The 216,852-nt window shown below is 44.3% G+C and overlaps 2 protein-coding genes across 5 annotated transcripts in view; one reads left to right on the forward strand and one right to left on the reverse strand.

The window, feature by feature from the left end:
- SGO1 (shugoshin 1) overlaps positions 1 to 11,133 on the forward strand; it is a 97,622-nt gene extending 86,489 nt beyond the window's left edge. For all 4 annotated transcript variants that reach the window (XM_033930662.1, XM_033930660.1, XM_033930664.1 and 1 more), the window contains one exon: positions 8,327 to 11,133. In XM_033930662.1, coding sequence (XP_033786553.1) covers positions 8,327 to 8,465 — 139 coding nt within the window. In that variant the 3' untranslated portion in view covers positions 8,466 to 11,133. The remainder of the gene's footprint in view (positions 1 to 8,326) is intronic.
- Positions 11,134 to 44,293: 33,160 nt separating this feature from the next.
- KAT2B (lysine acetyltransferase 2B) lies at positions 44,294 to 186,026 on the reverse strand. Its single transcript, XM_033932862.1, has 20 exons — positions 185,826 to 186,026; positions 176,950 to 177,564; positions 169,561 to 169,752; positions 157,080 to 157,206; positions 143,554 to 143,699; positions 133,105 to 133,194; positions 131,612 to 131,793; positions 119,935 to 120,126; positions 109,285 to 109,391; positions 101,903 to 102,028; positions 98,845 to 98,984; positions 97,962 to 98,170; positions 90,827 to 90,953; positions 80,677 to 80,787; positions 74,695 to 74,838; positions 73,524 to 73,638; positions 62,420 to 62,456; positions 51,518 to 51,581; positions 51,325 to 51,409; positions 44,294 to 45,993 (listed from the first exon to the last, which is right to left on the reverse strand). The coding sequence occupies exons 1-20, from the start codon at positions 186,024 to 186,026 to the stop codon at positions 45,800 to 45,802; spliced, it is 3,204 nt and encodes a 1,067-aa protein (XP_033788753.1). The 3' UTR covers positions 44,294 to 45,799.
- Positions 186,027 to 216,852: the final 30,826 nt, after the last annotated feature.

Genomic DNA, 216,852 nt, shown 5'->3' on the forward strand with positions numbered 1-216,852 from the left:
TGTTCCATCTGCCTCCTCATCATCTGGTCATCACCACCGACGCCTCCCCTTATGCATGGGGAGCCCATCTGAACGAGTTCCAAACTCAGGGCCTTTGGACTCCTCAGGAAAAGAAGCATCACATCAATTTCCTGGAACTCAGGGCAATGTTCTATGCCCTCAAGGCCTTCCAACACCTTCTATTTCCTCAAGTCCTTCTAATTTGCACAGACAACCAAGTGGCCATGTACTACATCAACAAGCAAGGGGGAACGGGCTCTCGCCTCTTATGCCAGGAAGCCCAGAGAATCTGGTCTTGGGCATCCTCGCGCCGCTTATTCCTGAAAGCGATTTATATTCAAGGAGAACAGAACTTCTTAGCGGACAAGCTCAGCAGAGTTCTCCAACCCCACGAATGGACTCTCGACCCATCGACTCTACAGTTCATCTTTGCACAATGGGGCACTCCTCAGGTGGACCTTTTTGCAGCTCCTCACAATCATCAGTTGCCCCAATTCTGCTCCAGACTTTACTCTCCTCACCGTCTGGCAGCGGATGCATTTCTTCTGGATTGGTCCAATCTGTTCCTTTATGCTTTCCCTCCTCTGCCTCTCATGCTTCGGACCTTGTTCAAACTAAAGAGGGAACGGGCCACCATGATCCTGATTGCTCCACGGTGGCCCAGACAACATTGGTTCTCCCTTCTACTTCAACTCAGTTCCAGGGATCCATTTCTACTTCCACTGTTTCCATCTCTGCTTACACAGGATCAGGAAACCCTCTTCCATCCCAACCTGCAGTCTCTACACCTGACAGCTTGGTATCTCTCGGGCTGACTTCAACTGATCTTTTGCTATCTCAGCCTGTTCGCTCCATCCTGGACGCCTCCAGGAAACCAGCCACTCTACAATGTTACCATCAAAAGTGGACGAGGTTTTCTTCTTGGTGTCTCTTACATCATCATGACCCCAAGTCTCTTGCAGTGGAACCTCTATTGGATTATCTGCTTTCTCTGTCTACTTCTGGTCTCAAGTCTACTTCCATCAGAGTTCATCTCAGTGCCATTACGGCCTTTCATGAGCCGGTCCAGGGGAAACTCCTTTCAGCTCATCCCCTGGTCTCCAGATTCATGCGAGGTCTTTTCAATCTGAAACCACCTCTCAAAGCACCTCCGGTGATCTGGGATCTGAACGTGGTTCTCTCCGCCTTGATGAAGCCTCCATTCGAACCCTTGGCTACTACCTCTTTCAAGTTTCTCACTTGGAAGGTACTTTTTCTTATTGCTCTCACCTCTGCCAGGAGGGTCAGTGAGCTCCATGCACTAGTTTCTGATCCACCTTTCACTGTCTTTCATCACGACAAGGTGGTTCTACGTACACATCCAAAGTTTCTCCCTAAGGTTGTTTCTGAGTTCCATCTCAACCAATCTATTGTTCTACCTGTTTTTTTCCCTAAACCTCACTCCCATTCCGGGGAACAGGCTCTTCATACTTTGGACTGTAAGCGGGCTTTAGCTTACTATTTAGATCGTACTAAGCCCCACAGATCATCTCCCCAACTTTTTCTGTCCTTTGATCCGAATAAATTGGGACGTCCTGTTTCTAAGCGTACGCTATCTAATTGGCTTGCTGCGTGCATTTCATTCTGCTATGCTCAGTCCGGACTGACACTGGAAGGTTCTGTCACGGCACATAGAATTAGAGCTATGGCAGCATCTGTAGCTTTCCTCCGTTCCACGCCCATTGAGGAAATCTGCAAAGCTGCTACGTGGTCCTCAGTCCATACTTTTACATCTCATTATTGTCTGGATGTTTTCTCCAGACGGGATGGACATTTCGGCCAATCTGTTTTACAAAATTTGTTTTCCTAATGGCCAATGGAAAAAAAAGAAAACAAATATAATTGCTATAAAAAATGAAAAAGGTGATACATTAACAAAAATTGAACCAATCTTAAAACAATTCCTAAAATTTTATAAATCTCTTTATTCTTCCGAGACTTATTTAAATAAAGAAAAAGAAGGTTTAGAATTCTTGAAACAATTAAAGGGTCCAAAAATTCCTGAACATATAAAACGAAGTTTAGAAGAACAAATATCACTAAAAGAATTAGGAACAGCTTTGAAATCCCTTAGAGTTGGATCCGCTCCAGGTGGTGATGGTTATACAGTGGAATTTTATAAACATTTTCAAAATTTTTTATTACCCTATTTATTAAATCTTTTTCAATATCAACTAAATCAAGGTTGTACTAAAGGCACTATGGCAGAATCATTAACAATAGTTTTACCAAAGCCAAATAAAGATCCCACTTTGGTATCAAATTACAGACCAATTTCTTTAATAAATGTAGACGGAAAATTATTAGCAAAAATACTTGCATTAAGATTGGCTAAAGCTCTTCCCCATATTATAAGTATGTCTCAAACAGGATTTGTTGCTCAAAGACATTCATCTCATAACACTAGATTAGCTTTCCATATGTTATACTTAACAAAAAAAATGAATGAGCCTACTTTTACTGTTTCTTTAGATGCAGAAAAGGCTTTTGATAGAATAGAATGGACATTTATGTATCAGACATTAGATTGGTTTGGAATAGGTCCTGGATTCACACAAATGATACAAACACTATATAACTCCCCTTCTGCTAGATTATATATTAATAATACGTTTTCAGAAAAATTTAATCTACAAAGAGGAGTTAGACAAGGATGTCCTTTGTCTCCTTTACTGTTTGATATTGTTTTAGAACCCTTAATATTAGCAATCCAACAAACAAAGGAGATACAAGGTATACCTCATTCAGATAAAGAATATAAAATATCAGCTTATGCTGATGATTTATTATTATATTTGAGGAACCCAGAATCTACCATTCCACATTTACTTGAACTGATTGAAAAATTTGGAAAATTCTCAGGATATAAGATAAACTGGAACAAATCAGAAATACTTCCATTAAATATACATTGTACAAAAGGTTTATTTAAATCATTCTCTTTTGTTTGGAAAGAGGATGCTATTAAATATCTTGGAATTTGGATTACAAAAAATATAGATGACACAATGAAAATTAATGAAAAAAATTTATTACAAAAAGTAACAGAGATGTGTGAGCAATGGAACCCTTTACACTTATCTTGGTGGGGAAGAATACAAACTGTTAAAATGATGATATTACCTGTAGTCTGTTACCAAATGGGAATGATACCAATTTTCTTCCAAAATTCTTTTTATAAAAAATTAAATAAAATATTGACAAAATTTATTTGGCTTGGGAAAAATCATAGAGTTGCTTTAGTGTCATTACAAAGACCAATTGCGGAGGGAGGGGTAAATTTTCCCAACTTCTATAGGTATCATCAAGCCTATATTTTACGTCAAGGTATGTATTGGATCCTCCCAGAGCCCACTGTAAATATTCCAGACTGGTTCTGGCTAGAATGGAGACTTATGTTTCCATTACGTCTTAGTCATGTAGTTAGTATCACGATGCCAAGGCTATACAAAGAACATAAAATATTCATGGATACATGGAAAACTTTAAGATACATAAGTAATCTAACTCCTATTCCAATTAGTAAATCAACAACTCAAACAATTTGGTTAAACCCCAAGATCAAAATAGGCGGTTTTAAAATAATCTGGAAAAACTGGATGACAGCAGGTATTCGTATTTTAGACGACATAATAAAAAATGGTAAAATGCTGGAGTTTTCACAATTGCAACATAAATTTGATCTTAATAAAACACAATATTTTAGATGGTTGCAATTGAAGCAATCCATTCAGGTAGGGTTCCCTGAATGGAAAAATCTTACTAATTATCACAGCTTGGAATTCTTGTGTTTCCAGATAAACTCAATAGGACATGAAGCTGCACAGTGGTATAAATTAATATCCGGATATATAAATAAAAAACCAAAAAATGGTCTTAGAGACATTTGGAGCATTGAGATAAAACACCAAATTAGTGCATCTCAATGGCCACGACTTTGGTCTTGGAGGTTAAAATGTACGATGTCAGCATCTATGAGACAAACTTGGTTCTTTCTTTTACATAGAGCTTTATGGACCCCTACACGTTTACATAGAATTGATAGCTCTAAATCTAATAGATGCTGGCACTGTCATGTTGAAATTGGGACATTAGATCATCTTTTATTCTTTTGTCCATTCATCTTAACATTCTGGAAATCAATTTGGCCTCAAATTAATAGGATGTTGGAAAACCCAATAGCCTTGACATATGATACTATATTATTTGGAACAACAATGAGAAAAAAAAGTCAAATATCATCAAGTAATAACAAACTTTTATTTATTTTAACTGGAATAGCAATACAACAAATCACATTTAATTGGAAAAGACATGACAGGCTGAATTACACTTTCTGGTGGAATTCTGTCTGTCATATATATAAAATGGAGCTAACCATAGCAACACAAAAAGGATATATTAATAGATTTCAAAAGATATGGAGACCATTAACAAATTTTTGTAATGAATGATTAACTTTTCCCAAGATAGAAATTTGATTAGAGAGGAATGGGATGGGATTTTATTTTTGAATTTAACACACTATATCAATGTTGTAAGAATTTACAATAAAGTTGTTTTTAAATATTATTGATTGAATGGGAGGGAGGGAAAGGGGATTAATACATTCAAAAGAAATTATATAAATTTAGAGTTACTGCATAATATTATAAAATATGTAAAAAATTAATGTTCTAAAAAATGTTAAACTTGATGATAATAAGAATGTTTATCAAGTGTATATGTTTAAATTTCTAATAAGTATATTTGAAACACTTGTTGTAACAAAAGAAAATGAATAAAGATTATATAAACTAATGGCCAACCTTCCCTCCATCCCTCTTTTTGTTAGCTTGGAGGTCACCCATCAGTCAAGAATATGCTGCCTGCTTGTCCTGGGATAAAGCACAGTTACTTACCGTAACAGGTGTTATCCAGGGACAGCAGGCAGATATTCTTGCGTCCCACCCACCTCCCCGGGTTGGCTTCTTAGCTGGCTTATCTTAACTGAGGGACCGCGCGTCGGGGTCGGGCGGGAAGGCACTCGCGCATGCGCGGTGCGGTCTCTAGAACTTTCCAAGTTCTTAGAGTGCAATCACTCTAAAAGTGTCCGTACCGGGGCTCCGTCGGTGCCGTCACCCATCAGTCAAGAATATCTGCCTGCTGTCCCTGGATAACACCTGTTACGGTAAGTAACTGTGCTTTTCCAGCAAACAGGAAGTTTTTGCAGTTTTCATGGCCTGGAGCTGCATTTTCAGTTTGCGGCTCTTCCCTTTGGGTTGGCGAAGGCGCCCAGGCTCTTAACCCCAAGGTGTTGGTGGTAGTGGCAGTGCATCTTCACTGATGGAGTGTCCTGTTCCCTTCATATCTGGACAAGTTATTGTTCGGAGATACAGGCAGTTCCACTTGTTGCTGCGTCTGGGCTGGGTGATCAACCTTCGGTGGAGTCACTTGTAGCCCACAGGATTTGGTGTCCCGAGGGTTTGCTTTCTCATGGGATAGAACGAAATGTTCCTCCCTTCTCATGTCATGTGTAGATTTCGGACAGTCATCAGAGTCTCCTGTCAAATTGGACCCCGTGGCCTGGCAGCATTTCCAGGCTTGTGGTGGCGACCATCACTGGATTTCTGTAGGCTAGAGCTGGACTGCATCCCTTTCAGCAATCTCTGTTGTCCTGATGGACTCCACAATGGGATCTATTGCTTGCCCCCCCCCCCCCCGCCTTGGTAAGTGGTTGCGCACAACAGCACGATATGGTAATTGCATTCCATGGCGCTGGCCAGGGGCCTTTTGCTCCGGGTTCAGATTTGGTGACTGTCAAGGATGCGAGTCTCTCCAGCTAGGGGGCATTCTGTAGGTCTGCTCCAGTGCAGGGCTGGTGTTCGTCCTCAGGATGCGAGGGATCGACTATTCGTCTGGAACTGTGGGTATCTCAGCTGCCTCTTCTGTCTTTCCAAGCCCGTCTCCATCATTGAGCAGTCCTTGTGTTCTCGGTAATTTCCGTCAACTGGCAGGGGGGCATGAGGGGTGCCCCCCCACTGACTAGGGAGCCCCAGTTACTATTTTGCTGACCGGAAAGTCTCCGGGTTGCGCTGTCTGTAGCGCACATGGCAGGAATGGACGACGTTTGGGCAGTCTTCCTCAGTTGTAAGACACTAGTCCCCGGACGGTGTCTCCATCTAGGAGAGCGTTAAAGGGCATTGTACCCCTCATGGTGACTGTACCTGGGCCGGCACCAAGGGCCTGGATGCTCTGATGCAGTTCTGACCGCAGGAGGGCCTTCTTTACGCTTCCCCTCAGTGGCCCATGTTAGGGTGTCTGATGCGTCGCATACAGAGTGCCTGGGAACCTTGTTCTTAGTGGTTCCCGATTGTCCAACACGACCATGGTATGCTGCCCTGGTGCAGCTCTTGCAGAGCAGGGGGGCTGAATTTGCCCTATTATCCCCGGTTCCTCTCTCTCGGGGGCTGATTGCTTTGCAGGACCCGGGTCTCTTTGGTCTTGGGTCTGTCTTTTGAGAACACGGCCTTGTCGGCTAGGGGGTGTTCTATTGCGGTGATAGCTGCGCTGCTTCACAGCATGTGGAATTCCATGGAGGTGATTTACATGAAAGTCTGGCGGTGCTACCAGGTGTGGTGCACTGGCCATCGGGAGGATTATAATTCTTCCTCAGTTCTTCGGGTGCTGGAGTCTCGGCAGGATGGCCTGCATAAGGGCCTTGCAGTGGCTTCCCTAAAGGGTCAGATTGCAGGTGTCCCCGGCCTGGTCCCTATTGCTTTGAGCAGATCTTCGGTGGTTCTCCAGATGTGGCCCATTTCCTAAGGCCTTGTCTAATGTGCAATCTGCATCTGGTCTCTGTTCCCTGGCTCACTCGCCTTGTGAGCCCCTGGAGCTGGTGTCCGTGATGGATCTCTCTCTCTGTATCAAGACGGTATTCCTTTTTTGACTGTTCTGTCAGCTTGGACAGTTTGGAGCTTTTAGCTCTTTCTTATCGGGATCCTTATTGTGTTTTGCGGATTCCGGGGTGCTCTTGTGTGCGATTCCGTCCTTCCTCCGAATGGAATTGCTGTTTTCTATGTGTTTCAGGTAGTTCGCCTTTTGGTGTTTGTCCCTTCCGGTTCCAGCCAGGGACCAAGTTGTGCGATCCTTGGGTGAGTGCAAGCTCTTGTGGCAGTCCTTGGAGGTAACGGAGTTTCGGGTCTCAGACCACCAGTTGGTCTGGTGGGTCCTGCCAGCAAGGGCTAGCCTGCTTTTGGTGCTACCATTTTGAGGGGGATTTGAGCAACTATTCCTGCTGTTTATATAGCGGCAGGAGAGGAGCTCCCCTAGGGTTACGGGCCCATTCTTCCAGGGGGATTTCTTCCTCCTGGACCGAGTAGTTGGTGGTGCCACAGGATGAGATTTACAGGGCTACTACGTGATCCTCTCTGCATGCCTTCTCCAGGTTTTACAGGGTTGGTGTGGTGACCAAGTGGGATGCTGCCTTTGGTGCTTCAGTGTGGGCAGGGTGCTCATCAGTCCCACCCTGAATTTGAACCCACCCTATATATATGTCTGATTCACTGTTCACCTGCCTGAAAATACTGGTAAGATTTATGTTTCGGCCCTACTTTTATAAGAGTACAATCTGCTAGATGTAGCACTATATTTGGGGGATACGTGAGTTAGCGCCCCCTTCTGTCAGTGCAGGCTATGTCTCCCTATATCATTGTTTTGTAGTTCAGGTTCTAATGTGTGATAACCTGTTTTACAGTTTTCATTGTTGCTGTTTTGCATATGTTTATATGAGCAGAATTAATTATTTGGTGGGGAATTCCCCATTTCCCTCTCTATTTCTTGTTTCTGTAGATGTTCCTGGTGACTGACTGGATTCTACTGAGCACGCTTGAAGGATGTGCTAGCAAAGGGGAGGGTTTATGGCTTCAATTATTTGAAGCTTTGTACAGTACCTGGCGGCTGGAGATGCATAACCCACTGGTCCCGGAATAAATGCTAATAAAACTGATTGAACTTAAAAAAAAAAAAAGTGTGGAGTTACAAGAAAGAAGATTAGCAGAGGTCAGAACCTAATCTTTTGATGAGACACCCATTATTCCAACATTAATGGGTGAATATCTCATTGGGATATGCTAAAGAAGTAAGGTGTATGTTTCTGAGACCTGTTGCTGGCCTGTTCTATATATATATCCAAGAATATGGCCTGTTCTGGTTAATAATCTTTAAAGTTTGCATTTTAAAATTACAAATGTATTTATTAGGGTTGTTAGATTCTTCTGAGTAATTTTTTTAAAATTTATTTTGACAGGAAACTCAGAAGAGGAGACCGTTTTACAGATACTGAATTTTTGCATTCACCAATCTTTAAGGAGAAAAACTCTAAACGTAAATCTTATAAAAAAAGATCTTTGGCCAGATACAATGAAGCATTTGTTGGCTGTCGTTAAGATCTGTGTACATTTGTTTTTAAGACAAGTAGAAAGAAAAGAACTAATTTGTGAATTTATTGTATAAATAAAGATAGGTGCATATACTACACCTATCTATAATATGTTGTGAAGTGTTCAAACTTATAAACTGAACAATTAGCAGAACATCTCTCTATCTGCCACCACTGCTATGCATTGCCAGTTAATGTCTTGCTTTGGGTGTGTCCATATCAGGTTGTAGAAGGAGCTGTCAGTTTGTGGTCCCTGATCTGAACTACTTTTGTAATATGGAGGGGGAAAGGTTATTAAAAAAAAAAAAATCCTGGGTGCCATGTTAGACTCCTGAAGAATTCCAGCCCCCATGTTAGACTTCAGAAGGACATGGGTAAAATGGGTCCTATTGAGCTTTAACCAGATAAATGCAGGCTAGTTTTTGTGTTGTGTTTTTAAGTATTGCACTTTAGATAAAATGTTTTTCTAAAAATAACATTTATAACAAGAAACTGGGCACATGCAGAGTCATTTGTGGATTTTGTGCAGAGGTTTTTTTAAAATCTGTGATTGCTACAGAATTACTAGTATAGATTTCAAAAACAGAGGATGATGTACCATAGCTGTTGCTTTCCATTAGTCGCAAATTTGCCAAAGGGTGTCACTCAAACTCTGAACTCCTCCTCTTCTACAGTTCCTGGAACGGAACCCCTGTGAATATCGGGGGAGTACTGTACACGCAAAATATCTGTGCCATGGGGAAAAAAACCCCGGCAGACCTGTCAGTAACACAGTTACCATAGACTGAGGGGTTAATGGATGAATAAATCATATTATTTTCTAACAGTACTCAAGCCAAATTAATGCTATAAACATTGATGGCTGCTTTAATGATGCACCTTACTATAACATTTCCATGTGAACTTCTAATCAACCCACATTTCACTCAGTTCCAAACACTGGTTCAACTAGGAGGTAGATATATCACATAGATCAAAATGGATCAAAAGGACTCGGTTCATAGAACCTCATATTACATATATTATTTCAAGTCCAGTGTGATCACTGTGATACAATCATCTATATTATAACCTCCTTTCCATCCCTTATATTGACAAAAATACTCAAATTGGTTTGCATGTGCCTTAAATCTCAAAGAAAACAGGAGAACAGCAACATCGGGTGTTTTCAAATGAAACACCCGATGCGCAAAACAGCTTGTGAGCATTTCAGTCTGCAAAGACCCTTCATCGGAGGAATTTGGCAGTATTGTTGCTGAACTCTAAATTTAACCAGCGCATTCCTGCTGCATTAAAGGATCCTACAGTTCAATTGGATTTTTTGTGTCTTCCTTTTGGATAGAGGGGTTACCATACATTTGAATATATATCCCTCCCATTTTGAAGGGATGAGGCTTACCTTGGGTTGTACTGTATTAGGCTTATATTCAAGTATATACAGTAGCTGCAAGGGAATGCATCTGATAGCATAGCCCAGTAGAGACTAATTTTCATTCAATTGTCTCAAAATGAGCATAAACAAACATCCAGTCACCATAAATATGATAATTTTTATTATTTTTACATGTTTTCTCCTTTACACTGTTGCCATTGTACATTTACAACTAAGTTTTTAATTTTGTCATCACTGAAGTGTTTAAGATTGGGTTTTATCATTTGTTACTAGGGCTGCACATTTAACACATTAATGCGTTTAACAGTTTAACTTGTGCTAAAAAATTTTAACACAATTAGCTGCCTTGTGACCCATCTCTCTCTCTCTCTCTTTCTCTTTCTTTCTCTCTCTCTCTCTCTCATCCTGCTTTTTCCCTCAGTAATCGGCTTTCTGACTTATCCAGTGTCTATTCCTTCAGCAAGCCCTACCATCTCCTGGCTTTGGTAATCTCAGGAAATCAACGTTCTGTTCCACACTGAAAATGATTTGCTGAAATTACTGAGCAAGGAAGGGGCTGGGCTTGCCTGTGGATGAGTGAGCTAATTCAGTGGTGTAACTAAGGGTGGGCCTAATCTGAAGGCCAAATCAGGTTCCTTTTCTTTATGCACCAGTTAAGTTCAGCCATGTGCACCTCTTATTAGTCTAAGAGTTTAGTGCAGCTTTTTTTTTTTTTTTTTTTTTAAACTTATTGGCAGAGTTTGATTTTTCTAATGGTGCTCCACCATCAAACAAGCAGCAGCGTCAACTACCCTCCTTCCTGCCTTGTTTGCTGCTGCTCAGTGCCATTACTCAGCAGAAGACTATAGCCTACTCACCCACACTGAGAATCCAGTTGGGGCTTCCTGCATCTCTTTAGCCAAGAAAAAAAAAATTGTTTAGTTTTATGCTGGTCCTGCTTTTATGACTCCTACATTTGTAGTGATCTCCACGAATTCCAAGGTGGCAGGCACAGAGAGGAGAGTTATATTCATTTCTAAGTGCATCGCATTCAAGACTTGTCATTTGGTACCTTCTCCACCTTAGGGAGAGTGTAGTATCTGATTCTTCCTCCTCTGGCACATATTTCTTTGCATGCTCTTTAAAGAGAATATGCCTTCTCATATAGTGCACACTCTTTGAATGTTTAAGAATAAAAAAAAAATGTGAACAGCTATGTGTACGTGCTAAATTTTATTATAATTCTTTTACATTTGTGATCATGCGATTATTCGCACAATTAAAAATTTTAATAGATGCACAACCCTATTTGTTACCTTTTAATTCAATATTAATACATTGAGACTATTACCCTGCTCTAGAAGAATCCCATTTTCTGGTATATGTGTGTGTGTATATATGTATGTGTACCGTATTTCCCCAGGATACGCCAATTTGTTTTACAATTCTTAGATAAGCTGCCCCATGTTACTAGCTATGGCTTATCTAAGAGTTTTATAACTTAAATCGGCCTATACAATGGGGTAGCCTTTAGATCACCCCCCCCTTAAATACCTCCCTCGCCAGTAATCCTGGACAGCTGTGCCTGCCTCCTCCAAATATGCTGGCTGTCTCTAAACATGCTGTGCAGGGCAGGAGAAACAGCAGCTAGTCAGGAAGGGCGTGGGGCAAAGCTTGAGATTGCTCCTGCCCTGTACAGTGTGTTTGGAAGAGGAGGCAAGCGTGGCCATCCAGGAGGATTACTGATGAGGAAGGTATTTAAGGGGGGGGGGGGAGATTATGTATTGCTCCATGTATAAGCCGCTCCATTTAAGCAAGCCAGTTTACAAAATACATGGAGAAATACTATGTGTGTGTATATATGTATGTATGTATGTATATGTGTGTATATATATATATATATATACATATATATATATATATACACACACACACATATATATATATATACACACACACATATATATATATATATATATATATATATATATATATATATATATATATATATATATATGTATGTATAAACAAACACATGTAAGTGTAAAACAAATCTTTGTGTAGAAATATATGAGTTTCTATGTGATTTTTGCTTTTGGGTTTTTTTTTTTTTAAATATGATGTGAAATTTTCTGATAAAGAATAAACTGAATCCACTTTCTGTAAATATTGAAAGTGCTATTGACAGTTGAACTTTAAATACTGGAAGTTTGGCTTTACAGTATTACCTATCAGTGCTGTATTCCTCCTGTTTGGAGAAATCCAACCTGATTGGGACTAAGTTGTGCTGTTGAATTTGACTAGCTAAACTAAAGCACTCGCATCACAATTTCAGCACAGAAATTGATGTGAAACACTTCCTTGATGTTTAATCCATAAATAAAAGTTTGTGACCTTTGTAAGTGTGAAATAGATATTTTGAGCATTAATGTAATGTAATGTAATTTATTTCTTATATACCGCTACATCCGTTAGGTTCTAAGCGGTTTGTAGAAAATATACATTAAGATTATAAATGAGAAGTAAGAAGGTACTTACTACTTCACAAAACCCTGTCTGAATTATGGCATTCTTTCTGGTGCTTGATTATATTTCTTATATCAGAGCTGACGTACTTTGCTGTATTTTAAGCCTTCCTTTTTTGCCAGGCAAGTTCAGTCATGGGTTATGTTTTTCTACCAGCAGATGGAGACAGAACAAGCTTCATACTCACATCTTCACTGTATCGTGCATGGAGGAATTTGCTGTTCCCCTTATCATTCTGTTATATAGACCAGTGCAGATGAATGGGTTATGCCCCACAGTAAACAAATGGAAGCAAACAAGCACTAACGTTTGTTTTTTACCTCAAGGGAGTATTATCCTGTGGCACATATGCAGGGTGCCACAAGATAAGTAGTCCTGATGTCTTGCAGTACAGCACGCTTTAGATGGTATCCAGCAGAGATGGCTGGAAGGCTCTGCACTCGTGTGGTTAAGGCTAGCTCAAGTTCCTTGTAGAACCCGTGCCCTAGTGCTATGTAGTAAACGTAAAGATGGTCTCTTAAGTCTGAGACTTCTTTCCTGCATAGTCCTTGGGTGTCTCTGGGGGTTCAGCCTTCTGTAGGGTGCTTCAGTTTCTACAGTGGGGTGTATGTCTAAGTTTCCCATTCCTTCTCTCCCTCCTCCCTACAAAAATCAACTTGCTTTCAAGGGCTTCAGCTAAAGGAGTTGTAATCCCACTTTAGGGGACAGGATTTGGAGAGTTGCTCTGTTCTAGTCAGCCTAGGTTCAGTGGTGAACAGGTCCTTTTATGGCTTGTAGGCCAGAAAGATTGGGTTTAAATTATTGTTGCTATGTCGTGGCCTCTCAGTGGTGAAGAACCTGCTGTGCCAATTCTGTCCTCCCTTTCCCCTCTGGTTCCACCAGAAAAATTGGCCACAATATAGTCCACTATACTCGATCCAATTTTTCTCATAAAACCAGGTGTGCGAAGACATGGAGGCTGTTCAGGTCTATGTACAAATCCTGTCCCCTCTAGCTCCAGTACCCTAATGTTTTCTCCTATGGCTGGGTGCTTGGGTGGACCAGACCCCGAACCTCTGTTTCTCTGTCTTTGGGGATAGTACGCATTTCCCATTTTTTCACTGGTTTATACATCTTGCATTTCTATCCTGCATTGTCTGCCGATGGATCTGCATGGACACGGGATCTGGGTTTTCCTGTTTGCCTCCTGACTTGATTTTCTTTTTCTCCACGGAGGGGGATCTGATGCCTGGATACTTGGACTGCCAGCTGCTGCCTTGCCTCTGACCCCTGCACAGGGTATATGTCTTATGGATATCTGAAACCCGTTGCTGCTCCTCTCCAGCTGGAGGGGATCTCTGTGATGGAGGCCTTGGGCCCGGGCTGTACCCTAGGACTTTTGATGACTTTGTTTCCCCTTAGGCCTGGCTTTTTGCTTCTTTTTTCACAGCCTATTGCCTCTACGGTTTATGTTCTGTCTGCCTGTAATGGGGAGGTCTGTTGTTGGGGGGTGGGAGCGTTTTTTTCTACTTGTCCACATAGGCGGTTGGGGGGTTTCTAGTACTTTGTTCTTAATGTGGGGGTGGGGGGGATTGGGTGACTGCCTGCTGTGGTTGGGGGAAGAGGGTCGGTGTTTGGAAAGGTGGGGGGTGGTTGTGTGTAGGCTGTTGTGTGTCCTTGCTGAGTGCTGGTGTGTGGGGGGAGTGGGGGTGTGGCTGCGGGGGGTTTGGGGGGGAATTTTGCTCCTTGGAGTGATTGGTGTTTTTGCAAATGTCCTTGGGGGTCCAGCTGGGAGGCCCTCAGGGAATGTAGGATGGCTTGGTGTCTCTGGGTATTGCTTGCTAGTACCTTCCATGGCTACGGCTGATCTTGTCTGTTACCTTAAATGTGGCCGGCATTAATTCTCTTGTAAAGCGGACTAAGGTCATGTCCTTTTTGAAGTGAGCAAAGGCCTCTGTGGCCTTCTTGCAGGAGACCCACCTTACTGTGAGCGAGCATCAGAAGCTAGCGCGTGACTGGGTGGGTGAGATGGTTGCATCCTCCTACAACTCCAGGCAGAGGGGGGTTAGCCATTCTCATTCACAAGGGGGTGCCAGCGGTCATACACAAGGTTATACGGGATCATCAAGGCCGCTATATTATCTGGTCGGGGACATTATCTGACAAACCTGTGGTGTTGTGCAATCTCTATGCACCTAATGTTTATTCTTACTTTTTTCTAACCTTTTAGCTCACCTGGTAGCGCTGCCGAACTATGAGCTATATGTGGGAGGGCATTTCAATGTCACTAGTGACCCTTTTATAGATTGCAAGCCCCCTAGGACAGTGCAGAAGGACAATGAACGTTGGGGGGGGGGGGGGGTAAATTTCCTGATGGGAGAACTGGACCTCCAGGATGTGTGGAGAGTTTATCACCCTGGTGAGATGGATTTCACCTTCTTCTCTGGAGTGTACCACAGCCACTCTCGCCTGGACTATATTTTAGTCCCCTCTCGTTCCATTGGCCGGGTGGTGCATACCCACATCCTGGATGTTCCTTTCAGCGACCATGCTGCTGTTTCTTTGTCCTTGAAGTGGGAGGGGGATCCAATACTGATCACAGCTGGTGGTTCAGTCCCACCTTGTATCTTGATGATGCCTTCCATACTTACCTCATCGAGGAGTGGACCAAGTATAAACAGACTAATGAAGAGGATGACGTTTCTGACAAAGTGTTTTGGGAGGCTGCGAAAGCCTATCTGCGGGGGTGTATCATAGCCTACACAGTCCGTAAGCGCAAACAGCGGGATGCTGAGCTCACGTTGCTCGCGAAACAACTGCAGGAAAGTAAATCCTACCACTTAAGGCATCACTCCGAGGAGGCTCGTCAGTCTTATCTTATCCTGCGCAAACAAATTGACACCATCCTTACTGACAGGGCCTTAACTCATATTGATGTCTACAAATTTAAGCTTTATAGATGGGGAAACTGGGAGTGGAAACTGGCTAATCTTGTAAGACCCTTTTGGCGTGTTTCCTGCATCCGTATACTGTGGATGATGCTATTCAATCCCAATTTGTGCGTTTTTATAGTGAACTGTATAGTCCGGGTGCGTATGACGTTGTGGGCCGGGACCTACTTTTCCGGGACTTGGTTATCCCTCAACTCACCAAAGCCCAACGAGACCTGTTAAATGCTCCTATTTCATGTCTGGAGATTTCCACTGCCATTGGTAACTTGAAACTCGCTAAGGCAGTGGGCCTTGATGGCATGGGGCCTGAGTTTTATAAGATCTTGCAACCTCATGTCGGGCCTGCCTTATGTGCTAGGTACACGGACATACAGTCTGCTGACAGGATTCTCCTGGAGCAGAATCGTGTTCATGTGGTGCTTCCCAAGTCAGGTAAGGATCCTGAGCTCATGGGCTTTTATAGACCCATCTCGCTACTTAATCAGGACATGAAGCTCCTTACTGCTATCTTGGCTAGAAGACTGGAACAGGTGGTCCCCTCTCTTATCCATCCCAATCAGGTGGGTTTTGTCCCTGGCCATTTTTCCTCCACTAATATTCTTAAGGCGGCGGTGGCATTGCGGGAGGGCAGGGGCCGACCAGGGGATGATTTGTTGGCCAGTCTAGACACCGACAAAGTTGTATGGCCTTATCTTTTTTGGATTCTGCGGGGGTGTTTTGGAATCACTGGCTCATTTCATGATTGGGTTGTTCGCTTATACACGGCCCCGACAGCTCAGCTGATCATCAAAGACATCGGATGGCCCCCTTCCCTTTGCGGAGGGGGACGCGACAGGGATGTCCCTTATCTCCCCTGTTGTTTATACTCTCGCTAGAGCCTTTGGCAGCTAAGATCCGGGCTTCCCCTGATGTTACAGAATTTGCGTAAGACGGGAGGAATGCAAGATTACAATGTTTGCGGATGATATGTTACTGTTTGTTGGTAATGCCCGGGTTTCTGTCCCTCGTATAACTCACTTTATTGCATCCTTTTTAGGACTTTGTATTAATTTTAGTAAGTCTGAGGTGATGCCCGTGTGCCTCTAGCCTTCTGCCTGCCTTCCCTTTTCGGTGGGCTGCAGGAGAGCTTAAATACCTTGGGACCTTTCTTAGTGCGGATTGGACCACTGTGTATCAGTGTAATGTGCGTAAGCTTGCTCAGCTCCGTGACACCTGTCTCCGCTGGGGTGACCTCCTTCTAGGCCGGATAGCCTTAGTCATGATGGTCTTGTTGCCTAAGATACTGTACCCCTTGCAGATGATTCCAGTATGGCTCAAAGGGGCAGATGAACGGGCTTATAAGTCATTTATCGGTTCCTTCATCTGACGAAATAGACAGGCACGTATCTGCTACCTGCAACTCACTCAGAGCAGGGACAGGGGTGGCCTGGCATTACCGGATCTCCGGTTGTATAATGTGGCTGCCTTGATGTGCTGGATTCACGAACTCTCCACATCTGGCTCGCGGTTTGCCCCACGGGTCTTTTTGACTCGTGGGTGGCTCCTCACAGTGCGCTGGCATGTCTAGATATCCCTAGGTAGCGGAGACCTCGGGTGGGATGTAACTCACTGGTTGGATCCGTTGCAGCGAGCACTGCTCTGGTGGAGATGGTGCTTTGGTGGGGAGAGGGATAACTGGGCCCTCCAATATGTACGTGGTAACCCTGAGTTTCCTCTGGGAGTTGATGGGACATGCGGTTTTGGCACTGGTTTTGTTTAGGCCATGTTTGTCCGCTGTCCTCCGCGGCTGTGGTATTCCTTCGTATGACGATCTCCGTCGCCACTGGTCTTTACCTGATATGCCTTTTTTTGCTTATTTACAACTACGCCATTTCTTTGATGAGCACCGTAGGCGTAGCCCCTCGGGATCTCATTTCTTAAAGGTAGACCACCTTTTTCTATCTCTCCCTGCTTATTTGAACTCTCTGTCCACTGGTATGGGTTAGCCCGGGAGGAAAAGGCAGACTCTCAGTTACAAACTTTGGCCTCCACGTGGATCGCAGAGCTGGGGGAACCCATTAGTGTTGCGGTCCTGGTGGCCTGCTTCTCCAATATACCCAAAGGGGCCGGGAATGCTCAACTGCAGGAAATACAGTTTAAACTGCTACATCGTACTTATTTTACCAGGGACTGGGGGGTATTGGGACTCGGATGAATGTGTTAAGTGTTAGCGTATGAAAGGCACCCTCCTGCATATGTTACTTGAGTGTCCGATGTTGGATACTTATAGGAATGGGGTGCTGGACTTCCTGGCTCGGATAGTGGGGGTGCACTTTCAGTGGTCTTATCTACTCCTTTACTGGGTTGTGAGGGAGAAGTGCTGGATTAGGGCTTGGGGACGGAGCACTGGAGATTTCTGTACACTGCCCTGCTGGTGGCCAAACGGGGAGTGCTGCGGATGTGGATGGATGTCATTGTCCCTGAAGTGCTGGGATGGAAGAGATCCCTTGCCGAAGTGGCCCGCTGGGAAATAGTCTAGGACAGAGTGGCTCGTGAGCCACATGTGGCTGCAGCTCTCCCGGCCCCAACCCTTTAATCTCCCAACCCCATGATTTCCCCCTGGGCCTACCAAGTTACCTGGTAATCCAACAGGGGTCATTGTGGCAGGATCGTGGCCCTCTCACTCTTGCCTCCTCGTGGCTGCCTTCTAAAAGGGCTGCCACAACCTCTTGCAGTACTACAGGAAATGTTGCAAGCAGCCACATGGAGGCAGGAGGGAGAAGGCCTTGCTCCTGCCATGCCCCCCACTGGGTAACCAGGTTCCTCGGTAGGCCTTGAGGGGGTATCATAGGATTGGGAGGGAGATTAAAGGGTCGGGGCCTGGAGAGGGGAGAGAATGGGGATTGGCAGTGGACGGGAGGGAAGAGAGGTGCAGAGACCTATGAGGAGTTGGAGGGAAGAAAGAGGGGAGAGAAGCTAGACCTTGGGGAAGGAAGAGTGAGACCTGGAATATCTAAAACTCCCTTCTCTACCCAATGTGGTTCTTTGTAAATCTTGGGTCAAATTTTTAGGATAAAATGGCTCTTTGCTTTAAAAAGGTTGCTGGCCCCTGGTCTATGAAATCTTTGGAGGATAACCTACCAATTACAACATTACAAAATAATAAAAATTAAACATTAAGATAGCATATAACTAGCAGTCTTGGGGAAAATTAGTGTACATATTCCAAATCCCATAGCAATTTAATAAATAAATGATCAATATTAAGATGCAGTCCAGCAGCAAGATGTTTGATTATCTCCCATTTGGTGAGAGGTCTTATGTATGTGCTCGGTGTAAAGAGCGCCTAGCACTCAAGGAACAGGTCCAATCTCATGAGGCTAGAGTAGTAGACTTGGAGGAGCTGAGAGAGACAGAAGTATATAGAGGAGACCTACGGTGGTGATATAGAAAAATTCCACCTCTAGTCTGGGAGCCTCTATCTGCTTCAGAGGAGTGAGGTCTTTTTAAATGAGAACATCACCCGAGTGAAGTAGGAGACAATCCTGTAGCCAAGACCTGCTCTCCAGGAATGCACTGAGGATGTGTCTCCAAAGGTTTCTGCCCAGGAGGGAATGGTTAGGATAGCCATTATAGTGAGAGATTCGATCATTCAGCATGTAGATTGCTGGGTGGTTGGTGGACATAAGGATTACTTGGTCACTTGCCTGCCTGGTGCGAAGGTGGCGAACCTCACCCATCACCTAGATGAGATTTGTGTTGGGGAGGAACATATGGGTACCAATGACGGAAAAGTGGAAGGGAGGTTCTGGAAGCCAAATTTAGACTTAGGTAGGAAGTTAGAATCTGGAACCTCCAAGATAACATTTTCAGAAGTGCTCCCTGTTTCACACGTATGACCCAAGAGACAGGCAGAACTCCGGAGCCTCAAGGTGTAAGGAGGAGGATTTTAAATTTGTTAGGAACTGAGCAACATACTGGAGGAGGGGGAGCCTATACTGTAAAGATGGGCTCCTCCTTAACAGGTGGAACCAGGCTACTGGTGTCAACATTTAAAATGGAAATAGAGCAACTTTTAAATTAGAAATGGGATAGGCTGACAGTTGCTCAAAAGAGCATGGTTCGGGACAAGGTTTCTTTAAAAGATATCATTATAAAAGGGAAGACAGTATCCTGATAGATTGTAATACAGGCTGCAATAAACCAAGTTTCCTTAAATACAATTATCCATGCCAACAACTGAGGAAATTGCAAATAGATATGACAAACATTGTTTGAAAAGTCTATGCAAATGCCAGAAGCCTAAGAAACAAGATAGGAGAGTTAGAATATATAGTCCTAAATGAAAAGATAGATATAATAGACATCTCTGAGAGCTGGTGGAAGGAAGATAATCAATAGGACACTGTCATACCAGGGTAGAAACTATATTGCAATGATAGGGTGGATCAAATTGTTGGAGGGCCTGGAATCAAATGGACTGAAAAAGCACCTTGGAATCCTTATGGGTAGAAATCCCATGTGTAAGGGGGAAAGGATAGTGATAGGAGTTTATTGTACCTGACCAGGATGAACAGATGCTGAAATGTTAGAAATTAGGGAGACCAACAAACTGGGTAACAATAATTATGGATGATTTCAACTACCTGAAAATTGATTGGATAAATGTAACATCAAGGCATGCTAGGGAGATAAAATTCCTTGATGAAATCAAGGACTGCTTTATGGAGCAGCAGGTTCAGGAACTGACAAGAGGTGAAGCAATTCTAGATCTAGTTCTTAGTGGAGCACAAGAATTGGTGTGGGAGATAATGGTGCTGGGGCCGCTTGATAAGTGATCACATTTGATATAATCCTTGGAATAAGTTCTCACAGAAAATCCAATACAACAGCATTTAACTAAAAAAAAAAAAAAGATTATAATATGAGGAGAATGGTAACAGTAGAAGAGCAGCTGCAAAAGTAAAAAATATATATTAGGCCCAAACAGCATCCAGCGTGGTTAACAAGTGAGTTGAAGGAAGCTATTAGAGCTAAACGAGAATCCTTCAGAAAATGGAAGAAGGATCTGACTGAAAATAATTGTAAACAGCACAAGGAATTTCAAGTCAAATGCAAGACACTAATAAGGAAGGCAAAGAGAGACCTTGAAAAGAAGATTGCGCTGGAAGCAAAAATACAGTAAAAACTTTTTTAGATATATTAAAAAAACAAGAAGCCAGGAAGAGAATCAGTTGGACTGCTACATGACTGAGGGATAAAAGGGGCTCTTGGGGAACAGAAGGCAGTAGCAGAGATTAAATTAATTCTTTGCCTCTGTCTTTACCAAAGAAGATGTGGGGGAGTTACCGGTGCCAGATATTGTAATCAATTCTGATGAAACAGAAACTCTGTAACACTGGAAGATGTAATGTGTTAATTTGACAAATTGAACAGTAGCAAATTGTCTTGGCTGGATGGTATACATTACAGAGTGCTGATAGAATTGAAAAATTAACTTGCAGAGCTATTAGTAATTTTTCTTTAAAATCCAGCATAGTACCGGAAAACTGGAGGGTGGCCAACGTGATGTTGATGTTTAAAAAGGGTTCCAGAGATGATCCGGGAAATTATAAACCGGTGAGTCTGATGTTGGTGCTAGGCAAAATAGTAGAGACTATTATAAAGAACAAAATAACAGATGGATTAATGAGAGAAAGCCAATGTGGATTTAGTCAAAGGAAATCTTGCATCACCAATTTACTGCATTTCTTTGAAGGGGTGAGTGAACATGTGACTAAAGATGACCTGGTTGATATTGTGTATTTGGATTTTGAAAAGGCATTTAACAAAGTACCTCATGACAGACTTCTGAGGAAATTAGAAAGTAATGGGATAGGAGGTAATGTCCTATTATGGATTAAGAACTAGTTGAAAGACAAAAAAACAGAGTAAGTTTAGGTGCCATCAACTCGTGCCCGAGTCCTAGCGACTTGATCAATTACAGATCTGTGCTAGTCCAGTAAGGTCCTCCAGTGTCATACCCATGATTGTTTTCAACATATCCAGCCATCTGATTGCAGGTCACCCTCATCACCTGGTTCCTTTGATCTTTCCAAACATAATGTCTCTAATGATCTTTCTCTTCTGACAGTGTGACCAAAATAAGACAGTCATAGCTTCATCATTTGAGCTTTGACAGATGTGGAGGGGCATAATAAAAAAATACATCTGTCTATTTTGGGCATAAGGTGCTAGTTACCCTAAGTCAGCAGCATCTAAAGTCCATTCTCAAAACATACATCCAAAATATATATATTTTTTAGAATCTTCTAATTATATGTCCAGCCATTTGATTGTCCAGACCACCAAGTTGTCTATCTTTATACTGCATTTTTGTCCAAAAATTCATTCAAGTTCAAAACGCCTAGTACAAGACCTTTTGGATGTGTGTGTGTGTGTGTGGGGGGGGGGGGGGGTCTGGACTGGCCACCCAGACATGGCAACAGAGTAGTGGGGCAGCTTACAGGGCACTGCTGTGAACTTCACAAAAAGGATGGCACATAAACATCTCACTACAACTCCTTTTCAGGTCATGGTGAGACCCCCAAAACACTCTTAAAATCTATTATACTCACCTACCACCCCAATAGCCCTTATGGCTGCAAGTGCCACCTATATGGCAGTACTGTAGGGTTTGGAGGGAGGGGGGGGTTTGGTAGGCTTACATTTTACCCATGAAAGCAGTGGTTAGAGTGGCTTATAGGCCTGGGTCCTCCTCTCTATGGTTCACTAGCCCACCCCCCAGACTAATTAAGCCACCTGTGTGCAACTCTCAGGCTTTCCTATGCCAGGTGCTGATGTTCTGGAGGCAGGTATGTATGTTTTTATTCTGATTTTTGTGGCGGGGGGGGGATCGGTGATCACTGATGGAGTGGGGGGGGGGTCCCTATAGTGGTTATCTGGTCACTTTGAATACTTTCTGGGCACTTAGACCTGTTTTTAGATCACCTAAGTCATAATGTATATGTGCCAATCTCATCAAATTTTTGATTATTGCTGCAGGATGACAAATTATCCTTTTCACTCTGGACACACAGCGACAGTCAAGAGGCCTAAGATGCCCCTAGATATGCTAAAACCTGTTTTGATTATCGGCACTCGGATGACCTGTCTTTTAGTTCATCCAAGTGCTGATTTAGGCAGGTGTTTAGACATATTTTCATTTTGATTATGTACCTCATAGCCTGTTTGATCTCTTCCAGAATTGATTGTTTGTTCTTCCAGCAGTCAATATTCTCAATGGAGAAGGGAAAATAGTTTCAACTTTATTAAAATTTGTTTGATCGCTTTACATAAAATTCTAAGCGATTTACAATAAAATGAGGGGTGAAACAAGTAATCATATAAAAACATGACAAGGGACAAAGATGTAAATCACAAAGTGGAACATAAGGAAAAGTAAAGAAACAAGTAAGGGTAATACGAGTGTGTGTGTGTGTGGGGGGGAAGATCCTTAAAAGGAAAGAGATCTACTGATCTGAAAAAGAAGGATTACCTTGAAAAGCTGATCTAAGCATGCTCTAGTCAGTCCAATAAAAAGGTTATCACATCTATTTCACTACTGCCTAGGGATCAGGCAATACTGGACCTATTACTTACCAATGGAGAAAGTGTCACAGAGGTCTCGGTGGGCGACACATTGGCCTCCAGTGACCACAACATGGTATGGTTCAATCTTAGGAAAGGTTTCACTAAATCTACCACGCTGACCAAGGTCCTCAAATTCAAGGACACAAACTTCCAAGACATGGGTTCCTTTGCTCACCAGGTGCTACAAAGCCAAGCAAAAACCGATAGCGTGGAAGAAATGTGGTCGACTTTGAAAGCCACCATACAAGAAGCGACAAACCGCTATGTTAAATTAGTAAGTAAACGGCAAAGAAACAACAAGCCGCAATGGTTCACTACAGAGATCTCAGACCTCATCAAGGAGAAGAAAAAAGCATTCATCTCTTACAAACAATCGGGGAAACAGGACTCTAGAGCAGACTACCTGACCAAGTCAAAAGCAGTCAAAACAGCAGTCAGGGAGGCTAAATTCCACATGGAGGAGTCTCTGGCAAAGAACATCCAGAAGAGAGATAAATCCTTCTTCAGGTATATCAGTGACAGAAGTAAAAACTCAGGCAGGATTGTACGTCTTAAGAAACCAGACGGAGACTATGTGGAAAAGGATTCTGAAAAAGTCCAACTATTAAATGAATACTTCAGCTCAGTCTTCACCCGTGAAGCACCGGGGCTTGGCCCTCAGCTACAGACAAGGGCTGACTCAGTTGACCCGTTTAGTAACTTCGAGTTTACGCCCAGCAGTGTCTACGATGAGCTGTCAAAGCTCAAGATTAACAAGGCAATGGGGCCTGACAACTTACACCCCAGGGTGCTTAGGGAGTTGAGTGATGTTTTGGCGGAGCCACTGTCAGCGCTCTTCAACCTCTCCCTTAGTACAGGCTGCGTCCCGCTGGACTGGAGGACGGCTAACGTCATTCCACTCCACAAGAAGGGCTCAAAGATGGAGACAGCAAACTACAGACCAGTGAGTCTAACATCAATAGTGAGCAAACTAATGGAAACTCTAATCAAACACCAATTGGATAAGATCCTGGATGAGGAAAATCTACTGGATCCCCGTCAACATGGATTTACTAAGGGGAGATCATGCCAATCCAACCTGATCAGCTTCTTTGACTGGGTGACGGGGAAGCTGGATGTTGGGGAGTCCCTGGACATCGTGTACCTGGACTTTAGCAAAGCATTCGATAGCGTACCACACCGCAGGTTGCTGAGCAAGATGGGTTCTATAGGATTAGGTGACACTTTGACAAAATGGGTTGGGAACTGGCTTGGTGGTAGGCTTCAAAGGGTAGTGGTGAACGGCACCCCCTCAGAAATGACGGAGGTGATCAGTGGAGTGCCACAGGGCTCGGTCTTGGGCCCGACCCTATTCAACATCTTTATAAGAGACTTGGCAGAAGGGCTTCGAGGTAAAATAGCATTATTCGCTGATGACGCCAAACTAAGTAATGTAGTGGGCAAACGCACAACGGACGAAGATTCAATGCCCGACAACATGATGCACGACCTACTCCTACTGGAGCGCTGGTCTAGGACCTGGCAATTTAGCTTCAATGCCAAAAAATGCAAAGTCATGCACCTAGGCAACCATAATCCATACAAGACTTATACCCTTAATGGTGAGATCTTAACAAGAACAGTAGCAGAACGAGACTTGGGGGTGATCGTCAGTGAGGACATGAAGGCTGCCAGTCAGGTGGAGCAGGCCTCATCCAAGGCAAGACAGATCCTAGGTTGCATACGCAGGGGTTTCGTCAGCCGTAAGCCGTAAGTCATTATGCCATTGTATAGATCCATGGTGAGGCCCCACCTGGAATACTGTGTGCAATTCTGGAGGCCACATTATCGCAAAGATGTGCTGCGATTGGAGTCGGTTCAGAGAATGGCCATCCGGATGGTCTCGGGACTCAAAGATCTCCCGTACGAAGAACGGTTGGACAAACTGCAGCTATACTCGCTCGAGGAGCGCAGAGAGAGGGGGGACATGATTGAGACGTTCAAGTATCTCATGGGCCGCATCGAAGCGGAAGAAGATATCTTCTTTTTCAAGGGACCCACGGCAACAAGAGGGCATCCGTGGAAAATCAGAGGCGGGAAACTACGAGGTGACACCAGGAAATTCTTTTTCACTGAAAGGGTGGTTGATCGTTGGAATAGTCTTCCACTGCAGGTGATTGAGGCCAGCAGCGTGCCTGATTTTAAGGCCAAATGGGATCGACACGTGGGCTCTATTCACTAAGCAAAGGTAGGGGAGGGTCATTAGGGTGGGCAGACTAGATGGGCCGTGGCCCTTATCTGCCGTCTATTTCTATGTTTCTATGTTACTCTGCTTAGGTGGTGAGGGACAGCTTATGTTTGCTTGCCCTTCTAGTTTGTTTGCGTCTATTTGAGGAGTTGGTTGTTGTGAGTGTGGGGCACCTGTGAATTGTCTGGGGAGGGGGAGTCTGTGGGGGTTGGGGGGTTTATTATGATGTGACAATGAGGGTGGGGGACATTTCCTGAAGTCTTGGTGGAAGATAGACTTGGACAGGGAAGGGGTTGGAATGGGGGTAGTGGGGTATTTATAGGCGGGGAGGTTTGGAGATAGTATGCGACATGGGGGGTGGTTGGGCTGATAATGATGTAATGGTCTGCAGTTTCAATGTTTATAGTTGCTTAAAGAGTTTAAAAGGTTACATGTTGATGTGGGTTTGGTTCAAGAAATGCATTTCTTGAAGACAGGAGAGAAGCTTTTCTCTGCAAATGAGTATGGGGTGAAATGTTGGGCATCGATTAAATGGGAAAGGAAAACAGCAGGGGTAAGGATAGTATTTGCCAGGCATTTGAACGTACATACTGATAAAGAGTGGAAAGATGAGGGAGGGAGGTGGCTTATTTGAGTGGGGACTCTGAGTGGTCTGTTGGTTACTCTGGTGAACATTTATGGTCCTAACAGCCAAGGGGTGTTTTTTTGAGGAACTGCTCCCAAATAGTGGGGTTCCCCAGGAGTTTATGCTTGAACCGCTGCTTTTTAACACATTTATCAATGATATAGAGATAGGAATAACTAGTAAGAATTAAATTTGCTGACACAAAGTTGTTAAATTGCAAGAGGATTGTGAAAAACTTCAAGAGAACCGTGAGACTGGTCATCAAAATGGCAGATGGCATTTAATGTGAGCACCTACAAAGTGATGCATGTGGGAAAGAGGAACCCGAACTATAGTTACGTGATGCAGTGATCCATGTTAGGAGTTGCTGCACAGGAAAAGGATCTAGGTGTCATTGTTGAGGCTATGTTGAAATCCTCAGCTCAGTGTGCGGTGGCAGCTAAGAAAGCAAATAGAATGTTAGGAATTAGGGAAGGAATGGAAAACAAATATGAAAATGTTATAATGCCCTTGTTTCGCTCTTTGCTACAGCTGCACCTCGAATACTGTGTGCAATTCTGGTTGCCGTATCTCAAGATATAGCAAAATTAGAAAGGGTATAGAGAAGGGCAATGAAAATGATAAAAGGGATGGGACAACTTCTCTGTGAGGAAAGATTAAAGTGGCTGGAGCTCTTCAGCTTGGAGAAGAGACGGCTCAGGGGTGATATGATAGAGGTCTATAAAATAATGCGTGGAGTGGAAAGGGTAGATGTGAATCACTTGTTTACTCTTTCCATAAATACTAGGACTAGGGAGCATTCAATGAAGCTACTAAGGGGATTTAAAACAAACCAGGGAAAACTATTTTTTCACACAATGTGTAATTAAACTCTGGAATTTGTTGTCAGAGAATGTGGTGAAATCATATAGTGGGGTCTAAAAAAAGATTTGGGTAAGTTCCTAAAAAGGGATGTCCATGGGCCATTCTTGAGATGGCTTGAGGATAACCATCTGTTTTCTTAGGATAAAATCTGTTTTATAATTTGGCATCTTAGCTAGGTACTTGGGACCTAGGTTGGCCACTGTTGGAAACAGGAGACTGGGCTTGACGTACCTTTGGTCTGTTCCAGTATAGCAAATCTTATGTTATCATGTACTTGTGATTATTTTTCCTTATGTGTACTACTTTGTACTTGTTCATATTATATTTTGTCATTTAGCCACCAGTTTTAATTTTTTTTTTTATATTAAGATCATTATTGCTGAAACTAGGTCAGTACTAAAAAGCAATTCAGGGGTATAGCTCCCATTTGCAAGCCTGGAAAAAGTCCAGGATTGTTCACTCATAGAGGCTGTATTTTTCTGCTGCCCCCTCCCCAGTCTTCTATAAAGTTAAGGAAGGTGGCAAGGACATCTGGAGGAGGTCTGGCTGTAGCACTTCCGCTGCTAGTGATCCACCATAAATTTAGACTAGGAGGAAGGACAGATGCCAGCACAGGATGATGGGAGAAGCTGGATTTGGAAAGAACAGGGACACAGCAGATGGATGAACATGGAGGAGAGGTACAGGGACAGAATGGTCATTCTGGACACAAAGGTCAAATACTAGACACAGTGGGAGAGATAGGAACAAAGGCACAGAGGAGAAGATTCTGAAGAGATCGTGATGCAGAAAAAAGAAATGCCAAATGGACAAGAGACCATGGAAAGAGAGAAAAGCAGGAGAGAGACCCTGGACTATAGCAAATGAAAAAATAGAAGTTCAGAGAATAGTTTAAAAAAAAATAAATCTGAAATTATTAAATTACAAAAATGGATGTTTTGGGAATCATTGGTTGAAGTTAGATTACCAGATACGTTACAAACTGCTGGTCATGGTGCACTTGTGTGCAGAAGGGCTAGCACCAAGATATCTGGTTCATAGTATTCTGCCATCTGTTCCAGTCCTGAAACTCCGCTCTGTGGAACGAGGTGATTTGATTGTTCCACCTGTTAAACAATTGCGGTTGAAGGTGTAGAGCAGGGGTGTCCAACCTTTTGGCTTCACTGGGCCGCACAAATGTGCAAACGCTGCAGCAAGACACAGGAGGGAGCTGGCAAAATGGTAAACACCCGGGAGCAGCAGAGGAAAACACTGCATCACCCTCAACTGGGACCGCACAAAATACTTCACGGAGATGCAGGTTGAACACCCCTGGTGTAGAGGGCAAGTAGGTTTTCTTGTATAGGCCCATAAGCACGGAATGAGATCCCTCAATATATACATAAGCAGAGAAATATGCATACTTTTAAGAAATTACTAAAAAAGTTTGTTTAGTAAAATGAAATATGGGACTTTTTTGACTGTTTGCTTTGTTTGCATTGTCTGTGAAGCTGTTTTAATTATGTATGTAACATTTGGAACCCGCTTTGTACAAAGCGGGATATAAGGCAATAAACCATGCATCTCTGATATCTCACATTTAAGTTTTTCTCTAGTTTAGCAGTACATACGTATAAAATACGTGCCTAACATTTATGTGTTAAGATTTTCATTCTACTTTTGCCTTCATATGTTTATTACTGACATTGGGTCTTTCTCTCCCCCCCCCCCCCCCCCTCTGAAGTGATGGTATTACAGGGTTCCATGTTAATTTTTCTGCCAGGGTCTATTCAATCCTAACTATGCTATTGGGAAAAATGTTTAGAGCAGGGCTGTAAGAAAAGAGGGGATGCAGAGGGGAAAAAGCAAGAGCTTATGTCTAAGCCTACCCTCCAGGGAGAGGTAAAGAAAGACTGCAGCTACAGCCACCTCTCTCCTACTCTGCCTTAGCCTCCCCAAACAAGTGCACACCAGCCACTTAAGGACTGAAGACAATAACCAGATCTCGCTTCTGCAAGCAGAGCTGTATACCCAGTCCAGAAACAAGAAGCACCCTCTTTAGAAGCTCACATAAGCAGAATACTGCGGAGGAGCAATAGTCTAACTCAAAATGAATTGCCTTTCCACTACATCAGGGGTGTCAAAGTCCCTCCTCGAGGGCCGTAATCCAGTCGGGTTTTCAGGATTTCCTCAATGAATATGCATGAGATTTATTTGCATGCACTGCTTTCATTGTATGCTAATAGATCTCATGCTAATTCATTGGGGAAATCCTGAAAACCCAACTGGATTATGGCTCTCGAAGAGGGACTTTGACACCCCTGCACTACATGGATTGTACAACTAACATACTCAACTGATCTCCACCCATGGGTTGAGCTTCCTTGTGTCACTAATTTACTGTTTATCCCTTGTCATTCACACTATTGCAATGTTTTTTTTCAGACTCTGTTGCGACCAACAAACTACATTTACAGAAACTAGTTAGTTAAATTAAAAAAACAAAACAAAACACACCATACAAATGATTTGATTATTTTTAATATAACTTAAGTGATTTTGGATCAGTACAATATATTTTATAAAAGTTTTAAAGCATCTGCAAAGCCACATCCTACATTTCAATTATTGCACAAATATAAAAATATTTAATTTTTAAAAATTACAAGACTTAAAATATAGAATTAGGAACATTTGGTTTACAGATGGTTTTATATTTAAAAAAAAACCCCAGTATCTCCACCAAAATATAAATATTTAAGTATAAAAGTTTGATAGTTGTTTTTTCATGTATTATAAACATTTAGCTCAAAAGCCACAGAATTTAGTCAATCAATTGTTTCTCTTACTAATTTCTGTCCAAGTAATACTCCATTTATCAAAATGTCTTAAGGGGTTGCTTTCACAGGCATGTCCATGAATAAAACCATGATTTATATGTAGAAATGGCCTTTTTAAAGAATTGCCAGAAAAAAACCCAGAAGAAATAAAACTGCATGAACACACCAGAACCTATATTTGGTCAATTTAATAAAGGTTTTCTACAATACACAGCTCCTGTGGTAATTTCTACACCACTTGGCTATATCTGTTCTTTGTTTTCCTTTTAAAATTTTACTTCTGTTACATCTACACAGGCGTCCATACCTTAGGTCAGTATCTCTCAAACTTTCTCAAGCTGAGGCACACTAAAGGTAATGGCCATGACTTGAGGCACCTGGAAGTGCATGGATGTCACCGTGATGACATCATGTGCATGCATGACATCATCATGTCAAAATCCACACATGCACAGAGGCCCTCCAGACAGACCCTGAAATGCCAGTAGGGCGTGTCAGCAGGGAAGTCTAACAAATATCAACTGATACCCCAACCACAGACCTCCCAAGCTCCACCTAGACCCACCCAAGCTCTTCCCCAGACCCACCCCCTTTACTAATTGTAATGCAACTTTTTTCCATTTATTTTTCATATACACACAATATATACAGCAAATATAAATTCTCAAAACTGATACATTTCTATCACTATATGGAAAATAAAATAATTTTCTCTACCTTTGTAGTCTGGTGACTATTTTTCTGTGCTTTTAACTATGTTTCCAGTGCCTTCTTATCCATTGACTGTTTTTCTCTCTTTCACTTTCTGCCTTGCATCCATCTTTGACATTAACTTAACATTCAATTTTTCAACTTTCTTCTCAAAATCTACTTTTACATGTCTTACCTTCCCTTCCTCTCTCTCTATGCCCTTCCCTCACCATTTCCATGGTCTGACATCTCTCTCTTTCCCTCCATTCCCCCCAGTAGTCTGACATCTCTCTCCTTCCCTCCCTCCTCCTAGTGGTCCGATATCTCTCTCCTTTCTTTCCCCTTCCCAGTCTGGCATCTCTCTCCTCTCCTTCCCATAATCTGGTATCTCTCTCTACTACTACTACTATTATTTCTATTGCGCTACCAGACTCCCCTCCTCCCCTTCTATTCCCTGGTCTGGTATCTCTCACTTCCTTTAGTCATCTCTTCTTCTCCCCTCCCCCAGTGTAACTTTTGTTTCTCCCTTCTTCCCCCTGCAGTCTATCTCCCTTCTCTTTTTTTCTGGCCCCGCTCCCATTCCAACATTTCTCTCTCCTTTCCACCAGTTCAACACTTCTTTCTCTTCCTCTTGCATGCTTCTTCTCCTTCGGTCCTCCTTCTCTCTCCTAACCAACATCTCTCTCCCTCTCCCTCCATGAGTCCAACTTTTCACTCTCTGCCCTCTCCTCCTTCCCCTCATGTGACATTTCTTTTTCCCTCCTTTCTGTCCTCCCCAGCCATCTCGCCTTCTCTATGAGTCCAACCCTTTCTGCCTCATGCACTTTTTCTCTCCCGTTGCCTCTTCCCTCGAGTGACATCCTTCCCACTCCCCAACCCATGTTCTTTCCCCATGCATCATTTCTCCCTCTCCTCCATCCAAGTCCATTTCTCCCTCTTATCACTCCTCCTGTAACAATTTTCCTTCCTTCCCTCCCCCAACCCCACTCACAGCTAATATGCTCTCTCCCCATCCACCATCTCACCTTCCCTTCCAGTATGTAGCATCTTTCCTTTCTCTCCCCTTCTACCAGGTCCAGCAGCACTTCTTCTCCCTTCCCTTTCCCTGCCCAGCACCACCTATTCCTCTCCCCATATCCACCAGTACCCCTTCTCCCTTCCATCCTCCCCCTGTGTCCAACAGTACTCCTTCTCCTTTCCCTTTCCCTCCTCCCTTGTCCAGCAGTACTTCTGTCTCTAGCAGCAGCTCACTGTGTACTTTTAACTTATTCACACAGCTGCCGCTAGGATAAATTTAGATGTGGTTTCATCCGTGAGCCTCTGAGCCTTTGCTAGGCTGGCCCGTTGCATCATTGAAACAGGCCGGCCTAGCAAAGGCCTCGAGGCTCACGGATGAGACCACGTCTAAATTAATCCTAACAGCAGCTGTGTGACCAAGTTAAAAGCACACCGAGCTGCCGCTGCTGGTCGTGTGTGTGTGTGCGTGTGTGCACAGAGAAATGCAATGGCGGGTGCAGAGAGAAATGCAAGGGGGTGCAGAGAGAAATGTGCGGACGGTGCAGAGAGAAACGTAATGGCACATGCACCTCTGGCTCATGAGAGGCAAGTCAGCTGGCCGGCACTTCTCTTCCTCTGGCACACAGTTTGTGATACACTGCAGAAGGGGATGGAGTAGACAAATTTGGTACAGAAATCTGGTCTGAGGGTGAGGTCATACAGGATTGAAGTCAGGCTGAAGGGACCAATGTGTGGGAACAGGCTGGAGAAGCGGAGACTTAGAGGGGATGATAGAGACTTATAAGATCACGAAGGGCATAGAGAAAGTGGAGAGGGGCAGATTCTTCAAACTTTCAACAACTACAAGATCGAGAAGGCATTCTGAAAAATTAAAAGGAGACAGATTCAGAACCAATGCTAGGAAGTTCTTCTTCACCCAACAGGTGGTGCACACCTGGAACACGCTTCCAGAAGGAGTGATAGGACAGGGTACGGTATTGGAGTTCAAGAAGGGATTGGACAATTTTCTGAAGGAAAGGGGGATAGAAGGATATAGATAGAGGGCTAGTATACAGGTCCTGGACCTGATGGGCTGCCGTGTGAGCGGACGGTATTGGATTTCAAGAAGGGATTGGACAATTTTCTGAAGGAAAAGGGGATAGAAGGGTATAGAGGGCTAGTATACAGGTCCTGGACCTGATGGGCCGCCACATGAGCGGAATGCTGGGCATGATGGACCTCAGGTCTGACCCAGCAGAGGCACGGCTTATGTTCTAATGTTGGAGGGATATAAGCATAACAAAGAGAGAAAAAGGAAATAATGCAGTGTGTAGAAACATAGTGGGCTGGTATGTAAGAGATCATGTACTTGATCATGTATGAAAGAGTGCTCCAAAGAGTAGGACCTGTTCCTTCAGCACATACCTGTGACATGCACCATAGTAACCACCTGTGTTTGTATAGTGCTGCACTGTCATTTCCAGATGATGTAATAGATTGGGCCAAAATTATTGTGGTTACAGCTAGCTCTAAGGCTATGGATTACAACAGTATCAAAACTCTGAAAGTCAGCAGAAATAGAAGAGTGTGGAGCAGTATAATACAGCAAATACAGAACATGCAAGGTTGAGGCTAGCACTAAAGCTATGGCTTACAACAGCGTCAAAACAGTCACTTCCAGGTGAGGTGATGGAAGGGGTCACAACTGCCATGGGGTATGAGTTATAACAGTGTCAAAACTAGTTAAGGTGACTGATGTAGCCAAAACTGCCACAGTTGCAGCTAGTACTAGGGCTACAGGTTACAACAGCTTCAAAACCTGCAAATTCTGGTCACAAGCACTCTTATTGGTTGGTTTGTTTGTTTCTTCTGATAACATATTACACAGGAAATTGTTCAGTGCTGGACTTCCAATCATACTGGCCAGCTTGAAAGCCGAAGTTGTCTGGCAAGAATTTTAAAGATCAACATTTTCCACCACAAATTCTAGAAATAGACAATTGAGTGTATTCTGTTTTTGAGATGAAAGCACCAGCATTCTGATGTATAGCTTTTGTAAATATATAAGTATATCATCAAACCATGTTATACCCACAGTGAAGTAAGCATTAAAGGAGCACAGTCAGGTGCAGTCTCAGGGGCTGGTCGAGCAGAGTTATGGATTACACTCAAGACTACAACAATCAATGGATTTGTTTTATTTGAATGTACTGAAAGAAAATATATCAAAGTACATGCATTTCATTACCCATTTTCAATAAGATTGCGCCATGGAACAAAAGATATGAAGACATGGCTGATATGAATATCATTGAAAATGTATAAATAATGATGAAACAGAAAATGATGATATATAAGCCGGTGTCTGAAGCAGACCTGACACAATGAATCAAAACTGTGTGGACTCAGAAGATAACACCAAACTTCTGCAGAAAACTGGCAAGATCATGCCCAAATGCAGACAGTCATCAGCAAAAAGACTGTCGTTGCAAATACAGTAAATACTCTGCAGGCAATGCTGAAAGTGGCATCTATGATATTTTTATTAAAAAGCACTGTATTTTGTACACCTGTCTTTGAATATGCAATCTTTTTTGTTGGTATAGCACAGTCACAAATGTTAAGCTGTGACTGTACAGTACATGTATACATATGTGTATGTGTCTAAAGCGCAAGACAGCACATGTGCATTGTGTGTTCCAGTGCCTTTCTCTGGCAAGGGCAGACTCATGATAATTTGGGCTGCAGAAGTCCATTCTATCTATATCCTTTCATAGGAATTAAAGCTAGCTCATTTTATGTGGCTTCTTCCAATTCTGTAAACTTCACTTTTTAGCCTTTTAGGGTGGCTCACCCTTGGCATCTCTTAAGAGGGTGAAAATGACTTGGCCCATTTTCTTTGTTCTTAGCTACTGCAGTGCATTAGGATGCACACAGAGATGGACGTTTGGCTTTTTTTTCTTTTGCTTGTGATTGATGTCTTTCCTATCTTGCAATGGCGTTCTTTTCTATTTTGTTTTTTAAATTGTAAACCACCTGTTTCCTGCGGGATGAGGTGGTATGTCAAATCTTAATAGACCACAGCTCTAACCACATTTACACAGGCCCCATGCTCGCTCAATCACAGCCTGCTACTGTCACCACAACCACAACCAAACGCAAAGCCTACAGTTTTCTCCATACCTCCTTCTGGATGAGTGAAGTGTGGGGTGGGGGAGAGCTAGAGTGAGGCAATGAAGAAAATCCAGGGTGGGAAAAGGGAATAGTAAGAGCGAATATTACATAGGGAGATGAAAGAAAAAGAAAATTGAGGTACCTGACAGGGACCCACAAATATATTACATTACATTACATTAGTGATTTTTATTCCGCCATTACCTTGCGGTTCAAGGCGGATTACATTCAAACTAAAACAAGAATTACATTTCAACTTTGAAGTAATAGATTAAACGATGAGATAAAATTTTAAGGGAGAATTATGGGTTTTAGATAATTTTTGGTAACTAGAAAAATTAGTTTGCACAGGGTCTAACAGAGTGTTAATTTGGTCTTGCACATAAACTTATACAGAAAAGTATCAACAAGTAACTACTGCAAGTGCAAATCTGTGCTCATATTTTCCCCAAGTTGATTTTCAAAAGGAAAGCTTTTCACTTTGAAAACTGGGTTAAAGCATGTGAATATATGCCACTGCCCCTGCACTTAAGCACCATCTGCAAATTGCTCCCTTAAGAAAGCATGCAGCATTGGAAAGAACTTTATTCCATTCTGACAGCAACAATGGATCACTCTTCTGTACCAAGTACTCTTTTTAAAATGGATTTACTAATGTAAAACCATCAACAATATAGACTTTGTTATATGTAGTGTATGAGCATTATTTAATATATGAAAAAATATTAAATCCAGTAGTGAAGGTGTAATTTTATATCTACATATATATACCCCCCCACACACATACATATATATTATTTAGCCCCCTTTTACTAAACCGCGATAGCGTTTTTTTGCGCCAGGAGCTAGCGCAGTTTAGTTAAAGGGGGCCTTAGTTGGTTAGATTTATATCCTGTCCTCCCCAAAGAGCTCAGAATGGGTTACAGTTTATAGTCAGTGTTACAATTTAGGGTTTACATACAGTGTGTTGCAATATATCTTCACATTATAGGTATAAAATTACACCTTCATTGTTGTATCTAATACCATCAATAACTTTAATAGAACTATTTATATTTATATTAGTGCTTGGATTTATTGAGAAATTAGGTTCTTACCTGCTAATTTTCTTTCTTTTAGTCCCTCCAGACCAGCACAGACAGATGGGTTTATGCTACTCTGCCAGCAGGTGAAGACTGAGAAGACAATGAATTTTTACAGTACAAGTGGGCTGTGCAGTCCCTCATAGAATCAGTCTGATGAATAGACAAGCAGAAACTCAAAACTGTAAACTTAACTTATGTAATACTATGTTATTGAACAGTGCAAAACCAAGCACAACTGTTGGAGCAAGATCAGAATAGACAACCAGAACTAACCCCATCATAGACAAAGCAGATATCGCTGCTCCATAATTACTATTTATACTTCCCAGAAAACCCCAAAAAGAAGCAATAACATGAGTTCGCAGTCCCGAGAAAACAACTCTTCACATAAGCACACGCAAAAACACAGGGTGGGTTCTGTGCTGGTCAACACAGACAGATAGGACTTACCAAAGCAGTACCCATCATGGGTAGGACCCCCAAAGGGCCGCCATAAGAACATGCTCATCAAAACAGCATCCTGACACACCTTAACGTCCACTCAGTAATGACACACAAAAGAATGCAGAGAAGGCCAAACTCCAGCCTTATAGATATCCACTGGGGACACAAGAGAGGACTCAGCTCAGGAAGCTGCCTGACCCCAAGTGGAATGGAGTTTTGAGAAAATCTGGAACTGGCTGCATCTGAAGAAGGTACACCAAAGTGATAGTCTCTTTGATCCAGCATTCAATCAAAGTCTTAAAGGCACCTTCCCCCTTATGACTGCCCACCAGGAAAATAAAAAGACAATCAGATTGCCTGAACTCCTGAGTCCATTTCACATATGTACGAAGGACTCTGTGGACATCCAACTTGTGCAACTGTCTCTGCTCCAAAGTCCCTCCCACCTACCCAAAACCGGAAGGGCAACTGTCTGATTCAATTGAAAAAGGGAAATGACCTTAGGAAGAAAAGAAGGAACAGGCCTCAGCACCACACACTCTTGAAAACTCCAAGACGGGAACACGACAAGAAAAGCTTGCAACTTCGACATGCGCCGAGCTGAGGAAATGACTACCAGAAAAAACATCTTCAAAGTAAGGTCCTTCAGAGTGCAGGAGCCAAGGGGCTCAAACAGTGAAAGAATCAACACCAAAAGCACCAGATTCAGATTCCAAGTTGGAACCAAAGGGCAAACCCAGAGGTCAAATCAAATTCGCTGCCCTCAAGAAATGGATCACATCAGGAAGAGATGACAATGTCAACCATGCAAAAGACCCCTAAAGGACAGCAAGGCTGCCACCTGAACCCTCAGGGAGGACTAGGCTGTGCTCCAGGGCATCCTGCAAAAACTTCAAGATATGCAGCAGGGATGCACGTATGAGAACAACTGCCCAATCATAACACCAGGCCTCAAAGAGGCGCCACATTCGCACATAAGCCCAAGATATCGAAAAGCAGCAAGATTTCAAAAGTGTAGAAACCATCTTATCTGAATAACTTTTCTTGCTTTGGCGTTCCCTTTCAAGAGCCAAGCTGTAAGCCAAAAGGGACCCGGATTGAACATGGGAATGAGACCCTGAGCCAGCAGATTGCTCGAGAGGGGCAGAGGAAGGGGGTCTGCCATGAGCAGATGAACCAGATCCGTGAACCATGTGTGCCTGAGCCAATCTGGAGTCTCCAGGATTACCTGGCTCACGTGTCTCACAATTCAAAGAACTCTGCCCACTAGAGGCCATGGAAGAAAGACATACAGCAGGCCGCTCATTGGCCACTCCTGCACCAGAACATCTAGTCCCTTGCACTGTCAATCCTTATACCGACTGAAGAACCGCTGCACCTTGGTGTTGAATCATGGTGACCCCACAAGTGAACTATCAGTTTGAAGCTCTCCATTCCGAGGCACCACTGAGAAAATCTACCTGGACATTGTCCACCTCTGCTATGTGGGAAGCTGAGATGTCCAGAAGGTGAGATTCTGCCCATTCCATGAGCAGAGCTGCTTCCTGCTTGACTAGATGACTCTTGGTTCCCCCTTGATGATTGACGAAAGCCACCACTGTGGCATTGTTGGAGAGAGCCAGCACTGCTTTGCCCTCCAGCAACAACTGGAAAGCCGCTAACACCAACTGAATGGCCCTGGTCTCCAGAACATTGATCAACCAAGAGATCTCCACCACCGACCAGCTGCCCTGAGCTGAACCACCAAGACACTGGGCTCCCCATCTGCGCAACTGGCATCCATAAAAAGTACTGTCCACTGGGGCTGATCCAGACTCACCCCCTGAACCAGATTGAAGCCACTAGCGCAGGCTGCAATGAACAATCCTGTGAAGAGGAAATGGAAAGTCCAGCTCATGAACCTGCAGAGACCACTTCTGAAGAATAGCATACTGAAGAGGGAGCATGTGAGCCCAAGCCCACTGGACCACCTCCAAGGAGGCTGCCATCGACCCCAAGACCTGAAGAAACTCCTGCACCTGGGGACAACGAGAACCCAACAGGAAGCAAATTGGCAACTGTAACTTCTGCATTCAGGCCTCGGGCAGGAACACCCTCTCCACAGTGGTGTCTAACAGAACGCTGAGATACACCAATCACTGAGACAGAGTCAACTGACTCTTGGAAAGGTCAACTACCCAGCCCAACGACTGTAGCAACTCCACAACACAGGCCATGACTTGGAAGCTCTCCTGAAAGGACTTCACACGAATAAACTAGTCGTCCAGATAAGGATGAACCAAAATGCCCTCCTTACGCAAGGCCACTGCAACAACCACCATAACCTTGGTGAAGGTACGTGATGCCATGACAAGACCAAATGGAAGCACACAGAATTGATAGTGTTTTCCCAAAATTGCAAAGTGAAAGAATCGTTAATGGGAGTCCTGAATGGGAATATGAAGAGCGGCCTCCATCAGGTCGAGAGAAGTCAAAAATTCCCCGGGGTGTACTGCTAAAATCATGGACTTCAGGGTCTCCCTGTGAAAGGAAGGGGCCCAGTATGTCCTATTTACACCTTACAGATTCAAAATCAGTCAAAAATATCCCTCTTTCTTGGGCACCACAAAGTAAATGGAACACCTCCTGATGCATTCGGAAGGAGGCACAGGAACCACTGCCTTGAGCTCTTTCAACCGCTGGAAGTCTGACAAAACGCCTGCAACTTTCAAGAGGCCTGACAAGAAGAGAGAAAAAGTTCTGGCAAGGGCCAGCTGCTCTCGACCACCAGTCACCTCTAGGACCACTGATCCATTGTGATCTCGGTCCATCCCTGGTGAAACTCCTTTATAGGTGCACCCACCTGAACCGGGGGAAGGACCTGAGCACCATCATTGGGCAGGTTGAGTGGCAGATAAGAGGGAGAAGGGGTCCTAGCCTTCTCAGTGATCACCCTGAAAGTACTGCATTCACTGGTCAAGACTACTGCGGAAGGAAGCCTCCGCTGAAGACCCTCGACCAGGTCTATACCGGTGAAACTCCTAAAGACAACCTTGACCCAGATTCCCTCTTGCTGACTGGAGAGGGTTGTTCAAAGTGGGACACCTTCGAGTTCACCAAATTCTGAAACAGCTTGTCTAATTCCTCCCCAAAGAGAAAAGAACATGTAAAGGGAAACTTACTGAGCTTGGATTTGAGGCCACATCTGCTGACCAACCATGGAGCCATAAGGTACGTCTTGTAGCCACCCCTAAGGCCATAAACTTAGTCAAAGCACACAAGTCATACATGGTGTCTGAAAGATAAGAGCCCAATTCACTTTTAGCCACCTCCTGCTCTACCAGTGACCAGTCATTGGACTCCTGATCCAACACATGCTCAGCCCAGCATAAACAGGCCCTAGCCGAGGAGAGAAACCCAAGATGGCGGACGTCTGTTAGCTGAGCTCGGACTGCTCTGAATTTGCTAACATGTCTATATAACCTGGAACACTGTCATTTACCTTGTTCAATATGCCACATACCAAGAGGAAGGGGAATGTGTGAGTATCGCAGTTGCCAGCTCTCACATCTTCCCCTGTGCAACAAACAATTCAGCGCTTCTTTGAGCAGAGGAGCCCAGCTGACACCTGGCTACCCCAGCGGTGGCAGATTTCTCCGGAGGACTCGAGTGAGGGAACACTCGAGTCCCTGGATTTGCAGACATCGTTATCGCTGCCTACAGTCTCTGCTCCCTCTTGTCCAGCAGAGCGATGATTCTGTCTCCCAGGGAATGGAAGAGAAAACCCTGGAGCAGGCAGAGGGAGGAGCTACAGTTCTGGATGGAAAGCAGGGCCAGAAGATCGCTGAAGTAGAGGGAGATACAGCAATAAGCCCAGCAGTTACACTGGAACTACTTTTTGCAGCCAAAGAAGATAGATGAGAAGGTGGAGAAGACTGCTTTGGATATGCAGGTATTGGTGCAGAAAGTGGACGCTTTTGCTGTGAATGTTGAAAAAGTTAAACAGGAATGCATGGACAAGATACAAGCTGAGACAACCTCTTTGAAAAAAATTCAATTTCTGCTATAATTAAAAAACAAACTTTTTCTTCATGGAAAATTGAAATGATAGAGAATTATAACCGAAGATTGAATTTAAGAGGTTTGAACTATCCTAAGATAATGGCCGTGTCACCAATAAAGACTTTTAAAAAATTCCTTATAGAATGTTTGCATTTTCCTCAAGATCAGAGTCCGCCTAGAAATAAAGCATATTATTTACCTGCTTCGAAAATAAATTTTGATGTTAGCAATGTACCTATGGGTGAGAATCTGGGTACTGAATGATTTAAAAAAATCTTACGGCAGTTTTAGAAAATTTGTCTTCAGATATTGTTGAAAGAGGTACCCTAATTGTCAACTTTATATATGAGCAAGACCTTAACTCTATCATGAGACTTCTTTAAAAAGCCAGGGACACTTTTTTGTGGTCAATGTATATGGTTGCACCATGATGTAACCAAAGTAACTCAGGAAAGGCGGAAGTTATTTTTGGGAATGCGAGAGGAGACAAGGAGGTTGGGGGCTACTTTTATGCTGGCCTATCCTTGCAAATGTGTTATTAAGTTCCAAGGTCTAAAATATGTTTTCTTCATCCCTGATCATCTACGATCCTTCTTAGACCTTAAGGGGTTAACCAGTGGTGGGGAAGTAGCTCAAAAATGAAAAAAAACAAACGGGTTGTAAACGTTTAAATTTTTTCTTTTTAAAGATATAATGTAATTTTTTCTCCCTTTAATTTTATTTTTTCTCTCTCTCCAAAGCTATTAGTGGTCTAAGGAAGAGTCAAATTCCATTTATTTATTTTTTTCTTCATTTTGCAATGTTGTATTGATGGCTTTTATGTTAGAATTTACTCTGTATTTCTTGTGCAAGTACTTTTTACTTGTAAAGTTTGTTAAATAAATAAAAAATAAATTATTAAAAAAACAAAACAGGCCCTGGCCACCAGACCACCACAAATCGTCACCTGGATCGCCAGAGCTGTCACATCAAAACTGTTTCAGAAGAGACTCCATCCTCCAGTCCTGGGGTCCCTCAGGGCCAAATCCTTCTCCACTGAAACAGTATGGGGCTCATAATCGACATAGAAATACGTCCAAAAACCGGCCTAAGTCGGCACTTGGACAAACATTTCTCAAAAACGTCCAAGTGCCGATACTAAAAACGGGTTTTGGACGTATTTCTAAATGACCTAGGCCTTCATAGTGCCGCTTAATGACCAAAGCTAAACGGGGCGTTTCGGGAGTAGTGTCGAGGGCGGGAGTTGGGCGGGATGTGGGCCAGCTTAGACTTAGTCAAACAGCATGTATAACCGAAAGTTATACAGTCCACGATCGATGGAACTTAGATGTTGTGACTCAGACCATGTAAAACATGGTCTAAGTCAGTGGTTCCCAACCCTGTCCTGGAGGACCCACCAGGCCATTCGGATTTTCAGGCTAGCCCTAATGAATATGCATGAGAGAGATTTGCATATAATGGAAGTGACAGGCATGCAAATCTGCTCCATGCATATTCATTAGGGCTAGCCTGAAAACCCGATTGGCCTGGTGGTCCTCCAGGACAGGGTTGGGAACCACTGGTCACCAGATAAGCACTGAAAACACATAAAATAGACCCCCCACACACTACCCCAGGTATCCTGACTCCCCTGGCCCCCCCACTCCATAAAAATATTAATTGCACCTTTAAAATTCAGCCTCCAGACCATCATCACCTGGCTGCCTGGCATAGGAAAGCCTAGTCGTCCACACAGAGGCAGCTTAAGTCATCTTGGGGGTGGATTAGGGACCCATAGATAGGGGGACCCATGCCCATAAGCCCCTGTAATCACTGCATTGATACGTAAACATGTGCACTCCCCTATACACCCCCAAAACCCTTTTTTACTGGCATATAAGTAGCTCCTGCAGCCATAAGGGCTTTTGGGGTGGTAGATAAGTGGGTCTAGGGGATTCAGGAGGTGGTTTGGGGGGCTCACCGTAACCTATAAGGGAGCTGTAGGGAGCAGAAGACATGGCACCCTTTTTGTGAAGTTCACAGCAGTGCCCTGTAAGGTACCCCACTATTTAGGTGGCATGTCTGGATGTTCAGTCCATCACTTTGCAGACCCCTTCAACGTCCAACAGGACTTGTTCTAGGCATTTTGGACTTGGATGAAAAATTGGACAAAAATGTGGTATAAAGATGGACGATTTAGCGGCTTGGACGATCAGATCGGCAGGACGTATAATTAGACGATTTTTGAAATGAAAAAAAAGTTGGACGTATTTTTTGAAAATGTGTCTTAAGCTGTTTTTTACTTTGGACGACTTGTGAGATGGATGTAAACGGACTTAGATGTCCCTTTCGATTATGCCCCTCCACGCCTCTTGGCAATGGCATGAACCACAACATCCACAACCAGAGACTGAAAAGAATTCTTATCAGGCTCAGGAATAGGATAAAGCCAAGACATGGACTGCACCAGCCAAAAAGGGGCATCTGGTGTCTTCCACTGAGCATGCACTACATCCTGGAGATCCTGATGTATGGGAAAGGAATGGGAAGCTGTCCAAATCCCCTTAAGAAGAGGATCCACCACCCGTGGAAACTCTTTGGTATCCTCCTCAAAACGCAAAGGACATCTGAAGAATAAGCTCTGGGAACTCTTGCTGGTGAAAAATGTGCAACACAGATGAATCCTCCCCTGCGGGCAGCTCAGACAGACAGAAGCTCACATTGTCTCCCCTCCCCCCCCCCCCCCAGAAGGTCCTATAGGTCCCCAGAGAGACACAGGTTCTCATCAGGGACAAAATACTATCCAGGGACACATCGTCCTCCTACAAAACACGCAGCCACTTAGGTAAGGATGGAGGAGGCACTAGTGCCGACAAAAGACCCCCCCCCCTCCTTGGACGAGGCTAAAGCCACTGAAGAGGAGACAGGGCTACCAGCTGTGTGCATGCAAAACACCTTGTACATGGCAAGAACAAATGGCAGAGTTTCCTGCCAAAGAAGAAAAGTCAGTTGAAAAAGGAAATGGTAGGGGAGATCCTCGAGCCAGCCAGCTCAGAAGCTAGCGAGGGTTCCCCTTCCGGCTGTGAACAAAAAGAACAAAGGCCAGCAGCAATAAGCCCTCAGTGGGAACACACTGAGCACGTCTTCGGCTTGTGAGAAATGCTGTTAACCTCGAGGCAGGCTAAATGAAACCAACAGCTGAATGGGAGAAAAAAAATATGAATGAACACAGTCCCTGCAAACCAGCACAGAAGAAAGGCACTGCCTCCAGTCTGGATTTTTTTTTTAAAGATCCCCAGCTCTGTTCAACCAGAAAATAGAGGCAGATAAAAAGGCCACTGCCTAACCTTTCCAATAGACCCTGCCAATGCCTAAAAGAAGACTGCACAGGCTTACCACCTCCACCTGCTGGAGACTGATTCTATGAGGGACTGCACAGCCCACTTGTACTGTAATAATTCAGTGTGTTCTTAGTCTCCACCTGCTGGTAGAGGAGCGTTAGCCCATCTGTCTGTGTCAGTCTGGAGGGATGATAAAGAACATCTGTTTCCTATGGCAGTATACACATGGATAGTAAATTCATAATTTAAATATATACAGTATACAATAACGTCAATCATAAAGAATATGGTTTCAGAAATCTAACTAGTTAGTCAAATGCTCTGGTTTATTGAAATGGTTTTAAAATATGATACATGACAAAAGTGAGAACAAGTTCTTCAATACATAGGGATATATGTAGTTTTCATAACCTGTGCATGGTTACCGGTCTACATCTTTAATTTTAGAACTTATGTCCAGCATAAGCAAAACTTCTCTCTCTTTCTCTCTCTTTGTATACATAAATAATGATTTTGTTATGTACATTGCTGTTTTATTGACTGTATGCAATTGTTTATGCTGTAAGTCACTGTGGGCTATAAGGTAAAACGGTGTTTACTCAATGAATGACTGTCTTACGGTGACTGGTGGAGTGTGCATACACACTCTGCCACAAGAGAGTGATAGACATAAGGCTTTAGGCTTCTCAATATACGGTGTCAGGTCAAAAGCGCGCCGGGACAAAGGCGCGCCCAGACAATTGAGCGCAGTGCGGAGGTGTGTGCCGCTCAAAATTAATGTTTTTAGGGCTCCGACGGGGGGCGTGGGGGGGAACCCCCCCCACTTTACTTAATAGACATCGCGCCGGCGTTATGGGGGGTTAGGGGGGTTGTAACCCTCCACATTTTACTGTAAACTTAACTTTTTCCCTAAAAACAGGGAAAAAGTGAAGTTTTCAGTAAAATGTGGGGGGTTACATCCTCCCACACCCCCCACAACGCGGCGCGGTCTATTAAGTAAAGTGAGGGGGGTTCCCCCCACGCCCCCCCCGTCGGAGCCCTAAAAACATTAATTTTGAGCGGTGCACGCCTCCGCGCTGCGCTCAATTGTCTGGGCACGCCTTTGTCCTGGCGCGCTTTTGACCTGACACCAATGAGAACTACAGAGGTATTTAGGAGACTGAAAAAAGAGGTTTACTTAGCTAGGGTTAAGCATTAGGAAAGAGGAAGTGGGAATGGATTTGTTTGTGCTGGGGCAATGAGTAGGGAGGGTTTGCTTGGCACATATGAGGAGAGGAAAAATGTGAATTGCTGGGTTCATGTTCCAGTTGGGGGGCAAATATCTAGGATGGAGATAATGGGATCAGGCTGTGGGAAGCAAATATGTTCTTCTGGTGAATTACAATAGGTATCTTGCTAATATTAATTTTCTATGGATTGTATTCCACTAACATAGCCTATAGTTATCTTATTTCAAGAGTGGGCTAAGGCTTACATCAACTTATCTCACGCAAGACCTGGTTTTGTAGAGTTAAACCCCAAAGGTCTTTTTTTGACAAAAACATTGGAGGTAACCCAGACAGAGCATATAGCTCAGCATACAGCTCTCACCTACAGTGAATTTCTGCACTAAAAAAGTTAGCCTGATCAGCACATCAAGATTATATCTGCATTTAATATCCCCCCTACAGTAATTTCAATAATCTGTTAAGGAGATTTTCTATTAAAAAAAAGGTACTGCATCAGAAACCAAGTTAATATGTACAGTTTGGGCTGACCTGAAACAGCAGTACTCTTAGGAATGTAGAATATTTTGGCAAAGGAGGCCCATCTACTCTGCCCAATTTTATTACCATAGATTCCCGACTACTGGCTTACCTCCCCCCTCACTTTTTTGTACTAGGGTTTCTCTGTAATTCTCCTGTGCTTCCCTGAGTTCTAATACTATTTCTGTCATTCTGTTTGTACCCTTTCTTTAGCAGAGCTGGTTGAGCCTAGGTATGTCACAGTTGAGAATGATAGAAGAAACTAGATGTTTAATAGTGATAGCCCTATCAGTCCATCAATGGCATTTAGGGCATGTGTCTGAATTCAAGAAAGCATGGGACAGGCACATTGATCTCTTAGTTAGAGGAGGAGTTAGTGGATGCTGCGAATGGGCAGACTGGATGGGTCATTTGATCTTTATCATATTTCTCTGTCTTGGATGTAGGAGTGAAGGCAGGAACAACAAAGGGTATACAAATGTGCATGTGGGTAAGAGAAGACTGAAAAACAAACAAAAGAAAGCCCATGGTCAGGAAACTTCTTCTCCCATCAAGTAATCAAAATAAGTAGAGCTTCCCATGGATGACCACGCAAAATCTCTTCCAGTTTTTATGTGAAAACATGTATACAGCCACAATAGCACACTAGGTTAAAATGTATCCTTGAGACAAAATATAAAATATTTCCTATAATTTCAATTTTAAATATAATTACACACAAAAAACCCTAAACCCGTTAAGGTTTATTTTAAAGTGCTAAATTAAGATTTGTGTTTTATAAACATATCCCTATAAATATATATATATTTTCCTTTTACTTTTTGCTGGTATTTCATCTTTATACTGTGTACCTCCTGCTATTGACAATGATTTTACTTCTCAATTAATCCAGCTTCTTTAATTTTAGTGTAAAAAAATTTCTCCAGTATATTGGCACATTTGAAATATTCACTCTCGGGAGGGTTGTACTCTCGGCAGTTTGTAAAGATCCTTTGTAAGTCTGCCATGAACAGTTTCTTGGTCACGTAGTATCTGTTCTTGAGTCGCTCACTCATGGTTTTCAGATCTGCACAGGAAAGAAAATATTAGCCATCTCTAATTTCAATTATACTAGTGACAGTGTCAGAAAACTGTGGGCCAATAAACTTAGACTGCCCTCTTATTTTGTCTCTATGGGCTGCATCAGGCTTGTTAATGTTCTGAAACTGTTATGATTCCCATACAGTTCTTAACAGATATTTTCAATGAAAATCAATGTGCTTTGTTTTGATTCAGAAGGAATACTTCACTATTTTAGATTTCCTTTTGCAAAATAAGGAGGAATTAGATTCTTACCTGCTAATTTTCTTTCTTTTAGTCTCTCCAGACCGGCACAGCTCACTGATGGGTAATAACTCACCATGACCAGCAGGTGGAGACTGAGACACAAACTTTTGGCTGTAGTACAAGTGGGCTGTGCAGTCCCAAGTACAATCAGTCTGCCGAATAGCCAAGTAGAACTAAGAAAACTAAGAACTGTGAATTATAACAGCAACAACACTCCCAAAAGGGAGTAACAACTAACAGAGAGAAATACTGTTGGAAACTGAAGAGGATAAGGACCTTCATAAATGTCCCCAAAGCTTGTCAGCTGTTCTTTTCATCTCCCCTAACCTACCAAAAACACGAGATCCCACAGAAAAAAAAAATGAACTCTTCATGTGTGAATCCAAAAAAAACACAGACAGGGTGGGGGCTGTGCCAGTCCGGAGAGACTAAAAGAAAGAAAATTAGCAGGTAAGAATCTAATTTCTCCTCCTTTAAGTGTCTCCCCAGACCGGCACAGCTCACTGATGGGACGTACCAAAGCAGTACTCATTTTGGGTGTGACCCCCGAAGGGCCACCACAAGAACATGCTCCCCAAACACTGCATATGTGCTTGAACATCCACACAGTAGTGCCGTATAAAGGAATTGAGAAAAATCCAAACCCCCAAATTACAGATATCAACTGGAGGCACCAGGGAAGACTCAGCCCAAGAAGCTGCCTAACCCCCAAGCAGAATGAACTTTGAGAAATTCCAGAACAGACTTCTTTTGAAGAAGATACGCTGAAGTGACAGTCTTCTTGATCCAGCGTGCAATGGTAGCCTTGGAAGCAGTATCCCCCTTACAAAGATCTGCTAAGAGATCAAAAAGATGATCTGATTTTCAGGAACTCCTGGATCTGCTGAACATAAGAGCGAAGGACCCAACAGACATCCAACTTGCGCAACTGCCTCTGTTCCAAAGAGCCCTCCCAACTACCCAAGACTGAGAGGACCATGGACTGGTTGACATGAAAAGACAAAACCACCTTCGACAGAAAAGAAGGAACCGTGACATGAAAAGGGGAAACAACCTTGGACAGAAAAAAAGGAACCGGCCGCAGCATGACACACTCCTTAGAAAACTCCAGGAAGGGAGGCCTACAAGATAAAGCCTGCAGCTCGGAAACATGTCTCGCTGAAGTAATAGCCACCAGGAAGACAGCCTTAAGAGTAAGGTCCTTCAGCGTGTAGGAGCCCAGAGGTTCACACGGAGGGTGTATGAGCATAGACAGTACCAGGCTGGAACTGAAGGCCACACCTGAGGCAGGAGCAATTTAGCCACCCGCAAAAAATGAATCACATCCAGAAAAGATGTCAAACGCCACCCATGCAACAAACTGTGAAATGTAGACAAAGCCGCAAGCTGAACCCAGAGGGAAGACCAGGCAAGACCCCTGTCCAGGCCATCCTGCAAGAACTCCAAGATGTGAGGTAAAGACACTTGAATGGGATCCACGTTACATGTGGAACACCACTCCTCAAATATACACCAAACTTGCACATAAGCCTGAGAGGTGGAAATTCTCTGGGAACCGAAGAGGGTGGAGATCACCTTATCTGAATAACCTTTCTTACTTAGGCACTCCCTTTCAAGAGCCAAGCCGTAAGACAAAAGTGATCTGGAGAACCTGATTGTAAAAACCGCTTAGATAACCTTGATAGGTGGTATATAAAAACCTAATAAACTTGAAACTTAATAAACTTGGAATGGGACCCTGCGTCAGAAGATCAGGTGAGAGGGGCAGCAGAAGAGGATCTGCCATGAGAAGCCGAGCTGCGCACCACGGACGCCTGGGCCAGTCTGCAGCCACCAGGATCATGCGGCTGGTGTGCCGAGCAATGCGAAGAAGGACTCTGCCTACCATCGGCCACAGGGGAAACACATACAGGAGGCCCTCCGTTGGCCAAGGCTGCACCAGAGCATCCAACCCCTTGGCCTGAAGATCTCTGCACCAACTAAATAACTGTGGCATTGACACTTGTGGCCATCAGGTCCATGACCACCCGTCCCCAGCCCTACACAATCAACTTGACGGCTATGGAGCCAAGACACCAATCGCCGGGATCCAGCAAGTGATGACTGAGGTAGTCTGCCTGGACATTCTCCACTCCCACAATGTGGGAAGCTGAGAAGTCCAGAAGATGAGCCTCCTGCACCACCAGACACTGCCTGGTTTCCCCCTGACAACTGATGTAAGCTACCGCCATGGCGTTGTCCAAGAGAACCTGAACTGACTTGCTATTAGCAACGTCTGGAACACTAGCAACTGGATGCTCTGGTCTCCAGAATATTGATCAACCAAGACACCTCCTCCAGAGACCAGCTACCCTGAGCTGAGCTACCAAGACACTGAGCTCCCCAACCGAGGAGACTGGCGTCCATGACAAGCACTGTCCACTGAGGCTGACTCAGACTCAATCCCTGCATCAGATTGGAAGGCTGAAATGAACCAACCCCTGAAAAGAAACTGGAGAATCCAGAGCGTGCGTCTGAGGTGACCACCACTGAAGGAAAGCATACTGAAGTGGCCACATGTGAGCCAGAGCCTACCGATCCATGTCTAGGGAGGCCGCCATCGACCTCAATACCTAGAGAAAATCCTGCGCTCGAGGACACTGAGAAGCCATCAGAAGGCGAATCTGCGACTAACTTGTCCACTCGGGCCTCTGGAAGGAAGACCTTCCCCAAGCTGGTGCCGAAGACAACCCCAAGGTACTCCAGGTGCTGAGACAGAGTCAACCAGCTCTTGGACAGGTTGACTACCTATCCTAGTGACTGCAGGAACTCCACAATCCGAGCCGTAACCTGATAGCTCTCCTGAAAAGACTTTGCTCAGATTAACCAGTCGTCCAGATAGGGATGAACTAAAATGCCCTACTTACGCAAGGCCACCGCCATGACCATAATCTTGGTGAAAGTCCGCGGAGCCGCAGCCAGACCAACAAGAAACAACACAAAACTGATAGTGCTTTCCCAAGATTGCAAAGCAAAGGAACCGCTGATGAAAGGCCAGAATGGGAACATGCAGGTAGGCCTCCGTCAGATCAAAAGACGTCAGGAATTCCTCTGGCTGAACCACCAGAATGAAAGATCTCAGAGTCTCCATATGAAAGGATGGAACCCTGAGCGCCCTGTTGATTCCCTTCAGATCTAAAATGGGCTGAAAAGACCCCTCTTTCTTGGGCACCGCAAAGTAAATGGAATACCTGCCGGTGCAAATCTCCCAAGGACGCACTGGGACTTTTGCTTAACAGCTGCTGTAGGGTCTGACGAAAAGCCCACTTCTTCCAAGCCACCTGACAAGGAGAAGAGAAGAAACTATCTGGCTAAGGGTGAGAAAACGCCAGAGCATAGCAGTCCCAAATCACCTCCGGGACCCACTGATCCATCGTGATCTTGGCCCACCCCTGGTAAAACTCCCGCAACTGGGCGCCCACGGGAAGGGCCTGCAAGGAGTCTTTGGGCTGAGTGGGCGGCGCAGGAGCCTCTGGAGGAATCAAGCCTCCCCAGTGGGCCAACCCCCCCCAAAGGGACTGCATGCGCTGAAAAAAATGACCCCTAAAAGGCCCAGAAGAAGGAAAAGGAGCTGCGCCCCTACTAGGATGATAACGGCAAAAATCTCACACATGCCCCCAAACCATGGCCCCCTGCAAAAGAGGGAAAACCTGGTCCCTCAGGAAGACGGGACACCTTAGTCAGTCAAGGTCTGAACCAACTTGTCCAGATCCTCGCCAAACAAGAACGACTCCCAAAAAGGAAATTTAGTAAGCTTAGCCTTAGACGTCATGTCCTCCGACCAACCCCAGAGCCACAGGGTACAGCGAATAGCCACACCGAGAGCCATGGACTTGGCCGAAGCTCGCAGATCATACATGACATCCGAGAGATAAGAAGCACCCATCTCAATCTTAGCCACCTCCTGATCCACCAAGGACCAGTCATGAGACTGCTGGTCCAGAACATGACAAGCCCGAGTCACCAGAACAGTCAAGGCAGCCACATCAAAACTCTGCTTAAGAAGAGACTCTATCCGACGATCCTCAGAATTCTGCAAAGCCGAGTTGCCCTCAACCGGTACCGTATGCCGACGCGCAATGACTGAGACCACAGCATCACAACAGGCGACTTCAAGGTATCCCTATCCCCCGCAGAGTCACGAATCAGTTTGTTTTTAGTTTTTAATCCACAAATTTTTATATCTAGATCTTTAAGGCCCCCTGAGAAAGACATCATTGTCGAAACACAGACCATGTTGGGTCCATAGTTCCCAATGTTCTGGGTCCTAGATATATTTTATGTGGATTATTAAATTGTATTTTTAATAAAGCCTGCATCTTAAATATCACCATCTCAACAGCGGTTTTTTTTTTCTGTTTTGTTTCAAACCTTTACTTGTGAGCTATATTCAGCTTTGAAACACTCAAGCGTTGAAAATGTTTGCTATACAGTGTACTCTGGATTCAGTACCACAACTTTTAAACAAAATTCATCTGGACACACAAAAAAAATTATTACTTCTCAGGGCAATGGCATGACCCTGCAAAGTATGATAATCTGTCATTGCTTAGGAGGGAAACAATGCCCTGTTATGATTAGGCCTTCTATTCCTAGATGTTTATAAATTGTAAATTGAAGTGTTTATTTTCCAGTTAATTTGTGTTATTTGAGGAAATAATATATTGGTGTTTATTGGTATATTTGTATCACAAATCCCATTGCTGAGTGTCTTTTCTGGTTTAATCAAATGTACACATTTGTGTCACTTAGGAGAACAGGCAATAAAACTGGGTGGAGGATACAAGACAAGCCAAGGAAGGTTAAAACTATATTAGGAAAAGTAGTGTTTTCCGGTGTTTATCCAAGAAACACCTACATTTAATTTTTTTGCAGCAGGGGTATATTTCAGTTAATACCTAAAATCTGAAGCCATAATTATAATTCCAAAATCCAGTTAACAGATGTATAAAATGAGGCACCCATTTCTCTCACTCATTGCCCTCTACAGAGATCTTTATAGCTATACTTAGAAAAATGTTAATTGCATTACCCATAGGAAACCTTATAACTTCATAATATCCGGGAGCTTCTGTTCTCTTCACGGGTTCCATGAAGGGCCAAGCGCTTTGATGGCTCTTTGATTAAAAAAACAACAACACAACATAAAACATCTAACATGGAAATTCCATACTGAAAAGCATTTTCAAAGCACAAACACATAAAGAACGAAAACCAATACCCACCTTCACTTGCTGCAGGATGCTTTTTAACGTGCTGTACAGCTGATCTGGATCTTTGGGTTCTTTACTTGAAAGAAAATATTGACAAAAGGGATTAATTTCTGTTCTCCTGTGCAGTGTGAGAGAAATTTGTCTGCAGTTATGTTGGCTGTTTGGTTATCAGCTAGTAAAAACTAGTGGACAATATAGTGTTCTTGTTTACAAATAATTCACATTTCCACTCAGAGGGCATTTTTAGAACCAAGATACAAACCAGCAGGAGTTCTCAGGCATTGGTAGTTTTGTTACAGCAAATCTCACTATAAATCTGACTGGGATGAAATTGTTTCTGCCAGACAGGGAGACTAGCCTCTGGTACGTGCCAGGATTAATGGGAAAATGAACAAGTGTACACACTCTAATTCCATTACTCTTACTTCCAGCCATGTTTGTCTTGATTACACCTGACAAATATTCTAGCCATCTATCTTTGGGGGGGGGACCTCAGATGCTCAGGCTGGCCAGAGGTTATTATAAGTGAAGCTAATGGAAGATTAAGTTATTAAGATTATCGATAATCTTCTTTCTGTTAGTCCCTGGAGGATTCCATACGCTAGGGCCCTGATTCTCCAAAAGTGCATCCCGATTTTAGGCAGCTGTAGATGTCCTACAGCTGTCTAATCAGCCAATCGGAATGCACTTTTTTTTTTTTTTAAATGCTCCCCAGGCAGGCCTGAAGGCGCCTCCGGGAGCCTAGGGAGACCCGCAAGATGCCTAAGCTCGCCTACAGGCCTTAGGCGAACTTAGGAGGCCCTACGCGTCTCCCTAGTAGAGGAAGAGACGCTTAAAATGTAGGCCAGCAAAATGCTGGTCTACATTGTAAGTAGACGCGGCCGCTATACTGATCGCGGCAAGGGATCTCCCTGCTGCAATAAAGTATAGCGGCCGCGGCCGCCTGTCCCATCACCGACAGGAGGATGCCTAACTCCTCCTGTCGGAACCCCGAACCCCCTCCCCCCCAAACTCGTAATCGCCGACAGGAGGATGCCCAACTCCTCCTGTTGGAACCCCGGAACCCCCTCCCCCCCCCAAACTCGTAATCGCCGACAGGAGGATGCCCAACTCCTCCTGTCGGAACCCCGGAACCCCCTCCCCCCCCAAACTCGTAATCGCCGACAGGAGGATGCCCAACTCCTCCTGTCAGAACCCCGGAACCCCCTCTCCCCCAAACTCGTAATCGCCGACAGGAGGATGCCCAACTCCTCCTGTCGGAACCCCGGACCCCCCTCCCCCCCCAAACTCGTAATCGACGACAGGAGGATGCCCAACTCCTCCTGCCGGAAAGCCCAACGACCCCCCGCCCCAACTAATCTCCCTCCCCCAACTAACCTTTCAATGTTGGTCAGCTGGATGGGTCTTGCTGCCGTCCAGCCGACGGGTCTGCCTCGTGGAAATGAGACGGCACGCCCCTTCCCGGCCCATCCCCGCTAAATCTAAGGCCTGATTGGCCCAGGCTGTAGAAGCCTGGACCAATCAGGCCTTAGGCATAGCGGTTCCGCCCATCCCCACTAATCCTAAGGCCTGATTGGCCAAGGTGCCTAGCCTGGGCCAATCAGGCCTTAGATTTAGCGGGGATGGGCCGGGAAGGGGCGTGCCGTCTTATTTCCACGAGGCAGACCCGTCGGCTGGACGGCAGCAAGACCCGTCCAGCTGACCAACATTGAAAGGTTAGTTGGGGGAGGGAGATTAGTTGGGGCGGGGGGTCGTTGGGCTTTCCGGCAGGAGGAGTTGGGCATCCTCCTGTCGGCGATTACGAGTTTGGGGGGGAGGGGGTTCCGGGGTTCCGACAGGAGGAGTTGGGCATCCTCCTGTTGGTGATTACGAGTTTGGGGGGGGAGGGGGTTCCGGGGTTCCGACAGGAGGAGTTGGGCATCCTCCTGTCGGTGATTACGAGTTTGGGGGGGAGGGGGCTCGGGGTTCCGACAGGAGGAGTTAGGCATTCTCCTGTCGGTGATGGGACAGGCGGCCGCAAAAACCGCGGCCGCTATACATATTGCAGCAGGGAGATCCCTTGCTGCCATAAGTATAGCGGCTGCGTCTAATTTAACCCGATTCTCTAAAGACGCCGGTTACAGAATCGGCGTTTAGTATAGGACGCCTCTCCCGGGCGGCCTGCCTGGGGAGCATTTTTTTTTAAAAACGTGCATCTCGATTGGCTGATTAGACAGCTGTAGGACGTCTACAGCTGCCTAAAATCGGGACGCACTTTTGGAGAATCAGGGCCTAGGTGTTCAATCCCAACTCGCAGTCCGGGTATTGCAGAAATCCACATCTTTTCTGAACACATGCTCCACCTGAGAGTCAGCAAACAACCTTAGTTCAGTCCTAAAGCCAAGCACATACCTGCAAATCAAGGACAAGGGGGTATGGGGGAGAATCCCCATAAACACATATAAAGCAGGTACTGGCTTGCTCTGCAAAATATTAACAAGTGAGAAACAGGCACAAAGGCAACTCAGAAAAAACATTGAGGAATAATGCAGTACTAACCTGCTGTGTGCAGCGAGCACTCCAAGAAAGGCCTTCGGTAATGTGTATACTCATAAAAATCCCCACAGGATCTGCCAATTGGCTGGAAAAACTTCAAAGCTGTAATGAGAGTGACCGAGGCAGAAAGGAGCAGGCTACTCAAACAACTGAATGAAGACACAGAGGGCAGGTCGTATGGAATCCTCCAAGGACTAACAGAAAGAAGATTATCGAAGGTATAAACCTAATCTTTTATTCTGTTATGTCCCTGGAGAATTCCATATGTTAGGTGACATACCAAAACCACGGTAGCTAGGGAGAGACAGAAGAACCTACCCTCAAACCTGATGTCCCGAAAATGGTATCAGAATGCACTGCCACACCAACTCAGTAAAACCGGGCAAAAGTATGAAGAGAGGAACAAGAAACTGTCATGCAAATTTCATCAGGACGAATTGCGCAAGATGCTCCTCATGACACAGGCACACATCTCGTCAAATGCTGTAAACGAGATCGGCGGCTACTTGCCGTGGGCGACATAACGGCTCCTGTGAGAGGAACCATGCTCCTGAGACCAGACCTATCGGCCGAGGAAGACTGCCGGAACATTGTCGACTCCGGCCCCATGGGCCACCGAAAAAGACAGAAGAAGCTCTTCTGCCAGAGGTCCAAGAGAGGGAGTACTAGAGCTTCCTCGTGAAGTACATATGCCAACACCATGGCGTCGAAGAAACTTGCACCACTGGTCTTTCTGAAGGGACTGGAGAGCAAGTTGTGCCATTTGAATTTACCGAAGCTCCAGATTATATGTCAACCAATGTTGCGGACCAGGAGTCCACTACCCCTGAATGGAGCGGGCTCCACAATGAGCCCACAACCCAACAGGCTGGCATCCGTGTGAAGAGTTATCCACTCTGAAATCCGAAGAAGTTAACCCTGGCCGAGAGCCACCCCCTGAAGCCACCAATTGCTGCTAGCTGGATCCATCTAGGAGAGCGGCCTCTGAAGGGAAAAAAAAACTTAGCAGAGATCACCAAGATAGGAGGGACTCTTGTCAAGAGCGCATGGGTGCTCTGACCTAGGGGATAGCCTCCAAGGAGGCTCCCCGAGACCCCAGAACCTGAAAATTAAACCAGGCAGAGAGAGCTGGACAGTCCAAGAGAATACTGTTGATGAAGGTTCTGTCTACTTGTCCTGAGAAGAAACACACGACCTTTTCTAGAGACAAAGAGAAGCCCCAGAAACTAGAGAAGCCGCAGAAACTTCAGAGACTGGAAGGATGCCTTTGTACACCCAATGCCTTTGTACAAACGAGACGAAGCCCGGAGTACCTGCTGTCCCAGGAAGGGTGGATGTGGACCCCCTGCTGGCGGAAAGCTGCTTCAACCACAATCGCTTTTATGAAAGTGCAGGAGCCATCGCGAAGCCAAGGGGCAGAGCTGTGAACGGGAAGTGCAGTTGCAGAACATGGAAACACAGAAACCTGCAATGCTCTGGGCAGAATGAAATATGGAGGTAAATCTCTAGGAGATTCAAAGACACCGGAAACTCCCCTGGAGAGAGCAGCTAGAGCCTTGTACTCCTTTGTCCATTCATAAAAGGGAATTTGCAGGAAGTTGGTGACCGACTGTAGAACAAGAATATGTCTCCAATTCTCCAAGCATTTCTGGCATGAGGAAATATAATGTGTATCCGCCTAAGACCCCATTCGTAGACTGGTCTAGCATCCTGAAGACAAAGAGGCGCTGCAGAATATTGCAGACCCTGGAATCTGTTGCCGTCAACTTGCCGGTGTCCAGAAACCAAGCTAGAGGCAGTCAAAGGAGGACTAACAAGTGTCTGATGAAAGTCGTCCATTCCTGATAAAATGGTAGAAGACAGTCTGCAAGTGAGGAAGCCACCCCCACCACAGGTGACATCGGCACTTTCTTTTTTTTTCTGTGTGTGAGGTGTAGCCACTGTACAGGAACTCAAGGACACCTGGAATTGGAACTGGGGCAACAGGATCGTAACCCTGGGAATGACTCTAGGAGGAAAAACCTGAGTATCCCTGATAATACCTGCGGGAGGAACAAAGAGGACGACGATCCCCTTCCGATTTCCAGCAAAAACTGGTTCACAGGGAGCAGCGTAGGGCGACATTCACAACACCTGAGTAGAGGTCATCCAGAGCTATACCAACAAGAATTTGGCCCTTGAAAGGATGGCCGCTGAAGGGGATCCTCAAGGAAGCGTCCTTATTAAGAGTTTGGTGCTCAGACTCTGCACCAACAGAAAATGTACTAAGAACTTGAATGAGATCATAAAGGTCGCCAGACACCGCAGCCACACCAATCAGCACCAGAAGAGAACAGGCTTGCATTTCCACAAAGGAGGCATTGCGCAAGCTGGAATGACAGGCACGCACCATAAAGGAAGTAGCCATCTAAGGATGCTACCTAAGGATGCTAGAAAAAATATTTTGTAACATAACTCCTTCTGCAATCCTGAGAGTCCTGAAATTTCACTCCCCATCACTAAGGAGGGCTGCGCACTGGAAAATCTGCGCCAAGGTGGAATCTACCTCAGGCTGTGCAAACCTGCCAAAAAGCAGGATTCAGGTGATAAAGCATAGACACAGCTGTAGCAGATTGGAAAGAGCTTTCCGGGGATCACATTGTTCTGAAACCAGAACCAGAAGCTGTGGACAGAATGGAAAAGTCAGAGGAGAGCGGTGCAGAACTGAAGCCTAGAAGGTGGAAAATCCAAATGGAGCTCTTTCTGAACATCAGCCTTAAAGATGTGGTCAGAAGCCCGCTGAAAATGTGAAGAAGAATCAGCACCTCCAAGTCCGGATGCTCAGGGCAGCCAAGGAGTCCAGTCCTAGCAAAGGCATCAGCCAGATCCAAATTAAATACAGTGGCAGGAGACAGAAGAAACATAAAATCTACATAGTAACAACCACAATAGATATTTGACATAGCCAGGACAAGAGAGATCCTGAAAAGAAAGCTTCACCACAGAAGCCATAGACTGAAAAAGCCCCGATGCGCCCGTCGGCTGCATCAAATGAGCGGGGGTTCGAGGATATGCCATTCAGAGGAGCTGAATAAAATCCGGTAAAAAGGTCCACTCTGTAATCATGGCAGAGCTCTGTTGAGGTACATGAGTTGCATCAAAAGAGTCCCCAGACTCGGAATGCAGTCATACTGCGCCAGACTCCAGAACGGCCGCTGGGCGAATTTTCTTCGGAAGGCACGGACCCAGGCTGGTTCCCCAACCTATTAGAATGCAAAGTCTGCAGCTCCCGCCCCCTCTCCCAGCTACTACGGCACACGGCACGCTATCGCTGATCCAGCACTCATCTGGTGCAATCAATGTCCACATTTAATAGATTAGAGTCAAATCGAAGGGGTTTTGAGGCAAAAATCAAAGTTAGAAAAAAAGATAGTTTTAAAAATCCAAGATGGCTTCCATCACGAATTCGCACCAAAAATAAAACAAAAAAACAAAAATAAAAAAATAGCAATATGGGGTCTGGGGAGGAGGGGTACCTGAACCCTACCCACAGAAATTGTGAAAAACAAAGTTTAAATCAATCCACAAGCCACCCCAGAAGTTTCCATAGAAAATAATGGAAGTACTCACAGTCTCTGCCTTTGTCTGTCAGCATTTTTAAAGCAGCTGAGTGGAGAAAAAGTACTTTCTGACTCAGAACAGCTCCAAATACACAGGAATGAAGATCTTTGGACTGCCGACCAGCTAGAGACTGACTGCAACCTCCGCCCCCCAAGGATTGGGATGGGAAAGGCAGCCTGCACCTTGAAACCTGAGTGGGTTTCTGTCCAGACGCACACAGCCTGCACTAGAAACCTGTGACATAGTCACCAGCTAGCAAACTTCTACAGGAAAGGACCCCAGGTACTTGAACAGGGTGGCACACAGCAAGCTGGCTCCACATATCTACAAGAGTTTCTAGGTGAAGCTGCAGTCCAGCTCTGCAGGATTGTGTCCTTTTCTCTAACAGGGGACCATCGGGGAGGGGGGTCTCAAGGCACTGAAGCTACCAAAAAAGGAACTTTAAAAGCAAAAAAATAATAAACAGAAGCAGGGCAACAGCAAAAGACTTTTACTCGGACTAAGGTTGTTTGCTGACTCTCAGGCTAAGGGGGTGGAGCATGTGTTCAGAAAAGATGTGGATTTCCGCAACATCCGGACTGCGGTTTGGGATTGAATACCTAGTATATGGAATCCGGAAGGGACGTAACAGAAATGGGGCTATTTTGTAGTTCAATTGAAAAGATTTGCCATATCAATGGGAAGAGAACAGCTCATCTGCTACTGGACAGTGGGAAAGGTCAGCGAGCCACAAACCTGGAGTTTTACTAGCATGAAGTGAGGCCGATGCTTCACAGTCACTTATCATAGTTCTGAATTCCCATCAGCCTACTTTGACATTGTTGAATTCAACTAAGTTCAACGGGAAAGAATTCTAAGAGTGAAAATGTCAAGGAGCAGTGCTGCTCGACTCAGGAAAAAAATTTTCGATTCGATTCAGCCTATTGAATCGATTTTTCAATTCAATTTTCTCACCCAATTGGGTGGTTTTTGTTTTTTTTAAACATCCTGGTGGGTTTATTTTATAGCCTCTTCACCCCCTTTGCCCTCCCTTTCCCACACTGGCACTGTGGTATAAACAAAATAAACAAAAAAGACTTTTCTTCTCTCCGTTAAATCCTAGCTCACTTTCGTGGTCTAATACCAGCTCTTGCAGGATACACATTTCAAATCTGACATATTGTAATCACAAAGCAGAAAATAACATTATTTTTTCTACCGTTTGTTGTCTGGTCATTATTCAAATCATGTTGGTCCCAGGCTCGCTTGCCAGGGTCTCCTGCCCATTTGTCATTTCCTTCTTTCTCCGTGCTAACCATCCATCTTCCATCTCTGTCCTCCCCTTCCATTTCCCTCTCCTGCCCTGGAGGTCTGGCATCTTTCCCTTTTTTCAGCAGCGATGGATCCCACCATCCAAAGATCCATCATCTCTCCTTTTCTCAACTATCCTTTCATCTAGCATCCTCCTTCCCCACCATCCCAGGGTCCACCAGCTCTCCCTTTCTCTTCCCAACTACCCTCATATCCAGTATCTCTATCCCCCACCCCCCTCACCATCCCTTGTGCCCAACTTCTCTCCCTCTCCTATTTTTTTTGAGACCCATTATTTCTTCCCCCAGTCCGATATATGCACGTCTCTTTGACCCCCCCTTCCCTCCCTCCATGCACTTCTACACCAGGGCCCTCCTCCCCTGAAGGCCTGGCCCCTGAAGGCCTGCATGTTAACGGTACCCGCTCTAAAATGTCGGAGGTGACTAGCGGAGTGCCACAGGGTTCGGTCCTGGGCCCACTCCTCTTCAACATATTCATTGGAGATCTGACTCAAGGGCTTCAAGGCAAAGTAACCTTATTCGCTGATGACGCCAAACTATGCAATATAGTAGACAGCCATAATCTACAAGATGCTATGGAGCAAGACCTGCGTACTTTAGAAAGTTGGTCCTTGATGTGGCAGCTGGGCTTTAACGCCAAGAAATGTAAGGTCATGCATCTCGGTAACAGAAATCCTTGCAGAACTTACACCCTGAATGGAGAAACTTTAACCAGGACTACGGCAGAACGAGACTTAGGAGTAATCATCAGTGCTGACATGAAAGCAGCCACTCAAGTGGAGAAGGCTTCATCTAAAGCACGGCAGATGATAGGTTGTATCAAGAGAAGCTTCGTCAACATGAAACCTGAAGTCATGATGCCATTGTACAGAGCCATGGTGAGACCTCATCTGGAGTACTGTGTGCAATTCCGGAGGCCACATTACCGTAAGGATGTGCTCAGAATTGAGTCGGTTCAGCGGATGGCCACCAGGATGATCTCGGGGCTAAAGGGTCTCCCGTACGAGGAAAGACTGAGCAAATTGCAGCTCTACACTCTTGAAGAGCATAGGGAGAGGGGAGACATGATTGAGACATTTAAGTACATCACGGGACGGGTCGAGGTGGAAGAGGATATCTTTCTTCTCAGGGGACCCTCGACCACAAGAGGACATCCGCTCAAACTCAGGGGAGGGAAGTTTCGTGGAGACGCAAGGAAGTACTTCTTCACGGAGAGAGTGATCGAGCATTGGAACAAGCTTCCAGTGCAGGTGGTCGAGGCACGCAGCATCCCAGACTTCAAGAACAAATGGGATACCCATGTGGGATCCCTACGGGGTCATGCCAAGGGATAGGGTCACTAGGACTTAAATGAGCGGGTCAGTAGAGTGACAGTATAATTACAATTATACTTAAGGGGTCAGAAGACTTAAGAGGGTGGGTAAATAGTGTGGGCAGACTTGATGGGCTATATGGCCCTTATCTGCCGTCATCTTTCTATGTTTCTATGTTCCCCCCTGACCCCCCTCAAAGACCTACATGTTCCCCCCCCTTCTTTGCAATGGCCTTCCACTCTTACCTTCAGATAATACGACAGCTTGCAGAGAGGATCACCGGTGCTGTAGTGAGCCTTGCAGGCTGCCATCGGCCTCTGCAGCACGTTCCCTCTGCCACGATCCCACCCCTCCTCTCAAGTCAGGGGCAGGATTGCGACAGAGGGAATATGCTGCTGAGGAAGATGGCAGCCTGCAACGATCGCTACAGTACTGGCGATCCTCTCTGCAGGCTGTCGTATTATCTGAAGGTAACAGCAGGAGGCCAGGGGGAAGCTGGAGAATGCTGCAAAGGACATCTAAGTACTACAGCTTTTCCCGACCCTCGCCCCCCTAAAGTAAGAGCAGCAGCAGCAATGGACATCCAGCCAGAGGCAGCGCTGCTGCTCCTGCTTTAGGAGACCTGAAGGCACTGGGAAAAGCATTGGTCACCAAATTGGGAGGCTGATTAAAAAAAAAAAAAAAAAAAAAGAATCGATTCGAATCGATTCACCCGAAGTGAATTGGTGAATTGATTCGAATCGGAAATTGGGCAGCACTACTATCAAGGAGAGAAGTGGGAGCTGAAAACAAACATAGCTCTTTCATTCTTTCCTGTTATATGTTTGATTTTGGAAAGAATGTTGTTTGGCTGCACAACTGGAATTTGCATCTGCTGAAGTGCTAGTTTCTTAGGTACCGTTGCTCGCCTAGTACTTATTGCTGTATGCATGCTATGTTTTTGCTACTTGTAGATTTGTTTCACTGACACCCCCCACTGTATTTCCAAGGAGAAAATCCAAAAGAACATCTGATCACATCTTCTAGGTTTGGTTAAGGTAGCATGCCAAAACAGTTAGTTCCTTGTGCATTTAAGCTCTTGCATAGCAAAGCAAATTAAATATGTTCTCTTAGAAATTTACAAACAATAATAAGAGATAAGGCATAAAGGGGTAATTTTATAAAGTCATTTTTATACGCGTGTTGCCCGCTCCAGGGTCAGTGTAAATTTGCATGCAAATTCTGCTATAAATGCTATTATTTAAATAAATCCCTTATATTGGTCGCAAATACGTAATTCACACTGGCCATTCCAGTTAAACACTAAGCCAGATTAATAACTTAATCTCATTTCTTATATAGCAACTGGACTGCATAAACAATTGCCTTATTTTGAAGACCTTATCTCACCAGTTTAAAATTTTTATAGCACCCTCAGAAGTGGCACTCTAATGTGAAGATTCTCTGTTTGAGTAAATGCCACTATATTTCCTCATCGACTCTTTTTCTTCTTTTTAAATAAACATTATCTTCATAATTCCTTAATTCCTTTATAGTTAAATGATAAACATCTCTAAGACAAATAAGAGCAAAAACTGAGGCGATGTTTATGCAGTCCAGTTGCTATATTGACATTAAGGGCTCCTTTTACTAATGTGCGCTAGCGTTTTTAGCGCACACACAAGATTAGCGTGCGCTAGCCGAAAAATTACCGCCTGCTTAAAAAGGAGGCAATAGCGGCTAGCGCGCGCGCTATTCCCCACGTTAAGGCCCTAATGCACCTTTGTAAAAGGAGCCCTAAGTTATTAATCTGGCTTAGTGGTGTTTATTATTTAAATAAAGGCATTTACGCACACAAGACTAGATTCAGTAAATGGTACTCAAAAGAACAGCCATACTGGAACAGACCATTGGTTAATCTAGCCCAGTATCCTATTTCCACATTGGCAGTCCAGGTCACAAGTACCTGGCAGAAAGCCAAATTGTAGCATATTTCATGTTACCGATCCCAAGAAGGCACCTACTTGTCTTAATAATATTGACTTGAACCCCTACTTATACTAGGTGCCCCCCTTATAAAATTACCCTCAATATGTATCACGTGTAAAATTATCTTAATGTTTCAATATGGAATTACAAAAACCCAGCTTAAACGGTATCATCCTATCAAGTCTTACCCTTTCTCTTTTATGCTTGGTTTCCAGCCTGTCTCTCCTGTAGACCAATAAAATCAAACATTAAATAAGAAAAGCGGCTATAACTCCAAAGCCAGCTATGAGAGCAAACATTGCATTACACAAACCTGCCTCACTGAGCTTGAATTCTACAAACATCCTTCCAGTTAGGGTGCAGTTCAGTCTTCCTTCCTCAACACAGCGTCACATTTCTTAATCCTTATACACACACACTGGGAAAAGGTTTCAGTCACCACATTGTGTGAACCTCTCACCAGTGTCTCGCCCACAGAATGCCTCGCTCTGAAAGGTTGTTTCAGATCAGAAGCTGAAGCTCCCATTGTGATCTACTTTTGTCTACCAGAAGAAGATGTTCCTTTGTAAAAACTATAGGCCTGATATCAGCCCGCAAGGTTAGTGGGTTTTTGGTTACAGACAGCTATTCAATGCTGGGTCCTGTCAGTATTTCAGCATTCAACATCCAGGTGAACGCAATCAACTGAAATTAACCGGACATTGGCCAATATTCAGAACGGTGTCCAGTTATCTTAGCGGATATAGTTAGGACAGCCTTTTTAGTATCCTAACTCAATGGTTAACTGGTTAGCAGATTGAATATCATTGCTAACTAGTTATGTGCCAGCTCTGTCTAAGCTCCACCCCCAGACCACCTCGCCACTAACTGGACAGTGCCATGGCGGTCAGACGCAATATTTAGCAGCAGGTCAGCAGGGTTTAACCAAGCAGGAGCCTGCCCTAAATTTTGAACAACTTCTTCCTGCTCAATTTACTGATTTGGGTTTTAGGATTTCTTTCAGAAGCTGAAAAACATTATGGAAGCATTTTTAGAAAGCATTTCATGCACATAAAGCATGGATTACACATGGAAAATTGTTTTTATAAAACTGCTCAGCCATAGGCATTCCTGGGAGTAAAGACACAATGCATAGATGTATTTTACAAAATATGCATTTACACACACAAGACTAGATTCAGTAAATGGCACTCAAAAATTGGTGCTGAAAAAAAAAATTGGCACTCAGTGCCTCAGATTAGCATAAAATACTGCTTAAGGTACCCAAATATGGTTGCCAGAAAGTACGCCTTCTGAAACCAGGTGTAATTTCCAGCTCCTAATTTGGGCGTGCATCCTATAATACTGCAGGCAAATTTTAGGAATGCTCCTGGCCACGCCCCCTTTTAATTGTACTTTATGGGATTTGGGTACACATTATTATAGAATAGAACCTAGCAAGATGTGCACATATATCCAAATTGGTGCCAATTAATGCCAATTGGCTCGTTAGCCAATTTTGTTGAGCTCAAATCTTGGACTGATGTCCAAATATCAGTGCCCAACTTTATAGAGACAAACAAGCTTCTATGTGTTTTATAAAGACTATGGTAAACTGACAGCAATCGTGACTAGACTGAAACCACTCCACCGCTAATAAATATTGATAGCGTGGAGAATTATGCAGGCCATCATCATATACTTTTAATTACTTTCAATACTTTAAATTATTTTTATAAATCAGGAATTAAATATACTTTATAACTGATCTCAGCCACTTATCTTAACAGCTGGTCTGACCCGGGAGGAATTGACCCAACATGTTTCGCACATACGTGCTTTATCAAGGGTCCCCAGTGGCCGATAATGAAAGTATTGAAAGTAATGAAAAGTATATTTATACAGCTGATGATGATGGCCCGCATAATTCTCCACGCTATCAATATTTATTAGCGGTGGAGTGGCGGGGCTGAGGCAGAAGGTAACAAAAATTAATTGAAACTTTTTATCCAGATCATTGTTGGAAATAGTGCTATTTAAGTGAATATTGGTCTGGAATATCCGATATATATATATACAAAATTTTACATTCTGATTGCTATAGACTGAAACCATGACATTTACACCAGGCCCAGACGTTGGTGTAGATGGACAAGTATAATATCTGCACAGCATGACATATTTTATAAAGAACTCACATGTTTTAGTACTTTGCCCACATGTGGCATGCACAGAAGTGCACATGGTCCTGACAACAGGTAGGCTAATTTTATAAAAGCAGTTTTACGCATTGGAAAACATTACACCCATACAGTGCAAGCACACATGTACACCTTCTTAGGACAGGTGTATAGCTGTGCAATCGACATTTCTGCACTACTAGGGATCACTGTCAGAGTCTAATTTATACAGGAATATAGGTACCTCTGGTCAAACTGTATGTTTCAATGAATCTCTACGTGAACAGCAGCTGAAACAATGTCTACGTGGCAGTCTGCTGTTCCTTTTGAGGTTTTGTAGTGTACAATGTTAAATATCAATCCACTCAAAGATTTTTCAAACTATTGTTTAAATGTATATCATGCTTTATGAAGCAGCTTATAATACTTTTAAAAGACACAAGGGGAATCCGCTTGTCTGCTTGTTGGTTCCTGAAGTACAATATGGCAGCACTCGTCACTGGCTCACCCAAATGTGCCCTCTATTCTATTCTAATCTCTTTTTTCTTTTTTATATTCTTCACACTGTTTCTAATTCTAATTTTTCATACTGTTTCTGTGCTCTTTGTAATATACTGAACATTTCTTATCCCCTAGATAACTTAGCTTTGTTAGTGCAATGTTGCTGTTACACTACGCCCCACCAACGCGCTTCGTATCTTCCTCAGGACGGGGGAAGTGCCTTAACAACTACATTTTATTCATTCGCTTTCTCACGCTGCTTACAATATTTGGATCCCTCCAAAAATATGGCATAGATTTTTAATACTATTTTAGCCTGAGTCAATTCACATATACATCGATCCAATATAGTTAGACCTAGGCTGTATACAACGGTCCCATTCACTGTTTTCTATATATTTTTAAAGGTAGCCTCAGCCCCACCACTCCACCACTATGTTAGTTTGTCATTGCGGGAAGAATTATGTGGCAGCTCATCAGTGGCTGCCTATATGCATTTTTTATCAAAAATTCATTAGCATTTGTTTTATCTCAATGGTTCTAATATCATCCAATAAATATTTATGTTTTGCAAAAGCCAGTGTACTTAGCTTGTTCATTCAGCCAACGTCTGGGAGTCAAACCCGACATGACATGTACCTTTTGCAAAACATAAATATTTATTGGATGATATTAGAACCATTGAGATAAAACAAATGCTAATGAATTTTTGATAAAAAATGCATATAGGCAGCCACTGATGAGCTGCCACATAATTCTTCCCGCAATGACAAACTAACATAGTGGTGGAGTGGTGGGGCTGAGGCTACCTTTAAAAATATATAGAAAACAGTGAATGGGACCGTTGTATACAGCTTAGGTCTAACTACCGTATTTTCACGCAAATAACACGCACCCGTATAAAATGCGCACACGGATATAGCGCGCAGAAATCACGATGATTTGCACAAAAACTTTGATATACCGCGCTCACGGGTATACCGCGCATGCTGCCCGACGCTCCTTTCGCCCGCCCTGACTTTCCGTGCGCTGTCCCGACTCTCCGTTCACCCCCCCTGACTTCCGTGCACTGTCCCCCCTTGAAGGTCTGTCCCCATCCTGAAAGCCTGATGCCCCCCCCCCGACGTCCGATACATCCCTCCCCCCCCCCCGAAGGACCGCCGACTCCCCAACAATATCGGGCCAGGAGGGAGCCCAAATCCTCCTGGCCACGGCGACCCCCTAACCCCACCCCGCACTACATTACGGGCAGGAGGGATCCCCGGCCCTCCTGCCCTCGACGCAAACCCCCCTCCCCCCCAAGAACCTCCGACCGCCCCCCAGCCGACCCGCGATCCCCCTGGCGACCCCCCCACCCCCCACCTTTGGTAGTTGGGCCAGAAGGGAGCCCAAACCCTCCTGGCCACGGCGACCCCCTAACCCCACCCCGCACTACATTACGGGCAGGAGGGATCCCAGGCCCTCCTGCCCTCGACGCAACCCCCCCTCCCCCCCAAGAACCTCCGACCGCCCCCCAGCCGACCCGCGATCCCCCTGGCGACCCCCACGACCCCCCCACCCCCCTTCCCCGTACCTTTGGTAGTTGGGCCAGAAGGGAGCCCAAACCCTCCTGGCCACGGCGACCCCCTAACCCCACCCCGCACTACATTACGGGCAGGAGGGATCCCAGGCCCTCCTGCCCTCGACGCAAACCCCCCTCCCCCCCAAGAACCTCCGACCGCCCCCCAGCCGACCCGCGATCCCCCTGGCGACCCCCACGACCCCCCCACCCCCCTTCCCCGTACCTTTAGTAGTTGGCCGGACAGACGGGAGCCAAACCCGCCTGTCCGGCAGGCAGCCAACGAAGGAATGAGGCCGGATTGGCCCATCCATCCTAAAGCTCCGCCTACTGGTGGGGCCTAAGGCGCGTGGGCCAATCAGAATAGGCCCTGGAGCCTTAGGTCCCACCTGGGGGCGCGGCCTGAGGCACATGGTCGGGTTGGGCCCATGTGCCTCAGGCCGCGCCCCCAGGTGGGACCTAAGGCTCCAGGGCCTATTCTGATTGGCCCACGCGCCTTAGGCCCCACCAGTAGGCGGAGCTTTAGGATGGATGGGCCAATCCGGCCTCATTCCTTCGTTGGCTGCCTGCCGGACAGGCGGGTTTGGCTCCCGTCTGTCCGGCCAACTACTAAAGGTACGGGGAAGGGGGGTGGGGGGGTCGTGGGGGTCGCCAGGGGGATCGCGGGTCGGCTGGGGGGCGGTCGGAGGTTCTTGGGGGGGAGGGGGGTTTGCGTCGAGGGCAGGAGGGCCTGGGATCCCTCCTGCCCGTAATGTAGTGCGGGGTGGGGTTAGGGGGTCGCCGTGGCCAGGAGGGTTTGGGCTCCCTTCTGGCCCAACTACCAAAGGTACGGGGAAGGGGGGTGGGGGGGTCGTGGGGGTCGCCAGGGGGATCGCGGGTCGGCTGGGAGGCGGTCGGAGGTTCTTGGGGGGGAGGGGGGTTTGCGTCGAGGGCAGGAGGGCCTGGGATCCCTCCTGCCCGTAATGTAGTGCGGTGTGGGGTTAGGGGGTCGCCGTGGCCAGGAGGGTTTGGGCTCCCTTCTGGCCCGATATTGTCGGGAAGTCGGCGGTCGTTCGGGGTGGGGGTGCGAGTGGTCCTGCCGGGGGGGGGGGGGGATGTAACGGACGTCGGGGAGTCGGCCGGGCAAGAGGGCTTGGGCTCCCTCTTGCTCCGATCGTGGATGCGGGTGTGGGTGGGAGCGCGTGCGAGCGGTCGTTCGGGGTGGGGGTGCGAGTGGTCCTGCCGGGGGGGGGGGATGTATCGGACGTCGGGGAGTCGGCCGGGCAAGAGGGCTTGGGCTCCCTCTTGCTCCGATCGTGGATGCGGGTGCGGATGGGAGCGCGTGCGAGCGGTCGTTCGGGGTGGGGGTGCGAGCGGTCCTGCTGGGGGGGTGAATCGGGCGTCGGGCGGGGTGGGAACTATGTTTTAAAACTTTGGTATACCGCGCTCACGCATATAACGCGCGAGGGGTATGCGCGGTAGGTAAAAACGCGTATAACGCGCGCGTTATATGCGTGAAAATACGGTATATTGGATCGATGTATATGTGAATTGACTCAGGCTAAAATAGTATTAAAAATCTATGCCATATTTTTGGAGGGATCCAAATATTGTAAGCAGCGTGAGAAAGCGAATGAATAAAATGTAGTTGTTAAGGCACTCCCCCGTCCTGAGGAAGATACGAAGCGCGTTGGTGGGGTGTAGTGTAACAGCAACATTGCACTAACAAAGCTAAGTTATCTAGGGGATAAGAAATGTTCAGTATATTACTTGAAAATGAATTAGAAAGAATGATAAATTATTGAAATGACTAAGAAAACATATGGAAGAGATAAAAATTCAATGAACTGAGATTTTGGAAATGACTTTAAAGATATTAGCATATTTATTTATTTATTAAAGAGCACAGAAACAGTATGAAAAATTAGAATTAGAAACAGTGTGAAGAATATAAAAAAGAAAAAAAGAGATTAGAATAGAATAGAGGGCACATTTGGGTGAGCCAGTGCTGCCACAATGTTAAACATCACTAAAAATATGGCGATAGTTTGTATAGTCCTTATTCCAGTATATGTCCAAAATTAGTAATGAAAAAATGTACTGGATAGGAATCTTAACCTCCCAGACTCGTGAGTGAGTGAGTAAATGAAAAAGCCTCAGCCCCACCACTCCGCCGCTGTATTATCTTATTACTGCGGGAAGAAATTACGTGGTGCCATCATCACTGGCTATTTCATTCTTCTATTATTTGATTAATAATTTTGCTTAAGTAATATATTTAAATAAATAATTTAAATTAATTAAAAATTAATTGTCTTTATTTTCAAATGCTTAGAGGGCTGCTTGAAAGGGCCCCTGATTGTTAAAAGTAGACAGAACAACAATCACAATCTCTAAGCTTAGAAGGGTCAGAGTATTTGTTCAACTATGGAATTGACTTCACTGACCGACAGAAGACCTAACCACTCACTACACAATTTGTCCCCAATTCTATAAACTGCGCCTAAAACATAGGGCTCCTTTTACTAAGGTGCGCTAGCGTTTTTAGTGCACGCTAGCGTTTTTAGTGCACGCAGCAGATTATCGAGTGCTAACCCCGCACTATGCGGCTAGAACTAACGCCAGCTCAATGCTGGCGTTAGCGTCTAGCATGCTCAGCATTGTAGCGTGCTATTCTGTGCGTTAAAACCCTAAAGCAGCTTAGTAAAAGGAGCCCATAGTTGCCGAACGCGAGGCATATATCAATCTTAAATTAGGCACCATCTATAGAATCGCACTTAGCGATGCCAAGAGTAGACTTAGGCACCAGTAGGTGTTTGAACCTTAGGCACCCCCTATGCCAGTTTTCTTAGCCTAAATACCAGCGACTAAATCCATTTTAGGCACCCGCTCGCAAAACACGCCCAAGATCCACCCCCAACTACACCCACTTTCTGGTAGGTGCCTACCACCCAATTAATTTTAAATCAATTATGAGGTGCTAATTGCTTGTTAAAGGCACCAATTAGGCTTTTTAAATAATTAAGTTAGGTGCCTAACTTTAGGCATCTTTTATAGACTCAGGGCATTTGTGCCTGAACAAGACTTTAAAAAGTAGTAATGCATCAACTGCTAGGGATAAAATATGATTATTTTATTTTAAAAATTTCTATACCGTTTACAGCTAAACGGTTAACAAGATATACATACATAGTTTTAAAATCTACAGAAAAGTGTTGTTTTGTTATGTACTACATAAAGGCTGTACCTGCTTCTGTTCAGTTAGGGATTCAATAAAATATACAATTTGACCAGAGGTTCCTAAAATGTTATACACAATCATATGTTGCCTTTATTTGAATAGGCACTTTTTCAGACTTTTCATATTATAAAATTAGATTCTATGTGGCACCATGTGTTCATAGAAGAATCATCTAACATGCCTTTATATATGCAGATATTTGTGGGTTTTGTTAGGCAATAAAAGCAAGTTACATGCAAGGCCTTTGTAGTTTTCTGCAGCAACTCACTGGTAGATTTTGTGCCAAGGAATAGAAAAATATAATATTTGTGGGATTCTATTTTATGGCCCCCTTTTATCAAGCCGCATTAGGGTTTTTTATTGGCAGCCAATGTGGTAAAAGCTCCAATGCTCATACAATTCCTATGAGTGTCGCAGCTCTTACTGCAGTGGTGGTTGATTTTAAAAACAAACAAACCCTAATGCAGCTTGATAAAAGGGAGCTTATTTGACTTAACTCTACAATACCTTTTTAACTGAAAATCTTTCAATTACAAAACATGTTAATTTCAAAAACAAAATAGTGGTCTAACTTATGCCAAGTACACTAAGATGATATTTTCAATTTTTTTCTTGGTGCTTTTTCTTCTTAATAAAAATAAATTTGCTCATGCCTTTGCTTTGTCTGTGAAAAAATTCTCATGAACTATTTAACCTACAGCAACTAAATCTACAGGGTAGGTACAGCAAGCAATTTTCAGAAGAGATAAATTTATATAAAATCTAGGACTATGGGCAATATTCTCCAAAACCTTATTTCTGGCTGAATAGAGGGAAAAATCACCAGCATTGGCCCCCAGCACTATGTTGTTGTTATGATAGAGAATGACACTGGTCTAAGAGACATTTGGAGCATTCAGATTAAGCATCAAATTACTGTGTCTTAATGGCCACAAATTTGGACTTGGAGGATGAGATGTACAGTGTCTGCATCTATGAGACAAACTTGTTTTTTTCTGTTACATAGAGCATTATGGACCCCTGGTTCGGTTACAAAAATTAGATAGTTCTAAGTCTAATAGATGTTGGCAGGGACTTTAGATCATTTATTATTCTATTGTCCATTTATTATGGCTTTTTGGAAATCAATTTGGGGCCAAATTGTTTATTAGAAAATCCAGTGACATTGACCTATGATACTATATTATTTGGCATGTCAATGAGGGCAAAGAGTCAGATATCTTCGAACAATAATAAGCTTTTGCTTATAATGACAGGGGTTGCCATACAACAAATTACTTGTAACTGGGAAAACTGGAATAGACTGAATTATAATTTTTAGTGGAACTAATTGTGTCATATATATAAAATGGAAAGAGTAATAGCTACACAGCAGGGGTATTTAAGAAAATTTCAAGATGTGTGGGAGCCATTAACAAAATATTGTAAGGAATAGATGCCATTTTTCTCTTAAATTTATAAGTTTAATATTCAGGGAGGGGGGGAATTTTAGTATATCATCTTCTATATAGGATATTAAATATCTGTTATGAAAGGGTGGGAAGGGAGGGAGATAAGGTTATATGATTTATATTATTGCTGAATATTAAGTGATATATTTAATGTAAAAATGTTTTAACTTGTTTTCACACTTATTGTAAGTTTGAAAATGAATAAAGATTTTATTAAAAAAAAAAAAAAGAGAGAATGACACGGGGACAAATTTTTCCCCGTCCCTGTGGGAACTCATTTTCTTGTCCCATACTAGAGAGTTATTTTCCTGCCCCTGCCCTGTTGCTGCAAGCTGTGTCCTCATCTGCACAAGCCTCAAACACTTTAAAATCATAAGTGTTCGAGGCTTGCGTGGCTAAGGCAGAGCTTACAGGAATGGGGCAAGGACAGGGAGAGTGACATAACTTACAGGGACGGGACGGGGAAATTGAGTTCCTGCGGGGACGGGGAAAAATTTGTCCCCATGTCATTCTCTTCTATATGATAGACCCATATGTTTTGATAAATAATACTGACACCTTGTGGTTACTATGACTACTGCAGCTTGCAAATAAATAATAGGAGGTTGCATATCAATTCTGAGAGAAAACATACTTTCTTTACTTGTTCCTTTTCTTCTTATACAGTTTTATCTTTTCTCCTTTTCCCCTCCTTGCTTAAAACACCCTTCTCCCCTCACTAAGATGCCTCTTTTCCCTCTTGTCCACTTTCATTCACTATTTTCTCCTTGCTCCTACTGTCCACTCATTTCTCCATTTATCTCTTCTCTATTTGTCCTCCTTACCCCCTTCATTCCATTAGCCTTATTTTGCTATCTGCAATGCTTCTCTTCCCCATTTTCACACCTGCCAGCACTCCACAGTTCAGAAAGAATAGAAAAAGGTATGCAAGCTGGTGGCTGTGGTAGTGCTAGGAAGCTGTGATGGAGGAGGAGGGGAAAATAGGCCAGGTAGTAGCAAAAGGAGCAATGAATAAGCAAGTAGCAACCACAGAGCAGAAAGCTGCATGTTGAGTAGTGGCAGAAGGAACAGGTGGTGTCCGCAACAAAGGGTGCATTAAGCCAGATGGATAGCAAAGGACAAGCACAGAGCAGTTGATGGATCACTATCGCTACTACAGCAGGATGAAAATGTTTTCTAAGCAGATGTGCATTTTCCAAATCCTGTAGGAAAAAATCAGAAGCCCTGAATACAATGCACCTTCCACATACAATTCTTTCCTAAAATTTGTAGTACATTGTTCACAGAACTTTGGTACCTATGTTGTTTACTCTGCATAACTTCCAAACCCATTAGTTCTGAAAAACCTTAAAAAGATAACAGTTTCTGTCAGGCATATATCACTTTTGTAAGAAGAGATCAAGAAGTATCATTTCCAATAGTTTCAGTTTATTCTTGTGCATTTTCTTACAACACAAATTATATTAAATTGCACACATGTGGACCTCAATTGAAAGAAAAACCAAACACAACAACCTATTTTGTGCCCTGCAACTAAAACAGAAAGAAACTTTCTAACTTGATGTTTCACTTTACTTGAAGCCTCAGTAATGCCATCACTACTTTTCTTCTATAGACCATATCTATAGTATTTTTTTTCAATGACAATAATGCTCATGAAATACAATCACAAAATAACAATTACATTTGAAAAACAGTATTATTTAGGGCTCAGCACGATTTACTGCAACCAGCACCCACCTCCTATTCAGAGAGGAGGCATAAGCTTATAAAAACTCAAACTAACCAATCAGATGAATCTTCTCCCTCTTAGGTAGCAAACATATATCAGCCATGACTGCCTGAAACAGGTCATTACAGACTCGATAGTTTGGAGTCTTTGCTTTTTAGTTTTATTTCTGAAGAAGACTATGTAGTTGAGAGCTTTGGGCTGCTAGAGGTAAATCCCTGAAGTGACAGCCCTCCAGATTTTAGTTTGAGCAACAGCCAGTAAAATCTAAGAGCTTCACCCTAAAGAGGATTTTCAGAACTAGGATAAAGCCAGAACATAAAACATTTTCTGCACTAATTAACCCATAAGCTTGTCAACCAAAGTCCCCTCTTGTCCATCGCTTGACACAATGGACTCTACACGATGTACAGTACAACTCGCTGAAGATTTTATGTTTCAAACATATTTGGATTTCATCCAGTTTATTTTAATCAGACTCTGGGATAAAATAAATCTTGCATTTTTCTTTATCTCCAGAATTGATATTTTGATAGACCACAGTAAAAATCAGACCTCCTAATGTAGTAACTTCAAGCAGTTGCCATCTTGGATGCATATGGTACTTTGATTTCAGATCAGTTAGCGTACTGCCATACTGTTAATGACACAGTGTGAGGGAGGGTGGTACATACTAATTCCAGGAATGCTTTCTATAGGGATCTGTCGTACTCCTTCCTTGAAGCAGGAGAGTCCCGGGTACACCTTGCGAATCTGTGCTTGCTTCCTTTCTATCAGCTTTTTAATGATCTGTAATGATACATTAGAAAGAGGAAAAGTATTTAGCTATGACATAGACCAGATTATAGGACGAGTGCATCTTTTATGGTTATGAATCCAACAAGATTAAGATAGAGGCTCAATATCCAGCCTCCAAAAAGGTATAAAAGTAGCATGATTAAGATTCAAAGACTTAACGCTGTCTACCCCAAATGATGCACAAATTTCAGAAGCAGTCCTTCCCTACTGCGAAGGGCTGCTTGTCTGGCTTTTGCATTAGAAAACAGCACAAATTTTCAGAGGGGAGGAGGGGGTTTGGGATGTAATTCTATTGGTGCTGGGGTTTGGTTTTTTTTTTTATTGTAGGGGTTTTGGGGAGAGGGGGAGGATTATTTTGTGGGTACTATACAACAAAAACATTGATGGCTTGGCCTATATGCTCTGTAGTTAGTTGGCTGTGTGTATTTTCTGTTCGCATTGATTGTTCATTGACTGGTTGCCATCAATAAAAATTGTTTGAACTAGAGGACAGCACAAATCTTATTGGTTTTATTTTTTGTGAAACTGTATTCTTTGTTGTGCTTGACTGGAATTCTTTTCTGTCTTTTTAATTAGTTTGGACATCACTTGGACCTTTTAGAGAGTCAGTTTAGCAGGTTCTCTTCATAAACAAATAAAAAGAGAGCATGGCATTTGTTATTATTGTTATTCATTGACTTGATATACCACCTGTGTCAATTAAAGATCCAGGCGGTTCACGTATAATAATAAAAAATTAAAATTCTAGGAAAGGAACATCCATCAACAGACACATGCACACTGTATAAGCAAAACAAGAGCTCCTTCCTGGTCCTCCACAGGAGGGGTCTTAAGCACCTGGGCTAATCGCAGTCTTAGGCCTCCTTCCCTGTGCATCCTATAAAACTCTGTGCTGACAGTATCAAAAGGACTGTTCCATCTAGTGATACAAGCAACAAAAATTCCTTTTACAGTAAAAAAACAAAAGGACCGATTTTTATCTAATACTAACAAGATCTTTAAGTAAATTTGTATCATTACTTTCTTGCAAAGTCCTGTATGACTTACCTCCTTTTGTTTTTTAATGATGACAGAAAACTCGGTGTAGGGTATCCTTGGATTTAGCTCACATCCCATTAAGGTAGCCCCTTCATAATCTTTGATGTAGCCCACATACTTTGCTTTTGGTACCTTTATGTCTTTGGAGAAACCCTGTAACAGAAAAAAAAAACCCACATTTCAGCAATATTCTTATTAGCTTTTCTAGCAGTACCCTCAGTCACAATTACTGAAACAATTATGAATTAGCTATTAGCATACTTCCCTCCCTTAGGCTTTCTCTTCATAGCCATGCATTTCGCACAGCTTTTCAAGCAAGAAATAGTATCCCCTCTGAAATATTAATTGACACACAGCCTACTCTACTCAAAGTCAGCTACTGCTTCTGTAAAGAAGTTGAAACAATAGCCTCAAAATCACTTAATACATAATTCACTTAATACGTAAAGTAAAATCAAGACACCTCCATCCACTGTTACTTGAACTGCTTTTCTCTCTTATACACAGTGCTCCCTTCTTATATCCTTCTCTATTCTTACCCTCCCAACCCCCATCCAAGTACTACTGTTGTCATGTATTTTCTCTCCCATAACTTCCCACAACACACATTTCTCTTCTTGCTTCCTCTTCCTTTCATCCCTCCCCCTTCTTTCTAAGTTCTTCTGCTTCAAAACAGATATCATTGCTCCTCTTGGCAAGTAGTTCCAGCTGCTAGCAGCAGGAGCTTACAATTCCCTGCGATTGCTCCAACTCTTTACAATGCTCTTGTGTTGAAAGACAGAGATAGGGATAGAGATGATGAATAGCTGAAGCAGTCATGGGGATCAGAAATGTGGCTCAGAGTCCCTGTGTTACTGAGGCCAGAGGCGGGAGAGTGAAAGTTGAGAGCAGTGGTAGTGGACTTGTAGCAGAAATGGTGCCAGTTATGGCTGTGCATGAGAAGGATGGGATGTGGCAGCAGCATTACCATAGTAAGGATGGTATCACTTCTGTCAGATGGGAAAGGGGAGACAGAGGAAGAACCAGTATTATATCAGGACATATGGGGGGGAAGGGTGAAACAAAAAGGGGAAGCAGGATGGCAAGCAGAGGAAGAGAGGATAATGAATGGGGCAAGAACAAGAAAGAAAGGAAAATGAAAGTACACTTAAAGTGAAAACCCTTAAAGTAAGGAGAAGAAGATAAATAACCTCATTAGTTGGGGAAGAAGAGATACTGAAAGGGAAGAAACCCAGAAAGGAGGATGGGATGGAATACAAGATGAAGGAAGAGAACAGCACAGAGGATGAATGGAATGGAGAAAAACAGAACTATGGACAGAAAGACCACAAACGTGCTGGGTCATATGAACTGAAGGGTAAGGAGGAACAAAATGGTTATGGAAAATGAGATAAGTGAATGAAAAGTCTGGGGAATAAGGAGCAAAAGACTGCAGAGGGGTGAGAGGTTAAGAAAGGTACAGAAGATGGAGGAAGAGAAACTGAAGGAGAACTTGTGTTATGGGAAAAGGGGCAAGATGAATATAGAGGAAGAGGAAAAAAAGGATAGTGGTTGAGGCAGGAAAGATAAGAGTGAAGATATACTTGTGAGGGAGAGAACTACAAACCAAAGAAAGGGCATGAAATGAAATGACAGATAAAGACAAGCAGACAGCATTCAGATGGGGATAAAAAAAAGTAGTTAGGTACAAAAAGGAGAAATTTCATAGTTCACAGCTCAAAATTTGTTTTAATATACCACAAATAAAACAGTTATCTAAAAGCTGTACAAGTCCCTGGATGAGATTCTGCAGAACTGCTTGTCCAAACCAGCTATCCTGTCTGGAATTTTGCTCTAAAAAGTAGTGAGTGGCAGGGATATAGCCATGAGCGGGCTTGGCCCACTCAGTTTGGACTCAGGTTCACCCATTCAGTAGCAGAAGGCTTGGACAACACCAGCGTTGGGGTGCAGGCTGGACTCCCATGGTCCCTGCATCTCCCTCCCTTCTCTCTATCGCTTCAATGGGTCAGTGGCAATGATTGCTATACACTCTCTACTGTTAACCTGAAAGCCTCTCCTCTGCTGCATCCTGCCCCCTCTGTGACAACTTGCTGTTTCTGCTAGGGCAGGAAGCAGCAAAGAAAAGATTTCTGGGTTAGTGGCAGGGACCATGTAGCTATCATTGCCACTGACCCGTTGAAAGAGAGAGTGGGTGGGGGATGGGACAGAAGGATGCTACATGCGGGATGAGAGGGGTGACAGAGGGACAAGTGTTGGACATGGGGTGAAGGGTAGGAAGGGAGCGATGCTGCAAAGGGGTGGAGAGAGGTGAGAAAAGGAAAATGTTGCATATGGGATGGAGGAGAGGGAAAGATACTGTATGGAGAGGGGCGAGAGAGGGACAAACGTTGGGGCATATGGGTGGAGGGAATGGAGAGATGGTGCATGGGGAGAGAGGGAGTCATGTTAGACATTAAGGAGGACAGAAGGAAAGGAGCGATGTTTGATCCAGGGCACAAGGGAGGGGGAGAGAGATGGTGGCTAGTCAAGAGAGACAGAAATGTTGCACATGGCAGAGAAAGGGAGAGAATGCTGCATGGGGGAAGGGGGAAGAGAGATGTTGGACCTAGAGTACAAAGGAGGGAGAGAGAAAGAGAAGTTAGACCTAGGGCACAAGGGAGGGAGAGAAAAAGAAACGTTGGACCTAGGGCACAAGAGAGGAAGAGGGAAAAAGACGTTGGTCCTAGGGCACAAGAGAGGAAGAGGGAAAGAGATGTTGGCCTTAGGGCACAAGGGAGGAAGAGGAAAAGAGACATTGGTCCTAGGGCACAAGGGAGGAAGAGGAAAAGAGACATTGGACCTAGGGCACAAGGGAGGAAGACAAGAGACGTTGGACCTAGGGCATGAGGGAGTAAGAAGAACAGAGACATTGGACCTAGGGCACAAGGGAGGGGAGGGATATATGTTGGACATAGGGGTATAAGAGAGAAAGAGAGAGCTACACAGCAGATGGAGAAGGAACAAAGAGGGTGATATATCCAGGAGCAGAATGGAATGATGGAAAGATGTTAGACAATTGAAAAACTTCAAGCTGTTCTTTCGATATATTAAGGGGAAACGACCCGCGAAGGAAGCAGTGGAACCGTTGGAAGACCATAGAATAAAGGGAGTGCTAAAGGAGGACAAAGAAATCACAGACAAACTGAACATATTTTTTGCATCTGTATTTACTGGAGAGGATATACACAGCATACCGGAACTCATCAGGCTATATGCTGGAAACGAAGATGGGAAACTGACAGGGTTGACGGTCAGGCAAATTGATAGGCTTAAGAGCGATAAATCCCCGGGACCGGATGGCATCCATCCGAGGGTCATCAAGGAACTAAAACGGACAATAGATAAACTGCTTTAACTAACAGCCAATCTGTCAATCAAATCGGGAAAGATTCCGGAAGACTGGAAAGTGGCGAATGTTACGATGATCTTCAAAAAAGGTTTGAGGGGAGATCCAGGAAACTACAGAACGGTGAGTCTGACCTCGGTACCGGGAAAGATGGTAGAGGCGCTAATAAAGGGCCGCATCATTGATCACCTTGACGGACACGGTTTATTGAGGACCAGCCAGCACGGTTTCAGCAAAGGCAGATCTTGCCTGACGAACTTGCTGCACTTCTTCAAGGGTGTAAACAGGCGTTTGACAAGGTTCCACATGAACGACTACTTTGTAAAATTGCAAGCCATGAAATCGAGGGTGAAATATGTGGATTAAAAACTGGCAGGAGCATAGGAAACAGAGTGGGGGTAAATGGACAATACTCAGACTGGAAGAGTGTCACCAGCGGGGCTGCTGCAGGGCTCGGTGCTTGGACCCGTGCTCTTCAACATCTTTATAAACGATCTGGACATTGGTACGATGAGTGAGGTGATTAAATTTGCGGATGATACGAAGTTATTCAGAGTAGTGAAGACACAGGGGGATTGCGAAGATCTACAAAGTGACATAATCAAGCTCGAGAAATGGACATCGACATGGCAAATGAAGTTCAACGTGGATAAGTGCAAAGTGATGCATGTTGGTAACAAAAATCTCATGCACGAATACAGGATGTCCGTGGCGGTACTTGAAGAGACCTCCCAGGAAAGAGACTTGGGAGTTCTGATTGACAAGTCGATGAAGCCATCTGCACAATGTGCTGCGGCGGCAAAAAGGGCGAACAGAATGCTAGTAATGATAAAGAAGGGGATCACGAACAGATCAGAGAAGGTTATCATGCAACTGTACCAGGTCATGGTGTGCCCTCACCTGGAGTACTGCGTCCAGCACTGGTCGCCGTACAAGAAGAAGGACACGGTACTACTCGAAAGGGTACAGAGAACAGCGACTAAAATGGGTAAGAGGCTGGAGGAGTTGCCGTATAGTGAACGACTGGAGAAACTGGGCCTCTTCTTCCTAGAAAAGAGGAGACTGAGAGGAGAAGTGATCGAAACATTCAAAATACTGAATGGAATAGGCTTAGTATATATTGTGGTATTCAGCCTATGCCTGCTAGAAGTATCCCCAGAGCAGTGCCCAACTCAAGAGCAGACACTCTACAAACAGCTCAATTTAAACCCCAAACTTAACATTTTGATGACTTTCCTTCTTTGACCCCTAGAGGGAACGGGAGAGCAGAGTTGAGGTTTCTCAACCCCCACACAGCTCAAGTTTAGTTTCCAGCAGTCACCTGCAGGCTGGAAGCAGAAACAGCCAGAAAACCTTTTCACCTGAGGGTTTGGGGCGTGGCTGCAGGCCACCAGAGAGCTGAACAGTTAGAGGGACAGAAGGAGAAGCAGCAGCAAGAGGAAAGGCAGAGAGACTCAGGGTTGAGAGCTCTGAATGGCAGTGAGCAGCTGGAAGGTATGGAGCTGACCGAGGCTGGTTTGGAGCCACCTAACTTCATGCCTGAAGATTTCCAGGACATGGAACTGGAGCCATATGCTGAGCCACGGAATGGAGTCCTGCCAATGGAGGTTTGCTGGACTGAAGGCAAGTAATTCAGATTGCCTAAATGCTTTACTTGAACACTGCTTAACTAAGCTGATTAAATGTTTTTGTGGTAACCCTGAAGAAGGTGTGGTGCTTGGAGGCACCTCTAAGAACTGTAAAAGAATTGTTTTAAGATTTTGTGGGTTTTTTTTTCTTTTCCCTCTGGGTGGGGGAAGGGCTGTTACCAGTCACAGGCAGTGGGGAATGCTCCACGTTTTCTGTGGTGGGATTGAGGGCCTATGATTGGCGAATTGCGACCACGCAGAGCACACTCCCTGGCCAGCAAGTAAACTGCTGGGGCCTAGTGCCATAGCACTAGCCCAGGCTGAGGATATCAGCCCAAAAGACTGGGTTTTTTTGAATGTTTGAAAGTTTGGACTGGAGAGCCAGCAGCAGCTTTGGGAAAAGCTTGAATTATGTGTTTTTGAACTTTATTTGACTGACATTAACCCAGAGACTGTTTAGCAGTGTATTTTCTCTCACCACTGGTACCCTAGGACCCCTTGCCCTGAGGCTGCCGATGACAAAGTAGACAGACTGTTCACACTCTCCAAGGTAGGGAGAACGAGAAGACACTCTCTAAAGTTGAAAGGGGATAGATTCCGTACAAACGTAAGGAAGTTCTTCTTCACCCAGAGAGTAGTGGAGAGCTGGAACGTTCTTCCGGAGTCTGTTGTAGGGGAAAACACCCTCCAGGGTTTCAAGACTAAGCTGGACAAGTTCCTGCTAAACTGGAACATACGCAGGTGAGGCTGGACTCATTTAGAGCACTGGTCTTTGACCTGGGGGCTGTCGCGTGAGCGGACTGCTGGGTAGGATGGACCACTGGTCTGACCTAGCAGCGGCAATTCTTATGTTCTTAAATACTGGATCATGGGAGATAGGGCAGGAGAGAAGAGAGAAGGGACCGAAAGAGGTCAGGTTACAAAGGTGGGGAGGGAAGAAAAGATTCACCCAAGGCGATGTACAACAAGCAGACTTACCTGTTTCTTGAAGTAACCAATTGCGTATTCATCTGCATAGGTGAGAAAATTTAGAATGGTATGTTTGATGTGGTATTCCTTCAGGTGATTCATGAGGTGAGTCCCATATCCCTGCATAGAAAAGGTTCAGAAACTATAAAAAAAAACAGCAAACCTGTGGCCCACCACCAAATTTTATACAGCCCGCAAGACCTTGGGACGTACTCGTATATACAGAAAACAGTACATACAAATGTCACTAGACAAAGGTTTCTTGTCAGTGGAACCATTGCAGGATACAATAGCAGGACAGGACTTGTTTGACAGTGTTAGCAACAGTTAGGAAAGACAGAAGTATATAATAATGTACCATTCAAGCAATAATTTATATTCATTTAGTCATCACATTGAGTCATGCTGGCAGTGAACTATATGGCAATAAATAGAGAATCTTCCTATCTTTTTTTGTGGCCAGTGATCCTCAAAGCTATCAATATTTAATCAAAATGGACCTCAAATTCCACAAGGAAATTATAACTCTGAGAGAACATGTCTCCACTAAAGAGTTAGTGCTTATAATAGGTCTGATCTCCGGAAAACAGACTAGACAGAAAAACTCCCACCTCCTTAACTGAGGAAGAAAAAAAGTCTCTAACCAAAAAACCGGGCCTCAAAGATTACTCCAATAATTTCATGAAGGGGCACTGGGCACAAAAATATATGACTAAGGTTAAACAATTTAACCCAGTGTACTGTAATAAAGCAGCTCGGTACATCTAGTAGGGGAGGAGATGTGAAAAAATGGCTCCATAGACAGGAACAGAGACTGATTTTTGAACTGAGAACTCTGGAGCCAGATCATCTGAATACAACTATTGAGTGGAAAGCCTTTTTAAAATGATGATGGTATCTAACATCAGCTATAAATACTGCATGGTATAGCCCATGATTTGTAAGAAACTCTATGGGGGCTCTTTTGCTCTAAGCCTGTGGAGTGGAGCAGTGAGTGCTAGGACGCTAGATATAGGTGTTCTCAGAAATAATGTGCTGGCAGGATTATATAGTTGCCCTGGACCTCCGCTTTTGATTATTTGCCATGTTTTTGACCCTTTGCTATGTCTGATTTTTTAGTATCTTTTTTGCTTGAACCTCGTTAAAGGGTTCTATTGTCAATTTGGTTAAAAAAAAACTTTGTCATTGTCCGACCCTTTAAAAAACTTTTGCTGCCAGTTTTGCCGTTAAAGTTTCTTAGTTCCCTGTTTGGGTGGATCCCATTGAATTCTGTGCCACTTTGATGTCATAGTTTGTGCCGTCTTTTTTTCAGCAGAGCCGTTCTCTCACTCCTTGCAGTCTGTAATATGAAGAGGTTTCTCCTGATGTAGCTCAATGAAACAAGGGCTTGCAAGGACTCTTGTAGAGTTCTTTGAATATACCCTGGTGAATTGTTCTCAAGATGGTGGATTACAATCTAAGGTTGATCGATAGAGGACAGACTGTGATATAATTGCCTGTGTGAAAGCTAAGTAGGGTTTTTTTTTTGTGGTTTTGACTTTTTTGCTATTTCCTGTACTGTTTGCACATTACGTCTGAAGATGCCAGCCTGCATTAACAGTCGTGGACACTCGGGGACTGTTCCTTTGGGAGTGAGGCTTGCTTCAGATTTTATCCAGAACTTAAGCACAGATTGCAGGACCCTGAGGGCCGGAGTGGGTGCCGGTTGCATTTTTGGCTGAGGGAGCCATTGCAAGGGACATCCAGATCAGGGGCAATGGTCGCCCTCTGAGCGGAAGTGGTCAATCAACTGGCTGGAACTAAGATCATCTGTCTTGTGCTCCAGAGTCTGGAGACCTCCCTGGAAGACAAAACAGTCACGTTTTTTTTCAGACAATGCCATGGCAGTGACCTATGTCAACAAGCATGGAGGCACCAAGAGTGCTCCCTTGAGAATGGAAGCTGAGGTCATCTTCAAGCTCTCTCAGCCACACATGTGGCAGGAGTGGACAATGTTCAGACCCACTATTTGAGTAGGCAGACCCTGGATCCCAGGGAGTGGTCTTGGTTATAAAAAGTGTTCAACAGTATTGGGCGTCGATGGGGACATCTCACATTTGACTTGATGGCATCAGCGGCCAACAAGCGTGGATGCATTAGTTCGGAAGTGGCCGGAGTCAGTCTGCTGTATGTATTCCCTCTTTGGCCCATGACAGGTTGTGTCATTTGAAGAATAGAAACTTACCAGGGTTGCTCCAGACTGGCCATGGCAGCCATGGTATGTGAATCTAATGCAGCTGAACATGGACAGAAACCTCAAGCTACCTCTTCATCCAACTCTTCTCTCTCAGGGTCCAACTGCCTTGGAGGATCTGGAACAAATTGGGCCTTAGAGCACAGGGTCTAGTCAGAGGTGTTCATTGCAACCCTACTCGGGTCCAAGAAATGAGCGACGGTCCACCAAGGCAAAGGCTTGGAAAATATTTCAAACTTGGTGTGACAATAGAAGAGTGGAAACCTTTCAAGCACCAGTGGCAGCAATCCTAGATTTTTTTACAGGTCAGCCTAGAAAAGGACCTGATGGTCTTGTCTCTCAGCTCGCAGGTCTATCATGAGTAGATAAGGTCCCTTTAGCTTATCACCTGGATGTTTCCAGGCTTTTGAGAGGTGCTAGAAGCTTAATATGGTTCTCAAAGCCCTCTGTCAAGCTCCATATGGGCTCTTATAGGGGGCATTGCTTACAGTGAAGACGATATTTTTAGGGACTATAGCCACAGCAAGAAGGGTCTCAGACTGCTGGCCTTGTCCTGTAGGGAGCCTTTCCTCAGGTCTGCTGAAGTCAGGATATCGCTGCATATGATACCTTCCTTCTTGCCGTAAATAGTCTCGGACTTCAACGTTAATTAATAGGTCCATCTGCCTGTATTCAGTTCTATGGGTTAGCCAATGAGGGAGGCCGGCTTCCAAAGCTTCCATCTCAAGATGGATTAGCATAGTCATTTCTCCTGCATACATCAGGTGTGGAAAACAACCCCTGATGTCTTTGAAGGTGTACTTCACTAGGGGTGTGGCTGCCTCATGGGCAAAGTCCCAGGCTGTTCTGCCTTTGTAGGCCAGCAACATGGTACACCCTTCATATCTTTTACAGGGTTGATGTAGCGGCTCGCCTGGACACAATTTTTGGGTCCTCAGTGTTAGTAGCTGGCTCATCTATCCCACCCTGGAATCTGGACACTGCTTAGATATGTCCCACTAGTTCCAGACTGATGTGCCTCTTCCATTAGAAAGAAAGATTAGGATCTTACTTCAATAATATTCTTTGATAATCTTGTAAAGAGGCACATCAGTCTGGAAGCCTGCCCTGTCATTGTTCACTATCGCCTGCTTGGTGTTTCCTAAGTGTACCTAGTGATAGTGGACTAACTGCCTTAGGCAGGTGTATGTCTTAAAAGATGTTTGCATTTCCCTATTAAGTAGGGTTGCAGAGTGAATAGTTCTTACGATATCCATAACTGTTAGTGTGAGTTGTACTCAAGTAGGTGGCTTGTTTATTCCACCTTGTTTTTGTGATTCAACTTTAAATTTATCAAGTTTCTTACAGAGCAGAACAGAACATAATTTATTAATTGGGATGATTCCCCATACTCCTTCCCTTCTGTGTATTCTTTGTTACAGTGGTATTCAATTGCATTGGTACAAACTGAGGCGCAACAGCATAGCCCACTGAGAAGGGAGGCAGAGCTGAAGAAAATGATTGATGCCTTCTGCAAAGAAACTTGCCACCTACTAGTATCAAACTGATGTGCTTCGATTATCGAGGTAAGAACCTAATCTTTCTTTATACCTAAGTACACTACCCATAAGTTTCAGAACTTTTAAACTCTTTATTTCCATCTTCTATATAAGATGGGAATAAAGAATTTAAAAGTTCTGAAACTTATGGGTATTGTAATTGCTTTGGACATATATATAATTTTTTTTTTTCATGAAGAGATTCACCCAAAGCAATTACAATACACTGAATAGTAATCAAGTACTCTTAAGTATTTTCCCTCTCTGTCATTGCAGGCTTACAATCTAACTGTGGTACCTGAGACAATGGAAGGATTAAGTTATTTGATACTGCGCTGGTATCCGGACAGTGGCCGTTGCTGACTATCCGGATTCTAAAGTGATTGCTGCTGCTGTCATCGGAACAACAAAACAGATAAAGATAAGACTGCCTTTCTGCTTCTCCTAACTTTAGCTGGACAGAGGACTGAATATCACTGCTGAGTAACTCTGGGGAACGCTCTTGGTTTGCCCTTGCATTGCCCTGACGCTATCTGGATAGCCCCAAAGTGGTCTGTAACAATCATCAGCAGTATTAGCTGCATGTAATATTGCATCACCCAAAGGCAAAAAGCACAGTTACTTACCGTAACAGGTGTTATCCAGGGACAGCAGGCAGATATTCTTAACGCATGGGTGACGTCACTGACGGAGCCCTGGTACGGACACTTTTAACTAGAAAGTTCTAGTTGGCCACACTGTGCATGCGCGGTTGCCTTCCCGCTCGACGGAGGAGAGCGTGGTCCCCAGTTAAGATAAGCCAGCTAAGAAGCCAACCCGGGGAGGAGGGTGGGTCGTAAGAATATCTGCCTGCTGTCCCTGGATAACACCTGTTACGGTAAGTAACTGTGCTTTATCCCAGGACAAGCAGGCAGCATATTCTTAACGCATGGGTGACCTCCAAGCTAACAGAGAGGGAGGAGGGATGGTTGGCCATTAGGAAAACAAATTTTGTAACACAGATTGGCCGAAGTGCCCATCCCGTCTGGAGAAGGCATCCAGACAGTAGTGAGAAGTGAATGTGTGAACTGAGGACCAAGTTGCAGCTTTGCAGATCTCCTCGATGGGCGTGGAGCGGAGGAAAGCCACAGAAGCAGCCATAGCTCTGACCCTGTGGGCCGTGACAGCACCTTCCAGTGAGAGACCGGCCCGAGCATAACATAACGCAATGCAGGCAGCAAGCCAGTTAGAAAGCGTCCGTTTAGAGACAGGGCAACCTAGACGGTTAGGGTCGAAGGACAAAAAGAGCTGAGGGGACGAGCGGTGAGCCCTGGTACGGTCAAGGTAGTATGCAAGGGCACGCTTACAGTCCAGCGTGTGTAATGCCTGTTCCCCAGGATGAGAATGGGGCTTAGGGAAAAAGACAGGTAACACAATGGATTGGTTGAGGTGGAAGTCCGAGACCACCTTGGGAAGAAATTTAGGATGGGTACGCAGAACTACCTTGTCATGGTGAAAAACCGTGAAAGGTGGGTCAGCGACCAGTGCATGTAGCTCACTAACCCTCCTGGCAGAGGTGATGGCAATGAGGAAAAACACCTTCCATGTCAGAAATTTGAGTGAAGTTGTGGCAAGAGGCTCAAATGGAGGTTTCATGAGGGCTGAGAGAACCACGTTCAGGTCCCAGACGACTGGAGGAGGCTTCAGCGGTGGTTTGACATTGAAGAGGCCTCTCATGAACCGGGAAACCAGGGGATGAGCCGTGAGAGGTTTTCCGAGGATAGGCTCATGAAACGCAGTGATTGCACTGAGGTGGACTCTGATTGAGGTAGATTTGAGGCCAGCGTCGGAGAGAGAAAGCAAATAGTCCAGTATAGTTTCTACCGCCAATGAGGCGGGATCGTGATGATGAAGTAGACACCAAGAGGAGAACCGGGTCCATTTCTGATGGTAACATTGGAGGGTGGCCGGTTTCCTGGAGGCATCCAAAATACGACGGACAGGCTGAGACAGGTTCTCTGGAGAGGTCAGCCCGAGAGAAACCAAGCTGTCAGGTGGAGTGAGGACAGATTGGGATGCAGTAGAGACTGATGCTGTTGTGTAAGTAGAGTAGGAAACACAGGAAGAGGAATGGGCTCCCTGGAGCTGAGCTGGAGCAGGAGGGAGAACCAGTGTTGGCGAGGCCACCGAGGAGCGATGAGAATCATGGTGGCTCTGTCCCTGCGGAGTTTGAACAATGTCCGCAACATCAGAGGTAGTGGAGGAAAGGCATAGAGGAACCGATCCGTCCAGTCGAGCAGGAATGCATCCGGGGCCAGACGGTGAGGAGAGAAGAGTCTGGAACAGAACTGGGGCAGCTGATGGTTGTGAGGAGCTGCAAAGAGGTCCACTTGCGGAGTGCCCCAGCGCGTAAAGATGGAGCGGAGTGTGGGAGGATCCAGAGTCCACTCGTGAGGTTGAAGGATGCGGCTGAGATTGTCGGCCAGGGAGTTCTGTTCGCCCTGGATATATACAGCCTTGAGGAAGAGACTGTGGGCCGTGGCCCAGGACCAGATGCGGATGGCCTCCTGACAGAGGAGGGCCGCCTTGCTTGTTTATGTAGTACATGGCGACCTGGTTGTCTGTGCACAGAAGAAGGACCTGAGGGTAGAGAAGGTGCTGGAAGGCTTTGAGAGCATAGAACATGGCTCTGAGTTCCAGGAAATTGATGTGATGTAGACGCTCCTGAGGGGTCCAGAGACCCTGAGTGCGAAGATCTCCCAGGTGAGCTCCCCACGCATAGGGGGAGGCATCCGTGGTGATGGTCATGGAGTGAGGGGGCAGATGAAAGAGTAGACCCCTGGAAAGATTTGAGGAGTTCAACCATCATTGAAGAGATTGCTGAAGAGACGATGTCACAGAGATGGGATGAGAAAGAGGATCCGAGGTCTGTGACCATTGGTTGGCTAGAGTCCACTGAGGTGTCCTGAGGTGGAGTCGTGCCAGAGGAAGTACATGGACAGTCGAGGCCATGTGGCCTAGGAGGACCATCATCTGCCGAGCTGGGATGGAGTGATGAAGGAGCACCTGACGACAGAGATGGAGCAGGGTCCGTTGTCGGTCGGCGGGAAGAAACGCCCTCATCAGAGTGGTGTCCAGAACTGCTCCAATGAATTGAAGTCGCTGTGTGGGAAGCAGATGCGACTTGGGGTAGTTGATCTCGAACCCCAGAAGATGGAGGAAAGAGATGGTGTGTTGTGTGGCTTGCAGCACAAGCGGAGACGTAGGAGCTTTCACCAACCAATCGTCCAAGTATGGGAACACCTGGAGGTTGTGAGACCTGAGGAAGGCCGCCACCACAATAAGGCACTTGGTGAACACCCTGGGTGATGATGCGAGGCCAAAGGGTAGCACTTTGTACTGATAGTGGCGGTGCTGTACCTGAAATCGGAGGTAGCGACGTGAAGTCAGATGGATTGGAATGTGAATGTAGGCCTCTTTGAGGTCTAGGGAACATAGCCAGTCGTGTTGAGAGAGAAGCGGGTAAAGCGTGGCAAGGGAGAGCATTCTGAACTTTTCCTTGACCAGACACTTGTTGAGGTTCCGGAGATCGAGGATGGGACGGAGGTCTCCTGTCTTCTTGGGAACCAGGAAGTAGCGGGAGTAGAATCCCCGACCCCTTTGGTCTGGGGGTACCTCTTCGATGGCATTGAGAAGAAGGAGGGATTGGACCTCCCTCAGGAAGAGGGGGGATTGAGAGGAGTGAGAAACAGACTCTATGGGAGGATTGTCCGGTGGAAGAGTCTGGAAATTGAGAGTAGCCGTGGCGAATGATGTTGAGGACCCACAGGTCTGATGTGATGACCTTCCAACGGTTGAGGAAGAGTTGAAGACGTCCTCCTATCGGCTGAGGAAGAGGCAAGGATGGTGGGAGACTGGCTATGCCCTGGAGAAAAGAGTCAAAAGGGCTGAGATGGTTTTGACTGCGGGAGAGGCTTGGTCGGTGGGTGAGACTGTGAACGTGCCTGAGTCTGGTGCTGCTGACGAGGCCGGCAAGACTGTTGTTGTTGAGGCGGGTTGAGAGGTCTGGCCGAGAACCTGCGTTGATAGGAAGACTGCTGTTTGTAGGGGCGAGCAGGAGGAGTTTTCTTCTTAGGTTTGATCAGGGTATCCCACCTGGTCTTGTGTGCCGAGAGTTTCTGGGTAGTTGAGTCCAGGGACTCCCCAAAGAGTTCATCACCAAGACAAGGTGCGTTGGCTAGGCGGTCTTGGTGATTAATATCGAGGTCAGAAACTCTCAGCCAGGCCAAGCGCCTCATGGCAACAGAGGTCAGCTCAAAAGAGTCATAAATGGAGCGCACCATAAATTTCCTGAGTTGGAGCAAACTGGAAAGTTGTTGTTGAAAAACCGGGACCTTGCGTTCAGGGATGTACTTTTGGAAGGAGGAGAGTTGTTGCAACAAATGCTTCATATAGAAGGAGAAGTGGAAGGTGTAATTATTAGTTCTGTTGGCAAGCATGGAATTCTGATAAAGGCGCTTGCCAAATTTATCCATCGTTCTGCCCTCTCTGCCAGGAGGAGTAGAGGCATAAACACTGGAGCCCTGGGTTTTCTTTAAAGTGGACTCCACTAGAAGGGATTCATGGGGTAGTTGAGGTTTGTCGAACCCCGGGATAGGAATGACCCTATATAAACTATCCAGTTTTCGAGGTGCACCCGGTACCGTGAGAGGGTTTTCCCAATTTTTGTAAAAAGTTTCCCGTAAGATGTCATGGACGGGTAACTTTAAAAATTCTTTGGGGGGTTGTTCGAAGTCCAGGGCGTCAAGGAAAGCCTGGGACTTCTTAGAATCGGACTCCAAAGGGATAGACAGAGCTGCCGACATTTCTCGTAGAAATTTTGTGAATGAGGACTGTTCAGGTTTGGAATTGGTATCGACCATCGATGGTTCCTCGTCTGTTGATGAAGCCTCATCCTCGGTACCGGGTGGGGATTCTTCCCATAAGTCCGGGTCCCTGACGTCGGTATGCGCGGGACGGGACGGTGGTGCAGATGGCTCAGTATGGCGAGTCTTAGAGAGGGATTTGCCAGAGCGCATCGAGACGGTACCGGGGGAGGAAGATCGGTGCCGGTCCTGGTCTCGGGGGGACTGGTGTCGGTCTTGATGTCGGGGAGGGTTGGCATCAGAGCGTGGTTGCACCGGAGGATGAAGAGGTTCAGCCGCGAGTACCGGCATGGAGGTGTTCAACGGTACCGATGGTGTCGACACCGGTAGTGTGGTGCGAGGCTCGGGCCGGTCCGGCACCGAAAGGAGTGGGGCCATCAGTGTGGGCAACAAGTGCTGGAGTTGTTGTTGTAGTTGCTCCTGTAGTTGGGTTTGGAGTATGGCCGCAATGCGGTCGTCCAGAGGGGGCACCGGTACCGCTTTTTTCTTTTTCGGTACCATAGGTGCCGCTCCATGCCCCGGCGATGAGGAGGCCGATGACGAGGCACTCACCGAAATCAGGGCGGAGCGTTTGCGGGGTCGGCGTGATGCCGGGAGGACTGGCGTCGCCGGTGTGACAGGAGGGCGCTCAAGGGAAGTGGAAGGCTTCTTAGCCGGCTTACCTGGTGCCAGCGACCCCGAGGAAGGATCAGGTGGTGTCGAAGTAGTCGGTGCCGACTTTTGCGATGCCGTTGACGGCGCGGCTGATTCCATGGCAGATCCGGTGCCAAAAAGAATATTTTGTTGGATCTGTCTATTTTTTAATGTACGTTTTTTAAGAGTAGCACAGTGGGTGCAGGTGTCAGCCCGATGCTCTGGACCCAGGCACTCTAGGCACCAATCGTGCAGGTCAGTGAGAGATATCGAGCGTGCACACCGCTGGCACTTCTTAAAGCCCGGCTGAGGGGGCATGAAGGGAAACACGGCCTCCGCAAAATCAAAACCGGAGGCCTGTATGGTGATAACAGGCCCCGCCGGGGCCGGTTCGAAAAATAAAGAGAAAACAAAGTTGGTTTTTTTTTGGAATTTAAAACGAAAAAGAAACCCGAAGGTAAAAGAAGAAAAAGGAAGACAAAAACGCGAGCGGGAAGGCAAAATCCGATATTTCAACGGCCGTTGAAAAATACATGCGTCTTCTTCGCTCCGCGGAAACGAAGAAACTGGGGACCACGCTCTCCTCCGTCGAGCGGGAAGGCACCCGCGCATGCGCGGTGCGGCCAACTAGAACTTTCTAGTTAAAAGTGTCCGTACCGGGGCTCCGTCGGTGACGTCACCCATGCGTTAAGAATATGCTGCCTGCTTGTCCTGGGATAAGGTTGATATCAAATCAAGGTTTCAGTAACTAATGTCAATTAATGTGCATCACAAAAGTCTTATTTTGATCCATTGCTTCCACTTTATCATAATTTCTTAAAATTATAAAAAAAGAAAAAGGATCATCTTACTTTGACCTGTTCATTAGATGTCACAGCACAGAAGACAATCTCGGTAAATCCTTGGCTGAGGAACATCCTGAAACAGATGCCACCGATCACTCGACCATCTTTTATTAAAGCCAGAGTCTTGTGTTTCCTGAGAACAGAAAGCTCACTTCAAAATCCAGATTTTATTTAATAATAATAATAATAATAATAACTTTATTTTTGTATACCGCCATACAGAGCTACAGGGAATGTTTACTACGGGTGGTAAACAGTTAGTGCAGGTGTATGCCAACAGTTTCTAAAATGTCAGCATAGTTAAAAACCCCATGCTAATTGTTCAGTGAGTGTTGGGACAGAATGGGGCATGGCCAGCATGTAGTACATTCCACACACTGTCACTGCTGCCCTTAATGCCACCTGGAGAGTTATTTGGTGCCTAAGTTAAGTCCAAAATGCTGTTTAAGAGAGCTTTTAAGACAAATTTCAAGGCGCCTACCAGCACCTAAAAAATGGTGCTGGAATTATGCCTATAGAGACACTTTACAACACCACTGTAGGCATGGCTAATGCTGAAAGTGGCATTAGGCACTTATATAGGTGCAATTCATGTCAAAGGTAGGCATCAGAAATGTAGGCCTTGAAAACCATGGCCTACATTTCCAGTGCCTACCTTTTCTGAAGGCACAATTCTCTAAAATAGCATGAAGTTCTTCTCTGCTACCCCAGATTATGTATGTTAGCTTGTAACCCATTCTGAGCTTTTTGGGAGGACGGGATACAAATCTAAAGAAAGAAAGAGATGGCATTAAGTTTAGCCATGCTACCACCACTGACTGCAATACCTGCCCCCTTCCAGTTAAGCTCCCCCTCCCTCCCACATACAGATCAAGGCTCTCCAAAGTTCCAAGCCTTCCCCCCACCCCCAGGGACTCACTTGGGTGTATACCTGACCATCTAGTGGATATACACAAATGTAATAGGCAAGGTTTATAATATTCTCTTAGGATAGTCAGAAAGTTTTACTTCACACACACACACACATATATATATATACTAGTGTTTAAGCCCCGTTAGATTAACGGGTGCTAGAATATATGTGAAAATTACTGAAAACTTAATGTGAGAGGTTTAATATCCATTGTATGGTTTATTTATTAAAAGTTTTTATATTTTTCCTATTTTTTGCATACTTTGTGCTTAATAAATTGTTTTTTTTGTCCATTTTTTCTGCAGATCTGTATAACTCTGAGTATCTGTGTGTCTCTCTCTCCTTGTCCAGTGTTTCTTGTGTTTTGTTTTTCAATGTCTCTTTAGATCCCTGTCCAGAAATTCTGAGTATCTTTGTCTCTCTCTCTCCTTGTCCATTGTATTTTTTTTTTTTTCAATCTGTCTCTTTAGCCTCCTGTCCTTCTGTGAGTGTCTGTGTGTCTCTCTCTCCTTGTCCAGTGTTCCTTCCTTCTGTGAGTGTCTGAAATTTGTTTTGACAACTGTGGAAGCAAAGAAGAACGTACATACCTCTTTACTTCCATTCAGGTTAGGTTGAGCTGCCACATTTGTTCTGGGAACATCACAAAGCTGTCTGCCTGTATTTCTCCCCAGCCAATTTCCCTCCCTCTCAAGTCCCTGTGCACCACTTGCCAGGGCGCATCCTCCCACGACCCCGGTCTGCATGTTTAGGTGTGCCTGTGAGTTCGGGCTCTTCAAATGAGCTGACAATTAGGTGTGTGTGTGAGTTTGGGCGAGTTCGGGAGGAGCTGGCGCTTAGTTGTGCCTGTGATTTCGGGCAAGGTCGGTGCATAGTCGGCCTGGAGGAGTCGATCGGGCTGGGGCTCCCGTGCGCGATTTCAAGGTGGGCTGCGTGGGAGTTTGGTTTGTGTGAACAGCAGCCGTAGGGCTTCATGTGGGGAAGAGTCCCACCTCCTTTTTCAGTTTTTGTATCGCTGGTACTGTCGGCTTGGGCCACGTGCAGGAAGAGTTAAAAGCAGCGCTGGGGGCTCGGTAGGTGTTGGAAGAAGGCTGTGGAGCCTCTCGATGGATCGCTATAAAAGGAGGTGGGGTGGGCACTGCGAGAATATCTGTCGGGGGACTGTCGCCGCAAGGGAGCCATTTTCAAAGCCGCCGCCACCGCGGCTCCTCTCATGAGCTGCACTTGCGTCGGAAGATGAGAGAGGAGCTGCGGCGGCTTTGGGGGTCCGTGGTCCGAAGCTGTAGAGGGACTGAAGGGGACGGAGAAAAACAAATCGCGGATGCTGGGAAGTAAGGCTGGCGAGTCGCGCATGCGCACTCCTGCGGCCACGGAACTACTGATCATGGAAGCACGCAAATAGGAGTGCGCATGCGCGAGTTAGCCTTTTATTATATAGGATATATCCTAAGGCAGTGGTTCCCAACCTTGTCCTGGAGGACCACCAGGCCAATCGGGTTTTCAGGTTAGCCCTAATGAATATGCATGAGAGATTTGCATATAATGGAAGTGACAGGCATGCAAATCTGCTCCATGAATATTCAGTAGGGCTAGCCTGAAAACCCGATTGGCCTGATGGTCCTCCAGGACAGGGTTGGGAACCACTGTCCTAAGGCATTCCACTAATAGACCCCGGCGGTGCTACTGTGTGAACAAGGTTTAAACACACCAATTGTTAGCACCAAAATCGTCATTGGTCTGAAGATTTTATATATACTGGTATATATTTTTAAATTTTTCACAAAATGTTTATTTCTATGAATATACTCAAAGTTTCTTCAGTATTTAAATTTTTTTTATTTTATTTAGAAGTTGTTTAACACAAAAAACCCAACATTCAGAAACATAGCCCAAATAGAAAAACAAGTAATAAGAAAGTCTATCGCGTAGACCATAAAGACTCAAAGACGGACCGCAACTGCCCCCCGCCCTCCCTCAACCCACCCCCAGCACTCCAGTGTCAAAAGTTCAGGAGAGCACTTCGGGCTCTATGGGATAAGTTCTCCCAAACAGGTGCTCAAATGGCTCACATCCAAATATTCATATTTTAACAAAAGAAACATCTCATTTCTCCATATGGTAATAGTAGGAACTTCAGCCTGTCTCCACAATAAAAAAAACATTTCCTAGACCAGGGAAGCTTTTTGTAATAATTGAGAATGATCCCTTGACAATCCCAAAGAAGAAAATGTGAAAAAAGCATAACATCCGCCTGAGAAGAATTCTACACCGTAATATCATTTGCAGATAGAGACAAAGGACCAAAAGGTTTGCAGTCGATCGCAGGACCAGAACATATGGAACAAACTAGCTGATGTAGACTGGCACTTTGCACAACAGGCATGAGAAGCAAATCCGGCCATGTATGCCTTATAAGGGGAAATGTAGAGCTGTAATAAAAACTTGTAATGTTGTTCTTGCAAAACAATTGAACGAGACAATCGCAGGAGACGTTTCATTAGAAAATACTTATCTTTTTTAGTAGTGTAGCTTAGGGGATCTTGGCTGACATAGACCTATGTTTCACCTCATATAGGCTGTCTGAAGGCATTTCCCCCTTAGTAATATCGGTTCCGTGTCTCCCGCTTGCAATTACTTATCTAGTGGATGGGCAGGAGCGATCCTCCTCTGCACCCGCACCATTGCCACCAAAGTTCAAAATGGCAGTAAACTTGCTTACTATGATGGGATCAATCTGCTCTGTGCAGTAAATTTTTGGCAAGTTCTGTCCACACCCCCATCATTTACCATACATGCTTTACACTTATAGTACCTCCCTACTACAATGCTGTAAGGGCAAAAATCTGTGCCCTTTAGTAATCAGGTGCAAAAATTTCTGTACTGAGAACGTCACATCATTTTCATATCATTGGGGAGGGACCAGCACAGGAATATGGAGGTTACAGCCAACTTGGATCCAGCCCTAATGCTAATGACCAGAAGTATGACAAGAACAGCTGTTCTCTTGCCTGTGTTAAATGAGTTTATGGATGCAGTTTAGTTTCCAGTGGACAGCTGTTCAAATCATTGAAACTGGCATCCTTGCTAAAACCAACAGGGAAAGGGGCCTATGTGCTACTATGCCCAGCCAGTTAAATTTGATGGGGATGAAATTCAGAAAGTGGGAAGCAGCCCAGCTAACTCCCATGGATGGTATTGACTGTGAATATGCAAGGCCGGGCTGTTTCCAGTGACCTGAACTAATGGCCTCTTCTATCAAACTGTGCTAGCAGTTTTTAGCGCAGAGAGCCATGATGCTCCCAACGCTCATAGGAACTCTATGAGCATCGGGAGCAGCGCGTCTCACTGCGCTAGAAACTGCTAGCACAGTTTGATAGAAGAGGCCCCAAATATCTGGATTTTCAGGGCTGCTAAAAAGTTAATCAGCTAAGTCAATATTCAGTGCTGGCCAAAGACAGACCTGCTATTTCCATTGCCCGATTTGTCTGCTAAACTTAGCCAGTCAATTCTGAAAATTGAGAGTTATCGCACAATATAGTCAGGTAACTTTTAACTGCTAACCGGGAATATTCAGAAGAGATAACTAGCCATTTCATGCTGAATATTCAGAGTTAGCCAGTTAAGTGTTATTTAACCTGTCAGCACTGAATATCAGCTGGCATGTGTTTAATGCAAGGCTGGAAGTAGGGGTGTATATTTTTGTGTCATTTTATTTTAGAACAAGCTACAAATTTTAGTCCACATTAATGCATACTAATACATTTCAGAGTATGTTATTTTGTTTAGTGTGCACTCATTTTGCTAAATGATAAAATGAAATAATGTATACTAAAACAAAATGAACTAAAATGAAAAATAAATACAATGAAAAAAAAATACAAAACAGAAAATAATGAAAAAAAAAAAAGGAACAGCTTTTGTCTGCACATATCCAGCTAAGAAACTTGCAGCAAGAAAATTGCACACAGGGAAAAATAATGGGATTAATATAGAAAGTCTCAACTGGACATCTACATAAGCACAAAATACAGTGTAATATTTTTATCTGAAAAAAATAAAGACAAGACGCTAATAAAATGGATTGATGGTTTAGCAAGGAAGAAGAGCTCAAAGCTCATAGCTAAGCTGTTTAAGAAAAAAAAACAAACCTGTAAAAAAGAGACATATTCCCAAAGAAGGATCTCCTAAGGCTTTATCACAAAACTGATGAACACCATCATAAATCATTTTCAACAATAGATTATGTATTTGTATCAGATCAGTTAGTTCAACAGATAACCAAAGCTGGCTTAGACCCAATTGTTTTATCAGATCATGCTGGAGTTTGGATTGAATTAAAATTTGAGGAACAAGATAGTAACAGACCTGTTTGGAGATTCAATAATGCATTACTTGCAGATTCAAAGTTTATTGAGGAATCCCAATTAAAAATGAATGAATATTTTCAAATCAATGCCTCAGAGGAAATCTCTTTAGAAACGTTGTGGGATGCTTTCAAAGCTACCATGAGAGGGCAAATAATCTCATATTCAGCGTATGTTAGGAAACAACTTAAAATAGAATATTCTAATTTGGAACAAAATATTAAGGTTTTGGAGTCCCAATTGGCCTTGAAATGGGAACAAACTACTTTATAGACCCTCTTAAAAACGAAATATAAATATAATGAGATTTCTTCTCAAATGGCTAGGAAAGAGCTGTTCTCTCAGCAGGCTCTGTATCATGTAAACTCGAATAAAGCGGGAAGAGTATTAGCTAATTATCTTAAAGCTAAAAAAAGGAAAGTAAAAATTGTGGCTATCACAGATGAGAATGGGGAAAATCATTCTCAAATTGGTAATATCTTAAAACAATTTTTGAAATATTATAAAGCTTTATATTCTTCTGAACTTTATTCAAATAAAGAACTTGAGGGTTTAGAGTTCTTGAAGTTAATTAAGGGGCCTAAAATTCCTGAGCATATAAAAGGAATTCTTGAGGCCCTTATATCAATGAAAGAACTACAAGCAGCGTTGAAGTCCCTTAGAGTTGGATACGCTCCAGGTGGGGATGGTTTCACTGTAGTTTTATAAGTCATTCCAAATTACCCTTTTACCTCATCTTTTAAATTTATATCAGGCTCAACTAACTAAAGGTTGTATATCAGGTACTATGGCAGAATCTTTAACTATAGTTTTGCTGAAGCCAAATAAAGATCCTACATTGGTTTCAAATTACAGGCCTATTTCTTTGATTAATGTAGATGGAAAACTTCTGGCTAAGTTATTGGCTTTACACTTGGCCAAGGCTCTCCCTTATATTATTGGTATGCACCAAACAGGGTTCGTTGCTCAAAGACATTCTTCAAACAACACCAGACTGGCTTTCCACCTGTTAAATTTAACAAAAGCCATGGAAGATCCGGCCTTCTCTGTATCCTTGGATGCAGAGAAGGCCTTTGATCGTGTGGAGTGGACCCTCAGGTATCAAGCAATGGATTAGTTTGGTTTAGTTTGGATTTAAACACATGATTCAAACCTTGTATAGTTCCCCTTCTGCCAGATTATATATTAATAATATTTTTTCGGAATGTTTTCGTCTGGAGAGGGGAATTAGACAAGGGTGTTCATTATCTCCTTTGCTTTTTGACATTGTACTGGAACCCTTGCTATTAGCTATTCAACAGGCAAAAGAGATACAGGGTATTTCTTATGCAGGTCGGGAATATAAAGTCTCTATGTATGCAGATGATATTTTGCTTAATTTGAGGAATCCTGAAACTTTCATCTCGCATTTACTGGATTTGATTGACCGATTTGGGAAAGGTTTTTTTTTTTCTTCATACAATCAATCAGAGCCAGAAGGGTTCCTCCCATTCAGGATAGCTGCAGAGAGAACATGGTGCCAGTGGGATCAGCCCTGACCACATCAGTAAACATTTAGCAAATATTAAACTTCTAGTGATTAATGGAATTAGTGGTGTTTTCAAAAGATAATAAATTCTCAGCTTTATTTTGACTTTGAAGGGTCCTCACGCCAGTGACCTCCTTACCTGTCAGGATGGAATTTATGACTGTAGCAGGATTTGCCTCAAGTTCAGCAAGATTTTTTTGCCTTATTAATTAACCAATTCCTTACCTTCTGTTGTGTCTAGCAATCACTTGTGTTCATGCTTTTAATCCCTAGAACCCTAGCCTGTTTTGCCCTCTCCTTGCCATACATCTTCATCCAGTCCCCCCTGACTGTACTCACGGATCAAAGACAAGCCTCGTGATATATTCTTTGGGCATCCTGGGCAGCTGATGGGAGAATACATTCTGCAAGCCAACCAGCCACATCATAATCTTTTTGTTCGGCTTCTGGTTCAGGGAATTTCCGACCACGTGAAATTCAATGACCCCTCTGCGTTCCTCCAGTCTGGCTGCTTCATCTCTGGCGGAGTGTGCTGAGAGAAAGCTTGTCTGCAGGAGAAAGAGAACCCCCACGGCAGTTTTAAACACTACTTAAATAAAACAGATGTCATTTTGTTGTTCAATCTGAGAACCGATTTCAAGGCTAGAAAATATTCAGATGCTGAGCCAATCTATTACGGGCACTGGTTTCAAAATAAAACGATCGTATTTGAAGTCTTTTGAAGTTTGGTCACTGCGTGCTGAGTTTCAATTTTCCTTACATACGAAGGGAAAGGATTACTGCTACACACAACCCTTATATATTAGTTTAGATTGGTGTCAGTCTGGCTAGTTTTATTTTATACACAATGGCTGCAGGAATACGACCAAAAGTCTAAAGGGTCGATATTCAATGGGAATTAAGCAAGTAGGAGCAGCTCTTATCTGTTTAACTCTAAGGCACTGCTTAAAGAATCAGGATTTCTGAAAGAAGTCTATAGAAAACTTACATATTAATTGCCTTTCATTTTACCACTTTTAAAAGAAGCAATTTCTGAACATGAACCTCTGTTTAATGCTTGCTAATGGTTTTTGAAAGAACCCCCTTCATGACCAAGCATTAAAGATATCACCCTTCAAACACATTGATTCTCCCACCCTACCACAGTTTGCTTTAGGAATTATCTCAATGGAAACCAAATGCAGCCGGTCTCAGGCTTGCTCACAGTATACATCATGCTCACCTCAGGGCCCAGCATGGCGGCAGGGTCTGTGATCGTTGACATCACCTCATTGATTAACTCAATGGGAATATCGCCCACCACTTTCAGCTTCTTGGATTCCTCCCCAGAGAATGGCTCGCTCGTTTTTCTCTTTTCTCCTACTGGTCACGTCATAGGAAAAAAATGGAAAAGAAGTGTAAATAAACAGATATCTTCTATTTTGGCGATACCATTTTATCTGTTCTAATCGTTTCTAAAAGATCTTAAAAAAAAAAAAAAAAAAGCAAACATATATTTATTACCATTACCTGAATGGACAGTGTCCACCCCTGGAGTTAGAAACAGAATAAATTAGTTAACTCTTGATCCTCTTCCCCTGAACATCCCCCTCTACCTTTTGTACCCTTCCCCAGACCAACCTAGCAAATCCCTGGGGGCGGAGAGAAGAGTGTATACTGGGGTCAGAGCAGGAGTGATTGCTAGTCACTTGTGCCTCTAATGGCACCAGGTACAAAATGGTACCAGCAACCCCTAGCAGAAGTAGCATTCATCTTGCACTGAAGTGGCTAATTTGCAGTGCTGAGATTTTAATATGTCAGATGTTGATGGAGGCATCCCTATTGCAGGATCAGATGATACAAGATAGTCTGGATTTTCTACAGCAGTGTGTCACAAACTTTTTAAGATGCTGGTACTGTAATCTCGAAGCTTCGGCTGGAGGGCACCTGGAAATGCACGGACGTCATCACGTTGATGTCCGTGCATGCATGGATGTCCTCCAGCTACGGTCCTGAGCCTCCTATTACCACCGATGGGAGGGTGCTGCAGAAGGAGAAGTGAGGAGAAGGAGCAGAGGTGCTGGTGAGGAGGAGAGGCGCAGGTGCCAGCTGACTGACTACAGGACGTGCCTCTCGTGTCCTGTAAGCAGTCAGCCAGCGCAGGTGCCTCTCTTCAGTGGCATCAAGGGGCACAGCTGGAATCCTCCAGGGCGCAGAGTTTGTGATACACTGCTCTACAGGAAGAGCTGTTCCTGCAGTATGACACCCTCCCCCTGCAAGATGGGGTAGTACTGGACTTAGGCCCTTCTGCTCTAATCTCACCATGCCTGTAACGATTGATGCTAAACTGGGTTGAAATAGTTTAGTGGCAAAGTAATTACTGACTGATAGCTTATAATAGATCACCGTGGGCTCTTCCGTGGGTTTCTTGCAGCCTCCAACTCTGCTATGCAGATGTAGTATAACAAGGTCATTAATATTATGTTTAAATGTGTTTATTCAATTTCAAGAATAACCAGATTGTCAACAAAAATGCAAACTTAACCAATACACAGTGCTATAATTTCCCCCCACCCACACCAACTCAGAAGAGAAAGATGTCTCTCATGCTACAATCCAAAAACAAAACAGTTCTGCAGTTAACCATTCAACAGTCTGCTGCGAGCATGATGGCCACTAATAGTAAAATGAGCAATCTGACTGATGCCCTAACATCGCTTTGTGATTCACCCTAACGACCCAAAATTACCAACAGGTCTGGAGGAGCCTGTAAGCATGTTACCGATAGGGAGGAGGACCATAAAGACATGTTTTATGTGCTACCCTCTTGCCTCAGCCACCCGCCGGACCCTGTGATCACCCACTCCATGAAGATCGGTAGGAGGGATGCTCACTCTCTCCTGCCTTGGTCACCCACCTATACCTTATTTAGAAGACAGGAGGGTTGCCCACTCTCTCCTGCCAGCAAGCCTGCCTCTTCAAAATGGCAGGTCTTCCCCTTCCTAGTGCATCCTGGGATTCATTGGAAGAGTCCTGACTGATTGGTTCAGGCACCTAAGGGGGGGTCATGGGGGGGCATCATCAGGAAGGGGGAGAACCACCTAAGGGGGGGGCATCAGGAGGGGGAAACCATGGCAGAAGGGGGCTGTCATCAGTGGAGTCTGATGCAGGAAGGAGTGGACATCCCACCTGCTGATCTTCACAGGAGGGTGGGTTGGGTGGCGTGTGGGAGGCCGATGAATCAGGAGGGCATGGGCATTCCTCCTTCCGATCTTCACAGAGGGCCATCGTTGAGAGGGGGTTATTGTTGGGGGGACTGGGAGGGTGCATTAAGACTTTTTAAAAATTGGAACAGATATTGTGTAACACACACATACATCTGTGCTCATTTAAAAAAGAAAAAAGCACAGTCTTCCTAACCCGAACAGCTGAGTGGCAGGAGGCTGCTTTGGGGCTTCCCCTGCCGCTCAGCTTTTTGGGCTTCCCTTTCCAGCTCTGCGCACATGTCAGTCACTTTTCCAATGACTGATCAGATGGGATTATGGTGGATCTCCGTGAAACTCATATGCATGTAAAATTATTTCAACATCAATTGCCATTTTGAAATCAGACAATATGCCAGCACTACAGTGACCCAACAGGTTTTACCGGCAATATTAAAGAATTTGGGCCTTAATGCTTACAAATGGAGAGAGTGTTTCTGATGTCATAATGAGTGATCATCTGACATCCAGTGATCACCGGAGAGTGTGGTTCAAAATTAAGACAGGTGTGGAGAAGGTTCAACCAAAATTGAAAGTTCTAGACTTCAATAAACTAACTTTGTTAAGATAGGGAGAAAGTCGGATGGGAACATCTGGGAGAAGTAGAACAACAGTGACAAATTACCACAGATTAACCACTTCTTCAGTACAAGAATACTGGTTTGTCCCACGACTGGGTATTAAACATTACAAATTAATACTAAAATTGATTCTACAACACTTTCTTTAAGGATATATTTTAAAAACTGACTTTATTTCGGATTGCCAACAGTAACAAATTCCATAAATGATACACCTGAATAACACACTTAAGAGATTGTTTGCAGTTACTATATTAAGTGGACAAGATTGAAATTAACGCATTTATGGGATTTGAAGAGAATTTCAGCCAACTGTTTGAGGGCCACAATGGAGGACTATGGGAGATGTGTTGGAGACCAAAGGCTTTGATCCTTCTTCCTTACATGCTAGCCATGAGGAATAACAGAAATTAATCCAGACAAAGACCAACAAGTTCATGCGTCAGAATTACTGTACCAAGGTTCGTCTCCAATCCTGATGACACTTTACAAGTTGGGCTTATTCGTCCAGTGTTGGGCAGCTCCAGGGATGAGGGGTTTGTGTTGTATGTAACAGACCTTACCACAGGCGGAGGGCTGATGACTGCAATCACATACAGAAAAGAATGAAAAAAATAAACTGATAAATGATTGACCTGATTTACAAGTTATGTGTTCAATAAGTATAGTCCTAAATCTGCTGATGGACATGTATGTGTGTGTGTGTGTGTGTGTGGGGGGGAGAATTAAAACAAACTATGGGAATAGCAAAATGCTAAAACATCTAGTGTAAGGATCTCAAAGTCCCTCCTTGAGGGCCGCAATCCAGTCGAGTTTCAGGATTTCCCCAATGAATATGCATTGAAAGCAGTGCATGCACATAGATCTCATGCATATTCATTGCGGAAATCCTGAAAACCTGACTGGATTGTGGCCCTCAAGGAGGGACTTTGAGACCTCTGATTTAGTGACAGCAAATCCTTGACTGTAGTTGTCTATCTATATCTAGTGAGAAAACCAGACAGTGGCTAGTATAAAGGTTTCATCAACCAGTAACTGTTCAGTTCAAAGGCTCATGCACACAAAAGGATAAATTCTACATATATCGCTTTAAAAAAATCAGCAGCATAAAGGTTGGCACTTTGTGCGATTCTGTAAACCGATGCCGGAGTTAGGCAGTTTATAGAATCACGCGTAGCATCAGTCCATGCAATTAACATTTAGGTGCAGGGATTTATACCAATGAAACCCCAGCCTAAATGCCGGATCGGGCATATTCTATAAGAGTGTGCCTAATTTTTAGGAATGTCCATGACCCATTCATGCCCCTCCCCTGGCCACACCTCGTTTTGAGAGCCACATACTAGAATTTACTAGCGCTGCTTTATTTAATACACTTAGAAAGCTGTGTAGATAAATTCTAATTAGTGCCAATAACTGAGTTTTAATTAGCAATTAGCGCAGATTGTCTTGTTAAACAATTAAGTTGTGCACACAAATTGGCAATGCACACAGGTTTACGCGTGACCATAGTATACAGAATTTAGTCCAAAGGGTGTAATTCTATGAAGAGGGTAAATGGTGGTATTCTATTCATTTACATATAGAAGTGGCTACTTATGTTCCATCAAATCATTCTAGTTCATATTTTGCCAAGTGGGTGAGCTCTTGGATGTAATTTGGGCAGAGTATGAGTGGGGAGCACAAGCACGCATGTAGATTAAAGAGTATGCTAGCTCACAACTAGGGGCTCCTTTTATCAAGATGCGGTAGGCGGTTAACGTGCAGAATACCGCGCGTTCAACCACCTGCCGCACTAGTTGCTAACGCCTCCATTGACGAGGCGTTAAGTTTTTTGGCGTGCCGCAGGGGTTAGCGTGTGATGAAATGTCCGATGCGCTAATCCCCATAGCGCACCTTGATAAAAGGAGCCCTAGGTGTCAGCATTTACACCAACTACAGGACTGATAAATGCTCATGCTGCTTGCCATGGATCGGTAGCATAGAATATTGCTACGCCTTGGATTTTGGCCAGGAACTAATGATCTGGATTGGCCACTGTGAGAATGGGCTACTGGGCTTGATGGACTATTGGTCTGACCCAGTAAGACTATTCTTATGTTCTTTAGATGTAAGCACAATTTCCTGCCCCTTCAAATAATATTCTGTAAAAGAAAAAAAGGTGCCTACTTTTCTTTAGACTTGAAACAGGTGCCATAACAGCACCTTAAGTAGGCACCCTTTTACAGAATTACCCTCAAACTGGACAGCTTTCAAAGGAATTTGCCCAGGTAACTAATCAGTTACCTGGGTAAATAAAAACTGTTGTCCACTAAGCACAAGAAAGTATGTGCACCATTTTACAGTGTATATATTTTACACAAATATACTTGCATCTGCTATAAAGTACCCAACCTCCACCTCACTTCAACAATCCCTCTCCTACCTCCCACCAAGGTTATCTAGTGGCTCTAAACTCATATTCCCCACCTCCATCCCCCACTGCTGTCAACAGCTCTGAAGGGGACACCAAGCACATAACATAGTAAATGACAGCAGATAAAGACTTGAACGGTCCATCCAGTCTGCCCTATAATTATGACTTGATATACCGCTTTTCATTTCCAAAGCGGTTTATATCATTACAATTTTAAAAATTAAAAACAGTAAAATTGTATGCTTTACAGTTTCATGGTTAAATTAAAAATGTCTTTTTTTCTTTGTTATTTCTGGGCCATAGACCTTAGAAGTCCACCTGGCACCGTCTTTAGGTTCCAACTACTGGAGTTGTCGTCGAAGCTCACTCCAGCCTGTCCAAACCATCTTATTTGTGGGATTCAGACTGTTAAAGTCTACCCATTCTAATTAGAGATCCTCTGTGTTCATCCCATACTTCTTAAAATTCCATCACCATTTTCTCGTCACCAGGCATTCCAGGAATCTACCTCCTTCTCTGTGAAAAAGAATTTACTAACCTTATTCTTAAGTCTACCACCCCTCAACCTCAACTTATGTCATTGTAATCTCGACTGGTCTGCCTGGTCACTCCAGTCTCTCTGCGCCAGTTGCTGTAGACTCAGGTTCTCTCCAGTCTCTGCAGCCACCACTAGCTTACGCCAGTCTTCTGCAAATACCTCCCGTACACTCTGGTTGCTATTTCAGGCTTACTGAGGGTTAGGCCAGAGACCAGCATTCCTCCCCTCAAGGGTTGCCTGCAGGAGCCATACTCAATCTCAAAATAAAAGGGCCAAATCAGTCAAAGGTCCTTCCTCAGGAGCCCTTTTTCCCCTCAGGGTGAGGGAATGTCCAAAACTCAAAAATGGAGTCTCTTGGTTCTCCTTATTAAGTCCCCAAATTTACTCTAATATTCACCAACGTCCCAAGTCCCCAAAACACCCCCAAGACCTTTCCAACAGCAGTTCTCTTTCTCCAGAGAATATATGCAAATCAATAAGCAAAATAGCTCCTCCTCCTTCAAAAATATAAATCACTCCAGCAAGTCTAGGACTCAGGGCAATTCTATAACAGTGTGCCTATATTGAAGCACTTAAAGGGTGCTTACTTCACCAAAATACGAGGGTAACAAGTAAATATGTGCCTATTTATTTACAAAATTTATATTCTGCAGTATCTTTTCCATTCTAGGTAAATCACACTTGAACATACACAATCTAATTCACATCAAATACACATTACAAAGTTTTCAACCAAACAACAACAAAAATGCTTGCATTAATAATAAATTAGTGCAAACTATATAGTTGAAAAAGTCTATGAAGATGGGAAAGTAGAAATCAACACATAATATAAGGGCTGGTCACTGCTAAGACCCCCTGGTAATTTTCCCAGCGTAGTATTGAATGCAATTGACCCTCAGAAATGCCACCAGCCACTCAAATATGTTTCATAGTGGTTGGATTTATACATTATATCCTCACCGAGCCATTTTTGTTTTGTTTTGTTTTTAAATTTGTGAATATCTTAGTTTTTCATAAAGTGCAACAGTGCCAAAGTAAAACTTATTGTAGATAAGAGCTAATACTTAGCTTAGCTATACTGGTCCATTCTAAGGGATACTATCACCAACATGTTTCACCCAACACGGGTTTCATCAGGGCTGTGATCCCTCGATTAGAATGTGTTTCCCACAACGTGACGCGACCACTCTATAGATCGCGTCACGTTGGCAGGTTAGTGAATTCTGGCCTTAAACCTATACATTATGGGGCAGATTCTATAAATAGCGTCCTGATTTTAGGCAACAGTAGGCATCTTACCAGTCTAACCAGCTAATCAGGATGTACGTTTTTAGAAAAACCTACTGGAGGCAGGCGGCCTATACTGTAGGCTGGGTGTGGTTTCGCCTGGTCGAGTTTAAGTGGCCTGAGGCGTCTCCCTAGAGCTGTGATAGATGTCTGAAATGTAGGCTAGCAAAATGTTGGCCTACATTTCAAATAGACATGGCTGCTGAGCTGCTCGTGGCAAGAAAATCTCCCTGCCATGATCAGCTGATCAGCCACGGCAAGAATACCCCCTAAAGGGATGCCCGTTCCTTCCTGCTTAAACCCACGAACCCCCACATGAACTCAGCCAGCAAGAGGGATGCCTACTCTCTCCCATTGGAATCCCCAACCCCCCCTTGAAGTAATTCAGGCAGGAAGGATGCCCACTCCCTCCTGACCCAGAAGCCCCCCCTCCCTCTGGAAGCAAGCCGAGTCAGTTCTCTGATGGTCTCCTCCTGCAACGTGACAGTAGTCTTGGGAGAGGCGCCAGCTGCCGCCATTTTAGGAGAGAGCGTGGTTTGTCTCAGCTTAGGTGGCTGTAAAGACTTTGAGGGCATGGCCCGAGTCCCGACGACGCCCCGAGAACAGTAAAATACCAGCACCCTGTGCAGCGATCACTAATCTTGCTGTGGAGCCAAGGATCAGAGCCAGAAAAGGGGTAAGCACTGTGGAAATAGCGCGATTAAGCTGGTAGGGGACGGAGTTCAGGCTGGGAGCCGCCGCTCAGCTAGGCTTCATCACATGATCCCCGGCGTTCAATTTTAACTTGTTGTTCGTTGCCCATGTTTGGATTTTATCTATATTGTTTGAGATTTTTTCAGCAATATTAGGATGGTTATTGATTATGGGGATGAGGAGGAGGATGTCATCGGCATAGGATAGTATAGTTTTGTCTTCCAATTTGATGTGACCCAATGAGCTCATGAATAAATTGAATAGGATTGGGGATAATGGGGAGCCTTGTGGGATGCCACAGAATGCCTTCCAAGGGTTGGAGTATACTTCTTGCTTTTTGACCGTATATTCGCGATTTTGTAGGAAGTTGGCGAACCATTTCAGTACAGTCCCTGTTATTCTGATTTCTAAGAGTTTGGCTAGGAGTAGCTGGTGGTCCACTGAGTCGAAGGCTGCAGAGATATCAAACTGGAGCAATATTGCCTGATGACCCGAGCTTAGCAACTGCTTGATTTAGTGATTAGAGTGATGATGAGGAGCTCGGTGTTGTGCTTTTTTTGGAAGCTGAATTGGGATGTGTGAAGGCAGGAGTTTTGCTCTACGTATGAGACAAGCTGCTTATTGACATGGGACTCAAGGATTTTAGTGAGGATCAGAATGCCAGCAATCGGTCTGCAGTTAGATGCTATGGAGAGGTCTGCTTGGCTGTTTTTGGTATAGGGGTTAAGACTATTTTTCCCATTTCTTTGGGTAGGTGCCCTTGGTTCAGGCAACTATTTAGCAGGTTGGTGAGCTAGTTAATGATATGATGCGGAGCTGCTGAAAGAAGGAATGAAGGACAGTTGTCTAGGGGGCTGCTTCGTAAGGCTAGTTTTGATATTAGTTTATTGGTATCAGAGATGGCAAAGTTAGTGAATGAAGTCCAGATTTGGTCTGTTTTTATGGGTTCAGTGTAATCTGTAGAGTTTTGTTGGGAAGTGTTTGTAGTGGCTATCTTTGAAACTTCCGATTGGACCAATCTGACTTTGCTGAGGAATAAATCTGCTAGTTCTTGGGCTGAGATTTTATTAGAGTGGGTTGCAGATTCATGATTTGGGGAGATGTCAGTTGTCGTACCAGGCGAAACAGTTTTGCTCTAAATGATTTTATGTTTATAATGTGATAGGGTTGGGATAACATGCCTCTCTCTGGGTTGCTGCACTATGTCCTGGGCTTTGCTCTCTGTTTTTTTCTGATTCAATACATATGGAGTGACTTTTTGTTTGTTTATGTTCTCTTTTGTTACTCAACAGCTTAGTACTGTGTGAGTTATATTGCCTCTCTTTTTGGTTTTTTGACTGACTCTGTTTCTTCCCGGCTACCCCCATCCAACACATCATCAACCTGCAATTTTCAACAAACCTGCCTGCCCCAGCTGCCAATGGGTGATGCCCCTTCTGCCAATGGGTGATGCCCCTTCTGGGGTAATCAGGATCATCAAGAGGGGGATGAGGAAGACCCCTGTGGGACCCCCACATCATCAGGCCCTGGCATGGGGTCAAAGGACAAGAGAGAAGTAGGCAAAGCACTGAAAATTGATTTTTTGTAGCTCCAACTAAAAAACTTTAACAGACTTTCTCTCATGTACTGTGAAACTTAAAGCTCAGATGCTGTTTCTGCGAATTATGTGGCAATTTCCTACAAGACTGGACTGACCATTGAGATAAGCAGGCACACAAGAAACAGAGCAATCTGCAAATTTGCAGGGAAAGAAAGTTATAATACTATTGCCCCGCAGAAAAGCTGAGATGGACCAGCAGCTATGAGATACAGATGTGGGACCCTAAAGCATCGGACCCTAAACTCCTTGTAAAGAATCAGGCCTGATCAAGCAAGGAAAAGCAGGCCAAGCATAAGGACTATGCACAACATAGACTCTGTGCATCTGCAAACTTCTAGCATTCTTGTCTTACTGACAGTTTCCAAGCCACAGATGGGCCAATTTCAAAATAAGCGCTTGACATCGGTACAGCATCAGAGGGCATCAGATAACACTTGAGACCAGCAGAGAGGCAGAAATAACTGCATTTGGCTTGGCCCCTGGAAACTTGAACACCAGCTGGCCAGCACGTAAGGACAGAAGAATGAGAAACCAAGAGAGGGGGGGGGGGCCACTTGGGAAAGACAGAGGTCAAGCTCAGATGACTTTAGTAAAAAGGCCCCAAAGACAGGGTGTTGGGAACAGATAAGGCAGGTGGTTTTCGACCACCACACCAAGTTTGGAAATGGCTAATAATATACATCATCAGAAACACTTCTGCAAATGATCTTCTCATGGATATTAATTTTGAACTCCTTCTGCAAATGATCATCTCATGCATCACAACGTATAATGTTTAAAGATTGATTTTGGGTCTCCTGAAGCAGACCACGAAACGGGGCCACGTTGAGACCCGAGACCCCTATAACAAGTTTATCTTTATAAAATAAGTGCATCATCAAAAATCCAATGAGATTTATTATATTTTATATCTCAAAAATTTTTTGAACCTGGACTGTGTTTAGAAATTACAAGATTCAAAATTAGCTTTTATTACCTTTACTAGTTCTCAGAGAGTGATTTTTTGAATCAATTATGCAATGACTGGACGGTAAACTCTTACCCCAAGAGAGGGTTGTCACTCTCTCTTCAGAGTTTCACTTTTCTGAGCATATTCTTTATAAATCCTTTTCACTCTCTGTGCACTAGTTTTCAATACAGTCAGTTCTTATTTTGGCTATTATACACACTTTGGCTGACTTTTTGCATAATCTTTCCCTGTGTATACTGTGAACATAAATGAGCTGTAGGACCAGCAAAACTGAAATGCAGTTTCATTAGCAACAAGTTTTGTAAGGCAGTATACTGTATATCTAATATTACCTGTTTGGATTCCTAGCTGACCAGTCTGAGAAGATGTCACCATGAAATCAAGATCCCAGATAGGAGAATTGTGGCTGTACACTTCTTCCTCCAACATGGAGAGAAATCTAGATACAGAAAAGATAAACTCTAGTGACAACACGAACACGCTTCACACATTAAAATCTCTTTGAAGATTCCTTGAGGTTTCTGTTGGACAAAAACTTGGATGAGTGCCTTCCTACTCAAGCTTCTGATTCCATGTAAAAAATCAAAATGCAGACAAACTTTTTCAATTTCCACTCCACCAAATGACTCCTCAGAATCAGAGCTCAAAGTGAAAATACAAGATCCTTTAGCCCATGCAATCAAACATAGGCAAATTACACTTGCTGGACATCTGCCCACTAGCAAAGTGAAAAAGGAGCTGTGTTTATTCACCAATATCTATATGTGCAGTGTTATCAAAAGAAAGAGACAGTTAGAATGGAGGGTTTATGCTGGGAGGTTTTTGAATGTAAAGAACTGTTTGGCTGTGATCAGAAATAAAAATTTAAATGAGAATATTCTGTGCCACATCACTGCACTACACTATATAATGCATGAGCACCAAGATAAGATGAACAGGAATTCAACAGGCAGGAAATAAACAGCAGGCCTAAACCTAAATGGATACGTGCACCGATTATATGTTTATTCCATGGTGCTAGTTAAACAGATATTATAGCTTAAAATGTTATCTCAGGCATCAATGCCAGCAAATAAAATTAAATGCTGACACCCCAGCGTAATGTCCAATTCATTGCGAATATCCTAAAAACTCAACTGGCTGAGGTCCCCCAGGACAGGTTCAGAAAAGTACTGAATTGGGAAATTCAAATGACTTATGGGGAGGAAGAACAGATAAATAATGAAAGGAGGTTTGAGGTGAAATGATGGGAACAGAGCTGAACGTTGGAAGAAGTGAGGAAAACAGAATATTTGAAAGGAGGTTGACATGAGAGAGGGTTAATGTTTGGGAAAATAAGTGAGGGGTGGCTTGAACAGGCCTGAAAGCTGGGTACAGAGATGAATGCTGGCAAGATGATGGGGATAGCTCAAAGAGGGATAAATGCTACAGAGAGCAGGAAAAGGGAATTTGAACTCTGTTTCATCTCCATGAATACAAATAAATTGCAGTATTTTATCATTTACACATCTACATGAATGCGCTGCAAACAGTAAAAATATGCACCATATAAACAAGACATGCACTTTTATGCAGGTCGGTATTCTCTAAAGCAGGGGTGTCCAACCTTTTGACTTCCCTGGGCCGCACTGGCCGAAAAAAATGTTTCTGGGGCCGCGCAAACGCTGCAGCAAGACAGAGGAGGGAGCCAGCAAGATGGTAAACACCCAGGGGCAGGAGAGGAAAACACTGCATTGCCCTCGACTGGGGCCACACAAAATACTTCATGGGGCCGCATGCAGCCCTTGGGCCGCAGGTTAGACACCCCTGCTCTAAAGAGATCATTTATGCACATAAATGACACTTTTACAAATCAGTGATAAAAATACCACTATTTACTTGCGTTATTGCTGCCTAACACTAGGGGCTCCTTTTACGAAGCTGCGTTAGCGGTTTAACGCACGTAATAGCACGCGCTAATTTGCCTGCCGCGCTAGCCGCTACCGCCTCCTCTTGAGCAGGCGGTAGTTTTTCGGCTAGCGCAGGTGTTAGCGCGCACTAAAAAGGTACGTGCGATAAAGCTGCTAACAAGGCTTCGTAAAAGGAGCCCTATGTGGCTCCTTATAAAATTATCCTGTGTTGGGGATAATTGATTGTGACCCTTTTTATTAAATAAATCTAATCTAATCTAAAAGAGTTCAACTCAGTTCACATAAAAATTGATAACTGAAGTGAAAGTAGTTAGATTAGAGAGAAAATAACTTATTAATGAAGACCCTCATTCAACATCCTAGAGAGAAGATAAAGCAATGTTACTTACCGTAACAGTTGTTATCCAGGGACAGCAGGCAGCTATTCTCACTAGTGGGTGATGTCATCCGACAGAGCCCCGATAAGGACGTCTCACAAGCATGTCTTGCTTGAAGAAACTCAGAAGTTTCGAGATGCCCGCACCGCGCATGCGCCAGTGCCTTCCCGCCCGATGGTCCGGGCGTGTCTCCTCAGTTCAGGTAGCTAGCAGAGAAGCCAACCAAGGGGAGGTGGGTGGGACGTGAGAATAGCTGCCTGCTGTCCCTGGATAACAACTGTTACGGTAAGTAACATTGCTTTATCCCAGGACAAGCAGGCAGGTATTCTCACTAGTGGGTGACCTCCAAGCTAACCTCAATGGGATGGTGGGAGAGTTGGCAACTTAGGAGAATAAATTTTGTAACACTGTTTGGCCAAACTGTCCATCCCTTCTGGAGAACGTATCCAGACAATAATGAGAGGTGAATGTATGAACCGAGGACCAAGTGGCAACCTTACAAATCTCCTCAATCGGTGTCGATCTGAGGAAGGCTACAGAGGCTGCCATTGCTCTGACCTTATGGGCTTGTGACCTTACAGGGAAGGGGTAATCCAGCCTGGGCATAGCAGAAAGAGATACAAGCCGCCATCCAGTTGGAGATGGTGTGCTTCGATACAGGTCGTCCCAACTTGTTTGGATCAAAGGAGACGAAAAGTTGGGGAGCAGTTCTGTGTGGTTTAGTGCGATCCAAGTAGAAAGCCAAAGCACGTTTACAGTCCAGAGTGTGTAGAGCTGATTCTCCAGGATGAGAATGAGGCTTTGGAAAAAACACTGGAAGCACAATGTATTGGTTGAGATGAAATTCAGAGACCACCTTAGGTAGGAATTTCGGATGAGTGCGGAGGACCACCTTGTCATGATGGAAAACTGTGAAAGGTGGGTCTGCCACCAAGGCCTGAAGCTCACTGACCCTGCGAGCAGATGTGAGGGCCACCAGAAAAACCACTTTCCAAGTGAGAAACTTTAGTGGAGCCTTGCTCAGAAGCTCAAAAGGAGGTTTCATAAGCTGAGAAAGGACAACATTGAGATCCCAAACCACTGGAGGCGGTTTGAGAGGAGGATTGACATGAAAAAGTCCTTTCATAAATCTGGAAACCACAGGATGAGAGGAGAGAGGTTTCCCTTGTAGAGGCTGATGGAAAGCTGCAATAGCGCTCAGGTGAACTCATATAGAGGTCGACTTGAGACCAGACTGAGACAAGTGTAGAAGATAGTCCAACACAGAGGATAGGGAGGCTCGTTGAGGCTCCTTAGAATTGGAAATACACCATGAAGTAAATCTAGTCCATTTTTGGGAGTAGCATTGACGAGTAGCAGGCTTCCTGGAAGCCTCCAAGACATCCCTCACCGCCTGGGAAAACTGGTGAGGAGTTACGTTGAGAGGAACCAAGCTGTCAGGTGGAGAGACTGCAGGTTGGGATGAAGTAGCAATCCCTGATGCTGAGTAAGCAGTGAAGGAAACACCGGAAGGAGAAACGGCTCCCTGCTGCTGAGTTGAAGTAGAAGGGAGAACCAAGGTTGTCGGAGCCACCGAGGAGCAATCAGAATCATGGTGGCGCGGTCGGGCCTCAGCTTGACCAGAGTCTTTTCTAAGAGAGGAAATGGAGGAAACGCATACAGAAAGCGATTCCCCCAATCCAGCAGAAAAGCATCGGCCTCGAGGCGATGAGGAGTGTAGATCCTGGAGCAAAATTGAGGCAGCTTGAAATTGTGGGGGGCCGCAAAGAGGTCTATCTGAGGCGTCCCCCACTGGGCAAAGACTTGATGAAAGGGTGTGGAATGGAGCGTCCATTCGTGAGGCTGGAGTAGATGAATCAAGTCCGCCAAGACACTGTCCTTCCCCTGAATGTAGACAGCTTTGAGGAAGGCGTTGTGGCGAACCGCCCAATCCCAGACTCTGAGTGCTTCCTGGCAGAGGGAGGCCGAGCCCGTGCCCCCCTGCTTGTTGACATAATACATGGAGACCTGATTGTCTGTGCGAATGAGGACCACTATGTCGTGAAGCAGATGTTGAAACGCCTGAAGAGCATTGAAGATGGCTCTGAGCTCCAGAAGATTGATTTGATGGAGTCGGTCCACACTGGTCCAGAATCCCTGAGTGCGAAGCCCATCCAGATGCGCTCCCCAGGCATAGGTCGAGGAATCGGTTGTGAGGACCTTCTGGTGGGGAGGAGAGTGAAACAGCAAACCTCTGGATAGATTCGAAGAGGTCATCCACCAAAGTAGAGACTGCCGAAGAGCAGGAGTGATGATGATGTGTCGAGTCAACGGATCCGATACCTGAGTCCACTGAGATGCCAGGGTCCACTGAGGAATTCTGAGATGGAGTCTGGCGAATGGCGTCACATGAACTGTAGAGGCCATGTGGCCCAGGAGGACCATCATGTGTCTCGCTGAGATGGACTGGTGAGAAGACACAGACTGGCAGAAATGAAGAAGAGCATCCATGCGCTGAGGAGGAAGGAATGCTCTGAGACGTATGGTATCCAAGACCGCCCCGATGAAGGGGAGCGACTGTGTAGGCTGTAGATGAGATTTGGGAAAGTTGATCTCGAATCCCAAACTCTGCAGGAACAGAATCGTAGACAGGGTCGCCGAGATGACCCCCGATGCCGAGGGAGCCTTGATAAGCCAGTCGTCGAGGTAGGGAAATACCTGAAGACCCTGGTTCCGGAGTGCAGCGGCCACCACTACCAGACACTTCGTGAAGACTCTGGGAGACGAAGACAGGCCGAATGGAAGCACTCGATACTGCAGATGCAGATGTCCCACCCAAAATCTGAGGAATTTGCGTGAGGCCGGATGAATGGGAATGTGAGTGTAGGCCTCCTTGAGATCCAGAGAGCATAACCAGTCGTTCTGCTCGAGGAGAGGGTAGAGAGAAGCGAGGGTCAGCATGCAAAACCTCTCCTTGACTAGGAATTTGTTGAGGACCATGAGGTCCAAAATGGGTCGCAGATCGCCCGTCTTCTTCGGAACAAGGAAGTACCGGGAGTAAAACCCCTGGTTGTGTTGGTCCACAGGGACCGGCTCGACGGCCCGGAGCCGGAGCAAAGCCTGGGCTTCCTGAAGAAGAAGGGCGGTCTGTGTCAAGTTGGAAGGATACTCTCTTGGAGGGTGGTCCGGAGGGACCCGATGGAATTGAAGAGAGTATCCTTCCCTGATGATAATAAGGACCCAGAGGTCGGTGGTTACGGCCTCCCAGCGATGATAAAAATAATGGAGACGCCCTCCGATGGGAAAAACAGGGGAAGGCAGAACGAGGTTGGTTATGCCCTCGACGAGACAGTCAAAAAGGCTGAGGAGCCTTAGGGACAGCAGACAGCTGAGACTTTTGCTGAGCCTTCTGAGGAGACTGCCGCTTCGCAGGTTGCCTCGCAGGAGGGGCTTGCCTCGGCTGATAACGCCGCTGATAGATCAATGGCGGTCGAGAGGGTCGAGACTGCTGAGGCTTAGGCTTCGGCCTAATAATGGACTGGAAGGACTTTTCATGATCAGACAATTTCTTCGTGACCGTCTCGATGGATTCGTCAAAAAGATCCGCCCCAGCACACGGAACGTTTGCCAGGCGGTCCTGAAGATTCGGGTCCATGTCAATGGTCCGCAACCAGGCCAACCGGCGCATCGCCACAGAGCAGGCAGCTGCTCGGGCCGAGAGCTCGAAAGCATCATAGGTAGATTGCATCAACTGAAGACGAAGCTGGGACAGCGAAGCAACCACCTCTTCAAACTCAAACCGAGCCTGGGACTCGATGTAGGGCGTGAATTTTCGAAGCACAGGCAGAAAAAATTCCAAGTAGGTGGCAAAGTGGAAATTATAATTCAGGACTCGAGACGCCATCATAGAATTCTGATAGATGCGTCGTCCAAACTTATCCATGGTCCTGCCCTTGCGGCCTGGAGGCACCGAAGCATACACCTGGCCAGGATGAAACCGCTTGAGCGAGGATTCGACCAGGAGGGACTGATGAGAAAGCTGAGGTCCCTCGAAGCCCTTATGATGCACCGTGCGGTACCGAGCATCTAATTTTCCAGGGACCGCAGGGATAGAGTAAGGAGACTCAAAGCACCTCATGAAGGTCTGGTCGAGGAGCTTGTGTAGAGGTAGGCGTAAGGACTCGGCCGGAGGACAAGGCAAGTGCATAGTATCGAGGTACTCCTTGGAGTATCGAGACCCAGAATTGAGGGTAATGTCCATATCATCCGCCATCTGTCTGAGAAACGAGGAAAAGGACAGTTGGTCTGCCAGCGCCGGTCTTCGAGAAGGACTAGAAGAAGTCGAGGCTTCGGGCTCCACAGAAGCCTGTGAGCAACCGGGCGAGTAAAACACCTTGGGGTCCTCGAACTCCAGGCCCGGAGGAGGAGACCCAGCCGAAGCAGAATATCCCATCCGAGGCAATTTTTTCTGAGGCGACACGGTCGAGTGCCGAGAGGAATGCCTCGAAGAGTGTCTGGATCGATGCCCCTCTCGATGCCTGGAAGGGGATCGAGCCCTTCTGTGAGAATACTGATCCCCAGAAGCCTCCAAGGAGCAGATAGGACTCGAGGCCGTCGATCGGAGAGGCGGAAGAGCCGCCGCCTCCCCAGAAGCCGTCCAAGCTTGATAGGGGGTTCAGAAGAACTCGTCCTGCTTCCTGCTATGCCCAGGACTGGAAGGCCTCGAAGGAGGACGCCACACTGTATCATGGGGCGGGGTAATAGGCTCCAAGGGAGGTAAGTCGCTAAGTGAGGCTTTCCTCGAGGGAATAGGCTCCAAAGGAGGCATATCACTAAGGGAGGCCTTTCTCGAGGGAATCGGTTCCAAGGGAGGCATTGCGCCACCCGAGGGCCGCCTCGAGGAACCGGACACTGCCCGCCGCTCCTCCTCGCCGAGCAATGATGTCGAGCGGCGCGGCGGAGGAGGAGGGGGCGGCCTGCCCCTCGGAGCCGGAACTGGGAGGTCACCCTGGATCGAGGCAATCAGCCGGGGTCCCATGGTGGACATGAGTTCCACAAACTGAGCCTCCAGAAGGGACCGCAACGAAGCCGATATGGAGGGATCCGCACCAAAAAGGGGCCCTTCCGCACGGTCTCCGCGCTCTTTCGGTGCCGCGTGCTTCTGCTTGCAAGCCTTCGGCACTTTAAGCACCACCGGTGGAACTGTAGGGGTCGATACCTGTTCCGAGGAGATGGAGGAAGGCACCGGCACCGAGGTCGAGGCCAAAACCGGTGTGAACGAAGCCGGTTTCAGAAGGCCCGAAGCAGCCGGGGAGGCAGAGGGCTTCGCCGACGGAGTCGAAGCAGCAGTTGATGTCGAAGCTGGAGGATCCAACGAAGCTTCCATCTTGAACATGGACTCCCACAGCAGGCAGCGGCGCTTAAACGCTCGCGCCGTCAGAGTGGAGCAAGGCCGGCACGATTTCGGAAAGTGATCCGGACCCAGACACTGGAGGCAGCGTCGATGTGGGTCCGTGAGCGAAATCGCGCGCTTGCACTTGCTGCACTTTTTAAAACCGGTGATCAGCCGGGACATAGGCCGGAAAAGCTCCGCCGCAAGGTCGAAGGCGCGGGGCCCCAGCCACGCGGCCGACCCGGTGTCGGAAGAAAAAATTAAAAAAAAAAAAAAAAAGAAATCAAAGAAAGAAATAAACGCACGGGAGAGCCAAAAGAACCCAACCCGGCAGCAATAGAGAAGGCAAAAAACAGATTCAATGGGCGCAGAATAGAAGTAAACTTCTCAGCTCCGCGGAAGAAAAAGAACTGAGGAGACACGCCTGGACCATCGGGCGGGAAGGCACTGGCGCATGCGCGGTGCGGGCATCTCGAAACTTCTGAGTTTCTTCAAGCAAGTCATGCTTGTGAGACGTCCGTATCGGGGCTCTGTCGGATGACATCACCCACTAGTGAGAATACCTGCCTGCTTGTCCTGGGATAACTAATTTTCCTAAGAACAATTTTCTAAGAACTGTTGAAATAATAGTGTTTTCATAGATTTATAGAAAATCTGGAAGGAGAGGAGTTTGTGGCAATAGAACTTGACTACAGTAATTGTTTTCACTGTGATTGGACAATGATTATACAATTGTATGGCATAGCTTATGGCGATTGGTTGCTTGATGATTATAGAACATTGTCTTTATTAAACAGCTGAAGAACCTTACAAAATATAGTAAAACCTTGGATTGCAAGTAACTTGGTATGCAAATGTTTTGCAAGACAAGCAAAACATTTTATTAAATTTTAACTTGATAAACAAGCAAGGTCTTGCAATATAAGTACATACAGTATTTTGTATTCAAGTTTTTGGGTTGTGGAATGAATCATCTGAGTTTCCATTATTTCTTATGGAGAAATTTGTTTTGATATATGAGTGTTTTGGATTACAAGCATGGTTTCGGAACAAATTATGTTCAGCTCGCAAACCAAGGTTTTACTGTACTGGAAACTGATAAATTCTGTAACAATACAAGGTACATATTTCAATTAACACTTTCTATTATATTCTGTAAATATTTTACTCTTTAAAATAGATGGGTCTGGAGGATTCCATCTGTGCAGGATCCTATCCTGCTTTTGAGATAAGAGAGTTATATTAGATGATTTTGGCACGCTACCATCCTGAACAGCATTAGAAAAGGCAGTTGCAAGAGTTAAGTCCAGATATTTATGGCAAACCTTGTCCAGGCAACAGCACTGAACATTAGGGGGTCAAATGCTAACCCAGAAATTTATGCGGGTACCAGCCGCACTGCTTGGTTATTGCCACTAAATACTAGTAGCTGGACTTCTCAGCCTCTCCTGCCCACTCAAACAATGTTGAAATTGACTCAACATTCTATTTGCAATACCTATTTGAATCCCTCTTCTTGCCTCCTCTCTTCCCGGTTTATTTCAGTGTATCAAAAGAGCCTCACTGAGTAAATAAAGGGATTCCTTTGCCCATTCATCTGCTTAGCGAACTCTGAGGCAGGAACCACCTCACCACCCTACTCAGTGATTTAAAGTGTCCAATGATGACCTTGCTCATGAAAAGTTTGGGGATTTCTGCTAAGCTATCAGGACAAACCATCACTCAAATAATGTTGTCATTGGATGGGATGGGACTGGATTTAAATTATTTGCTTTTTCCTGAGGAAAATATTGCGCCTCCTCCATTACAGCCCGGGATTAGTATTCATATGAATCTTCTCACACAATATCATCTGCACTAGCAACACCACACATATATTATTTTCATATTATCATCACCACAAGGTGCATAACTCTTGTAAACACTGACAGGCAAAGTCAGCATCATTATTAGAAAGGAAGACAGGAGGAGCCAGATTCCGTAATTGACTCCTAAAAAGATAGGTGCCTAAAATTAGGTACCTATTGCATGTCAATCACACTTAGGCGCCCATTACAAAATCGCACTTAGCGACACCTAACTTAAAACTTAGACGCCTGTAATACAGGCCAGGGTTTTAAAGGCCTACATTATAGGCGCCTAAGTCCTTTAGAGAATCACGCCTAAACACCCTAAACACACCTACTTTGGTGTTAAGACGCCTATCTTTTGTAGAATCACACCTCACAGGATAGGAGCCTATCTCTCAATTAAATTTTTTCCAATTATGAGCTTGTTACTACCTTATAGAACTGCCCCCTTTATGCTGATAACTAAGCAGTCACCCAAGATCAATCAAGGACTGAACCCTGTGCTGTCCTCCTTCCCATTTGTGGGTAAAAGCATATACAGTACTCTCCCGATATTCGAGGGGGTTCCGTTCCAGGAACCCCCGCGAATATCGAAAAACCGCAAATACAGTTTTTCATCTGGGAAGGCAGGAGAGGGCAGCTGGAGTGCCAGCGAGTGAAGGAATCTCCTGTATGAAGTAAGGCTGAATAAATTGCAGCTGTACTCACTTGAAGAACGAAGAGAGAGAGGGGACATGATTGAGACATTTAAATATATCACAGGCCGTATCGAGGTGGAAGAGGATATCTTCCGTCTTATAGGACCTTCGTCCACCAGAGGGCATCCGCTGAAAATCAGGGGAGGGAAATTTCATGGTGACTCCAGAAAGTATTTCTTCACCGAGAGGGTGGTCAATCATTGGAACGAACTCCCACGGCAGGTGATTGAGGCCAACAGCGTGGCAGATTTTAAAAATAAATGGGATATTCATGTGGGATCTCTAATGATGTAAAGGCAGGGGGTGGTGAGCAAAATCAAGGCGAAGGGTCACTTGACTTGATGGGCTTTGGCCCTTTTCTGCCATCATTTTTCTATGTTTCTATGCTCCGACCACCTCTTCCTGTACTGAAGTCGGGCCTTACCAATCAGGGCTCCTTTGACACAGGAGCTCCTGATTGGTGAGGCCCAACTTTAGTACAGGAAGAGGTGTCGGAGCATACCGCGAGTGATTTCCTTCACTTGCCGGTGCTCCAGCTGCCCCCCTCCTGCCTCTCCAGCTGCCCTCTCCTGCCTCCCCTTCGCAGTCAGAAAATGCTGCGAATGATCGGGACCACGAACCACGGATTCGCCGGGGAACACTGTACAGGTTTTTTTTTTTCACTGAACAGGTTCTTTTAGCACAGAGCTAAAATTAAACCTTTTGGTTACAAAAACATACTGGTTAACAACTGTAGAATTATTGAGCCTAATTAAGGATCTTTGAAGAAGTCTTACTTTGGAAAATGAGTCAGGATTAGTGTTCGCTTCTCTGGGGATAGTTTATCTTTTTCCTGCCTAGCCTGTTCCAGCAGCTGTCGTCTCATGACAGTAAAGACAGAGCGAAGAAGTGTTCTCCCAAACACCTGCGTGGTCTCATACCGAGGTAAACTGTCACAGAACTGGGGGACATTACAGTAACAGAGCCACCTGCAACAATAGGAAAGAGAATAAGAAATAAGAAACCAACCAAAATAAGAGTATACATGTCACATAAATGTTTTTGCAGGTAGACACATGTAGAACAGGCTTCTGAAAATTGCCCAGTCTTACTGAAGGAAATATATGTGAACCTATTTTTATCCATGGGATGAAGGTCAAGTTTTGGAAGTTAAAGTCCATACAGAGATTTGATTTTCATATCTCAGTGCATCCAATTTCAAAGTAGACCCAACCTGCATTTTTAAAAATCCATTTACAAGATTTAGACAACTGACCTTTACAAACAGAATATCAGGAGAAGGCAATTTACAACTCTTAAAAACATTCACAAGGAACATAAAACAATCAAATATGATGAAACCAAAATCCTTATGCACTCTCTTAATCGTATCTTCCACTTAGGGTTCCTTTTACTAAGGTGTGCTAACGTTTTTAGCGCACGCAGAAAATTACCACGCGCTACGCTTTTAGAACTAATGCCAGCTCAATGCTGGCATTAAGGTCTAGCGCGCACGGTGATGTAGCGCGTGCTATTCCGCGCGTTAAAGCCCTAGCGCACCTTAGTAAAAGGAGCCCTTAAACTACTGCAACCTGCTCCTTATGGTTCTCCCATCTTATTGAGTCATGTGCCCTCTACAGCCATATTCAAATCCCACTTTTTTTAAGGATGCCTTTGAAAGCTTAAATTTTGGCTCTTCCTAACCAAGTTTTGTTGATTTTAACCATGCTATTCTATAATAAATACATTTCATGAGATCTCTTAATGTTCATGTCTGTGTGTCTTGACCAGACTGTAATGTTCCAAACAGCAGAGACTCTCTCTTTTGTGGATTGGTATAGTGCTATGTACTAGTGCTACTGAAATACATAGTAGTAATAGAATCATATTACTGCTCCACAAGGTCTCATTTCCTTACAGATTGCCGAGATTGAGGCATACTGCAGAAGAAACACGTAAGTAGTTCAGGGAAAAGCAATGAAAGCGTTATTGGGTTTGATTCAAGACGTATGAGGAGCGACGTGATAATCTGAAGGAGGAAAGAAGAAATAGGGATGATATGATGAAGACATTCAAATAATTGAAAGATATTGATACACAAACAAACCTTTTCCAGAGATGGGTAGGTGATAAACTACAGGACATAAATTTAGGCTGCAGGACACCCGACTCAGGAATAATGTCAGGAAGTATTTTTTCACGGAGAGGGTAATAGATACCTGAAACGCCCTCTTTTGGGAGGTGATGAAAATGGTAACGGAATTCAAAACTGCATGGGATAAACACAAAGGAATCCTGTATTGAAGGAATGGAACCTAAGAAACTTAGCACTGATTAGACAGCAACTGCAGTAATTGGGGAGCAAAGCCAGTGCTGCACAGACTTCTACTCTCTGTGCCCTGATTATGGCTGAACAGATTTGGATGGGCTGGAGTGGGGCTTCGATGACAGCTTCAGACTTCTTGGAAAATGGCAAGGACAAATCAAGTATGCATATATAGTATAAATGCCTTATGCTATATTTTATCTTGTTGGGCAGAATGGATGGACCATGGCTACTGTTTTTACATCTATTTGGAATAAACTTCCTGCTGAGATTAGAACTCTTCCATTTCTCCCACTCTTTAAAAAAAAAATAAAAAAAAATTAAAAACACGTTTTTAAAATTATTCTTATTGAGGATGTAGATTATGTTATAATGATTTTATTAGAAACGCTAATTAGATCTGACCCTTTTATTTCATCAGGTATCTTTATGTAAACCAAGTTGAGCTTCTAATTTAGAAGATGACCCGGTAAATAAACCCAAGGATTAGATTAGATACTGGTCTTTATCTGCCATCATCTACAACGTTCCCATGTACATGATACTCAAGCACTGTGGAAGGGATTGGCAAATCATACAGCTTGACATAATTTGCAAACAAAATCCTTAGCACAACTCAGTAGTCGTCAGACCCTTATCAAATGCAGAATGACTTTAAGCCAGCAGTTCCCAAACTTTGCCTTGCAGTGCCACAGGGTGCTACAGCGAACTCACAAGGGAGCCACAGCATTCTTTAAGACCTGCCTATCTGCCTCACACCACCACCCCTGCTGCTGCTACTACTTCTCCAAACTAGCAGCACTTGCAGCAAAACAAAATATAATAATAATAACTTTATTTTTGTATACCGCCATACCCAGTGAGTTCTAGGCGGTTCACATTAGTTAAACATGGGTTACATGCAGTTGAGAGTTGGTTGAACAGGATATACCCATTGCAAAGCCACACTTTACAAACCCACCGTTGCCAGTACTGTACCCTCCAATGTCACTATTTGTTCTGTAATCACTGGTTTGTACAGTGCGACCCCATGATGGCTGTATTTTATTTGGCTACTGCTAGTCCTGGAGAAGCAGCGGTAGCAACAGGGATCTCAGGGGGAGAGGAGGCAGACACTGGATGGAAGAGGGGAGGAGAGAGTGAGCAAATGCTGGAAGGAAGTGGGCAGGACAGACGTTGGTTGGAAGAGAAGAGATGGGCAGATGCTTGATGTAGGGTGGAAATAGGGGGCAGACACTGGAAGGAAGGGGAGAGAAAATGAGAGCGCCCTTTGGATGGATGCATGCCACTGACTTCTTCACTGCTTAGGCAGTGAGTCACTTCAGCTGGCAGGGCTTGGGCATCCCCACCGGCAAAGGCAGGACTCCATGATGCTGACAAAGAAGGAGGGGGGAGACCGGAGAGGAAATGTGTAGCTTAGGGGTGCTGTGAAAAAATTAGACAGACACTAACCCCCGAATTCTCTAACCAGTGACAATTTCGGCAGCCGCCTTAAAAGCAGCTGCTGATTACGTGTCAATCACTCAACAGCGCCAATTAGAGAATCATACCTGATTGCAAAGCAGCCCCAGTAAAAGAGGGAAGAAGTATGCTTAGCACCTGCTCAGAAAAGCAATCACTAGGAACGGCTCCTCCCCTCATCCCTCCTGTCAAAATTTTAAAAGTTTTTTCTTCCCACCACTGCTGCTCTCACTGCCAACTGAACTGATCGCAGTAGGGGAATCCCTGATCAGCTGAGTCAGCAGGACTTCCCATGTGCTCAGCTGTTTGGGGCTTCCCCTGCCAGCTCATCAGTTGAGCTGGCAGGGGAAGCCCTACTCCCTCATGCCTGAGGATATCCCCAACACCCGTCCACACTCAAAATCGACAGGAAGGATGCCCACTCCCTCCTGCATAAGGACACTCCTCGGCACCCCCCTACATCCGAAATCGGCAGGAGGAATGCCCACTCCCTTCTGCCTGAACAACCCCCCCCCCCCAATAACTTGACAAGAAAACTGGCAAGAGGGATGCCTACTCCCTCCTGCTGGTAGGCCCACCTCTTCAAAATGGGGAGCCTTACCCTTCCCAGTGCACTTTGGGATGCACTGGGAGGGGCCTTAGGTGCCGGGCCCAATTAGAAACATAACTGTTCACCAAGAATTGCAACCAGCTTCAGCTTTATCTCCACCTCAAAATGATCCAACCCATCCCTATTCTGTTTGGCTGGAAACCAGTAACTACCGTAATTCAACAAACACAGGCAATGCCACTATTCTCAAATCCCATAGGCTAAATTCACTGAACGGCAAAATTTAAGATGGAATGACCCATTGTTTGTGCAAAGAGGTTTGCTATAGCAAAATCCTGTTCCAGGTTTTGCTGTTTCATTTGTTTTATTGAGGAATCATCATTTACATTTTGCTTCCACTTTTACTTTTTACTTGTGACTGCAAGCATCAGATGTAACAAGGTATAAGTAGTGAAATTTGATGAAATTATTACTTCAGTAAAAGTAACAAATGTTATCCTGTACGGCTTTACAAGTAACAAAACTTTTACTTAAGTATGCGGATGCCTTTTTTTTTTTTTTTCTTTATTGGAAGTCAAACATGATTTCAGTGACCTGGTTACAGGCATAGATAGCTCCAGAGTTGGGCGAATTCCATTTAAATGAAACTGAATGCTTCAAAAATTAAGCTGCTTTGGATCGGACCTAGATTAGTTAATCTCCCTACTAATATTACATTGAAATCAAATATTATATTACAACTTGACTTCACTTCTAGAGTTTTGGGTATTATTCTGGATTCCTCTCACTTTTAATGACCAGATAAATTCCTTAGCAAAGAAATGTTTCTTTAGTTTGCACATGCTGAGGAAAGTAAGGGCACTATTTTATCAAGAACATTATTTATTACTGGTACAATCCACTGTGTTGGCCCAGTTGGACTACTGTAATTCTATTTATTTGGGTATTAAACAGGGCAGTTTATATTGTCTCCAGTTAATACAGAATACAGCGGCCAAACTTATTTTTGGAAAGAGAAGGTACAACCATGTTTCCCCATTGCTGAGATAACTCTATTGGCTTCCGGTCCATCATAGGATACAGTTCAAGTACGCATGTGTGGTTTTCAAACTCCTTTATGGAATATTTGACTCTTTAATTCCCCTTAGTGGAAATTCCTTTAGATCCTGCCATTCAATAATTACAACAATTCACAAATTAGCATTTCCTTCTCTGAAAGGTATTAAATGCATTGGGAAGCTTAGTAAATCTTTTACTTTTAAATTGGTGAGAATTTGGAATGGACTTCCAGATTCTCTAAGACTGGTAGATCAATTATTTCAATTTCAAAAAAGTTTAAAAACCTGGTTGTTTTCACAATAGTTAATTTGATTTTGGCTGTCGTATAGTAATTTTAAGCAATTCAACATACTTTTTTCTAACTTTTTCCATCCATATAATCTAACCAATTTCTGTTTTTATCCCACAGTTTTTACTTATAATGTTTCATTTTTTAACGAACTGTAAACCGAGTCGAGCTCCTTAGGGAGGAGATTCGGTATATAAAATGAAGATTAGATTAGTAACTAGTTACATTTATTTAGTTACCGTTTACCTAGATCAAGAAGAACTCAGAACCTTTTCACCTTCCCCCCTCATAATGGTACCCGACGTAAGAAACTTTACGACAGCCTTCTAGCAACACAGGCAGTGAAAATTGACCCCACCATCACCAAACTGATGATCAACACAACAGACTACAAAATGTTTCGGAAACAAATCAAAACATTTCTTTTCAAAAAACACGTCCTCACTTAATATCCCCCTCCCCAATCGCACATGCACTCTCCCCAGCAAATAACACACTAGTCACCCCCTCGATCCTCACTTACCATAAATATCCAGACCCCTAAATAAACATCTCCCATAGGTATCCATTTAACCTTCTCCTAAATAAGCATCTCCCTTAGGTATCCACTTAACGGATTCCCTCAAAGTTAGGTATCTTTCTTCAGTTGCCTATATTGTTTTCCCCACTGAACCTGTAACTACTTGATCCCTGTCGAGTTATTCTATCGATAAATCCAGATATCTTATAATTGTATTTCTATTTCTATACCACAGCATGTAATGTACTTGAATCATTGTTATGTAATTCTCTCGGTAATGTCCTGATCTCTTTTAACTGTAATCCGCTTAGAACCGCAAGGCACAGGCGGAATAGAAATCACAAATGTAATGTAATGTAAAGCACAGTTACTTACCGTAACAGGTGTTATCCAGGGACAGCAGGCAGATATTCTTGACTGATGGGTGACGGCACCGACGGAGCCCCGGTACGGACAATTTTAGAGTGATTGCACTCTAAAAACTTGGAAAGTTCTAGCAGGCCGCACCGCGCACGCGCGAGTGCCTTCCCGCCCGACAGAGGCGCGCGGTCCCTAGTTAGGATAAGCCAGCTAATAAGCCAACTCGGGGAGGTGGGTGGGACGCAAGAATATCTGCCTGCTGTCCCTGGATAACACCTGTTACGGTAAGTAACTGTGCTTTATCCCAGGACAAGCAGGCAGCATATTCTTGACTGATGGGTGACCTCCAAGCTAACAAAAAGAGGGATGGAGGGAAGGTTGGCCATTAGGAAAACAAATTTTGCAAAACAGATTGGCCGAAGTGTCCATCCCATCTGGAGAATGCATCCAGACAATAATGAGATGTAAAAGTATGAACTGAGGACCAAGTAGCAGCTTTGCAGATTTCCTCAATAGGAGTGGAACGGAGGAAAGCTACAGATGCTGCCATAGCTCGAACTCTATGGGCCGTGACAGAACCTTCCAGTGTCAGTCCGGACTGAGCATAACAAAATGAAATGCACGCTGCAAGTCAATTTGACAACGTACGTTTAGAAACAGGACGTCCCAATTTATTCGGATCAAAGGACAGAAAGAGTTGGGGAGATGATCTGTGGGGCTTAGTACGCTCTAAATAGTAAGCTAGAGCCCGCTTACAGTCCAAAGTATGCAGAGCCTGTTCTCCAGAATGAGAGTGAGGTTTCGGAAAGAAGACAGGCAGAACAATGGACTGGTTGAGATGGAATTCAGAGACAACCTTCAGGAGAAACTTTGGATGTGTACGCAGAACCACCTTGTCATGATGAAAGACTGTAAAAGATGGATCCGCAACTAGTGCATGTAGCTCACTGACCCTCCTGGCAGAGGTTAGAGAAATAAGGAAGACCACTTTCCAAGTGAGGAACTTGAAAGAAGTCGTAGCCAAAGGTTCAAACGGAGGCTTCATTAAGGCGGAGAGAACCACATTAAAGTCCCAGACTACAGGGGGTGCTTTAAGAGGTTTCACATTGAAAAGACCCCGCATGAATCTGGAAACCAAAGGATGAGCTGAAAGGAGTTTTCCGTGAACTGGCTCATGAAAAGCAGCAATAGCACTGAGGTGGACTCTGATGGAAGTAGACTTGAGACCAGAGTCAGACAAAGAAAGAAGGTAATCAAACAAGGTCTCCACAGCAAGGGACGTAGGATTATGATGATGAAGAAGACACCAGGAAGAAAATCTTGTCCACTTCTGATGGTAACATTGCAGAGTGGCAGGTTTCCTGGAGGCATCCAGAATAGAACGAACGGGCTGGGACAAAAGAGTATCATTCAAAGTCAGCCCGAGAGATACAAAGCTGTCAGGTGCAGAGACTGGAGGTTGGGATGCAGAAGGGTCTCCTGATGCTGTGAAAGCAGAGAAGGAAACAATGGAAGAAGAATAGGCTCCCTGGAACTGAGTTGAAGTAGAAGGGAGAACCAATGTTGCCTGGGCCATCGTGGAGCGATGAGAATCATGGTGGCCTGTTCCCTCTTGAGCTTGAACAAGGTTCGCAACATGAGAGGTAGCGGAGGGAAAGCATACAGGAACAGATTGGACCAGTCCAGGAGAAATGCATCCGCTGCCAGACGGTGAGGAGAGTAGAGTCTGGAGCAAAAGAGGGGCAGCTGGTGATTGTGAGGATCTGCAAAGAGGTCTATCTGAGGAGTGCCCCACTGAGCGAAGATGGACTGTAGAGTTAAAGGATCGAGAGTCCACTCGTGAGGCTGGAGAATTCAGCTGAGTTTGTCCGCTAAGGAATTATGTTCTCCCTGAATGTAGATCGCTTTTAAGAATAGTTGGTGATCTGTGGCCCAAGCCCAAATCTTCTGGGCTTCCTGGCACAAGAGGCGTGAGCCTGTCCCACCCTGCTTGTTGATGTAGTACATTGCAACTTGATTGTCTGTGCACAGCAGGAGGACTTGAGGAAAGAGAAGATGTTGGAAGGCCTTGAGGGCATAAAACATTGCTCTGAGTTCCAGGAAATTGATGTGATGCTTCATTTCCTGGGCTGTCCAAAGACCTTGAGTTTGGAACTCGTTCAAATGAGCTCCCCATGCATAAGGGGAGGCGTCGGTGATGATGACAAGTTGATGAGGAGGTAGATGGAACAAAAGACCTCTGGAGAGATTTGAGGACATCAACCACCATTGTAGAGACTGACGAAGCGATGATGTCACAAATATGTGTCGTGAGCAAGGATCCGTCGCTTGGGACCACTGGGTAGCTAGGGTCCATTGAGGAGTGCGCAGGTGAAGACGTGCGAAGGGTGTGACATGAACTGTGGAGGCCATGTGACCCAAGAGTATCATCATTTGCTTGGCAGAGATGGAACGTTGTGGAAGCACCTGCTGACATAGAGATTGAAGAGTTTGAAGACGGTTGGATGGCAGGAACGCTCTCATGAGGACTGTGTCCAGCACCGCTCCAATAAATTGAAGTCTCTGAGTGGGGATGAGATGAGATTTGGGTAGATTGATCTCGAACCCCAATAGTTGTAGAAACAGGATGGTTTGGTTGGTGGCCAGGAGTACTGTCTGAGATGAATTGGCCTTGATTAACCAATCGTCCAGGTAAGGAAAGACCTGAAGGTGGTGAGAGCGTAGAAAGGCAGCCACCACAATCAGACATTTGGTGAACACTCTTGGAGAAGAGGCAAGACCGAAGGGCAGCACCTTGTATTGGTAATGACAATGATTGATCATGAAGCGGAGGTACTGTCTGGAGGCCAGATTGACCGGTATGTGAGTATATGCCTCTTTGAGATCGAGGGAACATAGCCAGTCGCCTTGATTGAGAAGAGGGTAAAGAGTGGCCAGAGAAAGCATCCTGAATTTCTCTTTGACCAAGCATTTGTTGAGATCGCGAAGAGCTAGAATGGGTCTGAGATCTCCTGTTTTTTTGGGGACTAGAAAATAACGGGAGTAGAATCCCTGCCCCTTTTGATCTAGAGGAACTTCCTCTATGGCGTTCAGAAGGAGGAGGGATTGAACCTCTTGAAGAAGGAGGGAAGACTGAGGAGTGTTCAAAGCAGACTCTTTTGGCAGACTTTGGGTAGGAAGAGTCTGAAAGTTGAGAGAGTAGCCGTGGCGGATGATGTTGGGGACCCACTGATCCGAGGTGATGATTTCCCAACGGCTTATGTAAAAAGCAAGGCGTCCTCCTATGGGTCGTGGAAGATGGGCAGATGGTACAACACTGGCTATGCCCTGGAGAACCAAGTCAAAAGGGTTGGGTAGATTTTTGTGGAGGAGGAGGCTTCACCTGTTGTTGTTGTGCTGGCCTAGGGGTTTGCCTTTGTTGTTGTCGCTGACGCCTAGGCTGTTGAGGAGCCGGTGGCAAAGGACGAGCCACATAGCGGAGTTGGTAGGCCGATTGCTGCCGAAAAGGCCGAGCTGGTGGGGTCTTCTTTTTTGTTTTGAGGAGAGTATCCCACCTAGTCTCATGGGCAGAGAGCTTTTGGGTAGTGGAGTCCATGGATTCTCCAAAGAGCTCATCACCAAGGCAAGGCGCATTAGCCAGTCGATCTTGATGGTTGACATCAAGTTCTGAGACCCTGAGCCATGCCAGATGACGCATGGCCACCGACATGGCCGTGGCTCGAGAAGTCAGCTCAAATGTGTCGTAGATCGACCGGACCATGAACTTGCGAAGCTGTATAAGAGATGAAGAAGTTTGGCAAAAGGCAGTTCTCTTGCGGTCAGGGAGGTACTTCTCAAAAGCAGTCAGATTTTGTATGAGATGCTTTAGATAGAACGATAAATGAAAAGCATAATTCCCTGACCTGTTAGCCAACATCGCATTCTGATACAACCTCTTGCCAAATTTATCCATGGCCTTACCTTCTCTGCCAGGAGGGACTGAGGCGTACACACTAGCTCCCGTGGATTTCTTTAAAGTGGATTCCACTAAGAGAGACTCATGTGGAAGTTGTGGTTTGTCAAAGCCAGGAATGGGGATGACTTTGTATAAGGAGTCCAATTTACGAGGGGCTCCTGGGATGGTTAAAGGCATCTCCAGATTCTTGTAAAAAGTCTCTCTCAAGATATCATGGAGAGGCAATTTCAGAAATTCCCTTGGAGGCTGGTCAAAATCCAGTGCATCAAGGAACGCTTTGGATTTTTTTGACTTAGCCTCCAAGGGAATAGAGAGAGAATCACACATCTCCTTCAGAAATGAGGTGAAAGAGGTTGCATCTGGTTTAGAGGATGGATCTAAAGCAGAAGGATCCTCATCCCCAGATGAACATTCCCCCTCAGAAAGAAGAGGCTCTTCGGAGTCACCCCACAGATAAGGATCCCTAACTTGGAAACTGCGGTCCCAGGACTCCGGTGTGGAGGGTTCCAGGTGTCGGGTTTTGTGTGTCGACTTACCCGACCTCTGGGAAACGGTACCGGGAGATGTTAAGGGCTGTGTCGGTGCCGAAGTTTGCACAGCCTGGTGTAAGGACCTCGGTTCCGGTGCTAATATCGGCATGGATACCGATGAAGCAGAATGTACCGGTACCGACAAAGTGGATGCAGATAAAAGAGGCTGCTCCACTGTCGGTACCGGTGGCTCAGACCGGACCGGGACTGGAAGGCTCGGTTTCAAGAGTGCGGGAAGGAGCTGTTGCAACTGCTCCTTGAGTTGCACCTGCAGGACGGCAGCAATTCGCTCGTCCAGCGACGGCACCGGTACCGCTTTTTTCTTCTGCGGTACCTTTGGTGCCGCTCGACACTCCGAAGAGGAGGAACCCGAGGTCGAGGGGCTCACCTCAATCGGTGCGGAGCGCTTCCGCGGACGCCTCGAGGTCGGCAGGACTGGGCTCGCTGCTACTGAGACCGGAGGACGCTCCAGCGGGGAAGGCTTCTTAGCCGGCTTACCTGAAGGGTGCGACGCCGGCGCGGTGTCGACGAGGTGGGTGCCGATTGAGACGGGGCCGATGTCGGTGCCGCAGAATCAGACATATCGGCACCAAACAATAACCGTTGCTGGATCTGACGGTTTTTTAAGGTTCTCTTTTTTAAAGTGGCACAGCGGGTGCAGGTGGACGCCCGATGGTCAGGACCCAGGCACTGTAAGCACCAGTTATGCGGGTCGGTGAGAGAAATGGGCCATGCGCACCGCTGGCACTTCTTAAACCCGGGTTGGGGGGGCATGAACGTAAAAACGGCTTCTGCCAAATCGAAGGCCAAGGCCTCGATGGTGGCAACAGGCCCCGCCGGGGCGAACCGAAAAAAATAAAGTTTTTTTTTAAACAACAAAGAATAAAATAAAAAAAGGAAATTATATTTCCGAAAGGGTTTTCGCGAGCGGGAAGGCGAAGAAAAAGATCTTTTCAACAGTCGTTGAAAAGGACGCGTCTTCTTAGCTCCGCGGAAACTAAGAAACTGGGGACCACGCGCCTCTGTCGGGCGGGAAGGCACTCACGCGTGCGCGGTGCGGCCTGCTAGAACTTTCCAAGTTCTTAGAGTGCAATCACTCTAAAATTGTCCGTACCGGGGCTCCGTCGGTGCCGTCACCCATCAGTCAAGAATATGCTGCCTGCTTGTCCTGGGATAATGTAAGTTATTATACAACATTGCTACCTACTCATATTTCTACATATTTTTTCCAGCTACTTATTTTAGAAAAGTCTCTTTTTTTGTGTGATTAAAAAAACACAATTTTACATATGGAAAACCTTTCTAGAATGACATTCATAGTCTGCCCTGGTAATGCCTGTTGAAGTAAAGAATTAAAAGCAGAGAAGGAAATGAATAAGAAGATCACTTGAAACAAAGGAAAAAATATGGCTAAATATTATTACCTTGTATAGTTGACTTTATATCCAGCAATATCATCAGTTGGAGAGCGCAATCTTCTCTGGGAGGGTGTCTCCAAGTGCCAGTAGTTAATTCGATTTAAAAACATTTTGGTGAGTTCAACTATCGTCTGTCTTTCTTTTGAAGGCAGGTGGCTGAATTTGTATTGCACAAAATTATTAACTCCCTTGAAAAAGAAGCACAAAAATGTTTATTTTTATTTATCATCTCCAGTATGCATAAACACTGGCACATTCGGTACTAGGGATCACTACCCTAAGGATATGGTGGTCACATCACATTTGATGCACTTCTGTATGATCAACTAGAAATCCATGTGGTTCCTGTGAGCACAACAAGGGAAGAACATATTCCCCACAAAGTGGTCAATATAAAGAAAAAGCGATAACCAATAATCAAAAAAGAGGCCCGGTTCCAGATATAATGACCTTGCGGCAGCAAAGAGTCCAAAGACTTCCATAAAAAGTATAAACATTTATTATGTGTCCAACACTTTTTGTTAGCATATGCTCTTTACCATCTTGCCAAGAATTGCTGATCTACGTTGTTTGACTCATACCATTAGATTTTGTGACTCTTGATGCAGGGAGTTTCACCAAAACATGGCTTGGATTTATAACAAAGGTATCTTATTGCTGGATGTATAATAAATATTTGTACTTTTAATGGAAGTCTTTGAACTCTTCTTTGCTGCCACAAGGTCATTTTGTCTGGAACCAGGCCTCTTTACTTCCTCATTTTTAGCCATCCTCACTGTTCCATATGGCCACTATTTATGCAAGTACAGTAGACTCTCAGTTAACCAGCACCTGTTGGGACTGATAGATGCCAGGGTGGGGTTAGGAGGGGTTCTAGTGGGGGTGCGGGTGGAGGAGGGTGGCCTGGGCTATCTACAGAAGGGGGTGGGGGTGGGGTTCCGGCAGGAGGGATTGGGCATCTCTCCTGCCGTGTTTGTTAGGGAGGGGAGTTGCCAGGCAGGAGGGACTGGGCATTCCTCCTACCACGATAGTTCCGGGGAAGTCCGGCAGAAGTCTTTGCGGGGGGTGGGGATGGGTTGCTGCTAAACTTATCGTGGCAGGGAGATCCCTTGCTGCGATAAGCTCAGCCGGAACCCGATTCTCTAACCGGCATCTGTAACATGGACGTCGGATAGAGAATTGGGTTCATTTTAGGCAGGCTTAGGCGCTATTCTGTATAGGACACCCGTTGGCTTCTGAGACCGGGCGTCCTATACAGAATACGCGCCTTAGTCTGCATGCTCTTTAGAGTATGGATATATTGTACCTAAACCCTTGTTAGTACTGTGTATGTCCAGCAGCACTATAAAATTATGAGTATTATGGAAGAGATTAAGCAGTCACAGATGTGTTTACAAGAAAACAAGCCCAAGTGCTTAATTAAAAAGTAATCTTCTTAAAACTGAAATCTATAAGTTGTTTGAGGCTTTTAGGACAGCTATGAGCATATTCAATGTTACCTGCTTAATACTGGGCTTCTCGAATGGCGGGCTTTCCAGTGATCCTTCCACCACAGGTTTCCCCATTTGCAAAATGCATTTCCTTAAGAGCTAGAAAAGAACAACAACTTTGAGAGGTCAATTCTATAAAATGCATCAAAATTTAGGCACCAAAATGCTAAATAAAAATTCTAGAATAGCATCTGGACACCCAAATTCCATTATAGAATGCTAGCGTTTAAATCAGCATTTAACTACTAACATTTAGAAGTGAACACTTGTGCCAGGTCAATGACAGGCATAAATGTGCATTCTTAAACTTAGCCCTTTAGTAGGTATATGAGTTTAAATGTTTGCTATGTCCCTGTGCACACCCCTTTCCATTTATGCGTTCATATTATAGAATACAAATGTGCACGTGCTTTGCACTTACGCATATGAATGTCACATTCACTTGCAAACAGTGCTTACATTTAGGAGCTAAATTCAGAGAATTAAGCAGTTACAGGGGAATTCTATAAATGGTGCCTAAAATTGTGCACACACAATTTGATTTAAGTAACGAGCCTATAACACCAATAATTTGGCACTAAAAATTACTGGTGCTAACTGGCAATGATTTGGATTTATGCACACACATAGACGCTATTTTATAAAGATATACATGTAAATCCTTTAGCGTGCAATTGAAAAAAAAAAAAAAAGGGTGTGGCCATGGGAAGGCAATGGGTGGGTCAAGGGCATTCATTTAAAATGCTCACACTATTACAGAATTTGAGTGATCTGCAACTAATTTAGATGTGGGGATTTATATCAGGGTTCAGTAAACGTAAATCCCTGCACCAAATAGCTGGGCCTAATGCTAACCAAAAACAAGGAAGCAGACCCCACGAGAAACTAACTTTTGTCAAATGCTTGGGCACAGATACCAGCATTACATGCTATTTTTTAAATGGCGACTAACTCAATTTGAAGCATCGTTTATAGAATAGCACTCAGTGTGCCTTTTTTTTTTTCAGCGCCTAAATCTGGGTGCCCTTGACTGAATTTAGACCTTAATATTTAAGTACATATCTGACGAGCTGCAAGTATTTCAGTACATTGCAACTGTTCTTCCACAAAACTGGTGATCATTGAAACACCACTGTAAGGTTTGGAATGTCGGGTCCCCCACAAGGTGAGGTGGTAGGGGGTTATGTGAGAGGCGCCCTTACACATGCCAGGTCCCAGGTTCAGTTCCCTCACAGATGATTCACCAGGAGTAGAATCAAATAAGAAAACAGCCAGAGGTGATTGCATAAAGAATATATTATAGAAATAGGCTTACAGAAAAGCAATATTTATAAGCATTACAATTAAACATTACAATTAATGAGAGAGCAAAGCAGTTTCCCTGCCTTACAGAGTTCAGAGGAAAAGAGAGACATAGAAGCCTGAAGTTCCAGGGAGATCCAGAGAGAGATTGAGAAAAGGGGGATGGGGTGATGGTCTAAGCTTCGGGTTCCATAGATAAAGAGAAGGATAGACAGAGAGATAGACAGAGAAAGAGATAGATGTGTGTGTGTTGCAGAGAGGAGGCTTTTATAGCTTGGAATCTTATTCTGAATATAGAAACTATTGTATGTCCCAGTATCTTTCTGTTTAGAATTTGTAAATTGTTTGAAACAATGGTTAGTTTAATTGATAAGGAGGGTGTGATACTTGCAGGCATGGTAGATGGGATTAGTCTCTGGCTTCTTTGTCCCATTCATGCAGCCTATCTTTTTGATAAATAATCCAGTCTGGCTGGATGATTACGGTAATGTATGTGAATTCTGTGTAGGAGCACAGAATTCTGCATCAACATTCCAGAGTCAGATTGATATAATTTCCCATAGACCTTTGCTGACATTAGTTATGCCAACTGAAAATGCTGATTGTTAGCAATACCTATGCTGACAACCACTTCACCTGATAATTTGCAGAATGAAACCAAATACCAAAATATACCAAGCCTGTAAACAGTTAAGAGGGACTTTGTATAGTAAGTGTAATGGATTTGACAGAATGCACTAAATGAAATCAGAATTTCTCCTAACATTTAGGCAGACAAGCAAGCAGCACAGGGGTTCTTCCTAATAGCAACCGTGCAAACAAAGGTTTCCCAGGGGCTGGAACCAAGAAGCTCTTCACAATCAAGGTCCATAGGCAATTACTGAGAAGGCTCGGGGAAATCCACTGCTTATTCCTAGGATAAGCAGCATAAAATCTGTTTAACTCCTCTGGATCTAGCTTAAATAAATAAATAGGTAGGTAGCTAGGTACTTGGGACCTGGGTTGGCAACTTTTGGAAAGAAGATGCTGGGCTTGATGGGCCTTCAGTCTGTCCCAGTATGGCAACTCTTTATGTTCTTTGAAGTCATGGAAAAGACAAAAAGAAACTTTGCAGTCCTATGCCATTGAATCCGAATGATGGCTTTCATCAAAGGCAACACACTTCTGAACTACTTTTAGCACAGGAGGGGCAATTTTAAGAGTTATTTCTGCAAGTAAAGAACATAAGAATTTGCTGCTGCTGGGTCAGACCAGTGGTCCATCCTGCCCAGCAGTCCGCTCCCGCGGTGGCCCCCAGGTCAAAGACCAGCCTACCTGCTTACGTACTGGTTCAACAGAAACCCTTCCAACTTTGTCTTAAATCCCTGGAGGGTGTTTTCCCCTATAACAGCCTCCGGAAGAGCATTCCAGTTTTCCACCAATCTCTGGGTGAAGAAGAACTTCCTCACGTTTGCACGGAATCTATCCCCTTTCAACTTTAGAGAGTGCCCTCTCGTTCTCTCTACCTTGGAGAGGGTGAACAATCTGTCTTTATCTAAGTCTATTCCCTTCAGTATCTTGAATGTTTCTATCATGTCCCCTCAGTCTCCTCTTTTTAGGAAGAAGAGGCCCAGTTTCTCTAATCTCTCACTTTACGGCAACTCCTCCAGACCCTTTATCATTTTAGTCACTCTTCTCTGGACCCTTTCAAGTAGTACCGTGTCCTTCTTCATGTACTATGACCAGTGCTGGACGCAGTACTCCAGGTGAGGGTGCACCATTGCCCGGTACAGCGTAATGACAACCCTCTCCGACCTGTTCGTGATCATCTTCTTAATCATTCCCAGCATTCTGTTTGCCCTTTTCGCCGCCACCACACATTGCGCGGAGAGCTTCATTGCCTTGTCGACCAGTACTCCCAAGTCTCTTTCCTGGGGGGGTCTCTCCAAGTACCGCCCCGGACATCCTGTATTCGTGCATAAGATTTTTGTTACCGACATGCATCACCTTACATTTATCCATGTTGAACCTCATCTGCCATGTCGCGGCCCGTTTCTCGAGCGTGCTTATGTCACGTTGCAGATGTTCGCAATCCTCCTGCGTCTTCACTACTCTGAATAACTTCGTATCGTCTGCAAATTTAATCACCTCACTCATCATACCAATTTCCAGATCGTTTATAAATATGTTGAAGAGCACAGATCGAAGCACCGAACCCTGCGGCACTCCACTGGTGACGCTTTTCCAGTCCAAGTATTGTCCATTTATTCCCTCTCTCTGTTTCCTGCCAGCCAATTTTTAATCCACGTGAGTATTTCACCCTCAATTCCATGACTCGCAATTTTTCGAAGTAGTCGTTCATGCGGAACCTTGTCGAAAGCTTTCTGAAAATCCGGCTATACAATGTCGACTGGGTCACCCTTGTCTATCCATTTGTTTACTCCCTCGAAGAAGTGCAGAAAGTTCGTCAAGCAAGATCTTCCTCTGCTGAAGCCATGCTGGCAGATCCTCATCAGGTCATGTCCGTCAAGGTGCTCAATGATGTGGTCCTTTATCAGCGCCTCTACCATCTTTCCCGGTACCGAGGTCAGACTCACCAGTCTGTAGTTTCCTGGATCACCCCTCGAACCTTTCTTGAATATCGGTGTAACATTTGCCACCTTCCAGTCTTCCAGAACCCTTCCCAATTTGATCGACAGATTGGCTATTAGTTGAAGCAGTTCAGCTATAGTCCCTTTCAGTTCCTTGATTACCCTCGGATGGATGCCATCCGGTCCTGGGGATTTATCATTTCTAAGCCTATCAATCTGCCGGCATTTTATCAGAGGAAGTGGAAGTGTTTACAAAATTGTGAATCTGCTATGTGTGTGATGTTACACAGAGGTGAGATTGGGGATGGGTTTGCATTTATGCACAGACTGTTGAAAATACATATGGGCATAAAATAATCCAAGAAATTTGTGCTTGGTTAAGGGCTAGAATCTGGATCACCAACAAAGATGGTCTTGATGATATAAACCCAGAGTTGTCCCTGGAAGGCAAGATTACCAGACAGAAACTGACCTATTTTGGACATGTGATGAGGGCGAATTCACTAGAAAAGGAGGTGCTAGCTCGGAATAGTCCAGTGGTAAAAGTAAGCAGGGGAGATCAAAGGCCCGTTGGCTGGATACCATCAAAAATGACATGGCAATGAACATCAAGCAATTGAAAGAAGCCATGGAAAACAGGGAAGCATGGCAAGGACTGGCCTACAGAGTATCCAAGGGTCAGACATGGAGTATGTGTTCAATTTTGGAGACCGTATCTGGCGAAGGACGTAAGAAGACTTGAAGCGGTCCAGAGGAGGGCGACGAAAATGATAGGAGGCTTGCGCCAGAAGATGTATGAGGTAGAGGATGTATGAGGAGAGGAAAGGAGGGACAGGGGAGATATGATTCAGACGTTCAAAACTTGAAGGGTATTAACATAGAACAAAATCTTTCCAGAGAAAGGAAAATGTAAAACCAGAGGACATAATTTGAGGTTGAGGGGTGGTAGATTCAAGAGCAATGTTAGGAAATTCTACTTTATGGAGAGGGGGGTGGATGCCTGGAATGCGCTCCCGAGAGAGGTGGTGGAGAGGAAAATGGTGACTGAGTTCAAAGTAGCTTGGGATGAACACAGAGGATCTAGAATCAGAAAATAATATTAAATATTGAACTAAGGCCAGTACTGGGCAGACTTGCACGGTCTGTGTCTGTATATGGTCGTTTGGGGGAGGATGGGCTGGGGAGGGCTTCAATGACTGGGAGAGTGTAGATGGGCTGGAGTAGGTTTTGACAGAGATTTTGGCAGTTGGAACCCAAGCACAGTACTGGGTAGAGCTTTGGATTCTTGCCCAGAAATAGCTAAGAAGAAAAAATTTAAATTGAATCAGGTTGGGCAGACTGGATGGACCATTTAGGTCTTTATCTGCCATCATCTACTATGTTACTATGTATGTTGTTACTATGAATGAATGGATAGTAGTAGTAGCAGCAGTAGTTTTAAAGAGCAGGTAAATATGTAAACGCAAAAATCCCCTGTAATAATTTTAAAACTATAACTCTGAAAATACTTTCAATCTGAACATCTGTCTGTATCTGTACATTTGCCTATTTATGTGTGCACTCTGACTTACTGCAGCATCCAAAAAAAAAAATCCATTGTATGCATGTTGCCTATTGATATGATGATGTACTTTGTTGGCGGGAGTGCACAGGAGCAGAATTTGGGCAGAACATGCATGTATGTGCAATACGCATACATTATAAAATACTATATACTTAAAGCACATTGGTTTACACATTTATACCAGTTCTAGGTCTAGTGTAAACATCCATACCTACTACTCATGACAGCATTTACAAGACAAATAGATGTTTACCTTGCCTTAACATAGGCATCTGAAAGGTGCTTTAACTAGATGCCCCATTATAAGATTTCCTCCCACAGTGTGTATTACTCACTATACAGAGAAATAGCAAAATATCTTGATGGGTAACCTTATTTTACACATGTAATTAATGTCATTAAGGTGGCAATTTAATAAAAGTTAGGTGTCAATTTGCGTATGCAAAATCAACATTAGGCTGCTCAGAAGCAGGGACTGTGTTCAGTGGTATTTCGTAACAAGAGAACAGAGGAACATGTACAGCTATCGCTGTGCCCTGAATAGGAGCATATCTGATGCAGAGAAAGAGTACGCTGGGCAGGACCAGCAATTAAACATGCAGGATATATTCTATAATGAAAGGTGCAGATGGTGCATAAAAGACACATCCCCAATGCAATTACAAACAGCAATTACATCTCTCTTGACTTGAAGCACTGGTTGCTACATTGTGCTACGGGTTGGTATCTCAGTGCATAATCAGACCTCACTCATCCTCTAACCGGCTCTTTGCCCTCACTTAACTGCCTACAGCCCCATTAGCACCCACTCTGCTCCACGTTTTCTTTGTTACTTCCCAGCCAGCTGTTTTTTGCTACTAAGGCCCAGATGCAAAAAGCCTCCACCACCACAATAAAAAAAACATACTGGTGATGGGATTGATTTTTCTTTTGCTTGCAATGCCTGGCCCTTGCTCAGAAGAACAATCACACTAGCACAGCTCCTCCTCCTGCCTGCCTTGTTAAAAAAAAATGTAGCCCCTGGCCTCCCTGCCTGCCATCTCTAGCTCATTTGGGATTCCCTTATCCCCGATCAGCTGAACTGGCAGGCAGGGATACCAGGAGCTGGGTTTTGGGTTTTTTTTTTTAATGGATGTAGCTGTTGTGCATGTGTATTTTTAAAAATCTGCAGGAGGTATGCCTATGCTGGGAGGCCCACCATGCTGAAAGCTCCCCGATCCCCTGCCCTCACACCATCTCCCTGACGTCAGAAAAAGGGCGGGACCGCCGGAAGAAAAAGCAGCGCAGCAGGGCTCAGAGAAGGGGCGGGACCGCCGGCAGAGGAAACAGCTGGGCTCGCTGGCAGCCGGAAACAAGGTAGACAGCTTCTCCATGGGGAGGGGGGGGAGGCTGTGGGGATGCGAGAGCTCCTTCGGGGTGGGGGTGCGAGCGGTCCTGCGGGGGGGGGGGTGAATCGGACGTCGGGGGGGGGCATCAGGCTTTCAGGGTAGGGACAGGACTTCAAGGGGGAAAGGAGAGTCGGGGTGGGCGAAAAAGAGAGTCGGGGGTTTTCAGAGGAGAGTCGGGGCGGGGGCGAAAGGAGAGTCGGGCAGCATGCGCGGTATAACGGGTGTGCGCGGTATATAAAAATTTCTGTACATAAATTTGTGTTTTTCCGCGCGCTATACCCGTGTGCGCGTTTTACACGGGTGCGCGTTATCTATGTGAAAATACAGTATATATTTTTGTAATGTTTTCTTTCTGAAATTTTTTTTTCTATACAAGTTTTAATTGCTTGATTTAATTTGTAAATTGCATGGATATATAAATAACAAAAAAAGTCTTCCTCAATGTGTTGTGCTCTTATGCAGGCTCTATGTATACCGCTTAAATGATGGGGAGGAGGGGTAGAGAGTACTGTGGTATAAGATTGGGGGGGAGGGTTTGCTTCCATGCCCTATATCAGTGATTCCCAAATTTTTTCACTAAGGCACATCTCTTAAAATATTTTTTTTCAGACACAGAGACCCCTTCTCCCATCCCATCCAGCCTCTACTTCCCTTCCACTCCCCACCTCCCAAGTCTCATCACTCTTCCCTCCCCCTTAATCCAGCATCTTGGGTCTTTCCCCCTCTTCCTTCAACCCTGGTTCCAATGTCTCTCCCTCTCTCTTCCCTTCTTCACACTATCCCACCTTCAATTCAGCATCTCCACTTCTCGCTCTGACACCTTCCCCTCCTCGCTATACCTTCAATACATCTTCCCCCTCCTCTCAACTATTGTGTGCTGCTTTGGAGGGGCCTACCTTTGCTTTAGTTTAGAAGAAGAGATATGTGCCTGTGCTGCCTAATCAGTGAGGAAGTAAGTGGTGTGTTAGGAAAGGAATGGAAAACAAAGATGAGGATGTCATAATGCCCTTGTTTCACTCCATGGTGTGGCCACACCTCGAATACTATATGCAACTCTGTTCACCGCATCTCAAAAAAGATATAGTGGAATTAGAAAAGGTGCAGAGAAGGGCAACAAAAATGATAAAAGGAATGGGAAGGCTCCCTATAAGAAAAGGCTAAAGCAGCTAGGGCTCTTCAGCCTGGAATTTGTTGCCAAAGAATGTGGTGACAACAGTTAGCTTAGCAGGGTTTGAAAAAAGGTTTGGATAATTTCCTAAAACAGAAGTACATAAGCCTTTATAAAGAGGAACTTGGGGAAAATCTATTGCTTATTTCTACGATAAGAAGCATAAAATCTGTTTTACTCCTGGGGATCTTGCCAGGTACTTGTGACCTGGGTTGGTCACTGTTGGAAACAGATTACTGGGCTTCGTGGGCCTTCGGTCTGTCCTAGTACGGCAACTCTTATGTTCTTATGATACCAGCACTCCCGTGCATGCTTAGTTCAAGCTGCTGAACTGAGGATGTGTACAAGTGTCAGTGTCAGTGGCTGAAGCATGCTGCCAACTTCCTCACTTGGAAAAGCAATAGGAAGAGCTTGTGGAACCTAGTTTGGGAATCACTGCCTTACATGGAACATGTGCTGCCTAGCGCTGCTCACATGTACTTTTCCTGTCAGTATATTTGCTCCCCTTCATCTATCCTCCCTGCCATCTCTAGCATTCTGACGGTTCCTTCCTCCCTCATGGGCATGCTTTTGCTCTTCAATGCATGTTCATCCTGCATGTTGGCAACCTTTCTTCCCACTCTCACTTTGCCACCCTCTTCTGTCAGGAGACCTGTACGGTGTTTCCTACTACTTGTTCATTTGGAGGGAAGTGTGAACATAGTGTATTCTAGTGGACCAGGCAGACAACAGACATCTGAGTAGTGCTTTCTAGGTCCTTGCTCTCCCCCCTTCGTGTAGGGCTACATGTGCTGTCAGAACACGGCACAACAAAACAGGGGAAATCACCTTCTCAAGAATGCATAGCACAAAAAGTAGTGGTGACCAAAAGTACTGGGATGCTTTGATACTTTTATTCTTCAGATTAAAGACTCGACATATACAGTACATGCTTTGGCCTTTAGACCTACTTCAGGAGTCTTAATTTTGATTGTCAAATAGATAGCCCAACAATTAACGTATATATGCCTTGTCGTCGAAAATTAAAAGTATGGAAATATTCCAGTGGTGTCCAATATACCAATGAATGTACTGTTCACAAGGGAAGTTCAAATATGCACATAAAAAAATCCAGAATATGGCACATGTATGCAGTAATTGTATGCAGACTTGTGTTTGGGCAGATGAGGTGAGGTGTCCTTGTGAGTGCTGTTGGGTCATATAGCTTTGTCTGCATGTTATTCCTCTTCGGTCTCTTTCACAGTCATAGTCTTCATCCAGTCCTGCTATGAGTAGGTGCTGGTGTATGTCTGAAGCTCATCTCCAATATAACCCCTATGTAACCTCTTTGAATCTGTATCTCTGCATAAAAATGTCTATTTTTCTTGCATATCTAATCCAACACTCTCTTCTTAGCAGCTCTGTCCTTCTTTTGGCACTCACTCTCTCAGGAATGCGAGTATATTTCTGTTTAAAAACAGCTCGTGTCTCTAAGCAAGGGTCCTCCCCATGTTTACAAGATTTGCCCTTATCAACCAGAACACAGGGCATAATTTCTATTTCCTTTACTCAGGACCAGAAGAGGGTATCTGAAACCGCCAAAGTGGATAGTTAGCCTAGTGGTAGCCATTTGGTAGTGTCCCCCGCACCTGTGATGTCAACACACTACATCTCAATACTATGCACAAACACACATGTGACAGCATGCTCTGATCGCTGGGCACCCCCACTCCCCACACACAGATTAGCACTTACATTTATTACAGTATATACAACTGTTCTGTAAAGGGCGTGCCCACCTGCATGCCATTCATAGAATATGGGTACATTGTAAATTTTGAAACTGCCATTTTGATGCAACCACATTAAAATGAATGCCCTTTGTAGAACTGCCCTCCATGGGGCTAATTTTGTAACAGTGTGCCTTTATTTAGGTGTGTGGAAGGCACCTAGGTGGCACCTATTCTACAGAGTAGAACTACTCAATTCCAGTCCTCAAGGTCCAGATTTTCAGGATATCAACAAAGAATATGCATGAGAGAAATTTGCATGCACTGCCTCCTTGGTATGCAAATCACTCTCATACATATTCATTGTGAATATCCTGAAAGCCTGGCCCTGACCGTGGACCTCAAGGACCGGAATGGAGTAGCCTGGTTATAGAAGAAAGCTGGCATTTACTTCCCTTTATAGAATTCTTCTGTAACCAGGTATATAAACTCGCATGCAATTAGGTAATAGATCTGGTCAAGTGCTTGTGCCTAAATGCCAGAAATATACGTATAACTTATAGAATTCTGTAAATCACAATGTTTAGGGCCTAACAGTAAAGTACAAACTATGTAAGATATGCACAGATTTCCAGAATAGCACTTAGGCGCAATTTATAATGCAGTTAGTATTCTAAATATTCACACACATAAATGGCATGTAAATATTACTGCAACTAGTTAGTGCAGGTTAGTATAAAGGAAAACAGCAGGTTACCTTGAACAGATAGAAGTAAACTTGCTTAGTGTCTGCATCCTCCTCTTTATGGACACAAGTGAAGAGATATTCCACATCCAACACAATCCCCAGGAGTCGATTAATTTCTTCTTCAGACACATTCTCCAGGTGAGACACATGAGCAGCTAAGGAAATCCCCAGTTGAGAGAAGAAAATTAATGCATGAAACCCAAACCTCTGTAAAAATCTTTGCCAGATCTTCTGTTATCCAACAAAGTTCAAATCTTTTATCACATTCACTAATTTACATGCACATCTTAATTTACTCCTTTGCTCCTTTTCCATGGCCACCTGCAAGATATGTTCTCTGTAAACAAAGCTATATTATTGCTCTCAGTGACTTTAACAGCAAGAACCTAACAAGGAAAGTAGAAGACTAGATTTCAGCAGTTAACTAGATCAGAGAAGAAAAAAATATATATATTAGTAATCTGTTTGTAAATTCTAAGTAATAACAATACTTCAGCCCTGAGATCAAAGCATCTTCCAAGATCAAAACATGTCAAGGTGGAAACTTAAAACCTTGTGAGAATAAAGATTGGCTGGTGATAGTTGGAAAGGCAGGTGGGAAAATTAAGAGTCTCTGAGCACAACTAAAAACATGCTCAAATTTCCCTGCATGCACAAGAATCCACCACCCACATAGCGTCACAGTGATATACAGTATTAACAGTGCCAAATATTTCTCTTCAACTGACAAAGTAGGTTGCCTTTAACCACTTCTATTTGACTGCATTAATCAGATGGTAACTAGCAATACAGCCACTTCCTACTCACAGCCTCAGGAGCCAATGTTAAAACCCTGAGCTAGAGCCTTGAACCAACACTTGGCACACAGCTTTCTAATATAAGTGCAACATCAAAGTTTCTCTTCCCAATGTGGTTCACCAAATAGTATGCAAACAGACCCGGTGCAAAAAACGTGCACCAACATAAGAGAGCACACGGGACACATGTGTATAAAGATCTCAGATAGTGGCAGCTATATCGTCTGCACAAATTGGCACTAGGCTTTGCACACCCACATCTGTGCATGTGCTTGGAATGTGTTCTGTGCATAAAAAGCAAAAATACTTACCTGTAGCAGGTGTTCTCTAAGGACAGTAGGAAATAATCTCACACGCAGGTGACATCATCCATGGAACACTGCCAAGTGCACTATCACTTTAAATCTTTAGGCAGTACCCATACTGTGCGCGTGTCAGTGCCTTCCTTCCTGACAGCAGCTCATGGGACCATCAGTTTAGTAACAAAGCTAAGAAGCCAACTAGGAGAGGTGGGCAGGTTGTGAGAATATATATGACTGCTGTGCTTGGAGCTTCAGCTAAGTATCTTTACTTTCTCAGAGGACGAGCAGGCATAATACGCTCACACGTGTGACTCCCAAGCTCCCAGGATCATGTCTCTGGAAGAGGTTAAACACTGAACATACAAGAGCTTGGCAAAACCTTATGTAGGGAAGTTGGCTTTGGAGAATCGATTTTGCAGAACTGTTTGTCCAAACTGACTGTCTCTTTTGGAGTCATGTTCTAAAGAGTAGTGATAAGTAAATTATATAGCTTAGGATCAGTAGCCATTTTGCATTTTTCTTCAATAAATGCAGAGCAAAAATGAACCACCGAAGCAGCCATAGCCTGTGCTTTGTGGGCTCTCAACCTAACCTAAGCACACGCAAAGAAGATACAGTCTGCTAGGCAAGTGGAGATGGTTCTTTTGGATTCAGCAAACTCCTAGTCTACTAGGATCAAAGGCATCAAAGAACTGGAAGGACCTTCTATGTGGCTTAGTTTTATACTGAACTTATTTATTAAAGTATAAAAAGAAACAATATTCTGTACGACTAGAGGAAGAGATCTTCAGCTGGCAGGGCTTTGTTTATAAACGTTTATCAACACAGCTACAACACTACTTTATCCTAAAGCAAGAAAAGAAATAGAATTTTTTTTTCTACCTTAGTTGTCTGGTTTCTGCTTTCCTCATCTTCTCGTCATTCTCTTCCTTCCATCCACTGTCTGCCCTCTCTCTGCCTACTTCCATATGGCATCTGCTCTATTTCTATGCCTCTACCAGAAACTGTCTGCCTCTGCCTTCCATCTCTCCCTCCACCCCCATTGGTCTGGCACCCATCTTCTTCCCTCCACTCTCCCATGTCTGGCATCTCTGTCTTTGTCCCCTTCCATCTCTCACTTCCCTCCCCCAAGTAGTTTTTAGCATCTCTCTCCTCCTTTCCTCCCTTCAGATCTGGTATGTCTCCTCCCCTCCCACAATGCTCTGGTATCTCTCTCTCCTCTCCCTTCCTTTTCTGCTCTTCTCAATTTGTTTTTCTACCTCTTGTCTACTTTCTTACCTTCCAGTCCTCAATTTCCCTTTCATTGTGTTTACTTACAGCTTGCCACCTCTTTCCCTCACCCCTTCCAATATCTCACTAACTCTATCCTCTTCCCCCAATCCAACATGTGCCCTTTTCTCTTTATCCCCTCCTTCCATCCAGTATGTGCTCCCCTCTCTCTCCTCCCCGCTTCCATTCAGCATCTGTTACTCTCTCTCCCCTCCCTACTTCTATCATCTGCCCCTCCCCTCTCTCTCCCCTTTTCTTCAGTGTCTCCCCTATCTTTCCTCCCCATTTCCTTCCAGTGACTGCTCCCCTCTCTCTCCTTCCCACTTCCATAAAGCATCTGCTCCCCTCTCCCTTTCCATTCCCCCTCTCTCCTCCCCATCTCCCTTCAGCGTCTGTTCTTCTCTCCCCTCCCCCTCTCTCTCCACTTCCCTTCAGCATCTGTTCCTCTCTCACCTCCCTGCTTCCATCCAGTGTCTGCTCCTCCCTCTCTCTCCACTTCCCTTCGGCGTCTTCTCCCCTCTCTCTCTCCTCCATTTCCTTCCAGCATCTATTCCCCTCTCTCTCTCCTCCCTACTTCCATGTGGTTTCTGCTCCCCTCTCCCTCCCCACTTCCATGCGGTGTGTGTTCCCACCTCTCTCCTCCACATTTCCCTTCGGCACCACTTAACCTCTTCCCTTCATTGGGCTATGTCCCTCCCTTCCCTTCACCTTCGCTGGCGCTTTTCAGAATCGAGGTTTTCTCTCCAAACAGGCCGGACACTTTAGCCTTCTCACAGGTCGCACGTGACTGCCCCGTAGCTTCTCCTCTGATGCAATTTCCCATTTTCCACCTGGGCGGCTCGCATCAGAGAAGTTTCGGAGCAGTCGCACACAACCTGTGAGAAGGCTATGGCATCCGGGCCTCTTGGAGAGAGAAAACTCTGAAAAGTGCAAGAGAAGGGGAAGGGAAGGGAGGGAGATGGCCCGATGAGGGAAAGAGATGCCCAGACCGCGGCAATCGGGGAGGGAGGGGGCTGCTCGACCGCACGAGATCGCGAGGAAGGCTGCTGGCCTGGAGGGGTGGGAAGGGAGGTAACGTGTGGCAGATACTTTACTGCGGGTACAAGGCCATTTACTGCAGGGACAAGGCTATTCACTGCTCCATGCTTTTTAAAGAAGCGACAAAAAAACTTGCAGGCCTTACATACACATAGTAGAAAAGAAATAGGCACAAATCCTCAATAATGCTTACCACAGAATGAGCAAATTTTTTATTCCTCCTGAGACTTTTTTAGAATCCCAGTGTTGAGTTCAGCCTTCTGTGAAATTCTCTGCATCTGTGCTAGACAGCTAATAGATTCATTAGCATGAATTTAAATGTGCTGTGTGCTGGTGTCTAAGCAAGGCTTTGCATATGGCTACCTCATGCATAAACCCCATTTTTGCACTGTAAGACCATAAAATAGTTAAAGCCGAATTAATCGGAATAAAAAAAGTCTAGTGCACTTTACTGCATCAGACACTCAATGGCCACTTGCTCGATTAATTTCATTTGCCCAACAGAATAATCGGCCTGTCAGTGCAGAAAGCTCCTGGGAACAGTCATGTAAAGCAGATGAAGTTCTGTAAGTGCATTTATTAAGAGTTCCCAGACTACTATTATTACATAAATTTACTTAGCACTACAAAGTGTATGCAGTTCAGTATGGACACACAGAAGATAAAATCCCTGCTCAGTGAATCTTAAAACAGCCAACAGAGAGACACTGAGGACAGATGATGCATAAGGAGAAAGATCCTGAAAGATGCTAGGCCACTTCCTTTCGTCTCTTCTTCCCTTTCACCCAATAACTGATGGTTAAAGGTCGCAGTATACTCTAATAAGAGACACTAATTTATTAGAAGGAAATGGCTCAGAACTTGCCTAGAATTCAATTTAAGAAAAAAAGTTCAAAACTGCATGTTAAAGGCATGAAACAAATGTGTTTCTCTATGTATGAAAATAAATCATATATTCTACCCATAACCACTCCCAAAATTTTGGAGTTTGAAATAGGCAGCCTTGGGTGAGCTTAAGCGGCCAGCAAAATGTTGATCTACATTTCAAATAGCGGCAGCAAGGGAAATTCCTCTGCCACGATCAGCTGAGCGGGCATGGCAGGGGGACTCCCCCCCTCCGATGACAGCCAACAGGAGGGATACCCATTCCCTCCTGCCCCTGAACCCCACCCCCAAAAAGTCCCTTGCCCCCAACAACCTCCCCCCTTACCCACCACACTCCACACCTGTACGAAGAAAGTCCAGCCGGAAGAATGCTCAAAGCCCTCTGGGCTGGCAGGCCCCGCCACTCCAAAATGGCAGGTCTTCCCCTTCCTGGTGCAATTCTAGGATGCACAGGGAGGGGCCTAAGGCTCCAGTTGGCTCAAGAGGGGCCTTAGGCATCCTGGGCCAACTAGGCCATTCTGGGATGCACTGGGAGTAGTCCTAATACTCAGATTGGTCAGATATTGGGGTAGACTTAGGTGTGTCGGGGGAGGGGTCAGCTTTAGGGGGTGTTGGGAAGATTCCAGGGGGGTCAGATCCAGGGGGTGGCAGCAGGAGGGAGTGGGCATCCCTTCTGGCTGGGGGATTTCTCGGAGAGGGAGGTTTTTAGGGCAGGAGGGAGTAGACATCCCTCCTGGCCCACTGCTGCAGGGTGGGGTTTGGAGATAGAAGGCAGCTAGACTACCCAGCTAACCACAAGAATACCTTCCACAAGAATACCTTCCACAAAACTTCAACAATACAAACATTCTCAAATTTCAGATTACAATAAATATTTTCTTTAAAAATGTTGTTCTATAAGGCACATCTGTTTATCAGATGATACTTGTGTAATTATTAGGTCATCCCTTTTCCTTCCTGATGTCTCTCCCTTTTGTGAAAATAGAAACATCTGACATTTTGCGAAGGGCCTGCTTCTCAGTTATTGCTTCATCCTGCAGCCAAGTAAAAGAAGTTACAGTTGGACTGAGAAAGCTCTTTGGATTCCTTTATTCAGATTATCTCTGTATACAACTGACACAGCTGAAGAAAGATCTCTAGCAAGAGAAAGAATGATTTTTTTTTTATTTCCTTTACAACCAAATAGACCCCTATGTTTAATTGGGCACAAAAGTTAAAATTAATTCTAAGCAATAACTTTAGACAGAAGAAAAACCAGAATATATGTTCAACTAACTCCTGCCTCTACCCTCCCTCACCAAAAGAAATCCTTTAAAAAAAATTATATTAATAAAATATTGTAATTGTTCCCATCCTAGGAGGGAGCAGAAGCAAAATGATTACTGCCTTCATATTTATGACACACACTTTTTAATGGAGCATTAAAGTGGGTAATTTTATAACCTTTTACTGTGATCAAACTCTGTTTTACACATATAGAAGGCCTCTTAAAAATTACCCCATGGATTATGTGCATAAAAGCACACATGCAACAGGAAGGCACATTCTTCTATCTGTGTAGCCTGTTTGAATCATAGTTTAGGTGAAATCACCAAGTATATATGTAGTTTATAAAATGCTTACTTAAATACAGTATTTCAGCTGAGGAAGTTTGCACCAGCTCTTCAGTAAATGAAAACATATACAGAAGCATTTTAGCCAAGATTATGCAGGACTATGAATAACTTCAGAATAGGTGCCTAATTGTCTTTTCAACTTAGGAAAGCTGTTATAAAATTAACCTTCATCAGAGTTTTTAATTGAAACTTCTCCTCAAACACTGAGGTTCGTTTGTAAGTGGCTGTGATTGATGCACATTAGTTTCCTCAGAAGATACTTTTAAGCACCACATTCTCTATGGGGGTATATTGCAGGACAGTACTCTGTTTTGTTTTGAAGACAGGAAGCTAAAAGTGTTTATTTTGAGTGACTTAATCTATTTATTTTGAAAGAAAACTGCCATACAAAAACAGAAGAAGTGGAACAGAATCAAATATTCCACATTCAGACCATAACCACCCAGAAATATAAAAGACTGCCAAATTTCTAGGCTGTACATTCTTGATTGGAATACATTCAAAAATTTTGGAAATAAAACACTTCATTTAGACTTACCGTATTTGCCGGCGTATAAGACGACTTTTCAGTACCTTAAAATCCTCCCCAAAGTCGGGGGTCGTCTTATACGCCGGGGTACTGTTTACATGCCCTTACTTTACATTAGAGAGCTGCACGGGGACGCCCCTAGGGTCGCGGGGATCCCGTGGGGACGCCCCCTAGGGTCGCGGGGATCCCATGGGGACGCCTCCGAGGGTCGCGGGGCTGGATGTACTCAGTCTTCTGGATGTACGCGGCTCTTCTTCTCCCTACCTTCTCTGCTTGCAGCACAGAGCCGAACGGAATGTCTTCACGACGTCAGCGCTGACGTCGGAGGGGAGGGAGGGCTTAAACAAAGCTTAAACAAAGCCCTCCCTCCCTCCGACGTCAGCGCTGACGTCGGGAGGAACTTCTGTTCGGCTCTGTGCTGCAGGCAGGGCAGATAAGGAGAAGGAGAGTAGCCTCGCGGTTCGAGTGGCTACCAAGGGAGAGGAGCGGCCCGCCCCGCCCCGGTTGCAGCACAGCCGGCCAGGTTCCCTTACTTTTGTGGCACTTCCCCGACCGACCGATAACAGCCCGGGTCTGACAATCCTCCCTGCCCTGTAGCCGGCGAATCTAAATTACCTTCTTACAGCAGCTGTAAGAAGGGTAATTTAGATTCGCGGTTAAGGGCAGGGAGGTTTGTCGGACCGGGGCTGTTGTCGGTTGGTCGGGGAAGTGCCACAAAAGTAAGGGGACCTGGCCGGCTGTGCTGCACCCGGGGCGGTAGAGGAAGGTGTGCGGAAGAAGGGGTAGTCTTTTACGGCGAGTATATAACAAACTCTATGTTTTAACTGTAAAAGTTGGGGGGTCGTCTTATACGCCCAGTCGTCTTATACGCCGGCAAATACGGTACTTAAAATAAAAGACATTTTTGGAAACAACTCTGAAATAATTTACATAATTGCAAACTTCACAGGCTGCCACTAAATGTATGTACTTAAGAAAACTCAAGCCAGAAACTACCCATATTATTTCTGTCTGAAAAAATAAATACGTATCCCATCCATCCATTCTTCCTGCCCCAGAAGCCCTCCCCTCCCGATGCTACCCTCGATGCCCCTGCCCCAAAGAGCCCCTCAGTCCCCAAAAGCACCCCCTCTCCAATACAGCCCCCTTCCCCCAGGGCTTACCTTTAGTAATCCCTGGTGTCTAGTGGTGTTAATGCAGGAGTGATCCCCAGTCACTCCTGCCCCTTACTGGTGATAACCCTTAGCGATAGTACTATGAAACTAACATTAGGGGGTTGAGATAGTAGTTTGAGCTTTAGCAGAAGACTATTACCACTAGGGGTCGGTCATCAGCACTGTCAAGGGCCAGGTGTGACATTACTTTACATTATGATTTTTATTCCCCACAGAGTTCAAAGCAGATCAAAAGAAAACCAGTTACTAGGAACAAACCCAGTTAAACAATCATAATACAAACAGCTTCTCTGCAACAAATCATCTAAAAAGTTCTTAAATACATGTATTTTTAATAATCTCCTAAATGTAATGTAATTACCGTATTTTTTGCTCCATAAGACGCACTTTTTCCTCCCCCCAAAAAATGGGTGGAAATAAGGGTGAATCTTATGAAGCGAATACCACAACATCCCCCCTACCTTTTTGTACTCCTGGTGCTTCCCCTGCTGGATGGCTGCGGCAACGAGAGGAAGAGTGGCGAACAAGGCAGGCGCAAGAAATCGAGAATCATCAAGAAATTGGGCGGTGTTTAGGACTGCGAAGACTCCATGGACCGCGGCTTGATTCCGGCTTTGCTTTGCGCTACAAGCGCACTGAGGCCGCTCACATCCTGTATACCTCCTCACCCTCAGGGCCCATTCTAGGAAGACCTTCGTCGCTGCAGCTACTTGAACCAACGGGCCCTCCCCCTCAGGGCCCACGATAGGTACCGCTAGGAGAGGGTAACCCTTTGCCCGCTGCAGATGACTGACAGGAAAAGAAGTCAGCAAACACAGCCAAATTACTGTGAAAACAAGCAGCTCCGGAGGCTAACAAATCCCCGACGCCGCACTCTTCTATTCGAAAAATTCACGGACTAAAATCGTCCCCTCCCGCACTAGGACTCCCCTCCCTTTAAACGCCTTTCTTTCTTTCTCAAGATGCCCCTCATGTATTCAGATATTCGCTATCCATAGTACTCCAATTCAAATGGAAGTTCTAAAGAAATACTCAGTTACTCATTACCCATTGAACCCCAATCTGTAACTTTCCCCTCTTCACTATTGTATTATATTTAGACTCATTGTACGATACTGTATTAGACTTATGTATGGTGTTGTCTTTAGACTTATTGTATTGTATTATATTTAGACTCGTTGTATTATATTGTACTGTGTTGTATACACTCATTGTATTGTATTGTATTGTATTGTTTTGTCTTGTACTGTATGTTGACTTATTGTATTGTATTGTGACCTTGTTATTCGCTGAATGTCCAGCCTTCTTACAGTGTGAACCGCCTAGAAGTCACCTGACTATGGCGGTATAGAAAAATAAAGTTATTATTATTATTATTCTCCAACGGCCCCTTCCCCTCAAGGCCCATGCTAGGTACCATCAGGGGAGGACAGACCTTCAGTGCCACAGTTGACTGAGAGAAGGATGTCAGCAACTGCGACCAATGTTAAAAAGGGAACAAACGGCTCCAGGGGCTAACAAGACACCTCCCTTACCGGTTTGTCTGAAGCCAGTGTACGGACAACAAAAAACAGCCCGAGACTCCTGCTTCTGCAAGGTAACTGTAAGGGAGGCCTCTTGCGGGCACTGTGAATGACTTGCAGTCCTCAATCTTGACACATCTGCCGGGATTTTAAAAAGTAAAAAAGGTACCGGGAGGGGGGGCACCCCTGCCTGCCTGCTTGCCACTAGGCCGGCCTGCCTGCCCTGTCCCTGCCTGCCAGCCACTAGGCCTGCCTGCCCTGTGTCCTGTCCCTGCCTGCCCCTATCTGCTTGCCAGCCACTAGGCCTGCCTGCCCTGTCCCAGCCTACCACTAGACCACAAGAGGGGGGACAAGGTACAGAGCCTGGCAGGGAGGGGGGACAAGGTGCAGAGCTTGGCAAGGAGTGTGGGTTTGGGTGCAGAGCCTAGCAGGGAGAATTTGTTTAAGAATGGGTTTTTTTTCTTGTTTTCCTCCTCTGGTCAGGTGCATCTTATGGAGCGAAAAAGCAAAGTTACTTACCGTAACAGGTGTTATCCAGGGACAGCAGGCAGATATTCTCTACATGTGGGTGACGTCACCGACGGAGCCCCCTAGCGGATGTTTTCACAAGCAGACTTACTTGAAGACCTTCAAGCTTGCGATTGGCCCGTGCATGCGCGCATGTCCTTCCCGCCCAGTCTAGGGCATGTGTTTCCTCAGCGTAGCCTCAGTTCAGATAGCAAGCAAAGAAGCCAACCACGGGGAGGTGGGTGGGTTGCGAGAATATCTGCCTGCTGTTCCTGGATAACACCTGTTATCCCAGGACAAGCAGGCAGCATATTCTCTACATGTGGGAGACCTCCAAGCTAACCAGAATGGGATGGAGGGAGAGTTGGCAAATTAGGAGAACAGATTTTGTAAAACTAACTGGCCGAAATGGCCATCATGCCTAGAAAAAGCATCCAGACAGTAGTGCGAGGTAAACGTATGAACCGAGGACCAAGTGGCAGCCTTACAGATTTCCTCAATCGGAGTCGAGCGGAGGAAAGCAACAGACGCCACCATTGCTCTGACCTTGTGGCCTGTGACATGACCTGGCAGGGAGAGACCAGCCTCAGCGTAACAGAAAGAGATACAAGCAGCCATCCAGTTAGAAATGGTCCGCTTAAAAACAGAGTGACCCAAGCGATTAGGACTGAAAGAGAGGAACAACTGGGGAGCAGAACGATGAGGAGCGATGCGCTTCAAGTAGAAGGCCAGCGCACGCTTACAATCAAGAGAATGCAGAGCCACTTCTCCAGGGTGAGAATGGGGCTTCGGAAAAAACACAGGAAGAACGATGGATTGGTTGATATGAAACTCAGAAACAACCTTAGGCAAGAACTTGGATGGGTACGGAGAACCACCTTATCATGATGGAAGACAGTGAAAGGTGGATCCGCAACCAAGGCTTGAAGCTCACTGACCCGACAGGCAGAAGCTTCTGTGGCTCTTCACGGCAGGGACTCGCCAGGGCAGTAAACTTGTGTCGGCGAAGGGGGCTCTCCTGGCCCAATCTCTGCCCCAACTCTCCTGACCCAGACCACGCCACAGGGCTTTGCAATAAGGCGACATTTACGCTGATGAAAAACTTGTTGCAGCCGACCCCTCGCCCGCACTTTGCGCTGCTCTTTTAGGTGAAGGGGAAGGGATACCATCGGGCTATATGCCGGTTTGCGAGTGCTGCTGGAGGAGAACCAAACTGCGGAGAAGTTTGTGACTTGTGCCCGGTGTCGCGCAAATTAAAAAAAACAAAAACAAACCACGGACATCAAATGCATGCGCAGACCATCTGCAGGCAAAGCAGCTGGTCTGCGCATGCGTTGGGATCGCACACCAGCGATTCATGTCGGCAGATGGGTCGCTCCTCCGATTGCCCCCCATCTGCATATTAGAGGTTGAAAAATCCATCGGACCTGCCTGGATCGGACACGGATCGGTCCCAATTGAATCTAGCCCAAAGATAAGACTGGCTCTCAAAAGCTTTAAATTATAATAGCTCATTTAGAATGAAATATGAAAACAAGAGAACAAACCAGAAATCTTGTTAAGATTGTCTGAATATAAATGCTGCTGTTAATAAGATTACCAGAACTGCTGTTACCTACAAATCACTGAAAAAAGTTCTTATGGGCCTTAAGAAAGTTAAGACTTGTCAGTACTTCCTTCAAGATTTTCTTAATGCTCATAAAAAGAAAACAAATCATATATTTAAAAGAGAATACTAGTCAAACATGTGCAGATGAACTATTCCTTGGATTCCAAGCGCATGCAAATTAATTAGCTAACAAGTCAGTAGCAATAAATCGATGCCCACAATCAACTACTATTAATTGGCAGCAATTAGATTTTGTGCATGTATCTTTCTGCATGCTTTTCTATAACCCTTCACACCTAAATCCAAGTATGCCACTCAAAAGAGGGTGTGGCCAGGGACATGGTAGAGGCCTTCCAAATATTTGTGCGTGGAGTTATAGAATACAGTACTGTCATTTCCATGCCCAAATGCCAAGAGTTGTGTACTAATATAAATTTGCTGTAAGATTCAGGGATAATAATTACAGACCTGAGGTCAGAAATAGGCTATGATATCAAATCATTCAACTGACCCACAATGGTAACAAAATTCATGGAGAGTGATCAAAATAAAGTTTATAAAAATACTCAGAGATGTGGAACTCTGTAAGGAAGGCTTGAAAACCTCCCTTGGGTGAAGAGTTCACCTTCCAGTCATTGTTGTTTTATAAAAACTTTGATCACTAACTCCACAGAATATTGCTTGATTCAGTCTCAAAAAACTTTCATAATAAAGACCCCCAAGTCCTGCTTAAGCTAAGTGTTATTTCAGCACATAGTACAACACACAGTGACTCTCAAATACGTTAAAAATCTTTATTATGAAAGTTTTTTGAGACTGAATCAAGCAATATTCTGTGGAGTTAGTGATCAAAGTTTTTATAAAACAACAATGACTGGAAGGTGAACTCTTCACCCAAGGGAGGTATTCAAGCCTTCCTTACAAAGTTCCACATCTCTGAGTATTTTTATAAACTTTATTTTGATCACTCTCCATGAATTTTGTTACCAATGTGGGTCAGTTGAAAGAGTTGTGTACTGGCATTTATAGTTGGTTGCAGCTGGTCTCTTATTGAGACAAACATGGGGGAAAGCCAATGCTTGCTCTGGGATCGGTAGTATGGAATGATGCTACTATTTGGGTTTCTACCAGGTACTTGTGACCTGGATTGGCCTCTGTTGGAAACAAGATTCTGGGCTAGATGGATCATAGGTCTGACCCAGTAGAGCTGTTGTTATGCCCTAATTTGGGCATGGAAATGGGCTCAAGCATTATTCTATGAAGAGTGTTCAACTTGGAGCTTTCTTTACAGCAGGGTCTCTCAAACATTTTAAGCTCCGGCATACTAAAATGGAGCAAATGTTTTTTTTGTGGCACATTATAACTGAAATTATAAAATTGCAAAACCAACCAAAAATTAAATTTGAGAATTATTTATTTAAAGTTCTTTAAGCTAGGAGGCTCATTTTCAAAACACTTACCCCCTCCTTTACTAACGCGTAGCATGGGTTTTAGCGCCGGCTCTGATGCCCACAGGAATTCTATGAGCATCGGAGCATTTACCGCCGCTGCTGGTGCTAAAACTCGCGCTAAGCATTAGTAATGGAGATTAGACACGGAGGCATTAGACACACAAAGAAGAATAGGGTTCTTTGGTACTTTGTGTGTCTAAGTGCTTTGAAAATGAGCCCCTATGTATGGGTAGTTGTAACAATGGTGAAACTGAAGTAGACAGAATTTCTAATCAGTACGACGGATGCTCTTGTTTTTGAGTACAAATTAACGCAAAGCACGTCAACAAGCAAACACGCATTTCATCATCCACCATCTGCAGTTGTTCTCTTTTTTTTCGATTTAATTTCTGTCAGAGCTGACAATCCAAGTTCGTAAAGATAAGATCCAAACGGTAACAAAGCCTTGATTGCTTTGTTGCTCAAGTTAGGATAACCACTGCATAAAAACTAAAACCAAAATTACTTGCCATTAGTTTTCAAGGACCAATCACGTCCAAGAATGATGCTTGTCTGGATGGCTGTATCCTTACACACACAGATGTTCATAAGATTGACAGACTCTTGCGTACATGACATACATGTCATCTATTCTAGTGTATACTTATGAAGAGAATTTTTAAAACTAAAGTAAAATTCTGGAATCTCTTCGGGCACACCACTATGCCATGGCACACAGTTTGAGAAACACTGCTTTATAGAATAGTGCTCTGTACTGATTTTTTTACAGCACCTAAAGATGGGTGACATTTATTGAAACTGGCCCTATATTTCCAGTAGAAACATGGTGCTTACCCAGTGAGTGGCCACAGCTTCGGCATGACTCAGTTAGACTGACAACTGGCTGGTGTAGATCCACCCTAGGAGGTGTGGGAGGAGGATTAGGGTTTTTCCATCCATTACATTTACAAGATTCCTCGGCCTAAAATTTAAAAAGATATATAATGACAGTTTATACATGAGATAAGTATAGACTTCAGTCTGTTACCATTAAAGAACAGCGCGGTTTGCTTAGCTATCACAGAAGTATTTGTTTTTCCCTTTGAACCTATGAAAAGCATAAGATAAAACCCAGAGAAGTTTTTGATTGCTATGATCTTTTTAACAGATTTTATTGAAGGAGATATTTGCCAGCATAAAAGTCTAAAGGGTTATTGGGCTAGATTCACTAAACTGCCTGATTCACTCCACTCCGTGTCTGATCTGACACAGGCCAACTGATTCACAACGGGCCTGTATTAAAATGGGAGTGATCAGAGGAACGCCCTCCCACTGACATGGATCGCTCTCCAGCAATCCCGATGCATGTGCAGACCATCTACTTTGCCTGTAGAGTCGGCGGGGGGGGGGGGGGGGGTGATCAGAGGTTCTGGGGGGGGCGGTCATTGGGGGGAGGGGGGTTGCGTCGAGGGCAGGAGGGCCTGGGATCCCTCTTGCCCGTAGTGTAGTGGGGGGTGGGGGGTAGGGGGTTGCTGGGGCCAGGAGGGCTTGGGCTCCCTCCTGGCCAGATCGAGTTGGGGGGGGGCATGATCGCCGGGGCAAGAGAGCTTGGGCTCCCTCTTGCACGATATCATCGGAGAGTCAGTTAGTCGGCGGGGCAAGAGGGCTTGGGCTCCCTCTTGCCCTGGTGTTGTCGGGAGGGGGGTCGCGGTTGGACGGGGCAAGAGGGCTTGTGCTCCCTCTTGTTTTTTAAAAATTTTTCGTGTTTTTTAAAATTTTTTTAACTTTTTTACTCGCGAGCTCGTGGTTTTAACCCACAGGTTTAAAACCGCGGGCTCGCATTGCAGGGAAGGTCGAAAAATCAGGGCAGAGAAGAGTCGGGGCGGCCAGCAAGAGTCAGGGCAGAAAGCGCGGGGCAGCAAAGCAGAATCACGGCAGAGAGCAGGGAGCAATTGTTCACTCTCCCTTTCCCCTCCGCAGCTCGCACGACCCAACAAGCCTCAACCCAATAGCACCACAGAAGATCGGGGCAGGGTGGAAGTTGGCAGGGATTTCAGGGCGGCAATTTTATATTTACCGTAAGCATAGAAAATATGAGCATCAGCATTAGCTTTCATTTTTGGATTTCTTTCTTAGTACTGGCGCTTATAGGATTGAATGGGCTTTCTTCTACTTCCAAAAGAAATCAAAACCAGCATATTTTAAATTGGAAATCAAAAGAAATCCTCTTTTCAAACCTTCCACTGCCAGCTCCAAGTTGACATTATTTTTCCAATGGTTAAGAGCAGGGTTGGTTTATGCACTGTTCTGTAAGCACTGGGAAGGCATAACAAACAACATCATTGGTATATTTTTAACTGCATTTATATACAATTCATAGCCATCTCTGCTGCACACGTTGTTTCCCATGCTAAAGTCCTCTGAGCATTCTGCACAGATTTACATGTGCGCTATTCACGCACTAACTTGTCTTACCACTGGCGGAAGGTTTTAAGAATCACTTGCTAATCATCTGACTTAAGCAGTGATATTCAGTCACTAAACATAAATTAGACTTCAAAGTGGCATTGCTCAAATAACAGGTATAACTAAGGTGACCATTTATTTTTTTCATCAAAACGGGACATCTATTAATTTTCAGTCCTGCCCCCAATCCTACCCTAGCCCCACCCCCAATGTCTTCCATTCATTTTTCATGTACACACAATATCTTATTAATTCATAATGGTAACCATAAATTAAAAAAAACAAAACACAAAGCACACTGTACACTGTACACAGAGAAAATGTTAACTATCATTTACGAGTTTCGGGGTTTTTTCAAAGATGTCAAGGCAGATGACTTTAAAATATGCAATGTCACCTCAGTAACTATAGAAAAATAGACAAATATAGACAGCAGATATAAATGCTCAAAACTGACATATTTTGATCACTAAATTGAAAATAAAATCATTTTTCCTACCTTTGTTGTCTGGTGATTTTATGAGTCTCTGGTTGCACTTCTTTCTGACTGTGCATCCAATATTTCTTTCTTTCTTTCTTATCCAACATTTCTTTAAAAATCCAGCCCCTTCCCCTTTGGGTCCAGGTCTCTCTCTCTTTTCCCTCTGTTACCTTCCCCAGATCCTGTTGTCAGTTGTTCTTTGTACCTTTGTTTCAGGTCTCCCTCTCTCTCCCTCCTCTGTTATGATCTTGCATCTCTCTGTTCTTCCTCAGGGTCTCTCCCCATGTCTGAACCTCCCATAGTCCTCCATCTGCCTCCTGTCTTTCCCCTTTGGTCCAGGCCTTCCTTTTCTAGTCTTTCTTCTGCTTACAACCCCCCTCCCCCCCAATTTCTCTGCCTCTTTCTCTCCTTCCTTCCTCCCTCCTTCCTATATCCCCCTTACTGCCTTCCACCCCTTCCTCCACCCCTTCCTCCGAAGCCAGCCAGCCTCCCTCCCTCCCTGCCATGCCAAATATGAGAAAGCTCAGCAACCAACAGCCTGCCTGTCTGTCTGCCTCCCTCCCTCTGAAGCCTACCGCTGATTATTCTGCTCCCACCTCCGGTCCACTGCCGCCGCAACCCGCTACTACTTCCTGCCCACTGCAACAACCGCAGGAAAGGCATGTCCAGGCGCCGGCCCAGAAGCCTTTTCCCCAACATCAATTCTGACATTGGAGAGGAAGTTCCAGGCCAGCCAGGCAGTGATTGGCTGGCCCAGAACTTCCTCTCCGACTTCAGAATTGACATCGGGGAGAAGGCTTCTGGACTGGCGCCTGGACATGCCTTTCCAGCTGTTGTTGCGGCGGCGGGTGGTAAAGCAGGGAGAGAGCCCATTCTCCCACGATCGCCTGTCCCATTGTCCCCACACACAGCTTCGGGACGCCGTCTCTGAAAACAGGACATTTCGGCGTCCTGAAGCTGTGTGTGGGGACAACGGGACAGGGGATCTGAAAAAGGGACGGTCCCGTTCAAAACTGGACATATGGTCACCTTAGGTATAACTTGAAATGTCTAACCTTTATACTTTTCGGATTTTATGATTGTACACTGCCTTGATCTATGCATGAGTTTAAGCAATATAGCAAGAAACCAAAAAGCATAAACATCTATATATATTCAGCGGTGCTGCCTAAACAGTTCTGAACAGCTATGACTTAAAAACATCTTTAGGTAGACATTTCACATTTTCCGCACACTATTTGGCTAATATTAACTTCATGATTTCACATATTTAGCACGGTTAGATAACGCAGGATGAAAGGCTGCAGGATAATAGCACTAGTTGAAACTTAGGGCTCCTTTTACGAAGCCACATTAGCGGTTTAACGCGCGTAATAGTGCGTGCTAATTTGCTAGCCGCTACCGCCTCCTCTTGAGGAGGCGGTAGTTTTTTGGCTAGAATGGGGGTTAGCACACGCTAAAAATGTGCGTGCGCCAAAAACCCTAGCACGGCTTCGTAAAACGAGCCCATAGTTATCTTGGAGAATTAGTGAAAATGGCAAGGGAAATTAGGAAAAAGATATAAACGGTAATTGGGTTTAAGGCTGAAGTGGCTATATCTTATAGAGCCCACAGCAGAACAGTTTTTCTTCAAAAGTGGAGAAGCAACTAAATAAAAAATCATTATAGAAATTAGTGTGCATTCCTCCGTCAGATTTAATTATTTTGAAAGGTTGAAATAAATAAGTCCCAAAAGGACCATTAATACCCCTCTAAAATCAATTCAGCACACATTTGTGTGTTTTTGTGAATTTTGTTGTGCTTTGCCTTTATTTCCTTGCATCTACTGTGATTTTTTTTTCTCAGTACTGTAGAATTCTCTTGATGTTTCAGTCACAGAGTTCTCCAACTGGAATCATTAGATTTATTTGCAAATAGCTAAATTCTAGAGCAATCTCAAACAATGGGGCTGGAAGTGGTCCATTTTTCATTCAGAATATTTCTTCCTGTCACAAGTCTCTTTCACTGCAGCTCCTTGTAACTCTGGGCAAGTCACTTAACACTTATTAAGTACCTATCTAACATATGTAAACTGGGCTTGATGGACCATTGGTCTAATCCATTAAGGCTATTCTTATGTTCTTATGCTTTGATTGCCTAAACCACACACAAAAAAGCGGTATACAAGTTCATCACCTTTCACATACCAGATCATTTTAACTTAACACAGAATTTTAAAAAATAAGTATGCCCATATCAACTCTTCAGGGCTGGAGCATCCCCAATTGCTCCTGCTCTCACTGGCTGCATTGTGAAAATGGTGGCCGCGACCTCCTGCAGCAGTCTCAGCTGCCATTTTTACAATTCAGCCAGTAGAAACAAGAGCAACTGGGGATGCACCTGCCCTGAAGAGGCCACTAGATCACCAGGGCTTTCAGAAAGTAGGTAGGAGCTGATGGATAACCCTTCCCCCCGATTCCTCCTGCCCTAAGTCCCTCCTCATCACAATGCTACCCTCTTGATGCCCCTGTCCCAAAGAGCCCCTCAATCCCCAAAAGTACCCCCAATCTCCAATTCATCCCCCTCCCCAGGGCTTACCTTTAGTAATCCCTAGTGTCTAGTGGTGTGCAAGAGTGATCCCCCAGTCACTCCTGCCCCCTGTTGACAATCCTTAGTGATAGAAAAGTGAGACTCTCATTAGTGATTGATATAGTAGCTTGAGCATTAGCAGTAAAAGACTACCACTAGGGGTCACCAGTACAGTCAAAGGCCAGGTATGACTTAGGAACTTCTCCTGCCTTGACCTCAACAAATGACTAGAGGTAGACCCTGGGGAGGGGGGCGGCCTAAAGAGGGTGTTTCTGTGGCTGCAGGTATTTGGGCAGGGAGTATTGGAAGGGATGGGGAGAACTCCAGCCCATTATAAAAAGCTCCCAGGAGCATTTAGCAGTCGCTTTGTCCCCCTCAATCACAGTGCGGAAAAATACCACCAACCTTTTAATAGCAGTATTTTTCTAGAAATAATGCAGCTTTTGGCATTCACCACAAGCTGCATTATTTGATTTACATAGTAATGAAGTGTTCTGCAAGCAATGACATGCTTTACATTCATTAATGTGTATACTGCAGTAACTTATTTTTTCCATATGTAGTTTTAGATGTGTGAATAAGCTATTCTAGACATCAGATTATTCATTCTAAGGTTACTGTTACAGGAATGAGATTCTACCTTAAATGTAAGTTTAGTTGATTTTTTTATATTTGCGTTCTGAATTTCAGGCTACGTTTTGCATCCTGCTTTTTAGTGACATGAAAGTTTTAATTATCTAAGGGGTCCTTTTATTAAGGTGCACTAACCAATTTAGTGCGCATTAAATGCTAAGGCATCCATTATATTTTATGGGCACCTTAGCATTTAGCGCACGCTAAACTTTAGTACGTGCTAAATTAGTTATCGCACCTTAATAAATGGACCCCCTACGTGTTGTTTAACTTTCGAATGGATGTTAAATTCTAACTATATTGTGCTCTTTACATCTGTTTCTATTTTCCAGTGACTTGTTCTAGTTTTATCCAACTGAAAAGGTTTTTCAGTTGTCTCTATAACTGTGTTTCTATTTGTTTCTCCTCTTGAAGAAGTAATGGGAACTAGATTTGAACAAAATTGATCAGTATGTAACAACAAATTGTAAATGTTTTGCATTGTTAAATCAGGATGTCTATGTGCCTTTTATATTTTCATAACTGAAGTTCCACTTACAGTATGTAATGGTTGTTCAAATTTCCCCCGGCTGTTTACAAACGTGGAAAAACATTGGGAGAAATATTAACATAAAAAAGAATGGATTATGATCAATGTAATGAAGAACTATTGGGATGCAAAGCCATTGCCAGTGGTGCTCATCAGCCATTGAGGGTTTACATATAAAAGTGGTCAGCACCCACTATAGGCACGAGAGAATCCTCACGTGATACTGAACATACGTGTATGCTATCGTATGTCCATGTGAAATGATATATATATACCTCGTATATAGGTAGATCATCTAGCCCAGGGGTGTCCAACCTGCGGCCCAATGAAGTATTTTTTGCGGCCCCGGTCAAGGGTGATGCAGTGTTTTCCTCTGCTGCCCCCAGGTGTTTACTGTCTTGCCGCAGCATTTGCACGTTTGTGCGGCCCCAGAAACATTTTTTTCAGCCAATGCGGCCCAGGGAAGCAAAAAGGTTGGAACACCCCTGATCTAGCCTATTAAAATAAGATTAAGGGCTCCTTTTACTAAGGTGCGCTAACGTTTTTAGCGCACGCTAACCATGCGCTAAATGAAAAATACTAACGCAAGCTCTATGGAGGCTTTAGCGTTTAGAGAATGTGGTATTGTAACGCGCACTAAAACCGCTAGCGCACCTTAGTAAAATAAGCCCTAAATGAGCATAAATCCAGGATTCACAATCAAGTAGTAACTACCCCACTAGTATTCCATTGGTTACAATGCCATCACACAATGGCGGATATACGGTGGAGAATGATAAAATAGTGATGGGCAATGACCATTCGGGTCTTTATCTGCCGTCATCTACTATGTTACTATGTCATGTTACTATGAGGGGGGGAGACAAAGAATCCTTAATTATAATGAACTTTAAACACTCTTATCTCCAATGGACTGAATGCAACATTGGTCTTTCTTAAATTGAAACCAGTGATGTCATTGGCTTCCTGTTTATCAGCAGCTGAGTCTTAAGAGTTTCCAATCTGATGCCATGAAATTGTTAGCATAAGCTGGAGATGCCGTCTGTTTTGACTATAGTATGGTGAAGCAGATTTTGTACTTTTCAATTCTGAAATAAGTTTAGGGTTAATGAATTATTCATTCTGGGGTTTTTTTTTTTTTTTGCAGAACACCAGGACTGGCCTTTGAAACAGTGTATACAAAACATGGCCCATGTCGGCTAAGTGGTCCTGGCTTATTGACTGATTTAAGATACGTCATACTTAAATTCAGATTTATAAGGTATTTTTAAAGATTTTCAGATAAGGTGAAAAAGTGAGACCAATGACAATTCTCCTCTTTTACTAAGGCGCGCTAGACAATTTAGCGAGCGCTAAATGCTAACGCAGGGGTAGGGAACTCCGGTCCTCGAGAGCCGTATTTCAGTCGGGTTTTCAGGATTTCCCCAATGAATATGCATGAGATCTACCTACCTCCCTACCCCTGTGCTAACGTGTCCACAGATTATAATGGACGTGTTAGCATTTAGCATGCACTAAATTGGCTAGTGTGCCTTAGGACTCCTTTTACAAAGGCGCGCTAGCGGTTTTAGCGCGCAATATGCCGCGCGCTCTAGCCACTACCGCCTCCTTTTAAGCAGCTAGCGCGCGATCTGTGCGTGTGCTAAAAACGCTAGCGCACCTTAGTTAAAGGAGCCCTTAGTAAAAGGACCCCACTATGAGGCATGAGTATCTGTTGACTCATATGAAGAGTCACCTCCGAAGTCTCGGAAGAGCTTCCTGCATATATTTTTATGCTTTCAGCGCTGAGCTTTGTTGTAGATTAACATTATTGTTGGCTCCCACTGCGAGAAGTTTTTGACCTAATCAAATTAATTTATGTAAAATACCTAGCACACAATGTAATTGTTTGGGGCAGAATCTGTTTTTCTCAGTGTGCAAATGAGGGCGATTGGAGGAACGACCCCTACCGACCACACGGATCACTAGTGAGCAATCCTGAAGCATATGCAGACCATCTTCTTTGTCTGTACATGGTCTGCGCATGCTTACAGAGCTGCGAACAGCTTCTTTTTTAAAAAAAAAACCAACAAAAAAAACCTTCGTGAGCCCGTGGTTTTAACCCGCTTTAAACCCACCAGTCGCTTCTTTTTTGATTGGCCAGCCCAGTTGGTGTTCCTGAAAAAGTTTAGTGAATCGCGTCCTTCCTGCTTTGCATGCCGTTTCCCCTCATTTGCATGTACGGATTGGAATTGGATCGGCCACAATGTTAGTGAATCGGGTTGGAGTCGCAAACCATTTTGGCCCTAATACTGGTAAATGACACGTCTGACTTGATTCAGTATAAGTACTCTGTGCCAAAATTGGCAGTGCCAGAGGGCAGTGATGGGCATTTTACAAGATTAGCAAATGTTATTAGCAAATGTTATGTTATTAATCTGTATTATGTGTATGTATTTTCCTGTGTGTACTTACGGAAATCAGTTTTGTAACATTATTTAAGATATGTAGTGAAGCTTTGATTTGGTCAGATTCACCCCCTCTTTTACTAAGGCGTGCTAGCCGATTTAGCGCACACTAAATGCTAACGCGTCCTTAGGATATAATGGGCGCGTTAGCATTTAGCGCATGCTAATATTTAGGGCTCGTTTTACTAAGCTGCGATAGCATTTTTAGCGCATGCAGCATTTTAGTGCGTGCTAAACCCATGCTATGCGGCTAGAACCAACGCCAGCTCAATGCTGGCGTTAGCATCTAGCGTGTGTGGCAATTTAGCGTGCGCTATTCCACGCGTTAATGCCCTAACACGGCTTAGTAAAAGGAGCCTTTAGTGCGCCTTAGTAAAAGACCCTCTCAGTTTGCTAAATTCCTGATCCTGGATCCCCTCCCTCTGGTCAGATCATTATAAATACACCTTCAACATCAACTGGGCTCAATGCAATTATAAACACAAACCCCACAAATCCCCCATCAAAACCAGTCTAAAGATTGAACCAACCACTTTCTGGGACAAAGCAGATCCCGAAATTGACGCCATAGATCCCAAAGAATTCATACCACAATGGCAAACATTAAGCGAAACAATCCTAAATGAGCTAGCTCCAATAAAATCAAAACACAAAATCTGCAGACAATCAGACAAATGGCTCGACGCTGAACTGCTCCAACTCAAAAGGCACTGCAGACAAATGGAAAGAAACTGGAAAAAAAAGAACCAAGAACAATCCAAAATAGCATGGAGAAGTCTAATCAAACAATTCAAGACCATACTCAAAGAAAAAAGAAAAGATTACTACTCCAAGCTGGTAGGAATGGAGTCCATAGACTCAAAAAAACTTTTCAATCTAGTAAAAAATCTCACCAACATCAAACCTTACCTAGCAGCACAAGGAAAGCATCCTCCAACAGCCACTCAACTCACAGACCACTTCAAAAACAAGATTACAACAATCAGGACTATCTTCAATAACACACACATCCTCCTCGACGAGATAACAACAAATCCCCCAATAGGAGAAGCCATTGCTGCAGACAGGACCTGGACCGAATTCCCTGCGGTAAACTGGACAGACATGAATCGACTCTACAAAAAATACAGTCATGCTTCATGCGACCTGAACTATTGTCCCTCGTATCTAATAACCAACGCCACCACCAAATTTAGGGCCAGCCTCATGCAATGGATCCAAATTACACTCACTGAAGGTCAATTCTCGCAGCACCTAGGAGAAATCATAATCACTCCAATTGTGAAGGACCACAAAGGCCTTATAGATAACCCCGCTAACTATAGACCCATCGCCTCAATACCAATATACGTCAAACTTATAGAAGGACTAGTTGCACAATTCCTCACAAATTACCTGGAAGACCACAATCTTCTCCACCCCTCTCAATCGGGATTCAGATCCAACCACAGCACGGAGACTTTACTAGTAACCCTATTAGACACAGCCCGACAGCACCTCAGCAAAGGCAGAAGGATGCTGATAATTCAACTCGATCTATCTGCAGCATTCGATCTGGTCGACCACACCATCCTACTGCAGACACTAGAAGCCATAGGGATCTCAGGCAGGGTATACAATTGGTTCGAAGGATTCCTTAAATACAGATCTTATAGAGTAAAGCCAAACAATCTTAAATCAGAACCATGGTCCAACCCCTGTGGAGTTCCTCAAAGATCACCTCTCTCACCTACTCTCTTCAACCTCTTCTTATCCTCCCTTGGGACTACCCTAGACAATCTGAATGTAACTTCATTCAGCTACGCTGACGACATCACCATACTCCTACCCTTTGATGCTCCTGACCCAACTTCTACAGAAAAATTGGAAAAAACCCTTCAAGCAGTGGAAAAATGGATGGCAGATCACAAATTGAAGCTGAACACTGACAAAACAAAATTTCTACTGCTTGAAAAGGATAAGAATCCCTCCATCACAGAACTAGAAATAAACGCCTCCAAATACCCTATACAACCTAACCCTAAAACTTCTAGGAGTAACAATAGACAGATGCTGCACAATGCAGGCCCAAATCAACAAGACCACCCTGAAAGCATGTCTAACCATGCGCAATTTAAGAAAAATCAGAAAATTCTTCAACAAAGAGCAATATAGGCTAGTAGTCCAATCCCTAGTACTAGGCCTATTGGACTACTGCAACATACTCTATCTGCCTTGCCCTGCAACAATGATAAAACAACTACAGACAATCCAAAATACTGCACTCAGATTAATCTACTCACTGAGAAAATTTAACCACGTCACCGCAGCCTACCTGGACTCACACTGGTTGCCACTGCAAGCATGAATTCAATTCAAACTATACTGTCTATTATTAAAAGCAATAAATGGCACAGCCCCCAATTACCTAAACAACCGCCTGTACCAAAACGCCACCACTAGGCAAAGAAGAACTAACACCCCTTTTACCTACCCCCCCACTCAAAGGCACCCAGAGCAAGAAGATATTTGACAGTCTGCTGGCGACGCTTGCAGCGAAACTGGGACCACACTATCTCCACCTGCTGATAACAACAAAACGACTACAAATATTTTCGCAAAGAAATCAAAACCCACCTATTCAAAAAATTTTATACAGATGGCTTAACCCCAACCGGACCCCCTCAACGCAACTCCCCCCTCCTCCCCCCTTCACCAGTTCCCTTCTCTTTAGCCTCAAGCATGTCAACTGCTTCCCTAACGGTATATATACTGGATCTGCACTATTTCCTATTTGTACAGGCATCTTGTAGCTCTTGAAATATACAGCTCCATTATTCTTGTAACTTATCTTGGAAATGACCAGAATTCTCTCTGTAATTATCCTGGAAATGTCTAGTTGTCTCTTTTGTAATCCGCCCAGAACTGCAAGGTTGAGGCGGAATAGAAATCAGTAATGTAATGTAAAATAAATGTATATAAATCCCTGGCCAGAGGAAGGCAGTAGTTAATATAGCTGGATTTTAAGAAATCAAAATGTTCCACTTACTTAACATTGTTAAAATAAAATAATAAAGTCAAAGTTATTGTCAAATAGAAAGCATTAAAAATAATTAGGTGTGGGAGCAAAACATTACATGCTTGTTCCCGTTTCCTTTTCTAAAAAAAAAAAAAAAAAAGTAACACTTTAAATGCTTCCCAGATTGGGTTCCACGGCCAAATCTTTTCGAAAGCACACTATCAACAAACGGTCAGGGACCCACTCCATGATCAACGTATTCCTTATGCCAGCACTTTGGAAATGCAACAAGCTAGCTCCCGCCCAAATCATAATATAGCATCAAAAGCAGAGTAGCTGGTGCCAAACTAGAAAACAACTCTCTAATAAAATGATTTCTTATATTTGATAACGGAAGATTCCAGTTAAAGAGTGTGGGGGAGAAGAGAAAGAACATTATTATCACAAAATGCGATACGACCAGAAGCAGACGTGTCTCATAGGAACAGTTTTGTTAAAATCGATTTTTAACGTCCTCTGTTCCAAAACAAGAAGTCTTGTATAACACAGTTCATGAACATAGTTAGATGTGTAGCTACACAGTCTGTGCAGAAGTCCTTGGGGCTTTTAAGTCTAACTCAGTCCAAACGTCTCTAGAGGGAGCAGTAAAAGTGAGAAAAAAAATTTAAGTTTTCTGTGGCGTGTGCGCAGCAGCCGCGCTGAGGGGAGGATTTAAGCGAGATACGTGTGGCCCGCCTCCTTCACAGCTGTCACAACAAAGGAGCTGAAGTCAGCAGCGAACGCCAGAGACGTGGAGAGACAAAGCTGCAGGCACCAGGCTGCCCCATCCCGGCTACTCCCAATAATAGCAGCAGCAAGACAGGCAGCTTCTTATCTGCCTCACTTGCGCATTCCCACTCGCACCAAAGCCTCTTCCCTCCATGTTTCCTGGAGTACAAACACCCAGCTCGATACAAGTACCACTACAGCGACAATTAACACGTATCTACACGCAACTAAAATTTCACGCTATGCCGCGAACGGCTTAGAGCGGCAAAACGCAACAATTAACAGCGGTGGGGGTGGGAAGAAGCGCGCGCGCACTCCAGGTTTCCTTCGCGGATCGGACCCCTGCACGGCTCGCGCGCTTCCTTGCAATTGTTGCGTTTGGTCGCCATTCTTTTTCTCGCGACGGGTGCCCATTGTTACGGCGTTCGCGACTATTGTTTGGTTACCTTGCAGCGGAGTACACGCCGAGTTTTCTCCAGTTTCTTGGGCCGGGGGGCGGAGCGGAGCTGCGCCTTCTTGGCTGCGCTGCGGGCCGAGCCAGCCCACCGCACACCCCGGGACTCTCGGCGCCGCGGGCCGGAGCGCAGGCTGCAGCCGCCGGCACAGCCGGGGATCCCTGCGAAACTCCCCCGCCGCCGCTACCCGCATCCACCTCGGACATTGCAGCCACAGCGCCGCCGCCCCACTCTCGGGAGGAGGGGGAGGATTGCGGCTGACCGCGCAGGACCCTCCTCCCCGGGAACGTCGCAGGCCCTGGGGGGCGGGAGAGGAAGGTGTCGCGCAGAGCCGGGCTTCTCTTCCCCGCCCTGTCCTGAAAACAATAAATCGTTGCCACTGGTGGTGGGGTTGAGCCGGCAAAGGAAGGCAAGCGTTTGGCCTGGGGCACGTAAGCAGCCAGCCACAAACAACTTCTAGAGGCCAAACGGGTTGTGAATGTTTGCGCGGCGGGGGGTGGGAGGTGCTGCGCCGCTCAGAGGACATGGCCTGCTGGGTTTCTTCTAGTACCCATTCTTTTTTGCACCTGTAGCTGTTTTAGTGGCGTCAAGGTTTGCAAACTTTTTTTTTTTTTTGTAAAATCTGGCTTTTTAGAGCATCGACTTGGTAGGCGTGACTTAAGATTCCATATTTTCTAAGCCTCACATTTTATAGCAGACTTTACCGTGGAACACTTGTGAAAGAGCCTTGAATGATGGTGGTGCTCGAAAAGCATGGCAAAGTTGAATAACAAGAGGGGGGAGGGAGAAGGGAATCCACTCTGGTTTTGCAAGTTTTCAACACACAGAGAAATACTTGCTAAGAGATTTTAGAGATCTTAACATTCTTGCCTGAAAAAAAGGAGAAATAGTGGATATTAACCATATTTGAAAAATAAAATGTATACTTAAGGAAAACAGATCAGTTCAGGTGGCACCTTCTTGAGTTATCCTAGTGGCTCTGTTCCAAAACCCTTTTCCCTTTCAGTGGAGCATAGCTTAACAAACATTTCATTTATAAAAGTTTTGCCTGGGTTAAATGAAGCAAACAAAATATAGGCCTGGAGTTTTGGAGACCCTTAGTCTAGCAAATTTCCATAAAACCTTAAGGCAAAGGTGCCTGTTAACGTTGAAAAAAATAATGATGTGCCTCACTGTGGTGAGATTTAGACATGGAGGACTGTAATCAAAAGAAATGTCTAAGTTCAGTTTGGACGTAGGACACTAGTCACCCAAAATCGGCACCGTAAAATGTCTATTCTCAGAAACTGTCTAAACCAGTGGTCTCAAACTCAAACCCTTTGTGGGGCCACATTTTAGATTTGTAGGTACTTGGAGGGCCGCAGAAAAAATAGTTAATGTCTTATTAAAGAAATGACAATTTTGCATGAGGTAAAACTCTTTATAGCTTATAAAACTTTCCTTTAACAGTTAAAAGGAAAGATATATAAACTATAAAGAGCTTTACCTTATGCAAAATTGTCATTTCTTTAATAAGACATTAACTATTTTTTCTGCGGCCCTCCAAGTACTCTATTTTTTCTGCAGCCCTCACATTTAAAGTTTAATATCTTTTCTTTCTCAAAACTGACACATTTCAATCACTATATTGAAAATAAAAATCATTTTCCCTACCTTTGTTGTCTGGTGACTATTTTTCTGTGCTTTCAACTATGGTTCCAGGGCCTTCTTGTCCTTTGACTGTTTTTCTCTCCGTCTTCACTTTCTGCCTTTCATCCATCTTTGGCATTAACTTAATGTTCAATTTTCTCTGCTTTCTTTTCAAAATCTACGTTTCTATGTCTTACCTTTCCTTCCTATTTCTCTCTTCTTCCGTCCTTTTTTCCATGGTCTGGCATCTCTTTCCTTGCTTTCTCTCCCTCCTTCCTTCCTTTCCCCTGGTCTGGCATCTGTCTCCTTCCCTTCCCCCCATGCCCTTGCATCTCTCCCTCCCCCTCCATGTTCTGATATCTCCTTTCCTTCCCTCCCTTCCATGAACTTAGCTTCTCTTGTTCCTCTCCTCTCCCCAAGAACTGGGGTTTGTCACAAAGGGTCTTGTTGGCTTTGTCAGAGAACTCGAAGGTGATGCGCCTTTTCGGGCGATGAACAGCGTGGAAGCTAGGGCTGGATGCCTTGGTTTGGTCCTGGCTGGTTCACGAGTTCCTGTATGGAGTTCTTCTGTAGCATCTGGTTGGTCGGGTCATCCGCCGGTTAGCGATGCATCCCGGTCTGGTGTCTTTAGTAGCTCTGTATTGATCTCCACTTTCGTGGTATGCAGTTCTTCTGCCTCACATTTTGGACATTGAGAGCATAAAATTTGCATTCCTTCATCTGTTTGATGGTGTCCTCTCAAATCTTGCTGGATTCCAGGAAAGATTCCACCAAGAGATGCTATACTTTTTTTTATTTATTATATATCATTTTACACAAAATTATCAAGCATAATATCTTGTACAGTATGATTGTAACTAAGGAACAAGAAAAATGAAAATTATTTTATCCCAGGACAAGCAGGCAGCATATTCTCTACATGTGGGTGACGTCATCAATGGAGCCCCCTAGCGGACGTTTTCGCAAACAGACTTGCTCGAAGACCTTCAGGCTTGCGATTGGCCCGCGCATACGCGCGTGCCCTCCTGCCCCACCTAGGGCATGCGTCTCCTCAGCATGTCCTCAATCATTGTTTTCTGCAGAGCCAGAAGCACTGTTCCCTTGCTGTGTGCAATCTCGTTGTCCCTCTTGCACCGCGGCTTTCTTTATTATTTTTGTTTAAGTCGCTGTGCTCGCATCTTTATTTTATTTTTTTTCAGTTTGTATTTTTTGACCGGGTTCCCGGTCCTCCTCTGGCCGCCTGGCCTCGCGGGGCCGTGGCTGTACTTCGTATGTCCCGTTCGGGTTTTAAAAACTGTACTCAGTGTAACCAGGTTATTTCCATCACCGACCCCTATCGTTGGTGTGTTGAGTGCCTGGGTGCAGAGCACCGCACTGAGTCGTGTTCCTGTTGTGTGACTCTACAACCGCAGGACTCTTCGTCGAAGGGTGGCCAAGATTCTCCAACTCTTTGGCCCCTTGGATCCTGCAGGGCAGGCCTCGAGCTTGGCCTCGGCACCCTTGTTGAGCACCTCAGCCTCGAAGTCCTCAGCCTCAGTTCCCTCGTTGGGTACCTCGGCCTCGAAGGCTCCGGCCTCAGCCTCTTCTGCTACTCCAGCCTCGGGTAAGTTTCCTTTTTCCTCCTCAGGTGTGCCAGCAAAGAAGCCTTCCTCGGAGTCTCATAATAGCGGCGCCTTCAAGACATCATAAGCGTGCCTCCTCACGTAGGGAATACTCTTCCTCGAGGTTGCCCTCGAAGGAGGGCACTGCTGCACCTCTGACCCACCTTCCACCTGGCCTCCCGCCGGTATTTGAGATTCCGGGTGGGGGATCTCCATCTCCAGTATCATGTTCTTTCCTTCGGTCTGGCGGCCTCTCCGAAATGTCTGGTTATGATGGCTGCAGCCCTGTGCCTCCATGGCCTGCAGGTGTTTCCCTACCTCGACAACTGGTTGATCAAGGCGTCCTCTCGCAACAATGCCCTGCCAGCGACAGAGCACATGATCTTGCTCCTTCAGAGTCTCGGCTTCGAGGTGAACTTTCCCAAGTCCCACCTCTGCCATCCCAGTCTCTCGAGTTCATCAGAGCGGTCCTGGACACGGTGCATCTCCACTCCTCCTTGCCTCGGCCTCATCAGGAGGCTCTTATCCGTTTGTGCCGAATGGTGTCCCATCTGCACTCGAAGCTGGCTCGGCTCATGATTGTCCTCCTAGGTCACAGGGCCTCCACGGTTCACGTGACTCCTTTTGCCAGACTTCACCTCAGTATTCCTTAATGGACTCTGGCATCCCAGTGGAACCAGGTTCGGGATCCTCTCTCTCGATGCATTGTCGTGACTCCTTTGTTAAGGAAGTCTCTCCGTTGGTGGACGCTCTCTTCCAATCTTTCTAGAGGTTTTCTGTTCCATACTCCTCCTCCGAAGAAGATTCTCACGACGGACTCGTTGACCTATGCTTGGGGGGCTCATCTAGATGGTCTGCGCACCCAGGGTCTTTGGTCCCGGGCCCACCGCCTTTGTCACATCAATCTTCTGGAGCTTTGTGCGATTTTCCTCGCTCTGAAAGCTTTTTGTCATCTACTTCGCGACCGAGTGGTGCTGGTTTGCACGGACAACCATGTATTATATCAACAAACTTGGAGGCATGGGGTCCAGGTCCCTGTGCCAGGAGGCGCTGCGGCTCTGGGATTGGGCCTTTCGCCGCAACATTTTCATTCATGCTGTCTACATTCAGGGCCAGCGGAACTGCCTGGCCGACAAGTTGAGTCGTCTTCTGCAGCCTCACGATTAGACTCTCCACTCCGTAATCCTGCGTCAGGTGTTTGCTCGTTGGGGGACTCCACTCCGGACGTCAATCTGTTCACATCCCCCCACAATCACAAGTTGCCCAGCTTCTACTCTAAGGTTTACACCCCTCTCAGGATCGAGGCAGATGCCTTCCTTCTGGATTGGACAGACGAGTTTCTGTATGCGTTCCCTCCATTCCCTATGATTCTGAAGACTCTCGTCAAGCTCAAGTCTTCGCATGCCACCATGATTCTGATAGCTCCTCGGTGGCCTCCTGACAGTATTGGTTCTCCCTGCTGTTGCAACTTAGTTCCAGGGAGCCTCTTCCTCTGCCTGTTTTTCCTTCTCTGCTTATGCAGAGTCAGGGTTCTCTGCTTCATCCCAAACTCCAGTCTCTGCACTTAACGGCTTGGTTCCTCGAGACTTAATAACTTTGTTCCAGCTCTCCCAGTCTGTTCTGGATATCTGGAAGCGTCTCGGAAGAAGTCCACTCGCCTGTGTTACCACCAGAAGTGGACCCACTTTTCTTCCTGGTGTGCTACTCGACAGCTGGGAGTCCTCTATCTGCTTCCTTATTGGCTGTCCTGGATTATCTGTTACACTTGTCTGGTGCTGGACTCCAGTGCTCTTCGGTTCAAGCCCACCTTAGTGCCATTGCTACTTTTCATCAGCCGATTGACGGGAAGCCTATCTCTGTTCATCCTGTGGTTTCCCACTTCATAAAAGATCTTTTCCACGTTAATCTGCCCCCTTAGACCCCCCTCTCCCACCCCGGTGGTTTGGAATCTCAACGTGGTCCTTGCACAATTGATGAAACCCCTGTTTGAGCCGCTAGCGCGGGCTCACTTGAAGCATCTTACTTGGAAGGTTCTGTTCCTTATTGCTTTCACTTCGGCCTGTCGGGTCAGTGAGCTTCAAGCCTTGGTGCGACCCACCTTTCACTATCTTTTATCATGATAAGATGGTCTTCCGTACCCATCCTAAATTCTTACCAAAGATTGTTTCTTATTTTCACATCAATCAATCATTGTTCTTCCTGTGTTTTTTCCGAAGTCCCATTCTCACCCGGGAGAAGTGGCTCTGCATTCTCTTGATTGTAAGCGTGCGCTGGCCTTCTACTTGAAGCGCACCGCTCCTCATCGTACTGCTCCCCAGCTGTTCATCTCTTTCGATCCCAATCGCTTGGGTCGCTCTGTTTCTAAGCGGACCATTTCTAACTGGTTGTCCGCTTGTATCTCTTTCTGTTATGCTCAGGCTGGTCTCTCCCTACCAGGTCGAGTCACAGGCCACAAGGTCAGAGCGATGGCGGCGTCTGTTGCTTTCCTCCGCTCGACTCCCATCGAGGAAATCTGTAAGGCTGCCACTTGGTCCTCGGTTCATATTTCACCTTGCATTACTGTCTTGGATGCTTTCGCCAGGCGTGATGGCTGCTTTGGCCAGTCTGTTTTGCAGCATCTGTTCTCCTGAATTGCCAACTTTCCCTCCATCCCATTGTAGTTAGCTTGGAGGTCACCCACATGTAGAGAATATGCTGCCTGCTTGTCCTGGGATAAAGCACAGTTACTTACCGTAACAAGTGTTATCCAGTGACAGCAGGCAGATATTCTTGCAAACCACCCACCTCCCTATGGTTGGCTTCTTTGCTTGCTATCTCAACTGAGGTCACGCTGAGGAGATGCATGCCCTAGGCGGGGCTGGAGGGGTACGCGCGCGCATGCGCGGGCCAATCGCAAGCCTGAAGGTCTTTGAGCAAGCCTGCTTGCGAAAACGTCCGCTAGGGGGCTCCGTTGACGACGTCACCCACATGTAGAGAATATCTGCCTGCTGTCCCTGGATAACACCTGTTACAGTAAGTAACTGTGCTTTATAGAAAGGAGAAATATATCATATTCCCCTTACAAATTAAGCAATCAATAGTCCACAATTATCTATCTGTGATCCAAGACTTTCAGAGAGTGATATTAATAGGAAAGAAACCATTTAAAAAGAATCAAAAGTGACTGAATTTACAGGGAGTATTCTGATCATGAGACAGTTATTTGTTCCAGTTGTTCCACTTTTCTCAAGACGTTTCAAAGCTACAAAATTTGCTAGGTGTGTCGGATCAAATAAAACATATTTGTCTGAACCATAAAGAACAATACATTTACAGGGAACCTAAGAAAAAAACTTTCCCCCACTGAAGTTACACCTGATTTCAATAACAAAAACTGCCTTCTACGTTTTTGAGTCTCTTTGGTGACATCTGGTTCTATTTTTAAAAAACATCTTCATGATCCAGTTTTTATTTGGTGCCAATGCAACAGTCGCCAATAATGTTGCTGATGTGGCCAAATCTTTTGTAGAAGTTTCCAATAAAGTGGAAATATCTAATTATCCCAGGACAAGCAGGCAGCATATTCTTGACTGATGGGTGACGGCACCGACGGAGCCCCGGTACGGACAATTTTAGAGTGATTGCACTCTAAGAACTTGGAAAGTTCTAGTAGGCCGCACCGCACACGCGCGAGTACCTTCCCGCCCGACAGAGGCGCGCGGTCCCCAGTTTCTTAGTTTCCGCGGAGCTAAGAAGACGCGTTTTTCAACAGCCGTTGAAATTTTTTCTTCTTGCTTTCCCGCTCGCGTAAACCCTTTTGGCTTTTTTGGCTTTTTTCTTTTATTTCATTTTTCTAAAAAAAAAAAAAAAAATCTTTTAAAGAAGTTTCCAATAAAGTGGAAATATCTAATTGTGGTTCCTGTTGTCCTTGGTTAATCAGTTGCTGCTCCTTATTTCTAAGAGGCAAATAGTATGCTTGTGTGAAAGGTGGAATTAATTCCTCGGATACTGAGAAAACTTCTAGGAAATATTTCTTTAACATTTCCCTAGGTGACATAGAGAAAACCCTAGGGAAGTTTAGGAACCTCAAATTATTGGCTCGATGGCCATTTTCAATCATTTCCAGTTTCCACCTAATATTAACACAGCCTTTGACCACAACTTCCTGTACCTGTTTGACCTCAATTATTTCAACTTCATTTTTCCCCAACTTAGATTTAATTGAGGTCATTTCTGATTGTATTACATTTAGTTCTTGTTCTTGTTTAAATACTTTCTTCTCCACCTCTCTAATTTGTGGATTCAAAGTATTTCCTAATTTAATAACTAAGTCCCAAAGAGACTCCATAGTAATTTCAGTGGGTTTTTCAACCACAAAAGAACTAGTCTCACCTCCCAAAGTTGTAGTTTGTTGATCTTGTTTTTCCTCCTTCTTCTTCGATATTCCAACCGCCGTATCTGTCTCAAGACTCAGAGAGTCTTTCGGGATATCCGTCTCCAAACTCCCGGATGAACGAGCCTCCCGGGTTGCAGACACTATCTCATTGGAGGTGTCTGATTCCCGCGGCGAGCTGGTGTGCTGTGGTTGGGGGGAAGTGTCTCTTACTTCAGGGCTCAGCGTGACCTCTAGCCCAGGGATCCCTTTAGTGGCATCATTCTGCATCGCCAAGTCCAGCGGGCGATTCCCTGATGTCGTTGTCTCCCTTTGAAGCTGATTCAGGAGCTGCTCAATGGTGATTATGGGTAGATTTTCAGGGCACCACGAGGCTCCTCGGCACTTCTCCTCCTTTTTGGCATGGAGAAAGTTTCAGACAAGCTGAAAAGAAATGAGGTAAAATTTCAAATTTTCCCCGAACACTGAGGAGCCGCTTCCCACATTCAGCCACATCTTGGATCATCGCCATGCTATACTTTTAAGTGGTAGAGTTATGCTGTCTGGGGTAAGGAAAGGGCCCTAGATCCTCTCTTGTCCTACACAAAAATTACTTTAGTACCTTCTACACCTCTGAGTCTGGTTTAAAAAAACAACTCTGTAAGGGTTCATCTTAGTGTAATTAGGCCTGGATTCTTGAACCAGCGCCGACTTTTCTAGGCACCAATAGGCGCCCATACCTCCGTTAAAAATGCTGTCCAAATGACATTTTTAACTGAGATTTGAGGCGCATACTGACGCCTAAAAAATATGACAGAATCACGCCGATGCAGGCATGACCAACACTGGAACCTTGCCCTTGGCCTACATTTTCGCGACCTATCTTTCACATCAGCATGATTCTGAAACCAGCGCTGATGCATGATTGACACACGATTGGCGCAGTTTCAGGAATCTGGGCCTTAGTGCTTACCATCACAAGGTAGAAGGTAAGTTCATCTCTAAACAGTCTCTAGTGTTTGATTCATGAAGATTTGCTGTTGACAACCCCTCCTCCTCCACCTCCCCATTAAACATCTTTGTTATGGAATCTTGATGTTGACATTATCCTCATCTAGTTGATAAAAGCTCCTGTTGAGCTTCGCTATATTTATTTATTTATTTCGATTTTTATCCCATCTTCCCAGTAGCTCAGAACGGTCTACAAGCAAAATTCACAGTGGAGTATATTTGGACAGTACAAAGATTATACAGTAGTTCAAGTATGGGGATTATACAGCAATTTAAGTACATGTTAAGAATGGACTATACAGTAATTTAAGTAGAAGTTCAGGAAGGAAGGAAGAAGGAAGGGAAGTTTAAGGGGTAGATCGCAGTTGTCACCTGGCCTTGGTCACATGTGTAGGACACAGATGAACCCTATGGAAATACAGAACCACAAAACTAAAAGTCCTACTATACACAAACGAAATCCTAAGATGCAAATTTCTGCATGCAGTACAACACCAGAGAAATAGAAAGAAATACATTTATTCCTGAACAGTGCAAAATATAGACAGCAGATGTTAATTCTCAAAACTGACACATTTCAATTGCTAAATTGAAAATAAAATCATTTCCCCTACCTTTGTTGTCTGGTGATTTTTATTTTTCTAAGAAAACCAAAAGAGAAGAAACTGCTGATGTCAACTTGCCATCCGCAGATAGAAATCACATGTATCAGACAGTTCAATTTTGCATATAAAACAAGGAAAAAGACCCCACACGGTCATTGTTTCAATAAGAATACCTTTCCCAGGGATCCCTGAACAAGGATGTTATGGGCAAATATTAAAAAATGCAATTGCCTGTGTTACAGTCAGCCATCTCATCTTGATTTCAGAAACGAAGTGAAAAATATTTTTTTCCTAACCATTTTTTCCAGTCTCTAGCTGCACTTCCTTCTGTCTGTGCACTTAACTGTGTATCCAGGGCCCGCCTTATCCATTTGATGTTTTTCTCTTTCACTTTCTGCCCAACATTCAACTTTCTTTCATTTTTCTGCTTCTCAAAATGTTTTCCATACCTTCCCTTCCATCTATCCATGTGTACCATCTCCTCTCTCCTTTCTTCTCCCCTATTCTCATCTATCCATAAGAAGCATTTCTTCTTAACTCTTCCCTGCCATACCCATTGTGTGCACCATCTCATCTCTCCTGTGGTCAGACATCTGTCTTCCCTCTTCCCCCCTCCTATGGTCTGACATCTTTCTCCTTTTCTTTCCATAACCTGGAATCTCCCATGGTCTGGCATCTCTCTGTCTCTCTCTCCGTCCCTCCCTCTTCCCATAGTCTAAGATTTTTCTTCTCTCCTTCCTGCAGTCTGGCATATCTTCCCCCTCCTTTCCCTTTCTTTCCATGGTCTGGCATCTCTCTCTTCCCCTTCTTCCATCACCCTTCTCTGGAATCTGACATCATTCCCTTCTTTGTGTCATCCCTCTCTCCCTCCCTCTCCACCACTATGATGTCCAACAATTCTCTCTTTCTTCCTTTTCCCTTGTATACCATCGTTTTCCCTCCCACTCTATACACCTATGTCCAAAAATTCTCTTTTTCTCTTCCCTCACCCACCAGCAGCATCTCTATCCATTTCCACCACCCCACCCTTGCATCTCTGTTTTTCTCCCTAAACCCCAACATGTGCAGAATCTGTCTTTCCCAGATCCCAGCCCGTGCAGCATCTGTCCTTCCCTCATTCCGAACCCCAGCACCCCCTTCTCAGTTGGATCATGTGGTATGACCTCTCCCCAGTTCCTGACTCCCCTACCTACCACCTCCCCGCAACTGTAATTTAAAATCTTCAGGCAGCTTGCAGCACAATGAAGTGAGACTCCTGCCACCGTCCTGCCCTGGAAGTGTTCTTTCTGCAGTACTTCCTCTTCCTGATTAGGCAGGCCACTGCAGAAAGAACTCTTCTGGGGCAGGCAGGGGGCCTGGCTTCATTGCACCACCGGCGGCTACCCAAAGAATTTAAATCACAGCGGCAGGGAGGTGGGGAGTCAGGAGAGCCATATTTCTGATTACCAATTTTTGGGGAGGTCATGGTCCCTGTGGACTCCACAGCAAAAACAAATCCTCACTCATCAAGGATAAATCTTCCAGAACTTCCACTGGAAAGTTTCTTCTTTTTCAGAAATCCAGACAGACAACTTAGATAATTCTTAATCTGTTTCTTTATTATATATGGATATTGCTTGCCCCAACATAAAAGCCCAACGGGACCTGTTTCGCCTCAAAAAGGCTTTTTCAAGGGTTCCAAGGGGGACACTCTTTATAAGTCCTCTCGATCTCAGGGCAGGAGCGGCTTCTCTTTATAAGTCCTCTCAATCTCAAGGCAGGACTTATAAAGAGAAGCCGCTCCTGCCCTGAGATCGAGAGGACTTACCGTAGATTAAGAATTATCTAAGTTGTCTGTCTGGATTTCTGAAAAAGAAGAAACTTTCCAGTGGAAGTTCTGGAAGATTTATCCTTGATGAGTGAGGATTTGTTTTTGCTGTGAATTGACCTTCTACCTCACTTTCCGTCTTCTCCATCTTTGCTCCCTGTGGAGACTCCCCCATTCTGACACCTGTGCACTGACCTGATTGGAAACAGGGCAGTCTGTTGGTCAGCAATCTGAATTTTGGTGGAAAAGTCAGTTAGTCTCTTCTTCACTCCCCACCCTCCCTAGAATGAAAAAGTCTGGTGAGTATAAAGATGTTCTCCCCGTGAAGCTGGTTTACGGTATATGTTCTCTCAGGGTTTCTGCAGCTGGCATCGTGCATGTTGCAGGTTTCCGGGTCTCGCTGCATCTTGTCAGATAGAAAACGACATTTCAGCCATCTAAGGAAAAAAAAAAAAAAAGAGACCGACTTTCCCACCAAAATTCAAATTTGTGACCAACTGACCATGTTCCCAATCAGGTCAGTGGACCCACTATTTAAAAAGACAAACTACAGACCTCACAGCATACCCTGAAGAAAGCCACAGCGGCTGAAATGTTGATTTCTACCTGATAAGACAGCGATATCTGGAAAACTGCAACAAGCACGATGTCAGTTGCGGAAACCCTGAGAAACACTGCATACAAACTTTTGTACCAGAGAAGAACAGTATTCTTTAAAGAATATGCAAATCAGAATTGGGATGTCCTGCTCATAACATTTTAACTTCCCCCCCCAATCTCACAGTCATGTTTGAACAGGAAATACGTCAGAACATCCAAAATGAACAGCCATTTTACAAACAAACATCCAAATATAAATGCCAAGAAAATAGGGACAGGGTCATCAGACAGTATTTTTATAAAAATGGCTACACAGTTGTACTTTTAGAGTAGAAAGGCAGCCTAGTGGTCAGTGCAGTGGACTGTAAACCAGGCATTGAACCTCTGGCCCCTTGTTTACAGCCCTCTGCACTAACCAGTAGGCTATTCCTCATACCTACTATCTGCCCATAATACCTGTTAGCTGCTTAATCAGAGTACCTTTTAGTACCTAGATGTAACTGAAACAGGTCTAAGTAAAATAACTTTTTTTTAGACTTGGATGTTTCTTGCTGTTGGATGTCTGTGATGGGGTATATGTCCTGTCATGGGGATGAAGGCTTCCCAGAAGATAGCCCCCAGGATGATGTGGATGTAATGGTAGCCTTTTTGTTGAACCCCTGCTTTAGGAGGTACTAGTCAGCAAGAGTTAGGTGGGTTGTGATGGGGACAGGCTACCCGATACATCTGAACTTTTTATATACTAAACAATAGGAAAAGCAGATCAGCATGAGCATCCACAGAGACTTAATGACCTAAGTTGCATATTGATTGATGTGTGTTTTAATTTGCAGAAAAAAGGGCATTTTAAAGTGGAGAACGAACTCCTAGAGACTTGGACTTCAGCCCTAAACGGAAAGGGGAGATCCCTTTCTGTGATCATTGAAAGAGATGATCATTCTGTTCTACCAAGGTGGTCTCACCCTAATTGTATAGGGGGAGGGGTGCTTATAGGATAGAGAATGACACGGTGACGGTTTACCCGCGGCCACCGCATTTAAGCCGCGGGTCACCGCCGAAAACGGGGAAGAAAACTAGCAGTCGCTACGGGGACAAGGCCATTCACCGACCGCGGAAAACGGTGAACAGGTTTGTCCCCGCGGGCCAATGTACCCCCTTCTAGGAACCGCTATTTACCCTGTGTTTCACCGTGCTCCTCATTTGTCAGATCAACCCTTCCTGCCAATCGCAGCAGAAGGGTACCCAACCCCTCCTGCCGGTCCTCCCAATGGCCTCCCCTAAGATCGCCGGCAGGAGGGTACCCAACCCCTCCTGCTGGACCCCCCCCCCCCAACGAACCCTCCCACCCCGGAACCCCCCTTAGTCTTACTTTCCAAGTTGGACCGGACAGCTCCTCGCTCGTCTGGCCAGCAGGCCTGCCTCCATCCAAATGAGGCGGGCCCGCCCCTCCCCTCCCCTGCCTCCCAATGGCCTCCCCTAAGATCGCCGGCAGGAGGGTACCCAACCCCTCCTGCTGGACCCCCCCAACGAACCCTCCCACCCCGGAACCCCCTTAGTCTTACTTTCCAAGTTGGACCGGACAGCTCCTCGCTCGTCTGGCCAGCAGGCCTGCCTCCGTCCAAATGAGGCGGGCCCACCCCTCCCCTCCCCTGCCTAACCCACAGGATCCTAGGGCCTGATTGGCCCAAGCACCTAAGGCCCCTCCTATAGCGGGAGTGGCTTTAGGTGCCTAGACCAATCAGGCCCTAGGATCCTGTGGGTTGGGCAGGGTAGGGGCGGGCCCGCCTCATTTGGACGGAGGCAAGCCTGCTGGCCATACGTGTGAGGAGCCGTCCGGTCCAACTTGGAAAGTAAGACTAAGGGGGTTCCGGGGTGGGAGGGTTCGTTGGGGGGGGGTCCAGCAGGAGGGGTTGGGTACCCTCCTGCCGGCGATCTTAGGGGAGGCCATTGGGAGGACCGGCAGGAGGGGTTGGGTACCCTTCTGCTGCGATTGTCGGGAGGGCCGTTGGGGGGGTCTACAGGAGGGGTTGGGTGCCCTCCTGCCATGATCGCTGGGGGGAGGGGAGACTTGCAGCCGTAGCCGCGGTCACTATGCTAATCACGGCAGCATTTAAAGTACATGTCGTGTTTGTTTTTGCATTGCTAGCCCCAGGGGTGGTGGAAGATTAGTGATTGAAAAACTGTATGAAAAATAACTATTTTAAATTTAGTGATCAAAATGTGTCAGTTTTTGAGAATTTTTATTAATTAATTTTTTCTCTGCGTGTTTTGTTTTTGTATAGTTATTAACTAATATTTAACTAAGTTTTAAAGTTTTAAAGACTGTTTCCTTTATACGTAAATAAAGAAAAGTGAATGGGATTGCAGTGGCGGTGACGGGGCGGTGAATGGGGTGGCAGTGGCGGTGACGGGGCGGTGAAGAGGATGGTGAGACGGGGACGGGGCGGGGTGACGGGGATGGTGAGACGGGGACGGGGCGGTGACGGGGATGGTGAGACGGGGACGGGGCGGTGACGGGGACCAATTTTTTCACCGTGTCATTCTCTATTATAGGACTCTCAGGCAAGGAGACACAGAGAGGAGTTCTTTGCAACAAGGACTCCTGCAGGTGATGAATGTTGGCTAATGCCTCTTAACTACTTGGACCTTTTTGTGACTTTTATATTTAAGACAGCCATGGTCCTACTTAGACCCTTGAGGAAGGCATTTTTATTTATTGGTAGAAATTTTTCTGAACTTGATCCTCCATTCTCCCCCATCTTACCCCATTCTCCTCTCTCCAGCCATCCCATCACATTAGGAAAAAGAACTGTTGGGACAGCTGTTGCCTTTGCCTTTCCTCTTCCCCTTTTTTCCTAAATGGTTGCATAAGGAAGTACTGTATAGTAGTTTGGATTGTGACTATAAGAACCAGATGCCCACTGACATTTCCTGGAATAACAAACATTCAATACCTATAAGAAAGGATCTTTTGGTTTTTTGAGGTTGTGTGCTTTTGTTTTGTGATTTTTTTTTTTGGGGGGGGGAGTGGTCCTTAGAAAGTAAAGGTTAGAAATCCAGTAGAAATTACTGGTAGCCATTTAATTTGGTATTAGAGAATGCTAGACTTCACAAGAAAAGCTAGCATTGGTTTTGTTTCTCGTATTCTTTTTTTACAGGGTTCCAGAGTGTAATTCTCCACTAATAACCACCAGGGTGCACATTGTTGCTTAATTTATTCATAACAATGAACACCTGTACCTTGTGACTAAGGCTGCAGTTGCTATAGCAACAACCACAATCAACAGTAGTTCATATTTCAGGTAGATACTTGTAGCATGGAGGAAGATAACTTTTCTGGTGAGAGAAGGTAAGTCTACTATAGAATATGTAATAGGCTTACTCTAATTCTGTTCCATTAAAAACCAACTAGATGAAATAGCTTTACTGAATTTACAAATCCTACTGAAGTCCTAATGATTAGTGAATGAATATCGCTTTTTGGGGTCTGTTGACTAGTCGTGATCCAGCCAATCACTGTCAAGATAGGATGTTGAACTCAATGAACATTGGTTTCACTCATTATGGATTCTTTATGTTCTTATGTAAGATTTTCTTTGCTGTAGCTTATTACAATGTTATGGTTTTATACTGTATATCAAGGACTTTTATGCAAGATTTGCAAACACCTTGCATTAAAACATAGTAAATGTCGGCAGATAAAGACCATCACAGTCCATCCAGTCTGTCCAACAAGGTGGCTAGAGTTGAATCTGGCATTTTGTACAGGCTCCACTTCTTCATGATTAAATACTGGTATACTTAATCTTTGTTTCTTCCTGCCAATTTTGGGGTACAGACCATAGAAGTTTGCCTGGCACAAAGCATTCAAGTCTTGAAGAGAAGAATAGTTTATATATGGGTGTAGTTTGGGGGGCATTAACCCCCAAATGGCTTGTCACCTCATTATCCCAGGACAAGCAGGCAGCATATTCCCACACATGGGTGACGTCACCGACGGAGCCCCGCAGCGGACAGCCTCGAAAGCAAACTTGCTTGAAGATCTCGATCTTTCGAGTGCTGCAGCGCGCATGCGCGTGTGCCTTCCTGCCCGAACTAGGGGGCGCATCTCCTGTGAGGATCCTCAGTTCGTTTAATTCCGCGGAGACAAGAAGACACGTTTTTCTTCATCTCTGCAGCAATTTGCCTTCTCTTCACCGCGGCTGTTTCTTTTTTTCCAATTAGTTCGGTCGCTGTGCTTTTCTATTTCTCCTTTTCTTTTTTCTTTATATAAAAATATTTTTAAAAAAACAAACAAACATAATTTTTGTTTCTTTTTTTTCTTGTCCGGCCAGTGAGCCTTGGGCCTAGGCCCAATTGCTCCTTCCGTTCGACACGGACTTTATTTTTTCTATGTCCCGGCCCCTTACCGGGTTTAAACGCTGTCGTCAGTGCAATCGTGTGATTTCGGTCACCGATCCCCACTGCCGCTGTCTTCAGTGCCTGGGTCCGACCCATTTCCCAGAGGATTGTCATCGTTGCTTCACTCTAACTCCACGGGCCTTTCGACGCCGGTGCACCCAATTTTTTCAACTTTTTGGAGACATGGAGCAATCTTCGGATCCGGCCTCGACCGCGGCGGCTGCCCCAGTCTCGAAGGCTTCGACTCCTACACCATCGACGTTCACGGTCTCGAAGGCTTCGACCCTGGTTCTGGCTGGAGCCTCGGTCTCGAAAGCCTCGACCTTGCCTCCTTTGATGCCCTCGAAGACAGTGACTTCGGTGAAACCTTCCATAGGGGGTAAGTCTCCTGGTTCTATTTCAGGTGCCGTACCTAAGAAGCCACCAGAGTCCTCTTCACGTCCATCTTCCATGCGTACCTCCAAGATAAGGGAATACTCACCTTTGAGGTCGCCCTCTTCGGAGCGTACTGCTGCACCTACGAGGCCAGAACCTTCTGTCTCGGTGCCGATGCTGGAGGACATGCTAAAATCTATCTTGACCACTCAGATTTCCTCATTGGTGGCTCAATTGGTTCCGTCCTCGACCTTGCCTCGGGTGGATCAGCCTGTCACCCAACCACAGCTTCCAGTGTCTCGAGGCCGATCCCGGACTCCGAAACGAACACCTTCTTCGGATTCTTCTCCGGACTCATCTCCTCCGAAGCATCGCTCGAAGCATTCGAAACACCTTGCTTCCAAGCTTCGAAGGGAGTCTTCTGCTTTGGACACTGAGACCTTGCTGCCTCACTCTTCAAAATCGAAGCACGGATCTCGACACCACTGAGCATCGACTCGAAGTCCTTCTCGACCGAAGACTCCACAGTTGAAGACCACTCGTCGAGACACTTCTCCTCAGACTTCGACCCATTCGGTACCACGCACACCTGGTACTTCTCCCTCCAGGAGTCTTAAGAGAAAACATTCTCTTACTCCACCACACAGTACAGCTTCTTCTATAACTCTATGTCTTGAATCAGAACCACTCTCACCATATTCCAGAGAGGCTTCTCCTTCCTACTCAGCACTTCCTAAATCTCGAAGTGTCTCTCCTGAGGAAGCATCTGATTCCAAATCCATTTCATTTGCCAAATTTATATTTGATATGGGACAAGCTCTCAAACTAGATCTTCATTCAGATTCAAAATACACTCCTGAATATTTAGCAGATATGGAGCTTCCTCATCCACCTAAAGAGTCATTACATTTACCAATGACTCCTGTGCTCAAACAAACCTTTGCTCATAACATGGAGACTCCTTATTCCATCACTGCCATCCCATCTAAATTGGAATCTAGTTATCAAACAGTTCCCTGTAAAAGTTATGAAAAATCTCAACTTCTCTCATCAGTCCCCTGGTAGTGGAATCATCTTGACAGAAAGCACATCCTTCTAAAATCTACGCATTCGTTCCTCCCGGCAGAGAAGGTCGTACCATGGATAAGTTTGGTCGCCGTTTATACCAGAACTCTATGATGGCAAATAGAGTTCTTAATTATAGCTACATTTTTACATCTTACTTCAACCAGCTTTCTGAATATATTGCCATCTTTTTACCCGATATCTCCACAACTCGTCTTTCTGAATTTAAACTCATTCTCAAGCTCTTTCTCAATTACGACTCTTCATGTTACAAGCTTCCTATGATGCATTTGAACTCTCTTCTCGTGTCTCTGCCTTTGCTGTAGCCATGCGTCGTTTAGCATGGTTACGCATTGTTGACATGGATCTCAATCTTCAAGATCGATTGGCGAATCTTCCTTGTCAGGGGAATGAATTGTTTGATGATTCTATTGAAGCAGCTACTAAGCGTCTTTCAGAACATGAACGCTCTTTTGCTTCCCTCATCAGACCAAAACCTAAACCTACACCAACTAGAGGTTTTAAAAAAACTCCACGTCGTTATCCTCAGTAAACGACCCCTGCTTTTTCCAGGCATCCTCCTTGTCGTCCTCCGCAACAACAGCGCCAGCAAAAGTCTCAGACTCCCGCTGCCACCAAACCAGCTCAGTCTTTTTGACAGTCTCAGCCTGAGCATTCCAATATCTCTGTTTCCAAATTCTCTCCTCCCCATAGGGGGTCGCCTTTCCCACTTTTATCACCAGTGGAAGCTCATTACATCAGATCTCTGGGTGCTTACCATTCTACAAGAGGGATACTCTCTTCGGTTCCTTCAGGTGCCTCCCAGATCGCCATCCCAAGAGAGTGTCCTTCCAATCTGTCGCAACCTTCCCCATTCTGCTTCAAGAAGCTCCGGGCTCTTCTTCGCCTGAGAGCTGTGGAGGAGGTTCCTCTTCCACAAAGGAACTTGGGATTCTATTCCCATTATTTCCTAGTTCCCAAGAAGATGGGGGATTTGCGACCTATCCTGGATCTCAGAGCTCTCAACAAATACCTAGTCAAAGAGAAATTTCGAATGCTCACTCTGCCGACTTTGTATTCCTTAATGGACCAAAGGGATTGGATGTGTTCCCTCGATCTCAAAGAGGCGTATACTCATATCCCCATTCATCCAGCATTTCGCAAGTACCTCAGATTTCAAGTAGGAAGCCTTCATCTGCAATACCGAGTTCTCCCCTTCGGGTTGGCTTCTTCTCCCAGAGTTTTCACAAAATGTCTGGTGGTGATGGCTGCAGCTCTTCGCAACCAGGGTCTCCAAGTATTTCCATACCTCGACGACTGGCTCATCAAAGCTCCCTCTTTTTCAGAGGTTATTGCAGCGACCCAACAGACTATTCTTTTTCTTCAAAGTTTGGGAGGATTTCACATCAACTTTCCCAAATCTCAGTTGACATCCCTCTCAATCTCTCCAGTTCATAGGAGCAACTCTGGACACTATCAATCTGAGAGCCTACCTTCCACAAACCACGTCAGGATGCACTTTTTCAGATTTCTCAGCAAGTCTTCCACCTTCCATCCGTTCCAGCACGAAAGATGATGGTTCTGCTCAGTCACATGGCTTCTACAGTTCATGTGATTCCTTTTGCCAGACTTCACCTCCGTATTCCTCAATGGACACTGGCATCTCAATGGCAGCAAACAGTGGATCCACCATCTCGACTGATTTCCATAACTCCTTCATTGCGGAAGTCTCTCCGTTGGTGGATGCTCTCTTTGAATCTTTCCAGAGGCTTGCTGTTCCACCCTCTTCCTTATCAGAAAGTCCTCACAACCGACTCATCAACATACGCTTGGGGAGCTCATGTGGACGGTCTCCGCACTCAAGGTCTATGGACTTCAGCAGACCGTCTGTGTCATATCAATCTGTTGGAACTCAGAGCGATACTCTATGCTCTCAAAGCCTTTCAACATCTCCTTCACGACATGGTGATTCTTGTACGTACAGACAATCAAAGTAGCCATGTATTATGTCAACAAACAGGGAGGGACGGGATCTCACTTCCTCTGTCAAGAAGTTCTGAAATTGTGGCATTGGGCAATTCTTCACAACATCTACCTCAGAGCTGTTTATATTCAGGGTCAACACAATTATTTGGTGGACAAATTGAGTCGTCTTCTACAGCCTCACGAATGGACACTCAATTCTCCAACTCTTCGCCAAATCTTTGCCCGTTGGGGAACTCCGCAGATAGATCTGTTTGCGTCACCTCTCAACTTCAAACTGCCTCAATTTTGCTCCCGCATCTATGCCCCTCAACGTCTCAAAGCGGATGCGTTTCTACTGGACTGGAGGAATCAGTTCCTTTATGCTTTTCCTCCGTTTCCTCTGATTCTCAAGACTCTAGTCAAACTGAAGTCAGAACATGCCACCATGATTCTGATAGCTCCTCGGTGGCCCAGACAACCTTGGTTCTCCCTTCTACTTCAACTCAGCACCAGGGAGCCTCTTCTTCTACCAGTATTTCCCTCTCTACTCACGCAGAGTCACGGATCCTTGCTTCATCCCAATCTGCAGTCTCTACATTTAACAGCTTGGTACCTCTCTGCATAACAGACTTTTATCAATTTTCTCCGTCTGTTCAGGATATTTTACTTGCTTCCAGGAAGCCATCAACTCGACAATGTTATGGCCAGAAGTGGACTAGATTCTCTGCTTGGTGTTCTACACGTCACTTAATGCCCAGATCTTCCTCCTTGACATCAGTTCTGGACTACTTACTTCATTTGTCACAATCTGGACTTCAAACTACATCTATTCGAGTCCATCATAGTGCTATAGCTGCTTTTCATCAGCCTCTAGATGGGAAACCTCTTTCTGCACATCCTATGGTTTCTCGCTTCATGAAAGGACTTCTTAATCTCCATCCACCACTTAAACCACCTCCAGTGGTTTGGGATCTCAATGTTGTTCTGGCTCAACTGATGAAACCTCCTTTTGAACCACTTGACAAAGCTCACCTCAAATATCTCACTTGGAAAGCTGTGTTCGTCATTGCCCTCACATCTGCTCGAAGAGTCAGTAAGTTTACAAGCTTTGGGTTGCAGATCCACCCTTCACAGTTTTTCATCATGACAAGGTGGTCCTCCGTACTCATCCTAAATTCTTACCTAAAGTTGTTTCAGAATTTCACATCAATCAGTCTATTGTTCTTCCTGTGTTTTTTCCAAAGCCTCACTCTCATCCTGGGGAAGCGGCTCTTCATACATTGGACTGTAAACGTGCCTTAGCTTTCTACCTCCAACGCACTCAACTTCACAGGACATCTCCTCAACTTTTCATCTCCTTTGACCCGAACAGGTTGGGTCGTCCTATCTCGAAACGCACCATCTCCAACTGGATGGCTGCTTGCATTTCTTTCTGCTATACTCAGGCTGGTCTTCCTCTGCAAGGTCGAGTGACGGGCCACAAAGTTAGAGCTATGGCAGCATCTGTAGCTTTCCTCCAATCAACACCTATTGAGGAAATCTGTAAGGCTGCCACTTGGTCCTCGGTTCATACTTTTACCTCTCATTACTGTCTGGATTCTTTATCCAGGAGGGATGGCCAATTCGGCCAATCTGTTTTGCAAAATCTTTTTTCGTAACTTGCCAACTTCCCTCCATCCCTTTCTACTTAGCTTGGAGGTCACCCATGTGTGGGAATATGCTGCCTGCTTGTCCTGGGATAAAGCACAGTTACTTACCGTAACAGTTGTTATCCAGGGACAGCAGGCAGATATTCCCACAACCCTCCCACCTCCCCTGGTTGGTTTCTTAGCAAGGTATCTGAACTGAGGATCCTCACAGGAGATGCGCCCCCTAGTTCAGGCGGGAAGGCACGCGCGCATGCGCGCTGCAGCACTCGAAAGATCGAGATCTTCAAGCAAGTTTGCTTTTGAAGCTGTCCGCTGCGGGGCTCCGTCGGTGACGTCACCCATGTGTGGGAATATCTGCCTGCTGTCCCTGGATAACAACTGTTACGGTAAGTAACTGTGCTTTTTCTTCTGTTATCACCCCAGGCACATCTCTGTCTCCTTTCATACCCCCACAGGGTCTAGTATTGCTCCCCCTCTCCCCCAACCACATTTCCATATAGGCAGAATGCTGGCAGAAAGAAGGCTTCTTGCATAGGCTGAAGGTAGCACAAATGTTACCAGCAGACTGGAAGTTTGGAGGATTGCAGCACAGAGAAGAGGAGGGAGAGTGATGCTGGCTGTCTCTGTCAGGGTATAGAAGGAGAGAGAGAAAAATATGTCACACCTGTGGTTAGGGAAGAGAAAATGGCATAAAAGATGCCACATTATGGGGTAAGGGGAGGGGGAAGAAAGTAAGGATGAGGAGTTAAGGAAGAGAGAGAGAGAGACATGCTGGAATGAGGGGTGGGAGAAAGATGGGAAAATGATGGATCCAGGGAGGGGGAGAGAGATGTAGTACCAAGGGGATGGGGCAGGGGAGAAAAAGAGAGATGCTGGCCCTGGGGTGGGAATGCAGGAAAATGAAAATAAGGCTGAGGGGGGTCGGCAACCTGCGGCTCCAGAGCCGCATGCGGCTCTTTTCCACCTTTGCTGCGGCTCCGGTAGTGTGTCACGCAGGCATGCACCTTACAAGTCCAGCGTCGCGGCGGGAAATAGCCATGCTGAGCAGTGAGCTCAGCACATACACAGATGAAAGCCTTGCTTGCTGATTGGTCCGGCGGCCCCGCCCCCACCGTGCCGCCGGACCAATCAGCAAGCAAGGCTTTCATCTGTGTAGTGCTGAGCTCACTGCTCAGCATGGCTATTTCCCGCTGCGACGCTGGACTTGTAAGGTGCCTGAAAAAGAAATCATCCTGGCCGGGGTCGGTGTCATGCTCCGGAGATCTACAGCCTTCCTATCTCCCTCTCCCTTCTACCTGCTTCCGGCCACATCCCCTGCTCCGCGGCTCTCTTCGGCAACTCAGCAGCAGCGATCGACACAAGCTTCTGACGTAGGGGCCTACCCTCTGCGAGTCCCGCTTGTTTCAACTTCCTTTTTCCACAAAGGCGGGACTCGTAGAGGGAAGGCCTCGATGTCGGTAGCTTGTCTTGATCACCGCCGTTGACAAGTTGCTGAAGAGAGCCGTGGAGCAGGGGGGTGTTGCCAGGTGCAGGTAGAAGGGAGAGGGCCAGATGCAGGACTCGTGGGTGAGGGAGGAGAAGAGAGAGAGAAAGAGAGAGGGGAGGGAAACAAAAGGAAATATTCATACTGGGCTGGGCCGGAGTGGAGGGAGGGTGGAAAGATTCTAGCTACAGGGTGCAGTAACAAAGGAAAAGGGGGGGAAAGCTGAAAATGGAGATAGTGACACAAAGAAGAGAAAGGGTAAGCAGGACCTACTGAATAAGGATAGAGATACAGAGGGGACATGAAGAGGAGGTGAAATAGAGACATAGAAGTAATGCTGAAAAAAGTGGGGGGGGGGAGATAAAGACATTGAAAGGGCAAATGGTGAACATGGCGTAAAGATAAGGACAGAGACAAATGAAGATTCTGAAAAAGTGGTGAGATAGGGATATAGGTGAGATGGACACAAAGAAGGGTGATGCTGGAAAATAGGTGGAATGGTAATTCTGACAGACACAGAAGGGAAATGCTGGATCAAGGAGAGATGGGGCTCAGGCTGGATGGAATGAGGAGAAATGCCTTGTTGGCCCGGAACTTCCTCTCCTACGTCAGAATTGACGTCAGGGAGCGGAATGCTGGTCAGCGCAACACTTCTGCTGGGAAAGCTTGGGACGGCGGTGGCTTGGGGGCTGTTCCCCGATTGCGGTGGCAGCAAACCGAGTGGCTTGGGGGAGGGCACGGAGACAGAAAGAAGGGGGAACAGGGAGACAGAAAGAAAAAAGTTGGGGGAGAGAATGAGGTCTGGAGGAGAGGAAACATACAGGAGGCTGAAAGAAAGGAAGAAAGATTGGATGCACAGTCAGAAGAAGAAAGTGCAACCAGAGACTCATGAAATCACCAAATAGCAAAGGTAGGAAAAATGATTTTATTTTCAATTTAGTGATCCTGTATATAGCATTAAGATAAGAAACAATATATGCAGTGTTAGATTTGTTTTATAATGGTTTTGCGGCTCCAAGTTTTTTTTTCTTTTCGAAAACGGGTCCAAGTGGCTCTTTATGTCTTAAAGGTTGCCCGAGGGGTGGGGACATAGCAGATACTGAACATGGGGGAATAGGGACAGGGACATAGAGGGGAGGTGATGGATAAGACATAGGAAAACAGGGAATGATGGTGGACATGGAGAGAAAAAGTCAAATAGGAGTTACTGGAAAACAGAAGGTGAATGGACTAGGGGATGTGGGTGTGGGTGAGAGGAATGTAACAGAATATGGATGGGGCTATTGGGTGTGGGGAGAGTGGAAGAGAATGGAGTAAAACAGGGGTGGGCAAACTTTTTGACTCGTGGGCCACAATAGATTCTTAAATTTGACAGAGGGGCTGGACCAAGAGCATCTTTCTATTCCTCTATCCCTCCCATCCCCCTGTGCAGCAGAATCCTTGCCCAGCTTTTATCCTTCCCTCGTGCAGCAGAACCCTTGCCCAGCTTCCATCCTTCCCTCCCTCCCTCCCATCACTTGAGCAACCGCCGTGCAGCTGAACCCCCTCTGACCCTCCATCTTTCCCTCCCATCTGAACCCCACTGACCGCGAGCCCTACATACCTCCTTCCAGAGCAGCATCGGGCCGGTAGCACTCTAAACAGGCTGCTTTGCGGCCTTCTCTCGTCAGGGCCTTCCGTGCACTGCGTTACTGATGACATTATCAGTGATGTGACAGAGGGAATTCCCCAATGAGAGAAGGCCACGTTTAGAGTGCTGCTGGCCCGACGCTGCTCTGGAGGGAGTTATGTAGGGCTCGGGGTCAGCAGGGTTCAGATGGTTGGTGGGCCAGATTAAAAAAACAAACGGGCCGGATATGGCCTGCAGGCCATAGTTTGCCCATGTCTGGAATAGAAGGTGGACAGGGTTGTGGGGGGGGTGGAGAAGAGAACAGAGCAGAAGATGGGGCTAGGAGCCGTGTGTGTGGAGAGAAGGGGGAGCATATCAGAAAATAGATGGGGCTAGGGGTGGAAGTATGGAGAACAGAGCAGAAACTAGATGGGACTAGGCTGAGTGGAGAGAAGGGGAATAGAGCAGAAGATGAATAAGAAGGGTGCAGTTCAGATGATGGATATGATTGGGGTAGTTGGGCTGGGGGAGAAGGGGAAGATGAGACTGGGACTTGGTGATTGAATGGGGAGAGTATTGGTGAGCGCAGCAGGGAATTTGGAGAAATGCAGTTGGAATTTTGAGGGGATAGTGAATACTTTGCAAATTTTAGGTATGAGTGGAGGTATAAAATGACAGATAAGAGATGAGGGGCAAGAAAAGGGGATGAGAGAGAGGGAGGGTGTGGCGCAGAGGTTAAAAGCTACAGCCTCAGCACCCTGGAGTTGTGGGTTTAAGAGTTGTGGGTTTAAACCCACACTTCTCCTTGTGACCCTGGGCAAGTCACTTAATCCCCCCATTGCCCCAGGTACATTAGATAGATTGTGAGCCCGGCAGGGTAGACAGGGAAAAATGCTCAAGTACCTGAAACTCATGTAAATCGTTCTGAGCTCTCCTGGGAGAATGGCATAGAAAATTGAATAAATAAATAAATAAAATAAATGATATAGTAAAGGTTAAGACAATGTAAATGAGCTGGAAGAGTGGAGAAAGGATGAGAGACATTGAAAAGGAATGGGGGTATTGGAAGGTATGAGAGGAAAGGGATGGATCTCTGAAGGGGTTGAATGAGGGCAGAAATGGGATTAAAAAGATGGTTAAAGAATGGCAATAGGACATGGGGTACAGAGAAAGTGATATAAGAATGGCCTTGGCAGGAGAAGGAAAGAGAGACAGGGATGGAGCTGGGACTGATAGGGTGATAAGTGGCAGTGGAGGGTAGACGAGGGCTAAAAGGGTTTGTATAGAGGATGGAAATGGGACCAAGGAAACATAGAACAATGAAGGCAGATAAAGGCCAGTTTATGATGAAGACCACGGACCATTTTAGTAGTCTTCCTCTGGACCTTCTCCATCCTGCTTATATCTTTTTGAAGGTGCAGTCACCAGAGTCTTATACAGGGGCATCATTACCTAAGAACATAAGAATAGCCTTACTGGGTCAGACCAATGGTCCATCAAGCCTAGTAGCCTGTTCTCACGGTGGCCAATCCAGGTCACTAGTACTTGGTTAAAACCCAAGGAGTAGCAATATTCCATGCTACTAATCCAGGGCAAGCAGTGGCTTCCCCCATGTCTTTTTCTCAATAACAGACTATAAACTTTTCCTCCAGGAAATTGTCCAAACCTTTCTTAAAACCAGCTATGCTATCGGCTCTTACCACAACCTCTGGCAATGCATTCCAGAGCTTAACTATTCTCTGAGTGAAAAAAAATTTCCTCCTATTGGTTTTAAAAGTATTTCCCTGTAACTTTGTGTGTCCCCTAGTCTCCTCAGCCAACTCTTCCAAGCAGAAGAGCCCTAACCTTTATAGTCTTTCCTCATAAGAGAGGAGTTCCATCACCTTTATCATCTTGGTCGCTCTTCTTTGAACCTTTTCTAGCGCCACTATATCTTTCTTCCAAGTTTTATTAAAATCTGTTGAAATGCCTATCATAAATTCTAAGCGTTTTACAATATTAAAGGCAAGGGGGAGATACTTACAAAGGCATATCGACAAGACAAATTATGGACTGGACATGAAAACAATGGGTAAGTAATGATGAAATACAATAATTACAGGAAAAGGATACATAGAAGGTAAGAATACGAGGAGGTCGCACCATGGAGCGATATAGGGGCATTATAACCTTCTTAGTCTTGTTAACCATCCCTTTTCTAATAATTCCTAGCATCCTGTTTGCTATTTTGGCCGCGGTGGCACATTGGGTGGAAGGTTTCATCGTATTGTCTATGATGACACCCAGATCCTTTTCTTGGGTGCTAACCCCCAAGATGGACTCTAGCATCCGATAACTGTGATTCGGGTTATTCTTCCCAATGTGCATCACTTTGCATTTGTCCACATTAAATTTCATCTGCCACTTGGACACCCAATTTTCTAAGGTCTGCCTGCAATTTTTCACAATCCACATGCGTTTTAACAACTTTGAACAGTTTAGTGTCATCTGCAAATTTAATAACCTCACTCGTCATTACAATTTCCAGATCATTTATAAATAAGTTGAATAGCACCGGTTCCAGTACAGACCCCTGCGGCCCTCCACTGTTTAATCTCCTCCATTGAGAAAAATGACCATTTTAACCCTTCCCTCTGTTTTCTATCTGACAACCAATTTGCCACCTATCCCCATGACTCTTTAATTTTCTGAAGTGTCTCTCATGAGGAACTTCATCAAAAGTTTTCTGAAAATCTAGATACACTACATCCACATGTTTATTCACACCTTCAAAGAAGACAAGCAAATTGGTGAGTCAAGCAAATTGGTGAGGCAAGATCTCCCTCATTTTTTCTACCATCCATTCCTCTCCTTATGTACCCAAGCATCCTTCTACCTTTCACTGTCACCTTTTGTACCTGTTTGGCCACCTTAAGAACATCACATGCAATCACACCTAAGTCTCATTTCTCTGTCATGCACAAAAGTTCTTCATCCCCTAAACTGTACCGTTCCCTGAGGTTTTTGCAGCCCAAATTCATTACCCTGCATTTCTTAACATTAAATTTTGCCTGCCAGATTTCAGCCCTTCCTCATGTTATCCACACCATCAGGGTTGTCTACCCTATTGCAGATTTTGGTATTTACCACAAAGATGCAAACTTTACCAGACAGCCCTTCAGCAATATCACTTACTAAAATGTTAAAAAGAACAGGCTCAATAACTGAGCCTTGAAGCACACCACTGGTAACATTCCTTTCCTCAGAGTGAGCCCCGTTTACTGTTGTCCTTTGTCATCTTCCACTCTACCAGTTCCTAAACTAGTCCATCAATTTAGAACCTATACTAAGGGCACTCAGTTTATTTATTAGACACTTGTGCGGACTGTGTCAAAGGCTTTGCTAAAATCTAAATGCATCACACCCAGTGCTGTCCTTCCTTCTAACTCTTTGGTCACCCAATCAAAGAAACTGATCAGATTTGTTGACAAGACCTGCCTCTAGTGAAACCATGTTTCCTTGACTCCTATAATCCATTGGAGGTGGAGGGGTTTAGGTCACTGGGGAAGGAAGAGGCAGAGGGGACAATGGGAGTACTGGAGAGGAAATGAGAGGGAGATGGTAAAAACCAGTAGGTAGTTCAGAAATAAAATGTAGACTAAGGACTAGAGGGTGAGAGAAAGGAAGATAAATGCAGAGAAGAGAAAAATGGAGAAAAAGGGCCATTCTTGGCAACCACCTAAAAAGTGTCTGCTGATCGCATGTCAATCATGCATCAGCGTCCTGTAGAGAATCATGTCTACTTTTACTAATAGAAACTTTAAATGTAGGCCAGCATTGTACAGGCCTACATTTAAGGCTTCTGTCTCTCACCTACAGAGATGCATAGGGACGCTTACGGACTCCCAAGACCACTTTTGATGGAGACCGTGCTATGCCTAGGACGCCTGTAGGTGCGCAACATACACCTACAATGTAGGCGTCCTTCCCCACTTGTATTTAAAAAAAATGTGTTCCCTGATTGGCTGTGAGGCGGCAGTAGGACGCCTACTGCCACCTACAATCGGGACACCCGTTTCTAGAATCAGCCTCAAAATAAACAAAAGATCAGTGTCAGATAGTTGTAGAAAAGGAAAGGAAGAAAACAAGAGGCGAAAGATGAAATGGAAAAGCCAACCTGGAAAAGAATTCAGGAGAAGACTTGACACGGAGATTAGGACCAGCCCATTAGGAAAATAAAATGCATAGATTTGCTTAGATGTCACTTCAGAGAGAAGGCTTCTGATGCAGGCGCGGATCATGAGAGGAGCCGCGGCGGTGGCTTTGAACTCAAAAATAACTTCGGCAAGGGACTGTAAGGGAGCCAGCCAGAAAGTAACAGAAATGTTGCTGCCCTACTGCACAGGGAAGGGGGGAATACTGCTGCTGCAGCTGCACAAGGAAGTGGAGGGGGAGGGAAATACTGCTGCTGCTGCTGCAAAGGGAAGTAGGGGGAGGGGAAATGCTACTGCACAGGGAAGTGGAGGGGAGGGAATGCTGCTGCTGCACAGGGAAGTAGGGGGAGGAAATGCTGCTGCACAGGGAAGTGGGGGGAGGAGGGAAATGCTGTTGCACAGGGAAGTGGGGGGGAGAGGGAAAGGGGGCCAGGGAGCGAACTTGTTTTGCTGGTGGGGAGGGGTGTGCGGGGGAAGCAGTGAGCAATCTTGGTTTGCTTTGGGGGGAGACAGAAGGGGGCCACGGAGAAAGACAAAGAAAGGCAGGGGACCATGGAGAAACAAAGCAAGCAGGCAGTGCACAAGAACGAAAGACAGCAGGCAGGGAGAGAGACAGAAAGAAAGAAAGACAGATGAGGCCAGGGAGAGAGACAGACAGAAAGCAAGAAAGAAAGGGGGCCAGGGAAAGAGACAGACAGAAATCAAGAAAGACAGACAGACAGGAGGCCAGGGAGAGAGACAGACAGAAAGCAAAAAAGACAGACGGACAGGAGGTCAGGGAGAGAAACAGAAAGCAAGAAAGACAGACAGACAGACAGGCAGACAGGAGGTCAGGGAGAGAGACAAACAGAAAGCAAGAAAGACAGACAGACAGGAGGACAGGGAGACAGACAGTCAGGGGGCCAGGGAGACAGGAAAGGGATTTGGGGGTACTGATTGATAGAACCCTGAAGCCATCGGTGCAATGTGTGGCGGCAGCGAAGAGAGCAAACAGGATGTTGGGCATAATTAGAAATGGGATCACGAGTAGATCGGAAGAAGTCATAATGCCACTTTATAGAGCAATGGTTAGACCACACTTGGAGTACTGTGTCCAACACTGGTCTCCTTACCTTAAGAAGGACATAACTCTGTTGGAGAAGGTGCAAAGGCGAGCCACGAAACTAGTCAAAGGATTGAAAAATTTGAGCTATGAAGAACGCCTCAGGAAACTGGGACTGTTCACACTCGAGAGGAGAAGACTGAGAGGCGATTTGATAGAGACTTTTAAAATATTAAAAGGATTCGATGAAATAGACCAAGAAGCAGCATTACTAAGTTTTTCAGATGTGACACGGACTAGAGGTCATAGCCTGAAACTGGGTGGCAGCAGGTTTAGGACGAATGCCAGGAAGTTCTGTTTCTCACAACGAGTGGTGGGCGCTTGGAATTCTCTTCCTGAGGATGTTGTGGCGGAGACTACTCTTCGGGGTTTCAAGCACAAGTTGGATATACACCTTCTTGCAAATCATATTGAGGGATACGGTAATTTCAGATTTTCATAATAGAGAACCTAAATGGGCCGCCGCGTGAGCGGATCGCCGGACTTGATGGACCTCGGTCTGATCCGGCGAAGGCATTTCTTATGTTTTTATGTGAGAGAGAAAGAAAAAAAGATAGACAGGAAGAAAGAGACAGGGACAGGGAGAGAGACAGAAAGACAGACAGACAAAGGGGGCCAGGGAGAGAGACAGACAGAAAGAAAGACAGACAGACAGTGGGAGGGAGAGAGACAGAAAGAAAGAAAGACATATATTCTAGCACCCGTTAATGTAACGGGCTTAAACATTAGTATACAATAATGTATTAGACAAGGAAAAGAATTACAGAAATAATAGGAAAGTTCATACACCCAAGACCACACACCCATAAAATAAAAAATATGTTTAAAAATAAACTATAAACTGCAGACCTTGTACACGATGCAGGCAGGCTTTATTATGACAAGTAAATTTGATTGCACTTTCTCGTAATACCAACTTAAGAGATCAACTTGTGCCATCTGCACTTCCTGTAGAGAATACGATCCAGCATGTTCACACTGGACATCAACCATGCATGAAATGCTCAGTTTGTAAGCATTCTATGCAGGTCACTACTTTTATACATCCACGGACTGGAAAATCATATAAGTTAAACTTCAGCAGTAACTGTAACACTGAATGTGTCATTTACATCATCAGATGTCCTTGCAATCTATTATATGTGGGCAAGACCAAGAGGAAGATTAAGACAAGGATCATAGAACATAGAAGCTGTATCTTAAGAGAAATATTAACAGCGCCCTTGGCTCAACATTGGAGAGACTTTTCACACACTATTGATGAATTACGCTTTTTGATATTCAAAACTTATAAAAAGAACTGGAGAGGTGGTGATATTGATAATGTCCTGCTACGGACAGAACAAAGGACGATTTTTGAACTTAATACAATTATACCTGCAGGTCTTAATGCAGAAATAGATTACCGTCCTTTTCTTTAACTTTTATTCTTCAATTTTTATGTCTTTCAGCTTTTTATATAATAACTGCCATATGTTTTTAACATATGTTTTTGTTGTATTTATATTTGAGACTTAAACAATCATTTACATATATATAATTTTCTTATTGTTCTAATAATTTTCTTACTTCTTTAATATATGTTATTTAAAGACTTATAATTATTGCTATATGTTTTTAATTTTATGTCATATATTTCATGATTCCATTGTTTTATCATGTTGCTTAGATATTATTTATACAAAATATAGATTGTTGAGTTTTCCTTTTTTTTCTCCTTTTTTCTTTTTCTTAATTCATTATTCATTAAACAAAATGCTGTCTTTATACTATTTTCTCTATATCTTCCATAATACCCACTATTCATATTTATATCTTTTATTATTTTATCACACAATAACTTATCTAGACATCTGACATAATCATTGCTTAATATATTCTTTTAGTCTGAGTCCCTTCCTTTCTTATGAATGGACACGCTTACAATCAAGATGATTGGCTAGTTTTGTTCTGCCTATTTACTCTTTATTTATCCTTTATTTATACTATTTACAATCCTCTACACACACAGACATATATTTTACATTTAATCCGTTCCTTTTTCAGCATGTTTGTTTGTTGTTTTTTTAGTTCTAAGTATTTTTCATTTTTTCACGATCGATCTGGCATTTTACTACAATTTTTCGGCAAATTTGCGATTGCACTTTACGGCCTCTTTCCATTTATAGCTTCACTGGAATCAAACTTTATTTTCACTCGGGCGGTTTTTTCAGCATGTCACCTATCGGGTAAGTCTCTATTTTCATCTTTATTTGATTTTGTGACTTTTACTTCTCTCCTCTCTTTTGTATATGCCTGCTTTTTTCTTAGTTCTGCTGTTTATCTTTTTCAAACGCTCTGCTGTTCATTTTCATCAATTATGTTTCACATTTTTTTGCATATTCTTTATTTTGTAATATCTGTCTTTAAAGCATACAATCTGTGACATCTGCTCTGAATTCTACTTTCTTTGTAAGCCACAAGTATTTCCATATGGTGTTTCTCTTGTTATAATTGAATATAATATAATATTTGGTTGGGGTGCCTCTGCAAATGAGTAAATATATAGTGGTTTGGCATATATACATATATATCTCTTTATTGATTTCATAATCACTGCAGGGTTAAGGTTTTTCATAAAAAATGATGATTTTTTAACATGATTATATACCTTTCATTATCTGGGTTGTCTTCTCATTTTAATAGCATATGATCAGTAACTATCCTATGGTTGTACTGTTTTTAATTACTTTTAATTGTTGTTAATTGGCTTTCTTTTACATTCAATAGTATACGATTAGTAATTACCTAATGGTTGTATTGTTTCTAATTGCTCTCAACTGGTGTCAATTGCCTTATTTTTAATTATCATTGTTGTTTCATTGCTGTATATCATAGTGACTTATGACATTTATTTGGCTAGTGTTTTATTTGGCTAGTGCTAATATTCTAATTGCTTCTAACTGTTGTTAATTGTCTTATTTTTAATTACCATTGTTATCATTGCTGTATATCATAGTGTTTTATGATTTTTATTTGGCTAGTGTTACATTTCATTCCAAATCATATTATTCATTTTAATTTTGACTAAGATATATGTTTATGATGATTTTTATTGTTGATATGCCTTTTTTTATGTCCCTTGATAGCTATTTACCCAAGGCTTTTTTCTTTTGATAATTTTCTGCTTTATCAAAAATTGGTATGTATCATATATTTACATTATTCAATTTGTTTTTATTGGTTCTTCTTTCTTCACTTTCCTTTTTTTTTTTTTTTATTTCCTCTGTATATTTTATGAGTTTCTCATTAGATATATATATAGATTAATTAAAAACTAAATTATCCATCATATCATTTATTCTTTTAATGGAATATTTTTCCTTCTTTCTTTTCTTTCTATTTTTTAATATAATCTATTTTTTTAATTGAATAAATTGGACCATTATTGTAATTAATATATTGTTTTTTAAAAATTTTTTTTTAAATATACTGTATTTTTAAATATGTTTGTTTTAAATATTGTATTTGTACCTATTAGGACCCCTGACGAAGGTTAGTCCGAAACACGGACCGTGTTGGGTCCCTCACCTGGTAAAAGGTTTTTAACCTAAAATTTACTTGTCATAATAAAACCTGCCTGCATCGTGTACAAGGTCTGCAGTTTTTTGCTTTGTTTGTTCTGGATTGTTTTTCACTGCAGACAGTTGAACCTTGTTTTCCTCCTTGGATTTGGTTTTTTGCTAAAAATAAACTATAAACACAACTAAAAAGAATTAAAGAGCAGGTAATCTCCCTAGAACCATTTCATTAAATTGTCAGGAAGAGTAATTTTTTTTTTTTAAATCTAATTATTTATATTCTGCATATCCTACAATTCTATGCGGATTACAAATTATTCAGATACTCAAGCATATTTCCCTATCGGTCCCAGCAGGCTCACACTCTATCTTGGGCACTGGGGGATTAAGTGACTTGACCGGGGTCGCAAGGAGCAGTGCAGGATTTGAACCAAGAACCCCAGGGTGCTGGGGCTGTAGCTCTAACCACTGCTGCACCACACACTTCCAAAACCAGTTATACTTAACACTTAGTAGAAGCCAACCAAATTTTGGTTTCTGTTTTGCTTATGGAGCTGAAATTGGTCCAAAATCCTTTCTGCCCTGTTGTGGTTTGACTGAAAGACTATTATCATGCTTTTGGGTTTGGCTAAAACTGACCATGTGGGGGTTTTTTGGGTAGAAGCTGAAAATATTTGCTTTGTCCTGTCTGTCTGTGTCCCTTTACCTCCTCTCTGAAAAGGAGTTGCCTCTCTCCCTCCACCTATCTATAGATGCCCTCTTTGGGCCTATCTTACAATCCCTGGCAATTTACATAAGAACATAATAATAGCCATACTGGGTCAGACCAATGGTCCATCTAGCCCAGTATCCTGTTCCACAGTGGCCAATCCAGGTCATAAGCATCTGGTAAAAACCCAAATAGTAGCAACATTCCATGCTACCGATCCAAAAACAAGCAGTGACTTCCCCTATGTCTGTCTCAATAGCAAAGTATGGACCTTTCCTTCAGGAACTTGTCTAAACCTTTTTCAAAACCAACTATATTAACTGCTCTTACCACATCCTCTAGCAACCTGATCCAGAGCTTAACTATTCTGTGAATTAAAACATTCTTCCCTTGGTTTTAAAAGTATTTCCCTGTAACTTCATCAAGTGTCCCCCTAGTCTTTATAATTTTTGATGGAGTAAAAAAATCAATTCACTTGTACCCATCCTATACCACTCAGGATTTTGTAGACTTCAATCATATCTCCCCTCAGCCATCTATTTTCCAACCTGAAAGCCCTAATCTCTTTAGTATTTCCTCATACAAGAGAAGTTCCATCCCCTTTATCATCTTGGTTGGTTTTCTTTGAATCTTTTCTAATTCTGCTATATCTTTGAGATACAGCGACCAGAACTTGAATGCAATACTCAAGGTGAGGTCACACCATGGAGCAATTCAGAGGCATTATAACATTCTTAGTTTTATATACCATCCCTTTTCTAATAATTCCTAGCATCTTGTTTGCTTTTCTGGCCGCACATTAGGTGGAAGGTTTCAGCGTATTGTCTACGATGACACAAATATCTTTTTCTTAGGCGCTGATCTCTACGGAGGATCCTAACATCTGATAACTATGATTTGGATTATTCTTCCCAATATGCATCACATTGCATTTATCCATATTAAATTTCATCTGCCATTTGGATGCCCAGTCTTCCAATGTCCTAAGGTCTGCCTGCAAATTTTCACTATCCACATGCATTTTAACAACTTTAAACAGTTAAATGTCACCTGCAAATTTAATCACCTCACTCGTCATTCCAGTTTCCAGATCATTTCTAAATATGTCAAATAACACTGGTCCCAGTACAGATCCCTGCAGCATTCTGCTATTTACCATCCTCTAGTCAAGAAAAATGGCCATTTAATCCTACCCTCTGTTTTCTGTCCAGTAACTTATTTTATTTTCTTTTAATTCTTTATTCATTTTTATAATTTACATCAAGTGCATCAAAAAGTAACCACATTTTAACTTAAATACATCACTTGAAATTCTACAATTCTTCATATTAAAATAAAATTTATCCCTTTCCCTCCCATCCCTCAATATCTCATACCATATAATAACGTCCCCCTCCCCCCCACCCTGTTCTTTCATTTGTACAAATCAGGGAAAATAATACCTATTCATTGCAATATTTTGTTAATGGCCTCCACACATCTTGAAATTTATTAAAATTCCCTTTCTGAATAGCTAATGATCTTTCCATTTTGTAAATATGACATACTGAATTCCACCAAAAACTGTAGTTCAATCTATTCCAATTTTTCCAATTACATGTTATTTGTTGTATGGCAACTCCTGTCAAAATAAGTAAAAGTTTATTATTTTTGGAAGAAATTTGGCTCTTAGCCCTTATAGACATGCCAAATAATACCGTATCATATGATAATGCCACATGATTTTCTAACAAACAATTTATTTGGCCCCAAATTGATTTCCAAAAAGCCAGAATAAATGGACAGTAGAATAATAAGTGATCTAAAGTCCCTGCTTCAAGATGACAATGCCAACATCTATTAGACTTAGAGCCATCTAATTTTTGTAAACGAACAGGGGTCCAGAATGCTCTATGCAACAGGAAAAACCATGTTTGTCTCATAGATGCAGACATTGTACAGCTCATCCTCCAAGACCAAATTCATGGCCATTGAGATGCAGTAATTTGATGCTTAATCTCAATGCTCCAAATGTCTCTAACACCAGTCTTTGTTTTTTTTTTTGTTTTTTTTTCATAAATCCAGATATTAATTTGTACCACTGTGCAGCCTGGTGTCCCAGGAAGTCTGTCTGAAAGCATAAGAACTCTAAACTATAATGATTATTAAGATTTTTCCATTCAGGGAACCCCGCCTGAATTGCCTGCTTCAGTTGCAACCACTTAAAACTTTGTGATTTATCAAGACTGAATTTATGTTGCAATTGTGAAAAATCAAGCAGTTTACCATTAGATATAACATCATCTAAAATACGTATACCTGCTATTGTCCAATACTTCCAGACGACCTTAAACCTGCCAATTTGAATCTTGGAGTTCAGCCATATAGTTTGATTTGTTGATTTTTGTATTGGAATAGGTGTTAAATTATTGACATAGAAACATAGAAAATGACGGCAGAAAAGGGCCACGGCTCATCTAGTTTGCCCACACCAATGACTCACCCTCTAACTATGCCCATGAAGTGATCTCACATGCCAATCCCATCTTTTCTTAAAGTCTGGCACGCTGCTGGCCTCAATTACCTGTTGTGGAAGATAATTCAAGCGATCAACCACCCTTTCGGTGAAGAAATATTTTCTGGTGTCGCCATGGAATTTCCCTCCCCTGATTTTCAACGGATGCCCTCTGGTTACCGTGGGTCCTTTAAGAAAAAAGAGATCTTCTTCTGCTTTGATACGGCCCGTGACATATTTGAACGTTTCAATCATGTCTCCTCTCTCTCTGCGTTCCTCAAGTGAGTATAGCTGTAACTTGACCAGCTGTTCCTCATATGGAAGGTCCATTGAGTCCCTGCGACCATCCTGGTGGTCATACGCTGAACCGACTCAACGCTCAGCACATCCTTTTGGTAATGTGGTCTCCAGAATTGTACACAGTATTCTAGATGGGGGTCTTACCATGGATCTGTACAGCGGCATTATCACCTCGGGCTTATGGCTGACGAAACTTCTACGGATACAGCCCATGATTTGTCTGGCCCTGGATGAAGCTTTCTCCACTTGATTGGCAGACTTCATGTCTTCGCTAATGATCACCCCCAAGTCGCGTTCTGCCACTGTCCTTGCTAGGATCTCACCATTCAGGGTGTAGGTCCTGCATGGATTTTTCCGCCAAGGTGCATGACCTTGCATTTTTTGGCATTGAAACTTAGTTGCCAAGTCTCTGACCAATGTTCCAGCAGAAGTAGGTCCTGCGTCATTCTGTCGGGCACTGTGCTTTTGTTTGTTGTGCTTCCACCTACTATGTTGCATAGTTTGGCGTCATCGGCGAATAATGTAATTTTACCTCGAAGCCCCTCAGCCAAGTCTCTTACGAAGATGTTAAAGAGAATCGGGCCCAAGACTGAGCCCTGTGGTACTCCGCTGATCACCTCTGTCATATCGGAGGGGGTACCGTTCACCACCACCCTCTGAAGTCTTCCTGTAAGCCAGTCCCTAACCCATGCAGTTAATGTTTCACCCAATCCCATCGAACCCATCTTGCTCAATAACCTGCGGTGTGGGACGCTATCAAATGCTTTGCTGAAGTCTAGATACACGACATCTAGGGACTCCCCTATATCCAGCTTTTTTGTTACCCAGTCAAAGAAGCCAATCAGATTCGATTGGCAGGACCTTCCCTTCGTAAAACCATGTTGATAGGGATCTCGTAGATTCTCCTCGTTCAGGATTGTATCTAATTGGCGTTTGATTAGTGTTTCCATAATTTTACTCACTATTGATGTGAGACTTACAGGTCTATAATTTGCAGCCTCTGTCCTGCTTCCCTTTTTGTGGAGTGGAATGACGTCAGCCGTTTTCTAGTCCAATGGGACCTTTGCTGTACTTAGGGAAAGATTGAAGAGCACGGATAATGGTTCCGCCAGAACGTCACTCAACTCCCTGAGCACCCTGGGGTGTAGTTTGTCTGGTCCCATAGCTTTGTCCACCTTCAGTCTTGATAGCTCAGAATAGACACTGCTGGGCGTAAACTCAAAATTTTGAAACGGGTCTTCCGAGGGTTCCCTTGTCTGTAGCTGAGGGCCGGATCCTGGCGCCTCGCAAGTGAAGACAGAGCAGAAGTATTCATTTAATAGTTTGGCTTTATCAGAGTCCGATTCTGCATAGCTCTCGTTGGGTTTTCCAAGGCGTACTATCCCGTCTGTGTTCCTTTTTTCTGTCACTAATATACCTGAAGAAGGATTTATCGCCCATGTATCTATTAATATTCTGTTTTCTTTATACAATCTAGGCATTTTGATACTAAGAATATGGCATATTCGTAGAGGAAACATGAGTCGCCATTCCAACCATAACCAATCTGGGATATTATTGATGGGCTCTGGGAGGACCCAATACATACCCTGACGCATAATATAGGGCTGATGATACCTACAGAAATTGGGAAAATTTACCCCTCCCTAATACTATTTAATTTTTTATAAAAAGACCCCTGAAAAAAAACTGGTATCATACCCATTTGGTAACAAACCACAGGGGAAATCATCATTTTAATAGTTTGGACTCTCCCCCACCAAGACAGATGCAAAGGATTCCATTGCTCACATAATTCTGTAACCTTTTGTAATAAACATTTTTCATTCCTTTTCATTGTTTCTTCCAGTGTGTTTTTTATCCAAATACCTAAATATTTTATTCCCTCCTCCTTCCAGACAAAGGGAAATTAATCAAATACGCCTTTTGTACAATGCACTTTAAGTGGAAGAACTTCTGATTTGCTCCAATTTATTTTATACCCTGTAAATTTTCCAAATTTCTCTATCAATTCAAGCAAGCATGGAATGGTTGTTTCAGGATTTCTCAAATAAAGCAAAATATCATCTGCATAAGCAGAGACTTTATATTCCCGATCTAAATATGGAATACCCTGTATCTCCTTTGCTTGCTGAATAGCTAATAACAAGGGTTCTAATACAATATCAAAAAGCAGAGGAGATAAGGGACAGCCTTGTCTAACCCTCCCTTTGCAGCCTAAAACACTCTGACACATTATTAGTAATATATAATCTAGCAACAGGGGAGCTATATAATGTTTGAATCATTTGTATAAATCCTTAGTTCAAATATTTTATTAATTTTAATATACAATGTACATTAAGTACAGAAAGAGAAATGTTAACGAGGCAAGATACAGACATGTTGAACATATAAATGAAATGCATACAATAATATCCACGTGATACAACCAGCTGATCTAAGCCTATATATATAGAAGAGGAATGCTGACATAACACGCAGCCATAGTTACTAGAGCGTTCAAGGTACAGAGAGACAACGTGACTATAGACCGAAACCAGATCAAAACATGAGCCATAACGTGTGAGAGTTTCTGTTGTGGAGCACAGTTCTTATCTCAATAACTGAATGCCATCATTCAATATTGCAAAAGGTGTGGACCGGGCTCCAAATCTTAGCATAGGAGCACATGGATCTGTGCTTTTCTGCTACAACACTTTCATATTTCACTGTGAGGCATACCGTGTTCCATCATGTAATATAATTCGTCTGGGATACGTCCTTCCAACAGTGTAGTATGTTTTTGAGAGCCATAAAAAGAATGGTGTTAAGCAATCTTGCATTATGAACAGGCAGCAGTTGGCGGAGACCATGGTGACCCAATATAATAATGCGCGGATTTATGGGCTCTTGTATATCCAGGATAGAGGAGATGGTTTATGGGCTCTTGTATATCCAGGATAGAGGAGATGGTTTCCCAAACTTTGCTCCAATAGACAGAGAGGTGTGAGCAATCATAAATCATGTGCATTAGTGTACCCTTATGGGAGGTATAGGACCAGTACGTGGGAGAAAGACCAGTTGAAAGCTTAGAAACCTTTACTGGGGTCCAGTGTGTTCTATGTAGAAGGAAGAACATAGACTGAAGTACTCCGGCTGAGCGAGATGATCTGAACATGCTAATCCAGACGTCCTGCCATTCCACATCTTTCAACGAGAGGCCCAGGCGTTCATCATACCAGGCGTTCATCATTGAGGTTAATGTGGGAGTAAAAGACTTTCGCATAACAGTATACCATCGTGAAACAATCCCTTTTTTGTTGTTATTAATTAGAGATATCTGCAAAAGTAGATCTGGAGCGTCTTTTAATTTCCCTATATCTTGAAAGAGAGCAGACAAGCAATGTCTCAATTGTAACCAGCGATAGTGTTGGTGGTGAGGTAGACTATAGTGTGACTGTAAATCCGCAAAGGAGATCCATTGAGAGTTCTTAATTAAGTCCTGAAGAGACCAGATACCACAATTCTGCCACAATTTCCAGTTAAGAGTTCCAACCTGTATCTTTATGCGATCATTATGCCATAACAATATCCGATGAGACTCGTGCCACTTGATTTCCATTAGATTATCGTAAGCCTTCAGCACAACCAGTGTTGAGTAATATATTGTTTTTTTTTAATCATTTGATTGTAGAGGGGTGGATAGAGCGAGAGCAAGGCAAGTGCTTCCGTGTAGACTCTGTTCTAGTTGTAGCCAAGTAGGAAGGTTAGTCATAGTATTATCTAATAGCCACTGAGAACCATGCCTCATGATGAAAGCCTGGTGCTAGTGTAAAAAAATCAGGAAAGTTTACCCCACCCAAAGATTTATCTAGTTTCAGTTTGTTCAAAGCGATTCGAGGCTGTTTATTCTGCCACAGGAATGCAGTGAGGCAGTGTTCAATGTCGTGGTATATGCGCTTTTTGAGCAAGAATGGTAGCATGCTCAATATGTAGTTTATTTTAGGTAATAACATCATCTTGATGGTATCTAAGCGACCCCACCACGTCAGTTTAAGAGGGACTCTTTCTGAGTGGACTCTTTGATAATACTTAGAATGTGATCGGTGTTATACTGTTCCATATCTTCCATTGTAGGCCTTACGTAGATGCCTAAGTATTTAATCTTAACCGGATTCCAGATGAAACCATAAGATACCATTTCCTGCTCGTCTTCAATGCAGTTTACTTGTATTAACTCTGATTTAGTCGTATTCAATTTGTAGCCAGAAACCGAGGCATAACTATCTATCAGTTTCAGGACAGATGGTATGGAGTCTGGTGTCACATAAAGTATGATGTTGTCGGCATACGCAGAGAGTTTAATCTCCATTGCAGCATGGGCAAATCCCTTAATGGTGACATCTGCGCGGATGGCTGCCAACAGGGGTTCCAATGCCAAGTTGAATAGTAGAGAAGATAATGGGCATCCTTGTCGAGTTCCTCTCGTAGGGCAGAAAGAATCAGAGAGTTGACCATTAATGCATAGTCTGGTAGTTGGAGCATAGTATAACACCTTAATCATTTGAATGAATCGTTCTGGAAAGCCAAATTTCAAGAGAGTAGCGAATAGAAATGGCCATTCCACCCTGTCAAAAGCCTTCTTAGCATCCAGTGCTAAGAAGGCAAGTTTATCAGATTGTGATTGAGATACAGAGATAATGTTTGTTAAAGTACGTGTGTTATTGGATGAATGTCGCCCTGACATGAATCCAGTTTGATCTTCAGAAATCAATAAAGGTAGTACTTCCTGCAATCTAGTGGCTAATAATTTAGCATAGATCTTAGCGTCCACGTTAATCATGGAGAGTGGTCTATAGTTACTTACACGGTTAGGATCCTTGCCCTGTTTAGGTAAGACAATTATTGTCGCTTCGGTAAAAGATCCATTTGCCTTCCCTTGTGTTGACATGTGGATGAAGGGTTGTTGTAGATGTGGGGACAGTGTTGACTTGAAAGCTTGAGAGAATTTGACCGTAAGACCATCTGGGCCCGGTGCTTTGTTTGTCGCCATGCTGTTGATTGTGTCAATTATTTCCATTTTCAAAATGGAGGAGTCAACCTATCATGATCCGATTCAGGCAGACAAGGTAAAGTGACTTTGTTAAGGAATGTGTAGGGGTTGTGAGAATCACTGGATTCTGTTCTGTATAATTCTTTATAAAACATCCTTATACTCCGGCCCATCAGGTAAGCCCCGCACCCGCAAGTTGTTACGCCGGGTGCGGTTCTCCAAATCCTCCATTTTATCCAACAAAAGTTGATATTCGGCCAACACATCTTCCAGCTTCCGTTGCACCCCGGTAACACTCTCCTCACACGAATCCAAGCGAGTCTCCACCACCTCCACCTGTGAGCCCACTTCCACCAGATCAGACCGAAGCTCCCGTACCTGAACTGCCACTGCAGAGATTTCTGATTTAACCTCCTGGATCTATTTCTGCATATCAGCTTTGGTCAGCGGGTCAGGGGGCGGGTGCTCAGGAACTGGCTCAGAGAACATATCAGCAACCACCTCAATGGTTCTCCCCAAGTTTGCAGCGCTGCTCCCGCTTGACTCCATTACCTCCCTGCCATGTGCACACTTGCTCGGCGCCTGTTCCATTGTGTGCTGCCCCAGTTTGTCACAAGGAAGATTTCTGCGGGTCACCATTCCCTCCACACACATTAAAAGCACCAGCCACAAGCAGGTAGAACGTTTGCCAATACAATAACGCAGCTACAGACGGATTTGCTCAGGGCTCGAACGGAGCTCCTAGTTCAAGCTGCCTTTTGTACCGGTGATGTCACTTCCTCCCCTAATCCATCTTTTTCTTTATCTAAATAAGGCTCAGAAGAATATTGAACTTTATAAAACTTTAAAAATTGTTTTAGAATAGGACCAATTTGAGAATTAGTATTCCCTTTTTCATCTTTTACTGCCACTATTTGTTTTTTTTTGCTTTTAGATATTTTGCCAATAATCTTCCCGCCTTATTTAAATTTCCATAATACAATGCCTGTTGAGAAAATAAATCTTTTCTTATCAGTTTAGAAGAAATCTCATTATGTTTCCCTTTAACTTTTAAGAGATCCTGTAGTGTTAAGTATTCCCATTTATCAATCATTTTTGATTCTAAAATCCTAATGTCTTGTTCCAAACTGGAAAATTGTTTTTTAATTTGGTTTTTAATATATGCCAAAAAGAAATAATTTGACCTCTCATGGTTGCTTTAAAAATATCCCAAAGAGTTTTCATGGAGATATCTTCCATGTTATTAAATTGAAAATAATCATTTATTTTTAACTTAATTTTCTCAATTAAATTTGGTTCTGCAAGCAATGTATTATCAAATCTCCATACAGGTCTACTATTATCTTGATAACTTATTTTAATTTTAATCCATATCTCTCCATGATCAGATAAAATAATTGGATCTATGGAGGCTCGTGTTACTTGTTGAACTAAGGTATTTGAAACAAATATATAATCTATTCTTGAAAAAGATTTATGAACATGGGAACAAAAAGAAAATTCCCTATCATTAAAATTTAATATTTGTACCAAATTCTCTAATCCTAATGACTTCATAATTCTGCTAGTTTTTTTATCCATTAAAGGATCTATAACAGCATTAAAATCCCCTGCCACCACTAAATTAGAAGTAGCCAGTGGTAGTAACAATTGTAGAGATTTAAAAAAATTCAATTTGGTTCGAATTAGGTGCATACATATTGAAAAGCGCCAGCGTAGTATTTCCCAGGCTCATGTCTACATGTAACCACCTCCCTGAGGGATCAGCACCAATCATCTTAAAACATAGCATTACATTTTTTATTCATCAAAATTGCTACACCTGCCTTCTTTCCCTTCAAATTTTTCATATTATTAGAATTTTTCTGTGCATATCTCATTTCCCTTAATTTACTATGTGAAACATTCCCACCTTCCCTTGATCTCTTAAATATTATATTTCTAAGATCCCCATAACCTATCCCTATTCCCTCCCCTATCCCCTCCCTTCTTATATTACGATAACTTGAAGACATATCAGACTGGCAGCCCCACCCCTCCCTCAGGCATCTTACTTTACTATTTCTTCTACTCCTTGGGTATGGCAGTATACAAGAACATAATAATAATAATAATACTATAAAAATTGACCAACCTATACAATTAAACGATTTTTAAAACCCCTTAATTTCCCCTTTAATATGAAAATTATCAATGAAACCTATATTTTGAGCATATTACATAATATCTGCATGAATTCATTTCATAAAACAAATGTATAATTAAATGTTACATTATGTTCACTAAATCAAAGTGTCTAAAATACATAAGAATTCCCCTTATAATTTCCCCTTGACAGTATTAAATTAATTTTTAAGATATAAATGCATTACAATACTTCAATCCATTAAATTCAATTGAAATAAGAATTCAATTTAATTTATTTATAAAATAATTAATTTTTAACTTGCTAAATTAGAAATATCAGATAACTAAAAACCAGTTACCCCTTATTCATGAATTAAAATTAATCATCTCAAAATATTATGCACAGTATTTCCTAAATATTATAGTTTTATCCATTCACATAAGAATAAATATATAATGAGGTATAGTATCCTCCTAAAATAATTAATTAAATTATATAATTAATTCAATCAGTTAATAAAACTTTTCACATTAATTTTCACATCCATCCTGCTGATACACTTTATCCTCATAACCTTAGAAACATTGCCTGACCCTTCCAGAACAATGACAGGGAGGAAGCATGCTGATCTGAGCTCTGGTACGATCTGATCTCCCAGTAATCCAGTTTGCTGTTTTTCAGGCCCACACATCACAACGATCTGATAGAATCAGCGCAGCACAGCCCTCCATAGAAGGATGTCAGCCCAGGGGTCCATAATCTGGTTCCAGGATACCAACCGGACTCCCAAAAAAACATCAGGCACTTATTACAGGCAACATCAGCTTCTGGATTGCTCTGCACAATGATCACGGACATCATTGCAAAACTCAGGATGGGACTCCAGCAGATGCATGAGACCACCATGATGCCACCCAGCTGAGCCACATCTCGATGTCGTGGGACTTGGTATGCCAGTTACATTTTCTTTTTCTTACGCAGTCTGTGTTGTAGATGAAAGCCCCAAAGAGCAAAGACACGCAACAGCGAGAAAAGCAGAAAACCCAAGAACAGCGGACAGAGGCCAGAAAATACCATGCAGGCACCAAAAAACTGGCAAATGGCCCCGGTCTGGTCGATGGTCCTCCACTGCATGCGAACAGCATATAAACGTAGGACGAAGTCGCCAGGGACGATCCGGCCTGCAAAATCTGTGATGACCAAGCTGCTGGCAAAGAGCATGAAGGTGGCTTTGGAATGCTGGGGAAACAAACCTAAGACTTCACCAGGATTGCCAAGGCCACAATGTTAGACACGGCACCTAAGGTCATGGAAAAGCTAGGCATCGTAACAGAGGATGTAAATGCCATTACAGCCTGTGTGGAGAAGACCAGATCGCATTTAGACTACGTGGAGACATTGCTGCCTCATCAGGACTGCAACACGCATCATAGTATGCATCTAAAGACATGTTGTGCAGGCGGGAGGAGAACTTCTCACCTAATGTGGCTGGTTGACGTGGACCGGATGTGATGTCGGCACTCCTTACACCAACTTCCATTTGTGCTCAAACACTGCCTTTCTGGGATGAATGTATGGAATTCTTTGTGGGGGGAAGCCGGTTTACTTTTAAATATTTGCACATAACTTTCCCCTCTCACCCTCCTTTCTGACAAAAATAGGCAGCAGAGGGTGGTGGGGCCTCTTGGATGATATCGAGATTTAATGTTATTCTCTTCTCCATAACATCATCATTGCAGTCTTTTACAAAGATTCTTCTTGGCACTTCCTACACCTCCGTTGAACTCCACCAAAGCATCACACCTTACAATTCCATAACAGAACGATTCTTCAAGGTTTCTTCTCTTTCTCCTCCCCCACTCCTCGACCGTTTCCTCTGACATCAGGTGAATATTGAATAAATTAATGTATCAAGTACATTACATAAATGTAGAACTTTCTTATGTTTTAAATGACTATTCCCATAGTTCCATGACAGTTAGAAATCCGTTGCAGCAACCATTTTATTATCCAATAAATCCAGTAAATTATTTCTGTTTTTCAAAACTTTTCAGATCAAGGTAAATAAAAAGTAAAAAATAGTAAAAAAAACAAACAAAAAACCAACACCACCAAAATAACCCCATGTTTTCCAGCACTATAATAAACTCTAGCTCATAGGTATTTCTTGAGATGACAGAAATTCTTTAAGTTTTCCTGGATCTTCAAATTGATAAAATTTTCCTTTATATGTGATTCTCATTTGTGCTGGATAATATAATCCATATTTAGCTCTCAGTTCCTTTAAAGGTTGTCTGAGTTGTAGAAATTGCTTTCTTAGTTAAACAGTCTCCTTAGCAAAATCTGGGACAAAGAGCAATTTGGAGTCTTTATATGCTAGATTTTTTGTTTCTCTTGCAGCTTTTAAAATTTCAAGTACATTCTGAAATCTCAATAATCTTAATATTACTGGTCTTGGTTTTTCTTGATTATGAGATTTTTTCACTCCAATCCTGTGTGCTCTCTCAATTTCCATTGGCATTTTTAATTTAAGAGGAAGAATGTTTGGTATTGCTTCTTCCAAAAAGGATAACATATTTTTCCCCTCAGCTCCTTCCTTTAATCCTAATATTCTTATATTCTGTCTTCTAGATCTATTTTCAAGATCTGTAATTTTTTAATAATTTCTTTTAATATGTTATGATCTTCTTTGTTATCCTGTTGTACCTGTTCTATCTTCTCTATTCTGTTTTCCATCTTGTCCATTCTGTTATTTACTATATTCAGCTTGCTGTTCATGAGGTTCATTTCCTTCCTCATCTCTATTAGCAATAAATTAATATTCCTCAGTTCCTCCATTACCTCTATTACATCTAATGCATCCATTGGCAGAGGACTCCCACTAGGATTCTGTGGATCTTCCTTTAATCTTTTAATCTTTCCTGTAGATTTTGCTGGAGTCTCTTGCATCTTCTGCTTGTTTGATGTCATTTTAGAGGATTTTATATTCAAATAGAAGAAACTTATTACTTTAAAGCCTAATAAATGATTCTCAGAGGAGGGAGCTCAACTGCTAGCCAGCCTTCCACCAAGCCTCCAAGTTCCAAAATCTCCAGTAACTATTTTCTAATTCACAACAAAACTTTGCCTCCTATGGCATGACTCTAATTTTCTCAGGAGCCTTTCATGAGGAGCTTTGTCAAAAACTTTCTGAAAATCTGTCTCTAGGTTATAGTCAGGGCAGGGATGATCACCAGTTGCTTTTGCCCACAGTGGCATAGTGAGGGTAGGAGGTGCCCAGAGCAGTGGTGCCTTCCCCATGTCCTCCTCTCTGCCCTCCCCCACACACACTCGCACCCTCCTCCTTCCCTATACTTCTTTAAATCTTCACTAGCGTGAGCAACTTCTCCAGCCTGCTGCTTGTGCAGACTTTTGCTTTCCCTCTGATGTCACTTCCTGGCCTGTTCACATCACTGCCTCGTCTGTAGCATGGAATGTTGCTGCTCTTTGGGCTTTTGTCAGTACTAGTGACCTGGATTGGCCACCATGAGGACGGGCTACTGGGCTAGATGGCACAAAAGAAATGTGTAACTGATGGAGTTCTAAAGTTGGCTTTTTTTTGCTTCCTTTCC

This window comes from Geotrypetes seraphini, chromosome 2 (genome assembly GCF_902459505.1).
Source record: "Geotrypetes seraphini chromosome 2, aGeoSer1.1, whole genome shotgun sequence".
NCBI classification, from domain to species: Eukaryota; Metazoa; Chordata; class Amphibia; order Gymnophiona; family Dermophiidae; genus Geotrypetes; species Geotrypetes seraphini.

What these genes read in the sequence shown, in the direction of transcription:
- KAT2B (XM_033932862.1), bottom strand. Translation starts at nt 186,026, where the DNA reads ATGGAAGATGGACGTGAAGAGGACTCTGGTGGCTTCTTAGGTACGGCA. An exon ending in TTGGTTACTTCAAGAAACAG is followed by an intron (nt 74,839 to 80,676) that starts GTAAGTCTGCTT and finishes TTTCTGTTACAG; the next exon opens with GGTTTCTCCAAAGACATAAA. An exon ending in CCAAGCATAAAAGAGAAAGG is followed by an intron (nt 51,582 to 62,419) that starts GTAAGACTTGAT and finishes TTTTCTTTCAAG; the next exon opens with TAAAGAACCCAAAGATCCAG.